This window comes from Melospiza georgiana, chromosome 8 (genome assembly GCF_028018845.1).
Source record: "Melospiza georgiana isolate bMelGeo1 chromosome 8, bMelGeo1.pri, whole genome shotgun sequence".
In the NCBI taxonomy this organism is placed as follows: domain Eukaryota; kingdom Metazoa; phylum Chordata; class Aves; order Passeriformes; family Passerellidae; genus Melospiza; species Melospiza georgiana.
Genome location: NC_080437.1, coordinates 34211524 through 34499881, shown reverse-complemented (window position 1 = coordinate 34499881; position 288358 = coordinate 34211524). Strand labels below are relative to the sequence as shown.

Here is a 288358-nt window from a genome sequence, read left to right as displayed (position 1 = left end):
TCACTACTTGCCAGTACTGTGACTTGGATCAGTCCTTAAAGTCTCCTAGGAAGACTTAAAAGATGTTCCTTCTAAGTGTATCCTGAGAAGTTTCAACATTTTTGTTTGTAGGATTGCATTGAACTCTATGTAGTTTTTAATTAAAAAAAAAAACAAAACAGCAACAAAATCCTCTTGCAGAGTAAGAAAACAATTGCCAATGTGATTTATCATCTTGTGGTACCTTGTAGTAGCATGGTCAGAACAGAGCAGTTTATTTGGAGGCACCACAGGGGATCCTCAGCAGGAAATGTTTCAGGGCACTATAGGCAAAGGAAGTCCATGAAAGTCTTCATGAGAACCTAAAATATGCATTTAGTGGTTCCTACCAATATTTAAAAACATCAAGGAGGATTATGCTTTAATCTATTGCAAGTGATTTCCTTTAATAAAGTTAAGGAGATTTCTCTCCATAATACTCATCATGTTGCTCCTGAAGTTCATTCTATTATCATCCTCGCTGGTAGTTCCATGAAGTTCCTAATATTTGTGAGATATGAGAGTTTTGGCATCAGGTAAGGGGAGCATTTTAGGGAGGAGAGCCAGTTTGTCTGGGGAGACAGTCCCATGGCAGAGTGCTGGCTTGTCCTGCTGCCAGCACCACAGGAAGAGAGGGAAAAATGTATTTGCCAGCTCAACAAACAAATAAAAATGCAGTTTACTTCTTTAATGGTTCTTTCCAATCTGAACTGAAAGTGTTTTCTCACTGAATAAGAACCAAAACAGTCTGAAATACATTTTTGGGGTCAAAACTGGAAGAGGTTGAGAAGACACATCAGAAAATCTGTGCTCTCCCCTTATCCCTTCTTCAGTCAGCCCTCCCACCCAGGGTACTTGGGCTCAGCAAGAAGAATCAATTTGCAGAAACAGAGAGACTTTGAGGATTTTTACTGTGGCCCTCATTTTATGAACTTTATGAAATAATTCTCCTCTTTGGCTTCACCATCTGTAGAAAAGTGGGAATACCCTTTGTCCTGATGTATCCTTTTAAACACAGACTATTTTTGCACACATTTTAGAGAGAAGCTTTTTGAATAGAACTTTAAGGAATGGTCAATTTGTTATGTTTTAGCTGACATTTGCAATAATCCCCTGGACAAGCACATGAATATTTGGACTATATCTGACTTACAAGGGGTTTTAGAACATAATACAGGGGACTGAATAGCGTGGCCACAGCACGACTCCTCTGTCATCAGTGCTCTCCAGGTAGTCTGGAGTCCCAGTGTGAGACATCTTACAATCAATAATAGTAAGAGAAAATGAAGAAAATGATTGGCTGAAGAAGCTAATGGTCTAGAAATTAAAGAAAAAGCAAAATCACACTGTATATTCCACCTGGTCACACGTGGGATTTCAGACCCACATTGAACAACTGATCCTGGGCACTCCTGGAGTCACCGGCAATATCAGGAACCAAAGCCAGAACTTCCACATTTTAGTGCTCTGTGCCTGCTCATTTCTTTCTCCAGCAGGTAGAATGATCAGCATTTCTGGAACAATTCCCTTACCCAGCTCCAAGCTACTCCTTTGAAATTCAGTGGGAGAGCTCCTGGCTTCATGTGGAGCACCAGCACAGCCACCGTGCACTGTAAACACAAGGGGGTGGTAATTACACCCATTTCTGTGCTGCACATCTGTGTAGAACTTCCCTCTGTCTTTGTCCCAAGAGCTACAATATGTCTTAAAATCAATGAAGTCGATACCTTTAAAAAAGATTTGTTGATGTTTGGACTACACATAAAATTAGATCCTCTGATTAATGCCACAACAATGTGACAGCATCATTGTATTATGGTTCCTGAAGCCCTGCTTCGTTCACCTACTAACAAATAACTGTATCTTGGAATAATAAAGACTAAAAATTACAGCTGAAAAAATAGTTATTGACTCTCAGAAATAAACTGCAAACTTCTCCCACTGTGCTCCCTTCCATATTGCATTTTATTGTCATTTATTCACGTCCTTCCTCACCCTGGATGTCAGAGCACTTAACAAAGAAACACTTAACAAACAAACAATGCAGTCACACCATGGGGTTCATGTGGCAACTGCTCTGCTGTAAATAACAGCCCATCATAACCAGCCCTGGCTTAGCAGCTCCTTGGAAAAACAGTGATGGACACTCTGGAGCTGCTGGCCATGTGAAGCTCCAAAAATTTAACTCTCTGCTTATAAATATTGGACTTGAGGATTTGTTTTTCTTTTAAAAGGTTTAGCTAAGTGATAGGTATTTTTTTTTCAAATTTTTCCCAGTTTCAGCTTCCTCCCCAGACCCTCCTAGGCTGTCTTCTCAAAGAGGAGAATAAAGGACAAAACCATGAAAGCTGGAGAAGGATTTTTGACAGGGAAATGGGTGATGAGTGAACGGCTTTAAGCTGAGATTGTGTATTTTTTGTAGATTGATATTAGGAAGAAAATCTTTACTGTAAGGGTGGTTCTTACACCCTGATGCCTTCAGAGAGGTTGTCCCTGCTTTGTTCAGAAGCAAATTGGCTTTGGGTTCTCCATCATTTCCCTTCCTGCTGCTGCAGATGTGCCACAACCCAAGGAATTTCTTCTCCAGTGTCCTTGGGCTCTGGGAGTGCTCCTGGGATCCAGGAATATCAGCTGGGAATGGTTTGCATTCAGATTGGGTTGTCTGCACAGCTTAGGTTAATTAGATCTATGTCTCATAAACTTTTGTACCGTGTTACTGTAGACTCACCTCTCAGTAGATTGGGTTTAATTGCTGTGCAGTCTCTCTGAGTTTTGTTATTATCAAATGTTCTTGATATTTTAATTGCAGCTACAAACCTGTAGTCCCTATAAACTCAGTCTTGATGATATTTTCCTGCTGGAGTAGCCCACGTTTCTCTTGTGTCTGTGTAAAGAGAGACTTTGTTCTGTTCCTTTTGAAAATAATTATTTCTGCCCCCCTGACTTTTCAATCTTAAATAACCATGTCAAGGTATATTATTTTTTAAAGCCTTGATAAGAAGCTATTTTATTACTCTTCAGATGAGCAATCAAAGTCATTGGAGGCTGCTGAAACAGAAGGAATAACAGGCTGGAACGGAGCCTTTTTGGAGAGAACAAAGCAGCTGATAATTGGCTGCATTGTCCGAATTTGGCTGTTTGGTGGGAGACACCCAGCAACAGTGGTGGTGTAAACTGGAGCTCATGGTGTGGCAAGTGGAAAACCCAGAGAAAAAAAAATGAAAAAAAATGGGAAAAAAAAAAGGGGAAAAAAGGAGAAGGAGAAGGAGAAGGAGAAGGAGAAGGAGAAGGAGAAGGAGAAGGAGAAGGAGAAGGAGAAGGAGAAGGAGAAGGAGAAGGAGAAGGCGAGGAAATTTCAAGGAAATTTCAAGGAAAGGAAATTTCAAGGAAAGGAAATTTCAAGGAAAGGAAAGGAAATTTCAAGGAAAGGAAATTTCAAGGAAAGGAAAGGAAAGGAAATTTCAAGGAAAGGAAAGGAAATTTCAAGGAAAGGAAATTTCAAGGAAAGGAAATTTCAAGGAAAGGAAAGGAAAGGAAATTTCAAGGAAAGGAAAGGAAATTTCAAGGAAAGGAAAGGAAATTTCAAGGAAAGGAAAGGAAAGGAAATTTCAAGGAAAGGAAAGGAAATTTCAAGGAAAGGAAATTTCAAGGAAAGGAAATTTCAAGGAAATTTCAAGGAAAGGAAAGGAAAGGAAAGGAAAGGAAAGGAAAGGAAAGGAAAGGAAAGGAAAGGAAAGGAAAGGAAAGGAAAGGAAAGGAAAGGAAAGGAAAGGAAAGGAAAGGAAAGGAAAGGAAAGGAAAGGAAAGGAAAGGAAAGGAAAGGAAAGGAAAGGAAAGGAAAGGAAAGGGAGAAAAGGGGAGAAAGAGGAAGGAAGGAAGGAAGGAAGGAAGGAAGGAAGGAAGGAAGGAAGGAAGGAAGGAAGGAAGGAAGGAAGGAAGGAAGGAAGGAAGGGAAAATCTGAAAGAGGTTGGAAATTTTAGAACATGGCCTTTGCAATAAATTGTAAGAAGAAAGCATGAATGATGTCAAAAGCCTCACATTGCAAGTTGCACTCAGTTTTACAGGAGAAGACAGTGCCAGAACTAACAATAAACCTGAGGTCTTGACCCCAGCTCCAAAACCAGTCTGGGGGAGCAGCAGCAGCTGTGGGTGCTGTCCCAGGCAGGGGAGGTGGGCATGGGAGGATTGCTCAAGGATCTCCAGAAGTGCTTCTTACTTCAGTGATTTGCTTTGCAGCAAGACACCCAGGGCTTGTTCTGTTTGTTTCTTCCTTCCTCTCATGTTGTAAATTAAAATGGAAGATTCTTAACACGACTTCATAGCTTGAATTAGGAGTCAGTATGGCCATGTGAAACACTTGTAAAGATGGCTTTGAGCATCCTCACACAATTAAAACACTGACCTGGAGCAGTCCTCTTGTTTTGAAGGGGCTAAGTGTTTGTCTCAGAAGTGTGCCATATTTAATTTCATTTCATCACAGCATTGAGTGCAAAAAAAATAAAAGACAAAAGACAATTTCATTTGCTTCCACTCAGTATGAAAATAAATAGAATGTATGAAAATTGAGGTTTTGTAATTAAGGTCTGCAACATGAGGAGAAACAAATACATCTGTGAAATGCGTGCTGGCCCTGAGTGGAAAAATCCAATTCTGTGAGATAATGTGTGTGCACAAATATCAATATTTGTGTATCTTTATGTGCACTCAGGCTCTCACCCTTCTGTGTGTTTTCTGCTGATTATTGCCTTTTACAAGCAGGTCTCTGCCAAGGAGCCCCATGCTGACCTGGGTGTGGAGGTGGAATTTGCATGGAGAAGAGGTTTGAATGGGCACTGCCTGTGTTGTGGACAGGTCCCACGTTTGGAGCAAGCTGCTGTTTGATCACCTGCACCTGGAATGCTGGAAGGAGGCAAGGGACCCATCCTGCCCTCATTTGGGGTTACATAACTCTGCACGGGGTTATTCTGCTGCAAGGGACAGCCCAGGGCTCCTGAGGGTGCTCTGAGCACTTGGGTGATCCCATTCAGAGGGCTGGGCAGAACAATTCAGATTAAAATAAGAATCAACTCCAAGCTTTGTCTGCATGGTCACTTGTCCTTGACTCTGGACGTTCCTGCAGATGAGCAAACCCAGCAAGGTTTTAGGTAGAAGCAGAGACAGACTGAAAAATTTGCTGCAGCAAAACTTCAGATCAACCTCTGTCGCGAGCTGTGCCCCTTATTGAGTCAACTGGTCCTCATTATACTTATGAATACTTAAATTTGCAGTAAAATTCTTGATAATAGGAAGATGGCTGTTAGGGGACCATCCACTCATTTAATTATCCTACTTGTGTGTCAGTAAGAATGGGAATACTTAAGAGTATTTAACAAAACTCACAGATACTCAGCAAGGTGTTTTTGTCTTGTTAAACACTTATTCCCTCCTTCCTCCCTGTGAGCTGCACAGGAAGGCTCTGAGAGTTCAATATTCTTACAGTTCAGATGACAACTGAATCCCTCCTCTTGTTCCATCCAGGCTTAATTAGCATTTTCATGTGCATTTCCTTGTTCTTGCTGAAAAGCCTGAGATGAGAGTGAAGATGTTCAGTAATTAAGTAATTATGAAATACCCACCTCTTTCTTTGACTACCCCAGGGAAATTTGCCAACTCACTACCTTGTGCTGCTTTGTAAGGTTCCCATTCAAGTGCTCCTGCTGTGCCATGCCCAGTTGTAATCTCCTGGAGAAGAGAAGGTTCCAGGGGACTTTATGGAATTATGGAATCATTGAACAGCCTGGGTTGGAAGGGAGCCTAAAGATCATCAATTTCCATCCCCTTGTCACGGGCAGGGACATTTTCCATTAGAAATGTCCAAGGCCAGGTTGGACGGGGCTTGGAGTTACCTGGGACAGTGGAAGCTGTCCCTGCCCATGGCTGGGGTGGGATGAGTTGATCTTTAAATGTCCTTTCCAACCCAGACGATTCACTGTTTCTGTGGTGTCACTGTCATATTTTCTGGAAAATTCCCTTGCCCAGGATTTCTGTCCTGGAAAGCTGAGAAGCCTCAGAGAAAAAGGAAAACAGTATTATCTCATTTGCTTCTCCTGTGTTTTGCTGCTTTGGAATGTGGTTGGAGATTGTTTATCCAACATGTGAATTGTTTGGACTTAATGACCAGTCATGGTCAGGCTGTGTTGGACTCTGAGGAGAGAGTCATGAGTTTTTAATTATTATATTCTAGCCTTCTGTCTGCATCCTTGCTCTATCCTTTAGTACAGTTTTAATATAGCATTCTTTAATATAATAGAGTATCATAAAATAATAAATTAGCCTTCCTGAGAACATGGAGTCAGATTCACCATTTCCCCCCCTACGACGGGGGACCCCAAAAATGCCACACAGTGGAGTTTCAAAGCCCAGGCTGGTTCTGGGTACAGGGACATTGGTGAGGAGATGTGTGGGAGTGTTTCCTGCCAGTTTGGCATGACACCACCCTGCCAGGAGGAAAGGCAGCCCCTGCACCAGGCTGGAGCCCAGGGAGGGATCAGATTTATCAGGGTGATCCATCAGGGGCTGGATGGGTCTCTCCAGGGCACCCTCGGCACAGGAGATTTTGGGTGGTGCTGCCCACATCTCAGAGGGGCAGCAGAAGCACATCAGTGACTCTTATTGGCTTGGGCAGTTTGGGTTTTGCTGCCCTTCCCCTGTGACTGGCAGCCTGGGCACATTTACGGCATTTTCATACCTCCCTCCAAACACTGAAATTATAGCTTTAGCTGAAAGACAGCCAAAGCATCTGAAAGGCTCATTGTTTCCCAAGTAATATTTTCAATACAAATTGAGCTGAATGGTTCTTGAAAACAATTGTATATTAAACTCCAGCAAATATCCGTGCTGCTCAGGCCCACACAGGCTAATATAAACGCCAGCAGAGCTTGATAAAAACACAATGAAAGGTTCTATTTTTGTTAGTGTCAGTGACCTTGCATGGCTGTTTAAGGACTGTTCAATCTCCTGTTCAGGATGTATAAAATTAATATACCTAAGGGGGAGGATGTTATTAGGAGTTAGCTCGGAAATGCTACAGGAAATGCTGCAGATAGATGGCTGAAATTACCCTGTAGACATTGTTCAAACAGATCTGTGTTTAAAATTAAACTTACAAGAAAATCCTTTTACTAGTTAGTTACCAACATAATAAGTATCTATTGATTGCATCTCCATTTGTTACATCTTAATAAAAGAAAGAGTTTTAAAACTACATAAAAGAACAAGGGGGGGAAAAGAGTGTTAGAAGTGTTATTAACATATTAAAAGATAACCACAATGGATATAATAAAATACATTATTCACGAGGCATGATAGCAAAACTCGGTGAGAGTGTCTTTGCCCCTGCACGTTCTTAACATCACTGAAAAGAATTATTTCTCTTCATCTATTTTCTGCTGCCTCTGCTTTACCTCAAAAGCCATACATTATTCCCTCCATCTATTTCATTGAGCAAGATAATTATCTATGCATGGATGCTTTAGCATTAAAGACATCTCCCAGGAAGTACAACTTTCCCATTTATTTATTTCATTTTATTTTTTTTTAACAAAAGGGCTAAAAAAAAAAGGTGTGTGGGAGAAGGAAATAAGGATCAGTGTTTAAAACATAGCTAATGACATGCTAATGTGCCCAAATGAATATTGAAAGAACTCAAACATTGCTTTGAAATTAATTATAGCACTCCCTTTGTCCTGTAGAAATGGGAGATTAAAACCTGTACGGAGATGTTTACTATGTTTAATTTTCAATTGTTTCTTTGATGTAACAGATAGAAAGGTTTGCACCTGCAAAGTAAAAAGGCTGTGAACAGATTGCAAACATTCTGCAAACACTTCATCAAGAATTTTAGTTGTCAGCCTCCCCAAGCACAAGGGAGCCTTGATGATATCTTTGTGTGCCTTTGACTCCTTTTGATTAATAAATGCAAACAAATTTCCCTCAGTAACCTCTGGTTGCAATCCATGCATGTCAATTAGGGACAACCTCTGGTGAAGGGAGGCACTGAAGTCTGTTCTCCCTCCTTCTCCTGCACAATAAATAGTTGATCTTTAATGCTTTTTGACAATTAGAGAATGAAATCTCTTGTAGTTGTGCAATCCTGGCTACTCTTCATTATTTTGTTCTCAGCAGTGACAGATCTGTGTTTGCTGTAGTATTACAGTGTTTGGGTGGATGAGCTAATTCTTTTTTTCCTTTCTGTTCTTTTCCTAATGCTACTTCATCCCCATACTGAAACTTGGAGTGCAAATATTGCTTTTTCTTTTTACTGAACAGCCTTGTGAGCCTCATCAATACATGGATTTCAGCAAGAGCTGTTCAGAACCTGCGCAAAACCCAAATAAATTATAATCTGACTCGGTGGATCCACCTCAAAAATAGTACTGAAACTGTCTTAAAATGGTAGGGAAAGTCACTGAGCAGGCAGCAGAGCCTGTGTGAGGGCTGTGCTCCTGTTCCTGCACCCCTTTTCATGTGCAGTTGTGTGATTGCAGGCACAGAGGCCAATTCTGCTCCCCCCTGTACGTGACAGGGGCTTATCAGATGGGGCAGATGGTTTCAGAAATGAATGAACTGAGCTGCTTTGTGGATGGGAGCAGAAGCACAAACAGAGGCTGCATAACTCGGGGTTTTTTTATAAATGTTAGGTCCTAGAAATTTAGTTAGGTACTTAAGAGGAATTCAGGAAATGTAAGGGTAAAGTAAGTGAAAAAACCTCTGCCAAAATAGACTTTGCAAGGAAAATCATAAGGGATATCAAGGCTTTCCAGGGGTAAGAAGATAGGATCACAGAATCACAGAATGGTCTGAGTTGGCAGGTGTGGAAACTCAGGGCACTCAGGAGCATCATTGAATCACAAGAAATTGAGACTATACAGAGAGGGTTGTGTAGAAATAATCATGACATGACCCCAAAAATGAGTGTGTGCATCTTGGCTTTCAAGAAAAGTGTGGGACAGAGGCTGGGTGGCTACAGGAATCAAACTGTAAGGATTTTCCTGATCTCAAGTAGAAACATGATTCAAGGTTCTCAATGGGCTCAGACCAGGAAGGGTTAATGTACCTGCCCAGCTGGAGACAGGACAAGGGGATGGACAACATTCTCAACAGCCAAAGCCTCATTTTCTGATCTCAGATGATATTTAGAGGAAGAACAGTATGCAAAACTTCAATCACATAATTTGCAAAAGAGGATATAAATGAAAAACAGAATAACACACTTCTTTTTTGTCCAATTCTTTCACATGCCATGCTAGCCTGATCTCTTTCTGTGATAGGTAACTGATTTTCTTGACAAAGAAAATGCACTAGGTCTCATCTTTATGGACTTCAGTGAAGCATTTGATATAGCACCACATGGGAAATTACCAGGGAACGTGGAGGCAGTGGAGATTAGTAGAAAACCAGAAAGGTTGATAAGGAATGAGCCACAGGTGGAAATGAAAACAGATTGCATTAACAGGAAAGCCACGGTGGTAGCAGGAGGTTACCTGGAGCGCTCCCCAGGGACTGCTCCTGACACTCTCTGCTGCCAGATTCCAGGGAATGGCCCTGGGGAGGAGGACCATGCTAACTCAGTTTGGAGATAGCACCAAATTAAAAACATCATCAGGATGAGGGCTGGCTCTGCTGCCCAGATGGAATCTGGGGCTGGAAGAGCAGGACAGGATAAGATGGAGCAGCTGCCCTTTGGGACAAGCAGGGATGGTTCCTGGGATGAGCTGAGGCTCACAGGTTAGGGGTACCTTGCTGGAAGAGCACCTGAGCCATGCTCAGCAATCCCAGAGGATTCTGAGCCATGATGTGGTGCCAGGAGGGTATTTGGAAATATCTAGTGATATGTAGGTATTTCTAGTGAAATATCTAGTTCTGGTGATAAGTTCTGTGTGTGGCCATCCTGCTGCACCTGCTGGCCTGCCAGGTGTGGCTCTGAACCTGTTCATAAGGATACAAGAACCTGGATCATCCAGGCCAGCAGAATAAACGCTGAGATAATCTGATCTTTCACTGATAAATGCTGAGGGAATGCGCACAAGCGAGGGGAAAAGAACTCACAGACAATGTTGACACAAAACCAAATGGATGTAAATGATCTTTTATAAATTTTTTTATCTCAATTGGATTCCCAACCCTCAGAGTCCCAATGGGCCTTTCAGCAAGAAAAGCAGAAGGGAAAAATATAAGTGCTTGTAAGATGCTTTATCAGATTATTTGGTGTTAAGCAGAGTTTTAACAGCTCAATCCCATCCCAGTGTTCCCATTTCTCTTTGAGCACTGGATTTTGACCCTTCCTGTGCCACAAAACCCCATCACTTGCTGGCAGTGCTGCAGGGAGCTGTATTGGTGAATGGAAACCTTCCCTGGGTCTCAGGGGTGTCAGTCTGAGGTGGCTGATTGCAGGGCTGCTCATCCAATCCCAAAACAGAGAGGAGGCAGCAAGGCCACTTACATTAGGGTAGCATAGGGAACATGGACATTTCAGGCTTTTCCTCAACCCCCAAAATCCCTCCTGCACCCAGAGCATTGCCAAGGCTGCAGTGCTGGAAGTGCAGCCACCCCTGCACATCCCAAGGCAGGACAGGCCCTGGTCCCATGCTAACACAGAGTGTAGTCTGCCCTCAAAACCTCCCAGTTTTCTCTTTTCTTTCCTTATTTTTGAGCCTCAGTTAGGAGTGGTGCCTGCAACATTTGCCAGACTTCACAGGGAAGCAGTAACACATGCTGAGAGCCTTGTATATCTCACAGATGTATAAAATATTTCCACCTCTAAAACCTCCAAATGTTTCCCTACCTTCCAGGTGACAAAAACTCTGTTCCACAGATCTCAGTTGGGATTAGGGATTTAAATGAGATTCACAGTTTACATCAAGTCAATTTTAATTTACAAAATGGCTAAAAAAAAAAGGTAGAATAATTTTCTAAAGGTGAAGCGTCAACAGTTTTCCCGAGTTCCACAAATCTGTAATGATGAGTCACTGGGAATTCAAGCATTGAAAAGCAGTTGTTTGGTAGGCAGAAATGAAAATTTAGCTGGGAAAGGTTTCCCAGGGTATTGGAGGTGATGAGGTGGAAGACTGGTCATACACTAGGACCAGGCTGTTGGCACCAGTCTTGCAGGAACAGCTCCTGACTCCTTAAGTCACCATCAGTCACCCCACTGCCCCAAAATGATCCCAGTATCTCAGTATAGTTCTCTCTCTTTCCTTTTTCTGGGAAATCCTGAGATAAGAAACATCTACAGTGGGTGTGAAATGTTTATGTAAGCAGTGAGAAAGATTCAGAAAATAATTAAAGGAAAAATTTCCTTCACATTTGTCTAGTTGTCTCCTAACTGTTCTTGGTGTCCTCCATCTCCATCTCCATCCCCTGTGTTATGGCCTGGCCTAGGACAGCTCCCAACAGGAAGATGCTAAAAGAGACTCTGATCCATGTGTACAATAGTTATGGAGAAGGGACCTGGAGGTGGTGCCCAGGAATGTTCCTGGGTGAAGCACACTCAGGATAGAGGGGTTTTCTTAAATGCAGTTCATGTATACAGTCCTTTACATCCAACTTTTAATAATGCCCAGTTTAGTTGTTTTGGGGGCAGATGTATTTATTCCCTGTTATTTAATACTCAGCTAAAGGCTTCTGGGGCATTTAATGAGTCCTTAAAAAACAAATCCAGTGAGCCACACATTCTCACACACCCCCAGCCTTATTTCAAGTGCTTAATGGACTCCAGTCTATGCTCTGGTAGTTAAAAATCTTCCATTTCTATCACTGCAGCGTTTTTACTGCTTTTTTTTATTTGCTCAATCATTTCACAGTCCAGTTGCTCAGTTTTGGTCAGGTGGGCTATAAAATATTCCTGTAACAAGTTTAATCTCTGCAACATCTCTGGCCTCCATCTATAATGACTTTGTACCAATGGTAGTTTCTCCCAAATCACCACTTTCAAGAACTAACAAATCTTTTTTTGCAGACAAACACACATCCCAAAAACACACACCACCTTCTCAGCAGCTCCAAAACTGCAGCAGTGTTTAATACACTTGGTTGTTCTGCCCCCATTGGGAAGATTTAATTTTAAATTATCTGGATTTGAATAAAAGAAAACTTTTAGTGGCTGAGCATCAATTCACCTGACTCCCTCTCCATGCTGTTAGGCTGCTCTTGGGACTGCTGTTCCATAATCCTATTTTGGGGTTTGGGTGTGTTTATTGTTTCCAGACCAACTCCAGTGTCCCAGTTGAGGCCACTGAGTTTCAAACCATATTCAGGCACTTTCTGGGGGTTCCTGTTTGCTCTGCAGGCTCTGAACATTTTAATGGACACAGATTCCTGGGTGCTCACACAAAAATAAGAGCTGGGAGATTTAGTAAATGATGTATTAGGGATTTGTGGTGCAGTTGTGACACTGTGATGGGGCAGGATGTCTGTGTGGCTTGGACACACCTGGCACTCACTCCTGCCCTGTGGCACCATTCACACCCTCACAAAAAGGGAGATTTCAGTCCTTTCTCAGAGGGGCTGCAGCTCTGTGCCTGCTGAGGAGGGCAGTGGGAGGGTTCAGCCTCCAAGATGTTGAGCAAGGGAAGTTCCTTGGCTCCGTGTCTGGCATTCCAATAGTGGCATTCCCCTGAGCCAGACCTGCATCCCAGCTCCTGCTGGATGGACTCATTGATTTACTCCCTGTTGTAACTCCATGGAGTGGTTACAACATCGAGGGGGGGTTCTGCTGCAATCCTCCTCTGCCTGCCTGGCTCCCATTATCTCCCTCCCTGTCTATCACACCAGTCAAAATCACTTTCCAGTCCTTTCCCACAGGTAAACATCATCTCCAGCCCGTGATGCATTCTGTATCTCTCCAGAAAGTAATACCTATAGAAGTCAGCACTTCAGTGATTTATGTAATTAAAATATGATGGATCAAGTCGTTAAAATTCACTAGCGCTGGTACACGTGTTCACAAGTGCACAACTTGTCTCCAACTGTGCCTGCCCCATCATCCCACCATGACCTTGTCTTATTATTTAAGCTTTTACTCTGTATCAGAAAATTATGAATAGCAGAACAAACTGAAGGGTGGAATTAAAACCAAGAGCGCCTGGAATATTTTTCTGCTTGTGTTTACTTTGTCACTTCAGAATGACAGGCTTGAAATTCCTGCATGATCTTCAGCATGTTCTAAAAATGACAGCTACTATAATTCAAATTTACTGCCGTATTTTTTTTTACTAGTAATGAAGTTGTAAATGCAGCATTTCTTTCATTACCTATTCATTAAAGATATGACATGAAAACAGAGTTACCATGGAAATGGCTCTGTGAATTCTGAGTACATAATAAGAATTTCATTGTTTACACTACAGCATAGATAACTGATGGGTGTTGTTGTTGCTGGTAAAGTCTTATTTAGCCTCGGGAATGCTTGTAAGGGGAAAAAGGTTGTGCAATTGGTCTTCCACTAAGTGCCTGCATACAAGCAAAGCTCTGTAAAATCATCAGTGCAAAAGAGTTTTATGATGAAAAGCACCGAATATGTTTCGAGCTTTAAATCTTTGAGCATCATTTGGAAGTGAATATTTAAACATTCAAAGTAGAGATAGCCTAGCTGGTGTGTTACTAATAGTCTCATTGCAGGGCTAATGTGCACACAGCTCGTATAAATAAATTAGCATAAGGAGAATTTAGGAGTTTTTATACTTCAGCTGAAAACAGTACGTTTTGGTAGCAGGAAAGCATCAGATTTAATAAATAACAGCATCAACAGGTATGACAAGAGGTAAAGGTGTTAGAAGCCATATTTTTGCACCAATTGCAATTACAAATAAAATCAGGAGCTGTGTTCTCTAACTGTATAAGAGGGACTGCATTTTGTGCTACTTTGCACCTCTGAAATGGGCACAGTGGAACCTCTGAAATGGGCCTGGTTTTGTGCACAGTGGAACCTCTGAAATGGGGCTGGATTTGTGCACAGTGGAACCTCGGAAATGGGCCTGGATTTGTGCACAGTAGAACCTCTGAAATGGGCACAGTGGGAACTCTGAAATGGGGCTGCATTTGTGTACAGTAGAACCTCTGAAATGGGCCTGGATTTGTGCACAGTGGAACCTCTGAAATGGGCCTGAATTTATGCACAGTGCAACCTCTGAAATGGGCCTGGATTTGTGCACAGTGGAACCTCTGAAATGGGCCTGAATTTATGCACAGTGCAACCTCTGAAATGGGCCTGGTTTCATGCACAGTGGGACCTCTGAAATGGGCACAGTGGGAACTCTAAAATGGGGCTGCATTTGTGTATAGTGGAACCTCTGAAATGGGCCTGCTTTTGTGCACAGTGGAACCTCTGAAATGGGCCTGCATTTGTGCACAGTGGAACCTCTGAAATGGGCCTGCATTTGTGCACAGTGAAACCAGGAAGGTTCTTAAACGCCCAAATGCCAGGGTGACCCTTTGGCAGCTGAGGTCACAGTGCCCCTCAGCAGTGCTCCTTCAAATGGAAAGGTTTTAATCCGATTCTGCAGAGCTCTACAAAACCCAGGGAAAAAGCTTGAGCTCAGCTAAGAATCAATGAGTCAGGATTGTCATTTGTGCCCAAAAGCCATGAATGTCTGTTCCTCATTTGCAAACCAGTTCATTCCAGGGAATGAGCCATAAAGAGAAGCATTATGGATACTGTGTTATAAAACAGAGTGATAATGAGATCGCTTTTGTGCCTTAAATAAACATTGAACTGTTCCTAGTCTCAAGCAATAAAATACATACATCTGCACGAATATGAGGAGTCTGAATGTGACCGGGCATGTCCCGAGCCCTCTGATGTCTGTGACAAGATTCCTGTGGTGATAAAGGCACAGAATTGGGGTGTTTGATGTACATCAGTGCCCTCCTGTTCCGGAGTCATTTACACCAGGCAGAACTAATCACTCCTAACTGCAATTGACTGGCAGAATAACAGGAATGACATCCCTGAAGCAGCCTCTGCCTTCATCTTCCCAGGTCCTGTGCAGGAGGACTCTTTTCTCCCAAATCTCCCAGCTGATGAGATTGTGGGAAGGGGCTGTCCCAGTGAGCTGCCCACCAGTGATGGGTACAGCCCTGGAAACAAGGTGTTCCATTCCCAGCCCTTAGCCAGGAACTCCTGCTCTCATTTCAGTGAAATTTGGCAAGTCTGGGGGAAAATTAGACATGGCAACAGTCAGACTTGACAGGTTAAAACAATACCACTTGAATGAGCATTGGCTGGGTCACCTCCCTGCACAGAGCAGTGAGTACTTTGTGCCATGAGCTGGTCTGCCACAGTGCAGTGAGAACCATGTTAACCCTGTCCTTATGAATAATTTGATACTTCCAGGATGCTGAGGGACAGCCACAGACTGCAGTTATTATTCATAGTGTGAATAATAATTTTGTAGGAAAGGATTAGTGTTGTTCCTCGACACAGCTGAAGCTGAAGATATTTAGGGAGTGGGCGGAATGTGTGTTAGTGCCATGATGTCGGAATTCAGGACATCCCTCTGTCTGTCCTGGACTGCCAGGACCCTGCCACGGGGCTCAGAGACCCTGGCACAGAGCCCAAGACACCTGTGAGATTGATTATGACCCATGGAAAAAATTACCAACCTTAGATTAAGATCTGCAAGCCACAAAAGTCCAAGTAGAATAACAATTAGTTTATCACAGGGTGAAAAATAGATTTTTGGGGGGTTTTATAATGGGGGTTCAGGGGACAAGATGGAGGAACCTGGGCATGTCCAGCCTTTCTCCTTCTTCTTCTTGGCCTCCATCTTCTGCTGTGATGTTGGCATTTTTAGATTGGTTCAGAGTAGAAGCTCACTGTCTAACACAGGTGATAGGTATTGGGAAGTTATTGTAAACATTGTACATGTAGTTTTTAGTACAAAAAGATAACACCATCCCGGGGCAGGCAGAGTGCCTCTGTCTGTCCTGCTGAATGGACCTCAGCTGGACAGCAGAAAGAATTTTATAGATAAGAAACAATAAGCAACCTTGAGGATGAGAATTGAAGAGTTCTGACTCCTTCTTTGAGTGCCAGGCTGGGAAAAGAGACTTTCTAACACATCTCAGGGTCACTGTGAGCAGCTAAACCCAAACCCACACATTCACCAGTAACTTACAGTCTGCTTTGGGTGGGAACAGACAGTAAAAATCAGGTGTCTCTCCTGTTCTGGGTCAGAAATATCTTCCCCTTCAGGGACTCTGCTGTCCCCACGCTCACCTGGTGAATCTCCTGCATCCCCCTTGCCTGTGCTCTGCTGGCACCTTGGGATGAGCTTTGGCTCTGGCTCAGCTGGGTGAGGTCACAGCACAGCTGATGGACAACCAACACAAGGAGAGAAGGATTTCACATCTTGCTGTTGATTACCAAATGAAACCTAACTCAGCTTGCTGGAGCTGCTCGGATGAATGATCTGGTGGTGTTTTAACTTTGCAGAGCATCTGTGCCATATGTGATCCCACCAGTGTTTGCTGGGCTGAATCACTGCTGTGACAGAGCAAAGAAAAAATGTTTAAATCATATTTTCTCTTTGAACCAGTAGGAAATGTTTTGTTTTGGGGAAAATTCATCAGGTACAAAGAGAATATAAAAGGGAAAAGGAAATTTATTTGAATAATGAGTGCACTGACCATCACATGAAATATAAAGACTGACACAGTAGGTTACATTTTGGACCTAAATTATTTATTGGAGTCTGTTTTGGTTTAATTTTTTTCTTTTCTAGTCTCAAAACCTATTTTTATTAACTTTTTATCTATGTTCAAATTTTTCTGATTAAACAGAAAAGCACAAAGACAAAAATGTTCTCCATCTGCCTCCTAAATGGCCTGATGTGCCACAGCCCAAAACCTGTAGGAGCTATGTCTTGGTCTGAAGAGTTCCCCTGGCTCCTTGCATGGAGGTTTCCTCTGCATGGTACCTGAGGGAGAGGATGAGCAGGAATTTCATCCCCCCTAAAGCCCCTTAGAGGGTTTGGGGGTCCCAGGTGCTCCTGGTGTCCCATTGCTGCAGGGTGCAGAGGTATCTGTGCTACATCCTTTATTCCCCAGCCCTGGAAGTGCCCAAAGCCAGGTTTGATGGGGCTTGAAGCAACCTGGGATAGTGGGAGATGTCCCTGGCCATGGCAGGGGGTGGAACTAAATGAGATTTGAGGTTCCTTCTAACCCAGAAAATGATGGAATTCTATGATTCTGTGATCCAGCATCAGCTCAGCCCACATTTAGCCGCTGCAAGGGATCCACATTAGTGTCTGGGGGCCCCACGTGCTCCTCATCACAGAGAACTTGCTGCAGGATGTACAGATGAGGCTGGGGGTGTATAAATAACACAGGTATTGCACATTTGAATGCATTTTCCAGCTTTTGGTTCTCCGGGCTTATTTCCTCCACAGCAGGGGCAATTTGCACATAATATCTTTGCTGCTGGACTGTGAACATTTATGCTGGGTGAAGTTAAGCAGCTGCTAGAGAGCCCTCAGAAATGGAGCTTTGTAAGAAGTGCTGACACACTTTTAATTGGAGTGCTGGATGCCATGGGAGCACTCTGCCATAAGCCTGGGCAGGTAGTTAGTGTATCTTATTTTGCAGCTTGCCATGTCCAAGCTATAGGGCATGACTGGCTTCATTTCTAATGCAAATTATAGCTGATTTCCAACTGTTGAATTGCAGGTACTGGGAGCCTTTCTTGCTCTTAAAACTATGTATTAGTAATTTGATGGAACTGGTTATCTGAAGAGTAGGCAGATCCTTGCAGGCAGGGGATAAACACAATTGTTGGCTTTCTGGGTGGTTTGTTTCTTTCAAACATTTATTAAAAGTGTTAGAAACCATGCTGGCTAGAAGTGTAGTTTGCAATTTTCTGAGTGCTGGATGTCTCTCTCAGAAAAATTCATTATAACAACAGAGTCACTGGGTTGACTCTATTTGTGTAAAACAACAGACTCTCTGGAGATACTAGAGGGGCAACAAAACAAATGTACAGTGTCCTGATGGAAATACAAGTATTGATCTGATGAATATTGCAGCCTAAAGACTACATGTTATTAGGGTGTAACGAAATCTTGTTGTTTTGGCTTCAGAGCTGTAGCTCTGCTGCTGGTCACTACAGCACTGAATTATTCAGAAATCACATCTTTGTTAATACTCAGAGGCTTTAGAAGATGCCATCAGCCTCTTTGTTGCTTTTTGTCCTTCTCTCCCATCCAAATGTTCTGTCTTGTATCTAAATATTTTATGGTTGCTTGAAATAAAGCCTTTCCCTCTTGGTTTTGCCCTGTTGGACAGAAGCTGGGGTTGTGGTTTATCAATACAGTAAATCTGGCACTAAGACTCTCGGTATTGGATCCAAAATGCCACAGGCAAGAGATGCAAAGTGCTGATTCAGTACAAACTGCCTCTCAGAGCTCAGATTTATCTGAGAATTTTTGATAGATTCTCACGTAGGGCATTCTGCTGAGTCAGGTGGTGTCTGTACTCCCACTGCTGCAATAAATTTGGCACAAAAGCAGCAGGAACTTCATCTCATCTGCTCTGGCTCCTTCCAAGGAGCAGCACCATGTGCCCACTCCTATCACAGATCAAATGTTTGTGCCGGCAAGGCCAGGGCCCTGCAGGTTGGGGTCACCAGCAGCAGAGCCTCTGCCTCAAGTGAAACCTCTCCGGTCACACGGGAAGAGTGTTTGAGGTGCCAAATCCAATGTCAGACACAGCTTATCCACAGAGCAGCCATTCTGGTAGGGATGCAGGTGGTGTCAGATAAGCTGGGAGCTGAGCTGTTTGGGTGCTCTGCCCTTGCCAGTGCCCTCAGCCTCTTCCCCAGAGTGCAGCTGATCCCTCTGAGGGTTTGCTGCAGGCTCAGCACTGCTCCTGTAGCTCCAGTGTGCTGGGCGCAGCAGCACTGCTCCATCCCTGCTCCCCAGCTGAGCTGCAGTGGAATTCCTGGCACTCAGAGCACTTCCCAGCTCCACACTGACTTGGGAAATTCTCATATTTCCCACTCTCAGAGGAGTGCACCTCCCCAGTAGTCCAAGCATGGACTTTCCCTCCTTTGCTCTGTGCTGCAGACATCTTTTATGAAAATTCCTTTCCTTAGGATTTTTCCTCCTGAGAAGCTGGAGGCCTCAGGAACAAAATGCAAACAATGGTTATCTGCTGCTGTGGGATGCAACAGGTGCATCTGGGATTGGTTCATGTTTGTTGTTTGTAATTAATGGCCAATCACAGTCGACTGACTCAGACTCTCGGTCCAAGACAGCTGCCTTTGTTATCATTCCTTCCTATTCTATTCTTAAGTAACCTTCTGATGAAATCCTTTCTTCCATCCTTTTAGTATAGTTTTAATGTAATATATATCATAAAATAATAAATCAAGCCTTCTGAAACATGGAGTCAGATCCTTGTCTCTTCCCTCATCCAAAAACCCCTGTGAGCACCGTTATAGCTCCTAGCCATGAAGTTGGGCTCATGCACAGCTCTGTCCACAGCTGTCCCCAATTCCATCTGTCAGGCATAGAGAAAACACCACCTGAAAGTTTCAGAGGGAATCAGCCCATCCAGAGCTGCATGTGATGTCTCCCTACCCTCCCAGCCCTGCTTTATTAACACAAGTGTCCTTCAGTGCTCTTTCCCTGGAAATCAATCTCTCCAGCCCTGATTGCTCTGTCACATTCCCTCTGTAGGCAGCCTGGCTGAACACTTTTATCCTGCTGCCCGCAGGCAGAGTGGTCCCACAAAGAGCCCTCCAGACTGAGCTCAAGGTCACAGGTCCTAATGGCTTCCTTAGGATGGCTGCATACTCTGCCACAAATTCACTTCCAGCCTCACCTTCCCCTGGAATTAAATCCACTCAGCTCTAGCACTGGTGACAGATGCTGTCCAGAGCAGACCTTTGCTTATAAAGGTTTCTCTGGAGCTCTGGTTCTTCCCTACAGGGAGTAGTTTCTGGAATCAGGGAAACTTCTGCTTCTCAAAAACAAACACAGAATGTCTGTGCTGAAGTGTTCCCAGTTAAACGTGAGCACACATTTCTGTTACTGAGTGGTTGTTTGATCCCTCTCACCTCTGCAGGCAGTGATGCATCCACTGCAGCTCAGCTGCTGAGCCACAGCTGGCCTCAGGTCAGCTGCAAATACCCAAATCCTGGTTGCTAATTACATCAAACCTCGTGGGCTTCATTTAGGAGCAGAACACAGGCTGCTGTTCCCTCAGCAGTGGAGTGGAGGAGAGGTCCTCCCTGTCCCAAAGCCAGCAACTAGTGTGCAGAGGATGGGGGGATGTATGTCTCTCTTGGGTCACTGACAGGACTTGCAACAACTTTGAGCCAAACTTGAAGCAAGAGACAACAAAATAAAGCATCATGAATAATCTGTGCCATGCTGGAGGTGTCAGAGTGCCACCTGTGGCTCTAAGTCAGGGATTTGTTTGTCTGCCCACCTAAGATGCAGGTATTAATGCAGCCTTTGGGGCCTGACTTGCCAAGATGGTATTTTGGAGCTGGTGGTCCTGGCAGCCAGTCTGGACTCCCTCCTCCATCCCAGGCTGCCTTGAGCTGTTGGTTAAGGGGCTCACACACACATCCTATAGGGCAGTCACAACATATCTGTGAATTAATGCTGTGCTCCTTCCATTCGTTGCATTTGATTCACTCTGAGTCAATCCACTTCCAGAGAATCCGTCCTTCTTTGGGGAAACATTGATTTTTAAAAATAGGAGGCATTTAAACATAGTGCACGTCCTGGAGTGGATAGAATGGTCAGGCTGGTCACTGAATTTCATAGGAATGAAGCAATGGGTGGAAGTTGGACTTTTGACACTGTCCTTTAGAGCACCTGTGTAGCATCACAGGAAGCAGATCTGCTTCAGCACACCTCACTCCAAGATCCAACAAGTTCTGGGCTTGCACGTCCAAGGAGATCAGTGCACATCAGGATATTCCTCCATTATTATTCTCTCTCCCTCTGCTAATTTGGTGTGTTTGTCCCTTTGTCTTGGCTGCCTGTGTTCAGTCCCACTCTGGTTATCTCCAAATACGCTTCTCAACAGGTTGTCAATCTGTTTTATCACACATCTCTGTTATTGCTTTTGTTTTTGTGTGTAACTGTCAGATAAAGGAAAATAGCTTGCATTTATCTCTGGAGGACTTTGGGATATTATTGTTTTATTATACATATAGCATTATCTTCTTGCTGTTTGGGGTCATTTTATGATACAGTTCACTCCACCTTTCTGTTCCTCACCTCCTGAGCTTTTATGTGTGACCTTTCAACAGCAACGCAGAGAGAGGCTGCAGGAGCAGATCCACTTGTGCTGTGCATTGTTCACCTTGAGCCAGGCTCCTCCCATCGTTTGTGCCATGGTGACTTTCACAGGAGCCACTTTCCAAAGAGCATTATGCAAATGAACGTGGCACTGCAGCATCCCAGCACCACTCACACAAAGTTAAGTAGTTGCTTTAATGGAAATGTTGCAGCAAGAAGGTGCGAGGGAGAGACAATAGGGAAAGATTTGATAAGTGTTGTGTGTCGAGATGGAAGAATGACTGATAGAGGATGGCAACATGGAAAACAAACAGGGAACAGAGCCTTTGAATATTGGATTTTTCTGGTTTGGTGGCCAAGGTACAGGAAACACTATATTAGTTTAAGTAATTATCAAATAATTTAATATTAGATTTTTGTCAAAATGAGAACAAACAGAAACAAATAGCTGAGATTAACAATGTTTTGGTCAAGCTGCAGGAAAGAGGTTATATATTTTCCAAATTTAATGTAAATGCTGTTTGGGGTCTTTTTCTGCTCTTCCAGATGTAGTGTCTCTTAGAAATTTTTCTTTTAAAGAAAATATTAATTCACTGAGGCTAAGGAAGGTGGATTAAAATATTGAATGTACAATGGAGACTGTATATATTGCAACCTAGATCTTCTAGTTTGGAGAAGGAAAGGAACTAATTTTAGGTTTGCTACCATGGGTGCTTATAAGCACAAAAGCCCATGAGAAGTCTCTCAGCACCTTCCGTTATATTTTGATTTGAGTCATGGAAAACTGTTTGGAGAAAAAGTATTTACAAGACCATATCATGACAGGACAAGAGGGAATAGATAATAGAAAAAAATTCTAAACTGTGAGTGTGGCACAGGATGCCCAGAGCAGCTGTGGCTGCCCCTGGATCCCTGGCAGTGCCCCAGGCCAGGCTGGACACTGGGGCTGGGAGCACCTGGGACAGTGGGAGGTGCCCCTGCCCAGGGGGTGGAATGGAATTTAATGGGATTTAAGGTCCCTTTCAACCCAACCCATCCTGAACTGCTACAGGATGTTAACATCCTTGTACGAATTCCCACAGAGAGAATGTTGGAGCTGTAAGTCCTGAAGCAAAACATATCAAACAATCATCAGATTGTGTAAAAATCTCTGTTAAAAAATGACAGGTAAATACAGTCACTGCCAGAGCAGCCACTGACTTCACAGATATTCTTGCAGCCAGATTACTTTCCTGTGTTATGTTCTTTACATATTAAGCAAAGATGCTAAGTGCTTTCCTGGCTACACTGTAATCTTGCTTTTTGAGTTGGAAGGTAATTTACTGTTTTAAAACCATAAATGTTTAAAAATTACATTGCTTGAAAAATTTAGCTGTTCACGTTCCCTCTGAATTACGAGAAGAGGCTAATTGCCTTGTTTTTCATAACACTGTGGAATACCCTTAATATTTCCTCTGGAGTTGCCTAAATTGGAAAATCTGTGGCAGCCCAAATCTTTCCCCATCAGAGACAAGAAAAAAACCTGTGGACATGTAGGGTTCTTAGTCAAGGAACCTCCATCAAGTACCTGCAGCCTGAGGATGGCTCAGGATAACAGCGAAGGGATTTTCCCTGGCACATCCTTGAGCTGGGGTTCCTGCATTTGTAGTCTCTCCCCATCTGTGTCCTTTGAAGGGCAGTGTGCTGTTGCAGGTGAGGGTGAAACCAGAGGGGTGAAGTGAACTGGAGCAATGGTGTGTTTCCTGTGCACACAGACCAGCTGATGGATGGTAACTCACTCACCTGATGTAATTTGTGGTTTGTGAGCTGCAGCCCTCGTGGTCCGCAGTAATGAGGTTTTAAAAAGACAGATGCTGCCTGTGCTCCGAGGTCTCTTGGAAATGTTGTGTGTTTGTGATGTCTCTTTTCAGAGCAGAGCTGATGTTTCCTGGCCAGTTCTTATCCCTGCTCTCCTGGGCCCGGCTCCGCATGACTGTGTCTGGCTAGGCCTTTTATTTACTAATTAATTCTCTGATGCATTTTGGGGGGCAGATGCCTTTCTTGGGAATCTGAACATTATAATGCTTTTATTTGTGCGGGCTTTGTGTGTTTAGCACTGCCATGGAAGGGCAGACAGCTGTTGTGTCCCCCCAGCAGGACAGGCCTGAGCACCTTTCCCCCTGTCAGGAACTGTTGGGTCTCTTGTGATGCTCCATCAGTTGGATATTGTGTGTACATCTCCATACTCAGCAATTTCTCCACCCTGGGGTTTAGAGGACTCATGTCCTCTGGGTTTGGGGATCCAAGGCTGGAGTTCCCTTCCTACACCAAGGACCCAGTGTAATTCCATGCAGGGTCACATGGGATGCCAAGTTACTGATGTGAGTGCTGGCAGCAGGGCACCCACAGGGCTCATTCCCTTGCAAGGAGACCTTGTAGACATGGCCAGGTATTTGTTACCCTCTGGATAAAATCTGTTCAGGGACAGCCACATCCACAAGCCCTTCCTCACACGGTACTACCCTTCTGCAGGCCCTTCACCACCTGGGAAGATGGAAGGTGATGGCCCCACCTTCATCAGTGAAGATGGAGGTGATGAAGACAATGGCCTCACACTGCAAGACCCCCTAAATGTGATGGAGAGATTGAGGCCCTGCAGTGTAACTGAGCTTGAGAGGCCTGGGCTGGGTGGGAGGGTGTGTTTTATAATTCTATCCTTTCCCATATTCATTTCAAGATATGGAAAGCACACTGCATTTGTCCCCAATGCTGGGTTTACCAGTCTTCCACCACTTTTAGATTCATAGACTGTCCTGACTTGGAAGGGACCCGGAAGGATGATCAGTCCAGCTCCCGTCCCTGCACAGACACCCCAACAATCCCACCCTGGGTACCCCTGACAGCATTGTCCAAACTCTCCTGGAGCTCTGGCAGCCTCAGGGCTGTCACCATTCCCTGAGGAACCTGGGCAGTGCCCAGTGCCCTCTGGGAGAAGAGCCTTTTCCTGAAATCCAACCTAAACTTCCCCTGACACAACTTCTTGGGATTGATCCTACCTTCTAAACCTTTTGTGCCATTCCTGGAGTCAAAGGACACAGAAAGACTCCTCAGGAGGGGCAGAGACATCCAAACACCTCATCTTCATCCTGCACTCAAAACATGTCAGGAGGCATCAATGCTGCCTCGAATGTCCTCCTTCAGTGTGGACATGCAACACCGAGTCACAGGCTGAAAGTCAGAGATCCAGCCCAGAATATTTGGCAGGTTTCTCTTGCTGAAATGTGTAGTTACAATGGATAGACTTCCATGATTTATTTAGTAGTGGTTTGTTTGTCATTCTTTTTCTAAACTCAACCCTTTTTGCTTCTGCAGTACAAAGGAAGAGTCAAACTGACTATTTAACCAACTGAATACATCACTTGGGATGTTCAATTCTGTAAAAACCTGGGTGGGTTTTTTTTTTCAAATTATTTACACTTCAGAGTGGAAAAATAGCAACATTACTATAGCATTAGATTAAATTTCCCCAGGTTAATGGGCTCAGTGTCAGGAGTGAATAATCACAAGTGTGTTGCCAATGGAGAGACCATAAAGGCACGTTCCTTTCACAATATATTCTACCCCATGAATATATTAAAATATTTTTCTCAGTATGAAAAGAACGGAAATAGCCTTTTGTTTTCCTCTTTTCATAGCAAATGCTCCTGTCATTCGCAGCACAATGAATTCCTTGAATCTGTACCAGGGAGTTTTTATCCTTCCTTCAACACCCAGAGGCCACTGGAAAAATCTTTCACATGGCTAAACTTTGCTGAATGTATTTAACCAGTAAATTATTTGTCTTCTGAACTAGAGGAACCAATACTCATTTATGTTCTAAAAATGGTTTGTTTTACTTACTTTATGAGTTGGGTCTGCAACAGTAGCAAAGCCAAAGGACGTTTAATTAAGTTATATTTACTTTTTCATGATCTTTTAGCTTTAGATTATAAATCATGAATCAATGAGTACTTAATTTCCTCATATAGCATTAAAAGTAATTGCTTCATAAATTTGTTTTAGTAATCCAAATATTTGCACAGAGTGCAGCACAAAGAAGTTGTTTCATTGATGAGAGTTCTCACTTCCCTTTCCGCGCTGGAGGAAAATGAGTTTTTGCTCCTTTGGGGTCCAGTCCTTCATGGTGCAGAAGTCTCTGAACCTCAGGGGTGGTATTGTTATGAATTATTGATGCCACACCAATTTTTTTGGCCATTGGTTTTATTGACACTTGAATTGCAGTGACCTTCTCCTGAATCTCCAGTCTGGCAAGCAGAATCTTGTGGGTGGGTCCATGACCTTGTGCACGACCATCAAACAGTCTTTAGCTACAGATATTTCTGCTTTCTCCCCAGAATCCAAGCCTAGATGTGGGGAGGTGCTTTGATCCCTCTGTATTAGACATGGCATCTTGGAATTGAATTCCTGCTTAGTAACAGGGGGCAGAGAAATCCTTCCTGCACCCTTAACCCAGCAATGAACCATCTGCATTCAGAACCAGGTGCCTGAGAAGCTGTTCCCTCCAAACCAGTGACAGGACCCAGAGAAGGGGTCAGGGGAGGTTTAGGTTGGGTTTCAGGAAAAGGTTCTTCCCTCAGAGGGTGCTGTGTGAGGGTGTTCACAGGGGTCCCAGGATGAGGGAAGAGACGAGGATCTGACTCCATGTTTCAGAAGCTGATTTATTATTTTACGATATATATTACATTAAAACTGTACTAAAAGAATAGAGGAAAGGATTTCATCAGAAGGCTAGCTAAGAATAGAAAAAGATAGAATGATAACAAAGGCTTATGACTGACTGAGACAGTCTGAGCCAGCTGGGCTGTGATTGGCCATTAATTAGAAACAACCACATGAGACCAATCACAGATGCACCTGTTGCATTCCACAGCAGCAGATACTCATTGTTTACATTTTGTTCCTGAGGCCTCCCAGCTTCTCAGCAAGAAAAATCCTAAGGAAAGGATTTTTCAGAAAATATCATGGCTACAGTGCTGGGCACTGCCCAGGCTCCCCAGGGAATGGGCACAGCCCCAAGGCTGCCAGGGCTCCAGGACAGTTTGGACAATGCTCTCAGGACAATGCACAGATGGGGTTGCTGGGGTGTTTGTGCAGGGCCACGAGTTGGACTGGATGATCCCTGTGGGTCCCTCCCAGCTCAGGATATTCTGTGGTTCCAAGTTTCTATGATTCATTGCATGGATGCATTGGGTCCTGCTTGAGTCTTATGATTAACAAATCAGGCATTATTGGGTTCCCCAAGTGAAGGATTATTTTATTGACTTGTGCTGGAAATGAGGATCTTTCAAAAAACAAAATCACAGAACCACAGAATATTCTGAGTTGGAAGGGCCCAACAAGGATCATCCCATCCAACTTTGAAGTGAATGAACCATACAGGGATCAAATCCACAGCCTTGGTGCTATCAGCACTGGAGTGCCATGATCCACATTGAATGCAGCTTCATCAGGGTCACTTTTCAATGAAAGGCTTAATTTGAATTGGAAAGCTTTCATGAATTGGTTTTTGATGGAAATAATGGAAAAAATTCTGCATAGCTGCTGTATGGCAAAGGGTCAGCTTTCCCAGGACCTAAAAGACTTGACTGGTGCTTGGGGCCGTACCTTGAGCCCAAAAGAGTTTTGGTGGGCTTTACATTTCTTCTCAGCCAGAAAGATGGAAGCAGGGAGCTGATACAGCTGGAACCATGCAGGGGCTCGTGAAAAGCACCTGAGCTCCAGCATCACCTGCTGTTTGGTGCTCCTTGGCACGGGAAGAGGGAGGGCAGCCCAAAAAGCAGCCGTGGAGTGGGAAGCACACCTGAGGGATGCAGGTGGGATCCAAAACCCCTGCTCCAACTGGAGCTGATGCCATTTGCTTTATTCCTCATGCACTCCCACTCAGTAATTCCAAGTGGGATATGCCCAACAGGAAGACTTTCTCTAGCTGGACTTCCAAGAGTTCCCTCAAGTATCCCTGTGCAGCCATCAATCAGGCAAAATCTCCAGGGGGGTGAGCAGTAATCTGAGCAAAGTAGAGGGAAAGGGAGGAGGATGGAGGTAAAACAGGAGCTGCTGTGGCCACAATTCCCCAGTGTCTGATAAAGGTTTTGAGAAGGAAGTGTTTTATTTCTTTAATGGAGATGTGGGTGGCAGGGAAGGGTCAGAAAAAGAGGCCTGGGGTTAGAAGCATCTCTTATATTGGAAGAAAATCTCTGCTGGAGTGCAATGGAATAATCAAGATTTATTTATAAAATATTGCTATTAAATAAACATTACAGAAACTTTGGAATATCAAGCTTATTTATAGCTTTAGGCGTGAAAACCCACATTAGTATGTTGAATTATATGAGTTCAGTGCTGCCTGCTAGCTGACAGCACGTCAAATTATTTGCAAATATTTTCTGGAACAGTAACCTTGAAGGATGCCAGCACCATTCAGTGTAACCTTATCACGAGACAGGAACCAAGTGATGAGATGAGGACTGAGGATACAGAGTTTTTTAGCAGCAAGTGACCTCTGACTTGCTGCCTAAAAGCAGAGTTCTGTGCTCCCTTTCCTCAGCACAGAAAGATGCTTTTTTGTCACTGACATTTACCCTGGTTCTGTGCAGGGGGTTTGGAAGATGGTGTGAGTGATGTCGAGATGGGAAACTGCTCAGGGCAGGAATTTGAGAGTACATTGGTCACATTTAAGTGGGTTTATCTCCTCCAGCCTGCAGTACCCAGCTTCTGCAAAAATTATGTAATCATTTTAACAAAGTGTTCTGTAATTGACATGAAAAAGGCAAACTAAAATAAAAATGAATTACTCTGTAAGCAGAAAGGTTCATTCATTTTAACTGCAATCTGTAAGAGGGAAAAGGGAAAAAAAAATCCCAAATGCAGGCTTTTTATGGAAATTGTGGCCTCGTTGAAATTATAAGCTTTCTGCTATTTAAATGAATAATGCTCCCCAACACAGACTATTTTCTCATTTAAAAGTCTGTTGGGGTATAATTTCATCCTTTTACTGTCTGCTGTGTTTTAACTTACAGCAGTCTGACTAAATATTGTATTTTCTCTCCGTCAAAAATTGTCGGTACAGTTTGTGCAACAAGCAGCTCTTGCTCAATTAGAGGGCTCTGACTTAGAAATGGAACATTTTGCATGGAGTTTGGCAGGGTCCTTGTCACATGGGGAGCAGGTGACACTGAAAATTTGTTCCCTGGTGGTGGCCAACAGGGATGGGGTGATGGCCAACAGGGATGGGGTGATGGCCAACAGGGATGACAGTGATGATGTTTGGGTGCCCGAAATGTGGGAGGACAGAGGAGACAGAGGAGTCCGAGGGGATGCTCATCTCTTCTGGGCAAGATGCAGAGAGTCAGGCCCAGTGCCACAGTGTCCTCCCTGTGAGGAGGGACAGAGGGGACAGGCAGGACGAGTGACCAGCTCTGACCTGGGCAGAAGGGCCAATCTGAGCAGCCTGAGCAGCTGTGGCTTTGTTGGCACCCTGGATGTGGTGCAGGGCTCCATTGGGTGCCAGGTGCTTCTTCACACCAGCAGATCCAGCCCAGCATGGGCAGCCAAGTGCCTTACAGCCAAAAGCAATGATTTGCATATCCCACATGCTCCCAAATCTCAAATCATGGCTCCCAAACCACAACTAAAAATGAGACAGTAGCAAAGACAGGCACTTGTATTTGTGTGACAGTGTTCACAGGGGTTTTTGGGTGAGGGAAGAGATGAAGATCTGACTCCATGTTTCAGAAGGCTTGATTTATTATTTTATGATACACATTACATTAAAACTATACTAAAAGAATAGAAGTAAGGATTTCATCAGAAGGTTAGCTAAGAATAGAATAAGAAAGAATGATAACAAGGGCTTGTGGCTTGGTTCTCTGGCTGAGCCAGCTGACTGTGATTGGCCATTGATTAGAAACAACCCCATGAGACCAATCCCAGATGCACCTGTTGCATCCCACAGCAGCAGATAACCATTGTTTGCATTTTGTTCCTGAGGCCTCCCAGCTTCTCAGGAGGAAAAATCCTAAGGAAAGGATTTTTCATAAAAGATGTCTGCGACACATTTGACTTTCTGTTTTTCAGGCCATTTACTATTGACCCAGGCCACATCCCATGGTTTTATCCCCGGCTGTGATGTCAGGTCACTCCAATGTTAAAACAAATGCTGAGGTTCTGGACTCACTTGACTGGGAGCTGGGGCTTTTAAAGGCCCACCATGGGGCTCATGATGAGAGCAAGAGAGTCACAGCATAAATTACCTTCCATCTTTGGAGGGCATCTTGTTTAGCAGAAGGACACAGCAGCGAAAGATATTTAATGACAACAAAACTGCCTTGCCTCAAAGATGCAGTTAACCTTGGCAAATAAGAATGAATACTCTAAGGAGCCATAAAAGTGCTCTGCTGGTTTATGTCTGTCAGTCTGTCGTTTGGATGCTCTATCAATTCTTACAGCGCTTCCAGTGGCGAGGCCAAGTGTTTTATAAAGTTTCACATGCTGTTTGTTTGCTGAGAGAGTTACAGCCATGGCAGCTCTGCTGCAGCAGGAAAGGAGCTCCCAGGGGCTGCAGGTGAAGCCTGGGCTGTGCAGGGCAGGTGTTGGGAAACCAGTATTCCCAGAGTGGGCACTGCCTGCCATTGGCAGTGGGAGCCCCACCAGCAGGAGGGCCTTACCTTAAATCAAAGTTTAATGGCAGCTCCCAGGAGCCTCCTCTGCTTATTTTCCAGTGGGGAACACCTTCTGGATATCTACCAATGTTTAATAATGCTGAACTCTGTCGCAGACATCTTTTATGAAAAATCCCTTCCTTAGGATTTTTCCTGCTGAGAAGCTGGGAGGCCTCAGGAACAAAATGTGAACAATGGTTATCTGCTGCTGTGGAATGCAACAGGTGCATCTGGGATTGGCCCATGTGGTTGTTTCTAATTAATGGCCCATCACAGCCCAGTTGGCTTGGACAGAGAGTCCGAGACACAAGCCTTTGTTGTCATTCCTTCTTATTCTATTCTTAGCTAGCCTTCTGATTAAATCCTTACTTCTATTCTTTTAGTATCGTTTTATTGTGATATATATAATAAAATAATAAATCGGCCTTCTGAAACATGGAGTCAGATCCTCGTCTCTTCCCTCAGCCTGAGACCCCTGTGCACACCATCAGAGAACTCCTTATTCCACCCACAGGAACTTGCCCAGCTGAGGCCAGAGCCCCTTACAGGCTGTGTAATAACAATTAGCAGCTCAAAAAAGCCACTGTGCATGAGGTGAATCATCAGAACCACCAAGAGAATGGTTTGGGCAGCAAGGGACCTTCAAGATCCTCGAGCTCAGGTCCTCTGACCCTTCTGCATCTCCATTTGTGAGTGGACACTGGGGGTGATTTATGTGTTAGCTTAATACTTGTCTAATTGTTTATATTTCCTCTCACCCAGCAGTCCCAACATTTCTCTGGCCACATATCCATCTTGCTAATGCACTTTTTGTGACTCCTGCTCTGCAGAGCTGCAGACATGCAGTGAGAGCTGGGAATGAGTTTGCCTTTCAATTGCCACAATGTGTTGCTTCACTGTATTTACTCAGCTTCTGCTTGAAATCTTATTCTTCTCTTGCTTATTGTCACTGGTCCCAGCAGTTTGTTTCTCCTCTTATCTCAACAAAGTGAAGTTTGAATAAAACCTCCTAAGAAACAGCCAAAGCATGTGAGAAACAGCAGCCATAGGAGACCACAGCCAAGAATTTTCCATTCTTGCCTTTTGTATTTCCCATTGTTTTTACCTACAGATACATTTTAGACTCTACGGGCCAAATCCATCCTATTCCAATGAAGTTACCTCAGAGACACACTTGGCTCTGTTGCTTTAAAAAACCCAGATAATCCCAAACAGCAGGATAATTTTATGACCACTAATTACATTTGTTGCTATGCAAGCTAAGATAATGATAAGAGTAATCGTATCTCATGCTTCAGGGCATACGCTCATCACCTGTGGACATCAGGAAGGAATTTTTCTCCCCATGTACAGCACTGTTCAATTAACTAGATGGATTGTGCTGGGTTTGTTTTCTCTGTGTTTTCTTCCTCTGAAGGATCATTTATTAGCTGCAGCCGGAATAGGTAGAGCAGATTGAATTAACTGACAGCCTGATCCAATATGGGCATTCCTAAATCCCCACCCTGGGAAGTAAAAATCAGCTGTGGAAAAAAAAGAATATGTAATCTTTTGTAATTTGGAAACTGATTGTTTTTCAAATGCCCGAATATCCTGCCCATAACCAGAGTTGTGAATGCAGCAATATTGAGCTTTGGGCTGCTGTGTTGCACAAAATCTGGCTCTGAGAGTGTCCCGGTTTGAGGAAACTTGGAGGATTGCTCTTCTCTTTTGACTCTGAGTAGCATCTGCATTCGAGCACCACTGGGTCCTGCGGATTATGTTTGTGGCTACCCGTCACGTTGCATTAGAATAGCCAGCCTCAGCCAGAAAAGCAATTGAAAGGCATTGGAAATCTGCCTCACTGCCCACATCCAGGGAATAAGCTCTCTGATAATCCTAATAGAGAAGATCAAATTTGCCAAGAAAATAGAAGCGACTGCTTGTATTTTGCTTCATTCTCCTCAACTATCTTTCTGCTCCTTGCAAGACTTAATCAACAGCTAATAAACCTCAGCTTTTCAGTGCACAACAGAGTATTGTCTTTCTAGTACTTGTGTTGGGACTGGGATTTATCTGTTATTGACTTCATCCCTTTCCTATCCTTTCCTTTTGTTTGGTCCCCATTCCCCTTCTCTCAGTAGCTCTTGCTTTATTTTTATCTCTAGTAAAGCAGGTCTGCCATTTAATTAGCAAAACTGGCCTCTACCTGAAGCCAAATGAAATGTAATCTCCTGCCGACCTGAATGCAAGGTAGAAATTCCACGTCTGAAAGATTTCAACATTTGTCTTGGCTTATTTCTGGAGAAAAGCAGAAAACTTACAGGCGTGTTTCTGGGAGAAAATTCTGAAAACAAAACCGTGTGAATTTGTCAATACTTGCTGGGTGTTTTTTTCATGCCAATGAACCAGCCAGGAAGGAGCTGTTTCACAGCAAAGCAGGAGCCACTCTGCATTGATGCCACTGGCCTGGGGGAGCAAAGACCTCCACAGTATCGTGCTCAGATGCAGCTTGTGGTGGTAGATGAGGACTCACAGAATTGTTGGGATTGAAAGGGACCTCTGGAGATCCTCCTCAACCCCTTTGCCTAGGCAGGGTCACCTATGGCAGGTGACACAGGATTGCATCACAGTGGGTTTGGAGAATGACTCCCTGCCCTCCCTGGGCATCTGTAAAGATCAAACTGCTCAGAGACCAAAGCAGATCTGCCCTTTGCTCTCAGGGTGCTGTGTAGCCCCTCCTGACTGGGTGGCTGGGAGGAATGGGCAGTGCTGGGACCAGTGTCCTCATGTCAGGCTATGGCTCTGCCCTGTCCCTGCCATTCGTGCTGCTCCTGCTGCTCCCCAGCAGGTCTCCTGCCCAGCCCTGGCAGCAATGATGAGCTATGGCTCTCCTTAACCTCTAGACACACCTCTGTTATTAACCACCCATAAAACGCCACGGCCCTTTTAAAACACCCAGCTACTGTTATTCAATTCCCCTGACTTGTGCAATAAAAACGAGATGGGAGAGGATGGCCAGCACCTCCCTGGGAGCCAGTCCCACAAATACAGATCTCACAGAGCACCTGTGGTGCTCAGCATCGCTGGGCATTGAACCAACATCACCCCAATAAACCCTGGTGACTCACTTGAGGAAGAAAAGTGTCACACAGTAATCAAACAGCTCGGGTCAGTGTGAGCACTAACAGCTTATTTTCATCCTGAGCTGCACTGCACAAACACCTATCTGTCAGCACTCCACTGGTTTAGTTCCAGGCAAAATGACTTGCTTGCTCTCCAATCTGGCGTGCTGGCAGTGCAGGAATGCAAACAGCCAGCCCTTTGTGTTCACCTGCAGCTTTATTCCCTTCATCAATAATTGCTAAAGAGACAAATGAAATTTTTCATACGTTGCTTCTGGAATTATATCACAGCAGTGCTTTTGTTTGATCAAAATTGCTAAATGCTTTCTCTAACTTGGAACAGCATAAAAATTGCAGGCTTGAAAATTACACATATGCTTCATCCTATCTCAAGGAATTCCAAAAGCTACCTGGGAGACAAGAAATGCTCACCATATTCCTTAGGAGTTGTCCAGATTTAGTTGACCAAGCTGTTCTGATTCCATCCAAAGCAATGGCATAATGCTCAGTGCAGTTGGGAACACACTGCTGTGGTGCAAAATTCTCCTTTGAATTTTGAATTTGAACCCCAAGATCTAAACATCTACAAAAATAAAAAGGACCATTCAGATGCATTAACAAGACAGGGCATGGACCCATCAGTTTTACCCTAGATGCACAGGACAAGAAGCGCTGCTGTTCCCAGAAGCTTTGGAGTGGGAAGATGCCCTCAGTCACAGAATTATGGAATTGTTTGGGTTGAAGGGACCTTAAATCCCATCCAGTGCCACCCCTGCCATGGCAGGGACACCTTCCACCATCCCAGGCTGCTCCAAAGCCCTGTCCAGCCTGGCCTTGGGCACTGCCAGGGATCCAGGGGCAGCCCCAGCTGCTCTGGGTTATTCCCCCTCAGACAGAGCCTGCCAAAGCTGAGGGCAGCTGGTACCAGGGCAGCTGATATGCACCATGTGCATTTTGCATGTGCCTCTAAGGGAGGAGTTGCCTGTTTCTCTGGGTTTTTCTCCAAGCTCAGAAACATCAGAGCTCCACGCAGTTCCCTTGATCTTTCTCGAGAATTCAGAACCAAAACGTTGTTTCTGGTCCAGCCTGAGTTTTTCAGAGAGCTTTGCTAGCACAGAGAGGGGAGTGGGTTGTGGCACATGGAGAAAGGAATTGTTGGAGGACCAGAAGAAAAGAAGAGTAAATCTGGAGCTGTAAGAGAGGTGACACAAAAGAAAATTAAGTTATCTCTGCAATATCACACATGAGGAGAGACTTCAAGGAAGCAGAAGTTCATGTGATCAGAACAACAGGGGGACACAATTTCAGCAGTAGCATTTCAGCAATATTTCAGAAAAGGGGTGGATGGAAAATAAAAAGCAGACACTTCATGGCTTCAAAAGGTAACAGAAAAGGATGGAATTGGCATAAGAAAAAGAAAATTAAAAAAACCTACAAAAATGGGAGCTCCTCAGTGCAGAGGGAGCAGAAGAGCCAGGACTAAAGCTGAATAAAGCCCAATCTGTTTGCATGTGGCAACAAACAAATATCTGAACAGGAGCTGGGCAATTCCTGTTCTCATCCCTGGGAAGTGGCAGTGCCCAGACTGAGACTCAGGGACAGAGGCTGAAGGGCTAAATGGGAATTGTTGGGTGCTGGGTTCCTGCATGCAGCCACATTTATTGCAACCCAGTGTTTAATGTTCACAAACCATTAGATACATGTATATTTATGGTTTGATAATCAGCTGTCATTAACAGATGAGTAAACAACATAATGTTCATATTTAGGAGGAATATGCAAACTAAAGAGAAACTGCCAACTCCTAAGAACATTTATTTTCTCTACACTTAATGGGGGGAAAGGAGGCGGAAATACTCTGTAAATTAATTATGGGATATTGGCAATGCCTCCCCTACTGTACAACTGTAATTATCCCATCTCTGTGCGTGGGACTGTAGCTGTGCACCCCCAGCTACTCTCATCCATGGGAGTTAGGAATTTACTCATTGTGCACATTTCATAAATCATTTTGAAAACCATTAAATCATTGTTACTGTCTCTCTGGACTCAGAAGGGCAGGCAGACCATGATCTCTTCAACCAGTGTCATACCAAGGTGCTGAGGCCTTCTGCCACCCTCCCTTCGTGCAAATCAAAGATGTTTCAAACTTCAGGAGAGAATAGAAGTTCTTCTTTCCTATGGGAAATGCCAGTCCAAGTAGAGCTGCTTGATCTGATCGAGGTTTTCAGGCAGCTTTTCAAACCTCCTTGATTTTCTTGAAGATTTGCTGTTCTACATCAGCTACAAGCAGAGAAGAGCAGGAAAACACATTTTTGACTCCTCCACAAATATCTCTGAGATAAATATGGCCCAATGTATTTGTGACTCCCTGGTTATATCTTTAATCATCCCTGACAGTGTTCTGCATCCAAAGACACTTTAATAAATGCATCATTATCCTATTTATATGGATGAGGGAAACTGAGGCCCAAAGCAGGATGGGATTAACCCAGGGAGGAGGCAAAAGAAGTATGGAATTATAAGGAAAGATCAGCTCTGGAAAGGATGAATTTACAGCAATGAGAAGATGCCTTATTAGTCATGGCTGGGAGAGCTGGAAGAAATCAAGTGTCCAGCCAGGGATGAGGCTGGGAACAGAGTCCAGCATCCTGACTGTCACTCCCCACTCTCCCACCAGCTGGGCCACGTGCTTGAACACTGACCCATGTATTTATAACCATGGATATTTGACAAAAAGCAAAGGAATATTAACAGGAGTTTCCTGGACAACGTAACCAACTTTCCCCCTTAGCTGATCCTTCCCCTGCGTTACAAAATTAGAAAATTTTGCAATCCGTTTTGTAGATGGAAGCAGATCATGTACAGATGCAGCAATTTGGCAGGTTATCACACCGGGATTTTCAGCCTGGGATAGCACAGCCTCTCCAGCTGCTAAGGATCAGTCCCTTCAGCAAACCAAATTCACTAATCTGGTGCTTCCTCCTGCCCATAGCCGGGCTTATTGGGGAGGATTAGCTCCTTGTCCAGGGGTAATTTTCTCAAATAAATGGGTCAAAGCCTGTGCTGGCTCCCCTCCTGCAGCCTGCTGAGTTCAATGGCTTTGCTCAGAGCACAGCCTGGTTCCTCATTTCCATGAGATCCTTGGATCGTGGCTGAATAACGAGAAGTGGCAGGTGAAGCTGAAGGTTTTGGCTTTGTTTTTTGTAAAGAGGAGAGGAGTGCAGCAGAACAACATATGGTACAGTGCCTGGCTAAAAATGATTTAGTGGGAAACTGGTGCTTAATTCCTGTCTCTCTGCAACCACATGCACTAATGTAGTGGTGTAACTATTCATCTAATAAACTGCTAATATTTATTATTAATTGAACCATTTAATCTAACAGTGGATTAGGGGAAGGCAAATGTAGGACTTAATGACTCTGGTGATTGGTATAAATTTTAACAGTGAGCTCAGGCTGTATAATACAAATTGTGTTGCTGCTGCTGCTGCTAAGTACCTTGTAACTGGGAGAAACTCTGCCCAAGCAAAACTTGCACTGGCTATCAAGAGGTTGGGTTATTTAAATCTTTTAGTGAGCACTGTAGGACCAAACTCCAGAAGATGAGGTCCCTATCACCAGTGGTTTATTATATTAATGGCAAAGAAAGTGGTTATTAGTAATGTCTGCTTAACTTTAGAGGTCATCTTCCATCCAAACAGCCCCTGGATGGATGGTTTAGTGCTGCTATGATAACTGAAGTGCAGGATAACAAACTGTAATTATCTTGCACTTCTAACCAAATCCCCTGTGTTGGCTGCAAATCCATCATTGCCAGGGCTCTCTGCAGCCCACCCACTGCTCTGAATTCCTGCTTTCCTGGAGCTGGAAGCAAAGACACACCCACATCTCAAGGAAGACAAATTTCTGCTTACTGCTAAATCTTGTTTCCCAGACACTGCTGGATTTAGGGAGTTTAGGGATATTCCAGCTGGGGCTGGAAAGATGCTTCAGCTCTTTACATTTCAAGCCTATGGAGTCAAAAGCAATGTCTGTATCCCAGGGAGAAATTAATGGAAGAGCCCAAATTTCCTAATGGCTCGTATCTTGCTCTAAGCTCTGGGAGGACCTGAGGTCTCAGACTTTATCATTGTGACATTATGGGCTTTAGACAAGCTATTTTTAGAGGTTTCTTTAAAATTTGATCAGTTATAATTTTCCCTTTATGGTTATAATTTTCCCTTTCATGGGAGCTCTGTAGCTGAGACAGTAACTCTTGCAAACACAGCAGCACCCTTTCTAAGTGGGGTATAAAAACCCTCCCAACTGGAAATGTTCTTTCCAACATTTGCACATTATTTTTTGTTGTTGTTGTACATAGGACATATGGTGCTGTTGTGTGGCTCTCAGGCATTTGAACTTGCATGAGTTATTGCAGCAGTTCCAAATTTCGTGCTGAGAAAATTCGGATGCCACCTTCCAGGTCTGGTGAAAATTAAAGCTATGTTGTCATCCTTGGCTGTCCTGCCTTAGCTCTCCTTGAAGCCTGATGTTATCAGAGAGTCAGGTTCAGTCCACAGCTCCTAGAGCAGAGACCAAAACACAGAGGTCACCTTCCATCCATTTGGTGTTTTCCCTCCCCTGCTTTGCTCCCCATTTTCTGCAGATGAAGGAAACACGTCCTGTCTTTCTGCTGTGAAAGCTAGGATGTGTTTGAGAATCTGGGAAACCTTTCTTTTTTTTTTCCTTCTTTCATCTATTGGTGGAAAGTGAGCTGGGAGAAAAGATGTTTCTTACCCTCATGGCCTCTGGAAGTGAAGAGAAAGAGAAATGGAAAGGAAAAAAGCTGAGGGATGAATTAGAAGAAAATAAGGAATTGCTGAAAAGATTGAAGCAGCGGGGAAAGAAAGGAGAACCTCTCCAAGAAAGGGGTGAACTCACAGCTTCCTGACCTGTTTGAGACAGAAATGTGCCAGGAGTTTTGGCAGAAGTTGCTTTATGAACTTGCCTTGCTAGGGGCTTTCTTCTCTCCCTGCAGTCACCCTATGGACACAGCTACACCAGCTCACATTTCCCACTGTTATCCCACACCCTCTGCCCTCACACTCCCAAATCAGCTGAACCTGGAAGAGAAAGCAGCCAAAAGGTGGAAACCAATGGGAATTTGGTTTTTCTCAATGGGAAGAGTGAAGGGAAGAGTACAGGAGGATAAATACGCTAGAAAGACAGTGCAGGGAGAACTGAAGTCAAAGAAATTGTTACAAAAACCTAATCAGGATTTTAATATGGAAATTTGAAAAAGGAAAGACTCAGCAGAGTGTCCTCCAGCAGCTGTCAAATTGTGTTTTCTAGGTGAGCTTCAGGAAAAGCCAAGATGTGGAACACACTGGTGAAGGTGTGGGTGTTCAGTGCTGAGGGTCGAGGTCAGTGCTGCTCTGGCACAGCCCCAGCTCTGCTCTGGACACCTGAAAATCCATCCTAAGTGTGAATTAGGATGTGAAATCCATCCTAATGTGAATCCACACTCCCCAAACCATCCCAGAGCACATCCCTGGCTCAGCAGGGCTGCGGTCCTGCCATGAGGGAGCAGCTTTGTGGTGCAAGGGAAGCAGCTCTGAGAGAGAAATCTCTCACCTGGGAGATCTGAACTACAAACCAGCAACTGTACCCTGAGGAAGAGAATACAGAGGCATGGACATGGGCTCATGTTGTAAAGAGCAGTGGCTTTGTGAAGGGATTGCCAAGGTGGAGGTGAAGTGGGTAAATAAATGCATCTCCATAGAAAATGGCAGAAATTTTAGCAAATACAACAAAATGATTGGCACAGGGAGCAGGAAAAGACAAGTTTTTAGGAAAAGATAGGTTTTTGGTTTTTTTATGTTTTTAAGGCAGATTTCTGTATTTCAGTGTGAAATTGTTTAAACTGGCAGGGCAGAATTTAATATTTTCCTGTGCACTGCTGAGCACCCTATCCCAAGCAGCAATCCATGTGAAAACTACTGAAATGGTTGTCAGAGCCCTCATAGCCTGGAAATCGAGCTTAAACAGTCAAATCCTATGACACTTTCTTATACTGAATATACTGAAGCAGTAGACCACTGATGTTTCTGTCACAAGGCTTGTTTTGTACAGCTGTCTGTCCAAACTCTTCTATTGAAGCTTTCCCAAACACTGATAGAGCAGGAAGGATTTGATGCTTTTTTTTTTTTTTGTTTCTTTGTACTGCAAAATAGGAGCTGGTGAGGTTATACATTTCAGACTGATGAAGGAAACCACAACTCTCAGCTAGTCCAACACAAGAAAGAAGCCCAGCAGGTTTGGTAAATGCAGACGGAATTATCAGAGGTCAGAGCCTACATCTCTTTCACCCACAAAAATGGCCCAAAATATCCTGACCTCCATGGAAACACTCTGCTTTGCACTGTGCCTCCCTCTCAGCTGGTTTTGTTCCTCCTGCCATTAGCTCTGGGTGGTGTTTTACAGGTGTTCTCTTGCTCCTGAGGCTCATTTAGGTTGCCAGGTTGTTTCAGCTCTCAGTTATTCTCCTGCCCAGCAACAGAATTGGGCCATAAAAATTTACTTTCTTGTTTACATTCACTCAGCAATTTATGGGAAGAAAAGTGGGGAAAATCATAAGCAAAGAATCAATGCTGCATTTAATACTTAAGCATAAAAGTCATTCTTAAATAATATTTTTATTTCAGTTTTAATGAGAGACCAGAAATGCCACTTCTGGGTTTTTAAGGCCCATAAGGTGTTAGTACTCTTGTTATCTCTGATGTTCATGGTCTCTTGCACACCATTTATGCTGGGCATTATTTTTGACAATGCAGTATGGCAAATGCCTGGCCTGGGATTCCTTGGGATGAATAAAAGATTTATAGAAGAAATTCTACAAGTAATATCTTGTTATAATACATTTTTGTGCTAACTGCAAGTGACAAGTGATTGCTCAAACTTGTTCCTGCAGCTACCAGGTTTTCCTCTTTAATCCTATATTAGTTCTAAAGAAAAAAAAAAAAAGAAATACAAGGAGAGCTGTCTTTTCATTTATTTTATCTTGCCTCTATAGGAATACTTTCATGGTAAATTCAATATACTTTGTCCGAAATGTAAATGGAATGTTCAATATATTTTTAACTCAAGCACTGTTTAAACATTAAAATCCTCTTTTGCAAATGCCATTGTGATAGAGGTTCAAGATTTTGCAGGGGCTTAATGACTTCCTGGGAGGAAAAGAGTAGTCAGGACTTGGTTTTAAAGGCCTCACTTCCTTTCAGTTCTGCAGGATCCATCCCCATAGGACAGGGGCTAAGTTGGGAATTTCTCAGTGTGGCATTTCCCCAGCTGTGCAAGGGGTGCTCTGCAGTCTGTGGGACCGGGACACAAAAGGAAACATGAAAAAAGAACAAAGTCAGGAGAACTGCAAATGGGCATTGATGCAAACCAAGATAATGTAATTGGAAATCTTTCATGTTTGTAATGTGACCACATCTTGAGGGCATAAACGTGTAGCTTTGTGTAAATTAGGGCTGTGATCATCCCCATGAAGTTACCAGGCAGTGTTTGGAAGTCTTTCCATGAAAGAGGGAAACACCAGCGGAGCTGGGGCTGGTGACATGGAGCTGTGTCACTGCAGGTGGCACAATGTTGGTATTTGCAGTGCAAAACCAAAAAGGTTGTGCTGTGCACGAGCCATGCAGAACACTGCCCCACCACACTGCAGAGTTTCACTTTGGGTAGAATTCCAAATTCCAGAGAATGCTCACGGACCTCCTCAAGTGTCATTTATCAGCAAACTCTACCCAGACTAATTTTTCATTCCAATTCCCAGGCTGTTTTGGCAGTTTATGTCCTCGAGGTTGATTATGCATCCCTTCCATCCCTTTTTACTCTCTAATCTAAACACAGGATGTTGTCTTTATTGCCTCTTCTCAAAACTTGAGCAGGATTCTATTTAGCTCCTGTGTAAGAAGAAAATGAAAAAGGAGAGAGAAGCTGGCTTGGGGGTTTGGGGAGGAAAAGCAAACTTGAGAGACACTTTTGGGAAAGATGAGGAATGGTCTCAGGTGCTGAACCACTCAGTAATACCTGGCTCCATGCTCTGCTGCCCTCAACAGCCCTCTGTGTTCTGGGCTAGGAAAACATTTCCAATTCAATAGCCAGATTCTCAGCTGAGGTTGCCAAAGGTGCCCATTTGGGTCCTGGTGATGCTCTGTGTGTGGATGGCTGCTTCCCAAAAATCCCATTGATAACACCTGCTGTGTCTGTCAGCTTTTATTTCTGCCAGATGTAATTGGATTTAGGGGGTAAAACAGGAGTATGAGACAATCTGCCTCTTCACATGGGATCTTCTGGACACAACAAAAACTTCTGAGCCTTGGTCTGTGCTTTGCTAATCACCCATTTCAAGATTCCTGTCTTTATTTTGGATTTCTCTGGTTTATTCTCACCCAAGCCTGTTTTGCCAAGCACACAGCTCATTCTCCATTTGTTTCTATTTCCTTTTTTACATTTTTCTCGTCATATTTGGTACCAAAATTTTCCTCCAGCAGAAGTATTTCAAGAGCCATTGGCTTTTCCTTGCAGGCCTGCCTGTTGCAGGAGCAGGTCGTATCCTAATTGTGTCCTCATGGCTACACCTAAAAGCTGGGCTCTTTGCTTGCACAGATCTCTTGGTTTGTAGCCAAAATCAATCTGTGCATATGTTTGTCATGCTGTGACACAGTTCCTGTTTTTTTTTAAAGCAGTGGTTTCCCTGACAGCTTGGCTCAGTGTCCTCTGGATAACACCAACCTGCTGTAGGTTGAACTTCCCATGGATCCCAAACGCTCCCAAATCACCGGAGTCAGGGCTGGGGCTGGGGCTGGGGCACTCCCCTGCTCCCAGGGCTCTTCCCACAGCCCAGTCTGCAGCTCAGACACAGAAACAGTGGCCCAGATTTCTCCCTCCCACGTTGTTTCTGCTCTCCCTTTGCCACCTCACTCATGCCTTCGTGCAGAGCCAAACTGGGCAGGCAAAGCAGCAAAAATGCCATTGTGCTGTCCTGGGTCTTGGTGTCACCCCCTTTGTGTGTCCATGGCTTTGCCAATGCTGTACAGTTGAGTTTTATATATATATATGTATATATGTATATATGTATATATGTATATATGTATATATGTATATATATGTGTGTATATATATGTATATATATGTGTGTATATATATATGTATATATATATATGTATATATATACATATATATACACATATATATGTATATATATACACACACATATATATATGTATATATATGTGTATATATATGTATATATATTTTTTTTAGGGTTGAGATTAAGTGTGTGAGATCGTCTTTTTTGTTTGCACTTAGCTGTTTATGACTTCTTATTTATATTACAGTCTTACAGATTGTGAGTTTTATAGAATTTTACTCTAATAAACTAAAAAAAAGATGTTCTTTTGTTATAAGGTGTTTTTAAAGATAAATAATTTAATTAAGAAATTATACTTAAATTATTTTCATTTTTAACTTAATAACTAACTGTTTGTCGTTTGTAATGTGGATTTTTAAATCTAATTTACATAATACTATTTAAACTTATGAAGAAGAAGGATTAGTTACTGCTTTAAAACTTTTATCGTGTTTTATGTGTATTTCTCTATTCTGAAACCTTAAACTCTAAGTTTTCTACTATGTAATATTACACACTTCTATTCAAACTATACACTCATAATCTTAGCTCTATTATTCAATTTTGGAAGCTTCTCCATAGCCTCAGGTCAAATGCAGAGTTGTCTTGGGGGTTAGTGCCTGTCAGCATAAAAGCCTAAAATTCATCAGAACTTTAAAACTCATCAGAAACTCTAAAATCCATCCTAACTTTAAAATTCATCCTAACTTTAAAATTCATCCTAACTTTACTTCCAGGCTGTTTTCAGTGAGTGCAGCAAGAGCCACCCAGCAGAGGAGCCCCCACCAAGGGCCATCTCCATGCGAGACAATTCCATGTGGAGCTTGGCCAGCTCTGCCTTGGCTTCCCAGAGACCTTCCCTGGGTACCAGCCTCCTTCCCCAGGCAGGCGCTTCTGAGCACCCAAACATCCTTGTGGTGGATTTTCCTCAATTTGTTTGGCCTGGGATCAAGGCTGAAAGCACTGCTGGAAATACACTTCAGCCAAAGATTGTTTGGGTCAATTGTTCCTTCTGGTATTAAAGCTATGAATCATCTTGGCATCAAGGTGTGACCTTTCCTCTTTATGCTATTATGTCACCAAAAAGGAGGCAGAAATGGAAATAGGAAGATGATTGCAATAAATTTCTCAGCACTGATATAATGTCTCGTGCTCACCAGGAGTATTAGACTCGTAAACCTCATCCCCCCTGGCATGGATCCACGCTAAACTTTGTTTCTACCAACAAATTCCAACATTCCTTTTCCCTGCAGTGCAGCTTTCTCAGCATCATAAACCACCTGCTGGACTGAGTTCTCTGAAGTGGCAGTGCAGAGATTTCCATCCAGAACTGATCCAGGCAGTCTGAAAAGCTGCACTCCTGCAGAGCAGAGTCCCCACAGGAATGATCCTTCCAAACCTAATGCTTTGATGATGCTGGTCCAGAGGAGATAGTGAATAAAAGCGTTTGAAAAAAATCTAAAGCGTGGGTAACAGTGAGGGAATAAATGTCAATTCTTGATCTGTATCTGCCTTGGAAACAGTTACATTTGCAGAGCAGAAACTCAGTGCTGGTTATTTACTGCAATTCTAATTGCTCACTAAAAAAAAATTTATATATATATATATATTGTCCTACAATAAAAATTCTTGAAATTAAATTTGACTCTTCAGAGTCTGAAATAAACTCCATTTCAAATAAAATTGTACCTTTATACAATTTTAACAATATACATCAAAACAATATACATCAAAATTGGAGGGAGATTATGATAGGATTAAGCTATTTCCTGTGCAGAGCAATAGGACTGCAGCTCTCCTCCAGGATAATGCAGTTGTTCTCCATGAGGCAGAGCTCCTGGAAGATGCTATTCCCTCTCCAACCTGCCAGCTGGAGTAGTGTAGAAAAAAAATGAGGCTACTAGAAACTTGTCACCTCCTTTTCGATTTGTTTTAGTTTCCCTGAGTTCAGGTGGATGGAGTTACCCCAGGCTGGGTCTCCCAGCTGAGGAGACACCCCCAGGGACCCAGGACCAGGTTCTGGTGCTCATGGGGCTTCCAGGAGAGGGAAAGCAGCTTTGGGGGACTCTGCAAGAGCATGTTGCTCAGTCTGAAAGGCAGGGAGGGTGAGAAGGGAGGTTTGGCAGCTGGAAGGGCTGCACAGCTGTGCCAGAACATCTGGAGGCAGTCGGTTGACCCTCAGTTTGGGAGAGCAAGAGCTCCCTGCCACCTTCCTCCTGTACTCCTCAGACAGCTCCTGCAGAACTGGTGCATCAGCAGGATTTAATCTGTGCAAAATCCTCCTCTGTCTTGCAAACCCCTTCTCCCATTAATTCAGAAGATTTTACAGCATCTCTCTCTGAGTCTCAACCAGCCATCAAACCAGACAAGTGAAATAGTACTGGACTGCTTGATTTGAAAAGAACCTTGTGGTTTTCCTCTGCTGCTGTGAGAGCTGCTGGGAGCACAGTGAGCAGCCAGCTTTGCCCAGCAGCAATCCTGCTGTCAGTGCTCCCAGACCTCAGTGCTGTTTACCACCAAGCTTTTAAATAAACAAAAGTTGTGTCATTCTTTGGGTGGGAGCAGGGAGTGCCTGCACAGTGGGACTGGGAGGATCAGTGTCCTGGATTGCCAAGCAAATTGTGTTCTATTTGCCATCTGGATGGCAGCTGCATTCTGTTCAGTGGGCAGTTTTCCTTATCTCTTCCACAATCACTCCTCCCTCAGGGAAGACATCTGCTGATAACAGCTATTGAATGTCACTGCACAGCTGATAAGAACTACAGCATCCCATTGGGAGATGTGAGCCCAGAGGGAGGAGCCAAGCATTCCTACCCGGATATAATCTGGAGATTCTGGAACACCAGCCAAGCATTCCTGCCTGGATATAATCTGGAGATTCTGGAACACCAGCCAAGCATTCCTGCCCGGATATAATCTGAGGTTCTGTAACACCAGCCAAGCATTCCTACCTGGATATAATCTGGAGATTCTGGAACACCAGCCAAGCATTCCTGCCCGGATATAATCTGGAGATTCTGGAACACCAGCCAAGCATTCCTGCCTGGATATAATCTGAGATTCTGGAACACCAGCCAAGCATTCCTACCCGGATATAATCTGGAGATTCTGTAACACCAGCCAAGCATTCCTGCCCGGATATAATCTGGAGATTCTGGAACACCAGCCAAGCATTCCTACCCGGATATAATCTGGAGATTCTGGAACACCAGCCAAGCATTCCTACCCGGATATAATCTGGAGATTCTGGAACACCAGCCAAGCATTCCTACCCGGATATAATCTGGAGATTCTGGAACACCAGCACAGCTTCTCCACTGGATTCCCCAGAGGAACAGCAGCTGCCTCTTCCATTGGATCTTCAGAGGAAGAGACTGCACCTTTCTCCAGGATCCCTGCTCCAGCAGAACCACCCCTGACACTGCAGGAGGACTGAGCCACAATTCCAGTGGGACTGCTGCCAACACCCTGACCCACAGGGTGTCAGCTTGGGTTCCGACTCTGGCAGTGCTGTTTAGTTTAATGCATTATTTTATGTTTTTATTTTCTTCCCTATTAAAGAACTGTTATTCCTCCTCTCATATTTTTGCCTGAGAGCCCCTTAATTAAAAATTTATAGCATTTTGGAGGGAGGGGGTTTACATTTTCCATTTCAGGGGAGGTTCCTGCCTTCCTTAGCAGACATTTGTCTTTCCAAACCACGAGAACGAGCTGTCCCTGAGGGATGCAGCAGTGCTGACAGCACAGTGGCCACATCTCCTGAGCTGAGCTGGCTCTGGTGGGCAGGTGATGGTTTTCCTGCACAGGACAGGAGGAACCATGCTGTGCTGGAGAGCATTCCTGCACCACCCTGAATGCAGTGAGGAATAGGAATTGGGGAATTGGGCTTTCTTCTCAGCACTGATGAAATGTTAAAACTTCCTTCTGTCTCTGCTCCCCACATGTCAATATTTTGTGCTGTTTTATTTTTTGGTAGCATTATAAATATGGCTCACTGTTCCAGTGTGAGAAAAATCTGAGAAGTAGATAATTTTGATAAAAGAAAAAGAACTAAAACAGGCTTACTTTAATTTCTATTTAACTGTTAGTAGGGGGCTAATTACTGTGAACTTTTGTATCATGGTTTCATGTAACTTGTTTAAAAATATCTATTTATAATCTGACTCTTCTATTTTGACTAACCAAATCATTTGCAGTAATTAATTTTCAGGATTAATTAAAGTAAGAGGAAGAAATAATGGGAGACTAGCTCCATATTTTAGGCACGCATCAGGAATTGCTCCCATTTGCATTTAAATTCACGTTCAGTTTGTAACTTTGTTGTGGATGCCTTGTCCCTGGCAGTGTCCAAGGCCAGGTTGGGCAGGGCTTGGATCACCTGGGATAGTGGAAGGTGTCTCTGCCCATGTCAGGGCATGGAATGAGATGATTTTTAATCATCTTCCAACACAAGCAATTTATAATTCTATGATTCCTGTGATAAAATTAACACATAACAATATTATTAATATCTTGAGTTTACCTTTGATACACCCAAATCCTCCCTGGACTTTTCCTTCGCCAACAGAATTGGACTTCTGCCCTGCCATCCCATGAGAGCTCCACCTTGTAAATCATTAAATTGTCACACAAATCAAAATTTCCCCTCTCCAGATCATATGATCAGCTGCACCTCAATTCTCAGGCCTCACTTTTAGCTGTTTCAGAATTTATTTCCAAAATACTTGATTTGATTTGAGCAGTCAAAAGATTCTGCGGGAGTTTCATCCTCAGATAAAAAGAGATTGCTATTCCATCTGTATTCAGTGACTGACATTCTGGATCTCTGTTTGCTATTGATATGATCAATATGTTTTGTGTAATACCCAGAGATCCCATCTATCCCTGCCCCATGGAATTTACTTTCTAAGCAACCGTTGTTAGTGGATTCAATATTTGCTGAATTAATTAAAACCCATGTTAGGTTTGATCAAATAATCTTCCAGTTGTGGAACATGTGTAGAGATAATAGTTTGTGGTTCTTCAGGGTCACCTAAAGTGTCTGCTGAGGTAAAGGTGTGTGACTTCAGCCCAAGTTTTCAATTTATATGTACAAGACAAAGAATAATCACGAGGATGGTTTGGGTTGGAAGGGTCCTTAAAAGTCACCTCGTTCCAACCTCCCCTCCCAGCCCTTTCAGACTGTTATTGCAGCCATCAAAAGGCCACGTGCTGTTGTCACAGAGTGACAATTGTTTTGTGAGGAAACACATTTAAAGCTTCTAAAGTAAGATCATCTTATTCCACTCCAACATCTGAACCACTACAAATATTTATAAATTCAGTAGAGCTGGGGGAAAGAACATCCAAGTGCTTGAAATAAAAGAGCAGGAGTAGCTGGCCCTGATGGTGAGGATGGTTTTACCCTTCTGAGTGCTTTCACCTGGTACACTGAAATGCTTCTTGCAGAGGAGAGAGCCTCCTGAAAATGCCACCAGCTGTCATTTATATGTGGTTCCTGTGTTTGTCAGTGGGCATTGGCATGGCAAGGCCACTGCTTATCCTACTTCCAACACGTCGTTTTCCCAATGAATCCAACACAAGTTAAACCACAAAGATATGAGATTTGCCATGTCCCTTCAGACCAAAGATTCCCACAGCCCCATATCCCCAAACCTGCTCTGTAACTGTGGCCAGCACGGGATGTTTGGTGAACAAGAATAAGCAGAGTAAGAATGAGCAGCACTGAGTCATCGTTCCATTGGAATATGCTCCTAGCTCCCAGGGAGTTTTAGGACTTCCACAGCCCCACTATTAAAAATTATAGTCCTAAATCAATTATTTTCATGTCCTACAGGCAAAAAAAATCATCTGTTTTCCATTTCATTATTATGTTTCACTAGAGAGAGCAGAGCAATTATTATTATTTTAGCAGAGTCTTGCAGATAGAAGGTGCTATTGAACTGCAAAGCTTTTCCTACCAGCTGGTGCACATTCAGTGGCAGCTCTGCTCCTAAGAAAGAAGTTGCAGTCTTTGCAGGGCAGTCAGTGTTTATTGGCTCCATTTTTCCAAAGAAATGGAACATAGCTGGCCATCAGCATTTGCCCCAAGCCCTGCATGACTCGTGAGGCTGTGTCATTTCTTGTGCCACCCCCACGCCCTGTATTGATGCACTTCTGAGTGTATTAAAGGAGATGAGTAACATCCCTCAGATGCTTTCCTTCTGCTGTCCTCCCCTGTGGAAGCAGCCTGGTGTTTTATCTGGAAAGGGTTTGTTTCTGTTCCTGATGTGTGCTGCTGAGCCTTGGTGATGAGCAGGCAGGTTCAGGAGTACATCTTGTACTTTCACTGGAAGGTGCTCGGGTTTCTGATTGCTGTTATTTCCTGTGGGAGCTGGCTGTCAGAATTATCTGCCACAGCATTATGTAGTGACTTGCAAAGATATTGTACCTGGGATTGGGGGTGTTACCAGCTCTGCTGGAACATTGGTGTTTTAGCAGAAATGGTTGGGGTAGAGAACACCATGGGACAGATCAGAGCCAGCCCCTTATCTCCTTCCATACCAATCACTTGTGCTTAATTAGGTATAACTTCTCACCCATTAAGCTCCATAAATTCCAGGAACAGGTTAGGAATTAGTATCCCAGATTTACATATGGAAATCCAAACCCATGGAGAATCCATTATCCAACATGGTACAGGAAATAGAATACAGATTTCCTGACATCCACGAGGGTGTCCTCTCAGCCAGTTACACAACCCTAATAGAGACAGTGATGGAATAGGATTGATAGCAAAGTTGCCAGTTCATACAGCAGAAGATTCCCATAAATATGCAAAGGGATACCAGCTCCTCGTGTCCCACCCTGGGCAATGCCTGCCCCAGAGAAGCCAGGAGGTTTCAGGCAGTAATGAATGACCAGGAGCAAAACCTCACCTTAAAGACAGACTTTTATCTCACAGGTTATTAACTGATCCATTCCAGTTGTCATCTCTGTTCCCACTGCACTGGTTTGTACAGATTCACATTGCAAGGAGGATTTGCACTCCTGTGCAGGGGAAAGCAGGAGCTGCTGACTGAGTGTCAGCCCCTGCAGGGTGACATGGCCAAGTGGAGAGGAGAGGTTGTAACAGCAGAAAGCAGGATATCAGAGCAGGGCTTTTAATCCCAACTGAAATATATGGAGTGATCCTCTGTTCACTTAATAGGCCCAGCAGTTTGATGAAAGTGAGACAAACCAGAGGAGCAGCAATGATAGAAAACACCCGTCTAGATAAGGAAATGAAACCCCTCAGAGGCAGTGAAGTGCTTTCCCCTGCTCTGTGCTGTGCTGGGAGGGGCAGAGCAGGAGAGAGCAATCACCTCAAGGAGCAGAGCTGATTAAAAGTAGAGTTCCTTTGTCACCCTGGGTGATATTGGTAACACATTTCCTCAAACCCTGTGCCCTGGCTGGAGGCTGGAAGGCTGCTCACCGAAATCCCTGTGTGCTGCTTGTAACAGAGCCAGCTTGGAAATAGAGAGATCTAGAAGTGTTGGCACCCTACCTCCATTTTCCAGTGAAGATGTAGCTACATCCTAAAATCCATGCTAGGTCTGTAACTGGCACTGACCTGGGCAAAGAGGCCAATTTTGGAGCTGTAGCAGAGGCAGTGCCCCCATCCCAGCCCTGGTCTGGCTGGAGACACCGTGACGGGGTGGTGGGAGGAAGCATTTATCCTACTGAATAATTACCTGCTTGTAACTACAGGCTTTGGTGTCCTGAGCTATCAATCTGCAGCCTTTCAGCAGCATTAAATTAACTGGGGAAGGATCTGCAAGAGTGTCTGGAGAATATATAGGAAAAGTTCAAAAGTTTAGCCTGCTGTTGAGGCCACATGTTCACAGAGAGAGAAGGAGCCACAGAATGCTTTAGATTGGGGAAGAGCTCTGAGATCATGGAGTCCAACCATTCCCCAGCACTGCCAAGGCCACCACTAACCCATGTCCCCATGTGCCACAGGCACACAGCTTTTAACTCCTTCAGGAATGGTGATTTCACCACTGCCCTGGGCAGCACAGCCCTTGTGGTGAGGAAATTTTTGTTAATGCCCAACCCAAACCTCCCCTGGCACATGTTGAGGCCATTTCCTCTCATCCTGTCACTTGTTACCTGAGAAAAGAGACTGATTCCCACCTATCCACAACTCATTTGGTTCATGGAGAGAAGCTTCTCTAGAAATTAGACATTTCTGAGCCACTTGTTGCAAAGAAAAAAGACAAAGGAAGCAGAATGGTGATGCTCCTTCTGGAGCCAGCCCTTGGGTTTGCTGTGGGACTGTACAGCTTAAGTGCCATAGAAACAGTTGTCTGATTTCTACTTTTTGTCATCTGTGTCCAACTATAAAGGGGAAAAACTTCATATAGGAATTTTTAATAATTGTTGGAGCAGGAGTAAGAAAAGATGAAGGAATGTCAACAGAATCCTTGTTCTCAATGTGGTGTGTCAGGATAGATTGTTACATTGTCTAACTGTAGGTCTTTTTAAAAAATATATTTTAATAAGAAATGAAGTTCATTTCTATATGGAAGATCAAGTGTAAGATTTTTCCAAAGCTTCTGCAAGTTTTTTTATGAAAAATTGTGTGAAATATGGAGTCTGAATGCTGACAACTGAAACACCAGAAACAATTGAAGCCAAATAACCCCACAGCACTTATGCAAAACTCCAGTTTGAGTTTTGAGACCTTAAAAATTAGTCTGGTAAACTTAATTTTACACCAATTTCCTTATCTAGAAAAATATGAATTTTTAATTAAAGATAGTGTGGGCATACACTCTACACGCACAGAAAGTAAACATCATTATTTTTTGTAGAAGTTCACTTTTAAAGGTTCATTGCACTTTGTTGTGCTACAGATGCCCATTCTGGACATTAGTAAAAGAATTCACAGTCACTACTTTACAAGCCTGTTGATGCTTTGAAGATTCTGCAGAGTAGATGATGACTTGAAGAGGACGTCAGACCCATGTAGGGTGAGGAGACCTTGCTGTGGTCACACTGGGTTTGTGGGGTAAGGAATAGGTGCAAGGTTCTACTCCCTGCTCCAGACAGCACATGTTGGACCATGTCAGGTAGTCCTTGGGCACCTTCCTTTTGGCTTTTTGTCTTGTACATTGGCTCTTTGTACCTTTTGGGTCCTGCAGCTGCTCTTAGATGTGGGCTTTTGCAATAGCAGGAACAGCCCTAGAGCTCCTCTTCCATTTTAACATTGCTGCTGATAAATGTATTCTGATGGACCACTGGGTTTCTCATTCGTGGAGATATTTAGTGCGTTCCTTTAATGGTTGGTGAGGCACAAATCGGTTTTAATATCAATAATGAACAATTTGGATGACATTCAGATTCAAGATCTGCCAAAAAAATTTGCTACACGTCAGGATTTATGGAGTACAATGCACTGAGGTTGCCAAAGAGGCTGGAGTTCCTTCAGCAGAAAAGCAAACAGATGGTCCCAGGAAAGTGAGCACATTCTTAAACCCTGGATTGCATTTGGACAGAATGGAGCCACATCTGCCAAAGCCTGCTGGCCAGAAGCATCAGAAGGGAAGGGAGCCATCAGAAACTAATGTGACATTCTTCAAGCTCTTTCACTTCATATTGATATTAGTAATCCAGCAGGAATGTTCCAGAATTGCCAGGTGTCCTTCGGGTTGGCCAGTTTAGGGGAAGGAGACATGATTAACAGTGAGTAACTGGATACACACATGCACCCTGGTCTGGAGTGTTCCCTGCTAAATATATCCCTCTAGGTCATCCATGTCCACCTGGCCTGGAGATAAAATGATAGGAGCTGCTCGTTTCAAATAATCTGTTTCTGATTTCTGCTGCCACAAGCCAAAAGATAATCTTGCAAATGTGCCTGTCCCTCCAAACAACTGGCTGGGAGAGAGGATGCCAGAGCTGGGAGTGCAGAGCAGAATCATCCCAGAGATCTTCTCAGGCTTAGCACGGCCCTGGGTTCAGGATCAGAGTTCGGGAGGTGAAAAGGGCAGGTTGTGTCAGGAAATGTAGAGATGGGATGAATCCGAATGGATTTGTGCTTGTGCAGTACTTTGTAAAAAGAAACTGCAGCATAAGGGAAGGGACTGACTTGTTCTTCAGCTGAATTTAACAGCAGAGTGGGAAATCACCCAGGGTGGTTCTGTATGGGAGGGAGACACACCCTCTGGTCCAAACAAAGCCTTCAGAGATGCAAGGTGAGGTTCTAGCTCTTGTCTAGCTTTGCAAAGAGTAAAAATGTCACTAAGTGTGTTCCATGGTCAGCCACCATCATAATTCAGGGACGATGTAACACCTCACAGGACTTTCACAGAACCTAATTTAGCAATAAGTAAGAAATGTGAGGTTATTTTGTGAAATGATCAGTAGGAATGCACTGACTGGGCATCACAGGATCACAGCACTGGTGTGGTGGAAGGTGCTGGAGAGCAGGGAGTGTTTGAGGTGAGACACCAGCACACTCAGGGAGTTACAGATGGTAAATCAGGTTCAGACTGGCCTCCAAAGGTGTGCAGAGGAGGCATTTCAGTAAATGCACTCATACTGAATTTATTCCTTCTTGCATGTGGCAGTAAATCTCACACAGGCCTGAGTGCCAGCACTCGTGGTTAATCTGTTCTTGTGCCCTGACTGCCCCAGAGGTATCTGGTGTTTTTTAGGATGCTAACCACTGCCAGGTCCCTTCCCTACCTCTGCACCAGCCTTTTGTGCCTGGAACAGGTGAATTCACCCCCAATCTGCCCTCAGAGCTCCCCACCCCAGCCTGCGCTCCCCTCACTGCAGAGAGGAGCAGCACAGCACAAACCCTCCAGGGGCAGGCCCTCCCAAGCTGGGTGCAATGAGGCATTCCAGCCTCCATCTCCATCCCCACAGAGCCAAATGCAGCATGAACAGAGTGAGCAAAGCCTCCCACTGCCGTCGGGGCGAGGGGAGGCTGCTCAGCCCTTCCAGGGTACACAGAGCATCTTCCAAACAACTCCCCTGCTATGGGAGGGGAATGTGATCTTGCTGGGTGTAATGGGTGAAATCCTCTCACCCTGTTCCTGCAGGAAGTCACATTATGATCCTAACAGCCCCTTCTGGCTGCAAAATCTGTGAGCATCCCTCTGAGCTTACTGGGGTGCTTCACGCACACGTGCGGAGCCTATTTCATCTCTGGGTTAACTCTGCTGACATCAGTGAGCTACAACAAGGATAAATCTGGCCTTGTCACTGTGTTTGGTACTGTAATTCAGTTCCTCCTTTGTTTAAAACTTTTGGCAGCTTGATATATTATAAGTGCCACGTAAGTATAAAATGCATTTCTTTGAGCAAAGAAAAATATGCTAATATGCATATTCCTATTTTGTCTCTTTCTTGTTACCAGTTAATCAATCACACAGAATGTTTGTGACACTTATTAAAGGGAATGAGTAGATAAAAGCACATGGCTTTCATTTATGAGACCCTGATAAGTTGGAAATACAAAGGATCTTACCAAAGGGAGTCAGTGTATACTAATGGGTAGAACAAAGAGCTGATAATGAAAAAGACATTGAATGTGAATCCCAGTTCTATTAACTCCCTTTGTGATCTCGAGTAACTCAGCTATTCCCCACACTTTGTGCATGTGACCAGCTCCAATCTGGAGGCCATGCTTCAGTTGAATACCATTAGGCCAATCATTCTTTTAAATAAAATACTTCTGTGCTGTCAGCTTTTAATTGCTATCAGCCAGAAATCCAGATTAAAATCCTGGAGCCTGGATCTGGGAAGATTATGTTTTTAGTCTGTGTTCAGATGCAGCTTCAAAAGGAAAGCAAATCCCAAATGCAGTGAGTGTTACTTATCTCTTTTCCTCTCTCTTCATTTCCATGTGTATTCAGATTGAGTGGCAAATCTGCAAATCTTCATTCACCTGGTTGCAGGCTATAAACTGAGCAATCTGCTCTTCAGCTGAGAGCTCTGAGCCTGTGGATAAATAACCCCCTGGAACTGCCAGCTTGACGAGCAGAACGGGTATTGATCCAACATGCAGTGTTCCTCAGAACACATTCCTTTCTCTTTCTGCAGGTATTTCCAGCAGCAGGAACGCTGTCCCCATGGCAGGGTGAGGGATGTGCCCTGCCTCTGCTAGGCTGGGGGGAAAGGCAGAGCCCCAGCCCTGGGCTTGTCAGGGATGGTTATTCCACTGCATCTGCACAAGGAACCCCAGGAGCTCTCAGAGATTAACTGATGTCTTGTGCATGTTTCTCCTTACAAATGCCAACCCCAAATGTCCCTGTCCCAGGGTGGGGAGAGAGGTGGCAGCCCTGTCAGTCTCTAGTGTGGGAATGGGCAGATCTAGCCCATGGGATTGGCCCTGAGGCACAGCCCCATTCCTGGGGATGAGTAAATTCACAGAACAGGTTGGGAAACACCTCTGGGATCATCCATTCCAGGTTGGAAAACACCTCTGGGATCATCCAGTCCAAGCTGTGCCCAATCCCTACCTTGTCAATATTCAGTCATTCCTCAAACACCTCCAGGGATGGGGACTCCACACCTCCCTGGGCAGCCCCTTCCAATGCTGCTCTTCTAACACCAGAAATGTCATTTTTTCCCTCTCTCTTCCCCATCTGCAAAGCTGGGGTGATGATGATACTGCCCTGTTTCATGCTGTTCCTGGAGATTTGCAAATGAGCAGTGATATTATTATTAATGAACCTGTAAATCCAATAATTCAGTGCTGTGGCAGCACAATAGCACACAGTACCTTAAATACAGTCCTTAGGTGGCTGTATGGAATACATGCTGTTGTTATTTTGACTTCTTTGTCTATTTTCTAAATTTCTCCCTTTTGGTAAGAACAATTATGTTAGAAAGTTTGGAAACTGTGAAGAAGCATGCAGTGTAAATGCTCAGGAATGACTAATTTGGAGACTTTTTTACAACAAAGAAGTTCAAAAAGCAGTTAAAGGCCTGACTGTTAACAAATGAAAAAAGTAATTTGGATACTACCAGCAGTACAGGAGGTACTTTTATTAGGTAAAGCAATGCAAAAGTTTGGCATGGGTTCAGTAATAATAAAAGAGCAACTATAAAGAGTTAATTATCTCTGATCCCTAAAGGAAGTATATCTTTCCTATCATCATTGAGGCCCTTTGTAGTGCAGTGTTGGGAAAAACAGAGCATTTTGGCTGAGAGCCCAACACCTGGCCTGGGAATCATGTTTTACAGTGGCCAAAGATCATCAGCTTCTCCCAGACAGAGTGCTAATAATGTGAAATTGGGGCTGAAGTTACCTCATTAGGGGCACCTCTAGTAAACTCCAGAGCATTTTTTTATGGGGGGAAAAAAGGGAAGAGGTTTGGAGTCATGGTGTTTGCCTTGCTTTGATCTTTAAATAAAAAGTGTCACTGTTGTTTCCTAAATAAAAAAAAAAAAAAAAAATTAAAAAAAGGTATGGCTTTTGTTGGCCTAAATCTTCCTTGTCAAGTCAAACGGGACATAAAACCACACAGGCCCATTGTGGTGCAAAAAGGGAAATCAGGAAGGAAAAAAACCCTGTAGAACTATTTGGGAAAAGCTCCCTTTCCCACCATTCACTCCACTGAATATTTCTAATATGTTTTTTTTTGCCATAAAATCAGATATTGGTGGAAGATTCTGATTCCTACAGAGCCAGTCCCAGCAGTGCTGCAGGAGCAGAGACTCCACAAGCCTTGGCAGCCTGGCTGGGGCAGCCTTGGTGCTTTCTGCTCCACAGGGGTTTGGAGACAAAACTTCCATGTGCATGGATGAAGCAATGGGGTTTGGAGAGAGGAAATTGTCTGTAAGCAGGCACACAAATCCTGGCAGTGCCCAAGGCCAGGCTGGATGGGGATTGGAGCAACCTGGGACAGTGGAAGGTGTCCCTGCCCATGGGATGAGCTTTAAAGGTCCCTCCCAACCCAAACCAGTCTGGGATTCCAACTGCATATGAAATCCCTAACAGGTTTAAGCATTATAAAAATATGGATTATAAAATATAGGTTATAAAAATAAGACAACATTAGACAAATATGCATCTGTGGACACTTTTTGCATTTTACAAGGTGTTACAGTTTGGAGATTTCACAGGCTTTACCCAGCCCAGAAGGGCTGAAACCTCCTGGTTGAGAACAAGAAGCAGCGTATGAAGGAAAGCTGCACAGTCCTTTACAAAGAAAAGGCCTTTTTTCCCAGTTTTCCAGCTGAATGATCTCCTCTTGCTCATCTTACCAGGAAAGCGATTAACCTGCAGTCTTCTCCTAAACCTCCCGTGTTGTGGCACTGCTGGGAGGCCCTGGGAGCCCAGAGTAGCCAAGGAAGGTTTACCAGGGCTGAGGATCTCAGTGAGGTTCACACATCTCCAGTGGGGAGCAGTGAATCCAGGGCTGTTTGGTCCTCAACCAGGACTCATCAATTTAATGGGGGGAAAATTAAAAAAAATAAAAGTAAAGTAAAAATAAAATAAAATAAAATATAAAATATATAAAATATAAAATAAAATAAAATAAAATAAAATAAAATAAAATAAAATAAAATAAAATAAAATAAAATAAAATAAAATAAAATAAAATAAGTTTCTTTATGAAAATGTGACAAATATGGAAAACAATTTCTGTAGTCATTTGCTTTGCTGAACAATAAGTCTTTCTTTCAAATCAAATTAATACACCCCTAGAACAAATCCTCCCCAAAACAGTGTGAAATATTCCTGTTTGGAAAAGTTTTCACTTAGTCTGCCCCTGATCAGAAATTGGAGTTGGAAAGCAAGGCCACCCTTGATTTTGTATGCCAGGCACCCAGCCCTTCCCTCCTTTAATAACTGTGTCACAACACCTTTTTCAGATGCTTGATGGTGTAACGCAGAGGTTAATTGCTTATGGAAATGGCTGCTAATGTTGGAAGGATGAGGGTAATTTGTTCCCCCGAGCTGGGAGGAGACGTGGCAGCAGCATAGGAGCCACTGCAGCCCCTCCAAAGGCTGCTGTCCCTGCTGTCCCCAGCTCTGTGGCCATGGGATGCCCTCCTGGTGACTGTCCCCTGCCCCAGGCTGCCACACCAGAGGAGGGGAATTCATTCCGTGCTGCTCAGTGCCCTCCAAACCTCCCCAGAGGAGCAGCTGGGCCATCCCTAAGGAGGAATTCCAGGTGATTGCATCCCTCCTGCCCCAGATCAGCCCCATGCCCTCACTCTGGGGATGGCAGTGCTGCCTGCACCTCCTCTGCCTCGGGCCTGCATTTAAGGTCTGCTCTGAAATACCTTCAGAGCCAAGTTTCCCATAGGGAAAATCCTCCAAACAGGCACGAACAGCAGCCTGGTGCAACCTGGAAGAGTTTGGATGCTGTTCTACTTCTTTAGTATTTGTAATTCCTAAGGGATGTCCTCCCTGTGGTATTTTCAGGTGCCCATGTGTGTATCAGGGTCACAGAACAGTCTGGGCTGGAAGGGGCCATAAAGATCACCCAGTGCCACCCCTGCCATGGGCAGGGACACCTTCCATATCCCAGGATGCTCCCAGCTCCAATGTCCAGCCTGGCCTTGGGCACTGCTCTGGGCACCTGTGCCAGGCCCTGCCACCCTCACAGGGAACACTTCCCTCCCAATATCCATCCATCCCTGCCCCCTGGCACTGTCATTCCTGTGCCCTGTCCCTCCAGGCCTTGTCCCCAGTCCCTCTCCAGCTCTCCTGGAGCCCCTTTAGGCCCTGGAAGATTCTCCCCAGAGCCTTCTCATCTCCAGGCTGGACACCCCCATCTCCAGCCTGTGTTCCAGGAGAGCAGTGCCCAGTGTGGCTCTGCACTGACAGTGTGCCCTGTTCTGGGCAGATCTCACCTTGAAATCCAGCCTGGTTTGGGTCACTGTCCCCGGCCCAGAGCCCTGGGGTCACTGACTCTGGGCTCTCCATGAGGGAGGATGCTCCATGTCGGGGCTGAGGGAGCTCCTCACTGCCTGTTGGTGGGGAGCATGGCATGATACACCATGGGCAGGGCAGCAGAGGGGTTTGGAGGGGCTGTCTGGGCACTCTGGACACATCTTGGCACCTCCACTAAGGTGCTGCTGCCCTGGGATTCACCAGGGCTGCTGCTGGGGTTAACACAGCTGGAGCAGCAGCTGCTGAGGTGGGCAGGAGCACAGACCTGACCAACTCCTGTGTGCTGTCCTCCCCCGTGGTTTAAATCAGCAGCCAAAGTGCCAGGAGTGCCAGCACACCAGCATGGCTGTAATTCCCTCCACAGCCTTCCCTGGCTCAGGAACAGGGAGGTTACCTTGGCAAAGGGAGAGTTAACAATCCCCACAGACCCACTTATGTTTATAACACACTCATCCAAAGCTTTTAACCCAGAATAACATTTACACGAGGGCTGCAGAGCTCCATCATGCTGCTAATGCTTACAAGATTTCCCTAAATACTTGTCCGGAAGCTCTTCTTGCAGAGGGAGCCCAGAGGGAAGGAGGGAGCTGCAATCAGGAGTGCTGCTCCTGCTCTGTCCCCACAGTGACATCCCCCCTTTGCTGCTCCAGCCTCTCTGGAGCCCCTCACCTGCACCCCCAAAAGTTGGGGGGCTCTGGGAGGGTCCCATGCTCCAGCTCAGGCTGATCTGGGGAGGGGGAGGCACTTCAAGGGTATTAATTCTGATTCTGATTCTGAGTGATTCTGATTCTGATTCTGATTCATTCTGATTCTGATTCATTCTGATTCTGATTCTGATTCTGATTCTGATTCTGATTCTGATTCTGATTCTGATTCATTCTGATTCTGATCCTGATTCTGATTGATTCTGATTGATTCTGATTCTGATCCTGATTGATTCTGATTCTCATTCTCATTCTGATTCTCATTCTGATTCTGATTCATTCTGATTCTGATCCTGATTTTGATTCATTCTGATCCTGATCCTGATTCTGATTGATTGTGATTGTGATTGTGATTGTGATTCTGATTGTGATTGTGATTCTGATTCTGATTCATTCTGATTCTGATTCATTCTGATCCTGATTCTGATTCTGATTCATTCTGATTCTGATTCATTCTGATTCTGATCTTGATTCTGATCCTCATCCTGATTCTGATTCATTCTGATTCTGATTCTGATCCTGATCCTGATTGATTCTGTTCTGATTCTGATTCAAGGGGACAGTGACACATCAGCTCACCGGATCCCTGCAGACATGGGGAGGGGACAGGGAAGGGGCAGATGCTTGAGACTTCACCAGCAAGGTAAAGAGCTCTGGCAGGTGCTGCCCTTCCAGGGAGGGACAGGACTTGCAGCATGGAGCTGCATGTCTTTTCCTTCCTTTACACTCCTGCCACTTCATTCACCCCTTCCAAAATGACTGAATAAGGCTCCTCTTTCCTCCAGCTTCCTCATTCCCCAGCCCAGTAAATAATGTGCCACTTAAATGTCCGCCTTCCCCTCGATGACAATTTACTGCCACAGAAACGCTGTTAATTTGGCTGCCTGGCTCCCAGGTGGGGCTGTGCTGGGGCAGCCTGTGCTGCCAAAGTCCCTCTCTGCCCAGCTCCAAGGAGATGGGCTGGCACCCAGCGAGGCATCACATCCCTCCAGAGAAGCAGCATCCAGCCAAACATCTCAGCTACCGAGGGCGAGGCTTTAGATTTCTAACTTTTCTGTGCCTTGGAGTGCTCTAGACATTAGGTGGCAAGGCTGGATGTCTGGATGCAAGCTGCAGGGAGCGTGAATGGCTGCAGTAAAAGCAGGGGAGCCAGCAGGATTTACATTAACCGAGGATCCGGCCCCCTGCGTGTACTCCAGACCGTGGTAAATTCTTACCTGGAGGCGCCAGCATATTTAGTCCTGACATCATGGGAACATTACCTACCTGTAGCAGCTTAATTTACACACTCCCCAACACCTTTAAGATGCTTTATAACCTTGAAAATCCCCTGACAACAAACACACTCTGCTAGCATATGCCAGCAAGGAAACGGTGCAGTGTAGCCATACCAATTAAGCCTGAACATTTCATGAGTCCGTGGTATTTTTTTATTGAGGTACTGTCTATCTTTTTAACTAGGTTTGTTTTTATTGCAGCAAAAACCTGCCCTTTCAGATGAGCAGGCCAGTCTATCAGAGCTGACATTTAGTGGAAAACAAAGTGCGGGCTTGAGAAGGTTACAAGAGCTGGCACATGCTTTTGCCCAGATTAGCCCATAACAGAACTGGACCCGTCTAGTTTTGCTTTCAAAGAAATCCTTCTGTCCATAAATTTTTTTTCGTGCTTGTGAGCAGAGTAGGAGGCCAGAACAGCAACAGTACTCGACAGCTGTTGAAAATAAGGGTTTGGATTTATTCTGTTACACACAGGCCAGAATTGATAAAAGAGGCTGGGGTTGGCTACAGTGGTAAGCTTGGTGGGTAAATCAGTGGTGCCTTCCTGGTTTTGCACCAAGAGGGAACAGATTTGGAGGCAAGGGTGGGAGCACTGTCCCCTCTGGAGGACAGAGCATCATTCCTGTGCCATCCCTGCTGTCCCTCACCCCTATCCCCCCCAGGGCAGTGCATTGCCTCTGCTCCCAGCAGGATTTGGGCCAGGGGAGCTGAGCACCTCCCATCATCAGGCCTGGCAGGATGTGGTGCTGCTGGTTCCTGATTACAGCAAATTTGGCCACAAAACCGTGATCTGCTCCTCGCTCTCTCCCTGCAGCTGCCATTGGGATTGGCAGGAACTTATGGCTTTCTTAACTGTGGGTTCCTAATGGCCTTTTTGGACCACTGTAGGTAAGCAGGTTTTATTATCCATGTCCAAATAATACTGAATTAATTATGCAACCCAAACTAGTGCAGTAGATATCCGATGGTATCCTGACATTTACTAACCACTGGGGAAGGCTTTTCCTGGCGAGTTCTTTGCATCCTGTGATCAGATATTGGCCCCCAGCTGAAGGGCAAAGCTCTTTGCTGCTCAAAGATGAAGAGCCTGTCCTGACCCCAGCAAGCTGAAGTGCAGCTTTGGAGATAAACCAGGAGAAAATGTGGATTAATGGCAGGAGCGTGGGTCTGAAAACCATGGAGCTGGCGGGTTCTGCAGGATAACTGGGGGAGAAGTGTTGTCTTCCCAGGTGTTGGTAGGAAGTTTTTCTGCGAGTGAAGGAGTTCTAATCCCCGGGCTTTGGAGCTATCATCACTAAGCAGTGTAGTATTTTTGTGTTTGAGAGGGCTTGGCAGCAACGCTCAGCTGCTGAGTCCCACGCAGGGCGAGATGCAGGCTCGGAGCATTCACACCTTCCTCTCAATGGAACAGAACGGGCCAGTGGCTGCCGGGGTGAATCCTGCTCCCCAAAACCCTGGGCTGCTCAGAAACTCACCAAATCCACAGAATAACGATTCTCAGGAAAACATTTCCTCGCTTAAAACTTCCTACAATTCGTACAATTGTCCTTATTCGCTGGTAAATATTAATAGCGGAGATATTTAAGCTGAATGTTTGGAAGCAAAGCTTTCCCTCTGCAGTTCAGTGCCTTTATCTCCCTATTCATAGACCCAACTTAAAATTCTTTACTCTTAACATCACCATCATCTGTTGTCATAGAAACTATTGCAATACACAAGTGCTCTAAATGACTGCAACTTGGTTGAATGGCAAGGGATCAAGATGGACTGTGATGGGGGAGCACTTAAAGCAGGTACATCTGTGGACAACAACTGATGATGAGTAGAGTTGTTCAGTCTCTCAACCAAAAAAAAACCAACAGTGCAACATTCATTTTCAGGCCAAAAAAAATCGTAGAATGGTATTTACTGAACCTTTTTGTTTATTTTGTGTATTCTTTCCTATGAGACATATAAACCAGGAGGTCTTTGTTTTCTCTAAACAAATCTGTGTCGTCCAGTTCTGGGCTAATGTTACTGGGCTTTCTCAGTGAAATTTCCTATGGAGAGTCAGGATTTGCATTCCTGATTCCTTAAGTTTGTGTTTATTTGTACCTTGCTAACAAAGAAATAGTACATCTGCTTCGTTTCCTGTGGCTGAGAAAACCAGCACTGAGCTTTGCATTTCTACAGTTTCTACATATTCCCTTCAAAGGACTGGTGAAAATACAGCCACCAGAGCCAGTTAGGCTTTAATTCTGCAGCAATTTATATACCTCCAGTACAACTGCAGTGCTTTGAGTCCCATACATCCCTCTGAAGCCTGTGCTGTTCTCAAGGAGCAGAACAGAAGGTCAGTTACAAGTTACCCATTTTTTTCCCCCCTTGCTATAGCTGCAAAATGCCAGAAGAGCTTCAATTTGAAGCCTGAAGAAACTGTTATTCCTGCATCATCTCAGTGGAATGCAAAGCTCAGACAGGTCCTTAGGATGTGTAAATGTCACAGAGATTCAGTTTTGCAGAGAAGTCATTGACACTCCAGTGACAGCACAGCAGTATTTTGCTTCTGGTTCAGTACAAATTACAGGCAACTTGACATTAGAGACCTTCAAATGCAAAAGCAGACTGAAATCCTACATGATCAACTGACTTTCCCTATTTACAACAACACAGCTTTCATTTAGACATCTCTTTGGGGACAAACTGATGGAATGGAAATGGAGCAGGGAGGAAAGGCGGGGAAGTTTCTGATTTGTGTGGAGCTGCTTGCTCCACGCTGAGCCCTCTGCAGCCTGGCTGTGCCTCTGCCTTGCCATGAGCCTCGTGTGAGTGTTGGTGGCACCTCCCTGGGCTCTGCCCTCTGAACTCCCCTGCACAAGGCACGGAAAGGCAGCAGTTAAATAATAAAAAAACCATAGCAGCCCTTCCACTCCTTGCTGGTACTGTTTATTCCAGACAACGGCCTCTGTTCATGTATGTTGTTTGCTGACTTTGCATTTATCCTCTTATTTTTCTTTTTATACTTAATAACAGCCCTGTGACCATTCTGTTGGGGTGGTTGAATGCAACCTGATTCTGCATTTTAAAGAAAAAATAACACAAGGGAGATCAAACTCAGCCAGAAACCTCTGCAGGCCATGGGTTAAAATAAAGCTGTGGGCTCTGAGACAAACTGAAGAGCCCAAATGAAGAGTAGGGGCAGAGGTAATGGTTGGATGGCAAAAGGACTATAACAATGGCTTTAACTTCCTGTGGAGTGAAGATATCATGACATTCTCCCAGCTGAATTGTGGAGTTCAAAAGACCAAATATTGCTTCAAACAGCACAAGAGGAAAAGGGTTAACAAGAAAAAAATTGTACCAGAAAAAGTGGAGTGTGCTCCTGTCATAAAGAGCCTTTCTGTGGCCTCAGTTCATTTTGATTCCCATGTTCAGGAGCACCTGAGCAGGTCCAGGAACACCAAAAACCCTAACCAGGGATGCAACTCAGTGAAGAAAGTCACCACAACTCGTGGTGCCTGCCTAGCAAAGCTCAGGCCAATCAGGAAGCAGGGCTTATATTGCCTAATTAATTCAACTGTCAGGAAATTAAACTATCATGTACTTTGATATCTGTCTGTTTTCTCAGGTGCAGTTATATTTGAAGAGACCCCACGCCTGTTTAGCTGTGATCCCTTTTGGAAATAATTGGCATGGTTTTGATTGATAATGTGTATTCCTCTTTAAAGGAAAACACACTATTTTTCATAATCAGAGGCTGAATGCATAATGAGTGCTCTGGTGCTGCCTTTAGCATCAGGTCTGTCAAACTGCACAGTTATTTCCATATTGATGCAAACTAAGATATTACACTCCCTCATTACATTGACATGGCACATCTTTCAACAGTCAGCTTCCAATCATACGTTCCTTGCAAACAAAATTACCTTCATTTTCTCTTTTGCTACAGAAGGAACTAGCAGTGGAAATGTGCCCTAACAAGCTAATCAACTAATTTTTAGAATATGTTTGAACCATTTAATATTCTAAAAGAAAACAAGAAAAAGTTGCTAATGGGTATGCTGGCATAAACAGAAATAAATAGACAACTGGTTGACTGAACATTAGCATACTTAAGTTTTATCGAAGTCACAGTGGAATTAATTTTGCAAGTCAAAAAAGCAAGATCTATTTGTATCCATAAGCTGAACCACCTCATTTACTCTCTACATTCTTGAGCAGATAACCTTGGTTATGAAGGTAAAAAGGGGGGGAAAAAAAGGAAACTACCCTTTTATGAGGCAAATACTCCAGGTAATAAATTGATTTTTAGTGGGATCAGTGTGTGGGGCTACTGCTAAAGGGTGGTGTGATAGTGATGGCCCTGCTGGTAGGAGAGAGCAGCCAGGCTCTGGGTGAGGGGCTGCCATGCAGGGGTGGAGGGAGCCTGGGTGGTTCCGAAGCAGCGTCCAGCAAGAGGGGAGCTCTGCATCCTGAAATCCTAACCCCCACCCCAAGCAGGCAACCAGCAGCAGGGAGAGTTGGTGGTCTAAGTGACCAGGCAGTGGTGAGCAGACTGAGAGGGACCCAAGGGGAAGGATGCTGGCTCTAGAGAGCATTGCTGAGGCAGCGACACCATGCAGGGTACCAGGGAGGTCTCAAAGAGCCTCACCAGCCCCCCAAGCACCCCTTGGAGCTTCCCAGTGACCTTGCCATTCTGTCAGGAGCACATCATTTGTTTTGCTGCAGGAGGGTCACAAACCCTGTGCAGAGATCCTCATTCTGCCTCATGTTGTAGGGTCTGTTTTCAAAACTGAGCTGGGTTTAATTTCCTATCGAGAGCCAGCTCTGCATTTGTTACATATGTTAATTTGCTCTGGAAAAAAAATCACAGAAAAGCAAATTATTGTCCTCATACAGCATTTAGGCAAACCTCCCATGTGTCCCCTGGGTGTGAGTGTGGAGTCAGTGACATTCCTCCCCTGTGCCAGTGGGTGATTATGGCCATGGTGTGTGCCATGGTTGTGCCTGAGGACAGCTCTGGGCAGCACCTTCTCCTGAGGCAGTGCAGGGAGCAGCTGAGCCCTCCTCACCCGAGGCAGAGAGGGAGCTGGGGGTGCTCAGCCTGGAGAAAAGGAGACTCAGGGGTGCCCCCATCACTCTGCAGCTCCTGAAAGGTGCCTGTGCTCAGCTGGGGCTGGGCTCTGTCTGCAGCAGCACTGACACAGCCAGAGCACACAGCCTCAAGGGAAATACAGGTTGGATAGCAGGGAAAATAGAGTGATAAAGTTGTGGAATGGCTGCCCGGGGAGGTGGTGCAGTCCCCATCCCTGGGTGTGTTTAACAAAGCCTGGATGTGGCACTGGGGGCCAGGGTTCAGTTGAGGGGTTGGGGCTGGGCTGGACTCGATGATTTTGAAGGTCTCTTCCAACCTGGTCATTCTGTGAATATTCTGTGAGCTGTGTGTCCTGTGGGTGCTCAGCATCCTCAGGCTGAGCAAGGCCCCTTCCTACAACAGCTCCCCTCATCCCAGAGCCACACACTGCACAGGACATGGGCATCACAACACCCATCCCGCTCTGGGCCAGGGATTTGCTTCTGCACTGCTGATCACAGCCAGGTTTCATTCAGGTCACGTGGACTTTGAAGCTTGTGAATTGATCCTGAATATTTCAACGGCCAAATCAGAGTTGTTCCATGCACAGATCACTGTGAGGAATATATGGAGTGATTTACACATCTGAAACCATAATCTTGTAGCAGATCCCAGTCTTCCCAGCTCTATGTCCAAAATTTGGGTACCATGTTTTTCTTTTACTTTCCTATGCAACGTTTCAGAATCCAGCCCTGAAGGGCATTAAGTCAGCATTGCTGTAAAGCCTTACCATTATTATCAGCTGCATTTCCTTACACATGCAGGGCAAAATACCTCCCAAAGCTGACAGGGGGATGCAGCAGGCCATTCCAGCCATGGGATTAAACACCATTCTGTGTGTGCAGCAAGAGGAACATCTGTTTGTTCTCCAGCTGAGCAGCGGGCTTGGCTGAGGGTCCGGAAGAGAAGGAGGATGGCTCGAGATGAAAGCTTGCACTTCAGCTCTTGGGGGCAGGAATACATCCCTACTCCTGTAGGATACTTCCTCTCTGTCATAAAAATCAAGGCAGTGCTATTCCAGCAAATAGCCCAGGACCACTGGGCGTGACAGTCAGCAAATGGAAATGGAATCGTTTCCATCACAAAAGCACATCCAGAGTCGGCAAGGAGAGCTAGAGTACAGATGTCCCAAGATCTGTGAGTGGTTCCTATCCATTAGGGATGTCTCTGAGTCTGGAAAACAAAAGGGGTGCCCAGTGAGGAAAGTGTCTGTTGGGATAAGAAGGGTGGGAGAAGCTCAATACCACTGAATACCACCAGTCCAAGGGGGAAGATGTGGAAGGGAGTGCCCCTTAAATCTGAGGCTGTGATGGATAATGTGGGATCCTGGGTTTGGAGCAGCCAGGCTGCTTCCCTCCCATCCATCCTGCTTAAGAGGTTCCCAACACGCTCCTCAGCTCGCAGATTTAGAGACAAATTTGTACAAAGAAGTGTGATAACTCTCCCTGAAACCTGATTTGATTTTCTCCCTTCGCTATCTTATCTGGCGCAGAGGAGATTTAAGTCATACCAGATTATGAAGTGTTATCCTCTCTACTCTGCCAGAATATCTGCAGACGGTCAGGCTGCCAGGGCTGAGCCTCAGGTTGCCTCTGACTGCAAGTTTCAGCCCTGAAGCTTCTTTTTACCTGATTGCTGGCTGGAAAGATAGAAACACCAAGTCCTACAGCTGGTAATTTCTTTACATAAATAACAATTCTGCAAAAGATCCCTTTAATGACATCAATTATACGTAACTAAGTGCACTTTAAAGACTGATTTCTTTTTTTAGGGTGTTGTTTTGAAGCATCTTTGAATTCATTAAGAGTCATTTTCCCTTTATAAACTGAAAAGCAAGTTTCCCGTAGACACCAACCCCCCTGACAGGTACATTGTTCCACTTTCATGTCTGGTTATTTACTTGCCAAATGCATCAGACACAGAGCCTGGGATCAGCCACACAGACACAAAAATACACAAATTACCCTTCCTCTTTCTCCCAGCAGGTGGTTGTGGGACTGTGGGCAGGAGATGGGAAAGAGGATGTGCCCCATTGGGAATGCCTTCCCCTCCAGGGGAATGCAGGCTGCATTTAGCCCAAGCTGCCCAAACAGGGAAAGGACAGAAAGAACTGAGTAAAAATTCCATCTTTTAAAGGCTAAATTAAGAAAGGTGCCAAGGTTGAAGGCTTTGTGGTGTCCCTAATCAGAGACTCTGGTAGCAGACCTTGGTAGGCAGTGGAACATCCTTTCACTGAGGTTGTGTTCCTCACAAACATCAAGACCACCTGAAAAGTCTGAGCTTTATCTCCTGACAGTTTTCCACACTCTGCTTGGAGCTTCCTGCATCTCCTGGCAGCAACAGGAGGTCCTGTCCAGACAAAGAGCTCTTTCCCTTGGCAGAGCAAAGGAACCTTCCTCTGGAATTAGGAATGCAAAGCTTCGTTCTTGGCCAAAGATCTGAACCTCGACTGTTTGTGCTGCATTGTGAGAGGTTGTTTTATATTGTCCCCATTCAATTCCCTCTGTGCAGGGAATGGGGACAGGGCTCTGTGCCAGCTCACACAGAGGAATAGCAGCACTGAGGGCACTCAGAGCTTATGGACATCTGGAGATCTGCAGCAGAGAGAGAAGACCCCGACCAGAGCATTCCCTCTGCCATGTAAACTACTGTTTCTACTTAAAATTTCCCTGGCAATCTAGGAAAATGCCATTCAGGCAGAGCAAGATGCCTGTGCATGGAGGATTGCTGGAGAGTATAAAGCAACAGCCAGCCAGCAGCTGATAATCTGCTTGTAAACTCCTGTTTGGAAATAAAGACAATCCCATTTTACAGTAACCAGATGTTTTAACAGAATATTAGTATTTACAAGGGCCTCAGGCTGTTGTTTTATACAGGTCTGAAGAGGGCTTACAAAGCTGGAAAATCACAAGCAAGTGTGCAGTTCAAAGGCCCCTCAGAGCTGTGACATTTGGAGGGATGTGGGAGAGATCCCCTTTGGTTTGTGCCTGGGATATTGGGGGGCATTGATTGCCAAGTGCCCTTCCATAACTTACCTAACCAAGTTCCCCTCTGCTCCAATATTTCCCTGTTCTTTATTGTCCATAATTGGATAACTTCTCCAATTTTCTCCTTGGAACACTGAAGATAAGGTTTCTGTTTAATCATCCCACTTTAAGTACTTGCAATCAGACAGGATATTGCTGCTTTTAAAATAAGACAATGACATTTAATGACTTTCATTTCTTCCTATACAAAAGATTAATTTATATGCTGGAGTCATCTTTTTCATTGGAAAATTCTCCCCACTCCGTTTGAAATTACTCAATCTGATTAACAACTTAATTCTCCTTTTATACTTCTGATTTTGTGGCTTTTGCTGCCAGCACTCGCTTGTCATCTCTTTACCAACCCTAATTCAGCTTTTGTTTCTGAATTAGCCTGAAGTGAAGAGCCAGGGGAGCTGTGAGGTGCAGATGTGGTGCCCTGCAGCTGTGGTGTGAGGCAGGAGCTGGGGAGGACAGCTCTGTGTGAGCTGATGGAGCAGCACCACGCATGGAAACACAGCTCCAAACGCTGTGGGAAAACAGAGGGACTCCCTCGGCAGCCCTGAGAGGCTCTGAGGGCTCCAGGTGAAGGACTGTGGGCTCAGTGTGTGCATCCCTGGGAAATCAAAGGGCAGATGCAGCCCTGGGCAAGCAGAAACTCCTCCCTGGTGTGCTCCAGGCTCTTGGGAAAAGCTCTGTGCCAGGGAGCTCTGCAGGGAGCACAGAGCCAAGAGCTGACAGGGGAAAAAACCTCATGGTCTAGAATACACCTTACCTGGCTGTTTGAAACTGCAAACCCACAGATTTATCTGCCAGTTTTAAACTGTCCCCTTGCAGTGTTCAGTGAGTGCAGGTGGAAAGAAGTTTCACGCAGGTGCTATGAGCACATTGGATAATTCTTTGGATACAGATGTGAAAGCTGTTCAAAGCTTTGACTTTCTGCACCATTACTGGTGATTTGATGGTTAGTTATGAATTGCAATGCAATCTTTACCTTCCAACAGATGAGTTGGATGACCTTTAGCAAGGTCAACACCATTTTTAGGAATTTATTTTGGTTTTCTGCTAATATGCTTTAAAGGAATTATCATTTTCTTTACTCTGCTGACCATATTTTTGGTTTTGGACCTTTTCTAAATTTTACTTTGCTTTACTTAGCATCCATAACTTCCTGATTTATAATATTTTACTTTTGTGGTGGTTTTTTATGTTCTCTTAGCTTCAGAAACATCTTCTTTTTCTCTTTCAAATCAAGCTTTAAGCCAGGAATGCCTTTTCTTGTGGCTGTGGGATTAGGATTTTCCATCATAAAGGAAGAGGTACTTGAGCATAACTATAATAAGTTTATAAATTATCTTTATTCTGACAAAACTTTTGCATATGCCCAACAGATTTAGCCCCCAGTTGTTTTCTGGATTGTAAAACCAGTTTTTCTAACAGACCAAATGTGTAAACACAACATTGAAGGGGGTTAGCAGAAGACACTTGGCTGTGTGAGAACTTTTCAAAACCTCTGATGGCTTTTTCTGCACTTCTCTGTCTTTATATGAGACCAGTGGGTGAGCCCAGATGCTTTTCCTTCTCCCAGTCCAGTCTCTGTCCATATCTGGGATGCCCTTCCCTTGTGTGAATAACAAATGCAACGTGGTTTGCACAGAGCTGGAGATTTAAGATCACATTTCCATGCTTGTTTTAGTGCCACACTCAATTTTCCCTTGTGCCAAGATCCTACTCCCTGTTTGTGCCATCGTTTCTGAGTGGCAATTCCTTCTCAGTGAAGGAATCTTCATCTCAGTGAAGGCATCTTTGTTTTGGAGCTGGCACTTGGTTTCCAGCTCATGTGTCATAAATAAACCTCCATGGGCATCCTGATGCCCTCAGCCCCAGAGCAGCTGGGATGTCCCTGGGATGTTCCTGCCCTGCCCAGGTGCTGGAGCTGGCCCAGGGAAGGAGCTGCAGCCCTGTCCCAGCCCTGGCTGGCATGGGAATCCCTGGGAAAGGAGGATCCCCTTGTGCAGAGGGCCATTAGCAGATGCTGGTGGTGCTTCCCATCCCAGCACTGAGGAGTGTTGTAACAGTGCTCTAACACAGCTCAGCACTCTGGAGTGTAATGAAAACAGGAATATGTGTTTAACAGAGTGGAAAAGCATGCAGGGAGCAGAATGGAGATGGTTCCTCACTTAGGGCCACACACATGTAAATACACATCCATGTCACTTGGCTAATCCATGACACTTGAACACAAACACCAACCCCACTGCAGCAATACGAGGGCTAGATTGGATCCACTTTCCAGACTGAGATCCTAATCTTGCAAATAACTTCAGGCTGCTGAAATCTGACAGCCACGTGATGCTCTCCATGTAGCATCTTCCATACCCTGCTGGGGATGGGCTCTGCCCCAGTGTCTGCCCTGTGCCCCTTTCCCCTGGGATCACAGTGGGATGAAGCAGCACACTGGGGATGCCAGAGTGCTGGGCAGCACCCCAGCAAAATGCTTAAGGCATCAAAGATCATCACAAATAATTAAAAGCTAGACCAGGGAAGGAAAAAAAATCTGTCTCCACTCATTTCACCCAGAGCATTGCCTCTCCTGTTGAATTGGTTTTGCTGGCTGGAGAGGCAGCTTTGATGCTGTTGGTACCCCGAGAGTAGTTTTGGCATGGCCATCTTCTATAAGAAAAATCACTAGCATGAAGTGAATGAGAGTTGACATGACAGATTGTATCTGCTGTGCCTCTTGGCCCCAAAGGCAGTCGTTTGTGGCTTAAAACTCAGTAACTATGGATGTACACAAATGTTCCTAATGGGCCCCAAACAGCCAGAAACACAGGCACCATCCCAGAGCGCTGCAGAGCAGGTTGAAATTAAATAAACACGTGAGGAATGCAAGGTTCACCTGTGTGGAGGGAAACCTCAGACCAGGGAGCAGCCACAGGCTGTCCCAGCACTAGGAAGGTCACTTGGAAAAGCCTGTCTGGGATGAAGGAACAAAAGCCAAATGGAGCTTTACAAGGCTTCTAGAGGGAGTGGAACCAGGGGTGGCATTGGGGTGGAACCAGGGGTTTTTAGGGCCCCTTCCAGCCCCAACCATTCCATGATCTGTGGCTCTGTGAGGATTGGCTCTGCCAGAGAAAAGCCCATCTCCCCCAGCAATGGGGCTGTTAAACACAAACTGTGCCCTTTGTGAGCCTCACTCTGCCTCCTGCCTGCTCTGGAGGTGTGGGCTGGCTCCAGTATGGATTTTTATGGATTTTTATTCCTTTCTGAGCAGTTGATTCCTCTGTCAAAGCCCAGCAGAGACCCTTGACCGGGCAGGATGGGCTGTTGGGGCACGCCTGGTTAATGAACCACCGCGGCACCTTTGTTTCCCTGGCTGCCTGCTGCCCCGCTCTCTCTTGTACAATTATTACAAAAATCAGACAGAACGTTGCCTTGAGATATGATTTTCATAGTGGGATAGATTTTATTATAGCAGCCATACAATACCCGCTATTATCATTTTGATTATATGCTCCTCTCATTTGCACTATTGGAACATTATCTGTAGTACATTCATTATTACTTTATAAGAAACTGAAACTACATCCTTAAGATGAATTGTAAGGAAGGATTTCTATTTCCTCAGATAGACACTTTGGCTGAGATCATTAAGTGGCAAACATTATTTGTAAAAGTTTATTTTATTTTATTTACGTAAACTCTAAAAGAAAGAAATAACATAGATATTTCTAACAGACAGAAAAGCCTGCGGCTAGTGGCAACAAATGACTGCAATTTAGAATTCATGTACTATTAAGAAGTTCTGATTAAATTGCGAGTTCCTTTGGAGGAAGGAAGTTGAACAAATGAGAATGTGGCCCAGTGAGGGTTGATGGCTCGCAGGAGCCGAGGGGTCAGCAGTGGCTCACAGCTTCCCTCTGCCCCACAGCCCGAGGCCTCTGAAGGTCAGATCCATCATGGACCTGAGGGGAGAGGGCAGAAGGCCAGGGAGGGCTGTGTCTAATGGCCCAGCTGGGGTTAAAGAGGTGCTGGATCACCTGTATGGCTGGTTGTTGTGGTGTGATGTAACAGCCTGTCCATCCCAGTTCTTTCCCCAGGTGTGCCAACAACCTCTCCCTTCCCCTCCCCTTGCCCCTGCTAAGTGCTGTCCATCAATCTTGGCATTGCAGCAAGGGCACCATGTGATTGGCAAAGTTCAAAAGATGCCTCTCAGCCCTGGGGACACTGGGCATCCAGGTGTCTCTTGTCCCCTGAGACTTCCCCTTTCTTGCCTGGTTGGTGGGATCCCTGCCCCTTCCCTCCCCTCTCCCCAGGGTTAACAGGAACAGCAACCACGTGGTTCTGGGTTCTGTTGGAGCTGTTGCTGGATTCAGAGGCCTGTGGGCCAGGAATAAAGCTCTGGATCAAAACCCTCCAGCAGAACGGACTCCTTTTCCTTCACCTTGCCAAAAGCCTTTCCACCAGAGGTAAACCTGAGCTCCTGTGGGCCTGGACTTGTCCCAAGCACCCAGCTGCAGCATCCAGCCAGCCAAAGGTGTCTCTGGGGTGAAACCACCACACACCCAGCCAGCCAAAGGTGTCTCTGGGGTGAAACACCACACACCCAGCCAGCCAAAGGTGTCTCTGAGGTGAAACACCACACACCCAGCCAGCCAAAGGTGTCTGTGGGGTGAAACACCACACACCCAGCCAGCCAAAGGTGTCTGTGGGGTGAAACACCACACACCCAGCCAGCCAAAGGTGTCTGTGGGGTGAAACACCACACACCCACCAGCCAAAGGTGTCTGTGGGGTGAAACACCACACACCCAGCCAGCCAAAGGTGTCTGTGGGGTGAAACACCACACACCCAGCCAGCCAAAGGTGTCTGTGGGGTGAAACACCACACACCCACCAGCCAAAGGTGTCTGTGGGGTGAAACACCACACATCGAGCTAGCAAAGGTGTCTCTGAGGTGAAACCACCACACATCGAGCTAGCAAAGGTGTCTCTGAGGTGAAACCACCACACATCGAGCTAGCAAAGGTGTCTCTGAGGTGAAACCACCACACACCCAGCCAGCCAAAGGTGTCTCTGGGGTGAAACACCACACACCCGGCCAGCCAGGGGTGCCTCTGAGGTGAAATCACCTCAGCTGCCGCCTCTGGTTAAGCAGCAAGGCCAGATGAGCCCAGGCACGTTCCATCTGGCAATATTGGGATTTAATTCCAATAGCTGGTGAGCATCCCTCATCCCTCCCCATGGGGCAGCCACCCTGGGCTTTGTGTCCACAAACAGGGATGGAGGGTTCTGCTCCCCATCTTTTCTCTGTGTTGTCCTCACCGTGCAGGAATCCTCATCCTTTTGAACACAGGGGAAGGGAGGAAAAACCATCATCCACTGGGACCTTACCCAGCTCTCTTGGTCCAGATCCATCCCTGCCTCAAACCAAACTGCCCAATTTCTGCTCAAAGTGCCTGGGCACAAATCCTGACCTCGTTCAAGGTCAGCTTGAACTACAATGCAATCAGATTTTCCCAGTTCCTCTGAGTGAACAGTGGCAGGAGCACCCGACTCCTGAGGCATTCCCTATTTCTGTGAAGATGTCCCTGCTCAGTGCAGGGATGTGGGACCAGATGACCTTTAAATGTCCCTTCCAGCCCTGTGATTCTGTGATTCAAGGACTTGGCAGAGCTGCTCAGCTGCCATGGCCAAGTCAGACTTTAATGGACATCTCTTGTTTCAGCTGCAACAGTGGAGTTAAACCCAAATTGTGGGCGCAGCTGGACCATCCCAAGGAAGCTGCTGATACGTGAAGCCCATTGCATCTTTAAGAAAGATAACTTGTGTCTTCACTGGAAGAGATCACACTTTGCTGTGTAGATAAGTACATTTTCAGGTTGATTGCAAATCATAAATATTTGATGTACTGTAATTACTAGTTCTTAAGTATCATTTTCCAAATTATTATTTCTATTAAATGCATAGAAACTTGGGATGGAAGAGTGAGTTAATGCAAAAACACTTCATCACAGCAGATCTTGGTTTAGGGAAGGTCATAAGTGAACTTGTCTTTTGTTTCTTCACACCTACCTGTCTCTAGACCACTGTAAACAAAGCAGAATCAGGCTGGAGTAGATGGTCTTTAAGGTCATTTCCAACCTAAATCATCTTGTGCTACCTGAGTGCACCCCTGCAGCAGCTCAATCATCACTTACAAGTTGGCAAACAGAAAGAAAATATTCCAACTAATCTGCAATAAGTCAGATATACTTTTTTTCACCTCTGGGGAGATTTTCAACTATAACAATGTAGCTTTGAGCTTCTGACAGATGCTAATGAATTGTTGTTTACATGTTTGATTTACTGCCTAAACAAAGATAAGACATGCTCTTGAAAACACATTGAATGCACAATCCAAACACATCCATTAAATCTGTCACAATAAACATGACAGCTTTCTTCTAACCTAACAACTGGCATGCCTCATTTACATATTAATGAGAAAACTGGGATCAGTCTGCACAAATTGCTTCTATCTTGTGCAGGGGAAGCACTGAGTGACAGTGCAGCTCTCCGTGGTGTAAATACAGCAAGTAAATACCTCTGCCATCTTAATGGATTTTATTTTTATTTGCCTATTTGGTTCCACGGTTATTGATTAGTTGTCTCTTGTGAGCTGCAGTGACAGACTTTACAGGGACAGGCATTGCAGGAGTTCCCTCAGCCTCCCTGAGGTGTCTGCTGGGCTTTGGGGCTGGCTGCTCCCAAAAAGCCTTGGTTAAAGGCTGGATCTGCCTCAAAGTTCTCAATCTCCCAGGGCTGAAAAGTGCTCTGTTGTCCCTAAAACACAGCTTACTCTTCTTAAACCTCTGGGGGATGAGCATTCTTCAGGTGAGAGTACAAAGCACAGAGGGGAAACTACCAAAAAGCCAACCCTGCGCTACTTCACGTGTGAATTGGCAGCTAAATCCCCGGAGTTACTTGGATTCCTAATTGTGCAGAGGTTGTACATTTACCCCCCGTGCTGTGAGCCTGACAGTGGCATCTCAGCTGCATGGAAAATGGAAATCTGAGATTCAGGCATAGCAGAGACCTATGAAAGAGTTTTTCCTGAGCCCTGGAAACTCTGAAGCCACATTAGCAGGGAGTTACACACCATCTAATGTGGTTTTTGTCAGTATTTGTTCCCTGCACTGCATTTTAGAATGCTTGAACCTCTAATTTATGTATCTCTAATAGTTTACAAGTTGGATATCTGTCCCACACGGATGCCTGGGCTCTCTCTGTGCCACTGGAGGAAGCTCAGAGCCCCCACAGGGCAGACCCTGTCACCAACAGCCATCACAGCCTCAGGAACCTTGGGAGCTCTGCCTGGGAGGAATCCAGGAAGCCTGGTCTGACTTTTGCACAGCTAAGGGAGATAAGATGAATTTCCCCTTCGTTATCACTGGCTTTCAGTCAGGTATACATTCTGAAGTGCTCAAATCACCTTACAGAATGGCACTCAGCTTTGAAACCAGCAGCCACTGCTGGCAGATGGGCTTGGAGCATGTATTGACACAGCCCTGCATGGCCTCGTGCAAGGCACCATCCATGCTCAGGATGCTCTCAAGAAGATCCCAAAGCATGTGACGGACCCTAGATGCAGTGCCATTAAATATTACCAAATTGGGGATCACTTCAGTGAGCCTGAGTTTCCAGGGATGAAGGTTCCTGCAGCAGGGACATGGGAAATTGCCTGCTCCAAATCCAAACCAACACAAATCTGAGGTGCAATCCTCAAATCCAGCCAAAATCTGACTAGAACAGGAGGAATGCTTCATGTTTCCAGCAGGAGCAGCTTTCCAGCATTCAGAGCAGAAGTTGTGACCATCATGTGTCTTTCTGAGGGCACTGGGGAGCTCTTTGATGAATTTTGATCTGCCTTTGGTTGTACACTTAAGACATAGCTTGGGCTTTGGGTATAGGGAAGTTTCCTCTCGTAACAGTTTGCTCTAAAAGGCTGTATGAATAACACTAGAAATGATCCAAACTGTTCCAAAGGACTCCAGGGAAATTAATGCACTCCTATGCTTTTGTTTTGAAGTTAAATTTTTTTTTTTGGTCTCAATGAACTATTCCCTCTCCACAAAACTGTGCACACTGCTTTATTCATCTAAGGCCCACAGAACCAAACATTTCAGAAGACTAATTCATCTCCTGGAATTTACAGTCCTATTTCTAGATTAAAAGGGCTGTGTTCAGTTACTCTTGGATATAGATTCCTCCTCCTCCTCCTCCTCCTCCTCCTCTCCATGGCTCTGTTATCTGACTCATGTCTCCAGACATTACTGCCTTGCCCCTGAAGTAGTCTTTCATCTGTTTATGGTTGAACAGTTTGTGTGCTACTGGGGCATGGCATAATAACTGAATTTATATTAAATAATTAACATCAAGTGAAACAGATTTTTGCTACAAATGCTGTTCCAATCCAGTTTTTACAGAGCTGCACTCAACCAGCTGAACGCACCCAGAGAAACCCAGACAACCTCCCCCAAAATAAAGGGAGCCAAAATAAAACCAGCCCCCAAACTTTCTCTGGTGACAAAGACCTTCATTGAGATGCAGAGGCAGCCCCAGCCTGGTTGAGGAGCTCTCCCTCACAAGGAGAGGCTCTGGGGAAGTCCATGGGTGGCTCACAGAGTGAGCTATTGCTCACCCATGCTGAGCACAATTAGTCGTGTACAACATCCAAGCAATGAACTGATTTAATTTCCCTGTCAATCAGCGAGGAAAAAGGGCCAGCACAACGCAGAGAGTCGCTTCTCTTCAATCTGAGAAGAGCTTTGGGGGAAATATTGTAAATGTCATAATACAATATGTTAAATATAGTAGTTAAAATACTGTTCTGCAGCCAAATCGCTTCTTAGACGCACACACAACTCCCACTGGCAGGAACAGGAGTTGTGCAGCGTAGCCCCAAATGAGGAAAAGCTGTTCTGGGGAGGAAAAGAGTTTGATTTATCTGTGTGTGTGTGTGTGTGTGTGTGTGTGTGTGTGTGTGTGTGTGTGTGTGTGTGTGTGTGTGTGTGAGTGTGTGATTGTGCCCTCTGATGGCAACAGGCACCTGTGGATATGAAAATATTCTGAATAACTTTGAAGGCTAATGAGGAACAATTTTGGAAGAGATTTGTAATCCTGTGCCCCAGGAATAAATCCCAGGTCCAAGCCAGCATTTCTGTCCCTCTCTGTTAGTGAACTGTGGACTAAGGAAGGGAAGCCAAGGAGACCCCAGCCTTAATCCTGAGCACTCCCTGCTTGTGGAGGCATGCAGACACTGAAAGCTGCTTATCCCACCCTGTGTGAAACCTTAGACATGAGGTGCTGATAAGGGCAGCAGCTGTGCAGAGGCTGAGCACAGGGACTGTGCTCCCCATGTCTGCAGTGGCTCCTTCCCCTCTGAGCTTACAGCAGCTGCACAGGCAGAGGTTTGCTCCAGAAAAAGCCATTCCTAACTAGGAACCAGGGAACTGCCAGGTCCCTGGCTCCAGCACAGGGCAAAGTTAATAAATACAAATATAATCATAGAAACATGGAATAGTCTGGGTTGGAAGGGACCTTGCAGCCCACTCAGTGCCACCCCTGCCATGGCAGGGACACCTTCCACTGTCCCAGGCTGCTCCAAACTCCATCCAGCCTGGCCTTGGGCACTGCCAGGGATCCAGGGGCAGCCACAGCTGCACTAATTCCTTCCCAATATCCCATCTAATCCTGCCCTCTGTCAGTTTGAAGCCATTAGATACAAAAGTCATTTATTTCAGGTAAAAGCCACTAGATAGATGAATATTGTTTCCCTGGTAGCGATGGCTCCAGGTTGCAGCTTGGTTTTCATAACCACCTTGATCTTTGTAACCACCAAGAGGTGATGGAGTCTCCATCCCTGGGGGTGTCCAAGAAATGGGTGGATGTGGCACTCAGAGCTCTGGTCTGGGTGACAAGGTGGTGCTCAGTGATCCTGGAAATATTTCCCATCCTCAATGACTCTGCATGATTCTGTGTAGTTATGGGAAAACTGTCATTTTGGAACACCAAATGTGTCCTGGTCCATAGTTTCCCTTCCTTATGCCTGCTCCCCATGAGGAGCTAAGGCAATATTTTGACATATTCTCTATATTTGATCATATTCTTTAGCCACAGCAGGAAGCCACATAAAGCAGAAGCTGCACAGTAATTAAAGAGCCCAGAGCAACCAGCAGATGTGGACACTGGAGGAGGTGTGAGACCACTCTGAGCAGGAACAAGTCAGCACAGCTCAGCATAAACAGAGCAGTGGGAAGAGGAGGAAAGAACCACAATCCTTCCTTTGGACTTTTCCCATGTAAATTTGTCTTATCCCTTTAAAACCCATTAATATTTTTTATAGAGTTGACACACCAAGGCAAATTAATTACACAATTTAAGTGGGTTTTATGTGAGAAAAAAAAAAAAAAAAAAAGGAGTTCCTGCTATTTGCTTTAACTGCTCAGAAGTTTCATGTGGCAAACACTTATTCTGAAATTGAGTGCCACATAATGGCTCCCATTACACCTCCTCCATGCCACTCAGCCTGTTACAGATCTTTATCACATTTCTCCTTCAATCATCTCATTTTCCAGGCTGAGGGGGATTCAGGGGAGCAGCACACAATATTCAAGAGGTGAGCACACAGGAATTTATCCAGTGCCATGATGACGCTGTCTGGTTTAGTGACATTTTGCTGCAGTTGTGATGGTGGAAGGACACGGATGGATCAGAGCTCATGGACCTTTTATTGCACCAACCATACAGCTGGAAAAAAATGAGCTTTCAGGCACACATGCCTATAGATTCTAGTTGGCTTTTTGGCTGCCTGGGAGTTTGACTGATGTTTCTTCAAACTGCCAGCAGTGGCTCTCAGATCTCTTTCCTAAGTGGTGGGAGCTGAAGAGGAGCTCATCAGTGAGTACACAGGGGCAAGGCTGGGGGCCTCCTTTGAGCCTGGCAGAATTGAATTCCATCTGCTGTTTTGCCACAGAGTCCTTTGGCACCATGGGACCCTCTGCAGCTCTCTGACGGCTTCGCCTTTGCCTTTTGCACCGTTTTGTAACATCATTTCATTATCCCTTTGTTTTCTGGATGAAATTTGGAAAAGGAGGTGAATAAAACTCAGGGGTAGAGATACTCTGATTTTCTTCTGCAGTAGGGCACAGGTATTGATGGGCTCAATAGCTATTCAGGATGAACAATCCCTCCAACATAAGAGTTTTTACTGAGGCATCGTTGGCCCTTTAAAATCCTGGTTCCCACAGACTTTTTTCCTGCTGGGTGCTGATCATTACAGTTTCCAGCAGTGCAGCTGTCAATTTGGGCTTACCTCGCCTCCAGGATCCCAGTTGGGAAAGCCTTGTTAAACTCTCACATTGCAGAGCAATCAAACATGTTTGTTTGATTGTTTGTTTGTTTGTGATGATTTATGCTGTGATTAGGCTTTTGATATTACACTGGTTGGGGTAAGGTGCAAGCAAGCTCTTGAAACAGTGCCAGCACTAAGTCAATATTTCATTAAGACTCATTTATGAGAGAGCTGATGAAGGACTAGAGTGAGGTCTCTACACATTTCATATTCATCTATTTGGGTAAGGCAGCTGATTGTTTAAAATATATTCAGATACTTGGTTGTAACTGATACAATTCCTAATGTGGGAACAGTCATAATGATGAAAAGTGTCTTTTATGAACAAAATTTAATCTGCCTCCCTATAAAAATTAAAAGTGATTGTAAATATGTGAGAGCAAAGACACTTCTGTTGCTGTGCCTGTGTGACTGTACAGATGCAGCTCTGCAGAGCAGGGGAAAAGTCTGAAAGAAGAGCCTGGGCATTATTGAGACCAGGCTGGGCTGCCTGTGGCAGGATTTATTTATAGAATTTTTGGCAAGGGCATATATTTCCTCCCTGGATTTTCCCTTCTGCTCAATCTTTTTGCTCTCCCTATCACACACAGCTAATCCACACTGTGGGACACTCACATGCCAAGGCTCCTCTGTGCCCCCCATCAGGCACAGAGTTTTTCTGCACCTCAGCAGCACCATAAGCTGCCCTGCGAGGGGGAAGCACACACGTTGGCTGAGGAAACATCCACACAATGAACTCCTCAGGCAGTGCCCACTGAAGGGAAGGCTTGAACACCACAGACAGGCTGGTGTCAGAGTGAGGGAGCGAAGTGAAATGCTACTCCAGCCCTGACAAACAGAAGATTAATGCCTCCCTTCTCCTCACCTGCACCGACACGATGTTCTCTGACACATGCAACTGTAGGAGCTGAGGTGTAGCAAGTGTCACCCTCACTTAAAACGCTATCAGGCAGCGGGTCTGTGATGATGTGGAGACAAACAGGAGGTTATCAGGTAGGTCTTTATCTCCTGCAGGAGGGAGGAGGGCTGCGCGCCTGCTGCGCCGATCGCGGCTTTCCTGTGCTGCAGGGAAATCACACACCGAGCTCAGCACGCTCAGGGACATGCTGCCAAAATATGTATTTCCTCTCTGCAGACCTTTTTTGAAGAAAGGTCTCATGCTGGAGGCTGTAATTAATAAAGGAAATATTTATACAGTGTCACAGAATTTACCAGTCAGTCTATAAACACAGATGATCCGTGTTCCCTGTCCCAAAGCACTTACGGGCTAAAAAAGGCAAGAGACATGGAGCAGTTTAGATGAGAGAGGGAGCAGGGATTATTAATGGTGAGAAGGAAGAGGATGGGTTGCAGGGAGAAAGGAAAGCTTCATCATGGAAATCCAGGTGGTTGTAAGGCCAGGATGGAAGATTGAAGTTGAAGATTGAGGCAAAAGTGTTTTGCAGGGGCAGATACAGATGTGGGCACATCTGGTGAGAAAACTGCAGAGGGGCTCTGGTGAGAAAACTGCAGAGGGTCTCCACAGCAGATATTCAGTGAAGGCCCCTGAGGATGTGGGCTGTGTTTCCCTCAGCAGAAAGGATGAGCAGAGGGCTGGAGCTCCTGGTGAGCTGGGAAAGGTGCTGGAGCAAGGAGAGCTCAGGGAAAGGTGGAGAGCCAGCGATGGAGAAGGGCAGAAAAGCATTTCAGAAAACGCTGGATGAATGTGTGGTGGAGACAGGAGAAGTAGGAGCACACTCCTGCAGAGAGGAGGGGAAGCGAGATAAAGGAAAGGAAGTTCAGGCAGCAAGAGTTAAGAATTTTGCCATTGATTCTGGGGACAAAGGAGGAAAATAAATGATAGAGAAGTGAGTGGGATTAGGGGAAGTGCTCAAAGATAAGCATGGCAAGAAGGTAGAAAGCAAAAGACAAAGGCAAGCAGGCAGCACAGGGGAAGAATTAATCAGGGTCAGGCGACTGGAGGGGACGCAACCGAGGCGCCCGAGCCACTTCTGACATTGTCATTTTTCTCATCTGGTGGAAAAAAAAGAAATTAAGATGATTTTCAAATATCTGGGGAATAAATTGAGGCATTGCAAGTCCCCCCAGCTCGATTCAGCCCCCCTTGTGCCTGGGGTGGGTTGCAGTGAGCGCTGTGAGCAGCAATCCTGCAGCTCTGCTACGCTTGGTGAAATTGGCCCTCATCTGAAAAGCACCGAGTTCAGGCAATTCAAATATTCAGTAGTTTCCAATATTCCCTTGGAAAGATGAAGTCTATGTATGCCTGGGTTTTGAAGTAGTAAAATGCCACAGTATTTTTAGTCTTTGTTTGATCAAAGAAAAATGAACCAGATAGACAAGTGAAAAATTACCCAGGAGCTGAAGTCACTGGTGATGTCTTTTATTGCACTATCATACAAATAGGAAGGATGTTCTTTTCATCTGACATAATGAAAAATGTATACCCTTTTCAAACTCACTGGTATTCATTCTGAAGTTAGCCCTCCCCAAAAAAAAAAACCCAAAAAAATCCCTTGACGTTACCTAGAACTTGACAAGTTCTGATTAATTTAATAGGAAAAAATCTCTTGATATCAAATACCAGATACTGTTCAGGAGAAGGTGAAAGGAATGTGAATTTTATTTTAAACTCATCCATTACGTACAAGTAATAATAAAGAGTGATTTTCAGACTTTTCTCATACTAATATTTTTTGTTCATATTAGATTAATCAAGATAAATATTCTCAGAAGAGTTAGGGATGGCTCATCCCTGAGTAGTTACAGCTCCGAGCATTATCCAATCAGGTAGGCAAAATGAGGTTTTTATACCATGTGAAAAATGTGCTCTGCTCCAAAATTCCAGTGCTTTTGCACTACAGAGGTGTCAAGGTATCTGTGGGGCACTTCAGCAAGACAAACTCCATCCCCCCTGGCTAAAAGTCCAGTTTGGGACCAGAAATTAAATGCTGGTGCTGGAGTGTGACTGGGGGCAGACACCCACAGTTTAGTGACATTCCCAAGGTCACAGGGGAAGTCTGGGGCAGAAATAAACCCTGAAATCCAATCTCTGGGGTCCCATCCAGTTCTTAACCAGAAAACACTCTCACCACATCCCGTGCAAGCAAAGTCAGGGCAGCTGTGGCAGCCCCTGCTAAGGTAACAGCAGCTGTGGCTCTCCTTTGGGCTGTGACTCCAGACTTTTTAAAGCTGATGGAGAAACTCCTGCTGAATGGAAGGGCCAACAGTCCAGCCCTGAGGTGCTTTCATGCTGGTTATTCTTTCATTTGATTCTGCACCATGTCAGGGAAAATGCACTCCCAGCTCAGAGCCCTTTGTGGGTTTGAACCAGGGGTGGCCACATCCAGCTCAGGTTTGCAGCATCACCTTTGCTCCAGACCAATGCACCTCTACACCTCCATGAGGAGAGAGAAGCCCTTGCTTTCACTCCAGATTTCATGCCAGCTCGTAAAGGCTGCATTTCAGCTGCTGTTTGTCACAAAGCACGCTAGCAGTCCGTGGAATTCTGAGCTGAAGCTGGGATGCAAAAGAAGATCCTTCCCAAAATATACTTTGGGGATGTATGACTGCATCCACCAAGTACTCCCAAATAAATGGGACAGCTCCTGGGTGATGGAGGGGCAGCCAGAGAGATCCTGGAGAAACTCCTGGGCTCTTGGAGCACTTCTGTGTGCTCGAATTACTGCTCTTCTGCTGCTTTGGAAGGCTAAAAGGTCTGGCTGTTGAAGGTTCTTTTATCAGAAGAGTCTTATTCCATGCTTTTCCTCCCCTTATCTCCACCAGAAGGAGGGAGGTGACAGGAGAGCTTTCTAGGAATTGCACTGCACAAACCTTTCCTATCCACAGGCAGTTTTACCAGCAGATCCTTATCCAGCCTCTGGGGTGAAGGTTTTCTGCAGAAACATAATATTTGTATATTTCAAAGACAAGGGGTATTTTTATTTTCTATCAGTTTTCATGCAGAATAATAATCCCCACCACTTTGCAGGATCCTTGTCATAAAAGACTTCTGGGATGGATTAAACTCCTTGGCACCTCCTCAGTGATTAATCAATCTCAACAGGCATTTATTGCTTTGTTCACTACAGCACAGGAGAGATTATCCCTTAAATATACTTGACTCTTTTGGTACCATTCAATTACACCAAAAAGAGCCCCAACACATACATAATTATTTTGAACTACTTCTCCAGCGAGGAGGAATTGATCTTTGAGAGTCTCTTCCTCTTCTTGTTATGCTGATTAATAGCCTTGGAGTTAGTCCCTGAGAGGAAAACATTTCCCAAAATAGATGACAGTTTCCATCTTCATATTTTAATTCCTCAATGGCCCTTTGCATCCACAACGAAGCCTGGAGGAATGTTCCCATTTCTCCCCATCTTTTTTTACCTTGTCACTCCTCGTGATGGAGCCACCCAGCTCCCAGTGCAGGGGATGGAAATGGGAATTCTTGGTGCCACTTAGGGCCACTCTGTGTGTGCCTGTGACCCATGAAAAGCTGTCAATGTCCTCTGGGGGTGCCTCAGGAACCACTGGAGAGAGCCCAGAGCTTCCTGAGCTCCAGTGCTGAGGGAAGAGGAGCATCACCCTCACACACTGAGGTGGAAATTCCTGTGCAAAAACTGACAGAAATCCTGGGCAGGGGAGAGGGTGGATGGTGAACAGGGGGAGGACAGTGCCATGAGGCAGCACGTGGCCTGGGGAGCCCACCTTGCTGCTGGTGACAGCCTTGATGCCTTTTCCTGCTTTTCACCATTTACAGCTGCTCTCGCGGCGAGCACACGAGCTGCAGTCACTTGGAGATGCCACGGGGCACTCTTATCCTTGGAAAAGTTTTTAATGCTATCCCGTCCAAACACAAACAGCCAGAGGGAGGAGGTGACTGTGAACCTCAGGCCCATCCCATCAGGTTGGACTGGATGATCTTAGGGGGCTTTTGCAGCCTAAAGGATTCCATGATTGTGTGAAACACCAGGAGAGGAGTGGGGCTCTGTGCCCTGGTGGGGCTCTGTGCCCTGATCCTGCTGCTGGAGCTCCTCGTGGTTTCCCTTTAAAGCAATAACACAGGGTTGGTTTGCAAACAAAATAATGATCTTTTCTTACTTTTCAGGAAATGATTTTTAATATAGTTTATTGAAGCGAGGGGAAAATAATTTAATTGTGAGAGCTGCTGTGAACCATATTTAACCCCCGACGCACTAAAAAGAGGGTTTTCAGATAAGTTATGGTTTTTAATCTAAGTTAAACCATTATGTACATAAGCACTATGTTTTTACTATTCTAATAACTGCCAGTTGGACTTACCAATTCTTTTTTTATCATCTTTTTTGTCTTCCAAGACAGACCACTGCATTTGAACTTTAGGAAATATTTTATATTTTATTTGTCTTCATTTTTTTTCTACAGAGCAATAGTGAATCCTTAACTCTGAGCATGATTTCCCTCAGCACATGTGTAACTTACTGGCTTTCCTGACAGGATTGAAATGGCTGGATAAAATTCCTGAAGTGCATGGAAATGGTCACATCTCATCTGTCCTGGATGGCATCCAGTGATCTGTTGTTAGTTCAACCTTCTGATTAATAATTTACATACACTTTACTAGCACTTGAAATGAAGTTCCTTCCCTGCAATGATTAATTACCGAATGAACAGTATTGAAAACATATTATTCTCATCATTCATTTGGGGAGATAATCTTGGTAAAACATGTAATTAATTATGTGACAGCCACAGAGAGAGTTTTAAGATTTACACTGATTTTCTGCCCCTTGAATAACAGCCCTTAGGTCGCAACAAAACCCTCTACAATTGTAATTACGTATGTGTAATTTACATGCTAAAAAAAGGGGACATTTTAAGAAAGAAAACTTGACTTTTAAGTTCTTGACTTTTAAGTTCTGTACACAAACACCACATAATTGTGCTCCTTCCCTGTACTCCATGTGCCTTTCCTGCCCAGCCCCAGCACAGCTTTACAAGCATGAATTAATCAGAGTTTCCCAACAGCCCTGGCCATAGGTCAGGTCACAGTGCCCGGCTGCAGCAGAGCCAGGTGGGGCAAAACTGGGTGAAGACAAGGAGGGAAAGGGCAAAGACAATAAAAGAGCCCTGGAGATCTTTGCAGCTTCACCCCACTCCCAGCCAGGGCGTCCTGCAAGGGTATATTATTAACTCCTGTTCATTCCCACGTCCTTTGTTATTAAAAAATACATCAGAATCACTCTGTTACCAGCAAATATCAGCTGGTATACCAGCAATAATCCACAGGCTGTAATTTTAGCAAAACTTCTTTTTTTAGGCATTTTTATCCACCTTTACAGAGAAATGAACATTTCTCCCCACTCTAACCTCTTTTATGACCACTTTTCAGGGGCTTTGCTGAGGTGACCATGGTGCTTAGCTCCTGTCCCTCTGCAGCACCAGCAGCTCCTGGCATGGCCCAATAAATGACAAAAAAATAAAAATCTGGTATCACTCCTGAGCCCTCCTCTCTCTGTGGGATTTTGGGGCAATTTCCACCTCCAAGATCCCACCCCTCTCTGCAGTTTTATCCTATCAGAGGCAGGTAGACAGTGTTTTTCCTTAGGATGAAGTTCCACCTGCTTCAGTTCTCTCCCAAACACATTTTAAGTATTCTTAGTATGTCATGTTTCAGACATGTTTTCGGAAAAATCCTTTCCTTAGGATTTTTCCTGCTGAGAAGCTAAGAGGCCTCAGGAACAAAATGTAAACATTGATTATCTGCTGCTGTGGGATGCAACAGGTGCATCTGGGATTGGTCTCATGTGCTTGTTTCTAATTAATGGCCAATCACAGTCAGCTGGCTCAGACTCTGTCTGAGACACAAAACTTTGTTATCATTCCTTCTTTTTCTATTCTTAGCCAGACTTCTGATGAAATCCTTTCTTCTATTCTTTTACTATAGTTTTAATGTAATATATATCATAAAATAATAAATCAGCCTTCTGAAACATGGAGTGCTCATCTCTTCCCTCATCCTCAGACCCCTGTGAACACTGTCACATTAGTCCCCAAAAGATCTCAGACATTTTTTTAATCTGTGTCTTTCAGCATCCTTCAGGGGTGTTATTGCAGCCAGTGATGGTTTGTTTTGGGTTGAAAGGGTCCTGTGAGCAAGACAGGACAATGGGATGTGCTCCCTGGAAAAACTGGTGCTGCCTAAAAAGATTGCTGCCCACACAGGGATTTATCTCTGGGACATGATCAGTAAAAAATCTATGATGAAAAAAATCCTCTCTTTGGGACTAAACCCACAAGCTTCCAGATCCTGAGGAGGCTGGGGCTCAGGGACACAATCCAAGGGACACAATCCAGTCGTGGTTCTGCTCTGTGAGTCAAGCAGGCTTTGTCCTCCCCAGCCTTTTTCCACCCTGAGGCAGCTCATGACAACAGTTTCCAGCAACACCAGCGTGTGCTGGCAGCCTCCCTGTCTCTGGCTTGCAGATAAAGATTACAATGGCATCTGGGTGGGGGCCTGGCTGAGGAAACCCTTCCCACAGCATCCCTGGGGATGTCTCTGCAGCCCTGGCCAAGGAAACCCTTCCCACAGCATCCCTTGGGGTGTCCTCTGCAGTCTTGGCCAAGGGAACCCTTCCCACAGCATCCCTGGGGAGGTCTCTGCAGCCCTGGACAAGGGAACCCTTCCCACAGCATCCCTGGGGATGTCTCTGCAGCCCTGGCCAAGGAAACCCTTCCCACAGCATCCCTTGGGGTGTCCTCTGCAGTCTTGGCCAAGGGAACCCTTCCCACAGCATCCCTGGGGAGGTCTCTGCAGCCCTGGCCAAGGGAACCCTTCCCACAGCATCCCTGGGGATGTCTCTGCAGCCCTGGACAAGGGAACCCATCCCTGGGGATGTCTCTGCAGCCTGCAAGGATTCCTGCAGTGCCCAGGTGGTGCTGCTGGGATGGACACAGAGCTCTCCTGGCTCTGGAGAGGGCAGAGCCCATCTAGGGACAGCTGGGTGACCACAGAGACAGGGAGGTGACCACAGGGACAGCTGGGGACTCCAGGGACAGGTGGGTGACCCCACGAGCCCGTGGGTGACTCCAAGGGCAGGTAGGGACTCCAGAGACAGGTGGGTAATCCCAGAGGCAGGTGGGGACTCCAGAGACACCAGTGGGTGACCCCAAGGACAGGAGAGGACTCCAGGGGCAGGTGGGTAACCCCAGGAACAGGTTAATGATTCCAGGGACCCAGGAGTGACCCCAGGGCAGGTGTTGGCTGCAGGGCTCTGCCACCACACCGCTTGGCACAGGAGCACCGAGGGAACTGTGTCTTGTTCATAGCTGGACAAAACCAGAGATGCTGCGCTGGAATTTGAAATGCTGGAATTTGAATTCTTAGAACGTTGGGTCTGTAAGTCAAAGTTTAGAATTAAATACAGGATTTGAGCTGAGATCTTGGAAAAGGTTTTAAACTTAGGTGATAGAAGTGAGAATGTGGATTTATAGTTTAAAGTAGAAACACATTGGGAAGATGAAAGTTTAGAGTTTTAGAGTTTAAGATATGGAAAAAATAAAAGTAGTTATAAAGGTACAAAAAGTAAACAAAACGTTTAGAATACAGTACTGTAAGTTTGTGTGTTATAACATGATTGGTTAAGAAAGCCTACACTGTAATACGAGTCCATAAGATGAAATATTTAAGGATTGGGTTTAAAAGAAAAATATCTTTGTTGATAGTGTTTTATTAGTCAATAAATCCTTAAAAGGTTTTGGAATTAGAGGCCTTGTGACCTTTTGAGTTATGTGGTGAAGATATAAGTTGAACTCACTTTTTTTACTTATGCAGAAGATAAAAAAAATAAATCATATAATTTAAAGTAATTTAGAATATATTTAAAATTTCTTCATAATTCCTCACAATGCTGAAAGACTGCAAGGCCATGCCCAGCCATGGAGTTCTTGCTCCTGCTTCATGCTGAGCCCTTTTCCCAACCCCACCAGTCCTAAAGTGTGGGAGCAGCCGCAAGGAAAGCAGCAGGATTATTCCTGATTACAGCAGAACCACACAGAAGTGCTTTACTGGCCTGGAGCCAGGAGGCTCCGTGCTGTGGGAGCTGGGGAGGAAATGCTGAGCCCCATTCCTGCATCCCCAGAGATGCTGAGCCCCATTCCTGCATCCCCAGAGATGCTGAGCCCCATTCCTGCATCCCCAGGGCTGCTGAGCCCCATTCCTGCATCCCCAGGGATGCTGAGCCCCATTCCTGCATCCCAAGGGATGCTGAGCCCCATTCCTGCATCCCCAGGAATGCTGAGCCCCATTCCAACATCCCAAGAGATGCTGAGCCCCATTCCTGCATCCCCAGGGATGCTGAGCCCCATTCCAACATCCCCAGAGATGCTGAGCCCCATTCCTGCATCCCCAGGGCTGCTGAGCCCCATTCCTGCATCCCCAGAGATGCTGAGCCCCATTCCTGCATCCCAAGGGATGCTGAGCCCCATTCCTGCATCCCCAGGAATGCTGAGGCCCATTCCAACATCCCCAGAGATGCTGAGCCCCATTCCTGCATCCCCAGGAATGCTGAGGCCCATTCCAACATCCCCAGAGATGCTGAGCCCCATTCCTGCGTCCCAAGGGATGCTGAGCCCCATTCCTGCATCCCCAGGAATGCTGAGCCCCATTCCTGCATCCCCAGGAATGCTGAGCCCCATTCCTGCATCCCAAGAGATGCTGAGCCCCATTCCTGCATCCCAAGAGATGCTGAGCCCCATTCCTGCATCCCAAGGGCTGCTGAGCCCCATTCCTGCATCCCCAGGGCTGCTGAGCCCCATTCCTGCATCCCAAGAGATGCTGAGCCCCATTCCAACATCCCAAGAGATGCTGAGCCCCATTCCTGCATCCCAAGGGATGCTGAGCCCCATTCCAACATCCCAAGGGCTGCTGAGCCCCATTCCTGCATCCCAAGGGATGCTGAGCCCCATTCCTGCATCCCCAGAGATGCTGAGCCCCATTCCTGCATCCCAAGGGATGCTGAGCCCCATTCCAACATCCCCAGAGATGCTGAGCCCCATTCCTGCCTCCCCAGGGATGCTGAGCCCCATTCCTGCATCCCCAGGGATGCTGAGCCCCATTCCTGCATCCCCAGGGATAAAGCAACATAAAGCAGTGCCTTTCTCAGCCTCCTCTGTCCCAGTGCCCTTCCCAGTTTGGGAAGTGCCTGGCTGGAGGAGCCACAGGACCCAGTGGTGCCTCCCCAAAAATCCAAAATCCTGTCCAGGCCAGGTGAGTGGCACCCCACACAGGAACTCTCCATGCTGTGCCTGTCACATATGCTCACACTGCACTGTAGTCACATTTTCCCCTCCCTGACCCTCAACATCTCAATTTTCTGTCTGCCTTTGAAATCTTGGCTAATTAGGAGGCTACATGTTCCCTGTGAGACTGGCCTTTTATGCAGAATTTGTAATTAGAGTGACTGTGCAGTGCTCTATTAATTGCAAGAATTGTGATTTTTAGATTAATGAGTTAATTGCTAATATCTGCATACGACATTCCCTCAAGATGTATTACATTACAGTAAATAAACCTTGTGCCTGGAATGGCAGGCATTAAAGGAAACTGCCATGATTAGTTTGAATACTTTAGATAGCTAAAATAATATTTACTCAAAACACAATGTGTGTAAAACTGGATTTTAAAGCTTTTTTTTTTTTTTTTTTTTTTTTATCCCTCAGCCTCCCTCACCAGATAACATTTTTATTTGATAGCTTGGATTCTGCTATTTTTGATAGCAGGATTTGCTATCAAAATGTGCTGGATGCTGCTTTTATTGATAGCAGGATTGTGCTCTTCCCACAGAGATCCTCCAGCCCTGCCCAGGTGGAGCTCTCCATCCTGCCCTCCCTTTCCAAGTACACTTTGAAACTCCTTTGGAATTGATCCCAAATGCTGCACCTTGTCCTGAAGGATGCTCCAGGGATCCCTGTGCAACCCCCAGCACGGTGGAGCCAGGGAAAAGCTGAAGCTGCAGAAGTTGCAACAGGATGAGGGGGAATTATCCATATTTAAACTCCCAAGCTGCTCCTGCTCAACTGCTGTAGCAAAATCCCATTGGAAATGTAACAGCCAGAGCTAGCCAAGACCTTGGGAACAGCTGAGTGATTTTCATCAGACAAGGAGCTGTTTGCTGAAAAGTGTAATTTTGGGACAGCTGAAACTATTTGCAAATTCATCACGATTTCAGGAAATAGCCTCCTGTAGAATAAAAGCCCCGAATGGAAAAAGTTTCCCAGTTTCCCAGTTTGATATTTTCTAGATGAAGTGCCTCTTTTTGTTTTGCAAATGAAATTTGATTTAGATATTTATCTAAATTAGATAAAAACCTGCAGAGGATGAATGCCAACGTTGGTTTGCACAACACAATCCCTTTGGGGGTGGCTCTGAGTGGTTCTTTCCTTTTTGTACTTTCTGTTTATTTGTTTAAACAAAACCTAGGCCCTACCCAAAACGATTTCCCAGGATTTTAGTTTAGGCTGAGCTGTTCACAGGAGTTATTCCCATACTTGCTGCTGCACAGCAATAAAGGCAGGATGAGTTAATTCCAGTAATGAGCAACTGCTTAGCTCAGGATCCATACCCCACAGAGTCCTCAGAGGCGCAGAGGAAAGTTTATCTGGAAATCACAGAGCATTTGTGCTTTATAAAAGTGCTGTTTGCTCACAGTGCTGAGAGCCACAGCAGCTCAGGGGCATTGCTGCTGCTCCCCAGATTCTCAACCAAACCCCCTCCAGATTCAGCCCCTTTAGGCACCTGATTTTTCCATGAGATGCCCCATTACATGAACTAAAACTTCCTTAGAAAACAGCACTAATGGCAATTGGAAAATCCTCTTCACTTGTCAAAGTATTGGAGATTTTTTGAGCCTGGCTAGTGAAGGCTTCTGCTTGCTTTCCCAAGGAGAGCAGCTGTCCCCACTGCTGCCTGTTTGTGGAAATGGTCACACCAAAATGTGTGTTTGGAGAGAGCACTGCATGGAATTCTGCTTTGGGAGATGTGCCTGCAGCTCGGATTCCCACCCAAGCACTGCTGCACCTCCCAGTGCTGTTCATTGTGGTGCTGGATGCACTCACCAAAAATTGGGGACACAAAGGGATTGAGCAGAGCTCACACAGGGAAGCAGGAGGAAAAGAAAGGTGTGTGCCAGACAAGGAAAGATCCCAAACCAGAACAGTCTACACACAGAGTTCGTACCTGCAATATATTGCATTATATATATATATATATATATATATATAGTTAATATTTGTATTATCTATTATATTTATATTTATATTTATATTTATATTTATATTTATATTTATATTTATATTTATATTTATATTATCTATCTAATATAATATAATTAATATAAATTTTGATACCTGCAATATATTGCATAATATATATTATATTGCAATTATATATATATATAAAATGCAATAATATATTTAATGGAATATATGTATTATATTATATTATCTTATATTATATTATATTACGTTATGTTATATTATAGTATATTACTATATAGTACATGTTATATATTATATATAAATATAATATATTTATATTTATTTATTTATATTTATATATAACATATATTAATAAAAATAAATAATATATTTATATATTAATATACCATATAAAATATATTTTATAAATATATATTAAAAATATATGATACAATATATGTATTACATTATATATAATATTATATTACATTGTATAATATAATATAATATAATATAATATAATATAATATAATACAATACAATACAATACAATACAATACAATACAACATAATATAATATAATATAATATAATATAATATAATATAATATAATATAATATAATATAATATAATATAATATAATATAATATAATATAATATAATATAATATAATATAATATAATATAATATAATATAATATAATATAATATAAGCTGTCATCATGGAATACATAGCACTTCTCAGAACAGCATCAGTAACTTCTCATCCTGGAATCTCTCCCCAAACCATGAGAGAAGATGTTATGTACTAAAAAAAGGCAGCAGACTGTTGGTTGCATTGTGGGCATTTCAAAAAGATGCTGGAACAAACAGGAGCATCCATCCTGTCTCTGTGTTTTGGAGATTTTTTTTTCCTGCCTACAGATCCTGGGACTCGAGGTTTTCTGGGGATTTAATGGCAAAGATTGAAAGCATCTTAGAGGTCTTTTCAAACTTTAATCATTGTCTGATTTCTCTGGCTGCCGTGTTCTGAAGTTTATTCAGGAAACAGGAATGTAAGAGACCAGATCTTCTGTGCCTTTTATCTTTCTCTTTAAAGAATCCAATTCCTACTGCTTGTTTACTGCCAAGTAAGAAGTGAGAATGCTTACTTAGAAACCAAGGACTGGTCTTCACCACAAAAGTCTGTTGCTTTGATAATGCTGCTGTTAAAGCAGCAAAAATCCTCCTGGGGACACAATTCAGTTGCTAAAAGAAATGCAGACACCAGTGCAGCTTCTTCCAGTTTGGAAAGGAAAACAGGCAAGATGCTACAGGACATGTTTACATCAGTGTAATTATATCAAAATAGGACTTCCAATGTATAACTGCTTCAGTTTAAAAACTCAAAACCCCTCTCTGTAGCAGCTGTGACTGGCTGCTTTCAGGTGGATTGTCCTTTCTTCAATACTCACAACAGCTCTGTGATTCTGTGGCTCTGAATTAACCTGGTGATGAGCAGTTTTGGCAGGGCTGCCTGAGAGGTGGCTACAGGGCTTTGTTTCCCCATAACAAACCCTTCAGTCCAGATGCAGAACTGGAAGGGTGAGTTCAGGTAGCTTTGCTGCCTGTGCATGGCCAGAATCACTCCCAAACACCCAAACGACCTCTGGGACAATGTTCATTTTTTAAATTCCCACCCAGATCCACTGCCAATCCCACCTGGTGGTGGTGCCTGTGCTGGGTGGCCCCGGCTTGTTTGGATGGCAGTACAAGGCCATCCAAACAAGGATGCACAAGGCCAGTTTGGAGGGTACAAGGCCAGTTTGGAGGGTACAAGGCCAGTTTGGAGGGTACAAGGCTCACCCAGCTCAGTCCCCTTTGTACTTGTGTACCAACCCTGCCTTATCTGCATTTGCCTCGCTCGCTCCCTCGCTGACACCACGCTCGCTACATCTCTGGTGACCACAGAGATTTAAGACACAATTGTACTATCAATGAAATGCAACTTATGCCTTCCAGGCACTGAAATCCTCGGAGGGCCTCGTGCGGGGCTGCACTGCTTCAGTTTTATGCCAGTGAGTTCCAAATTAGCATAGGAGGCTGCAGGCTCTGCTGAGGAGGATGCTGGCCGGGAAGGAAGCAGCTCCTCCTGCCCTGCCCAGGGACCCTGCACTTCATCTCTGCTCCCCAGGTACCTCTGTGACCCACCAGCCTGCAGGTGCTTTGGGACTGGGATGATCTTGCCAAGGACAGGCAGCACAAGGAGGACAAGGTCAGAGCTCTGCTCAGCCTCACCCCAGCCCTTTTCTCTGCCCCAGGGCAAAGTCTGAGAAACAGAAATATCCCTTCCAGCTCCCAGCAGCATGAACCCAGGGACTCTGCCTGGATGGCCCCGTGCAGTAACCCCTGATGGACCTGTATACAAGATTATTTCAGCCCCATGAGCTGATTTGGCTCTGCAGCATTTTGGGTGCACTATTTAATTTTGTACCACGAGAAAAGACGCTCAGATACCTAATGGTGAATTGATATATTCCTGTGTTATGAGAATCTATCCTCGTTCCCTATTCCCTCTCCCACACCCTTGAGGGTTTCAGACATCTGTCATAGCCCCTTTGGCCAGCTCTTTTGCAGACAGATCTCAGATGATGCCCCAGGCGTGACTGTAATTCAAACAGTGAGTGACAGATAGAATAAGGCTCCGTGAGTCGGGGCTGAGGAACACGAGCCCACGTTTCACTCGCTCCAAACACCAGCAATGCCCAAGCAGGAGCATTCCCAGTGTCTGGAATGCCCAGCCCACCCTTTCATTTTGCAACCAGACTCTTTTCTGTGGACATTACAACGGTAAATCACCCCATAACTAATTTACAAAACAATAACAACTATAGAATTAGAGGCTGAGTGCTGTAGAGTTCCCCATTAAGATATTACAGGGTGCTGGAAACAGAGGTCATTGAAACAAGCTGGAGTTTATGGAAGGTAAAGGTTGAGGAAGTCCATGATAAGGGAGAGGGAGCAGGAAGTGTCTTTATCTGATAACTATTTGTTTAGAAACACCTGGCACATAGATCAAATTAGGGCATCCAAATGCCCTTCAAACTTTAAACCAGACAGATTGAGTCAAGCACCTTTCATTAAACTTTCCTGGAAAGATTAAACATCAGCCCTGTGTTCTATCAGCAGAACAATTCTGCTCATGCAGTGATGACATTAAGATGTTTTATGGAAGGGGTGTACAAATGTGCATGCACTCTGCGAGGCTTTTCTCCAGACTTGTAATTCCTCACTTAAGAATATAAACCGAAGAAAATGGGAATAAAAATGCCCCAACAGTTCTGCATAATGATTTCATACACAAGCAGGGGTAAAAAAACACCCCACAACAGGATTATGAAAAGAGAATTTTATTGTATGTTGGCATCCTTTTGCTCATGTTTGCAAAGGGAAATGGATTTGAGAATTTCCCACCGATTTGAATTCAGTGGCTGTAGCAGGGCAGAAGTAATAGGTATTGCCTCGTTCTAATCATCGATTCAATTCAAGAGTTCTCAGCATGGAACTCTTTCTCTTTCTCAATGGGAATAAATTTTCCAAGAAGGGATAACACCAACATATTATATAAAACATCACCCAGCCCCTAAATTTGTGTGACTTCGTGGGAATCAGTCAAAATCTATATTTAATTTGATGTGAGGAAAGCACTATGCCAAGCCCAGATTACAACACCACTGCTGCTATTACGATCAATGTAGCGCTGAACTAAATTGTTTTATATATTGTATTAGGGGATCCCAGGTGTTTTGCTGGTCTTACAGCCCACTTGTTGCTACAGTCGTAGCTAGGAAAGGATTAATAAATTCTGATATGATGTGTGGGTACCCCATTCCCTGCCAACCCACGCTTGTTGGGTCCCTAATTGTTACCAGGAACTTTTCAGTACAGCTACTGATAAATTAAAATAAATTGAATAGAGGAACAGCTTGGATTTGCTTTGCAGGCATCCCTTAGCAGCTACGTTTGCAGGACTGTTTTTGTCCTAGCAGGGATTATCAGCACAGCCACCCCCAGTTATTCCATAAGCTTGGGTGCCTCAGAGATGTGTGGAGCCTTCCTTTCCAGTAACAGCCTACTGCCTCAAACATCTGCCCAGAAGTTGGGTAAAACCTAGAAACAAACTGCAGGAAAGAGGGCAGAAGAGAGGTCTGGTCTGTGCCTGCCCACAGCAGAACAATCCTCCTCCTGGGCTGGTAATTCTTCCACTTGTCCCAAAACTGCTGCTCCCAAGCTCTGGGAAGCCAAAACACGCTTGCGTCCCCACCGCAACCACATCCCTGTATTCAAAGGAGAAACGTGAACTCCATGGGAGCCTTTTCTCCCCCAGATCCTGCAGAATGCAGCGTCATGCTTGTGTCACCTCCCGTAATACATTAACAGGAGGTCAGAGCCTGGCAAATGCTCCTCAGTGCTGCCACAGGCCCAGCCCTGCTCCTGCCTCCCACCGCGGCCTCTCCTGGCGCGTCCCACGAGGCTGAAGGCAGAACCAGCCTGGGCAGCACATCCAGCTGAAAATGAGCTTTTTTTTTTCCCTCACTCCCCTCCCCCTGTTTCCCAGGATTAGTGTTCAGCTGGATCCATTCCCTGATCCACTTCACCTTGCAGCTGCACAAACGCTGGTGCTGGCAGCAGGAGGAGCAGGGAGGGCTGGGAGCGCGTGGCCGGGGCCCAGAGCAGCCAACTGCTCCTGGAGCCACTTGCAGCAGCAGCTGAGCACAAACTGCTATTTTTTTTTAATTTTTTTTTTTTTTTTTTTTTTTTTGTGAGCTTGGTTTTCTTTCAAAATTAGGGAGAGCTGAGAGAGTTTCTGCCCAGGCTGCAAATGACCCACACTTTCCCAAGGCAGGAGCTCCAAGTCCAGCGTGACCCCGCGGCAGGACGTCACCAGGGATGTGAAAGTCCTGCTCCCAGAGGACAGGAAGGGCAGGAAGGGCAGGACTGAGGAAGATTTGGGGTCTCAGGACCCTTGTGGAGCACACTGACCACTCACAGCAGTGTGGGATCACAAATGGGAAACCCAGCACCTCAAGCACCAAGAGTACAAATGGGGGTCACCTCCCATAGGGAATCCACTTGAGGTACTCCCATGGAATATTGAGAACTGTTATTCTGGGCAACTTCCACATTGAAACCTGCCTTGGTGGTTTCTTTTTTATGATGACAACCAAGATTCACTGTGCTTTAAAAGCAGAAAGAAAAAAAAAAAAAAGATAAATGCATCTACCCTCCTTTTGCTCAGCTCCCACCCAGAGCTTGTGGCATGAATGAGTTCTTTTCACTTGTATTAAGTTACTGTTATGGTATGAAACTCCAAGTCTGGGTTGAAAACCTTTTAAACGTGTAAAAAATAGTGTTACAGTAATTAAATTCTAAAAATTGATCCTAAAATGGAGAGGGAAGCTGCTGATCTAAGATAATACACTGCCTTTAAGAGCAATTTTTTTCTACCAGTGCAATCCCTCACACTGGATGACATCCTTACAGTAAATAATATAAAAAGTGATGTGAACCATCCTCCTAATGAATTTGCTTTCACAAGACTGATACCAAATGGTGGGATTTTGGCTCCCCACTAGAAGTAATTGTTCTTGATAGTGCTTATTCACTCATGTCAGTCTGGTGTGAGATCAAAACTATGAGGAAAACAACCCTTCTTCTAAATTCTCAGGTCCAGAACAGTTTATCAAATATGTTTTGGAACGAATCCATCTCTTGGTTTGCATCAATCACGGGAGTGAAATGAAGGATGTGCTTCTTTCAATGCATTTTCAAGTTAAAACAGGGTGCTGATATTAAAAGTGGAGTATGTGGGAAAATAAATCAGTCCATTTTTCCAAATTTACACCCACAAAAGCCTTTAAGGAAAATGCCCTACTGTATTCATATTCCTGCTTATTGGAGTTGTATTACAGGCAGATGCACCAAACTCTTGACTTACATTTCTAGAAAAGAAGCGTTTCCTGCCACCCACTTGTAAAAAAACCATGAGCACCTTCTCAATTATTGCAATGATTATCCATTATAACCTAGCCAGCATATCTGCTCCAAACCAGTTCCCTTTTTAAAACTGGTAAAAAATAAATGGGTTATTGACATTGGTGCTGGATACTCGGCGTTCCTCACGTCCAAATCTCATTTCCAACCATCAAATGCGGCTCAGAAGGATCCAGGCAGGATTTGTGTCTGCCTGTTCCTGCCTAGCACCGAGTAACTAAGTTGCACAAACACTTGGAGCAGTAAAATAACTGGTCTATTCTAGTCAACAGATACTCTAAATCTGCGGGGAGAGAGATGAAATTTATGCACTGAGAGTCATCCAGCTGAAGTCACCGCGGCTCCTCGCGCTGCACGAAAGCGACGCAGGAGCGTTGTCTTTGCAGGATCGAGGCCCACGTTTGCATCGGCAAATCAACCCTTTCACGAAAAGAAGGCTGTAAATTTTATTTATTATTATTATTATTATTTTAGTTCCTTGAGCCGTAGCAGTGCAGCAGGAGGTGCTGCTGTGTAGAGGCAAAGTGTGATTGTGCTCCTGCCCGTGTGATGGGTGCTCAGCTGCTTGGAGTGGGTCAGGATTTGAAAATATCCCAACATCACCACTCCCCTGAATCCCCTGCTCAAGGAAAACAAGTCATCCACAAGAGAAGCATGTCATCCTTCACTAAAAAAAAATAAAAATTCAAATTCATCAAATGGAACCAGTACAGACACAGGGGCTGCAAACTTTCTGTTATGTTTTAGTGAGTGAAGCTGCAACACTGGGCCAGCAGCATTGTCCCAGCAAGGGAGGTGAGCCCTGGCTGGCAGGGAAAAGGGGCAAATCCTGCACCCCAAACACCCAGTTCTCATACTGGAGGGAACTGTATGAAGTCCGTCTTTAAAAGTTCATTTGATTTCACAAAAAATGAAATGCTGGAAGAGTTTGGTTCCTAATTGTTACTAGAAACTTTTCAGTACAGCTACTGATAAACTAAAATAAATAGAATAGAGGAACAGCTTGGATTTGCTTTGCAGGCATGTTTTTGTCCTAGCAGGGATTATCAGCACAGCCACCCCCAGTTATTCCATAAGCTTGGGTGCCTCAGAGATGTGTGGAGCCTTTCCAGTAACAGCCTACTGCCTCAAACATCTGCCCAGAAGTTGGGTAAAACCTAGAAACAAGCTGCAGGAAAGAGGGCAGAAGAGAGGTCTGGTCTGTGCCTGCCCACAGCAGAACAATCCTCCTCCTGGGCTGGTAATTCTTCCACTTGTCCCAAAACAGCTGCTCCCAAGATCTGGGAAGCCAAAACACCCCATTCTGAGCACACACTAAATTTTACACAAACCGGTGAGGCACTGGAGGAGCTGAAACTCCTTCAAGGTTGGACAGCAGCTGAATGGAAGTTTTAAAAGCTGCAATTTGAAGTTAAACCCCCATCGTTCCAGGCCTCCCACTGAACCCACTGTGTATCTTCTTTCCGAGCATCTCATTACAAAGGCTATTTCACACTTGATGAATGTTCGATCGCAATCCAAATAGTTTGAAGAAAAATCCACATGCCTGAGGATTGCCCCCTGCTAAACTCCAAGATGCGTAGCTTAAGAGCTTTCTCCTTTACAACCTGTAACCTAATTGCTCTGGTAATGAAATAATTATTTGTGTCTTTGGCCTCAACTTATGTCACTGCCTTTGTTTACATCATGAACCCAGGGTTATTTATTGGAAGCAATTGCTGTGTTCCTGCCTGGCACCCCCATACATTGTGTGTGGAATGTTTAACACAGCAAAATGGGTAAAGCAAAGAGAGAGTGGGGTAGTGGTGTAAAAAAATCCCCACTGCAATGCCAGGAGCAAGGCCTTGGTCAGTGCAATTCCCTCCATCCAGTACAGCCCACGTCCCACATGCAAAGGAGCTGCCCACAATATTTTGACAGTTAGCAGTGCTGCCGATGAAGGAAATTCAAGAAGTCCCAGCAATACGGAAATTGTGATTTCCATGTTGAGGTTTCCTCTAGGCAAGCAGAGTTTTCCCTTTGCAGGGACTTTTGCCAAAGGGAAAAGTGCAGAATCAGATGCATCTTCCAGCTGAAAGCCGCTGAATTTTGCTAAAACCTACGTGGAGGTGCCTGGCTGTACCCACACCATGCAGAGCCTGGGCATCACGGGGTGGGCACAGCTGTGGCATCTCTGCAGTGACACCATGGGGAATCCTGGTGAGCCGAGGCCACGGGAGGCTCCAGCTTCTGCGGGACAGCAGCAGCAGCCGCCGGCAGCAGGTGCTGGGAGGACAAACGATGGACGTGGTGTAAACATCCACTGAGGACATACAACGTGCTCACAAGAATCAAGATCTTTAGGCCCTTAACCGTGTAATTCCACCCACAAAAACTGAAGCTCGCTTATTTATTGTGATGGACAATTGAGCTGGTTCAAGGGTTTTATTTGAGTAGAAAAGGAATGTACTGTTTCCCAGGCTGATTGAGAAGCACGGGATATATATATAATGCAGGGAGGCTCGATGATTATACAACAAAAAGATGGGATCACCACCTGCCCACATTCTTCTGATAAGCAGATGAAGAACGTCTGTCAAAACACTAATTCCCAAATCTAGGGGGGTAACACGGCACACAAATACAAACAGATGCGCGGCGAGCGCGCTCTCGCTATCTCGCACCCAGCCGAACGGCGCTCGCAGCGAGCCGGGCTCCGCGCAGCCCCTCGGCCCCGGGGATGCCAAAGCCGCATCCCCGCCGGCCCCGATCCCCGCCGGGCTCTATCCGCCGGCCGCGCTGCCGGGATGGGGCCGGGATGTGCGAGAGCCGGGCCGGGCGTCCCCCGGGGCCGCCGGCGGTGCCCGCGCTGCTGCGGGGCCGGGCCGGGCGCGCTGAGCGCGGGTGGCCGAACAAAGGCGGCGGCGGCGGCGGCGGCGGCGGCGGCGGCAGCGGCCGCTCCTGCCCGCCCTCCCCGCCCCGCCGCCGAGCGCAACAGGCGCCGCGCCCCGCCGAGCCCCCGCAGCCCCGGCGAGCCCCTGCCCTGCCCCGCACGGCCCCGGGGCCGCTCCCCACCCGCGGCGCCTCCCGCCGCCCCCCCCGCCCCTTCCTCGCTGCGTCTGTTTGTACTTTAGCTGATCCACTAATCCCCCGAGAGAGCCTATTTGTAGTGAAGAGTATCTATAGGGGGCGAGGCTGGTCCATGTGGGTTTGTGTCATTGGTTTGCAAGGAGAGACCCCGCCTATTGCCAAAAAAAAAAAAAAAAAAAAAAAAAAAAAGAGAGAGAGAGAAAAAGAAGAAGGGGAAAAAAAAAAAAAAAAAGCGAGGCAGTGAGAGCCTCTACCTCTCTTCGCTCACCCAGCGTGGCGAGGGGGAGCGGCCGCTCCGCCCAACGCCGCCCGGGCACTTTCTGGCTTAAAAAAAAAAAAAAGAAAAAAAAAAAAAACCCAAACAAAAAAGGAAAAAAAAAAAAAAAAAAGAGGAAGAAGGAAAGGGGGGGGGGGGGGGAAGAGCGGCCCTCCCCCCCAAGTTGCAATTAGCATCCTCTCCGCTGCTGCTGCGGGGCTCCGGTGCCCCCGTCCGCTCCCGGCGCGGCGGCGGGCGGAGCAGGAGAGCGGGGAAAGGGGGGGTGGGGGGGAAGGATTAAGTTGGTTTTTTTTTTTTTTTTGTGCGGTGTGCGAGCGGGTGGCGTTTTTAAGGTGGATCTCCGGCAAGCAGAGCCCGGCGGTGGATGCGGGAAGGGATGCGGCGGTGAAGAGCGGCGCGGGGCTGGCGGCGGCCGGGAGCAGGTAAGGGAGCGGCGGCGGCTGCGCTTCCCGGCGAGAAGGACAAGGGAAAAGCGAGGACATCTTTGCTTTAGTCAACCTCACCGGCGAGGGGGACAGAGCAGGCAAAAAAAAAATCAACCCGAGGAGGGGAGGGTAGGTGGAAATGTGATGGTGGTGGGAGGCGGCCGCGCAAGTTGCGCGGGTGGGCGCGGAGCGGCGGGGTGAAGTGGGAAATCTTTTGTTGTGCCGGGCCCCGCATTGTTTACTTAGTGCCGAGAGCCGCCGACAACATCTGCCGGGGGATTAACGGGGCGGCGGCGGCAGGAAAGTTTGGGCAAGGGGGGAACCCCCCGGTGCGGCGCGGCCGATGCTCCGGGGGACGCGGAGCAGCCGCCGCCTTGCGCTGCCTTTATAATTTATATTTGTTTTCGGGGGGGTATAGTGTATTTAGTTATTGCCTTTTTTTTTTTTAATCTTAATTTTAGGTAGATTACGGGAGGGGAAAAAATGGTGTAGCATTTTAATATTTTTTTTTAATTTAAATTTTTAAAAAATATTTTTATTGCTGCCGAATAACCGCGCTCGCCCCTCAGTCACTTAGCAACTCTGCACGCTCCTAACCCGCGGAGGTGCGCGGTGTCCGCGGGGCCGCGCCTCGCTCCTTCCCTCCCTCCCACCTTGTACCCCTCCGCCAGAAATCAGAATCATTTCCCCACTATTTATTTATTACGTCTATTTCTCTCCCTCGATCTGGACATTTTAAGCCTTTCCCTGCTATCACCAGAATGAAAAATCAGAGGGGGTGCGTGGATTTAGGCGCTGAGATTGTTCTTTTCGCACCCCTCCGCTCCACCATAAAAAAAAAAATAACATTTCACCCCCCCCAAACTTGCAGGACTTGCTGAGGGGGAAAGAATAGGCTTTTGTCCTGCCGAGGGACGTGCCCCCAAGGTAAATCCCGGCTGGAGCTTAGAGCCTGCTACTTCTCCGGGTCTCAGGGCTCCGGCTGTGCTGGGGAGGAGGAAAGTAGGAGATGGAGATCTCAAAGTAGTAGAAGTAATTTCTTCTTTCAGCTGCACTTCTCCTCTGCCTTTGAATTGCCTGCAATGAATGTACGTAGCTCTAATTGAAGTACTTTAATCATTCACACTTGATTAAGTGCACCGTGACCGGAGGAGAGGAATACACACGGTTCCCCAGAACGGGAGGGGTGGGATGACATTTTAATCCCGTGTTTTTAAAAAACATGAGTGGAGCAGGAGGAAAAAAAGCGATCGGCGGTGAGGGCTCGGTGTAACGGTCCCTTGTTCCCGTACAGATGGTGCCTTTCCTTCGGGAGGAAATCCCGGGTTTTGCCGATATTTGGGCACGGGGGAGGAAGAAGAGGCACGTACTTTTAGGTTTGTTTAAGCGGAGTGAGGGAAATGATGATAGACGAGATGCGTGGTGACAAAATGCTTTTGTTCCTGTTTCCATCAGTGCATAAGGGCGCCGACCTGCTTTAGCATTCTTTAAAGGTCTCTCTTTTACCAAGGAAAATTGAAGACGGTCTCATTATAGGAGAGTGTGTTTGGAATACTATGAGGTATTTATGAATTCTGAGGTGACTGTTGGATCTCAGACATTTCAATTACGCATCCTCTAGTAAAAAAAAAAAAAAAAAATAATTATTTGTAGCGGTGTGTTCTGTAATCTGTTACTTCCATAAAGCTGATTTGTGCTCCAGCTCCGGAGCTGGCGGAGGGAATGGGTCCGTCCACGGGGCTCGAATCTTAAACAAGGATTTCTGTTCTTTGCCTGGCAAAACTTTCTGCTGCAGGGGCACCCCCGAGTTCCCATGAAAGCGATTGTTTGGGAAACGTCAGCTATCGTCAGTATTTTTCTGGAAAATCTGGCGTCGTGAATGCAGGGTGGTATTTTTAGAAATGAGCTTTTTATTTTTGGAGGCGTTTTGTGAAACCCACCTGTTAGCCATTAGGGGGGACAGAGGTTGGCTTTCATCCTTAGCAAACCCGGGGGGCTCAGGGCCGTTCCTCACTTGATCCAAGCTCTCCCCCAGTCATGGGCAATCAAAATATCTTTCCTTTTCGAAGTTACAACCAAGTGTTTCTGAAGCTGAGCAGAAAATAAGGTAGTTCAGTCAGAGTGGTGGCACTCTCCTGTGTTTAGGAGCACGGATTGCAGGAGCATTTGTCTTTTCCTTTCTCTCCTAGAATTTCAGACTGAGATGCTTCCCCGGTCCAGGGTTTTATTGTCAATTTTATAGTGTGCAAATCACAGGTGACGTTTCCTTGCTGTCAGCTTTACCTGTTTTTGAGGCAGTTTTCCAGCCCATGTGGATGTGGGGTTTGGCTGCCCCTTTGCTGACAGCTCCCTCTCATCCCCTTGCTCCTCTGAGGGCAAAGCTGTGCCCTTTTCCCACTCCTGCTTTTCCTGGGTGGAAAACACTCACAGGAGTTTCCCCACAGCAAGAACTGCAGCACAAACTGTCATCTTCAACTCTGTCGTTTCAGCGCACAGATTTGTCACTGGGGTCTGGTCATAATATTCCTTGTATCAGAAAAAACATCAGCCTCAAAGTATGAGGTCCCAGGCATGAGCTGGAAGTAACACACTGAAGCCTTTGGCCAGAAAAGTTGATTTATCCATCAGGCTGGCTGCAGTTCAAATAAAACTTCTTCAGTTCAGCTGACTCTGGCAAGAATGAAATATACTAATAAAAATAACCCCCCTGCATCTGGGTTTGCCCAACCATTTGGAAAAGGTAGGTTAATTTTCCCTGGGTGTTTACTAGCTGTGGGAATTGACAGGGGCTTCATGTTTAAAGCAGAAGAAATGGAAAAGCTGCTGGGAACACAGCGCTGGCAATTGACAAGTGTTTTGTTAAGATCTGGTGGATGAAGCTGTCTCATAAACCTGATGGGTGTCACATTTGCTCCTCACATACATCTAGGGAGGGTTCCTGCCGTTGCTTTGCATTTTGGTTGTAGTAAGTTAAAGGAGTAAAGAGTGAAGCTTCTGGTGAGAATTCAATTTGGGCTGATGACTTACACCTGCCCTAGAAATTGGGTTTTTTTCAGGTCCCTCTGTCCAGCCGTAAGGGTATTTAGATTATAGGCTCTGAAAGGAGCAATGGTCAGGGCTCACAGCTGAATTAAAGACCAGGAGGAATGGCTGCAAGATGATTTTTGGGGTCCTCTCTTACAGGGAGCACTGAAACTTTGGAGAGGAGGTTTTGGCAAGTCACTGCTGGTTTTGCTCTGGTTACTGGGATAGCAGAATTGTTTTAGGCAGAAATTGGTGTTTTCTCCATTGCTGTTTGTGGTGCTGGAAGATGTAACTTCAAATGCAGTTTGTCATACCCAGTATGAGGATGGAATTCTAGAATGCAGTTTGTCATGGTCAGATATGCCTGGGCCACCTCCCATTCCTTATGCCACGTTCCCATGGTTGGGGTTTTTTCCCTCCTTCTCCTTTGCCAAAGGAAACAAGATAAGATTTAGGTGAAAGGATGAAAAACATCATGACCATCCTCTGCAGCAACAAGGTCTTGGAAACCAAATCTCTCGTTGTACCACCCACGTGTTTTCTGCTTCTGCTCTGCCCCATCGTGGTGAGGAGTCTGGGATTTTGGCATTTCACCAGAGAGTCACCACATAACACTCTGTGTGAAGTCAGCAGGAGTTTTGGTGACAGAGCACAGAGGAATCAGTGTCACTTGTTCAGTTCTACAATGGTGCTTTATAAGTGTGCTCTCCCCTTTCTTGCGCCAGAGATTTTTTTAAGAACCAGCAATAAACATCTGGAGCTTTTTAGTTTTCGTTTCTCCTCTCTGAGGTGATAATGCGGGTGGAACATTGGAGTTTGCTTTTTGTTGGACTTGATCTGGGTGAGGGGGGAACATGGTGGTGCTGTGTGGGAAGGTCATGGGGACCCTCCTGACAAAGTTTGGGTTTTGTAATGTTTTTATAGAATCACAGAATGGTTTGATTTGGAAGGAACCTTAAAGCTCATCCAATTCCAACCCCCTGCCACGGACAGAGACACTTTCCATTACACCAGGTAGCTCAAAGCTCCACCCAGCTTCTCCTTAAACCCTTCCTGGGACGTGCTGTGATTTATTGGAGCCTGGTTATGTGATTTGGAACTTCCATGGGATTATCAGAAAGAACTACAGCTGTAGTTGAGGGGAGAAACACGTGGTGGAAGCAGAGTTTTGCACCTGCATGATGTGGAAGTCAGTGTGGGTGGGATGGAGTTTGCTTTGCCTGTCTGAGGCCTGTAATTGTGTCCTGTGGCAGGAGGAGTGTGGTGAAGAGCAAGGGCAGTGTTTTGGGGTGAAACATCAAAGCTGTGCTGCTGCAGAGGATGCCCCAATGTGCTGTGTGTGTGTGTCACTGCCTCTGTTCCCACTGGTGGTGTGATTCTGGGTGTTTCACGTGTTTTATCCAGCGGGGAGAGGAGTGTAGCTCCCAGGGTGTTGATGTCAGACCTCTGCAGCAGCTCTGGCAAGGCTCAGCATGGTTGGAACCAGCTCTGATGGACCCACCAACCCTTCCCGGAGGTCATCAGTGCTGCTGCCTGGTGGGGTTGCCGACTTTGGGGGTTTTATGGGATTTTTTGCCCATCCTGGAATGCCAGCCAGGAGCAGAGCACGCTCTGGGGGATCCTGGATGCTCATCCCTGCTCCCTGGTTTTCCCAGGGGAGGGCGGTCCCTGGAATCCCTCTTGGGGTCCCTGTGCTCCACAGCTGGCAGGAGCTGTGTGTCCATGCATGCCAGGCTTATTTTGGATAATTTAGCCTTGTTTTTCACATACATGGTTCTTCCAGGGTGGATCAAGGTAGGCATCTTGATAGGCATCCATAAAGTCCCATCTGTTCTGAGACTTTAGGTAAGATTCAAATAAAACCTGAATTGCTCGAATGCATCAGTTGTAGATTTTAATTATTAATGATTTGCTCCTTTAGCCGTATCTGGCAGTGATTTCACGTGTCCTTAAAGCCAATAAAAAACAGTGGTCCTGCTGAAAGTAACTGCCCTGGGCTCCTTTCCACCCCTCCTGATGGAAGTAGGTTTTATATAGTTTAAATAAACCTGGTTGATGAATTTTGGGCTCCGCTTCACCCAACAGCTGGAGCAGGGTGGGATTGGGAAGGATCTTTGCCACCACACTGGCCAAACCAAGATTAACCAAATCCCACCATTTTTTCGGCCCAGGTGTAGAGTTCAGGTTTCTTGGCTGGGAGTTTTTTGAGGAGGTGCTGTAGGGACCTGGTGGAGCTGATTTCCACAGCAGTTGTGCTGCCGTTGCTCCTGTGTACATTCACTTGTGCAGTGTTGACAGACACTCAGCCACTGTTTCTGTGCAACAACGCACACCAATTATTACAGAAATAGACCCCTGAAGCAGGCTCAGAGGGAAAACGTGGGGATTACAGACACAATATTTACAAGGAGCCAAGTCTTTAATGAGACCAGGAATAATGCAGATGGATTCTCTGTTGCTAAATATAACAGATATGTAATGGATGCTGTCTATCTTCTTTTTTTTTTTTTTTTTTCTTCTTTTAGTGATCCATTCACACTGAAAAAAAGAGAAGCTTGTGTGCTGAAGAGGTTGGCACAAAATTGTGGGATATTCCAAAATTAGCCTGGCTTTTGGTTGTTGCTGTAATGACTATAAATGTGTGGCTCTGCAAGGTGTGAGTGACCCTGGCTGGGAGCATGATGAGCCCCTCTGAAATGCTGATGGCCTTTGGGATAGTAACAGGTGCACAAGGAGTGCAGGGTTGGTCCAAAAAGAGGCAGAGGGAAGAGATGGAAATCTGTAAATTCTGTGGTTTCCATGCAGCTGGAGCTGGTACCATCATTGTTGGGGTAGAAAATGAGAAAAATCATCAATGAGTCCCTGTGCAGGCAGTGGGTGTCACACCCTGGGGTGTGGGGAATGTCCATTGCTGGTGTTAGTGGACAGAAAACCCTGCAAATAAATTCCCTTTTAAAAAACAGCTGAGGCCAAATATAAGAGATGCTGGTGGTACCTGTAGAGTTGTCATGCAGTGTCAGGTTTTTTCTCATTTTGATGTTGAAAACCAAGTTTTCCATGAGAGGGGATGTTGGAAGGACCGAGTAAATTAAGCAAAGTAATTAAGCTAAATAGTAGATGTTACATTTAAAAGTTGAGAGCCTTAAGCTTTGCTGTGATTAGTTGTGGATGAAATTAATTTCAATTCAATACGTGGAAAAAAACCCTTTTCCAGTAGTTTTCATGTTCTCATGGTTCTTAGAGGTTTCATGATCCTGCAGCACAAGCTCATGTAGGTTTTATATTTGCCACTTGTTTGAGCTTTTCCCTTTTTTCCTGCAAGAATGGTACAGTGAAACATCAAACCTGAAATTGGGGTGTCCCAAAGCTTAAAACTGGAATAGCTGGGCCAGCTTTAGCTTCACCCTTTGCTGGGGTGAGATTTCATTCTGGTCTAGCCACAGGCAGTGAGGTTGTGGCCACTGGTTTTTGTTGTGGTTGTTTCTGAAAAAGACTCCATTGAACGATGTGTCAGGAGGGAGAATGGGTTTTTTAAGGTGCTCTGGGTTCTTTAAGGTGCTGGCTGCTGAATTGGGGTGCTCCAGCTCAGTCCATGTCTGCACATCCAGGTGCCTGAGAGGGGAATCAGTGGCAAAAAACAGAAATCAGAGCTTGAGGGAAAGGGAAGGGGATGCAGAGAGAAACTGTGCCTGGTAGTGATGAGAGCAACAAACAGTCCTGAAAGATATTAGAAATAAAAACTGGGTAGAAAAATCATAAATATTGCACTTTTTTGATGGGGAAAAGTAATGTTATGTTTAGTCCCCGTGAATGTTGTGGTAGAAGTGAGTGTTGAGCAGTCACTGCTGTAGTCAGACCTTTGTGCTCCTGGTGCCTCTCACTGAAGAGGTTTACAGAGCTAACTGAGCCAGTAATGTGTGTTTTTTACTGAATCTTGAACTACTGAAGAGTTCCTGTGAACTGTGGCAATGCTCACCTTGTGTTATTGTAGAAAAGCAGGAAAATGGGCTGGGCTGAACAGCACAGACCTGCCAGCTCCATGTGAGCCCTGGGCAAGCATCCTGAGGATTTATTTGAGGATGGAGATGCCCTGGATGGTGATGCTCTCACCTCCCATTGGTATGGGTTTAGGGGCAGCACATCCTGGAGAAACAACTTTTCTTTTTTCACCTAAAGAGCTGGTGAATGGGATTGATAAAAGTAACTGAGGAGGGTTTGTTTCTTAAAATTCAGCAAGAAATGCAGCTTGGTACAGAAGCTCTCTTTGGACTGGGGATGTGCGGGACAACTGGCTGAGCTCTCAAAATCCAGTGGTAAAACCAGGAATAATTCCCAAACAACCCTTTCCAGCAGCCTCCCTGAACACTCATTTTTGTCCTCACGCTGCTTAATGTTTGAGCAAGCTGTGATAAGGCAGAGAGAGTCACCGCAGCTGGAGCTTGAAATGTCACCAGGGCTGGCAGAGTGGTAAATAACAAACAGGAGTGACTGCTGCTGCTGGTGACAGCAATTTGTATTGCTTGGCTACAAGCAGGTAATATTTCTCAGATGGCCAACTGTAAATTCCTCTGTCTCAGGGCAAACAAGCCGGGCTGGAGCTCCAGGATGCCGCCTGCAGAAATCACGCCCTGGTGGGGCAGTGGGGAGGCACAACCAGCAGCACTGAGATGATACCGTGGCCAAAGGCCCTGTGTGCTCCTGTCTGTGCTGGCTGCCAGGCTGGGGAGGGACGTGGCAGCCCCCCTGTCCCTGCTGCCTGCCCAGGAGGGGCTGTGGGAATGCCAGAGGAGCCAGGAAGGGGCCAGAACCTCTGTCGGCCTGGCTTATCCAGGAGAATGCTGGAAGGTGAATTAATTAAGGGGATTAGTGTTGTCACAGGGAAAATAAATTGGGTAATAAAGAGTTCTTGGGTCTGGCGGGCGGAGTTTTAACAAGACCTGAAAGCTGGAAGGTGAAGCCAGAAGAATAGAGCTGAGGTCTGTGGTTTCAGCACTGATGATGGTGGAAGAGGCTGCTGTAGGTGCCGGTGATTTCTCCACCTCTGGAAATGCCAAGTTCAGGCATGTGTGCTCATTGGAGTGAGTGAGGCTCAAGCAGGGATTGATTTAGGTAAGTTAGTGTGCAGCATGTCAGGCTGGAAAATCACAGGGGTCTCTTCTGACCTCAGAATCCACAAAAGCCCATCTTTAAATGAGAACATCTAGGGATTTGCAGATCCCAAGCATCAGCATGACAGATTTTTCTTCCAGAGAGTGACTTGCAGAAAGGAAACCTCTGTGTGGAGGGGGAGATTGCAGGGTGGGACCTTGAGCACTCAGGAAAGATCACAGGTTCTTCATTTCCCATCATTTCCTTAAAGAATGCCTTGTGTCTGTCACAGGGATGAGTTACCTCTGGGCCAGCACCAGGAACCTGGCATGGGGTGAGAAGTTCACAGGAACAACGTTGGTCCATTTTGTGGCTAATGCCTGGCTCAGGTGAGAGTTAATTTAGGTGCAGGATTTCTTTTTCTGATAGTCATTTGCTGTATCTAATTGTGCAGAATTTAGTCAAGCTCCCAGCCCGTTCTTGGTGACCATGGTACAACAGAAATAACTCCGTCCCTGGTGAGAAACCTATGAGCAGGAGAGTGAAAACTGATCAAAACTGATCGAAACAGATCAAATTCAGATTTAGCATTAATTGTACATTGCTGGGGTAGCGGTAGGTATGAAAGCAATGTGTTTGTGTGCATGTTTATTTGTATTTTGAAGTGGGAATATCCAGCTGGATGTTTGCAGGTTTACTCTGCTTTTAGGTGAGTTTGCAGGTGGGTCTGCCCATCTCATCCATCGTTCGTGGATGGGGTCTGTGGGATTGCTAGGCTCTGGTCTGTGTGGTGCTTGAGTGTGCAGGAGCTGCTATGGCAGGAACATTGTTTCATATCCCCTCAGTATGTGTATATATCTATATATATCTATATCCACCTGTATATCTGTTTATCTACCCCTGTATCTATGCACAGAGGTCTACCATGTCTATCTCAGTTTAAATATATATATATATACAGAGGTCTGTATCTGCTAGGTTTACACTGGTTTTTTTAGGTCTAGAAGTTAAATATGTTAAAAACCAGTGGCAAAGAAAACAAGGAGTGGAAAAATGTCAAATGACAATGTTGTTTGGTTTATTTGGCTTCTCGAGGTGTCCCTGTGCTGTGTGATCTCTGGGAGAGGAGCTGGAGGAAAGCAGGAATTGGTTGGTGCAATTAAAAGCAGGGCAGTGAGATGGGCTCTCATGGTAACACAGCCTGGGCTAATGCTGTGAATTAAGGACATTTAGATGTTTGCCTTTGTATGATTTAGCTTAAACAAACAAACATTAATCTCATTACTCAAGCAAATGAAATAAACCTTTAAGGCCCTTAAACCGTGCCGATGGTAGGTGTGTGTCAGAGCAGTGAGACCCGTCTCTGCTCAGGGCATCTCCTCCTGAGAGTAACTTACTCCTGGGTGTAAGCGCTCCCAGCAGGGGCTGCTGGAGGGGTCCCACAGCTGCTCCTGAGCTGGACCCACAGGGATGGATCATCAGTCCAGCTCCCGGCCCTGCAGACACCCCAACATTCCCACCTTGTCCAAATGCATCCCTGGGGCCGTGCCCATTCCCTGGGCAGCCTGTTCAGTGCTCACCACCCTCTGGGGGAAGAACCTTCTACTGATACCCAACCCAAACCTCTCCCAACGCATCCTGCTCCAGTTTGGGAATGGCAAATCCTCCAGTTTGGGAATGGCAAATCCTCCTGCCCTTTGGGAATGGCATTGTCCTGGCTGCAGAGCCAGGGGCACAGGAGGTGAGAGGCTCTGCTGCCAAGCACCAGGCGCTGCTCCCTGTGCTGCCATGAGTCAGGCACCGTGATGCTTCTTCATCCTTTCATTGTAAGAGATGGGATTGCAGAGGTCCTTGTGGGGATGTAATGAACCCCCCTGCTGCTGTCACACACAGCCACGTTTTCCTGTGTGCCACGTCCTTCCGTCGCTCTCAGGCCGAAATGGATGTGACAAACCTCAGCCTGGGGACGCTGGGGATTTTCTTTTTAAGTGTCCTGTGGACTGCACTTTCTTTAGAGGAGAATATGAGAATTTTATTAGCTTGGACGTGCCAAGCTAGCCCAGGAATTTTCTGTTGTCCTTCAATTGGATTTGTTTGGGCTTTGGTTAGGCAGGGAAATGACTGAACTGCGTGTCATGTTTATAAGATCAAGAGTACCTTGCTATTTTCACACAGATCTCTTAATAGAGATTAAACACAAAATAAAGCAGAATGCATCAACAGTGTTATTCCCATAAGCAATATTGTAACTTGTATGCAGTGTAATTATATTTTGTACACTTGCCAATTAAGCAGTTACGCTTTAGAGAAAAATTACTTTCAAGAGATGGAAGAAAAGTATTGCAGTAAATCAAATAAAATATACATGTGTTGAAGGAGTTTGTGCATGCAGCTGAAATGTTAAAATTTCCTGCTGTGTTCAGGTTGTGGTGTGCATAATGATGCTCCGTGTCCAGTAGCTTTTTTGGGACTTGAAAATAGCAGATAAAAGAAAAAAAAAAGGCATGAAAACCACATTTCTTCCTGGGCTAGATACACACCATGTAAAGCTGAGGTGTTCAGTGGGTCCTGGCCTCCATCTTCTCTCCTTCTGAACTCCTGCACAGGTCTGTGCTCCTCAAGACCCCTCCCAACCCAAACCAGTCTGTAATTCTGTGTTGTGTGTCTAAAATGGACAAGAGCACTGTGGCTCTTGCTACCCATCAGCTCTGTGAGCCTCTGTTTTTTTAAGATCTCTTGTGGTTTTTTCCTCTGAGCCACTAAATGAGCATTTTCTGGGGCAGCCACCCCACAGCTCATGGCCACGGCAGGGTCACTGCTGCTTCACAGGCTCAGGGAATCCCAGAATGGTTTGGGAGGGAAGGGAACTTAAAGATTATCCCTGCAATGGGCAGGGACACCTTACACTGTCCCAGAGTGCTCCAAAACCCTGAAATAACCTGAAAGTGTACCCAGAAACTCTGGTAATCCCCTGGGAATTACAGGAAGCTCTGTAAAGTCATAAGGAAATTACCAAGGTACTGATACTTGCTGAGCAGGCACAGAATCAGCCCAATAGCTGTTTAATTATTTTTCCTAATGTAAACTTTGTGCAAGGGAGTGTTAGGGAGTTTGAGCTGTTGATAGAAATGATACAAGATTTTTTATTGCACTAAGAGGTCTTTATTTGAGGGTTTTGGAATATTTTGAAGAGCATCGGGTTAAATGAGCTGATCAGCTTGGATGGGGCTTGGAGCAGCCTGGTCTAGTGGAAGGTGGCCCTGACCCTGGAAGGGGGTTGGAAGATGATCTTTAGACCTCTCCCAACCCAAAACATTCTGTAATTCTGTGTTGTGTGTCTAAGATGAGTCTAAAATGATGAGAGCCCTGTGGCTCTTGCTCCCCATCACCTCTGGGAGCCTCTGTTCGTGTGTAAGATCTCGTGGTTTTTTTCCTCTGAACCATTAAATGAATATTTTCATCTGGAAATCAAATAATTTATTTAAAAATCACTTTCCATTGTATAGAATTAGGAGTATCTCACTTGAAATGCATCAAAAAAATATATCAAAGTAGAAAAACAACCCTCAGAAAACTCAAGTGAGGTCTGCTGGGAGGGAAGTGCTGCAGACCCTTCCTAAGTTGTGCTGGTGGCCTGGTGACCATCCCTCTCTCACTGAAATCCATGGGATGGGTCAGGCTCTGGGGTCTGTGCTGCTTCTGCCTCCATAAACCAGCCCACACAAGCAGCCTGGGCTTGGGAGGGTTTCTTGACCTTTTAAAGTGTGCTGTGTGGGGAATCATCTGTCAGCAGTTCGGTGGTGGTCCTGCTTGAAGGATACATCAGTGTTTGCAGTATAATCCCCTTTTACCTGGAGGGTTTAACCAGCCGCAGCATTGTCTCCTGTGATGTGCATCTTTCCCAAAGCTAGCTCGTTTAAAATAAAGCAAACCACTTTCCAGGCGGCTCTGCTGCCCCTTCCTGAACTCTGTACCGCACAGGCAGTCCCATAGGTCGGATGAGGGAATCCAGGTGTTTGTTTTTGAGGTGTGGCTGCCTTGGTGAGGCACAGGGCTGGCCAGGGGGTGCTGCTGGAGCTGCGTGAGAGGGCTCTGCTCAGCACCCCTGGCTCCCTCTCCTGCCGCCTTTGGAATGAGCTGGGTGTCCTCTGAAATGCTCATGTCCTGACTGGGAATGGCTCAGCCTGACTGGCTTCTGGTTTCTGTGTTTCAAACCTGCGCATTTTCAAAGGCTTACCAAAGGTGTTTGCATGGAAAAGCTTGTCACGGGGGTTTTGTTTAAAGATGGCAAAATAAAGCAGTGAAATAAAAGAAAATGATGTAGAGTAGGGTCACCAGCTGCCCTCCAGCTCTGCTTTCCTGGACCCTGCCTGGCAGCATCACATCCCCACATGGGCTGTGGCAGCTTCTGCCTTCCCCAGCTGTGCTCTGGGGAGGATGAGGATGTGCTTGGGCAGGCTCACACTCACCTGCTGGGATCCTATTCCCACTCCCACTGCATTTCCACTCCTGTGCTGGGTCCCTACCTCCTCCCCTCTCACCTGGTCCATTCGCTGGATCCACACGGATGCTGTCAGGCCTGTTGTTGCTCCCCTCCAGCCCTGAGCCTTTGCATCCTCAGGAGGCTGGCAGCCAAGGCAGGGCTATTTCTGGGGGTTTATTTTTAGCCTGATGCTGCTGGCCCTGCTCTTGGTGCTGGCCATCACTTTGTGATCTAGTGGTGATGCAGTGGGGCCGTGGCTGTGGGTGGGATTGTTCCCCTGGGGCATCATCTCCGACCCGACCTCCATCCCAGTGGGAATGCCCACCAGGCTCTGTCACTGCCCACAGCAAGCAGAATGTTTTGGAAATGCTGAGGTTTGGAAGTGCTGAGGGCCAGTCACAGGGCAAACTGCAAATTTTGTGTAAGGTTACATAAATGTTCACCCCACGTTGTCCTGTGTGTTTACATTTTGTGAAGGTTTCTTGCCTTTCTACTGACTTTGTCACAGATTAATTCCTGGATTTATTTGTAGCTACTTTGCTTCCAGCAAGTTTAGGGGAATTGTCCTGCTTCTAAAATAATTTATTTTTCTTTATATCGTGCACTTCATTGCCTTGAAAACTGTACTATGAGTCATACCAACAAAAAGTGAGGCTAAATTGGATTTGGCATCACTTTTTTTTTACCAACCTAGCACAAAAAGGCCAACCTTCTGCTCAAGATGCAGGACTTTGGTCAAGTTGAAGAGTTTCCGTGTTGTACCTTGGGTTTATCAATGTCTCATAACCTTTCCTCCTCTCTCCCACCATCCCAAGCCTCTCTGATAGTTTTAATTTGAGAAGAAATAAGCCAAGGTGTGCTCTGAGTATAAGGAGATGATTATCACAACAGAATAATTACGTTTGGGCCCTTGATTTGATTTGTTAGCTGGAAGATTAGTCGGAAGGCAGAGAAGAAAATGAATGCATTGTTGACTGCAGGAAGTTATTTATGAGTTTTTACTTATGTTTAAAGGAATTCCCCCTGTGACTTAAGTAGCAGTGCAATTTATGGCCTCTCACATTGGCTAGCTGAATAAATAAATAGAATAAAGACAGGAAGAATAAAATGAAATGGTACCAGCTTTGGTGGGTGTAAAGTTTCTGTTGTGGAATGCAGGAAGCCATGGCTTTCAAAAACCCAGATCAACAAAAATAATGCCCATGTGAATGAAATCCTAGCATGTTTTACATTAATTATGTTGTGGCAGGAGAAATGCTTGTGCACTCGCACACTCTGTGTGGAGTTTGTGTTATGGTTCTATAATTTCTTCTATAACTATCTTAAGGTGTTATTCCTTATGTTATGGTTCTGTAATTCCTTCCATAACTGTCTTAAAGTATTATTCCTTCCCTGGCTGCTTCTCCCATTCCTGCTTCCACAAATCAAGCAAACAGCATAATCCAGGAGGGAGGGATGGTGTCTGTGCTGTACACCTAACACTGAGAGCTGCTGGTGCCATTCACTGTGGTTGGACTTGATGATCTTAGAGGTCTCTCCCAGCCTCATTACTCTGTGGTTCTGTGGGTCTGCTGGCTTAGGAAACCCTCAAGGAGTGAAGGGGCTGCTTGGAAGTGGGGACAGGTTTGGACAGGACTGACTCCTGCAGAGGGGACTCTGCAGTTGTCATTGGAAAGCTCCTGCTGGGAATTCACAGAAAGCACTCTGAGAGGGGTCACAGCAGACGTGGGGCTGGGCTGTCCCCTCCATGGGCTGCTCTCCCAAGATGTGTCCGTGCTGCTCTCATGGCAGAGCAGAGCTGTCCAAGGAGGCTTTTAGCACCCAGCGTGGTTATCACTTGACTGTTAAATCTTGTCACTCCATCCCTGGTGTTTTTGAGTCGTGTCCTGGGTCAGCAGGGTGCAGTAAAGTGGAAATAAAGGCCAACCTCCTGCTCTGGCTCAGGAGAAGGCTGGTGACGAGTGCGCTGATTCTGTCAGAGGAAATCAGGGATGCTCCTGCGGGGATGGGAGGCCAGGCTCAGCTCCTGCCGCGCTGCTGGGCTGATGCTGATCTCCACCAGCTGCTGGCAGGCTCCAAAACTGTGCTCCACAGTAGCTCACATGTGGATCAGACTGGCTGTGCTTTTGGGAAGCCCACCGGGCAGATCTCCTGCCTTTTCCAGGCGGCACAGGAAAAGTGGCATGTGTCCTGCACTGGCAGTGCTTGGGGACAATGCCAGGCAGAAATGCCGGACAGAAAGCAGCCTGCTGGCATCTCCCAAGGCTGCCACTCATGAGTGTTAAACCTTCAGGGACTGAAGGTGCTCTCCTCAGGGCAATGGCCTTGCCTTCAGATGCTGCATGTACAGGGTTTGGTGATCGGTTCCTCCAGTTATTCCTTGGAAAGGGAAGGGAGTCCTGCCTGAAGACCAGACCATTTGTTTTTATGGACAAAACCTGTAGGAAGACCTTATGGAGGTTTGGAAAGTAGTGTAAAGTGGCTGAACTTGATTTAAACATTAAGAAAGATTAACTCTTGTGCTCCCCAGCAATCCAAAGGGATTGGTGGGACTGGACTGCCCAAACCAAGGGGGATGGACACAAGCAATGCTGAGCTGTCCCATTTACACCTCAGCTGTTTGGTTGTTCTTGTGTTTGTGTGTTACGATGAATAAAAGCAGCTGGGTAAACTGAGAAGCAGAAACAGAACACAAATTCCTTACTGTGCCTACCCTGCAGATGAGTGTTGGTCAAGGACCACTTGTCAAGTGCAAGGAATGGGAATAACACTGCCTCAGCTAGCCAGAAGACTCCTTGGTTTTTGTGGGGGCAGGAAAAATGGTTTGGATGGGATAGAGACGGTGCTGAGTGCCCTCACCTGGGAAGTGATGCTGTGTCCTTCAAGGGGCTCAGGTCAGAAATGAGCTTCCCCGTGTGATGTGAATTTGTCCAGGTGTGGTGGATGTCAGGCAGGATCTTCTCTGGTGGCCAGGATCTCTCCTGGCTTCTGCAGGAGATGTGATTTAGGGGAGCCATGGAGGAGCTCTGAGGGGCAGCTTCTCATCATTGAGAAACCCATGAAAATGGATGTGCTTTCCTGCAGTGTTCAGCTTTCCCTGGCTGCATTTAAGGGATGTTTCTGACACTGATCATCAGTGTTGTGTCAGCAGAAGGTATTGACAGAGCCATGAACCAGAGAGCAGCTGCTCGCTGAGGGATTGGGTATTGATATTTATGTCATGAGTTCCACAGCTCATCTTTGGGAATCCCCAGAAATCTTGGTCACCCTTTACAGTGGTTGGTGGAGGGAAGGAAGTGGTGGAAAATTACTTTGTTCCCCCTCACAACTGAACCCACCAGTGTGTTTTTTTCCATGGTGGATGGGTAAGTATTGGAGGATTTTTAAGCACTGGGTATAAGCTTGAAGACAGTCAGATTTGGTGGTGATTTATGTGGCTGTGCTGTAATCGTCTGTGTTATGCACCAGAAAGTTGAGAGAGCGTTAGAATAAAATCTTTCAATAACGTGCAACAAATCTCATCATTAAGGAGTAACTATTGTGTATGTTGTGTTGAGTAATTATAGAGTACAAGGAAGATTTGATACAGGAATTGTAGCTTAATCTCCTGCTCTCCATTACATTTTCCCTTTGGAGGTAGCAAGAAATGGGAGGTATATTTTTATTTTCCAGTTTGAGTGTGCTTGGTCAGGATGGCCTTGCTTTTAATGTTGCTTCACGGGGGAGAATTTACAGTGGGGATTTCCATTAATGCTAATGAGAGTTATGCCTGAGCACTTCACTGACCTGATGACAGAGGGGAAGAAATAATCATTAAATTCTTTGTCTTTTAAAAAAAATAAAATGACCCTAAAATGTCCAATATGTCAGTGGGGAGCAACTGGGAATGGGAGCTGCCATCATTGCTGCACTTGATCATTCACTGGTGGAAAAGGGAAAGGAAAAACAGTCCAGAAATGCATTCTAGGTGGGGTAAATAATGAATAATATAAGGATAGATATTGTGATTATAAAACAAAACATACAGATTGCTCCTGTAAAGTTGTTGGAATGAGTTGCAGTGGGTTTTCTTTATGGGTGTGATTAACACACTCTCCCATTTAAAGCCATTAGGGGTAGTGCTGCACTTGATTTAAAGTAAGTGCAGTTAATATTTTTGGTTATAAATTTCAGGCATGCTGGTAAGAAATCGTCAAAAAAATACAATTCTTCATGGAGAGGGAGTACAAATCCATATTATTGCCCCTGGAGAAGAGGAGGTTCTTCTCCTGCAGCTGGGTTTTGCTGGTTGGGAAGGGCTGGTTGTGTGCTGGGGAATTGGAGCGAGCACGGAGTTAATGGGAGCTGTTGTGACACATCTTTTGTACGGGAGTCTATCGAAAGGGAGTGAGGAAAGGGCTATACCTAATCAGTATAAATGTCAGTAGCATATTTTAATAAATTCTTGATTTTGCTTGGACTGTTTGCAATTGCATATTTAAAAGGAATCTGCCATCCCCTTTCGAAGGTATGTGACATTTAAAAGATCTGTAAAGAAGATTGGTTTGACAGCTTCAAATTACATTTGAAAGAGTTTTTTTCCTTTCAAAACAGAAAATGAATACTTCCTATTCTAAATGTCACTGCCGAGACATAAACATGTTTAATCAAATTATATATTTAATTTATGTAAAACGTAATTTTTTATTCATGCAAGAGACTCACTTGTTACATTTATACCATCTCCGAAGCCTCAGAAAGTTGGTGAACTGATGAATCTCTTGAATAAATCAACGCTCAGCAGTTTTTCACATCCTTCCAAAATAGCCTTTGGCTTCTTGTTGGCTCTGCCACATCCAGCTGGGGTTGCCATTCTGCCCCGATGAGCAGAGCTGAGGGGTTGGATGGGTTTTTGCAGGGTGAAGGGAGCAGCTCCCACAGAGGAGCTGGTGTGGTTGGAGGGTGCTGGTGATGGACTTGTGTCCTCTTGTCCATGGTGGTGAACCAAAGAGATGAAGCTGCTGGGCCAAAGTGTGAGGGTGTTCACAGGGGTTTTGGATGAGGGAAGAGACGAGGGTCTGATTCTATGTTTTAGAAGGCTTGATTTATTATTTTATGATGTATATTACATTAAAACTATACTAAAAGAATAGAAGAAAGGATTTCATCAGAAGGCTGGCTAAGAATAGAATAGCAAAGAATGATAATAAAGGTTTGTGGCTCGGCTCTCTGTCCGAGCCAGCTGACTGTGATTATCCATTAATTACAAACATCCAACATGGGCCAATCCCAGATGCACCTGTTGCATTCCACAGCAGCAGATAATCAATGTTTACATTTTGTTCCTGAGGCCTCCCAGCTTCTCAAGAGGAAAAATCCTAAAGAAGGAATTTTTCATAGAAGATGTCTGCGACACCAAAGCTTCTCCCAGGGGAAAGGAGAAGCTGTGGGATGTGGTGCTCTGCTCTCCAGCTTTCACAGCATCTGTGTCAAGGGCAGATCTTGAAGCAGGTCTCCAGGAGATGAGGAGCTCTGGCTGCTGGCAGGGCAGGGTGAGGAGCAGGATGCTGCCCAGGCTGTGCTGGAGATCTCTGCAGCTGCTCCCTGCTGTCACTGTCATATTTTCTGAGCAATCCCTTCACCCGGGATTTTTGTCCTGGGAAGCTGAGAAGCCTCAGAGAAAAAGGGAAACAATAATTATCTGATTTGCTTCTCCTGTGTTTTGCTCATGTGGAATGTGTTTGGAGATTGTTTACCCACAGGTGATTGTTCCATTGGATTCATGTGAGTTGTTTTCACTCTTTGGCCAATCAGTGCCAAGCTGTGTTGTGACTCTGGAAAGAGTCACAAGTTTTCATTATTATCTTTCTAGCCTTCTGTAGGAGGGGTGTGTCCCCTCCTGTGGGCATGTCCCCAGAGTGTTACCCCCTCCCAATGCCCATTTTTGGGATGGTAGGTGTGTGTCCTCCTACTTAGTTCTGTAAGTATCCTTTCTGTATTCTTTAGTATAGTTTAGTTTAATATTCTTTTATATAATATAGTATCATAAAATAATAAATTCACCTTCCAAGAACGTGGAGTCAGATTCATCATCCCTTCCATCCACTGGAGACCCTGCAAATCAATACCCTGCTCATCTCTGCCCCTGCCAGCAGAGCCCCCTGGGCTGGAAGAGCATCCTGGTGCTTCCAGGGCAGACTGCTTCTCAAGGAGGGACCTTGAGCAGCAATCCTGGGCAAAAACAAAACAAAGGGGACTGTTGTCTGCAGGTATAAGCTTGAAGACAGCCAGATTTGGTGGCAGTGGTGATTTATGTCACAATGGCCATGCTTGGTGTGACAGAGAGCAGGGCGTCCTGGTCCATGATCATCTTGGTGTGAATAGAGCGGGGCTTGGCAAAGCTTTGGGGATGCCCTGTTGTGTTGGTGCTGTGTCTCGGTGACCAGGCAGCCCCTGGGTGAGCTGGAGGCTGCTGTGCAGGCTCTGAAAGCCAAGAGGGAGCTCAGAGTGCAGTCGTGTTTCTGGAAACCTCCTCTGGTGGGGGTCAGAGCAGGTCCTGCAGGCTCCTCTGCCGAGTCCTGAGCTGGCGCTGGAGCACTCTGGGTGCTGGGACTCTGGAGCACATTGGTTTGTCCAGCTCCAGTGGTGCCATCCTCTTCCATTTTTTGAGCTCATCAGGAACTACAGGTAGTGATTCTGGTTTAGCTGTTGACTGATCAGGGAGAAGTCACAGCCCTGGGAGTTACTGCAGCTCTCAGGCCGTGCACCACTGCCAGGAAGGTCCTGCTGGAGGGCAGACCTAGACTGACATAAAATCTTGGCATACATCTTAAAGCAGAGTCTGATGGTTAATTTGGTGCATTCCTGTGTACTCTGAAAGGTGCACAGGGCAGAACAAGTACACTCAGCATGGATGCTGGAGGGGAAAGCTCAGAAGCCTGATGGTCCTCAGGTAGATCCATCCTCCAGCAGGAAAACTTGCTGAGCATCATTCACCTAAGATACTTCATGTTCTCAACACCTAAAACTTCTCTGTCCTTCTCATGCTCCTGCAGTGTGTTTGTAAGTAATTATTCATGTAGGACATGGCCAAGCCAGGGGACCTTAAATGAGAGTGGTAAATGAGTCCTGGAGACTGTTCATGGTAAATGAGTCCTGGAGACTGCTCCATGTAGCTGTTGTGGCTGTCACAGCTCTGCCCACCAGGCCTCCCTTGAAAAGGGACACTTTTCTTGGGTAAACACAAACATGTGAAAGTTTGCATCTTTCAGCTCCTTCTTTTTTTTTTTTTTTTTTTTTTTTTTTAATAGCAAGAGGGGTTGAGCGCGTGAAGTGATATTGACAAAGCTATAATTTCACTAATTAGCCAGCTGTCATCTGTATGGAAAAATGACAGGGAATATTTCTTTCCTGGTCTGTAGTTTACTTAGAAGGGGAAATGTATCTCTCTGAAGATACAGGGGAGCTTTCAGTTTGCTGAAAGCATTACTGAAAACGTGTCAGACAGGGGGAGGCATTTGAGCCTCGTCCCTCAGAATGTCCAAGGCCAGGGTGGATGGGCAGGGATGGGCTGGACTGAACAGCTTTTAAAGATCCCTTCCAGCCCAAACTCTTCTGTGATTTTATGTGCATTTTTTGAGATTCCAGCAGCACCCCCAGCCTGATACCAGAATGATGCAGGAGATGAGAGAGGGGTTTTGCTTTGCACCTGCTGATGTAAAATTTCCTGGTCCTGATTTTCTCCTTCCCTGGAGCACCCCACTGCAGGGTGAGGGACACCAGGCTGGGGTCAGAGTGTGCTCTGAAGGGTTTGTGCTCTGTCTCTGTCCTTACATCAGTCTGGAATGAAACTGGCCATGTGGATCTGGAACTGAGGCTGGCCAGGTGGATTCAGAGCGTATTTTGTATTTATATTTTGTTTCATTAAAAAGATAAAAACAAAAGCCTTGAAAATAGCCATGTTTATAGTTCAGACACTGTAGATTGGTGTGGAGATTTTGGACAACAAAGAGTAGCAAACAGTAGAGGTTTTCAGTGTATCCCTCCTTTATGTTGTAGGGGAAGTGCACAGTCTATAGTTTTTTTATTACCCATTTCACCATGAAATATGTCGCAACATTAAGTTGTATATTTCCATTGAAATATATGGCAGGAATAAAATTCCAGATAAAAGGTAACTATTTGACATTCTGTATAGTTGTTGTCATGCTGTTAAAATAACACATTGACTACTAAGTTGATATGAGGCAGAGATGAAGAGGAAGCTGTGTCAGCAGGAATTTCTGAGGCGCTCTGTGGCACCAGCAGTGCTGCCTTCCCTCGCTGTCCCCTTCCCTTGGAAGTGCCAAAGCAGAGCTTGCCCTCAAATATTAACATCCTGAGAGCTTCAGTCGAGTGATCCACCCCGCCTCTTTCAAAAGAAAATACACTTGCAGTACATTTCAGCAAAGCGTAATGTTTAAAATTTGTTTTTGCCCTGCATGGGCTCTGCTGTAGAGAGTTTCAGTCTAAAATTAGAAGAAAGTGGAGGCAAAGTGCAGTTAGCTGAGTTAATAAGATTTCAGGAGATTGCAGTGCCTCACTGGCCAAAGCCCTAATGCTGTAGAGGGTAGGATTATCCCAACTGAGTCAGCTAAATTAAAATAATTTTAATTTAATTTTTCGTTTAATTTTGATGCTGCAGTATATATTTTATCCCTCTGATGTAATTGCTGTCTTTAAAGCTTTTGATGACCCTGTGGTCATCAAAATGGTCTTTTGTGCCTTGTCAGGGCATGTCCTGCAGTTGCTGTACTCAGGTGTCACCCCCTGTCACTGCCCGTTTCTGGGATTTTAGGAGCTGTGTGTTCTATGGGCATGTCCCCAAAATGTCACCCCTTCCTAGTGTCCATTTCTGGGATTTTAGGAGGTGTGTCACCCCCCTCTCAGTTCCATTTCTGGGATTTTAGGAGGTGTGTCACCTCCTATGGACGTGTCCCCAGAGTGTCACCCCCTGTCACTGCCCATTTCTGGGATTTTGCATCCCAGAGTGGAGGCCTTGTGGAGTGTTATTTCAGAAGCACACACAATAATATGAAGTTATTTCTGGGATTTCAGAAGTACACACAATAATATTATTTCTGGGATTTTAGGAGCTGTGTGTCCTATGCCCATGTCCCCAGGGTGTCACCCCCTCTCTGTGCCCATTTCTGGGATTTTAGGAGCTGTGTGTCCTATGGCCATGTCCCCAGGGTGTCACCCCCTCCCAGTGCCATTTCTGGGATTTTAGGAGGTGTCTGTGTCCTATGAGCATGTCCCCAGAGTGTCACCCTTTCCCAGTGCCATTTCTGGGATTTTAGGAGCTGTGTGTCCTATGGCCATGTCCCCAGGGTGTCACCCCTTCCCAGTGCCATTTCTGGGATTTTAGGAGCTGTGTGTGTCCTATGGCCATGTCCCCAGGATGTCACCCCCTCCCAGTGCCATTTCTGGGATTTTAGGAGGTGTGTGTGTCCTATGGCCATGTCCCCAGGGTGTCACCCCCTCCCAGTGCCATTTCTGGGATTTTAGGATCAAGCCCAGCACTGTGGGGTTCCTGGCTGAACATCAATGTGCTGCAGAGCATTTTAACCCCTGGGTTTTGCTGTTTCTGAGTGCTTTGGTGTTGCTGGGCTGCTCTGGAGCTCCTGTTGGTGTGCCCAGGTGTGGTCCCAAAGCAAGGAGCAGTGTCCCAGCTCTGCCCCTGGGGAAGTCACTGGCAGGGTTAAACCCACCCTGCTGCGCACAACCTGCTCAGGGCTGGTATTAAAAACTCCTGGAGATAACACTCGTGGCAATCTAGCAGCAAAAATGGAATAGCTTGGTAGTAAATTAGATTTTTAGTCAAATAGAAGAAAAAAAAAATGTCCGTTTTCCATTGTAATGACAAACTTGGGTTTTTTGCACAATGTGTTATTTCTTCCCTTTTCATACACACTTTCCCTGCGCTATTTATAGATTTACATGTGTGCAACTTGAAACCAGGCAGTTTGAAATGTTCTAATCTCAGATTTTCCATAAACATTCCTGCCTGTACTGAGACCCCTGTGCACCGAGTTCATGAAAACAATCCCCTCTGGGCAGAGATTTTTCTAATTCCCTGAATATAAGGGGAGAAATTTATAATGAAGTGTTGGTAGGACCTTTGGTATAATGTTGTGAATATTCCTGTCTACAGACATGGGAAGGATTTGCTCTCAAGCCTTTTGCTGCATAAAGGATAATTTCGCATTCATATTATTGTTTTTGTAACTAAATTTCATGGAAAACGTGCTTTTAAATATGTGAAGAGTTCTGCTGTGACAACATATACTTAAAATGCCTCATTCAATGTGAAGAATTACTGCAAAATAATTGATTCTGCTCAAATGTCTTCTCTTAAGCAGGTTTAATGTTCGGCATAAGAGGCCTTGTGGAGTGTTATTTCAGAAGCACACACAATAATATTAAGGTATTTGGCTTTCTCCCCATATGTTGATACTTAAAGTCTGGCCTGACAGACATTAATGTTATTAAAGGGCTTTGCAGAGGAGGCCAGTGCATCATTGCTGCTGCTGCTGTAATCATGGCAAGTGTGGGATGTGCAGGTTGGGAGCACCAGGGGCTCCCACAGAATCACAGGAGGGTTTAGGTTGGAACGGGCCTTAAAGATGATTTTAAAGGTGATTTACTCCCACCCCCTGCCACGAGCACAGACACCTTGCTGTGGGTCAGGCTGCTCAGAGCCCAGTCCAGCCTGGCCTTGGGTGTTTCCAGGAAGAAGCAGCCACAGCATCTGGTCCTGCAGCCTGGCAGATCACGAGAAATCAGCTCATGTCCTCGGGTGCAGAAGCACTGTTTTCCAGGCTGCTGGTCAGGTAAATAATGAAAAAAAAAAATCCAGCCTGTGTCCTGGGTTGTCCTTATGAATCAGCTGTGGGTTTATTCCAAAGTCCTTGGTGGCTTCCAGGTATTTTGTTGTGTGGAGTTTCCTCTTTCTCCTGGGTGTTTTTTCCATCTCTGACAGTATGCTAACAAGTTTTACTGTCCCTCTGAAATGTTGAATGTAACAGAGGCAGTGAGCAGAGTGTCTGGTCCCCAGAGCCTCTCTGGAGGCTGCTGGCATTCCCATCATCTGTGATGTGTGCCTGCCGTGTCTGCAGAGCTCAGAGTGCCCTTGGCGGCTCTGGGCCCATGGAAAGGGGTGATTTGTGAAAGTGAGGAGAGCCTGAGCATCCTGGCAAGCCACTGGCAGTGAATAATCCATGGGAGAGCTGGGCTGCAGCCTGCACAGGGCTGGTCCCACCATGGGTTTGGCTCTGGGTGAGGTGGTGGTGATTTAATTCCTTCTTTTAGTGGGAGCCCTTGTGGCTCTGATGCATCAGATTTGAGCTTCCTTGGGAGTCCCAGTGGACAGAAATCCTAAATGCACCAAAATGCAGTCGTGATGCTATTCCCACCTTTCTGGAGTCAGCTTCAGAAGATGTTGGCTGCATCTGGCTGGAACAGGACCATGGCTTGGTCCCTTCAGCACCTCTTCAGTCTGCTTTCAACAGCACTTAGGAAATGTTAATTGAAAACAGCATCTGTGCATCTTTACCCCAGGCTCCGCTTGTGCACTCCCTGAGTGCTCCAAATTACTGCTCCTGTCTCCAGGGGCTGCTGCTTGGGCAGGGATGCTGCAGGAGGCTGTGCTCAGAGAACCTTTACAGTAATTCAGCTCCACAATCATGGGAGGAGGTCAGACTGGGATCTCTGGAGCTGCAGCTGTGAGTTGGTGCTGCCAGTGCCCAAAGCAGATTCTTTCTGTTGTTTCCAGGGTTATTTTTTAGCTGTCATTTATTGCTCTCCTCAGGGACTTTTCACAAGGGCATGTAGTGATAGGACCGGGGGGAATGGCTTCAAGCTGGATGAGGGTAGATTTTGATTAGAAATAAGGAATAAATTGTTCCCTGTGAGGGAGGTGAGGCCCTGGCACAGGGTGCCCAGAGCAGCTGTGGCTGCCCCTGGATCCCTGAAGGATTGTGAGCACCAGGACTGTCCAAGGACAGGGCTTGGAGCAGCCTGGGATGATGGAAGATGTCCCTGCCCATCCAGGGGGCTGTAGGTGATCTCTAAGGTGCCTTCCAACCCAAACCAATCTGTGATTTTGTATTTCTATGATTTTTAGGGTGACCTAAAGGAAAGGGTCTGTAGTTTTGGTTCTAAAGCATATCTCCCTTGGCAAAGAGAACCTCAGAATTGCTTTCCTGCCTTTACCTGTTTAGAAAACATCTCCTTCATCTAAGCTGAGTCTGAGGACAGCTTTTAAAAGGTATTTCTCTCATGACAAATGATTTTCTTGGCACCGAGCGTTCTTCCCTTCCGCACTGATGCTGCCTCCTCGGTTTCCTTCTCCAGCATCCCCGCTCGCTGCCAGGCTCCAGGTGCAGCCCAAAACCTGATTTTTTGGATGCTAAAGCCCTTGCCTCAGGTGTTTGAAGTATCCATGGCAAAGAGCCCCTGGAAAGAAAGGTTTGGAGCTGGGAGAGCTCCGTGGCCGTGGCACTGCTGCTGTACCGTGGTGTGAAATCCTGTACCCCCACGTGGCATTTGGGGAAAAACAAGTGATGCAGCAAACTGACAATTCCCCCTTGGTGTTTGCTGAGTCCCTTCTGTACACACTGAAGCGTGGCTGCTGCTGGGAAGGCAAACGGGGTGGGAAAATAATAATAATAATAATAATAAGGATGGAAATTGTGGCTTGGGAAAGGTAGAAAAACACAGGGTGGTGTTGAGGGGGAACAGGAGGAGTTGGGAAGGTCCTGTCAGGCCCTTGTGTGGAAGGAGACCCTGTCTGCAATACCCAGCCTGGGGGGATTGTGCTTCCCAGGGGCACATCCCAGCCCAGGGTGCTGCCCAGGTGGGTTCCCCAAAATACTGAACTCCTGCATTTCCACCTCAGACAGCAGATCTGCAGAGAGGAGCGTGGAGATGGATGTGCCAGCCAGGAGTGGCACTGGGAATGGCACCCTGCCCCTCCTCGGGCATGGCAGCGCTGCATCCCCTCCTTCCCTCTTTGCAGGGAAAGTGCAGTTTTATTGAGCATCAGGATTGAATTCTTAACTGACTAATCAATTTTAGTAGTAAGTTAAAACGCCTGGTATTAATGGACAACTGCAACCATTAATCAGGGTTACAGCAGATTAACAGTTGTCAGCATTTATGCTGATGCTGGATGGATTGCACTCGCCAATTCCATATTTTTCTGAACGTGGAACACTCCAGCTTTGCTCCTATTGATTATTTTCTCCCTTCCTGAGCTCTCCTTTGGAATCACGAGCCTAACCCACATCGGTATATGCCTGTTTTGCACACTTGGTTTCATGTCAAAAGAGATGAAAAAGGTTCATTTGTTCAACTATTTGACTGTTTAATTTGATGGAGGATGTGGCTACACCAAGACAGAGTGTGTTTAATGAAACTATTTAACCATCTCTGTCAGCTCCAGGAATCGCAAGGCGTTAGTAAAATATGATTCAAGGAGTTTGGGGGAGGTAAATAAGAAATACTCTTATGATTCACTTACAAAATCCATCTTGTCTTCTGTGTTTTATCACAGTAAGCAGTTTTTTTAAAGTCAGTGCAGCAATTTCTTTTTGTTTGAAACCAACCAAAATAGAAACTGGTCTTAAACCTTCCTTGGTTTTGTGAGCATTCTTCCTCCATCCATTTTATTGGGATATTTTTCAGATTGAAGCTCGGATTTCCTAAAATCTTTTTAGTCCACAGTCTTCAATTAGCTGATTACTATAGATTATATTCATACACTGGATACCTCATCAAGCTGTCTAATAGCTGGATCATATTGATTGTCCTTCAATTAATCACAGACCCTATTTTCATTTATCAAACCTAAAATACATGTAATTAACTCTGAAGTGATATAGCTCACCGTAAAGTGATTTTGCTACTGCTGTGGAGATAACTCAGTAGATTATACTAATAGGAAATGCAAGTTGAAATTAAATTAATGGTATCGTGTCCATCACAGAAGAATAATTAAAAAACTAGAAGTGAATGACTTTTAGTGAGGAATCCTTTGTAACAGCAGATGCAGATGTTTGTTTTTCTTATTTACACCTTGGGGTCTTGCCATCCTTGAGCTTTTGAGCAGTTGCCATCAAGTTTCCCAGAGGAGATGCCAGAAATGTCCCTGGTTTTGCAGCAGGAAGGGAGAGGGGACAGGAAAGGTGCAGAGTGAGTAACTGCAGGTTATTTTTTTTCCTATTAATGAGGGAGTTCATGGGGGAAAAAAAAAGCTACCAGATGACATTGTTTTGTTTTCAAAGCAACTTTATTCATTTGAATGTAATCTCTTCTTCCCCCTGTGCTCATATTGAAATTGGCTCAATGTGCTTAATTCCATGACAGACTGAATTGTAATAAATAATATACACTATCCCCAGCCCAGCTTGCTGCAATTGGCATGGTATTGATAACAGCCAGGCTCCCAATTGCTCATCATGGCTGAGGCTTGAAGCTGCAATTTTATTCATAAACACAACGTGTGTGTAAACTCAGGGAGGGCTGAGTGTTCCTGCGTGTCATCGCTCCTGCTTCCAACCACAATGGCCATGCTCTGGAAATGCAGGTTTTTGGGAATGCAGTGGCACTAATCACTGAGAACTCAGGTATTTCAAATTCTTTTTTTTTCCCTTATGGGTGGAAATGTGTTTGTTTCTAGAGCAGAGGGGTTACCCAGCATATTTTAGGACTTACACTGATTCTTCGATATCCCTCAGAATGCTGGGGTATTCTGAACTCTGAAGAGTCCTTGAAATATCTCAGTTGGGTTTTTTGGAGGGTTTCATAGCCAGAATTAAGAGATGTGCATTTAAAAAATGTATTTTAGAAAAGTTTTCCTCTGAATTTGCAATATGCATCATTCAACTAATGCCTGTGAAGATACAAATTAAAAATTACTATTTTCTTTCAGTTGGTTTGGTTACTCCTCGGAGAACAGGAATTTGAGGTTTGTCACTGGTGCTGTTTCACTACCACTTCAGCTTTCCTGCCTTAGGCACTTTGTTATCAGACATTAATATCTGCAACAGCAACCAATTATCTTGTAATTTTAACAAAGGCATCAGAAAAGAGAAAGTGCTAGTTGGTTCCGTGGTCGTAAATACATAGATCACAAGCAAAGAGCCTTTACTTTTATTATGCAAAATAATGACTGTGTTGCCGTTAATGGAATTTACTTTATACTATGACAATTTATACTTGTACATGTCTGGGGAAGAGCTTTCCCACCAGGCTGTTTTGACAGCTCTCTGTAATAATATAGGAGAGTGATGTGTCTAACGAAGTCTCCGAGAAAAATCTCTGGTTTGCATTTCAGGACGTGTCACTCAGCGTGCTCTGCAGTGGGGGATAGCATGGCAGAGCTGCCTTGCATCCCGTGCAGTCCCTGCAAGCTGCCTCTGCCTCCCCTGGGCAGGGCAGGGCAGGTCCTGCTCCAGACTTTGGGGAAAAGTTGTGTATGTCTGAATCTGTGTGTATGTCTGAATCCGTGAGTGCTGCTGTGTTTTGTTGGTCTGGAATCCCAGCATATGCTGTGGTTCTTGGGGCTGTCCTGTGCAGGGCCAGGAGTTGGATTGGATGATCCTTGGGGATCTCTTCCAGCTCAGATTCTGTGATGTTGGGCTGCACAGCTGAGATGTGTGATTTTGTTTTGTCATAAAACCTTTTGAGAGCTGAGTGATGGTCTCAGGTGCCATCTGCAAGCTCTGTGCTGAGCCTGTGATGCCTTGTTCAGGCTGACCCAGAGCAGAGACTGGACAGAGTTCCAGAATAAAGCAGGGATTTATGGAAAGGATCTCCTCCATGGATGCACCTTGGGCAGCACCAGAGCCCAGCCAGGGCTGCACCCAAGATGAACCAAAATGGCCCCAAAATGCACGGCCGGGCACGGGCTCTGTCCCTGGGATCAGTTCTGCTCCATTTGCACCTTGCAGTTCATTGTCCCATTCCAGCTTTAGCTCCTGCAGTCCCACCCTGCTTGTTTTTCTCTCTGCAGCCCACGGGGTTTGTGCTCCTGGGCTGAGATTTGGGTCATTTGTCCTTGGTGCCCAGCTGGAGCAGGAATTGTTTTGTGTCCCTGCTCTGTGCACAGAGCTCAGCATCCCTGATGTGAGCCCAGACCCACACACTAAAGCAGCACAGAATGTGAAAAATAGAAAAACTAAACCTGAGGCATCAAATGGGGGATTCAAGCTGTGGTTTCATGGGCTGGAAAGGAGGGACCTGTTTGAATCTGTGCATTGGAACGTGCTGGGGATAAGAGTCTGCTCTCATTACATGTGAATGAAAAGGTGACTGTGGAAAAATCCATAAATAATGTGTATGTATCAAAACAACACCATCAGAATGGTAAATGCAGTGTAGTCCGTGGAGTTTCCCATATTCAGGGGCCAGGAATGTGGCTGAATTTAAGTGTTAAGTTGGGCTTTGTTATTGTTTGTCTCTTCTTTTCCTCAGCAAGCTTTTCTTCTCTGCTAATCCTCAGAAGCAGCCCAAGAAATGACATTTATGCATATTTCATAATGTGATTTCTGTAGGCACACAGAGCAAACAAATCAATTTCTCAGCAGCACGCTGTTTAAAAGAAACAGCAACAACCTGTGGGATAAGTTGCAGAAGCTGTTAAAATTAATTATAAATGGCAGAAGATATAACATTTGGGGGAAAAAGTGCTAATGTGTGAAGAATAATAAACATTCAGAAGATGAAAAGGAACTCTCTGTCATCTGATTATTTAAACTTCATATATTTATAAATATCACAACACGTTAAAACAATGTACCGCTCGCTACCAACAGCACATTACCATTTCATTCTGGAATTGCAGCAGCCTCATCTGCTCTCACAAATAATCACTTTCACCTTTCTGGGCTCGGAGTTCTGCTGCAGATTTGTGTCTGTGTGACTGGCAGGGCACTGTGCTGTTTTTCAAACGAGAGCAGCAGTGGGTTGGTGGTGGCTGTGGGTGGGGTTTTGCTGCTCTGTGGGTTTAAGCTGCTCACTTAGGAGATGCGTTTCTCCTAGGCGAGGTCTTGGGCAATGTGGATCTGACTTGTGTTAGAGTAATCCAGTGTGGCTGCTGTCAGTGGTGGATGTTTCACTGGTATCCACCAAAGGAGGAAGGAAATGGAAAAGGATCTCTGTTTGAAGTGTGAATTGTGCAGAATAAGCCAAGTCTGTGCAAAATGATGCTGATACAGAGGCGTTTCCTGAGTACAGTGATTTCTTTTCAGCAGCAGGTACAGCCGTGGAAGGGCTTGTGACAAGGGACAAGAGGGGTGGCTTCAAGCTGCAGGTGGGTAGATTGAGATTAGATATTAAGAGGAAAATCGTGGCTGTGAGGATGGGCAGGCCCTGGCACAGGGTGCCCAGAGCGGCTGTGGCTGCCCCTGGATCCCTGGCAGTGCCCAAGGCCAGGCTGGACAGGGCTTGGAGCACCTGGGACAGTGGAAGGTGTCCCTGCCATGGCTGGGGTGGAACTAAATGAGCCTTAAGGTCCCTTCCAACACAAACCATCCCCTGAGTCCATGCTGAAGTGCCTTATTTCTATGGGGGAATTAATATAAATTTGCCTAACCAAAGTGGTTTTTCAATGCTACAGGCTTTGGTGAGAGTAGAGTAGGACCTGTGGGTGATGGACGCACTCTGCAGCCTTGGGTTTGGATCAGATGGTCTTTAAATGTCATTTCCAAGGCAAACCATTTTGTCAGGCTGTGATATGTGGGGTGTTGAAGGTGCCTCTGGATCACAGCACTGTGGTTGCTTCAAACCCCACCTGAGCTGTGGAGGGGAAATCACTGCAATTTTTACAGATATTGAGAAATGTGGTAACATAATGAGATCTTCTCTGGTAACCAGGACTGATGCCACTGAAGTTGGCTGGGATTCTGTTCCTGTACAGCACCTGTACCCTTTGTACAAGCACTGTTAGGAACTTTCCTCAGCTTGCTTGTTTGGTGAAGAGGTGAGGTTATTGGTCAGCAAAATATGATCTAATTGGAATTAAATTGTTACTTTTATTATGATTTTATGGATGAGGTCAATGGAAAATTCTTGGGAGACAGGATGTTCCTGCTTGGGACTTCTCACATTCCTGGGTTTGGGAGCATTTTGGTGAGAGGCTGCTCCTGGCTGGGTGGAAAAGCTGCTGGGTGTGCAACAAAGGATGGAGAGCATCTCTCAGCCACAGAAGGGGCTCTGGGAGGTGGGTGTGAGATGGAAACTTGCTGACACACTGACCATCCTCACAGCAAGGGCTTTGCTAAACTGGCTGGATTTTACACCAGTGAGCTTGGCAGGGCTTTGCTGTTGTCCCCTGTGGCACAACAAGGTCAGGGTTCCACCGTACCCACAAACCTCCCTGTGATTTTAGCAGCCTCTTACTGCAGCTACCCCAAAATCCCATTTACCTCAAAATCCACTCTTGTAATAATTATTTTTCCCCCTGAAGGTGCTGACCCAACAGCACAGCCCCCAAGCAAGCCGCTGTGCGGCCGTCACCCCGCGGGCTGCCCGATGGGATGTGACGCCTCAGCCCTGACAGATGTCCCTGGTGCTGGCACCCCGGGAGGGGACAAGCTGGATGAGGGTTTTGGGGGAGCCACCCCGGGATGTGCCCCCAAAGCCAGGATGCTGCCCCGGCAGGGAGGGCTCCCCAAGCCCCGTGAGCTGGCCGGTGGCTTTGTCCCAGCACGGGAAGGGAGCAGGGCTGGGCAGCCGGGCCCTCCGTGCTGAAAGGATGTTAGATCCAGGTCACTGAGTTCGGGCTGCTGCCTTTTCTGACAAAGTCTGGAAAATGCAGATTTGTAGCAGCCCTGTGTTAATGAATTCCGACTGCTTGGGTTTCGCGCTGAATAATGGCCGGAATTACCAGAGATAGTGACTTATGAGATGTGATTGAATATCATCCCTTTTCTGGAGATTAAATTGATAAAATGATGTAATATCACATTATTTTTATTAGCAGGCTTTGATACAAAATTCTCTGTAGAGCAGAAGATTTTGTTATAATAAAACAAAGGTACTGAAATGAGAAAAAAATTCAATAAATTTTTACAGCGTAGTATCACATTTTAAATGCAGTTTTGTGCATATGGTGAGTGAATGCAATACCTCTTTACCCTCAGGCCGCCCACTTTCATACATTAAAAATATTCTATTTAAATGCAGATTTTGATTTGCTATCTGGCGTGGCATTCAAGGAGAAGAGACAGGAGAAAAGGAAGAGTGTGTGTATCTCTTAATTTAATTACATGTTTCTTTTGACGCACAAAGGTGTGAGCAGTTGTTAAGTGTAAGGACATGCCTGTGTAAAAAAGAAAAAGTGCGTGGTTGATTTTTTAAAATCTGTAAAGGAAAAGGTAATCTCAGCCTCAGCAGAGAGTCCAGTGAGTTCTTGTGGATGTAAATATGTAAATATTCATCATCACATGTGTGTTACAGACTGGACCACTGGTTCCCAGCGTCGTGACTGTGTCAGGACAGCGCTGCTGAAAATCAGATCCCAGATGAAAATAGCTGCCTGCTAAACCAGAAAGATTGTTTTGAGCCAAAATCAGTGCAATAATCCATTTTTTTTTTGGTGTGAGCCCATCCAGTGTGGCAGCAGGGTACAGGTTGAGGGGTTCTCATGAGCCAGGGGTGGATGTCCCTTTTTTTGTTTGCTTGGTGTCATCTGGATGGCTGCAATTTTCTAGAGTTAAAACCCAAATATTTCCTTTTAGAGCTACCTTAGAAATGCCGGAGGTGGACTGCAAGGGGCAAAAGTCATATTGGTAAAATGCCTTGAACACCATGGATTTTGCCATTTGATGGTGTTAAAACCAGGGAGGTGGCGTTTGGGCTAAGGACTCTTTGTCTTCATTTGTCTGTCATGTAGGTGAAAGCCTATTTTCAGAACTGGAGAATATTTGAATTTCAGTGCCCTGGAGCAAATAGGTTGAGTGGTATCAGAGATTATCAGATTTAATTCATTTATTTTAAATGTAAATTGATTTGAAGCCACTGGGAGCTGTTAGAAGTGTGCAGTCGTTGGCCTCCACACTTTATATTATTTCTCCTGCCGTCCACTTCCGTCCATCCCTTCTCCCAGTCTTTTATCTGACTTATTTGTTCCTGCTGTCTCAGAGAGACCTGAGTTTTGGGGCTCTGTGCATCACGTAGAGGATGTGAGGCTGCTTCTCCTGACAAGTGCTGGGACATTCTGGGTTTGCTGCGTCTGTGTCCCAAAACATCATCTCCTAGAGCCATGATTCTTCCCTGCATCCAGCAGTTTCTCTCCTGTGCTTGAAACACAGAAATAATGCAGGTGTTAATGGTGCAAGGGGATGGTTTAATTGGGATGGGTGCTGGGTTGCAGTGGGGCTGAGTGTAAAAGCCACTGGGCTCCCATTTCCAGGCTGTGCCAGCTCCTTGGGCACAGCTTCCCTGCTCCTGCCAGTTCGGTGCAAAAATCCATGTTTTCAGGGACTCTGTGACTCACCACGAGCAGTTTATAGTTTCCTGTAAATATAAATTCAGGGCTGTACCAAAGAGTGCCAAATGAGTGTTTTTAAGTCTATATATAAAAGTATTTGATCTCGCAGGGCATAGCATTTGCCAATTTTTCTCTTGGGCACGTAGATATTAAAATCATATTATGCCCAATATGTGGTTGTAAATTGAAGTCGCAGTGGAAAGGAATATTACAATTTTTCCCCTTTAATGTTAGTCTCAAAGAATGTGTCCTTCCGAAGAAAAGGTTATTTGTCTAATATGCTGGAGAACAGTTCATAAAATTAACTGAAGAGTTATCCCCATAAAATGAGCTGCAAAGAGAAAAGCAACCAAAGAAACTCCTGGGAAGCAAATCCCCCTTGGTTTTCCAGCACCAGTGCCAGCTTGCCAACTCTTGATTTTTCAAGCATTGTGTTAGGGTGGCATTGAGGGGGATTTAAAATATGCCCTTCTTTTTGGGGAGAAATAAATCCCAACACAGAATCACAGAATGGTTTGGGCTGAAAGAGACCTTGAAGCTCATCTTGTTCCACTCAGCCTCTGCCATGGGCAGGGACACCTTCCACTAGACCAGGTTGCTCCAAACCCCAGCCAACCTGGCCTTGATGTCCCTCTCCTCCTTAAGCATTCAAAAGTAAAAGCGTTTTGAAATAAGTGTACTCTTAAAATAAATGTTAATAGGTGAGAAATAAATTTAAAACATCCAGGGAAGCACTGGTTATGTTACCTGCCTCATGAGTGCTTAACTCAAGGCTCTGCAATTTCAGACTGATAATTTTAGCTGGTTTTGGGGGTATTTTTTATAGCAGACGTGGTGGGAGGAGAAGGAAAATCAGTGGAATTGGTTTACATATTGCCTTAACTACTCTCACAATAGTGGAAAGCTCTCATCAAGTATGTATCAGATTATTTTATGCCAACATTAATATTGGAAGCACACATGTAATCTGGAGTCAGCAGGTTCATACACTACTATCTCATTAAATTTTCAGGCAAAAGCTGCAAAAATTAATTGGAGGCGTGTAATAGTTTAGAATGTGAGCTGGCTTATGGTAATATAAATTACATGAGGAGAAGACAGTTTTATATACTGAGAGAGGGAAAACTGGTTTACTTTAATGAGAAGAGATAGAAATGTGGAGCTATTTTTTCATTACAGATGCACTCTAAACTGTTTGGACTTACTTGATGAATAGAGTTAATTCTCTGCTACAGTTCCAATAATTCATGTTGCACAGTTTAATGACTTCTAGATAAAAACAGGATTGAAATGTTAATTTCTATGAAGAAATTGGAGCACTCTCATACATCAAGCTTTTTTTCTATTAAACTACTAGTTAATTTCACTAAACAAGTCTCTTAGAGATATTTCATGCTACATAGATTTTTGTATTTCTTACCTGCTTTGTTTTATTCCGTTGGCCCTGAGCGTTGGCTAACACAAAGCGCTGCTGGGATGCAGAAAAATTTCAGTTGTACTTAACTTGTCCTTAGGATAATTAATTTTTTTTTTCTGCAGCTCACCCTGTGATGTTTAGGCCTGTTGGTGCTTTCTCCTGTATTTCCCAGCTGATCCATCTGGTGAGGGGCTGAAGCTGTCTGCTGCCTGTGCCATCCAGGCATAGCTGAACCTCCTCCTTTATTCAGTTTGACTGCTGGTCTTCTGTGTGCTGCCTAGAGGTTGGGTACTGCTGGTTGATGCTGCGTAGAGAGGACAAAATTGGGTTTTTTAGTTTTGCATATTCTTTGTTTCAGGAGTTTCTCTGCTAAGTTGGATTTTTTTCTGTTGTTCCAGCCCAATTTTCATCATCAGAGATGAACAGTTCTCCCATCAGCCTTGCATTTCCCCTGTTTGGTGCCATCCCACTCACTCTTGCATGTCCATTGCCCTTCTGTCCCTTTGATATTTGCAGTTTCATGTGTGTAGTTTGATATTTCTGGTATTTTGCAACATCTGTCCAGGGCAGTGCTGGAGTCACCATCCCTGGAAGTGTTTAAAAAACATCAAGATGGAGCATTCAGGAATATGATTTAATAGTGAATTGGTAGTGTTGGATTAACTGTTGGACTTTATGATCTTAGAGGGCTTTTCCAACTTACACAATTCTATGATTCCATGACCTTAACATGGGAACTTCATCATACAACCTCCCTTAGTAGAAACCAAGGGTCCCTGCATGGAAATTTCCTCTTCCATGGGATTGCAGAACTTATTCTCCTGCTGGAGGTACCTCCTGCCCATTCACCTCTAAACCACGTCCTCAGGTGCCTCCTCCAGACATTTTTTAGACATTTCCAGGGATGATGACTCCTCCACTTGGACTGTAAAAGGGCAGGGAGATGGAGAGCCAAGAGTCACTGATGGGGGAGCTCCAGTTCCCACAACATGACCTAGAGCAGGGAGGTGAAGGCATGGGCTGCCCAGCACAGGTGGCAATCCCTTGGGCTGTTGTGCTTCTCGGGAACAGGATTTCACCTGTTAAGTTCAAAAAACCCTGAGTTTTGTTGCAAACAAGAGAATTTTCTAACCTCGTGCTTTAGATGCACAGTTTCTTGGGGTTTTGTGTATGTGTTGAAGAAGGAAACATCCAGGTGCAGGTTTTTGCAAATTTAGCAAGACAGAGGTGAGCTTGGCCAGTGAGACGGTGGCTGTGGGGACACCACAGTGGAGCTGTGGGTGGTCTCTCCTTTGGGGACACCACAGTAGAGCTGGGGATGGTTTCTCCTTTGGGGACACCACAGTGGAGCTGTGGATGGGCTCTGCTTTGGGGACACCACAGTGGAGCTGTGGATGGTTTCTCCTTTGGGGACACTGCATTGGAGCTGTGGATGGGCTCTGCTTTGGGGCCCAGAGTGCTCACACCACCTCCCACCTGCTGGAACATGGCCAGTGCCTCCTGCTACCCAAAGAAGGAGGAATTTTGGGGGGTGGTGACATCAGCCAAGTCCCTGTCCAGGTGGGAAGGTGAGGGACTGGATGTGGGTGGGAGGGAGCCGTGTTTCTCAGCCTGGTTCCCCCATTCCATGCCATGGGCTGTTGATCCTGAAAGGCACTTTTATCCATGGACCTTGTTCTGCATTGTACATCCCTGGTGTCCGACACAGGATTAAATGAAGTGTCACGCGTGCGAGGTGTACGGGGCAATTATTTTAACCCATTTCGCGTTCTAGTGTGGAAAATCTGCTTAAAATAGGACTTGCTAAAGTCATTGTACCATATACAAAGGGTTTATTAAAATGCACTCTCGAAATAGAAAATAGGATTAGAAGAGACACTTTGGCTTTGAGGCCTTCTCCAGCCGAAAGAAGGCCTCGTGGCCAAAATGTCTCCTTTAATCTCATTTTCTGTTTTGTGGTAGGAATTTTAACTCTCCTCACCCCCTCCCAGCCCCCCTGTGTCTCTCTGTCCACATGCTGGTCTGGCACAGCTCAGCTCCCTTCCCACAACTGGGGGATATTTTTCTCTTGTCATATCAAGACATTTTATTTTCTAGTCCATACAAATCCCCCCCCTCCCAAAACCCACAACCTGTTTCCATCAGCCCACTTTTGGTTGTTTGCTAAGGCTCCCATCTATCAGGAATCCTTGATCTTCAGCCCTGGTGGAGGTTTGTTGTGCTTCTGAGTCCTTGGGACAAAAAACACCTGGAAATTTTAATTATTTAGTGTGGAATGCTGAATTTTCCATCTCTGAAGGTAATTTGGTAGGGAACACCTGTGATACGGATACCTCTATATGTCTGTATGTTCTTATATCTGTATATTAGTTGAAATGCAAAAGCTGCAAGCTACACCAACAACTTAATGTTTTAAACATGTCCTATAATTTAAATTTGACCTTTCCTGGATAATATCAAACTGATATCTAGTTGCTTCACCGCCTTCTAACATTTTGATTCCTAAATGGAGTTTTTAATTTAACATGCAAAAATTTATGCTCCAGATTAGGGGGAAAAAACCCTCCAAATCTTGCTGCAACTCTTAATTACAGTTAATTACTGTATTTCTTAATTAGATTCTTAATTTCCAACTATTTAACTTCAGTGAAACAAATGGAAAAGCAGCAGTCCAGAGAGAGCTTGAAAGAAGGAGTCTGAAGATCCGAAAGCAGTCGTGTTGTTTTTATATTTTTGTATTTTGAAGGAATCCTGAAGGCACTGAATTTTATTTCCATAACTGGGAAGGGCAGCAATCTGTGTTTATACTTGTGGCAGAAAAATTCTGAGGGGAAAATTACTCCTTTTGAAAGGGTTTGCATCCATGTTGCAGGTTGGAGGAGGGAGAGAGAGGTGCCAGAACAAAATGCAGGGAAATATTCAGGTTACTCATCATTTGGAGTAATAAGTATTTAAAGAGCTTGATGTTGGCTGGAATTTTAAATGTGAAAACCTTTTGGATGTTTACAGTTGGAGTTCTCAAAATTCCTCTCAGCTGGGTCGCATCAGTGTGTACCCATGCATTCAACACCTGGAAGTGTCTAAGATGAGGATGGATGGGGCTTGAAGGAACCTGGTCTAGTGGAAGGTGTCCCTGCCCATGGCAGGGGGTGGAATTACATGAGCTTTCAGGTCCCTGCCAACCAAACCTTTCTGGAATTCTCTGAGGGTCATGGGGAGGTCCAGCTCCAGCACTTGGGTTTCCTCAGAAGATGCTTCACCTGCCCACCTGCCCCAAGTCAGAGCCTCCCCGAGCACCCAGCTCTCAGGATTTTTATGTTTTTCCTCACAAAACAAAAACAACCATTAAACCCCCCCAAACCATGTTGTTTGAATGCAGAGCAGCACCAGACAGGAGCGTGCTTCTGCCTCAGGCAGGCTGATTCTCCCTCGGAGGTGGATACGAGCGGTCAGCTTTGAACCTTATAACAAAAGGTTAATTTTTCTTCCTTGACGTCTTGCTGACTAAGTCAAACCCCGAACATGAGGTCGATGGCTGTTTCCTACGTTCCCAAAGACAGCTTTGCTCACCAGCGATATCAGTTTTGTGTCTCTTGGCAACAGATTGGTTCTGGCACCCCGAGGACGGGGCGCCCTGGCATTCTTGAGCTGCCAAGAGGCACGAAGTGGATGCTGAGGGGATTTGGTGCCTTGCTGAAAATACCTTAAAATACGTTTCGTGCCATAATAACGTGTTTTGAAAAATGAGCTTTTTTGTTGTTGAGTAGTTTGTTTTTTTTTCCTGGAACCAGTCCTCCCCCAGACTCATTTATGGGTATGTTTGTAATGCCTTGGCTCCCACTCCCTTTGTGGATGGATGTGTCCTCGCTGGAATGCTGCTTGCCCTCGCCCAGGGGTGATGCCTCCATTGCAGAGCTGTTTTATTTCACTTTTTCCTATGCACAGGAAAAGGAAAGAAAAACCTGATAGAGCCATAAGATGAAAACATTAATTTATGGTTTTTTTCCTTCTGTCCCATCTTTGAAAGAGGTGTGAATCCAGCATTTTGTTAAGGTGCTTATCTCAAAAATAGAAGAAAAAATATGCATCAAAGGAGGTGATTTTTTTTTTAATATATATTATAGGGCTAATTATGATGTGTCTATTAGATATCTTGGCAAAATCTTTAGTGCCTTATGTGCATAACCAGGACAAGTGCTGAAACTGCGTAGAATAATTTATAATGCACGTCACAGCCAAAAATTTACTGTCATTCAATCAGTGAATTAAATAAGCGTCATCTTACCAAGCTTTGAAATCACCCATTTCATTATTGCAGATTTCATTTACAGTGGTGAGGAAGGACAGCAGCTGGGAGGTGCTGCACGGGCTGGGCTGGGAGGATGAGGATGCACCTGGGGATTCCTGGAGATTCCTTGCCAGGTAGCCATGGCCTCTCTGATGGGGTGGAGAAGCCACAACAATCAGAGAGCAGATTCCTGTTTCTGTTGGATCTAGAGATGATGTGCTCTTGGCTTGTGGAGGGCCAGGCTGAGGTGGTGCGTCAGGGCAAAATGTGGAAGATCCAGCTCAGAGGAGGCCAGTGTGGGAAAGAGGAGCTGGAGGGAAGAGACAGAATGTGAAATTTGGGGGTTTCAAGTGCGGTGTGGATGTGCTTGAGGAAGCTGAGGGAAAAGAAGACAGCAGGGCAGAGGGTTTGGGGGTTGGCATGTGAGTGGCTCTGATTGGAGGGGCTTGGGCAGATGCAGTCACTTTGCCTCTGAGCTGGGTGGTGCAGAGTTTTCTGGGGCACATGTGATGGTCACCTGAGAGCTGCAGAAATACCCCTCTGTTTATACCCAAGGGTAGATTCTCTTCTCCTTGGTGCTTGTTCCACTAGAGACCTCTTACCTGCTGCTAGGGGGATGCTCATCTGGGTTTGCAAACACCAGAGAGAGATGTCTGAGGAGTTCTGTAGTGGCCTTCAGCTAAGGAGGCAGTTCTTCGAGACTCAGAACAAGTGGTGATCTCGGCATTGCTTCCTTTCATCCTAAATGACACCATCCTCTTTCTTGTTATTGTCACAAATCTTAAGATTGTTCTTCTTCCCATTTTAAATAGAGCATGTGGGAAGATCTAAATAGGCAACTTACTCTAGTGGGAAGTTGTTACACGTGCCATCACGTACTCTGGTATTTATTCCTCTCCATTAAATTATATTCTCCAGACCATTTTTAAATGTGTTAATTTCAAGGAGACAGATTTTTAAAAATACATATACTCAAACAGTGTTGGAACCCATTAAAAAAAAATCTATTTAAAATCAATTGTGTGCGAGAAGAAGTCTACAAACAAAAGGGCAGAGACAGGCATACCAGCTTTAATTTAGCACTGGATTCCCTTTGACAGGAGCCATTTAGATAGAGGGCAAAAAATTATCTCACTGAAAAAGGCAGTGATTGATCACATGTTGGTAAGTGAATCAAGTCTGCAAAAAACAGAGGCGATTAAGGGACAAAGAGGAATTATCATATTACAATGTTGCTGCCTGTCAAAGCTCCGTCTTGTTGTGCATTCATGTGTCACGTTGTGACATTCGATCAGCGCTTAACTCCCTGGGACAAAGGGATGGTCGTTAAAAATCTTTAAATGCTGCTCAGAATTGTGCTGGGGGTGTAAATCCGTGTTTTGACTGCTGACAGAGATCTTTATGCCCGCAAGAATAGATACACAGGACCTGGCTGACAACTTATTAAGTGGATCTTAGCACCAGGGCGTTTCCAGCTCTTTCTTGTCTTTGGTCTTGCTTTGCTGTGATGGGATGGGTTGGGAGGTGCCAGGGAGAGCAGGCTGGCACTGCTCATGGGCAGGTAAAACAGCTGGAAATTGGTGAAACCAAACCAAAACAGCTGGAAATTTGGTGAAACCAAAGGTATTGATCTCCAGAAAATGGAAACTCTGGAGGCAGGAGGTGGGCTGGTAAAACCTGCAGTGAAATGGGAAGGATGAGGATGTAATGGAAGGAGGTTTGTGGGGAAAATGAAAGAAAACCCGTGGGTGGCAGAGCTGTGGGGAGAGTCTGTGTGCTGGATGGACTCTGGGGTTAACAGAGTGAGTCTGGAGACACAGGAGACAGGACGTGCAGGTTCTGTGTCAGCATTTTCCCCAGCCTACATCCAGTTAATGCCTCGCCCAGCTCAGCTGCTTCCTGATGGCCGTGCTGGAGAGGAGCAAGTGGGATGTGGGCAGGGATGAGCAGTGACAGGTACAGGGGAGCATGGCAGCTCCATGGCTCAGCATGGTCCCTGCTGAGGTGCTGGTATCCTGCTCCTGGGGCACAGAAACCTCTGGAGAACACGGCATGCTCATAAACCTTCTCTAGAAACATGTGCAGAAATGTGCTAAATCTTTAAAATAACGGACTGCAGTTTCAAAAGTAAGAGGTCTTTAGTTTTTCTGCATTTTGTGGCCTTGGCAGTTGCTCTCAGGGTGCTGCTGCTGTGGCTCTCTCTGTCCTTTGCCACGCGTGTGGGTCCTCCTCTGGACACACACACACGGATGTGCAGGAGCTCTGTTGGAGAATCCACTTTGCTCTGCTGAGTTTCAGGGTCATGCTGATTTGGGGGCTGCAACCAGATCATCTTCAAGCTCCCTTTCTAAGCCAGACAATTCCATGATTCTGTGGCATGTCATTGTCTTGAATTTTGTGTCTTCAGTACATGTAGTTAACCAGGGTCTTGCCTGCCTGGCTCTGTACACAAGATTCACCTGCTTGGTGTTTTTTTTTAAGGAAAAAGGAATGGAAAACAGCTGTGTGCCTCATCTAAGTGCTACACCAAATAAGCAGAGTTAAAGATGCCTACATGACAAAGATCAGATGAAAGCAAAACAAAAACCACAAACCAGCAAAGTGGTAGCTCTCTGAGAACCAGCCTTTGTGATTTTCAAAGAGCCTCTGTTAAAGCAAATGTCTAGCTTGGATGAGAACAGAAAACAAGTAAAGCATCAGCTTTTTGTCAGGGAATAGGTGTATACTAGTTTGCTCTAAGTATCTGCATCATGACTATGTGTCTGAATATAATAATCTGGAAAAAAGGGGTGGACAGGGAATGGTGGCACTGAGGCCATGAGGGATTCTGTGGCATCTCTGGTGGGAGGCAGCCCTGTGCAGAAGGAGGCAGCGCTGAAATTAAGGAGGATCACACGATCAGAGGAAAGCCACCACTACCAAACGCAAGGCTGGGTGCCCAGGAAGGAGCACTCTCAGTTCCTTGCACACATTGCTGTGCTTTCAATGAACTGGAACCACTGGGGAAAAAGACTGGAGGGTCCACTTAATAAGGTCCATGAAGACATCTTCTTCTCAGTGTGCAGCCAGTCACAAGAGATCAAGCAGGGTGTGAGACCATGGGAAGAATGGGTGAGAAAATATGGAAAATATGATAATGCTGTTATGAGGGTGCTCAGAGTGTCCCAGGGAGTGTGTGCTGGGGAGGTTAGGGAGGTGGTGGCTAGAAGAGATTCACACAATTATAGAATGATTGGGTTGGAAGGGACCTTAAAGACCATTTCCACCCCTCCTTCCACTAGACCAGATTGCTCCAAGCTCTGTCCAAGCTGACCTTGGTCACTTCCAGGGATGGGGCAGCCACAACTTTTCAGGACAATCTGTGCCAGGGCCTCACCCCCTTCAGAGGGAAGAATTTCTTCCCAATATCCCATCGAACCCTCCTCTCTTTGAGCTGAAAGCCATTCACCCTTGTCCTATCAATAGTCACAGCTTGTAGCCATGTCTGCGTGGTTGAAGAGATTGGGGCTGTTTAGAAAGATCATGTGAGTAAGAGGATTTGTGTGAGAGGTTTTGTAGACTAATGTTTGACATATTTAACCTTTCTCAAAATACGAGAGCAAAGGAAAATCCAATAAAACCAGGGGCGTGCACGGGGCACTCTGCAATTGATGTTTCCCCCCAGTGCCTGCTGAAACACTGGGAGTGTTGGGCAGCCCCACAGTGCCCCTCAGCCTGACCTGTTCCCTCCTCCCTGCTCCTGCCTTTGGAAGTTTCCCCTTCTCTGTGGACAAGCATATTTTAGCCTGTTTGGCAGCGTGTACTGAAACTGCTTTTCATACTGCGTTAGAAATACGGTCGGTCACAGCGTGTTCTCCTCTGCTACCAAATCCTTGCTGAGAATCTGAAATATTTTGAAGCCACATTCAATTAACGTGACTTCTTTGGGAGCACAGGACTTCTCTCAGTGGTGTTTTCAACAGCCTCGGCGTTGCCTTTGTCAGACAGAAATGCTTCTTACACTCCAGTCTTGATGGAAGCAATGGGGAAACTCATAGATCCTGTGGGGGGTCCCTGCTTGGGGATGGGGTATGTGGTAAGGGCTGGGATACAGGGTGGTTTGGCTGCAGATTTTGTGGAGGGAAGCTCCACACACATTCCTCTTCCTTATACTTCTTCCTTTGAGCTCAAGAATAATTCTTGAACTGGCAGGGATGATTAATGCATAGATACTGAAAAACATAGTTGGCTTTTTAAAACTGTAGTTACTTGGAAATATGGGCTGGCTGCCATGGATGAGGGTGCTGTAGGAGTTTATCTGAACACAAAATACTGGAAAGTCAAATTTTACAGTCGTTTAATTTGTCCAGTGTTTTCAAATAAGGATACTAAATGAATATATTTAAAACAGTGTTATTTGGGAAAAATATTTATTTGACAGGGTCACTGTGAGTTCACTGGTACAATGCTGGAACAGCACAATATTGTTCAAAGTGGAGATGGAGAGGAATGCCTGCTCAGTTAAAGCCCTGGCAGTGCTGCCCCGAATGTGAGCTTGCAGATGGCAGCAAGTGGCCCTGTCCCTGGGGTGTGTCCCTCAAAGGTGGCTTTTTCTGCAGGGACAGCTTCAGTGGCTCTGTGTTAGAATCACAGAATGGTTTGGGTTGGAAGGAACTTTAGGGACCATTCAGTTTCAATCTCCTGCTGGCAGAGATGACTTCCACTAGACCAGGTTACTGAGAGCCCCATCCAACCTGGCTTTGAACACATCCAAGGATGGGGAATCAACCATAAGGGATTAATCATCAAATCTGTGGAAGCAGAGCTCTCTGGTGCGCTTTGTTTGGGACGCTGGTGATGGAACAAGGGTGGGTGCTGTCCCAGGTGGGCCACATCTCATGGCCACAGCTCTTCCCTGTTGGGTGGGCTAGTGAGTGCACATCTGGCCAGAAGAAACAAAGGAGGATCCCTGTCCTGATGGGCAGTAGTTGTGTGTTAACGAGCCCTCACCACGGAGCAGGACACTGCTCTGAGCTTTGTGCCTGGCAGGGAAGATGGTGGGACACGAGCACTGCTGGCCATCGCTGAGACCATTAAAAGGATTCAGAAATGATTTCAGAAACCCCACTTCTGCTAGGAGTCAGGAGCAGCTCCAGCCAAGGCAGCTCGGTGCCAGGAACAGCTCGGATGGTGGAGTCTCCTGCCGGCAGCACCGCTCTGCCAAGAGCTAATCCCCTGTGAGAGCAGGGGAACAAAACAGCGCCGCTCGCACAGCTCCTCCTTGGGCACGGGGAATCGATATTAACCCTGCATCAACGTGAAATTCCCGCTCTGTTTTCCGTGGCTTGCGCTGCAGGCACGCCTCCTTGCCAAGGATCAGCCGCCCCAACACGGAGCGCAGGAGTGAGCTTGGCCGCGCTGCCAGGTTTGCTCGCAGGCAAACAAAACCCTGGCACCTCTGCAGATGCCAGCCTGCCTTGCTTTCTGCTCCTTTGGAAGCACTGCTTCTCCTTGGGAGCGGGCTGGCCAGCCTGGAGAGCTGTGGGGACCCACTCCACAGCTCCTGGGCTGTGTGCAGAGCCAGGCTTTGGAGCTGCAGCCCTTATTTTGGTGCCAAACCCAAAGCTTTTGTGCCCAGAGGGTGGATGCGATGCTTGCTTAGTGAAACGGGTTAATGCTTCGCTGGACTCCGACACGTCAATGGCTTGGACAGCTCAAAGCAAACAAAATTCCAGTTTGGATTGAGCTGGCCCAAAATGAAAATCCTTGTTTTCTTTTTTCCTCCTGGATTTTTGGGCACATTGTCCCCACATGAAGCTCTGTAGTTGGCTGGAGTGGCATGTTGGTGATGTGAAATGATTCCACAGGAAGAGTGGATAAACATTTTTATATTGATGTGTCTAGTGAGGGAAAGTTTGCATGTAGACAGCCTTTAAATTAGGGTTTAGGTGGTCTCTTCATCTCTGTCCAGGATTTTTTCCTGTTTCCAGTTTGTAATCTGTGGGCCAGGTTTGTAAAAGCTTTTCGAAATTAATCCATTCAAAAAATGCAAATAAGAGGGCAGCTGAAGGCAGGTCTTCTGCCTCGGGCAGTGAATTTGGCTCATGCTTCCAGTGTTCCCACTCAGTTCCCAGAAGAAGGATTTGAAAAGGAGAAGGAAAAAACCCCACAACAGAGGAATTGCTGTAGGTGATTCATAGGAGGATGCTGCTGTTCCATCACTTGTGCTCTGCTCTCTCGGTGGCACGCTGTATCCTTGCCCATGGACACAGCTCCTCCCTTGGCTCTTCTCATCATCTGTAAAGATGCTGCGATGTTTTTACAAGAGCAGAAAGGCATGAAACCATCCTTCCTGCCGTCTCATTCCTCAGAGGTTCCCATTCTCCAGTGATGGACCACGGGAATGGTTCTGTGAGCAATCGTGGGGTCCTCGAGGAGGAAAATACAGTAACTGTATGGATCTTTTGCTTTAGTTATTCAAAGATTGCTTTTCAGTTTTACAGCTTTTAGGTATAAAATGCACATGCTGAAAGGAAATTTAGAGACCAGACAGGTTTAGCCAGTGCCTTCTTCATTCACAACTGGTAAATCCTCAGAGTAATTTTTAGCAGACCTAAAGCGTTGGAAGGGATAATTTTTGAAAACAGGCAGAAGAAAACAACCCTAGATTGCACTGAATAAAAAACTAAAAGACGAAAATCCAGTGGGCAAAGGGAGCTTCAAAATGTCCCAGTTTTGGACAGGCTTTGGTCAGCATTTTTGTGGTCCACATGTAGGAAACCAGGTTTCAGGAGCTCCTGTGCCTGACGAAGGGCTTGGTGTTGAGCACAGCTCCCATTTCACATCTTTTGGTGTTCCTTGGGTACGTGTTGCTGCAGTGTGTGTTCTCCTAGGTGATGTGTACATGGACAGCCTGCTCCTGGGCGTATTCCATGTGCATGAAGTCTCAGAGCCCTCAGCCTGTTTGTTCCTGTGTGTTTGTAGCCACAGGGAGAAAATTCCCACTAGCGTTGTTCTGTCAAATGCTCTTTGTTTAAGTCTCCTAAGTTTTCTAATCACTTTGTCTCTTTGTTTTCGAGTCAGTAGTTTTTATTGTGAAAGCCATGGCGTATTGATAACTATTGGGGAAATTCCCTGAGGCTGCTGAGCAGGAATCTGCCTTGATGACAGAGATGCTTCCAATTTTTAAGCAAAACAGCCTGTAAATTGTGCCATCAACTAACAAGTATGGGATCCCTGCTGTGTAATGTGTGGGATCCTGGAGTATTTTTATTTCCAGGGTGATACCCTCATGGTAGCATGTGGAGCTACAGCTGGGCCGCCAAGGAGCATCCTGCTTTGGGAAGATGAACAGAGAATATGTTCCTCAGGATTGCCATGCCTAATTAGCCTCAAGTTCTGGTATTAGGAGATGTTAATGAGCTGCAGCATATAAACTAACCGCAGGAAAAAACCTTTTTAATGGCTCTGCCAGCGGTAGGAAGAGGAGTGCTGCTGGGGGAACTGACTCACAGCCCAGCACTGGTGGCACTGGGCAGGGGGTGGCCGTGCCCAGCTTGGCCACAGGGACCTGATGGCACCCGTGGGCATGGCCCGTGTTGTCCCAGAGGTACCTCAGAAGTGAGTTTCTCTGAGCTTTGCAAATGCAGGGAAGTCTGGTCATTTTCTGTGAAACAGTTTAATTAGCAGAAAGGTGGCCTCTGTTAGTCCTTATTTTTGTTGGTTTTGAGGATGGATCCCTGGAAATGACCAGTGTATCCAGCAGTGCAGGCTAACAGTGCACTGCCTGCTCCTGTTTGAATGTTATACTGCATTTACCCTTAGTTTTCCCTTTTTTTTTTTCCTATAGTGAAGATAAAGGTTTAGAAATTTAATTAATTTGTGCTTCTGTATCAAAATTAAAGAGACTTTCAGAGAAGTTCATTCTTTCTGATCCATATTGACACCTTTCTTAAGATACAGGTGAGGAAGTTGCATTTCCATTCTCTCTCCACAGACCTCCACTGTGCACTGTTTTACCATACCAGCTATTCTGTTCATTATTTCAAAAAGTGCCCTATTCATGGGTGAGCTGAGCTGCTGCAGTGTGAGGTTGTTATTCATCATACTGGAAAATATGCCTTCTTTTTTTTTTTTTTTTTTTGTTCCATTGCTTTGAAATTGTGTAAAACAGACATGGGGGAAAAAGAAACAAACCAACTTGCCAGGCTCTTAAGTGAAATGATTGCATTGAAGAGCAGAGTTGGAGAGGAGCCAGCACAGAACCTCTGAGCAGGCAAGAAGGGAAAGGATAATGTGGCCACAGCAAGGGCGTGGGGCTGGAGAAAAGCTCTGAGAGGAAGAGCTAATTGAGGAGGGGATTCAAACAAGAAATGTTTAATAAAAGGGTGTTGGTTAGTTAGTCATGAAGAAAAGTTGTGTGTGTCAGGTGGGAATTGGCAGAGGGAGGTGTTAAGAATGCCTCTGCGGAGCATCTGGTGGACCCTGCTGGGGATGCTGCCTGTACTGCTAACCATGACACCGAGAAATTTAGGCTGAATGTAAAAGAAATTGTATTTTATTTAAAGAGAAAAATTTCTCTAACTTCATGACCCAGAGGTGTCCGTCAGTGTGGTCCCTTCCAGCCATGGAGCCATGGGTTGCTGTTGGGAAGTTGCCTTGGGTGAGTGGATCCTTTGTGCTATTTCAGCTGTAAACTCAGAGTGTGTGTGCTGGAGCTCTGGATTATCCTGCTGGACCTGGAGGAGCTCCTCTGTGTGTGCTGCAGAGCTAGCCCCTGGTCCTGCAGGGATGAGCTGCCCGTGTCATCCTCTGCCAGCAAGGGGACAGCTCCTGATGGCCACTTGCTCCAGCCCGTGGCCATTCCAGATAGGCTTCAGATCAGAGTTCTACCAGAGCCTGGGATATGCATGTGTTTCCAGAATGGATGATAAACTTCTGATTGCTCAGTTCTGATAGCAGTAAAACTGCTGCAGGATGCTTTGCTCGGTCGTTGTGTGGGCAGCACAAAGAGGTTCTCTTTGGAAGGTGCTTTCCAAGCCTGACTTTGCACTCCACAGCTGCCACTGGAGATTCCAGAGGCACAGAAAAGTTTGGGACCTTAAAGGGCATCCAGTGTCACCCTTGCCATGGGCAGGAACACCTTCCACCATCCCAGGTTGCTCTGAGCCCTATCCAGCCTGATCTTAAACACTGTCAAGGATGAGGCATCCCCAGCTGGTATGGAAAAGGCCGTGGGACAAATGGGATCCTGCTGAAAATGCCTCTTCTGGAGGCTGAGGGGTGGTGGGACTCAGCTGTGCCTGCAGCAGGGGAGAGCACTGAGGAGTGGGAGCACTTGCACCCCCACCAGAGCAGCCACTGGTGGATGGAACATCTCTCAGAGCTGGCAGCCAGCATGGAAGAAAGCAAAATAAACAAAAGCCATCCCTATTTCAAGCTGTGGCATTTTGACTTAGTTAAAATATTTATCTAAGAAATCTAATGGGGTAATGTAAAAATGTAAGTTTATTAAAGTTCCAAAGAACAGGAAGAACAGACAAAAGGCCTGGGAGGAATACCACAGTGTTTTCATTCTTTTAATGATTATCTGCTGGATTTTTTTAAGTTCTTGGGGATGAAGGACTTACTGTATTGGTCTGACTACAAAGTACTCACAGAGCCCAAGTGTAACTGTTCTGGGCAGGGCTCATTTTCTGATATTCAGGATTCTTGAGCTCTGTCAGTGTCATACCAGCCATTTCCCATCCTATTTATTGCATCCAGCTTTTTAAGTAATGGGCCAAGTAATGATGGCAGATGCTATAATAATTTTTTTGTTAATGATTTAGAGCTCTATTTGCACAATAATTAATTCTGCACAGTTCCCTGGCACAATACAAGAGGAATGCTCTCCTAACTTTTTACTCCACATGTTAAATGAGAGTGCTGAGCCTGGAGGGTGCAAGGCAGTCCAAGGGTGAGCCTGGGAGCTTCAGACCCAGGATTGTTGTAGCCTCATGGGTGTCAGATGAGCTTAAATGTTCTCTGTGGACTGTACTGGATGCTTGGAAGAGCCCACTTGGTTCCTGATGGCAGCACAGCTGGGTTGTAGCTGCTTACAGCAGCAAATGCAGGCAGTGCCTGACAATCCCAAACATTTGACCCACCCTTACTGAGGGGCAGATGGATCCTGAGAGCTCTAAAAGCCACTTGAAAGAATCAGCTCTTGGCGTAGAAAAAAAATAAATTATGTTCTCTGTGTACTTCCAGGATGACCAAAGTGGTGTTTGCATGGGTTCTGTTGCTGCTGCAGCTCCCGGTCACTCCAGGCAGGATGGTTTTGTTCCTTGCTCAGTTTTCCCTTTTGTCTGTTTGGATTTTCAGCTGATGAGCAGAAAGGTCTTGATTCACACTTGGCACAACACAGCTCTGATCTCAGCAGCAGATGCCAGATGCTGCCGGAATACAAAGAAATAATGAAAGTAACCCGAAATGTGAGTCAGCTGTAGGTGTGATGGGGGTGCCTCCTCTGCTTTGTCTTCCTCTGGCTTTTCTTGCTCCATCCACTCTGCCTTCAGCTTTAGTCTCAGCTCCTCGTTTCTCCCCTTTATTCTTCCTCCAGCTTCATTCCCTTTTGTCTCTGTTCCTGCCTTTTGCCGTTCTCTTACTGCCCACTCCTGTGCCATGACCACGTGGTGGGGGAGTGATGTTCCCCACAATGATAATGAAAAACCTATTTCCCTTCCACTTCAGTTCCCTGGCACCCCCCAGTACCATTTTTAGTGCCATCTCAGCAGCAGACATTTCATTTATGGAAATTCAGAGCGTTTGTTCCTTCTCTAGGCACGACCCTGAGTACTGGTGTCATTGCAGAAGTGCTAACTGCAGCCAGTACCTCTTGGTAAAGCACTGAATCACTTTATTTCTTCATTGTGAATCACTAATTTTATTTTCTCCTAATGCTGCGTGGAGTTTCTCTGGTTCTGGAGGTCACTGGAGCCTTGTAGCTGCAGCCAAAAGCATTTTAAATGGTCATTGTGCAGTGTAGCAATGCCATCAATCTCCTGGGCCATTATTTTATCTAAAAAGCTGGATTTGATATCCATTTTCATGTTTAAAGCAAAATTACTGGCAGGCTGCCATATCGTGTGAGGCACAGAGAGTGGGAACTTGTTCATAAAGCTTTAGTGTGAGTGTGACTGTTACCTACTGCTTTGGGATATTTTTCAGCAAATCAAGACCTGCTGGTTCTGAATGGGGTCTTTCCTTCTGAATTGGTCTTGTTTTATTCTTTCATTTCCAATCCAGTCTGCAGTCTGGCTCAGATAATGATTAGATCTTTTTAATTGAAGTCTCATCAGCATCAAATGCTGGCTTTACTTGAAATACCTGACTTTTGGGCTTCTATATGTATATGAAAAAAGGAAAAAGAAGAAAAAACTCTGAAAATAATAGTGGAATGTAAGTCTGGGGCATATTGAATTAATTTCCTGTTCCACTTCTGCATCAGCTAACCAGACAAATAACCAATTTGTTAAGGGCTCTGCTACTTCCTTCAATCACTTGCTCACAATGCACTTTTTACATTTTATTTCCTGGTTTTTCCATTTCAATTCCTTACATCCCCTGCAGATCTCTCTGTTTTGGTGCCAACAGCAACATGGCCAGTGAGGGAGGGCAGGGTGTGATCCTGCACCTCCCAGCTGCCCCATCCACCCTCTGGATGAGGGTTTTGTGCAGGGACAGCGAGCTCTTGGATGCACATCCCTTGGAGAATCCAAATTAAGGATCTTCCTGGTGCTGTGTCTTCATTGCCTTGTTGGTGGCAGCAGGAATTGCAGCTGTTGTAGGTGGGTTCCCAGTTTATGGAGCTGTTTTGAGAGCAGTGAAGTGAAATACCACTGTGGCAAGGTGAGGGGAGGGAGGGAGGTATCGTGGAACCCCAGAATGGTTTGAGTTGGAAAGGACCTTAAAGCCCATCCAGTGCCCCTCCTGCCATAGCAGGGACACCTTCACTGTCCCAGATCTCTCCAAGCCCCATCCAGCCTGGCCTTGGACACTTCCAGGGATGCAGGGGCAGCCCCAGCTGCTCTGGGCACCCTGTGCCAGGGCCTGCCCACCCTCTGTGTAAAGAATTTCTTCCCACCATCACATGTCAGGGTTTGTACTGGGAGCAGGATTAAGCAATCTTAACACAGGGCTTTCATTATTTTCCTCTCCTGGTGCATGATGGATTCCTTTGGAGACTGGTACAGCGCTGGTTAACAAAGTATGGTGTGGCTTTTTGCTCCATTCAGTGCATTTTGTGGGCTTATAGTTGTGTGTAGGAAATTGATTCTGGACACTCTGCCAGGGGTGTCATTCCAGAGAGATGGAGGCAACGAGGAGAAAAAAACCAAACAGCACTCTGGGTTTCTGGGTAAACTGCCTTAACTGCCAAATGGCTCCTTGCAGAGACACAATCCTATAGGAAAATCTGTAAGAAAAATAAAGATATGTAACCTGAGAAGTCTTGAGCAGAAGTTGCAGAGGGCTCCAGTGTTCTCTGATGGAGAGGGGAGGAAGTACGGCCAGTCAGTTGCAGTGTTGTGGAGCATAATAAATAATTTATTACCACACACTGTCATTGGTTCCTGAACAGCGTGGGACAGACTCTGCTTTCAGATGGTGTCCCCACATTTGTGGCTCTGTGAATATCTGTGATTGAGGACAGAATTTGGGTCACACCCTGCAAAGTCTGCATGTAAAATATTCCAGAGCCACCCCAGAAAACTCTCCAGGCTGGCCCTGTGCTGGTGGATGTGAGGGTAGCAATTATTATCAATTCAATGGTATTTTGGGGTTGACCATAAAAAAACTTTGGTCTAAGGCTGGAATTTGATAAATAAGATTAATTGGACGTTTTCAGTGCTGATACAGTTTCGATGTATAGAAACACACTACAGCCTTGGCTGTCCAAAAAGGGTGGATAGAAAATGCTGATTTATAGGGTGAGCTCAGTAGGTGCAGTGGGTTTAAAAATCCTTGTCAGGGGGAAATAACTTGGGCAACTTTTTACCATTTGAGTTTCTTTTTTGCAACAAAGCCAGAAAGTCAGTGGGAAACGGGGGAGGGAATAAGTGTGAAAAGCAGCAGCAGAAATCTCCTCATTTTCTGGTAATTGTGAGCTTTCAGACCAGCTACCACAGTAACTTTTACTTTCTGGTTTTCCAGAAAGTAATAATTTGTCATACAGTAATAATTTTAAATTTGTCATGCTGGAGGGAGATGCCAATATCAAACTGAAAATGAACTAAATGCTTTTTGATTGGAATTGAAAAGGAAGTGTTTCCTGCTTTAAGCTAAGTTTTAATTTAACCTAATTACACAATAAGGCAGTCGGTGTTTAGTTAATCATGAAAGGTGAAAATTCAGCAGCAAGGCAGGAGGCACATCCTCACCCAGCGCATGGTGTGAGCTCTGTGGGTTGGCAGGGAAATATGGAATTCCTGGCTTTACAGGTTTACATCTGAGTGACTCTCCATGTCCCTTCATGTGCTTTTCCCTCTGGGACTTTTCCAGAGCTGTGTTTAATACAGAACTGCTAGGACACCCGTGAGTTATGGGATAATAATTCCGTGTCAGATACTGGGAGAGTGAAGCTTATTTTACAAGAATGCCCTTTGATGGAAGTAGGGCCCCTAATTCAAACTTGAGTGCGTTCTGAGAGACATCTACATGCACACAATAAAACCCAGGGAGAACAATTTGCATAGAAAAGCCAGGAAACAGCTGGGCTTGCACACAGCTCAGATTTTAGGGGTGGTTTTCTGGGGGAGCAAGGGAAGAGTCAAGCAAAAGAATTTAAAACCAGACCATTTTTGAGGATTTTTTTTAATATTACATATGTTAGAATAATTTTTAAAAACACAGCTGTGTGCTGGCTGCCTAAACCAGGTGGTTTTACCTTACATTAATATTTAGATTGTTGTTCTTTGTAATTATCAGCCAACAGTAATGGTAACAGAGACTTACTTGTCTGGCTCATATATGTCTGTATTTGCTCTTACTTTAAATTCTTTCCCATAGATACAATTCAGCACAATCAATGCCAACAAAATTATTTTGAAAGCAGATTAGATTAAATATCTCATCCCTTACTGAGCTTCCCATTGGCATGTGAGATGATCCTTAGAGAATTAAGATCTGTTTCAGGGACAGAAATGTTCGCATGAGATTGCACAGCCTCTTGCTGGCCATTTTTTCTTTAAGTATTTGACAGAAGTGCCTGGCCAGGCTAAATTCAGCTGTTTTTATATTTGGGAAGCTTGATGACTAACACTAGAGAGGGGAGAAAAACTATCTGGGAAGTGTTTTTCTGTACAAGCTTGTAGGTGGTTTTATTCCAGGCTGTCTTGCTGGTGACTTGGGGCTTTCCTAGAAGGATGTCACGGGATCATGGGAGTCACAGATTGGTTTGGGTTGGTGGCAACCATAAAACTCATCTAGTTCCAATCCCCTGCCATGGACAGGAAACCAGGCTGGACCAGGCTGCAGGTCAGGGAAGTGTTGGGATGGGACAGTTGTGTGAGCTGGACCATTCCCAATCCCTGCTGACTGGATTCTGCATTGGGAATATCTCAGATTTGGGGTTGATTTTAAGTGGAGGTGTGCTACTCTTTGGTGCTGATGTAAGCCAAATCCTTGCCCTTACAGAGCCAGGAGGGTGTTTTGAACTGGGAGATGAAAGGGTGATGTGGGCACTGTGGGTTAGAGTGATGGGATTTGCACTCTGGGCTGCTCCCCAAAATTGCAGTGCAGGGAAGGCAGAACAGCCTCATCCCCTTGTTCTTCCTCATCTCCTGGATACCTTGAAGCATCAACCCCATCATCCAGAGACACACCCACACCTGCTGGTGAAACTGTGGCAGCACTAATGGCTTCACTGATGGTACTTGGAAAGGAGCCCTTCTTCCCTGGGTTTTGGTGTCCATCCCACACCCCTCTCTGCAGAGGTAGAGCCAGGTCTGGTCATTTACACCAGGTGTCTGTGGGATTTGGACCTCAGAGTCCTGGAAGCAGGATCCTACCTGGCCTTTACATTGTGTTAAAGCAGGCTGGTGCAGATTTGTGCCTAATAAATATAAAGTCTCAGCTTCCCCCTGCTCTGCCTGTGACCAATCCGTGGTTTTTATAATCAAGAATAAGTCCCAAGACTGGAAAGCTGCCCACCAGAGCACTGTGATTCCAGATGGTTTAGGGTGATAATTTTGTATAGGTTTATTAGGGTGATTTGGTATCTTTGCTACTTCATGTACTTACTGTAGCAAATAATTTAATGGAAAACAACCAATTGCTGTGAGTCTGGAAATAAAGTTTGGGAGTTTCCTATTGTTACTGCTTTTGTTGGGTTTATTTAAACCTTGAATCACTCTTCTTAGCCCAGCAAAAAAGGGAAGGGGGACGACATAGTCAGCAGTGATTTATTTCTTTAATGCATTTTTAATAAGCAGACCCCCAAGAATGAAGCAGTGGTGCATAATTACATTACCCTGGCCACAAAACTTGGGCTGTTCCCACTGTGAGTGGGTTATTTAACACCTGGTGAGCAAAAAGTGAGTGCCCTGCTGGGCTTGGAAGCTGGCACTGACTCTGGGGCTCGCATCTATTCTCTAGCAGCAGTTTCTCAGCTGCTGAAATGTTTTTGCCTGGACTTTGCACCAGGGGCTCCTGCAGCTCTGGTGCCTCTCCTGTGTCCCTGCCCTCCCTCTCCTGTGCCCTTCGTGCACTTCCTTCAGAGGAGAGGCTGTGTGGAGAGGCAGGAGCTCCTTTCCAGATTGCAGTCTCCTAAATTAAAGCAAGCCAAATCGATTTGAATATTACATTTGCCTACAAGGACCTCCTGCTAACTCCTGTGTTTTTCACAATTGCGTTTTCCTGGTTTTGTTTAGTTTTTTTCATCTTTATCACTTCCCTGCTGCTGACTAAAGGAGCTACACAACAGGGGAAAGTGTGACTAACTCACTGCCTGCACAGGGGAAAGAGTGAGCCTGCTTCTACACATGCTGGTGATAAATGCACAGAGTAAACAGAATAGAAAAGTGGAGAAAAACAGTGCTTTTTTTCTACAATCTCTTTTTTTTTTTTATAGCAATGTTAGTCATTCCTTCCAGCAAGTACAGGTTAAAACAGTTTCCATCATGAGATTTCTTGCAGGAGAAGCAGTATCAGCTGAAAATTTGTGCTTCCTTCTGAAATTGTTTTTCATGTCTCTTGTTGTGAGAAAGTCCAAAAAATGTTTTTCCTCTTATTTTCGATGTCTCCTTTGGTTTGACAGCAAGTCATAGAGATGCAATTTTCCTCTTTCTCCCATGTCCTGTGTCATCTTGGCAGCTATTTCCTATCTCAATTGGGAAGAGAAGCATTTAATCAACGGGAAAAGGGCAGGGGGATTCACCCAGGAATAGGTTTGAAACTGGTTTTAGCTTTGGTTTAAATGGAGTAGATTCCAGATGACGTGGTCCCTTTAATTAAGGGACATCGTGCCCTTGTTTTAAAGCCTGCTGAAATCAGTGGAAAGATGCCACGGACTTCAACGGGCTCTGGAGCAGGTCCAGTCTCCTTTTGTGGTATAGAAATGCTTCTTCAACAATTTAAGAGCTTGGAGGGGCTGAATCAGAAGCCAGCAAGTGACCTGCTCATGTATTAGGTCAGGAAACAGGTCTGAGCTCAGCCCCCACTGATTCAGGTGCTAATGAACTGCCCTGTTTTCCCTTCGTGTCGTGTTACAGCAGACCTTCTTTCCTATTTTTCCTTCAAGTATCCCAGCACGGCTTTGGAAGGGGAAGGGAAATCTAATTTGTGTGTAAATACAGTATTGTGGTGTTTGTTTAATGCCTTTGTTTGCTTTGAAAGTTCGTCCTGTACTAATGAATTTACAAAACCTACATTATCCATAAAACTGTCGCTGGTACAGAATCCTGTAATAACTCAGATAAAGTATTTAAACCACGAGTGAGTTTGCTCTATCCTTGAGTTGATAAATTGTGTAGCTTCATTTGGTAGGAATCAGCAATTTTATGTGGCAATTAATTTTAACGGCAGTAGGGAGCCAAAGGACTGAATTTTTATCCTTGGTTTTCTGCACATGTAGGGGAATATCCTCGTGTTTACTGTTCAGGTTGGTGCCCTGGGATACAGTGTGTGTGTGTGCAGGGAATGGCACTTTACAGCCATTATGGCCCCACTGCTCCAGTTCATGGTCCAACCCTCAGGATAAACCATTTTGGGGATTTCTCATCTCTTAAAATAGGTCAGGAAGAGGGCAGATGGCCAAAAAATCCCTTCCCAGAATCTGTGTTGCTTTTCCCCTCTCTACTGCATGAACTTGCTGGTTGCCTTTTTTATTGTTTAAGTCACCACCATCAGGGATGATGCCAAAATCATGAACTTGGAGTCGGAGAGGAAGAGATCAAGTTTTTCTGAAGTGATTCCCATTGTTTGTTTTCCCTTTGCTGGTCTCTGATATCCAGCCTGGAAACATCCCGTTTGTACAGTTGGCTGCAAAACTGTAATTGTGTAGGATCTGACCTGGGAACCAGGAAAGCCTTGATTCCAATCTCAGCTCCTGCCACCAGAGGTACATAGTGGAGCAAGTCATTTGATTTGATAATTTATGTGTGTGACACTGGCTGCATCCTCAGCAGTGTGCACCCAGCACCGGAGTTCCCTAAAGCTAAAATCTGTCTTGAGGCAATAAAAAATGCCATGGGAGGTAATTTGAAAGGGATTTATTTAGGATGCTCTTAAGTAGCATCCACATTTTGGGCTTCTGCTGTTTGTGAAACAGGCTGGAGAGATTTGGGGGCATTTCTGTGAAAAACCTGACAGACATCATGGGGTAAATAAAGGTTTTATCATAGAAACAAAGGAGTTGGTCTCCTCTCCATGAGCGTGGAGCTGTTGGCGATTCTGTGGGTGCCACCAGGGGTTTGTCCATGGCTGGATGTGGATTTCCAACATCATTTGTGTTACAGCGGTTCCCAGAGTGGAGTGATGGCTCCAGAATGAGGTTTGGGGAAGTTATGAACAAGGTCGTGAGCCTGATGGAAATTTCATTTTGTTCCATATTTATCCCGCTGTTTGGGGTTACACAGAGCTACTGGTCTGTAAAATGAGGTCGCAGCCAGGAAAGAAAGTTTGGGAGCTGTTGCTTTGGAGCTTGGGTTGAAATTAATTATTTGTGTACCTCAGAGAGTTGTACTTATTTTTAAACAAGGCAGCTGGGTTAGAAAGCAGTGGGAATTCATTGTGAAACACTTTGTGTGATGGCCAGCCCTTGAACCTTGCACTCCCTTGGTGCACCACCAACCAGAAATTTAAAATTGGCTGCCCAAAGTTGGCTGTGTAGTCACCCAGATATTTCATCGTGTTATTTCAGAAATCCCAGTGGCTCCAGATGCTCCAGAGCCATGGAGGAGTTCATTGTAGTCACAGTTGGAAAGGTCTGGTGTAGCTTGTGTTAAACTCCCACATGTTTAGACAGGAGAAAGGTGGATACAGAAAGGAAGGCCAGAATAATACCGGTTTGAGAAGGAAAAGTCTAACCAGTGTGGAATTGGATGTGGAAAATGCAAAACCAAAGGTGTCAGCTTAGTGTCTTCAAAGGAAAATGTTATCTTATTTTTTCTAAGATGAAAACACCTATGAAGTAATAATCTTTAAAAAGCTGAGTCCTCCTCACACACCAACTCAAAATGCTGATAATTTGCAGAAAGAAAAATCTTTATTTTCATGCACAAAACCTGTGGGCTGTGTGGAAAGCAAAAATCTGATAAAATAGCTGAGCCAGGTGCTTGAAAGTGCTTTTCAAGGAGATTTTTCTGTCCAGGTGCTTACATATGCTTTCCAAGGGGGATTTCTCAGTTGGGTCCCTCTTCCTGACAGCTTCCCCATCACCCATTCCCTCTTTTATCTGAGCTCTGTCATGTCCCCACCACCCTCCTGCTCTCCTGGTTCAGTGTTGCAGGATTATTTTCAAGGTGAATGTTTATATGCAGGCCATGTTCATGAGAAGTGACTCATCTGTGTAGCTTTTGAGTCGTGCAGTGCTGACTCTGGACATATATTTGTTTTTGTATTTGTTGCTCCCTTCTGAAAAAATCCCAAACAAATATTGAAAGGTGTTCTGCTTAGGCTGGAATGGCTAATTCATCTTTAAATCGCTGTGCTTTGGGAATATTTGGTGGAGGGAGGAAGAGCAGCCCTCCCTCACCGTGCCTGCCCCAGGGATGCCACATGGGAAGCTGTAGGTTGCTTTTGCTCCTCCAGCTGCAGACTCAGCATTTGAAGGAGAAATTCTGCCTCATTTTTATGGTTTGACTCGTGACTTTGTTGTTGCATGTTCTGAGTTCCAAGGAGGAAAATAAATGGCAGGAAAGGAAAGGAAAGGAGAGTAGGATATCCATATGCTTCCTGCATGCTGGGGACTCGTGCTCCATGTTAGCTGCTGATAAGGAGGTTTTAAACCCATACGTATTAAAATGTGGCACATGGGTAAGCACTGGGAAAAATAGATGCATTTTTTGTCTTTAAAATCGCCATTCCCTGGCAAAGACTGTGCCATTTGGGACACCTCTGCTCTGGAGACTGTCTGAGAGGGCTGGTGTTGTTCAACTTAAAGAGAAGAAGGCTCTGAGGAGACCTTGGAGTCCCTTCCAGTACCTAAAAGTGCTCCAAGAGAGCTGGAGAGGGGCTTTGGGTGAGGGCCCAGAATGACAGGACAAGGGGGAATGGCTTCAAACTGACAGAGGGCAGGATAAGATCAAGTATTAGTAAGAAATTCTTCCTTGTGCGAGTAGTGAGACTCTTGAAGCCCAGAGAAGCTGTGGCTACTTCATCCTTAGAAGTGTTCAAGGCCACACTGGACAGGGCTTGGAGCAGCCTGGGACAGTGGAAGGTGTCCCTGCCCATGGCAGGGAGCGGGAATGAGATAAGCTTTGAGGTCCCTTCCAGCTCAAACCAGTCTGTGGTTATGCTGCAGCTCTGTGTGTATGTGCATTGCTGCTGGTCAAGGTTTGGAGGCAACCACTTCATCCATCTCTCACTTCAGTCAATAAAACATGTTTTAATTAGGAAAGCCTTATGTCCATCCTGTTCTCTGTCAGATGCACCTTCCTGGTCCTCAGGAAGGGCAGTGTTCATGGCTCAGTCCCCACTCAGCTTTAAAATGCTGAAGCTTCCATATTGCTCCTTCCTGCACTCTCCTCTTCATTCCCCAGCTTCAGCCTACTCTTGAGAACTTTGCATTTTTGGGGAGCTGAAGAAATTCATCTCCTGGGTTCCTTTGGTGACTCTGTGACCATGGGTGCAGATGTTTATGTTCAGGAGTCCCTGAGCTCCTCCCTGCCTGCAGTAGGTCCATGTTCACATTGATATTGTACAAACCCCAGCCTGTGTGACCGTTTTCCCTGCTGGCACTTCAGATGGTGCCTACGAGTGCTGGCAGCCACGGCAGCGGCGTTGCTGCGGGCTGCCCCAGAGCAGGGATTGTGTTCTCTTGCTCCCTAGCAACTTGGTGTGCTGGTTCAATTACAAAGGGCTCGGGAAAACGCGCTCCATCTGGTTTTCCAACCCCAGATGCGACCACCCCAAAGAGTGATCTAATTCTTCTCTATATAGACTTGAAAACTTCTCACCAGTTGGTGGTGCGGGAAATCAAATGAGAGTCCTTAGGAGCAATAAGATCCACATGCTGGCCTAATTGCACATGGAGCTACACTGCTGCTCCTGCTCCAGTGTGTTTGCAAGGCTGCTCTCAAAGGCGTATTGTTAGGCGAGGGGAAAACCCACAAATCTTAATTTGAGAAATAATTTAATGTGGGCCAATAATTAGCTATTCACCATTGGGGCCCCTTCGTGTCTGGTGTGGTGTGTGAGGAGAGGGCGGGCAGGGCTCACAGGCAGCCTTGGTCTGTAGGCCAGGGGATGTGGAAAGGGGTGATATCTCATCCTGCTTTTCAGTATAGTCCTTTTAGTCTACACTGGATCATCTGAGAGGGTTATTCTTGCTTTTATGTGGTTCAGGTTTTATTTTAAATAAGACCAAAAAAATGGTGCTGCTTTCCACCTCTGCAGACTGAATCAGGATGGGACAAAGGGGAATGGTATTAAACTAAAAAGGGGAGATGTAGGTTAGATATTGGGCAGGAATTATTCCCTGTGAGGGTGCTGAGGCCTTGGCACAGGGTGCCCAGAGAATCTGTGGCTGCCCTTGGATCCCTGAAGTGTCCAAGGCCAAATTGGACAGGGTTCAAAGCAACCTGGAAGGTGTGGAAGGGTGGAGCTGCATTATTTTTAGGGACCTTTCAAACCAAACCCCTCTATAGTTTTGTGGTTGTGGGGAAGGAGAGGCAGAACCCCATCTGGGGAGTTACTGAGGAATGGAAGAGTATCACACAACCTTGACAGAATGCTGAAGCATAAAATTTCCTTCCTCCTCTGTTCTGCAGAAGATGCCATCCTGAAATTCCTGGTTTGGGAATTTTTGTTGGCTCTAGGGCTCGGGATCAGACCATTATCATTTTAAGCTTGTCCTGAGATGCCAGCAGCTCGTCCTGCCTGGCCGGCCTTGCGCTCTTCTACGCGTGAAGAGCAAGGCCGGGAAAGTCTGCAACCAGCACTAGTCCTACACACTTAGACCTTCAGACTGAGCTTTATCGGGGGTGTGCCAGCCTTGAACACTGTCTCTACCTATTGGAGCGAGCCCTGGTTTGCAGCGGGGCCGTTTTCCGTCGGGGTTTCCTGTGGGAGCCCCGAGCCGCGCACAGGAAGCGCGGCCGGGCCTGCGGCCATTGGCCTCCCGGGCGGGCACAGGGAGCCGTGCCAGGCCCCGGCCGAGGGCACCACCAGAGCTCCGGGCAGCCACAGAGGTGCTCCTGGCAGCCCTCAGGAAAAATAAAAACCTACAGAAAGTCACGACCCCTTGGGACCCGTGTTTTGTCAACAAATCGAGCGGGCGCTATTTTAAGCTGCTATGTACCTCACGCTTCCTGTTTTTCAGAAGAAACTTCTTGTTTTTTCGCTTTTATGTTGACGGATTTATTTTAACGGCTTGTTCCTGAGCCGGTGTGAAGGACTTTTCCCTCCCACGAGGAGGGAGGGAGGGAGGCTCCCTGGGGTCTGCCAGGGGGAAGGACAGCCTCATCCCCCTAACAGGGGCTGCTCAGGGGGTTCCTGGTGCACCAGGGGGACTTGAAGGTGGGCAGCTGTGGGACGGCTGTCGAGGGGACAGCGCTAAGCTGAGCCATGTGTGCTTCTCTTTCGAGGAGCAGTGGCCCAACCAGTAAGGACAAAGTAAATAGTGTTCATTTCCTGCTGACCTTTTAACACCAACAGATGTTTTCTCTTACAAGTACCATAGGCCACTTCAGTCCCTGACCTCATCAAGTGGGCTGCTGCCGTTTTCATGCTCGGCAGTCTATAAAACTCCTTATTTAAACTGTTTTGTTGAGACCTGCCTGCAGAAGTGGATCTCCTACCTTGGGCAGGACCTGTGTGCTCCTAATTAGAGATGTAGTATTTCTGACTTTCTTTTCTCTGGATGGACCAAGCACTTCCTCCTGATTTTTGTCCTCACTGGAGGATGGCAGATGTTTCCTGTGATGGGCTCTATCAGGCAGCTGGGGGAAGTGAGTTTCCCTTTATAACATTTTCCCTAGCATTCTTTGCACAGGTTGGGTTTGAAACCCTGTGGCTGGAGCAGTAACTCCATCACCTTTATCCCTGTTTGTGATGGTTGAGCAGGATGAATGGAATCTTGGAATCCCCTCCAAGCTCAAAAAGTGAAAGAATGGCAGTGCTGGGTCTTTCATCTGTGTGGAGCCATCCCAGGACCCGCTGGTGCCTTCTCCTCTCTTCCCCATGGGTCTTGGTCCTGCCCAAAGGAATGAAGAGGATTTCTGCTCCATCCTGGTCTGCTCTGCTTGGAGATCACATTGGTGTTGCTTTTTTACCATGGTGTCTTCCTCCCTCCCACACCACCTGTGGATGGTGATGGGTGGGGATCTCTGCAGGAGTTGAAGCAATTTGGAATGCAAATGTGGTGGGAAGAGCAGTTAAGCTCTCATTCCTGACAAGGGCCTAGGAACATGCAAGTCTGGCCATGACTTCTGTGCCCAGGAGCATCAGAGATGCCTAGTTCATCCAGGAGACATTTAAAGGTGATTTCTCTGGTGGATTTCCTGGCCAGAGCCTGTGTTCTTCTGCCAGTCCTGCCTGGAGACCATGGGAGCAAGCTCTGCAGTGAGGTAATGGAGGAGGGAAATGTGGGGGCTGACTGGTGTGTGTACCATCCATTCTTTGGAGACCTTTCCCTGTTGGTGAAGAGCCTGTTTCCAAAACTGATGTGGCAGTAGTGTCTCATGGGATGTCATCAAGGAGGATGAGATGTCTCTGTGATGAAAAAAGCTCTGTGTGGTGCGTGTGGGCCAGTTTATTTGCTGTGCTGTGCAGTGCAAAATTTGTCCTGGGTTCAGAGAGCAAATCACAGAATCCTACATTGGTTTGGAAGAGAACTTAAACCCCATCCAGGCGTGGGCAGGGACACCTTCCACTGTCCCGGGCTGCTCCAAGCCCTTGGATATATAACCTTGGACGCTTCCAGGTATCCAGGGGCAGTCACAGCTGCTCTGGGCACCTTGTGCCAGGGCCTCCCCATACTCACAGGGAAAAATTTCCTCATAATATTTTTGGTCTCCTTTACCTTTCCTTTGAGGGACATGTGAGGTATGAATAATTAGCAGTGTGATTTTCAGTTACTGTGTTATGCATCTGGAAAGGGATGTATGTTATTCCAAAGTTCACAGATTTATCTTTAAAAAAGATAAATCTTTAAATCTTTACTCTTTTTTAATAGCATACTGAGCATAAGTTGATAGATACTCCCAGGTTGTCACTTGTTGGGTATTTTGTCTTTCTCTAAGGAGATACTTTGTTTTGTATTTGTTTTTTCAGTACTCTTTGTTTGTACTTGGTGAAAGATGTTCCGAAGTTTTATTTCATGAGTTGAGATTCTATCCAAGAGCAGCATTTCTATGCAGGACAAGGGGAAACAAACCCTCTGTGAGTCAGGTTACCCTCCTTTTCCTGTTAAATCAAAAAGAGAAGAATGCAAATTCTTAAAAATTCCTGACTACTACCCAAACATTACCATTTTTAGAGTTTCAAGTTTAGAGAAAATGACTCACAGGCACTTTTAATAAAGGATTGCTCAAAATAGAGTGGAGTGTGATTCACATTAAAGAACGAAGACCCAAGAGAGGCAACAAAGAAGCCTTTAACCTGATGCTCCCTCATCCCCATGAGGATATTGGGAAGGGGATGGTTGGGATTCTCCTCATGGCACCTGGTGTTGGGGGAGCAGTATGCAGGGATCCTGCCCATCTTGTTCATTGGGTTTTATTGGTCACTGTAATTAGGCAATGCCTAATTGTTGAAGGCAACCCTGAGGATGACACCTTTGAGGCTGAGGTAGAAGCAGATCTGCAATCACAAACCACCCCTGCCTTTTGTTCCCCAGTACTGAGCGTGTGTCCAGCGCCACACTGAGCTATTCTGAATTTTAGGGTCACCGTGGCAAGAGAGATGTCTCATCCACAGCAGTGTGCTTCCTAGAGGGACCCGGAGTGAGGAGCCAGAGCTGGCTCTACCTGAAAGTGAGCAGCACTCACAAAAAGCTTGTAACACAAGCCTTGTGAGAAGAATTGTTTAACAAATAGCCAGATAATCTAGTTTGCCTTTTCCACAGTCAGCCTTTCCCAGGTTTAGCCTTGCAGAGATTTTATCTTGCCAGTCTGCAGAGGTGGTTGCTGGTTGTGGAAAGCATCCCTGACTTACCAAGTGGATTACTGGGCAAAATTGATTTTACTTGGTACATTCATATGCTGAAAAGCAACATAATAGCGTCTGCTTTGCTGCCACGGCAGTGAGGGGGAAGTGCCCCAACATGTGCTGGAGACCCTACACAAGGGTGAGAGGCAACTGGACCATATCCATCACCAGTGTAATTCTGACAGCATCGTTTTGGCTGACTGAGCAGGACCTGCAGACATGCCTTAGGTGTACGTGCTGATGTATATTTTGTGGCTGTCTCTACTTAAGTGCTGTACATTCCCTGTGAGCTATGAGAGCAGAGACCTTCCCCGTGCTCCTTGCAGCTTCTTCGGTTGATATATGGTGTTTTCCTTCCTTTTTGTCAAAGTGTCCTCTGTCCCAGAGATAATGCAATTGCTATTCAGTGCCGTGCAAATACTCTTTTGTATTTGTATCTCTTTTCTATTTAATTACACTGTATAAATGTCCTCGGTAAATTTGATAAGTTGGGTGAAGGATATTGATTTTCGAGTCTCTCTTGTGCTGGGCTTCTTGTAGTAGCAGCAGCCGTTCCCCAGGCCTGTTTCCTGAGGAGGTTTTGAAGGTTCAGTGTTTGAGTAGCTATGGATAACAAAGGAATTTCTTTCTCTACACTCACATTTGATCTGCTGGATTGCAGGGTTTAAGGCCAGGGAGAAAACATTGTGTTTGGTGCTTTGTTTTTTAAAGCCTTAGACTCACATCTTCTGCACAAGCAGGTGGGAGGGGAAACCAAGAATAGAGCCATTGCCTTCATTCCTGTAAATAAAGCTACGAGCTCTGGGATGAAATGAGAAGGGGATGCTCCCAGGGTCAGATGAGGTCCTGGGGAGCAGTGGGAGGATCTTGGAAGTGTTCAAAGGCAGGTTGGATGGGGCTTGGAGCAAGCTGGTCTAGTGGAAGGGGTTTGGAGCTATCCAGTATGTAAGGTTCTTTCCAACCCAAACTGTTCTGTGATTCCATGATTCTGGGGTTTGGAGCTATCCAGTGTGTAAGGTCCCTTCCAACCCAAACTGTTCTGTGATTGCCTGATTCTGGGGTTTGGAGCTATCCAGTGTGTAAGGTTCTTTCCAACCCAAACTGTTCTGTGATTCCATGATTCTGGGGTTTGGAGCTATCCAGTGTGTAAGGTTCTTTCCAACCCAAACTGTTCTGTGATTCCATGATTCTGGGGTTTGGAGCTATCCAGTTTGCAAGGTTCTTTCCAACCCAAATTGTTCTGTGATTGCATGACTCTGGGACTTGCAGCTGGGCAGGGCCCCCCTCACCCCTCCATCACCCCGTGGCTGACAACAGGGCAGGAGGGGAAGGAGGGACCAGCGAGTGTGTGGGGAGGCAGAGAGGAGGGGAGGGAATTTTCAGGGCTAAAAGGGGAGGACCAATGGTCTATTTTTAACTGCAGTTTTGAATGTGAAGTGTCACCGATGTTAAAAAAAGCTCCTGGTAAATGGTGGGGAAGATGCAGGCGATAGTGCAAAGCCAGCTGCAGCTTTTTGAACTGTTCGCTGATGTTTGTGAGGAGGCTGCAAACACTTGATTCGTGGTGATGTCTTCATTTTCCTTTCCTCAGCCCCAGGTCTCCCTGTGCCAGTGACTTTCTTTAAACAGTACTTAGTTCTCAGCTTGTAAGGATATTTTTGTTCTTTAAGAAGCAAAGAAGAGAGAAATACAGATATTTGAGCACTTTCCTTTTGTGCCTGCTTTCGTCGCGTTCTCTTGGAACATACATTTTTTTTATTTTTTTTTAATGCTGAAAATCGGACGCTGATTTTTTTCTGGCTAATTTCCATGTATTTCTCAGGCAGGATTTTTAGCCTTGATCTATAATGCAGGCCTGTGGCTGTTCTTGCTAAAAGTTTGATCCCACCAGGGCTTTCATTATAAATCCTTATTTTCAGTAGCAAATTGCTGTCTGCAAATGCCACCTCTCAGAGGTTTGGGTGGGTAGGGGGGCGTTGTAGGTAGGTCAGGTCCTGCACTTCTCTGCCATCCTCCCCAGCTTCCCCAGGGTTTGGGAACGTGAGGTTTGGGTGTATTTGCTGCTGGCTGCTCTGAGGCAGGAGGCTGGAGCCATGGCTGTCACGCCAGTGATCCGTGGGATAATGCATCCCCAAGTCGTGGCCGTTTCTGTCTATTGTGTCACCGATCCGCGCATTAAAGGGACCCCGAGTAGGTGTTGCTACAATAAACCCTAACAGCTCTATAGGAGCCGTCACAGTTCATTGCATCAATAATCTGTGTATTAAGGAGTCCTGAGCAGGCCTGGGCACACAATGGACCGTTATGGCTCCAGATGAGCCTGGCTGAATTTAGGTCAGTAACCTGAGTGTTGTTAAATCCCAAAATTGCCCTGCTACAGGGAGCTGGCAAGGCTTGGAATAAAAATGTGTAGATGCAAACCTGGTGGTTGCAGGGAGTACTCTTGTCTAAAGGTTGGTAGTGGGAGAATTATTTAATCTTATTTATTGCTCTTATCGAAACCTGTCTCTACTCACTTGGCTCCCTCCTTCTCTCTCCTTGGGCTCGGTGTGAGTGATGCTGAAAGCAGTAGGGAGAGGCAGGGATGGGATGGGATGGGATGGGATGGGATGGGATGGGATGGGATGGGATGGGATGGGATGGGATGGGATGGGATGGGATGGGCAGGAGGAGGCAGCGTTCCACAGTTGAGCTGTCCTGCATCCTGACGGGCTCCTTCCCACGGGACTTCATGGAAACACTCAGATGTTTCCATCCTGCCTGTGCCTGTGCCTGACCCCATGGAGCTCAGTATTGTCTGGAGCATGGCAGATCTCTGGGGACTCCCCAGACCCTTGATTACTCCAAAAGCCACCCTCCATCCTCATTGCTGACCCGTTTCATGATCCAAGCCCTCCTTGGTGCTTGATGCCCCGACACCTGGCCGGGCTCTTCTCCTCTCTGCCATTCTTTGCATCCTGCCCCTTCCTTCCTTCCTCATTTCCCTCAGACAAGGCCCTTTTGTGGGTAGGTGGAGGGAGAGGAATGCCTCCAGCGCCGGCCGGAGAGCCCGGTTCTCATTGTGGGTGTACGCCTGAATGGAGATGTAGCCTTGAACTCTTGAACTCTCTTTTTTTTTGTTGAGTAAAGCTGCTGTGTGCTGAAAACAAACAGGACTCACTCCGGTGGAAAGAGATTGTATAGTGGGAACAGGTCTCAGACCATGAGAAAGGGGTTTTTCCACGTTTCCATTCTGAGAGTTTCCATTTGAGATTTTGCCAGCAGTTGGGCAGCAGAAGATGAATTAGCTGAGCTGTTAAAGGTATTACACGTGTTTCCCCCTTCCGAGACTTGTTAGAACATATTTTCTTCAGTGATAGTAATAAGTGTTACAAACAAACCACAGTTTTCCCCTTTGAATATTCCTTTACACAGAGCATCGTCTACATTAAAAAAATAAGTACGTTAAGCAACATGAATAGCTTCAGGCTATTTTATTTCATGTTGCTAAATAAGTCAATGCAGATGAGTGCTTTTTATGTAAGAGTGCCTTGTAAATATAAGCGCTAAGATAAGGGCAAACTATAACTCCAAAGATTTCCTGGAGACAGAAGAGTGTCACTGCTGCCTTTCGCTGTTCCCAGTCCAGGCAGAGATCCCAGGACAAAGATTCAAAGTGATTGCATTTGTGCCATGTGTGGGGGAGTTCAGTGTGCTGGAGGAAAGCTGAGTCTCCTGGTTTGCTGGGGCAGGAGGGGATTCATCTTTTCTCCTCAGATGAGTGAGGCTCTTCCTCTGGGTCAATGGTGGAATCTCCTGCAGGGCTGAAGGTTCCTCCTCTGGGCCTCAGCTGGGATTTGAAGAAGTGGGCTGGTGTGATCTTTCCCCAGCATGTGTGGGTGTCCATATAATAGTTAATTGTCTGGTCCTGATTGTGGAAGAATTAAGAAATTAGCAGTGAAGGCCAGAATTCCAGAATTGGAGACACTCCAGTTGTGTGTCCTGTACGTCTGTAGGACTGGGATGTGGGTACCATCATGTCCTTGTCACCACCTGGTTACAGTTCAGGACACTGAGTGTGCCATGGCTTTGCCTGTAAGGATGTCCTCATCCTTATTTCATTATTTCTTTTAATTAGGAGTAGTGATACAGAGCCAAGGACTTGCAAGAGTCTCAGAGAGAAGTGGTCCTGGTTGTAGTCTTGGTACTTTGGCTTGGGCTCCCAAGGGAATGTGCTGATCCTGAGGTGGTTCAGATTTTTATTGCTGCTCTTGCTGTTTTCAACTTTCTGCTGAGGAGGAATTCAGGAGTAACTTGTGAGTATTGCAGGAGTGTTTGCAGATGTTCAGTCACATCCTGCAAGGCAGGAGCTCTGGGTGCTGCTGTGGTGCCTCTGCAAAGAGATCGTAGAGGGAGATGGGCTTGGGGGATCAGCAGCACAGAGTCACGGGGATGGGAGAAGCACAGGGATTCACAGGGGCATGGGATGTGTGTGGCAGGAAGGGGTACAGAGGCTGGCTCGTGGTACATGTGGCTCTTGACCCCATGGAGATTTTGGTATGCAGCTCATACTCAGGAAGTTTGGCCACCCTGATTACAAACATACGTATATCTGGAGATGTATAGCGAGATTATCTGCCTCTTTCCTAATTTGATTTGCATTTATATGGGGAGAGGAAAACCACTGGAGCAGGGGAGTGGGTGGCTTTGTGTGGTTCCCTAGCCAGCAGACGCTGAAAGCAATTTACAGTTCACATTTAGCAGTATTAGTAGTCACCAGAAGGACACATCTGAAGGTAAGTGGCCATGTCCTGCCTCTTGGCACTGAGGAAGCTGCATTTGCCTTTGTTCAGCTCCAGAGATGGATGAGCTCTCCCATCTCGCTCCAGTGATGGGTAATGATGCCACGGCACAGTTTGCAGTTGCTCTCTGTTAATCATGTTCACAATTTAAAACATAAAGTGCTATTTGTGAGAGTGAAAAGGTTGAAGTTTGCTGTGGTATAGCTGGGTGGGGGCGAGAAGTGAACTGAACAAAACCAAACTTTGGAAGCAACAATAGCTGCAAACGAAAAGGGTTTATTTAAGCAGGACTTTTTTCATAGCTGTTTCATCTTATTTTCTTCTTGTCCTTGCTCTTGCTTGCTCATCTATATGCAGCATATGGAAAGGTTGAAAAGTGGCAATTACTAAATGAGAGTCGACAGAAACTGTTCTCCAGCAGCTCCAGATGGGGTTAGTGATGCTGTTCCCAAGCTGCCGGCGCTTCACTCCACAGTATAAAATGCCCTCTAATGGACAAGTAACTGCATAACTCATCCAACAAACCAGCAAATACTCATTTTTCTCAGGATTTCTAATCTACTGTGCTGCTTTTGATACAGGAGCAATTAATGGCTTGAGTAGAGAAGAGCTTTTGCTTATCCAGATGTGCAAGCAGTGAAGGTTCACCTTTCTCCAGCTTTCATCTTTGTGATTAGTGCAAGTCAGTAATTTGTAATTTAGGAATTTTGGTAAAACATAGAATGAGATTTTATTTTCCAGTATGGCAGGGATCCTTGGAGAATGTAAAATTATTTATGTATCTTTTCCTCTTGTTTCATTTGAAAACTTAAGGGTAGTTTTCCAGCCCTTTACGTGCTTCAGCAAGATCTGTGTGCATGTTATCAGCGTCAGATACTTAGAAAAACAAGATAAGAGAGGTTGAAGGAGGCCCATGATTAATTAGCAAATAGATTAGGCCCTCTCAAAGCTAAGTGGATAATTGGGGTTCAGCTCCTGGTTATTGTTTTGCCCACCACCAGCCTCTGAAGGCTGTTGGTGCAGGGTAAGCAGAGCATTGACCTGCTTCACTCCTGGTGCCAGAAAGAGAGATGACAGTTATTTTCTTTAAAGCAATTTTCTTGCTGTCTGTTGGGCTTGCTTGTTTGTATTTCAGCTTTAGGAATGAAAGGAGTGCCAGTTCTGGTATTTCCTAGTTTTGCTTGAAAGCTCACAGAGGATCTGTGGAGGGCTGTTGCTACTTGACAAGGGAGCATTGTCTGGATCTTCTTTTCTCAAAGTCAAGAGAAAATCACTAATGTTGAAAATTGAAATAGGTAAAAGAAGTTGAAAATAAAAGGGATGTCTCACTCCCTTCTTTTTTGTACCATGGCTATTGAGGCAACTTGAATACTGTCATTTCAATTGATCTTCATAATATCTGTCTGGCTGCTGAGAACCCAGTCTGGAGAGGAATTTGTAGCCTGACACGCAATTCTCGCAGAAACTTTTCTAAAAAATCCAGTTCCAAACAAAAACCTTTCTAGTGCTTTACACATCATTAAGATGGAGAGAAAGAAAAATGCTGCAAACCCATATGTTTTTTTTTCCCTTTGAAGGGCACCTGTATATAATTGTGATTTTTCTTCTGAGTCAACAAGTAGCTTTGATGGAGTAGAACTGCTGAGGAGTAATCACTGTGACTTTCAGGGTCTGTAAGGGATGCAGGATCAGGCTCTCTGTGTCATCTTTAAAGCCTCATTATTTTGGCAGAGTCTCTATCTCATTGCACAGTGTTTTAAGATGTGGTCTGCATCATTATGTAGTGTGTTTAATTTAGCAGCAGATGTGCAGGCTCATATGCCATTATGGTACATTTTGTTCACTCATATAATAGCAGGTTCCTCAAAATTGTTACCACTTCTTCAGCACAAGACTCGTACAGGGTGTTATTCACCTTTTCTGTGTGATGAGGAGTGGAAGAGTCCTTTGTGTGCCACCAGCAGGTGCTCACATGGGAGTGCTGGCTCTCCATGAACACGTTTAACCTGCTGCCTCCCTCTTTTCCCTGCATCCAGGGAGTGCACCTTCCCCAGCAGGTTTTGGGGGAAGGCACCAGGCAGGCAGTTGAAGGATTGTTAGGTTTCTGGGCTGGAAAATAAGCTGGACAAATAATTATTCTTCTTCCTGCCACCCCAGCAGCATCCAGGCATTCCCACAGGGAAGCCTTAACACAGAACATCACCCAACGCTCTGTGGCAGCAAAATCATAATAACTGCTAAAAACATTAAACCTAATTAATAATGGCTTCATAGCAGGAGTCCTGCCCTCACTGTTTTGAGGGTGACGATGGTCTGGGGGGGTTGCAGACTGCTGGGAGGGTGTTGAGGTTTAATCCCAGCTGGCAGCTCAGTCCCATGCAGTCACTCACTCCCTCCCAAGGGATGGGAGAGAGAATCGGAAGCGTAAGAGTGAGAAAACTCGTGGGTTGTGATAAAGGCACTTTAATAGGGAAAGCAAAAGCCCTGCACCCAAGCAAAGCAGAACAGGGAGTTCACTCCCCTCCTCCCATGGGCAGGCAGGTGTTCAGTCATGCCCAGGATAGCAGGGCTGCATCATGCCATAGTCATGACTTTGGAAGCACCAGCACTCCAAACTTCCCCCTCTTCCTTCCTCTTCCCCACTCCACATGCTGAGCATGACACCTCATGGTCTGGGATATCCCTGGGTCAGCTGGGATGACCCAGCTCCTTGTGTCCCCCCAGACCCCTCACTGGCGGGGCAGTACAAGAAGCAGAGGCCTTGACTCTGTGTAAGCCCTGCTCAGCAATAACAAAAACATCCCTGGATTATGAACCCTGTTTCCAGTGCAAAGCCAAACCAGCACCCCACACCAGTTACCACGAAGAAAATTAACTCTACCCCAGCCAAACTCAAGGTGTGATTTACAGCCAGGGTAGTTCTCCTGAGAAAAAATGAGAAAAAGCCTTTTTTTTTTTTTTTTCCCCTAGCATCCTATTTCACATATGATGGCTGAGTGTTTAGTGGAGTGGGAGAAGTCAAACCCTGGCCACACAGAAACTCCGTGATTCTTCTTCCCAAGTGAGTGGGTTTATATCTCTGAGGCTTATTTAAAAAAAAAAACCAACCAAACTATTTTGGGTATCGAAATTCCGTGTTTGTTCTCACTATTTGTATAAACGTTTAATCTGGTTTTGGTTCCTACTGGGCTATTTGGCTTAATGGTGTGTCAACACTGTGAGCTTCCCTAGTTATCTCATTGTGCTTTAAAAGACGATATCCCAAAAACCCATACCCAGCAGGACCGTGCTGTCTGTCTGTCTGTCCCTTCCCTTCCGCGCTTCCCTCCTCCCCTGCAGTCTGGGAGGGAGAGGCAGGTGATGGGGGCTGAGCAGGGCATTGCTCAAGGGCTGGCTGGGAGGAGGGATGGCAGAGTGTTCTCCGAGTGCTCCTCCTGCATTGTGCCGTCTCCTTTGTCCCTTCCCTCCCCTGTCATTATCTCTGCGTGGCTCCTGCTTTCTTTTCCCTGCCTTGCCTTTCTTGCACTGAGCTCTGGTTCCCAGCCCCTCCTGCCCTCCCCAGGCAGCTGAAACGCTGAGCAGTGGGGATGGCCAGAGCTCGGGATAGTGAGCACACAGGGATGCTGAGGCGGGGCTGGGGCAGTCACAGCTCCGAGGGCTGTTCTTGCCTTCAGATCTCAATTCAAGTGTGGTTGAGCTGTGAAAAACTGGGCCTTACACAAAGGAGAATACAGGCAGAGCTGTCGGTGGCATCAGCAGATCCTGACTTCAACAATTCTGCTTGGGCATCCTGCTCTGCTTCCAGCTGAGAGGACTGACATTCTGTAGTAATCATGAGTACTAAACCTTCTCCAGAAACCTCTCTTTTCCTGAGAGCCCAGGAAATACCCTGCAGTACCATCAAAACATTTGCACTAGTTGAAGGGATTGTGCATGTGAAAACCCAGTGTAGATGTGAGGAAAGAAGGATGGAATTTGTCCTTTGCTGTTTGGAAATGGGACCTTTTGCAGTTTGTGGAGCTGGTATTTTTCTGTAGTAGAGACTCTCCACTTTGTTGCTGCTGTATTTCATAGAGGGTAGAAAATGCAGTCAGTTGGTTTGTCACAGAACAGGGTGTAGGGGAAGCCATCCTGCTTTCCCAAGGCTGTGCACAGACAGGGACTGTGTGAGATGTTGTGTCTGGAGCAGTGGAAAGGGCAAATCTCAATCCCCTGCCAGGTTCTGGGTGGTTTGGTGACAGTGCCTATGATGGATGCTCTAAAACAGATGTTGCCCAATGGCACAGGGTGCCCAGAGATGCTGTGGATGCTCCATCCCTGGAAGTGTCCAAGGCCAGGTTGGATGACCCAGGATAGTGGAAGGTGTCCCTGCCCATGGCAGGGCGTGGCACTGATTCATCTTTAAGGTCCCTTCCAACCCAAACCCTTCTGTGATTGATATTTATGCTCCTGTCCTACCTCATGTGCCATAAAAAGATGATACAAAAGAGTAAGTTGAGAAAGAGCTTAGAAGACATGATGTTCTTCATGAAATCACTTTTCTCTTACTTTTATCTAACCATGCATCTTATTTTGGAAGATCACCTTTATTTCTTTTAATTTTCCATCAAAAGTGAGGGTAAAAAAAGCCCTAATACAGCTTTCTCTGCTCTCATTTTCTGGCTCATGGATTGTGCTCTTTAACAGGCAGTATTTAGAAGCTATTTAAATGTGTTACTTCAGGATTGGGGTTTTTTCCTCAAGTGTTGTATTTAAGTAAATTCCTGCCTTAAATAAATAAATAGCTATGGGCTATCGTCGCGTCCAAGGGTTTTCAAGAAAATTTACATTTTGAAAGACACTGTTGGAGGCTAACACAGGCCATGCAATTACTGTATGTAAATCACTTCACTTGTTTCCTAATCTTGCTGAGGATGAAGTACAATTTTTGTGCGTGTGCCTCTTCCTCTCAATTTTCCTTAGACAATGAGGTTTTCTTGTCTTTTAATTGCTGACCATGATTTTTGTTCTGCCAAGTCTGATTGTGTTTATTTTATGGTGGGGGACATTTAGCCCTGGGATTGTTTTGAGCTTGGGCTGGCTGTAGAATCCATTGGGGATAGATTGAAGTTGGGTGCACAACTAATTGCATCTTCCATCCCACAAATGGAAGAACTGCTTTCTTAATTACAGCCTCATGCAAAGGCTGGGGAATATCCTCCTGTTTCTGTGCCCCACACATCTGCTTTTCTCCATTTTATCCATCCCTGCCAAATCTGCTCAGCAGCTCCTGCCACATTTTCAATAAGTCTTCTGAGCTGAGCTTTTATTGCTGGTTGGTACCACCAAGGACACCTGTCAGACAAAGATGGGGCAGTTCATGTCATTAGGAAGGAGCTCATTCATGGGCATTACATTAAGCTGTGTGGGACTCTGATGAGCAGTAATTTCTCTGATTGTTATTAGTTTCTTTTGTAGGAAGTTTTCCTCCAGGGAGTAATGCAGGGAATTGAGATGGCTGGGGAAAAAAAAAACTTTAATGGACGCATTCGTCCATCAGAAAATGCACTCTGTCAGAATTAAGTACACTTTGCAAATTGGTTTTGTTTGGGGAAGTAAAGGGGAAGGAGTTGCAGCCCCAACATAATGAACCATTTGAGTGTTTTCAGAACAAAATACTCTTCTGATGTGATTTTTTTTTATAACCTGGTATTTCTCCCTGAAAGTGGAATGAGATGTAATAGAGGTAAAAAATCTTGTGTGTGCCTGTAAATGTTGATCATGGAAATGCCACTAGCAACTTGGGCTTTAGCTACACTAACAGCTTAATTTTTGTTGCATGAAATATTTTGACTGTACCAAGCATCTGCCTCCGGAATGGAAGTTTTCTGCATCTCCTAGAATGCTGCATTAATTTTTAATATGAGTGGGAATCGTGCTCTTTAGCATCCCTATGTTTTTAAAAAATCAATTAATTATTGCTATAAATCTCAGTGATTATGCTGCAGTTGTGCTGCTGGGAAATTGGCCATTAACTACCAGGAAATCGCCGATCATCCTTAGTTGGAATTCAGCTGTACCGACACGAGGCCTTTCCTTTTGGAAATTAACTATCAATGTGATGCATAATTGATAACCATTTATAATAATAACAATAATCTCCATGAAATTGTCATCCCAGAGTGCAGCAGCTTTGTTAGAGCCTTTACCCCTCTCATCCTCGGCCTGCTGGTTAACTGGGTTTTCTGGGAAGTTATTGGAGTGTTTTTAGGAGAGCCAGTGCTGGTGCAAGAGAATAAAATGCAAAGTAGAAATGCTTGATTGGGCTATGTGAACCTGTCAGGGTGCTCCAGAGGATGAGTTAAGTGTTGCTATTGCTTCTTGCACAAGGGGAAGCAAAACTCCAGGTTACAAGCACTGCCCAAGGTCAACTTCTGGGCATCAGCCTGGATTTTCTGGTGTGGTGTCTTCTCTTCTGTCCTGCATTTCGTGAACTGGTTGTTTTTTTGGTTTGTCACAAAAATTTTGTTTGCAGATGCTGCAGTGTGAAAATTCACGTGCTGGAGAGGAGCTGTTTGAGGCTCAGTTTGAATGAATGGTGCCAGGTTTGTGGTTACTGCTGGCTTTTCAGAATTTTTATCAATTTTTTTAAACCACTCTACTGTATTCAGGCAGAGAGGTTGGGGCTCCACAGGGTGATAGAGATAGCTACTCAGGAGAGGGTTTCTTGTTGTGCTTGCACTCATTTCTGCCTTCCTCTTCCCCTCCTCTCCGTGCAAAGCTTCTGGAAATGTGGTGATGCTTTGCTTTGCCTCTAGAAATCACAGATTTACACTAATTCTGTTCTTTTGGTGCCTTGCAGTGAGTGGTGGATGGCTGGAAGGGGCAAAGGCCTTTTTCGTGAGCAGGATCCCTCCTTGGGAAGGTTTGTAGCTGTTACTAGGGTCATCTGTCTTCACCTTAAAATACAAAAGAGGATTTTGGATCAGCAGTCGCATAAAATATTAGTGTGTGTTACTATGTTGGATTGTTGAAATTCAGTTGTCAGCATGAGGTCTCTTCTTCCATGTCTTGATTCATGAATGCTGCTGTGGAACTTGCTTTGAAAAACTCTCACCTGGGTTTTACATCAAAAAATCAAACCTGATAGAAGTACCCCAACAGCACATTCAGAGGCTGCAGCTGAGTCAGGTCAGTGTTCAGGGATTAAACAAACCTTTGGCTCTGTGTAGGAGCAAAACGTGTCAGACCTCAAAGTATCCATTAAGGGTCTTCCTCTGTGCCACCAAAATGCAGAAAAGCTTTAGCTGCTCTCTCTTTGGAGAGCGTTTCTTTCAATCCACACGCGTGGCTTCATGGATGATTTTATCTCTCTGGCATTGAAAATGTGTGCACTAGAAACAGCACCTGAAGTTTAAGGCTGGCCCTTCAAGTATGAGGGCAAGGACAGGCTGTGGTGACAGCTGGAATATACATCAAGGTCTTCTTGTAAATTCAAGGTCCATTGATGACTTTTACAGGGCAAGGTTTAAACATGAAAGTGAGTTGGGTATGAGAGTACTGGCAGAGCAAGAACTACTTCCCCTGTTTTATATACTCTAAGAATCTTTCAGCATCTGTGAGCCTACAAAATAACCTCATGGTTTTTATCCACTAGGAATAGATTTTTTCAGTCAGAAATAAAACTGGGAAGCCCATGCAGGGCTTTGGCAGCTCTTGTGTGCAAGGCTGGTTTTCTGAATCTCGGGGAGGATAAAGAGACTGAGTTGTGGTGCCAGATGTGTGACTTGTGGGGTGCAGGCTCAGAGCTGTCCTTTCCAAAACCTGCTCTGCTGCTGGGCACAGGCAGATCTCACCTGGTGTACTGGAAATCTGACACTGGTTTGGGCTGGAAGGGGCCTTAAAGCCCATTTGTTCCATCCTTGCTGAGGGCAGGGACACCCTCCACTATCCCAGGTTTTGAGCCCCATCCACCCAGGCCTTGAGCACTTGCAGGGATGGGAAGTGAACAAACCTTACCAATGCTCTCCTTTCTCTGCAGATCCACAGTGGCGGTATGCACGCCGATTCCTGTGAGTTCTCCTAAGCTCCCGGGGGACTGCTGTGCTTTTTGAGTCAGAAAGTTGCAAAATCCCATCAAGAATGGCACTTGTGGATAAACACAAAGTCAAGCGGCAGCGACTGGACAGAATTTGTGAAGGTAAGAGTGTGCTTCCATTTTTCTGATACATGATTAGGGTAGAATATCTAATTTTTCCTTGTTTCTTTCAGTACTTAGGCATAAAGAGATGCAAATCCAGGGCTGGATTCCCTGTCCTCTCTGTAGGCTCAAAATACATTCACACTGCTCTGGTTACTCACTTGGAAGTCATATGTAGTCCTTTGAATAAGATTTTTGCTTAATTACCAAGTCACTTCCTCTTATCCTAATTTCCACTAAAACAATTTGGTCCGTCCCAATTTAAAACATATTTACTGTTATCCTGTAAGAAAATGATGGAAAATGTAAGAGTTGTTGTTCTTTTGGTTTTGAGCACATTGTTGTAGCAGCTTTTATTTGGTCAGTGTGTGTGGGTCAGGCAGGTTTGCTGCAATTCTTCATTCATGGTGTCTTACAGTGTCTCAGCACAGGTGACTTTTACCTTCTAGAGTAATTTTCCAGCAAAAAGGTTTTTAGGAAACATTTGCTATTGCAGCTCACATGGTGTTACGTTACTTATGGCAGAAATCAAGTGGTGGCAAGCAAGCTCTGACTTTTTGGTGTACACTCCAGTATTTCTCCAACACTCTAGCAAGTTCTGCCATCAGCAATAAGTGCAGAGCAGAGTGTTATTTTAGGAGGAATATCTCCTGTCTCTTCAGGAGTTCCAGTGTTCAGCTGCTCTTAAGGAGATGGATAGTGGCCTGCAGGGTAACAATTTGCAGTATTGCTTTAATGCCAGTGAGGTGAAATGAGATTTGGTGGTGGAAGAAAGCACAGAGCTCATAGGGGGGTTGTTCTGCACCCGTTTGAGTAAAATGTGTGGGGCTTTGTGGAGTTTCAGCGTGAAACGCTGATCAGCAGGACAACGGGGAATTTTGCCTTGACTTTTCTGTGTTATTGCTTACTCTACACTGCTGCTGTTTTAAACTCATCATAAATTACTTATCTCTTTTAATTTTGCTCTGTTGATTTTGGAAAAGGGGAGACAAAGAGGAGAGGAGTTAGGAGGGTATGCTGCATATCCAGGGCATGCTGCAATGTGGAGTTGCCTCTTTCTCCTACTGAATGTCATAAACGCTCAGGTGTAGCACACTATCTCATCTTCAAAACTTACTTTGAACTCGACTTAAAAGAGTTCTATCAGCTGAGCCTGGATTTTCAAAAGCTGCCTTTCTGGTTTGATGTTTACCATCAGATCTACTTGCTGAGTGTACAAGAAATTCAAAAGGATCGTACGACAAACCTGCTAACGGAGCTTTAGATGTGATTGAAGTTTAGATTATTTTGCTCTGATATATGAGCTTTTTTTCCTTCTTTCTTGGTCAAAAGATATTATTTTCTAATCTGTAAATGTGCAGGAGACATAACTTTTTAAAGTATACTTTGTCATTTGCCACTGAGTTTGTAATTTGATGGAAATGATGGGAGACACTGCTGTGTTGTATTTGGAAGCAACAGACAAGGGCTGAGTGTGAGAAGCATTGTAACAATTACCTTGAGAAATGCAAAAAGCTTTGGATTTGCTAAAATACTAGATTTGTAGGACAGCTGAATACTCTACTGGCCTCTCTGATGGCTATTTTTGCTATAGGCTCCTAATCTTGGATTATAGCATAGAAAAGCAGTGAAAGGGGCCATCCCAGCTGCTGTAAAAACACACTTTGAAAAAAAAATGATCATTTTTCTGGAAAGGTATATTGAATAATCAGTGAAAGATGATGAGAAATTAGGGAACTAGTTCAGCAGATGGAGGAGTCTTTGCAAACAGAATTGTGTTCAGTGAGAAGAATCTATTGCTCCATCAAGCTTAGGGCAATGTGGTCCAAAATAGCTGCTTTTAACGATTTCCTGTTCTGTGGAAGCACTTAAGAAGCTTTTCCCTTTAAATGTGAATGGCATACAAAGCTGCATTTACCTGATGAAAGACTAAATGTCTGGCAGCACAGAGGTGGATTTCTGTGCTTTTCCTCAAGTTGCATATACCATCCCTTTTACTATTCCCCACACAAAGCCTTGCAGAGTTTGCTGGGAATGGACTTTATTCCATGCAGCAGGATGGTGGCAGGTCTGGAGGTGAAATATCCTCGGGCTACATGTTGTAATCACTGTCCAAACTGCCTGACAGATTCTTCTTCTTCCTGCAGGCTTGCTGAAACCATAACCAGACACATGTTGAGGGAAATGCCTTACAAACTGTCGGGGCATTAAAAGAGTTTATTAAGGAGTTGCAGTGGTTGTATTACTCTGTTAAACGTACATCTTGCGTGGAAAAATAATCCAAGCCATGCAAGGAGGTGGTATAGTTTAAAAAGCCAGTTCACAGCCTTTACAGGCAGGTTTATGAGTCTTCCAAGGAGAGGAGCTGTGCAGTCTCAGTGCATGGCTCAGCTTCACCAGCTCCTCTGGTTTTGGTTTTTTAAGTATTTATTTATGACATCTTTGTGTGACAGTATTACTTTTTGCTCTGAGCAGGCTGGTTTGAAGATGTGAGCTTTTTAACCAGGTCACAGATTTTGATCTGTAGAGGAATATGGGTGGGATGAAGGTCCAGACTTGAGGGGATAAAGGAATTTCAGGGCAGCAGCCTGCAGCAAAGACATTTTGAATAGTCTGTCAGCAATTATGTGGGTTGGTGATGCCCACCCGAATGGAGTGAAGTTGGACTGGGCTCACAGTGGTCTTGGCTTACCCATTTCTTTCTCTTCTGCTTGTCCCAGAGACTTTGGGTGCCTCTTCTGTAATTGGATCCATATGGGTGGTGGGATGGACCCATTGAATGGCTGGGGCTTTTGCAAATAATATATGCAGAGTGGTTTACATAATTCCTGTTTGTGGAATTGTGTCTTATTCCATAGTGGGTCAAAGTATGCTTTAGAGGTGGAGCTGCTGGTGCTGTGAGGAGTCAGACTTGTCCAGCAGCCCCTCTTTTGGGTCCTGTTCCCATGAGCTTGTGATTTTGCCACATTTAACATTTGTTTGAGCTGAAATTTTCTTTCCATGACTGTTTTTTACCTCAGGGTGAATAAAAAAAAAAAAAAAGAAAAAAAAAAAAAGAGCTCCAGCAAAAACTGTGGAGCTGTGTTGGGGTGGGAGATGGAGAGGGAGGGATGTTGGCTTTGCTGTATGTGAAACAAAGCTCAGGCACAGTCCTGCAGCCATGGATGTGCAGCTGCCAGACCTGCCTGCTCTGCCTGGGATAAAAAGGGCCTGAATTGTGCAGCCAAGTTGCTGTGTGTAGGAGTGGGCTCCTTCCCAAACCTGGTGCATTTCCAGCCTTTCAGAGAAATGGCAGCAGAAGCCCTCAGGGCAGAAGCTCACCTGCCTTTCATTTAGGAAACAACAACAGAGAGATTAGATGTGATTTTTTCTTTGCTACCTGTGGCAGAACAAGGTGTTTGACAGTGCCTCCAGGAAACTCCACACTCAGAAGACCATGGTACTCCTGGTGCATGGCATCCATCCCTCCCATGGGACTCCACTGCTCACACACAGCATTCCTGGGCAAGGAAATAACTTGCAGCATCATTTTTGCTGCTTGCTCAGCTGATCTTTATCCTGTGCCTCTGTCAATGTGGTTAAACAAATATTAAAGAGCTCCAGGAGGTAAGCAGGGAGTGAGAGCAGCCCATGCACAGCTGCTGGTTGTGTCTCTGGGAGCAGGCAGGGGAGAGAAGGTGCTCTGGCACTGTGTCGTTTCCTTGTTGTGTCAAAAGGCAGCAGTGGTGGCGCATCCTGGATGCAGGATGGCAGCACCTTGTTCATGTGTAGGACATGGGTTTCCCAACACCACTGAATGATGATCCCAAGTGCTGCCTCTGCCCCAGAGCCCTGCAGCTGTGCTAGCCTGTCTTCAACACCAGTGCCATGGCATGGCACAGCCTGGCTTTAGAGGTCACAGCTTGCACTAACATATATGAGTCAGTTCAGCCTTCAACACATGCCCCAAAAGTGGCAGCCCTGAGATGAGCAGGAAGCAAAGTGAAAAAATAATAGCAAGGCCAAGCAAAGCCAGACATTTTCTGACAGTTTTTGCTCCAGGATTTGTCATTATCCAGTGGGAAATCATGTCCTTACGTGTCAGTTTGTGCCACCAAAGTTGTCTGTACTTTGCACAATAGAGCTGTTTGCAGGGCAGACAAGCCATCCATATTCTTTGTTTTCTTTCAGATCCTTTGATATGTCCGATGGCTGATAAATGCCAGCACAGTCACATAATACTTTTCAGTGCTTAATGCACCAGTCTCTGGCTTTTTGACTTGCTGCCTTACATTTTGAGTGGCACCCTGGTGTCCTCTTCAGCTGAGGTTTCTGTGGTGATACTTCCTGTGGGAATTGCTCGTGGATTTACCTTCCAGCCACTGTAGTATCTGTGTGTGGCCGTGACTCTCCACAAATCCTTGTTTGCCTGTGGGAATGTGACCCCACCATGGTTACTGAAGCCTCTTGGGTGGGTCTGAGTCCTTAATGCAATAATTTTTCTTACAAACCTTGAATAGGCACCTTCCCATGACACACTGTCCAGCTGGGATCATGGGATTATAGGGTGGGTGAAGGGGATGCCCAGGGAGGTTGGGAGTCCCCATCCTGGATATTGGTCACAGCTTGGATTTATGGTCTCAGGGGTCTTTTCCAACCTCAGTGATGCTGTGAAATGGAGGAGGGAATTTGGGGTAGGAATTGATGTTTTCAACGTCACTGAAGTTATCTCTGCTGTGGCTGCATTAGGCTGGTTAATTCATCTCAAGGGTGCACAGAAATTTTGTATTCCACTCCTCCCCCTGTGGCAGAAGTCAGTGCAAACCATATCCAGTGATATTTGAATAAATATACTATGTAATGCTAGGTACTCTGGTACCTACCTGAATCTATGGCAGGGTGCTTTTTACCTCTTTATTTCAGTTTATCCTCCATAGAAGTGGACTTAATCACTATATCAGTTACTGCTTATTGTGCACTTTCTTGTTGTTAAAAAAACCCCACACTAACTCTCAACAGAAGTGCCCCTGAAGACCTGTGATATTTCTGGCTTTTCAGGAGTATTTGAGCAATGTGTCCCTGAGGTCTGGGCTCACACACCACTAACAGCAGACTATGGAATAGGTTCTCATTCAACAGCCACAGTCCACTCATGCTAAAAAATAGAGGAACCTTGCTCCTGGAACCAAAAGGGAAAATACACATTAAAACCACAGCTCTGGAAAGTGGCTGCCTCCAATTCTTGCTGCTTTGTATAATGTAACAGTAGCAAAAATGAACACGTTTGATATTTGGGTGGAGAAATTTTCTTCCATTCTTGCAAATTTGCACACCGAGTAGCATCTGATAATACTTATTTTTACTGCTTAGAAATAGAATCTTATTATCTCAGGAAATCCTTATCACCACTAGACATTTGATGAGAAACAATGAGTTAAAGATGATATCAAGCACGGAAGAAACTGCTTGTCCTGAGTAAAAGTGACTTATTTAGAGTAAATGTAGACCTTTTTTATCTAGTGGATTTGAGTTTCTTTGTTCTATGAATATAAAACGCAGTACAAGGATTTCCCCCCCACAATAAAGCTTTTTATACTTTTTTTTTAAGTTTCCACCTCAAAGCACATAAACTATCAGGCTTTTAAGGAAGGGTTGCTTACCACATTTAGCCTAGAGAAAAAGCAGTATTAGCTTGTCAGATCTTCTGCCACTGCACCCTGTGCTGATTTATGCACACTGAAGATCTGTCTGGCTGCTCCTGATGTTTTGCTTTTCCAAAATTAAGTCTTTGGCTTTTATGAAGGTTTCAGAAAATCATTTGAAATTCAAACAAAAGCTGGATTCTACACCTCTTTTTACCAGTGCAAAGTAATGTTCTTAATTATCTCTTCTCTTTTAGAAGCATGGCATATTTGGGAATTCCTTGTCATTAATAGTTTTTGTTAAAATTTTAAGAATTTTTTTTTAAAATCAGACAGTATCCTGTGGATGAAGAAAGTTCAAGCAACCTCAGTGGGTTTACAGATATTATTCAAGCTTATTGACCTTATTCCATGCTTTTCAACCCTTTTGCAGTGCTGAATCAAGAACTCTGCATGCTTGTGTGAGTCCTTTTTGTGCTTTGGGATGGAGCTCGTTTCCAGGGGTGTGCTGTTGTCCTTGCATGGATGCACAGGCTGCTCCAGTGGCTTCCAGTCCTGCGTGGATCCTTGTCCTGCACATTCCCTCCCGTGATGTTCCGTGGGGGAATGTACATGACAAGATGTAGGACTCCAGCCAGATCCAAGGCCAGCCTGACAAAATGCCCCAGGCATCCAGGCAAGAGTGAGACACATTTAGATAAGGTTGCAGACAAAAATTCCATTAATTTGGTGTGCATCATAGTGGATGTGTGGCTCTGGCTGTTGGAGGAGGGGGAGCTCCCATTTCCCTGCACTTGAGGACTGGATGCACCAAAATAAGAAAAAATACTTCTCTTGTGTTCTCCTTGTGTTTAAACCCACATTGATGGGAACTTAATACATGTCTGACTCTTAATTCTGCCTTGTACTTTTCCATTTTCCCCAGCCTCCAGACAAGGTTCCATGTAACACGCTTTACAACTTGGTGTCATTAATTAAGAAACAATTACAGCTGATGACTTCAATACCATCAACCTAATTTCCATCCTTACCACATTTCCCGTTTAAATTAACTGGTTTGGGGATTAACATGATGTCATCCTATCTGGGTTTTTTTTTTGTATTTTCCTCCTTCCTCTAAATGCTTCTGCTGCATTTAAAGATTACTCAGAAAAATGATAATATTCCCAGAATATTCACTGGGAAGGGGTTGTTGGAGCAGGGCCCCGGGGCAGCCCTGGCTCCTCTTCCTGAGCTCTGGAATGCTGCAGAAGCTGCCTCCAGCACCCAGGGGATGGAGGTTGGCTGCTTCCAAATATGTGATGAGAAATGATCACTCCTTGGGGACAGATGAGAACAGGATGGGGTTTCCTTTAAAATACCAGGAAAAAAATCTTATATCTGACTCCTAAATTACACTGTTTCAGTGTTTGGATCTGGACCAATCTTTTCAAATTTATCCTGATTTCCTGAATATTTGCTGGTAAATATTTTGACAGGAGTAGGACATCTGGCTGTACTAAAATAAAGCTGCAGGGAAACACATTACACAACTTTTCTTTTATATTTTTTGCTCTCCACAAACAGATGTAATGGATCCAAGTGCCAAAACAGTGAAGGTTTTCATTAGAGAGCTTTCTTCAAAGAGCAAGTTTTGAGTTGGTTTTGCAATTCTTAAAATTGAATGACATTGATCATTTCTTAGTGACACTTTTATACAGCCCATTAGCTTAACACTATTAATTTGGTTTTTCTTCTTTTTTATATTATCTTTTTAATTTTTATTTTAAACAAAACACTCTCTGCTGCCATCTAGCACCTCAAAACTTAGTAGTAAACAGATTAAGTTCACAAAATATCCTTAGCGTAGATTGACACCCATTTTTGAGAAAAAAATATTTGATTGACTCAGCAAATGAACATGGGCAAGGATGGTGTAGGAACACAGTGAGATATAGCTCACTTTTGATGGTTTGCAGCACAACAGTGCAAAAGACCAGTCTTTTAAAAAAGCAAGGCATAAATGCTTTTTTAGCTAGAGTAGTATTTCCTCCTGTTTGGTTTTGGTTTTTATCTGCAGTGGGTGTGAAAGGGAAGTGCATGTTTCAAGCTCTTGGCATCATCAGCGGAAGTAAGGCAGAGACACCCTGAACCCCAGCCTGTTTATCTACCCAGGCCTGTGTTACAGTCTAGTAATTAATTATTTTCTCTGCAAAGCCCAGGCATGCATGGCAGAGTTCAGATTTACAATATATATTCATTTAACAGTGGATTTCTCTACTGCTTTCTGGGACAGATATAATTCCCACTCTTTTCATTACACATGCTGTTCAAATCTTGATCCTGAATTCTTATTAAAAATGATGAGATTTGACCTCAAAGTCTAATACCCAGTTTTGGAGACAAGGTGCTTGATGTGATTTCTGGAGGATTATTTTTAAGAGCATTCATAGATTAGATCTTTGGAATGGTTGAGGGATGTGCCCAATGAACCTTGTCTGCTGCTTTTCACCCGCCCTTCAGCATCCAGATTGATTTTTATTTTGCAGTCCTTGAGACTGTGTAGCTGTGTGCTGTAGGGATACATCTGATGTTTTTATTATCCCTTTGTTGATGCAGGAATGTGACAGTGCTGTTTCTGCCAACTTTTATTGGAGTTTCCCCGTACTTGAAGGCAAAATGGTTTCTGATTGAGGTTTGAGGAGCTTGTAAGGCTCATTCCAATGGCTCAAAGGGTGTTTTACAGCTGCACTTCTCTTTTTTAGCTGCATGCGTGTTTTAGATGATTGCTGCCTTCCTGCATTTGTTACCTGCGGTTTGATTTTCTTTCTGGATGGCAAATCATGGAATGGTTTAGGTTGGAAGGGACCTTAAAGATCATTTAGTTCCATCCCCTGCCATGGGAATGGGCACCTTCCACAATCCCAGGATGCTCCAGCCCCATCCAGCCTGGCCTTGGACACTTCCAGGGATGGGATATGTACAGTTTCTCAGGGCAGCCTCCAAGGCTTTGCCAGGGGAGCAGAACATGAGGTGATGGGTTACCGTATGCCCACTGGGGTGCTTCTGGCACATACTTCATTCTGAAATAGACAGAAGATAATTCACAGAATGTCCTGAGCTGGAAGGGACCCACAGGAATCATCAGTCCAGCTCCTGGCCCTGTACAGACACCCCAACAAGCCATCCTGGGCGTCCCTGAGAGCAGTGTCCAAACACTCCTGGAGTCTGGCAGCCCTGGGGCTGTGACCATTCCCTGTTCAGTGCCCACCACCCTCTGGGGAAGAACCTTTTCCTGATACCCAGCCTAAACCTCCCCTGACATAGCTCCAGCTATTCCCTCTTATCATGGGGAACATTGGGGTAAGGCACCCATCTGTGGAAGGGGATATCCATGGAGAGTTGTTGTGTGGCAGTGATTGGAGGCATTCCTGGCTGGCCATGAGGCTGGGAAGGAGCACATCTCCCACATCCAACCCCTTCCATCCAGAGATCAGCACAGAACACCAGTGGAGAGGCAGCTCCACGGGGATGAAGGGAAAGGTCACTCATTTCTTTTCATGAAATGCTCTTTCTCAGCACGACTCTGGCTGGTGGGAGTGGAAAAGGCCTCACACCCTCTCTGCTCACCTGGGCTTGTGGGGTTTTGGGGGAGTTCTTGAGGAATGACTCAGAAGGGCACTGCAATACCATGTCACCAGCTCAGAGGGGAAACCTCTGCTGGCTTTGGCATGGGAGGTTCTTTGCTGTGCATTTGTTGGGGTCCCATATTGACCTTTTATTTTCTGTGTGCCTGGGTCCAGTTGTGTGTCACTGCTGAGGATGGTGATCAATCCCAGTCATGGTTTGTGTGTCACGTTTCAGGGCAGCTCATGGCACATTCTATCCCAGCACTGAGGGGTAGAAATGGACATAAGCTTTTGGTTTTTTGCTTCAAAGTCATCAAAATGCAGAGTTCCATGAGGCAGTGATTGTTTAATAACCGGCTGATCTTCAGAGTGTTTTGTTGTGCAGCACCGAGTTGGTGTTTGGGAGCGTTTTGTTGGAGTTACAAAGCATCGATGCTTTTGGTTTGGAAATTGGTAAAAGCATGTGGCAGGGCTTCAAGCTCTGAGTGCTTTCAGATGCTGTGCTGCTCCTTTGATTATTGAAAATGATTCCAGCACAATCCTGCTAATTTTCTCTTTGTGCTCCCTTAATTTCAGGAGACTGTTAAAAAGTCCATCTAGGCAGAGTGCTTATTGCCACTGTGAGGGAGATTTGCAGAGCCAAATTTTAGCAAATGGAGTAGTTTCAAAGGATTTGGAACATTTTCTTGCTGCTTTTCCTCTCTCATTTTTCTTTTTCATTTTGTTTCTTTTCAATTGCTGTGCATGCATGTGTGTGTGTGTGTGCATTACTCATACTGCATCCCATTCCTTTTCTTCTCCACGGCATCCATGGCACACCACAGTGCAGAGCAGCTCATTTCTGCTCCCCTGGCATCCTGCAAGCTGAACATGGGAGGAGGATGCTCAGGAGAGGCTTCCTGAGCTTTGGGGGTCATTAGGCACAATCACACGCAGTCCTTGAAAGCCCAGGCAGGGAGGGCAGGAGCATTTATCCTCCCAGTGGCTTTGTACCTTGTCACCTGAAAACATATGACAAACACTGATTAATCTTAACACCATCCGAGTGTGAGAGGTGTATATTATTATATCCCTCTTGATGGAAGGGGAATCAGCAAGTAAGAAATTAAGCAATTTACTCTCTGACAGTGGCAGAGCGAGGTATAAAGGCTGAGTGTCCTGATACCTGCTCTCTCCATTAACAAGAGATGTATTTGTTTTCCAGTGGATTTTTCACTACCAGGGCTAGGATTCCTTTGCCTTTGAAAGAGAAATAGCTTTCCCAGACTGCTGCATCTTACAGTTTTTGCCAGAAATTACATTTGGCACGCTGCTTCTGTTCCACTCTCTCCCAGAAGAAAATAACTGGGGAGAAAACATCAACATCTTAATCTACATTAAAAATATTTTTTCCCTAATATAAACAGGATTTAAATTTGTAATTGAAATCTATTTTACAATAGTAAGAAGCAAAACTAATCCCAATCTGTATTATTTTGCTGCACAGAATAATTTTTCCAGCAATGTGCTTTCAGAATAGGTAATGAAATGTTTTATATCAATATGAATGAAATTTTGCAGCCAACCTCTCCTGAGTCAGTGCTAGAGATTCCAAAAAATGTTGTTTACACAGTTGTGTTGCAGATTTAGAATGCTGATTTCCTACCCTGGGTTTTAGGTGTAAAACACTTTCCCCATGGGAAGAGAACAGCACTTTGTAGCAGTGCTTGTTTCACATCCACTGCAGAGGGTTCCAGCCTCAGATTTCTTGCTGTTGGTTTTGAATGCAGTGTCTCAACAATGGGCCCACCTTTCTTCTGCTCTGTCATCACCTTTTTTCAGAGCAGACTTCTGTGGTCATTGTATTGTAACCAAATATTGTGGCCAAATTGTATTGTAACCAGATATTTGTGACCATGAATAGATCAATGCTAAACTGAAAATGAGGGTATTATTCAAAACACTGCATTTTTCACGTGGTCTGAAATACCAGAGCATTTAATCTCTTGATCAGCTTTTTTTTTTCCTTCTGTGTGTGATTTTTTTCCTTTCTCAAAATACCTCTAGAATTAAAAGATAAAGGGAGAATAAATTTTCTCCCTGTTCCACAGTCCTTGTCTCCCCCTCATGTTGAGGATGTGGGTGCTGGTGCCTCCTGCTCTCCCAAGAAACAGAATGGGATCAGTTACATCAGGTTGGGCCTCTGTATCTTCTCCTGGCCATCCTGCTTGGGTCTGGATGCAGAAATAGGAACAGAATAATTTCATAGACTTTCACAGACTCTCACAATGGTTTGGGTTGGAAGGGACTTTACAGCTCATTTAGGTCCACCCCCTGCCATGGTCAGGGACACCTTCCACTATCCCAGGCTGCTCCAAGCCCCATCCAACCTGGCCTTGGGCACTTCCAGGGATTCATGGCCAGCCCCAGCCTCTCTGGGAAACCTGTGCCAGGGTCTCACCACTCTTACAGGGAAGAATTCCTTCCCAGTATCCATCTGACCCTGCCCTCCAGCAGTGGGAAGGCATTCCCCCATGTCCTATCAGTCCATGCCCTTCAACAGAATCCCTCTCCAGCTCTCCTGGAGGACCTCTTCAGATACTGAAAGGCAGTGATAATATGATCCCAAAACTTCTCCAGGGTGAACAAGCCCAGTTCTCTCAGCATTTCCCCTTAGCAGAGATGCTTCAGCCCTCAAGTCATCTTTGTGGCCTCCTCTGGGCTCGCTCCAACAGCTCCATGTGCTTCTTATGTTTCAGTCCCCAGAGCTGGACACAACTCTGCAGGTGGGGTCTCACCAGTGGAGTAGAGGGGGACAATCACCTCACTTGCCCTGCTGCCCATGTTGCTTGAATTTACAAGGGGGCTGCTTTTAAGACTGCATAAAACAGAAAAAGAGAAAACCCTTCCTGCCTATCCATAAATATTTCATTCTGATAATTTCTTATTCATTCCTGGGTTCACTAGGGGTGTAACATTTCCTTTGCTGCCCTGGTGGCACAGGAGGCAGCCCAGCTCCACAGCTCCTGGCCACATCTTCCCCACTGGATACAGCTCTTGGTCAACAAAAACTGGGGCCAGCAGAGCCCTCCAGAGAGGACATTTGGCCCTTGGCTGCAGGGAAATGTGCAAATCCTGCAGCCCCTGGTCCTCTGCTTGGCTTGGAGCGCAGGAATGTTCTGTTTGTTCCATTGAGGTCAGCACTTAGGGGGTGAACCATCCATATGCATGAGTGTCCCAGTGGCAGGGCCCAGTTTGGGTTTCCTGGCCCTGGAAGAAAAGCACACCTCCTGCCCAAGACTGTGAGGGCATGCTGATGCCAGGGGGGTTGCCAGAGCCCAGATGTGCTCCTGTGTGTGGGATTGAGGGGGTTTGGAGGTGGCTTTCTGTGTGTTGCTGTCACCCATTGTGCCCTGGGCATGGTCACCAAACCAACAGATGTGTTGGTTTGGGTGAGGTTTCTATTGTTAAAGTCTTTGGTTTTTTCAGAGGTAGTGAATGCTTCAAGCTCCCTTCTGGCTTCCCTTGCAGTTGTTAAAAATCAGCATTTTTGAAATTTCATTTCTCTATGGCATGGTTTTTTTCCATTGTCAGCCAGGGCTTTACATGGTGACTGTTTGTTAGTAATTTCTTAGAAGACAATGGTGCAAGATGCCCTTGATCTATAGACCAGGATTTCATTATTTTGTCATATACATTTTTGGTAGATTTCTTCTGCTGCTTCGAAACAAATGGCACCAGTCTCACAGTATCCAGTTGGGAATACATTTTATTCTTTAGCAAAATGTTGTTGTAATAAAATGTTTTTGTTGGTTAAAATACTCTCTGCTTTATTTGTAAGCCACAAATGTGTCTTCCCATCTTGACTCTCACAAAAGAAGAAATTTTCCAGTGTGTCTGAAGTTTGTTAGTTAATTCAGTATAATGCCAATCAGATATTCTCTGAGAATTGCATAAATAATATTTTAGGCCCCATGTTTTGCATGTCTGTGTAATATCCAGCATAATTTTCAAGATCGTGATTCTTGAGGATGGAATTGGAGGAGAGAATGTTTGAAGAGGATTTGTAATATTTACTGCAATAAAGAAATTTAGGGATTACTCAAAGATCCTGTCAGTATTTGGGTCAGAAATATAGCCCAGAGGTATTAGTATGATAGGCAAGTTTAAGCATTAGACTGTATTAGTGATTTAGCTATCATAATAGCACAATAGTCCATCATGTGATGGCTTGTGCACGAAACATTTATTGTGGATTAGCCAGGAAAAATGCTCAAGCTGTCTTGCAAACAGGCCAGGGAAGGTGACTGTTCCTCCTTTCAGTCGGTCTGTCCTGGAAGGGGGTGTATTGGAGGGGAAGAAAGCTGTTGTTGTAGCAGAGAAAAGCAAAATTGTTTCCATCTGAGTTTTTTAATTCAAAAAGTAAAATGTTGCCTCTGTAGTAGTGGTCAGCAAAATTAGGAGCAGTTGAGCTATTCCTTCTTTGAAAAAGAATATTTGAGCATAAACAACCTGCCATAATCTGGGCTACGTGTTTTGGGGAGCCATTTTAATATCTACTCTGAAAACAATGACTCTATATGGAAATTTTTGTTACATTCCCAAATAACAATTTTCTGTGCTGTGATTCCATCTAAATCTCTTTGCCTACTCCAAGTGTAAAAAAAGCTTAATCCACATGAATGTTGAAATACTGCTCAGTACAAATTGAGTTTTGTGTGATGTTTCTGAGTGTTTTCCTATTTCACAAACATGCACTTTTTCCAAAGGAAGCTGGAGATAATGGGCAAAATTCTACTATTCCTTTTTGCTTTGTTAGGCCAGGCTTTAGATCCTTTCATCCTCCCCTCCTTCTCCATGACCTGTGCTAGGGTCTTAAAATTATGCATTCCAGATTACACCTCCACAATTTTCTGCCCTGGGATGATGAAAGGATTTGCGTATTATGGTAATATTATAAAAAATCTTTCTGGAGCCTAGTTAGCGTGGCTAATTTGAAACTACAAAAAAAAAAAAAGCAATTTCCAATGCAAATTATAATATTCATAAAGTGCTAAACAGATACCTAACTAATTTCTGACCGTTCTTGTATTCCCAAGTATCTTACACTGGCCTTTTTTAGGCCTGTCTGCTGGCTCCCATTTAATTTGTCCTTAGCTGTGTGCAGTGGATTAGCATTTCATCAGGTTGGATTAAGATTGAGCTGACACTGAAGCTTTCTTTTTTATTTTTACATGCGCCTGTGCGGGGCCGAGCGGATCCGCGCACGTTCCGTGATCCCGCTGCCCATCCCCGCTGGGTGCCGGGACAGCCTCCCCCAGCACGTGAGGGGGGAGACAACCAAAACAGAGGAAACACATGCTAAAAAAAAAAAAAAAAAAAAGTTAAAAACAAACAAGCAAAAAAAAAAAAAAAAAAAATCATCATTCCCTGGGGGAAAAATTGCATTGAGGTTGCTGGCTGGGCCAGTGCGTGAGATTTCATCGGGCTAAAATGATGTCACATGGAGCGAGGGCTTTAGTGGTTTTATTTAGCTCCTAATCCCCACACACTGCTCGGCCAGTTGTCCATGTGCGCTCGCTGTCCCCAGCGGCACAGGATAAAGCATCTGGGCTGAGCGCGGCCGCTCTCCCGCGCTCTGGCTGCAGCGCACGGCCAGGGGCAGCCCCTCCACCGGCCGCCGCACGCTCTGCCTGCTAAGGTTACCCAGGATTAATAATTCAGGTGACACTCGGAAAGACAAAACCGCCGGCCGCTGGTTTCTGAAGTCCCGGGAGGGCTCAGGCGCAGCGTGGCCCGGTTTGGATGCGTGCCGGAGAAGCGCTGAGAAGGAAGGCACCTCCTCTTCTCCGTGCCAGCGGGAGCAAGCGGCCTCGAGGTGATGCCCATCCCCAGCAAGCACCCCAACATCGGCCGCTCGCAGAGCTGGGACGCTGCAGGCTGGTATGAGGGGAACTGGGAGAGCGAGAACGCCTTCGAGTACCAGAGGCCGCCAGGCCGGAGGAGCTCCCTGACCTATGGCGGTGAGGGCGGCTGGTACGAGCCACCGCGGGCAAATGATATCATCTTGCAGGGCGGTGCGGAGCTGAAGCAAGAGGCGTACCCGTACCAGGATGCCACCTTCGCACCGGGGCCCCTGAGGAAGGGCTCTGTCCCCGACTTCGCCTACTGCGACCGGCCGGCGCCCATGGCGGGCCGGGGCTCTCTGCCACCCCAGGATTACTACAGCGACCCGTCGCTGTCAGCGAGGTCACCCAAGGACCCTCGACTCTACCGCGAGCACGTGGCGGGCAGGCCGCTGGCAAGCTACGGGGCGCCTGGCAGCCGCCTGTCCTGGGACCAGAGCGCCGCGCGCCCACCTGCCCCACCCGATGCCACCCGCCTCTACAGAGACCCCAAGCTGGCCCTGGATGGGCAGCGGCTGCGTGGCAGAGATGTGTCCCCAGCGTGGTACGGCACGGAGCCCCCCGGCCCGCGGTACGCGGCAGAGCCACCCGCCTTCCCCAGCAGGCCGGGCTACAGCGACGGGGCAGAGCGGGCTCCCGAGGTGGCAGCAGCGGCCAGGCAAGCTGTCCCCACCTGCCTGGTGGTGGATCCCACCACCAGCACCAGCAGCAGCTACGGGCCAGGCAGGGAGAGCACCGGTGCCAAGGGTCCCTACGACAGCTACGAGGCGGCGGTGGCGACGCCTTCCCACCCACCGGTGCCACCTGCCTTCCCTGGGCCAGAGGGCAAGAGGAGCTTTGACCCCGAGTTTGTGGCGCTGCTGCGTGCGGAGGGCGTCTCTGAGAGCACCTTTGCTGCCCTGCTGCAGCAGGGCTTCGACTCCCCAAACCTGCTGGCCATGATGGAGGAGAATGACATCAAGTCGGTGGCACCCAACCTGGGGCAGGCCCGCGTGCTGTCCCGCATCGCCCACAACTACAAGGCAGAGATGCAGCTGCAGAGACAGGAGCGCAGGAGCGGGGCACTGCGCCCCAGGACCCGCTCCAACAGCTTCAGCCACCGCAGCGAGCTCCCGGCAGAATACGGGGTGCCCACCGTGGATGGCCCTGGCACCTCGCAGCACCCGCCACCGCTGCAGCCACTGTCCCCAAGAGGTGTAGAGATACACCGCCGGCCATCCAGCGCCCCGACCCAACACCTGCTGGAGACCACCACCTACCCAGCCCCAGCGGGGCCTCCTCAGGGGCCACACTTTCTCCCCGGTTCGGGGTACAACACCCCCCTGCCTTGCAGCACGCACCCGCGTCCCGCCTCTGCCTACTCCGCTCCAGTCGGCGTGCCCATGACGGCGGCCAACCCGCACGCCAGCCCCAAGACGGCGTACCCCACCACCTACACCGTGCCCATGGAGCTGATGAAGAGGGAGCGGACAGCGGTGGCGTCACCGGCACCCAGCCCCCACAGCAGCCCCCAGCTCCTCCGGCGGCCGGGGACAGCAGGGGACAGCAGCCTGGCAGCCACCGGACCCGCCTTCCCCGCCCAGCTCTCCCCGTACCCGAAGCTCAGCAGGCGCACGGGGCCCCCCGTCATCGTCTCCACCATGGCGTCGCCTGAACCAAGTAATTACTGAAGGGGCTTAGTCCATAGAGTAGTTTAGAGCCACCTTGTTGTTGCTTGTTTGACCCCTCAAAAAACCCACAGTCAAATATCATGGGGGTTCATGCCTAAATATTAGACACTGTCCTATGTAGAAAATGAGGTGAAGGGGATGTTTTGCCTGGCTGTGCTGGCCATTCAGAGCTAAAGAGGCTGATTCTTGCACAGTGGTTAAATTCCAAATATTTTATTTGTTTAGCCAACTTCAGTTAAACATGAGCGGTATCTCAGATAATGCTTCCAGGGTTAATCTTGCCGTTCCTGTTGTTTGTCGAGAACAGGAGATTAGACACTGTGCTGGCTGAGCAATTAGGACTACAGGGTTTGCTGCAGATTGACTTTTTACTGCTGTTATCAGGCACAAATGTGTCCCTGTGAGGAAATGGTTAGCATTGTTTTGACTAAATTCATCAGATAGTTAATGGTGTTATTCGAGAATCGACTTACCTTTGGTCATTACCTAAGGCTTTGCTTCTTATTATTAATTTGCTGTTTTATCAAGCATACAAAATAAACCCCTTGATTTCCTTCTCGAGATGCCTGTAAGTGAAGCGATAGAGCTGTTAAAGTAATAGGGCTGTGCTTAAAACTAAAAGCCTGTCATTAAGCACTGGAACAATAAAAATGAATGGTGGCTCCTAGACTTGCCTTCCCTTTCTAGAAACACTCAGGCTCTTGGCTGCTCGTGTGAAAAGCTGAACAATCTGAGCAGGATCTGCTCCTCCACTTTGGAGATGTGGCACTCAGAGCCTGGTAGAAGCTAACCCCCAAAACCACCCGGAGAAATACAAGGGAATTCATCAAATCCATTCATTTGTGCCTTGACCTGTTTCAAAAAAATGTGGAAAAACACCCCTTGGAATGTTTTTTTGCTGGCAATGACTCTGTGAGCAGGGAGTTTTCTCCCTGGGCAGCGCAGCTGAACTCCCATGCAGATGATTCCCAAACAATTTGCCGTACCAGCACACACACACAAAGCCTTAATAAGAGGGATACCATTTATAGGCATCGAGACAGTGCCAAACTGGTGATGCCATTCCACAGGAATCTAAATAAAGAATGATTTTGTGAGTGGAAATGATAAAGTTGTCAAAATGCAGACACTTGGCACACCCCTTTCCCTGCCATACCATAATTACACAGCTAGGAAGTAAATGCCGGTCCTTTCACGCTTATGAGTCCTTTATGTAGCTGGTGTAATGTATTGATTTCTAAAAAATGCTTCAATATTAGGCAACATGTTCTGTGTTGACATGGATCAGATGCTAAAGTAGTACATCCAGGCAGTATTTTTAAATAAATGCAGCTAAGAAGACGAACTGGCATAATGTGGGGAACACAAATATGTTCATTTATTTGCGCTGTGTCTGATTGAGCGGTCGATGCCGACGCAGCGACAGCTCTGGGCTGAAGGACCTTCAGAGCACAGGGATTGGGAGCAATCCCTCCTTCCCTGGCTCTTATTTATCAACTGCAAACCCCGTTCTCCAAAAATCTTGAAATTATCCCTTCTCTTCACCAGAATTACTGGAACACAGCAAGAGGAAGCCAGCAACATTTCTGTGCTGTTGAGCTCTTTCTTGCTACTCAACCCTCTTTTTTTCCTTTTTTTCTTCTTTTGCCCACGACCATCTCATTTGCATGAGGATGACATTTGTTGCTCCAGTAATTTCATCTGATAATGGCCAGCTTGCAAAGCGGATCTGAAAACATATTCCTTAATTATGTGTTGCCAAGCAACGAGAGGGTTTGGCCATAATCACAGAAAGATTATCTTCTCATTGAAGGCCCTGAAAGGTTTAGCTGAAGTAGGACCTGTAAAATTGTCTTCATTTTTATTTATTTCCCCCTTTTCCTTTCCATATAGCCTGAGAGGTTTTCTTCCTGTTAAACTATATTTTAAAAGTAGAAGCCAAGGTAAGGCACATGGAAAGATTAAAAATGGGGAGGTGTGTGGTTGTTGGTAGTTGTTTGAGCTGTGCTGAGCAGGAGTGTTCACACTTACCCACGAGGGGATAAGCTGAGGTTAGAGATATGTTAAGATGTTGTAAAGCTTTGAGTGGATGGCAGAAACTTGACTAAATCCAGGAAAATTGTATTTGCCAGCCAGGATGTGTTTTCAGGAGTGATGAGCCTTCTCTTGGCTGTAGCTTTGGCTGTGGATATTTGAGTTAGAAGATAAAAGCAAATTCAGTATTAAACTCTGTCTCCAAATGGCTGCAAATATTTTCTGTCAGTGTAGGTTAATGTCTACTCAGTCAGCAGAGGGTTATAAAGTGCATGTTACAGCCCAGTCATGTTTTGAAGCTTGTTGTATGGATAAGACCTTAAACCAGACCATTTTGGCTTTTTAAAAGTCTTGTTGAACTATGCATTGTAGTCTTTCTACAATGAGTTGTTCCCGGATGCCCCATTTATCATTTTATGCTGAGTTTGACACTCTGAGTGCTTTCTGCACTGTTCACTTTGGGGTTTGGACAGAGGGCTTGCAGGAGGGAGGTGTCTTCTCCTGCCTGGTGGTAGAGGCAGGATCCTGGGCAGGGATACAGGCACATGCACATGTTTATGGACCTCTTGCTTTGGCATGGTCAGAGAAGGGAAAAGGAGCAATGAGATTTAGTGCTGCAACTGCTTTGCTTTTCTTAATAAGTAATAAGTTAGGTAAATTTGCCTTCCTGGGAGTTGCAAGGGTTGTATGAAGAGGAGGTGGTGAATGAGCACCTTAAACCCGTTGCCGTGGTGGTAGAGTGACGTCTCCTGAGATGAGCCAGCTTCCCATGCCAGGAGCTCCTCTGGCAAAGCTGCTGCTCTCCATGTCAGTGAGACCTTGTCAGCAGTAGCTGAGGGGAGTGCTCCTGCAGCCTGGCCATCAGAGGATCAGCAGTGGTGAGCACACCCAGGCAGCTCACCCAGAGCCCTGCAAGGTCTGAGTGACAGACACGTGTCAGTAGGAGGGCTGAGCCAGAGAGGGTTTGTGGCCAGCCCCGCGCTGAGCTGGGAGGGAGGGCAGGGGAATAAATAGTCCAGGTCAGCAAAGCTGGTGAGGGCAAACAATATCTCACGGTCACCGATCACATTGCTGCAGCTCCGCCTCCAGATTTTGCAACTTCAGTTTATGATCTTTGCTAGTATTTTTGTATTTTTCTTAGATTGCTTTTTTTTTTTAACCCAATTTTTTAGTAGTAAAGCAGTTGGCACATGAGAAGTCTTGTATTTTTTTTAGCTAGCCTGGACTTCTCCCAAAACAGTGGCCAGTCCAATTTCTGTTTCTGATGCAGGACTTATGGAGCTTAAATGAGAAATGGTGATTCATTGCAAATATGTGTCTTGGGTGGTTTATCAAGCTCTCGTTTGCACACGAAGATGTGAAAGTGAATTATCACAAAAGGGAAGATGCTTCCCACAGGGATGAGGAGCAGAGCTGCCCTGTAAAGTCAGGTGGGTATCATCAGGGAGCAAGAGCAGAATTACTTGGCTGTAAGATTTGGTTGAAAGCCTGACCTTTTCCTGAGCAGGGAAAGCCAGGCTGAGGACAGCTGCCCTCCTTGGACAAGTTGTTCTCTCCAGTGTGAAGGGGACTCATCCTCTCTTTTATCAGCTTAGAGCCCAGCTAGAAATGCCTTTCACTGTGATTAGCTCAGCTCTGCTTGTACTCTTTAACACCTCGTTGTGATGCCTTTTATTGGTATTTTCCCCCTGTGACAGATAAAAACTCTGTTAACCACACTTAGTTGTAGGCTGAAACTCAGCACATGGGCAACCCCCAAAGAGGAAAGGGCATGGGCAGGAGCAGGAGCCTTGATGGTTGTTAAAGGGTGGTTAAAACAAGCAGTCAAAGATGGTTAGAAGACTGACATTTGCCCATTTTTGTAAGCTATTAATTCTTGTAACCTAATTAATTTAAGCTAAATTGCCACCGTTTTCTATGGGCAGACTTTAGTAGGATATTTCCTACACAATATAAATTTCCTGAGCATTTGCTGATGTTGATTTATTCTTCGCCCAGTACAGTAGACAGCTCAGAAATCGACTTCAGGTTTTCTTCCTTGTGTTTTCTGTACAAACCTCAGCATGGAATCCATGTAAGGTCTCTCAATCAACAATCTGGACTGAAACAGCACCAAGGGAAGCTCCGTGCACTGAATAAATCTGATTTCATTTGCACATTGACCTGACAGACCATAGCATGTCCTTGGAGCCATTCCCAGCTAGTGTGTTAGTCCAGGTAAACCCTGCACTGCCCTCACTAACAAAAACATGGAGCAATGTTTTTAACTGGGATCATGACTCCCATCTAAAAATGCAGGTTGAAATAAACAGACAGGTCTTTCTCATGTCTGCTCTCCCCATGGTCACAGCGTCAAGACACTAATATGCAAAATGATAAGGGAAGGAGCTGGAAAACTCAGAGTGAATTTCTGAAAGCCTTTGAAAGGCTCAGAAGGGCCCTCACCAACCTCTGCTGAGCATGTGAGTGTGGGATCTTAAAACTGAAGGGACCCCAACTGCCCACCTTGGCAGGGTGAATGGCTAAGGAACAGAATGTGCAGGAGATGTGCTGTTGACTATCTTGATATGATACTGACTGTCTTGGCCAATCTACACATGCAGTTCATTGGTGGCAGGGAATATGCTTTTAAAATACTTCTTTAAAGGCTGAAATACACTTTTTGTAATGGTTTTATCAAAAGCAATATAAAGTGTCAAACTCATTCCAGTTGCAATTCATTGACTTTAATGCCATGGCAATAAAAATGAATTTGGCCTGTCGAAGGAGAACGTGTTGTCAGATGCACAAGTGTTGTCATCTTCAATTTACACTTTTCTTTCACCCTGTGTCTCTGGTTCTCCAGCATTGTTAGGACTTTCATATATCCAGATCATTCTCTGACTATATTTGCTGACATTTTTTTAGCCTTCTCATAAGTAGTTTCCATAGCTACAAACTTCGTGTTCACAGAGGGGGAAAAAAAAAATTTAAAGGTTTCTTATTATTATTGTATTAAACATTTTTTATATTTCTTCTCCTTGTCATTCTCATATCATCACACTGCAGCCCAGTTTAATGAAAATGCTGCACAACTGAATTGCCTGTTATTTTTAAAAGCAAAGTAGGTGCTGAGCTGAATCCTTGAAAAGCGGAAGACCAACATCATTAAGCCACTGATATAAAATAAATGTTGCAGACGTAGGATTGGTATTAGTAATGTTTATAGATGGCAACTGGCTGGCGAGCTTTTGACTTTTACACCTAAATAAATCCTGATACTAACAGCACTCTGCTGCCTTTTGGTAAAAAACCCTAATTTTTAATCTCTTTTGTCTGCTGTTGGTAGGATTTTGTTTAAGATGAAGTGTTGCTTATGGGAGTGGGGCTTACATGGGTTGTGTTTCCAGTAGGGCAGAGGTGTGTTGGGCAGAGGTGTTGGAGCAGTTGTGCCTTGAGGAAGGGCTTGGACAGGGGTGTTGGGCAGCAGTGCAGGTGCAGCCGTGTCCCAAGGCAGGGCTTGGGCAGAGGTGTTGGGCAGCAGTGCAGGTGCAGCCATGTCCCAAGGAAGGATTTGGACAGGGGTGTTGGGCAGCAGTGCAGGTGCAGCCGTGTCCCAAGGAAGGATTTGGACAGGGGTGTTGGGCAGTGCAGGTGCAGCCATGTCCCAAGGAAGGATTTGGGCAGTAGGGCAGGTGCAGCCGTGTCCCAAGGCAGGGCTTGGGCAGAGGTGTTGGGCAGTGCTGGAGCAGCTTTGTTCAGGGAAACAGGAGGCTCTGAGTGCCCAGTGCTGTGTCCAGGGTCTTGCCTCCTGCACCCTCAATCCAATTAGCTGGCCCAGAGCAGATGGAGCAGATTAGTGCCCAGCTCTCCTTCCTCCACCCTCTCCCCCGGTGCAGGGGGTGTCCGGCCAGCAATCGGCTTAGCGTGGGTCGTGTGGCACAGCATGGCACAGCATGGCACAGCCCGTGCCCTGGCCCTCAGCAGGGAACCCCCTCAGCTCTGGGGCTGCTGCCTCTCATCCCCCAGCCTGCTGGCTCCAGTTCTTTGGTAGTTTGGAAGCCCCACCTAAACTCGTTTGCCAGGCATAAATTCCTTCTTCTGTCTGCAGCATGGCCCCCAGGTGCGCGAGCTGTGCTCCACAGCACTCCAGCAGTGGGGTTGGGGGTTGAGGGTCATGGTCCTTTCCCACCTGCAGCATTCCATCCTGGAATCTCAGCCAAAAAATCTTGTGTGGCCAAGGGACAGCGTGGCCTCTTGCCTCATCTTGTAAATGAAAGCGGTGTCAGGCAAGGAGAGGTGAGAGAAGTGACACCACGGGGCTGTTCCTGCAGTTCCCAAAAGCATCACAGTCCCTGGGAAAAGGGTGGTTTAGGCTCTGTAATCTGAAATGTGAGCAGCTTGTCACAATAAGAAGGAAACCAGCAGGGTTTACCTGCTGGTGCAGATCCTTGGTAAATGCTGGTGTGAACAACCAAGATGGCATTCTCATGTTTTATTTATGTATGGAGATATGTATAGATATTAAAATGGGGAGAAAAAAATCTCAGAAATTTAATCAGTGTCTCAGTCATTATCCATTTGGATCAGTGCTTCTGCAGTCTTCATTGTTTGCCAGAAGTGTCTTGTTTTGGTTATCAAGCAATTTATTATTTCCTAGCTTGGCGAGCAGACAGGCAGACAGGACTTTGTTTAGACAGCAAACACAGTGAAGAGAAATAATTTAGGATATAATTCCCATCTAAAAATTCAGAAAAAGAGGATCGGAACTGAGGTGTCATGGAAACATTTGGCACATATTTCCCAGTGTGAAGGTGGTATCTCCAGGTGGGTTCCCTCCATCCAGGGAGCATCAGGAGGAGTAGGGGGTGGGATGCAGGAACCTGGCAATACCCACCTGACTCCCCTGCTGGTCTTCTTAACCTTAACACGTTTCCTGACACTTGTGCTAAACACTGCAAATCCCTGAGCTGCCTCCTACACATTCCCTTACTGACCCTATAGATTATCAGTCTTTTCTTAGGATGGCCCAGTCTCTTGTTGAATTCTCTCACTGTTACCTGCAGAGGGAAAAAAACCCAGGAATGGAGATGTCACACACATTTGTTTTGTTCTCTGCCATCTTCTGAGTGTTTTGTTAAAAGATTTAAATGAATTCTTTAAAAGTGCAAGTAGTTCATACAAGTGCATATATTTTGTTTTGTCAATGCAAGGAATCTTGATTAATATTGTGAAGGATAAAAGAGAGGATTCAGTGTGGACAGCAGAGAGCTTGTCAGTATCTAGACCATCCTGCTGGGACACTGAAATAATCAAGAATGGTTAAATGTCACTTGAGTTGTCCTACCTGGCCAGCTGTTCCTGTAATCTCTCCTATTTGAGTATCTTTGAATTCCTCCTCATGTTGAGTAGACCTGCATAAAAGTGGGAGCTGTTATCTTACCAGCTGAAACATTTGGCTTAAGAGTCTTAAATTTCCATTTCGCTCTTGTCTGCAGAGAATGTGATCTTGTTTCATCTGCAGTCAGGGCTAAAAGGTCCCAAAACCAGGATTACTAATAACTAATAACATCAGGGCAGTGCCAAACAACCTGTGATGCTCTGCAGTGGAAGTTTTCCCCTCGGAGCTCGTTGTTATTTAGCAGGGAAGGTGTTTTCTGCATTTGCTGCTCACCCTAAAAGCCCATGCTCTCTTGGGGCAGTGTGGCATCTCCCATACCGTGCTCTGGCCAGAGGGAGAGCCGGGGGATCATCTCCCTGCTGGGAGATAAGCAAGATACAGAGGTACATCCCATGGACCAGCAGCCCCACGCTCTGGCTCATCAGCTCTTCTTCACTCCAGTTTCCTGTTCCTGAAGCTTGCATGAAAAACGCCAACAAAGTGATTATTTGTAATTTTTGTACAATATCTTTCCAGAGGAGCAGTTTCCAGAGTAGGGCAGTGAGTCAAGTTCACTTGAAAAATTGTGATTTTGTCATTCATTTCAACAGGAGAAGGATTTTTACTCTCTCCTGCAAAAGGAGCCAGCTCTACATCACTGACTTTTATTGCATTTCTTAAAATTAGATCTACAAACCCAGTGGTTTCTTAAGCAGGAGAAGCTGTAGGTGTCATGCATTGGAAGCCTGTGCATTATTAAAAATAATAGGGTAAATTTGTCAAATGGATAATGAGTAGGTTTCTTCCTCTGTTTTTCAGTGTTTTAATGAGTGCAGGAAATGTTTGCTATTTATTTGCTTGCAGGTTTTACCAAGGAGCTCTGGAGATAATTGTCAAATTTCCAAGTGTGTATCAATATTTCATGAAGCTCTGTTTTCCCTCTGTACATTCACAAGTTGGGTCATTAGCACTGGGACTGATATTAACAGGCATGAAAAGGAATTCCACCAAACCTTTGCAAGTTTGAGGATTTCTGCAACAAAATTCTAGTCAGGTCTTCTGGGTAAAATAAATATAGGTGATGTTGCATGGTTTCAAATGTTAAATTTGTCGGAGAATTTCGTGTTTGATCTTGGTTTCTGTGGTTTGTGGACCTGATCCAGAGAACACCAAGGCTTTGTCTGTGTGTTCTGTGTGTTTTGTGTGTGTGTTCTGTGTGTTTGGCCTCATGCCCAGCACTTACCACAAATTGGGGTGTACCTTACAGAGATAGGATATCCATCCACGTCATCCTTCGGAAAAAAAGCAAATTCCACCTTTCCTACCACCAGCAAATTAAATTGTGTTGAATTATTAAAGCACAAATTGCTTTTGGATGTGGTACCAGTCACCAGTGATGCTGGCTATTTAGTTTGCTGCTGGCTATTCAGTTTTGGGTTGTTTTTGTGTGGCCTTTGAGGTGCAGTACTGGCTGTGTGTTAACCACTGTTGTTCTGCTTTGGACATTTGCCATTTATAAAAGGCTACGTTTTGTATGTTGAATGTTTTTTTTTTTCTTAATTTCTGATATTTTTATGTAAAACAATCATATCCCTATTCTCATTCTGATTAGGCAGCTTATCCTAGTTTTGGTTTTGCTCAGCCTAAAACTCTGGTGTCAGGCTGGTTTTTGCTCCTATTTAAGATCTAACCCAACTAGCTCAGTGCAATGCTCTCAAGAAAAAAAAAAAAAAACTCAGGAAATGAAAATTACTCATAGATATGGACCCACGGTGCTTTGCTGTAGAGAGGGTAATTAATTGATAAATTATTGTGGCTTTTCAGCCATTCTAAATGGTTGCCAGAAGTGCTTCACCAGCACAGCTGAGTCGTAGCAAAAAGTGAGACTTTAACTTGATTGAACTACACAAAGTCTGGAGTGTTGCTGTGGAGCTCTGAAAGTGTGCAGAGAGCTGCAAGGTGGATGGAAGGAGTACCCAGGGCCCCTGAAACACAAAATGCTTCAGAGTTAGAAGTGATTGAAGCAGAAAGGGGCCAGTGGTGTTTCCCTGGAGAGGGAGGGATGGAGTTCTGCAGGAAGGGCAGAGCTGGATGTTTGACAGAGGGGTTTGAAGATCCTTGGAGCTAGCAGATGTCAGAACTGGCCTGTCTGTCAGTATTTTGGGATAATTTCAGGATTTGTGACACTGTGGGCTACAGTAAAGCAAAGGGGTCACTTGTGAGCACAAGCAGCAGTGTTAATCATGGTAGCAGTTCAGGAGGAGAAGGAGAAATGGCAGTCATGTAATATTGACACAGCAGGAGTGTGTGGAGATAATGAAATTGGTCACAGCTCGATATGACAAAGTTCCAGACTGTAAACAGAAATATTTTTCAGAGGGGAGACAGTGCTCAGGGTGAAAAACAGGAGCTTTGCTGAGTAAAAATCACCTTGTAAAGGATTTGCAGCTGGGGGGGTTTGTAAGAGAAATCCAGGGCAGATCCATTTGACTGCCTTGTCCTTCTAGAAGGAAGTTTGGAAAGTTGGTGGTAAATACATCTTGTAACTTGTGCTTAGCTCTGAAACTGAGCTTTGCTCTGAGCTGGACTCAAGAAGACAGGAGGTAGCAATGCAATTCCCACCCAGCCTTTGGTGGTTTTTGGTTTGATGATTGATCTCCTGTGCCAGGTGCCAAGGGGACAGGATTCCTCTGTGTGATGCTGCCTGGGAGAACCTGGCCTTACTTTGGACAGTTTCCTGAGGAATCTCCAATTTCTTTACTTCCACTCTGGCAAGTTCTTAGGCACACTGGCTTAATATGTCTCTTACCTATTTGTTTAATCTGTTCATAAGGCACTTGTGGTTCTTTGAAGAAGCCCATACTGAGGGATGCTGGAAAACCCAGGCTGCAGGCAGTGCTGAGAGCAGGCAGGGCTGGAAACTGCCCCACTGAGTCAAGGGGAGCAGCTTTCCTCCAGCTGCAAACACATCTGGAGAAATGAGAGAGGAAGGAAGAAGGTAGGGAAGGAGAACAAAGAGGAGAATACTGGAATCAGTGACAGTAATCCAACCAAAACACTGCAGCAGGACAGAGGGTGCCCTAAAGGTAGCCAGTTTCTAGGAAAGTATTCCATGCTTGGGAAGAATGGTGCTGGTAACAGTCACAAAATGTTTCCAAGTTTTTGGTACGCTTCCCCTCTCCAGCTGGCACAGTTACACGCTTTGTTTGTTTGCCTCCAGCTCCTACCCTTTGTGGAGTTAGAAATACTCTGATTCAAGTCCATCCAAATACAGCAGTGCCATGCTTGGTAAGTGGGTCATGAGCCCTTGGGGTCTGAGCAAAGATTTTTAATCAGAATTTGGCAAACGAGCAAGTAAAAATTCTTTTCAAAAAACCTCTCGATTCCAAGATTTCGCTTTAAGATTAATTTTCTTGTAAACAGTGTGTGACCTGTGCTTTGATGCTTTGCATTGAGCCACATGGAGCTCCTGGGTGTGACTGTAAGGCAATTATGGAGTTCTCCTGGAGTGATATCCATAATCTCCTGTCAAGTTTGGGATGACTCTTTTTCATCTCTGCCTGGAAGTGCTCAGTGAGGGTGTGCTGAGGTTTCTTTTTGGAGCCATACTCAGAAAACTCAGCCATTGCTGTATGGTCACCTGGAGCTCCTCAGCCTCCCTCACATCTGACACTCGTGTTTTGTTTCATTCTGTAGCTGGTTTGGAGCAGGAAAATCCAAACCCCCCATGCTCAGTTGGGCAGGGAGGCTCCCATCACTCTGAGGAGTGTGCACAGCCCTGGAGGCCACAGCTTCACATCAATCACAGTGGGAGCATCTCGAGTGCACCCCTGGAAACAGTCCATGACCCCTGCTTCTCCTTGGCAGAGTCCTGTGCTGAGGAGAGGCATCAGCATGGTGGTTTCTGCTGCAGCCAAGGAGTCTTTTCTTCTCCCTTTGCCTTCCCAGTCTCCCCAGATGCTGCCTCTCCCCCAGGAGCTGCTTTGGCACCAGGCATTGGAATTTCCATTGAGGGATGTTCAGTTGTCTCAGCACAACAGGTATCTGCTTCTTTCTGATCACAGGTGTCAGGTGCACAGGTCAGATTGACAGATCACTTGTGACCAGCACAGGGAAAAGCTGCAGTTTCTCTGCCTGTGGTTTTCTTCCCTTTTCTGTGCAGTCTTTCTGTCCCTGATTTGAGAGACACACACACTCTGAAATGTCTATTCTTAGAGAGTTTGTTGTGCTTTGTCTGCTGTTTTAAAAAAGCTACACAGCCTTCCTGGTTATTTTTTTTCCATCACCAAGCAGGGCAGAGGCTGAGGAGACCACCCAGCAGTGCTGCTGTGCTGACAGGGGTTCTCAGATGCTGTTGAGGATGGGCTGCCTGATGCTCTCAGAACGTGCCAGCCCTCTCATGGCCCACGCTGGGTGGCTGCAGCCCACCCTGGGAAATGCAGAGCCACAGTGGGGATGTCCAGGGGACAGAGTGACAGCTCGTCACAACCCGACAGCAGTTCTGTATTTGACATCTTGAGGTCAAAAACTGTCAGTTCCTTATTTTTTACGGTGTCTTAAATCGCCTGGAGAGTGTTTTGAGCCTTGTCAAAATGAATTAATTAAGACCAAGTGATAATCACAAGCCTGTGTTGGTCTGATTCAGCAGCAGGACTGTGCTTGATTTTCAGCCTAATAAATACAAATGGTTTTGGAGGATCTGGGGGGCTGATAGAGCCCGTTGGTGTTTCCTCCAGAGCTGCATGTGCTACAGTTTTTCCTTGCTCTTTGCCTTGGCAGTCTGCAGCATTGTTTTCCTCCTCCTTAGGAACACAGCCAATTTTCTAATTAAGGAGATCACTCTGCAGCCATTGTCGCTGTTCATTTGAGCTCTTTGTCCATACCAAAGTTTCCATCTCCCCAAAAGATTTGAAGTCACTCCTTACTACAGCTGGAGGAGGACAGAAGTTGTGGCTCAGGACAGGCTCCTCCTCTAACTGTTAAGAACCAGGCATCAAAAGCACCTCATGGGCAGCACATTCACTTCATAAGAGCTTCAAATCCACCTCTGGCAATGACAAATACTGCTGAGGTTATTTTTCTATTGGATTCATGTATTAAAAAATAGTTACAAGAAATAAATATCACTTTATGCTGGGCTTTACTGCTTACTGGGCTTTGAGCCTAAAAGGATTTAAAAGTCATCATGCTCTGAGGGAAAGTTGTAGTGAGAAGGAGGATGTGGAGGGCTGCTCCAGCCAGCTGTTGTGATTTGGGAAAAGGCTTGTCCTGACTGATGGAAAGGAGAGTGGGACAGACAGAGAGGCAGCCAGGGCTCACACAGCCACACCCAGTGGGATTAGGACCAAATTAGAAACTTGGCTTGCAGGGGTTTATCATTTCCTTTATATTGTGACATTAATAAATGCAAATCTTTATCTTCTAGCTGTTATCCTCCCTTGTATCTTTTGTTAATGAGCACTGTCCCCAGTTCAGGCTGTGCTGATAACTGGATGGAGAGGATTCATGTGCACACATCCATGTGTGTTCATGTGCTGTGCAAAACTACCTGGGGGTGTGAGGAGAGGATTTGGGCACTTCTCAGTGTCTGTGTGCCAGCTCCTCCTGTCAGCCTGGACTTGGACAAGAGTCCTGGAGACAATGCCACGTTAATGCAGCACAGTTGAGTGCTTTTGGTATTCCACAGTGCAGCACAATAACTTCTTTTCTCATTTTGTTTCTGAAGTGCATCAAATTCAGAACATATGCACCATGTCAGGGCTGCTCTTGCCAGTGAGCCCAGAGAAAACGCTCAGATCTGGCCTGGTTGGTAACTCAGAGGGAACTGCTGAACCGAAAGAAGGTGGGTTTAGATTAAATATTGGGGAGAAATTCATTCCTGTGAGGATGGTGAGGAAGCTGTGGCTGCTCCATCCTTGTAAGTGTTCAGAGCCAGGCTGGACAGGGCTTGGAGCAAGAGGAAGGTGTCCCTCAGGGTGTTGGAGCTGGATGAGCAATCAAGTCCCTTCCAGTCCAAGCCATTTTGTGATTCTGTGGCTCCTGCACAACTTGGCTGCACAGTGGAGGCCACGGTGGCCTGGTGCTCAGCTGGGGTTGGGCTCTCCATCCCAGGCAGTGTGCTTTCCATCCCAGAGAGGTCCCATATGGAAGGGAGCTCTCTACTAGCCAAAATAAAGACACTCAGCAATCTGCCAGAGCTGATTAAAGCTTGTAGTCTGTTACAGGCAGGAAGAAATACAGTTTGGGGTAGAGGATACAAAATACATTTGCAAGGCATCTGAACCTGATGCTGAGACATTCTTTCTCTCAATGTTGTTGTTGCCAATAGCTTCTCTTGTGCTCAGACCAAAACTATTTAGGGTGGAACATTTGCTCCCTACTTTCTAGCAAGCCTGGTCACAGGAATGAAGAATGGATTCTTTTAGTGGCTGCAGCTGGTTTGAATGATCCTCACACTGAAGCCATTGAGTGCAGGCACTCCTCATGTGAATCACAAGGAAGAAGCAACTGGGATTTTGTTTTTGTGCCTGACAGGGGCAGAAAAAGCAGAGCAGCCACAAGCTGATTGCTTGAACCCAGGCAGAGGAGGGTGAGATGTGTTGTGAGATGTGCCCGGGTGTCTGTGCTGCATCCTCACCCACACCTCCTGCAGGGCCCCAGAGAGGACAACGTGGCTGCACTTGGTGCAGATCCATCCTGTTCATTCTGTGGGAGCTGGAAGAGGAGTTCTTCAAGGATTGTGATCCTTACATTACATACAAAACGAAAAAAAAGTCATTCAACCCTTCCATGTCGGTTGGCAAGACCTTGAGCAAGGTACTGAGATGGAGCTGCACCTCTCTCAAGGTCTGCTTCTGAGGAGCAACAAAATAGCTTGTTTTGGTAAACTCAGGGAATCATTTCCACACCCTGTGTCAAATCTGAGTCTCTTTTTATGGAGGATCTTTCTGTTGGTTTTTAAGCTGAAGGAAAGTCAGTTTTGATTAGATATTGGGAAGAAACTTTTCCCTGTGAGGGTGGACAGGCCCTGGCACAGGGTGCCCAGAGCAGCTGTGGCTGCCCCTGGATCCCTGGCAGTGCCCAAGGCCAGGCTGGACAGAGCTTGGAGCACCTGGGACAGTGGGAGGTGTCCCTGCCATGGCAGGCGTGGAGTGGGATGGGCTTTAAGGTCCCTTCACACCCAAACCATTCTAAAATCCTGATCTTATGTTGAGAGCATCTTCTAGAAAGTTTCTGCACAAGAATCACCTTCTTTCTTCCTTCCAAAGGATGAGGGCTTCAGGGAGACACATTTTATCTGTTTGCAGAGAGGACAGCAGGTCAAGGAAGGCAACTCACGTTGGGCTGAGAATCAGGGAGAGATTTGGGAAAGCTCTTGCTAAAAGTAATGCTGCCAAATGGAAAGAGGTTTGATGGTAATTAAAAAGCCAGCTCTGTATTCCTAAGTATTCTTGGGAAAGTCAGCTGGCCACGTGCTCTGGGTTTTTTTTCATAATGCTGGGTTTTTCTTTGTATTACCAAAGGTATTAATTAGAGGAATAGATTACACTGAGTGCTGTACAATTATCTCTTGGGTATTTGTGGAATGAACGGTGAAAGCTGTGTGAAAGTGTAAAATGCTCATTTAGCCATGTCTCACTTCCCCTCTTTGCCACGTCTCCTGAACCTGTTGATTACAGCCAGCAGGGTGGTTTTGTGTCAGTGGCAGCCTTGGGGGGCCTTTGGGTCCCCCTCACCCAGGGGCACAATGCAGGGTTGTTGTTGTTGCTGCAGGAGCCTCCTTTTCAAGATCACAGGGAGTTTTCTCAACACACTCAGTTTGATTTGGTTTGTTTTGTAATCTGTATGATCTAATCAAGTGAATAAACTTCTAGACAGGGGTGGGATGCATCAGAATCCTTCTTTGCCAACTCTCTTCTGCTGCAAGGCAGGAAATTTTGTCACCTTTCTGAAATTTCAGTGCAAGACCCCTTTCCCTACCTTCCCTGATCTTATTCCCAACAAAGAAATGAAACCTGATCAGTTCTTTTTGCCATACCTCACTGTGGTGGGTTCATGGCACAGTTTTAAGACTAAATAAATTAATTGAGACTCACCATAAGGTGAATAACTACAGCTCTTGGGTTGATAGGTGATGGGTTTTATTGAACCAATAAAATACAGAAAATGGTTAGAGGAAAAGAGCTTACTGCAGTGATATTGTTCAGTGTGATTTACAGTTTTATAACTGTAGGCAAATGTGAAATATTTTTCACTGTCTTGGGTGTGCATTATTAGATAAACCTATATCCTGTGCTTACCTGCATCAGCACTGTGATGGTGAAGAGACATAAAAATGAAGACATTTTCAGCCCATTAGAGTTAGCGTGGTTTCAAGAGCAGTCAGTTTCTCTGCAGTTTGGATTTTATTTGTCTCTCAGTGTGCTCAGGATGCCTGCAGGACATGCCTCCCAGCAGCTGTGGGAGCTGCACTGTAGCAATCCTTGGCATGCACGGGAAAATAAGACACCTTAAATATGAATGTTGTCAGCCAAAACACCAGCTTGTGAAAAACAGAGAGAAAATACAGATCTGTGCAGGAATTCTTTGTGGAGCATCCTGATCTGTCTCCTTTAACTCTTGTTACATTTGCTGAGGTTACCCCCATGAGAAAAGCCAAGGGGGCAAGGGCAGGGCTGCTTCAGGAGGTCTTCAAGGCCCTTTCTGTGGCCAGAGGAGTGTGGTGGGCTGTGGGGGCTCCTGGGCCACAGCCTGGAGCTGGGACAAACCTCCCAAGGGAGTGGGAGGGCAGGAGACGCCCCTGGAGCTCCAGGAGGGTGGTGGCCAGCCCCAAGTGCTTGGGGAGAGGTGGGTGTAGAGCTGCTGTAGCACTGGAATAGCTCATCATTCTTGGAATTGAAAAATAAGAACATGCCAGTGAGTTATGTGGATTAATGAAGATGAAATGTGCTGTATAAATCCATCAGGAGCGCGATCGTGCCGTTATCCCTTGGGCTACTCTGGCTCACAAGGAGAAAAGGTTGATTTGTGTTTGTAGATGATTTTGCTTGCTCTGCCAATGCTCATTTTTGTTTTAGTATGAAAGCCAGGGAGTGTGTGTGTTTCTTTTGCTCAAAGATGGAGCAGATTAGCAAAGATTTTTCTAGATTATCATCGTTTAAATAGCTCTGGTTTAAGACAAATGTTTCAACTACAATGACTTATTAGTGATGCTATTTTAAACACTGATGATAAATTGGGGAGGTTTTAAGCCCTATTACTCAAGGATCTGTGCAATATTTGGACATTGAGCGTGGTTTTCCATAAACCAGAAAGCAGTGATGTGCAGCTGACCGGGCTGAGAGCCCTCTGGCTGGGCTGGGAGAGGAGAGGAGGAGATGGAGCAACTTCAGGGGCAGGATTTACAAAATGATGAGAGTTTAACCTTGCTGTGACTCCAGCCCACCCTGGGAGCAGAGGGAAACCCTCGGTGGGGTGAGCATCCCTTGTGCTGCCACAGGGAGGGTCACAGGGTGAGGGGGCACTTTGGTGTCACAACGTCGGTGAGGGTGTCCAGTCAGCATTGCCCAAGCCCCCTGTTTTAATCTGAGATGTGAAATGTGTGGCTGGGGATTATCACTAATCCACAGAACGTTGTAGGGTCAGGGAGAAGGAAAAATGTTTGGTATGTTCTCAGCCATTGCCAGTGCATGCAGATCTGGAGGGGTTTGCTTCAGCCTCCAAAGCCACTGAGAAACTGAGGTGGGATGGCAGAAGCACCTCAGCCTCCTCCTGGGTCCTTACTCAGAGCTTCTGTCCACTGTACCAAAAAAAAAAATTCACATCTCAAAAGTCATTTGGGAATTTTTGGGGGAATTTTGGCCATTTCCAGCCCTTTTGGGTGCACAGGCTCTTGTCCATGGCTGCAGCCCATGTTTTGCAGCCAGGCAGGAATGCTAGTGGCCAGGAAAAGGCTGATAAAGAGGGAGAGTAGTGAATGGGAAAGTTAATCATTGAACTTTTTGTTATCTTTATTCAACTTGGAAAATTGAAGCTTTCCAGCGGAAGATAATATCCTTTATTAGAGCAACTTCTGTAGTTAGGAAAAAAAACCCCACGTGCTTCTGGGATCACATGCTTTTCCTCAGATCTCCACAACTTCACGTTGCATTAAAAATACAATAAATTTAATTTTCAAAAGGTTCAGCAGATATTTGAAAGAACTGAATTTAAAAGCAACTTACCAAACAAAAACCTTCATTTGGTTTAATTTGATTGGAATGTTTCAAGAAAGATTTAATAGCCCTGAATTACAAAAGACTTTTTTTTCTGGCTTGAATTTTACTCATAGGAACGTGACACCTGTGTACCAAAGGGCAGTGGTGGAGTCCCCAGCCCTGGAGGGTTTATGAGCCATGTGGATGTGGCCTTGGCAGTGCTGGGAAATGTTGGACTTGATGATTTTCAAGGTCTTTTCCAACCTAAATGACTCCATGATTCAGTGAAATTCAGAAAATTTCTACATTTAGCCTCATTTTGTGCCAAATCTCCATACCCATGGTAACACTCTCATTTCTTCCTGAAATAGCCACAAGGGCCTTGGCACCTTCAGGGTGCCCCCAGCACAGGAATCATTGGTGAGAGGGGCTCTGCAAAGTCAGAAGGGTGAGTTTGATATACAGAGTTCCCTGCTCTCAATAGCACTTCTTTGTCCTCAGTCTAAAAGACTGATTAAATGATAATATTCTAAGATGCCTGAGTTTGTAAATAATCAGTGTATTGTTATTAATTAAGGTAATTTCTCTGTTCCAGGAGATAAGGCGTTATTATTAATAAGCTTTCCAGTGGGAGGTTTTGTGTACTCACCCTGACCTCATGAAATCTCCAGCCTACAATTCAATTTTGTGTTGTTTTCTTTTTTCATTTTTGAGTGGGTTTTTTCTTTTCTTTTCTTTTTTTTTTTTTTTTAATTTTTGATAGCCTTCTACATCATCCAGCAGACCAATTTAAAATTCCCTCAATCCAGCTTAGTCTCAGCTGCATTAATGCATGGCTCGAGGGCACAGATAGCTAAAAAGGGCTATATTGTGTGGCATCTCTAAAATCTTTTTTTCTGAGAAGTTGGATAAAGAGATTGAGGTTTCTCAGGGGGGTTTTGGGTTGGTTTTTTCCCCAGCTGAGTGAGCAGCCTTGCAGGTGGCTCAGAGAGGAGATGTCAGGCCAGGAGATGCTGCTGGACTCAGTGTCACCCCATTCCTGTAAACTGTCCAGCAGAAAATGCTGCTCTGGGGAGGTGGCTGCAAGCACAGTGTGGCATCCTTCACCATTTTCCTGATGGATCTTGGGAGACAGCTCTACAGCAATATTGAAGATAATCAAATGTATTAGTTAGGGAGCATGGGTTGAAGCAGGAGTGATTTTCTCTTCGCTATTTTTTCTGGGCTATCACACTTAGAGCTCTGTCTTCTTCATGCTTGGGAAATCCCACCTGAGGTGCAACCAGAGTTTTTCAATTTTAGTTGAACCAGAAAATACTGGAGCTCATGGAATCACTGAATGGTTTGGGTTGGAAGGGACCTTTAAAAAGATCATTTAGTGCAATCCCCTGCCATGAGCAGGACATGGACATTTTTGGTTTGGGTGGAAGAGAGTTTTAAAAAGATCATTTAGTGCAATCCCCTGCCATGAGCAGGACATGGACATTTGTGGTTTGGGTGGAAGAGAGTTTTAAAAAGATCATTTAGTGCAATCCCCTGCCATGAGCAGGACACCTTCAGGCAGGCCAGGTGGCTCTGAGCCCCACAAGGTGATCCTCACACCGTTCCTTGGAGGATACAGAGGAGAGCAGCTGGGGTTTGGTGGTCACTGCCAAGCCCCAGCTTTGTTTGCTCTGTTTTTATGGCTCTGGGCTGCTTTAAGTGTCAACAGGAATGTAAAGTGTGCCCTGTTTGTTTTTTTTTTGAAGTGCAACCATGATAAAATCCTATGATAGACCCGTAAAGCTTTTGTTGTGAAAGTAAATCAACTTTAACAGCAAGTAGGCTGTAGTTAAGTGCTTTTGAATGTTGGTATTTAGGGGGTTTTTCTCACTTGGTTGTAATTGGTGCTACAGGGAGGTGAGGGTGTTTATCTCAGGGAAATGAGTGGGATTTGCAGCCATTCAGCACCTCGCAGGGTTATTCCATATTTCACCATCCTTTGTGCACTCAGAGGAGCTGCTCTCAAACCCCTCCAAGAGAGGAGAGCACAGAGGAGCTGTGGGTGCAGGCTGGGATGGGGAGAGAAATGGGGAAAAAGCAAAGCAAGAAACTGGGGCACAAAAAAACAGGAGCAGTGGGAACATGGCAACACTTGGCCTTCCTGGCCGTGCTGAAGGGTTCCTCCGTGGCTCTTTGCCATGGAACAGGGGTGGGGATGTGAGAGAGGAGAAAGTTGCCAAAGCTCCAGTGGCCTCAGCTGCAGCGGCTGAGCCCTGGCTCTGGGGTGACCTTGCAGCAGGGTCACTGAACACACGGTTCCAGCTGGCCCTGTGCTCTTGGCCAGAGCCCAGCTGCTATTTTGGGAGGGCTTAGAAGGGACAAGGCCTTGGCAGGACCTGTGGGTTTGCAGCGAGCTCTGGGCTCTCCCTGCTGGGGCCAGCGGGCATCATGGAGCGGCTGTGGAGGAGCACACAGGGCTCAGGGACAGCCCAGGGACAGCCCCTGTGCTCCTGGTGTGGCACACAGGGCTCAGGGACAGCCCCTGGTGTGGCTCACAGGGCTCAGGGACAGCCCCTGTGCCCCTGACTGCCTGGCATTGCACTCACTGCTTGTGGTTTTTAACCCTTTGAGTGAAGTACTGGAGGTGTGCAGGTGGATTTGAAGGGTTGCAGTCATCCCTTGAAGGGTTGCAGTCATCCCTTGAAGGGTTGGAGTCATCCCTTGAAGGTTTCACTCATCCCTTGAAGGGTTGGACTCATCCCTTGAAGGGTTTCACTCATCCCTTGAAGGTTTCACTCACCCCTTGCCCCAGGTGCTCCTTGGCCCATCCACAGCAGTGCAGCAGGAGCTGATGCAGCTGCAGCCATTCTTGGCACTCTGGGTTTGGCCAGCAATTGCTTTGGGGAGGTTCCTAAGGTCAAGCTGGGCTCCCACTGAAGGCTCCCCCATTGCCCTTATGGAAAAAGTGTAAAGGAGGTAAAGCCTGGGCTGGATCCTTGGGGGATTGTTGTCCCTTCTGGCTAAATAGGTGACTTGAGATGACAACAGCTGCAGGTGGACATGGAAATGAGGATTTATCTTCCAAAAGGCTCTCCAGGCTCCCACCCCAGCATAGCAGTCCTGTTTCTCCAGACAGAAACTCCTCCAGTGATGTCTCAAGCCTATTCTGGGATCCAAACCTCCAGCAGATCTCAGGAACTCCAGCAGCAGAGATGCTCAGAGGAAGCCCTGTTGCTTGAAAGATGGAGAGCACTTTCTGTCCAGCATATAGGAAGGACTGATGGCAGTGGTTAGCAGCATCATTTAATTCCTCCAGCCAGCTCCCAGTGTTGCCTTTTCTTTGTTTTCCACTCAGAATCTCTCATTATCAATGTGCAAATGCAAGTTCCAAAGGTGCTGCTGGCACATGGACAGCTGGTGGGATTGAATCCCTTCCACTTCCCAAACTGGATCCAAGTGCTTGCTTTAATACTTTTAATACTTCACCTTTTCTTTATTTTGAGGGAATTTCTGGGCTAAACCATAGTGCTGTCAGTGGTCTGTGTGTGCTGGAGGCAGGTTTGCACCCTCAGTGCTGGTGTGTTGTGGACAGCCTGGCTGCTGCCCTGGTGGGGGTCTCAGGCAGCAGAATTCAGGCTGTCCCCATGCCAGGGCTGTCACTGCAAGTCGACAGACTCATCTTTAGCCTTGATTTCAGGATCTCATATTCCAAAATGTCTTTACAGCCTCTGAATCCCTCGGGGCAATTTGAAGTTTGAGCAGCCTCCTGCCCAGATGGCCGATATCAGCAGCTCTCCCCTGGCAACAGCATCCTTCTCCTTGGGTTTATTTATTTTATCTTTTCAATCAAAAAACTAAAAATCCAACCAAAAACCAAAACAATGAAAGCTGTCCGTTTCCCGGAGCAGCTCATTTGTTTTTTACTGCTGTAGTTTGTTCCTGTTTGGATGGAAGGGAAAAAGATAAATGGATAAAGAGGACAGGGAGGGACCCAAAGGAGAGCTGGAATGGGATGTTGTCCCTGGTGCATCATTCCATATGGCTGGAATGTGTAGCTCAGAGGTGAACATCCCACCCTTGAAAAATAAAGGGTATATCCTGCAGCTGAAGTGCAGCACAGGAGGGAGTGCTGGATAATATCAGGAAAGCTGCCCACTGAGCACCAGGAGTACAATTTGTTCCCCACACTGGGCTTAGTAATGGAGCATACTTAAGGAGAATTTACTGGGTTTTTTTTGCTACTTTCTCCATAGCTTTTTTTATAATACAAGCTGCAAAGCTCAGCCCTGGGCAGTGGGACAGTTTGAGGGTCTGTATGGTGTCTGAATCATAACCACCAAACAAACCCTAACTTGAGCTTTTCTCTTCTTTCTTCTATCCCTCTCTTACCAAAAAACAAAAAACAAAAACAAAAACAAAAACAACCAAAAAACCAAACCAAACCAAACCAAAACAAAAAAAAAAAAAAAAAACCACAAAAAAACCTCACAAAAAACAAAAGAAAAAGAAACCCCAAAGAAAAAGCATCCAGGAATCTGAGCTGCTCTGAGCAAGCAGTTTCTCTCCCAGGTGCTTCCTTTCGCTTTCTTGGTAGCATCCCTCCCTCACCACCCCATATGGCCTCTCCCATCTGCTCTGCCTCTCCCTGCCCTGGCAGCTCCCACGGCCTCCCTGGCTTTGCCATCCCCTCCATCCATGCCCTGCTCACACATTTTCCCCCTTGGGCCAGCCCATCCCTGGGGCAGCCCTGTCTCCCATCCCCTTGTGTGACCATTGGGAGTTTGATGTTGGACCCTGTTTAGCTCCTCTTGGAGTCACTCCGTGGTGTTTGGTGTTCACAAACATAGATTTATCAATGTGAGAATAACCCAAACACCCCCATTTTGGTATAGAGCAGAGGCCATGCACTACTCTTCTGTTACTCTTTCATTGCATTAACACCAGTTCATGTCCTTGCAGCTGCATGTGCAGAGCTTCTAGGAGCTTCAAGTTTTAGCAATGGTTCATACTCAAGAGAAAGTTGTGCCTAAATCCCCTTGTCCTGTAGTCAGAGACTGGATTTTAGGGAGACTGACAGGTCTTTTGATGTCAGTGTTACTAGTCTGTACCAACTCCAGGTAATGAACCTTTGTTCTCCTTATTCCTGTTCCAGGACTGCCCTGGGGGTCCCAGAGCTCCTGCAGGGTGGGCAGGACCCATCTGCACTGGGCTGTGTGTGCTCAGGATGATGCTCTGGAACCAGCAGGCTGGTGATGAAATGGGGGCACAGTGACACTGTGCAGAGGCAGTGCTGATGGTGTGGAACAGGAATGAGGTGCAGATTTTTCTGTTATTTTGGACAGGGATTGTCTGTAGCTGTTGGGTGCCGCTGGCAGGGGCAGTGGCAACTGGAAAGAGGGAAAAACAACTGCTCCAACAACTGCTGCAAGCCATGCTCTGGAGATGGGGCACTGCACAGGGACAGCCTGCCCTCATTCTCACTGCACAGCAGCAGTGTCCTACATACTCCTGACAGAGTGGGGGATTGGGGTGACAATTGTAAAGTCATGAAATATCCAGAGTTGGAAGGGACCTACAGGGATCATTGACTCCTGCTCCTGTCCCTGCACAGACACCCCAGCAATCCCACCCTGGCAGTGTTGTCCAAGCTCCTGGAGCTCTGGCAGCCTCAGGGCTGTCACCATTACCTGGGGAGCCTGAGCACCCTCTGGGGGAAGAACCTTTCCTGATACCCAACCTAAACCCCCCTGACAACGCTCCAGCCATTCCCTCAATGACGTGGGGCTCCTTTTACCTATTTGGCACAAACTGGGCAGGACCAGGAGATGGACGTGTCCAAGATGTGAATCCTGCCAGCAATCGAGTGTCATTTATGATGCTGAAAAATCAGTTGATTCACACATCAAGAAAGAATTTGGCCCTTGGTTTCTGGGTGCAGCTGAGATCAGCACAGCCTTTGCTTTCCCCAGTGCTTTGTGTTTGTTTTCGAGGTGCTGCTCCTCAAGACTATCAGCCTTTTTCTGGAGCCACGCTCTGCATGGAAAGAAAGGCATGTTTCATTTTTAAGTTGGAAAAAAAAAAAAAAAAGCCACGCACACAAAAAAAACCCAAACAAACATAAAACGCAGTGTGGCACAGATTAAATCCATTTGAGACAAGTCGAAAAAAAACCCCGTCATATGTGCAAGTCAATAGGAGGAGGGGAGTGGAAGGGGGAAAAGCAACTGTGACATATACAAACCCTTTAGTGTGCATAGCATAAGATTTTTTGGCTGGCACTCACATGATTTTATTCAAGGGCTGGGAAAGAACTACGATTAGTTAAAAGCTTCGGCAAAGTCTGGAGGGAGTGCTCTGAAGAGTTGGGAGCCGCGCAGAGGTGACTGAAACTCCTCTCGCAATTTCAGACCATTCTTCTGGGGCTCAGGACAAAAGCCTTTTCTTTTCCCTGCGTGTTCAAAGAGACATTTGTCTTGAGATGTTGCAGCTGTGGGCCGCGGGATCGCTTGTTTGAAGATACCCCCTCGTAGACGAAAGGAGAGGCAGCGCACTGAGAAGTGGTAGTATTTTATCGTGTGTGGGTCCCCCCCTTCCTCCTCCCTCCCTACTCCTCCACTGCCATGTGTGGTTTTTAATAAGAAGAAGAATGTGGAGGCAACATTTTCCAGGCAAGGGGAAATTTCCTGTTTCTTTTCTGTTTGTTTAATAAAGTGTGTAGTTGACTGTAAAACTGTAGCTACTTGGTTGTGAGTGGGTAATTCAGGCGAGTGTCAGGATCGCTTCTTGATGCACTTTTATATACTGCAGGGGCAACATGTTTAAAGCCTTTTTTTCTGTTTTCCTTTTTTTTTTTTTTTTATTTTAATGCTGCATGGCGCAGGCAACTGAGATTAATAAGAATTAGGCAAATGGCTTCTGCTTTTGTTTCGGTGAGATAGTACCAGCCGTCTTGCGGTCACACAAAGGCTGCCATTTAGCAGGGAGCACTCCCTAATTCTCTTGGCAGGGGTGCCATTGGGATCGGATACAAGTGGGTGGCAAAGGGGAGGAGCGGCAGGAAAGGACAAGCAGGCTTTGTGTATTAAAAATGAAACAAAAGCACTTTATACGCGGGGCTGCGTGCAACAAGCGGCGCTGCCTGTGAGCCGGGGTGGAGTTGGAGTTCTCTGTGCCTGGAAAACCTTGCTTTTTTTGCCTCTTCTTTTTTTTCTTTTTCTTTTTTTTTTTTTTTTTTTTTTTTTTTTCCCCCCAGTAAACCATTCCTCCTCTCCCTCTTTCTTAGCAAGCTCTCCCCACACTGCTGGCCAGGCTCCGCAGGCGGCTGAAAACGCCTTAAAAAAACCAAAATGTATTGAACAATACTTGCCCCAACTTTGCAGGAACAGCTGGGGAGGTTCTCAGCAAAAATCAGCTTCAGATGGCGTGGGAGGCATCGATATTGGGAGGCAGAGCTGCTCCCACCCCAGCCCCAAGGAGAGGTGGTACCCAGCCCCACAGGAGTGGTGATGCTCGTGGTTTACACAGCGTTGTACCCTCGGTGTGGCAGAGTGAAAGGGTTAATGGCTGCGATGTTTTAGCACAATTTCGGGAGGAGTGGCTGCTGTTTAATTACTTTCTGATCCCTGGCATACTTCGTTCTCAATGAAGCAGTCGCCTGCAGAACAAACGTGCTGTGTGAGCCGGGTGCTTTGGTTTTGCCAGCCCAAATGTGTTGGTTTGGATGTGTTTGTGCAGAGGTGGGAACCGCGATGGTTCCTGGATGCAGGGTGATGGAAAGGCAGCAGGAGAGGTGGATGAGGGAAAAGCAGACCATGGTTTAAGCTGTCAATGGTTTTCATTAAAACGTAATTTCCATACATTATGCACTTCATCCTGTACTGATTTGCTTCAGAACTTTCCTTGTCGAGCTGAAATAAATTTACTCCTTCAAGTAGGAGAAATGAGAGCAGTTCCTGTGAGTCCCTCACGGGTTCCAGCCACATTCATCCTCAGTGACTGCACTTGAGTGTGTGGGCAAGGGTGACGTGCCTAAGAAGCCTGTGTCATCATGCACAATTACATCCCTAATCCCAAGCAAAGACACAGATGCTGCTTCAAAAAAAAAAAAAAATAAAAGGAAGAAAAAAAAGCTACGTTTCGTTTGACTTTCAAAGAAGCTTATGTAAGGGCAGCATAATAACCCGTTATTTTGGGGCTTGGATTAAATGTCAAAGTTTCAGATAACCTGTGGTTTCATCTTCCACCTGCCACGCTCACAGGAAGCCACTCCAGCCTCTGTGTGCCCACTGCTGTGCCTTGAGGATGGTCCTGGTCCCTGGTGGGCACTGGGCTCCAAGCTGGGGACAGGGCTGGTGGCCACTGGGACTGGCACCATGGCCACCTTGATCCTGCATCAGATTCCTTTTAGTTTGCAGTTTGGTGTGAGGCTGGCAGGTGATGCTCTAAGCCTTGGAGATCATACACATTAGAAAGCATTTAAGTCAGTGTTATAATTCACTTGCTTGTTAACCTGAGAAAATAATCTAGCTGGGGTGCAGTGCTGCCCAGAGGGATTGTGTAAGCGCTCGGAGATTTGGCCATGTTTTTATTCTTGCTTATCTGCTTATCACAAGCTTCTTTCCCTTATCCAGATCGTCTCGGCACTCTACCCTGCCTACTGACACACTTGCACTCCCATCTGGATGAAATGCAGGCAAACATAATGGATTGCTTCCACTAATGGAGACCTCACTGGGGAAGGGGGAGGGAAGGACCAGTTCCAAAAGCGCCCACCTGTAATGCTGAAAACCTTCAGTCAGGTCTGCTGGGTTAGTTGAGCACATTCAGTAGAAAAGGAGTGGAAAGCCACTAAACCCACTCCATTTAACCTGCCTGTTTCCATGGAGTTATTTTTCCCATGTAAAATGAGCGTAGCTGTGTGAGTGTAGCAGCAGTGCAGGGTCCCTCCCTGGAACCATGCTCTTGGTGCCCACAGGTCTGGGGTTCATTGCTGTGGCCAGCAGTGCCCATGTCTGTAACACCCACATCAGCTGGGGCAGATTCCCCCACAAAATACCCCAAAACAGCCCCTGGAGTGCCCTCAGCCAAGCCCTGGGCTTGTTCCCCTAACCAGCACAACCACTGCATGTAAAGGGCAGACAGATGTTGGCTGGTGGCCCTGGCAGGTTCTTGTGCAGATGTGGGGTTTGATAAGGAGCTGGGGCTGCTTGTGTGAGGGTTTGGGGACTCAAACCCAGACCCTCCAGCTCCAGCCCACCTCATGGTGCAGCAGCCAAAATAAAGCATCACATTGTACCCAGAGCACCTGGTCCCCTCCCCTGTGCTCTGCCCAGAAACTTCCTGGGAGCTGAGAAAGGCACCTGAGATATTTCATGGGGTCCTAATATAATAAACACCTTTACTGAAAGGGAGGTGTAGAGGTTTCTAAGTGACTTATCCCAAAATGAACCAGTTAATCCCCAACAGAGCAATAAATAGAATATAAAATTCAGCCTTCTGTGGCCCTTGGTGATCAATTCCTTCCTCATCTCAGAGGAGAATGTTGGGTGTACCAAGATGAGCTTTGCTGTTCCCATGAACCTTTGGTAGCTGGTAAAACATCAGAGTACAACCTTCTGTGCCAAAGAGCTCTTCAGCGTCCTGCTCTTCCCATGATTTTCCAATAATCCTATTTTTTTTTTGAGTGATTCTGTTTGGACTTGTTTTTCTGAGGTGATCAGAACGGTGAAGCCATTCCCTACCAAACCAGGGGCAAACCCACAGCTGCGTTCCCGGGGAGTGCTCCAGTCCCTTGGCCAGGCCTCAGCCCGTGCTGCTGTCACCCCTTCCCCGCTGTGTCACGAGGATGTCACCAGGTCCCCGCTGAGGTTTAACCCCTGTGTGCCCGCAGGTATCCGCCCGCAGATCATGAACGGCCCCATGCACCCGCGGCCCCTGGTGGCACTGCTGGACGGCAGGGACTGCACCGTGGAGATGCCCATCCTCAAGGACCTGGCCACCGTGGCCTTCTGTGACGCACAATCAACTCAGGAGATCCACGAGAAGGTACCAGGGACAGCTGGGGTGGGCTGGGGGCAGCAGGGCTGGGCTCTTCCACGTCTGTGAAGCACCTTCCAGGGCCTGAGGGGGCTCCAGGAGAGCTCAGAGACCTTCCAGGGCCTGAGGGGGCTCCAGGAGAGCTCAGAGACCTTCCAGGGCATGAAGGGGCTCCAGGAGAGCTCAGAGCACCTTCCAGGGCCTGAAGGGGCTCCAGGAGAGCTGCAGGGGGATTGGGATAAGGGATGGAGGGACAGGACACAGGGAATGGCTTCCCTTTGCCAGAGGGCAGAGCTGGATGGGAAATTGGGAATTAGGAATTGTTCCCTGTGAGGGTGGGCAGGCCCTGGCACAGGTGCCCAGAGCAGCTGTGGCTCCCCCTGGATCCCTGGCAGTGCCCAAGGCCAGGCTGGACAGGGATAGTGGAAGGTGTCCTTGCCCATAGCAAGCGTTTAGAAAAATGAGCTCTCTTCCAACCCAAACTAGTCTGTGATTGTTTGATTTTTGAGCAGAAAGTGTACAAAGCTGCACTTTGAGTCAATCAGCAGATAACATCAACAGAAGCCACAGCAGATTAAAATTCATTCAGGCTGTTTCAGGAGCCAGATGTTATTTTGGAAAAAAAAAAAAAAGTCACTTTATCTCTTTGCATCAGGTTTTTCACATCAATGTTATTAACGTTTCTCATGTTTTTTGAAGCCTGTGGTGCTGCTGTGTGGCTTTGCTGACACCACCCCAGGTGCAGCTGGTGGGACTTCACAGGTGCTCCTGCACCTCCAGCAGCTCCTCCCTCTCCAGGGGGAGTGGAGGAGCTTTGGGAATCATTCAGGCAGATCCAGGCAGTGTGGATGGGTGTTTCTGCTTGGGAACTCAACTGCAACATGTAAATACTTCTCTTAAAAGTATTATTTTAGATACTTCAAATGAAGTGATCAGAAGTCACTTCCAAGATCTGGGAAGGAGGAAGACAAATAGCATCAGTGCTGGTCTTTGCAGATGTTGAATTTGGGGGAAGGAGAATGGGAGTTTTTTGTGAGACATTAATAGGTGAGCCAGGCTTGGGGTGTTTGGGTGAGTCTTGGGTTTTTGGAGCACTGAGGTAGGTCATGGTGAATAGGGCTGGATCTTCACTGAAGGGGACAAATCCCAGCCCTGTGACTGTGCAGCCTCTGCAGAGCTTCTCAGGCCCCTGGGAAGAGCCAGGGAAGGTGGATGTGACTGGAGTGGCCAGGGTTTCACATGCACAAGGAGGTGGAGGTGTTAGGGGTGTCACACAGTCCTGTTCACCCCAACAGACACTGCTGCAACACCTCATTCCTTTCAAAAGCAGAATTACTGCTGCTTGGAAACAGAGGGGTTTGCAGATACCCACCTGGAAAAGGGTCCAGGTGAGAGACAAACCTGGTTTTTATCTGCCTGGTCTGCTCAAATGTAACACCATCATTTTCAGACATTCACCAAGTCCATTCCCAAAGCTGTTGGTGGGTCACACCCATGCAGGGTTTGGTGACACCTGGCTCAGAGAGCAGGTCAGCAGTGAAAATGCCCAACTCCCTGGGTCATACTCCTGATTCCTGAGCTGCAGGTGTCCCCCCAGGTGTGCTGGTGGCTCCTGACTGCTGTGTGTGTTGCAGGTGTTGGATGAAGCTGTGGGAGCCATGATGTACCCCACCATCACCCTGCCCTGACTGCTGTGTTGTGTTACAGGTGTTGGATGAAGCTGTGGGGGCCATGATGTACCCCACCATCACCCTGCCCTGACTGCTGTGTGTGTTGCAGGTGTTGAATGAAGCTGTGGGGGCCATGATGTACCACACCATCACCCTGCCCTGACTGCTGTGTGTGTTGCAGGTGTTGAATGAAGCTGTGGGGGCCATGATGTACCCCACCATCACCCTGCCCTGACTGCTGTGTGTGTTGCAGGTGTTGAATGAAGCTGTGGGGGCCATGATGTACCACACCATCACCCTGACCCGGGAGGACCTGGAGAAGTTCAAGGCCTTGCGGGTCATCGTCCGAATAGGCAGCGGCTACGACAACATCGACATCAAAGCTGCTGGGGAGCTCGGTAGGTCCCAGCTCTGCACCCTCACTCCTTCCCCTGCCCTTCCAATCCTTCAAAATCAGCACAGGGATCTGCTGCTTCCGTGGGACCATGCTGGCACAGCACAGTTCCAGGCAGGACCTCCATTCAGCCCCTAAAGTTAGAGGTGCAGTTCACATTTTTTGCACACAGAGAATATTATGACAAGAAAACTTGACCATGAAGTGAACAAAACTGGGCAGTTTTAGAAGGCAGCTTTTGAGTTCATTTCATGTTAAATTTGCTCTGCCTGAATCCCTCATTCCTGCACTGTTCCGAGTTCCAGGTGCCCCCTCACACCGCTGGATATTTGTATGGCTGTTCTGTTTCTGGCACAGGAGAGTTGATACAGCTTTAGAAAAATTGGAGGAAGGGTGTTTTATTATGTTTAGTTAAGCAAGATCAGTCTGTTGATCTGAGCTGGTTCTCTGAGTCATGCCCTCTCTGCTGGGAAGGCGCTGTGTTGGATGGTGGAGCAGGAATTGTGTCTTGGGTTGTTGCCACCTCCTTTGCCATCTCATCAAAGGTGCCTCAGAAACTTGAAAAGGGCTTTTAGTGTGGATTGCCATAAATAGGGAGGGTCATGTAAGACAGTTCTGGGGCCACCCAGTTTCCAGACTGGTTTGGGTGCTCACAGAGACTTTTGGCTGCACAGCCCCAGCTCCAGGAGTTTAATTGTACCCTGGTTTCAGCAGCTGAGTTACAACAGGCTTTACTCATCTGATCCCAGGATTCAGTCTGTGGAGCAGCCCTGCAGTGGTGTTTGGGATATGTTGTATTAAAGGTTATCTCTGGGGAAGTGAAGAATAACAGCCATTCCACCTGAGCTGTTTTACAGAGATAATTGCGATGAGAGAGTCGCAAATAGTCATTCCTAAAAAAAGGAAATTCTCAATATAGTGAATTGTTTTCTTTTTTCAAGAGGAGAACAGTGTCTCCTCAGTGTAATGGTTTCTTCATGTTTTTAACTCTTATTGTTATTATCCATTATAACAATGTTCTGTGGCTTTGAACATCAGGAAAGGAAAGATGTAACGAATAAAGTAATGGGATACTGCAGCATAATCCTTCTTTTTTTACTTGGCAAATTGGGTGGCCAAATGATGTGGTTTCGAGTAGAAAATGTAATGACTCCCCACAAATGTAGCGTAAAGTTTAATTGGTATTGCTTTCCATAAGGTGGTTTTTAAACTGTGCAGTCAATCAATGAGCAGTGCCTGAACAACAGTGCCAGGGATGGGCTGGGCTGGGCACCACTTTGGACCCATTAAAAGGCACCCCCAGACTGGGATGATGGGGTTGAACCATCATTTGTGGGTGTTTAAGGGGCACAGAGTGTGGTGTTTGTGAGGTCCCCAGGACAAGGTGAGAGATGAGAATTTGACTCCATGTTCTTAGAAGGCTGATTTATTGTTATATTATATTAATTATATTGAATAAATTGTATTGAATATAATATAATATAATATAATATAATATAATATAATATAATATAATATAATATAATATAATATAATATAATATAATATAATATAATATATAATTTGTATTGTATTATATTGTATATATTATAATACACTATTATATACTATACTATTATATTTATTATATTATGCTATACTAAAACTGTACTACAAAAAGAGAAAAGATACATCAGAAGGCTTAGCAAGAATGAATAATAAAATCTCCTGACAGACTCAGAGTCCAACACAGCTGGCTGTGATTGGTCATTAATGCGACGCAATTCACATGGAACCAATCAAACATTCACCTGTTGATAAAGAATGTCCAAGCCACATTCCAAAGCAGCAAATACAGGAAAAGCAAATCAGATAAATATTGTTTTCATTCCTGAAAACAATAATTTTGTTATTGTTTTCAAAAACAATTCAATTTGAATTGTTACTGAATTCAAATTGAGACTTCTCAGTTTGAAGAGCCTGAGGCTTCTCAGCTTCCCAGGAGAAAATCCTGGGCAAAGAGGATTTTTCAGAAAATATCACGGTGACACAGAGTAGATACCAGTGTAAGGAGCTTGTGGGCAGGGCAGCTGGGAGTCATCCCTTAGCCAGGGGACAGGAGCTGGCAGGGCTGGGATGTGGGATCTGGGATCTGTGTGTGGGATCTGTGATGTGTGTGTGTTATCTGGGATCTATGATGTGGGATCTGTGATCTGTGATGTGAGATCTGGGATTTGTGTGTGGGATCTGTGATGTGTGATCTCTGATGTGAGATCTGGGATCTGTGTGTGGAATCTGTGATGTGTGATCTGTGATGTGTGTGTGTTGTCTGGGATCTGTGATGTGGGATCTGGGATCTGTGATGTGGGATCTGTGATGTGGGATCTCTGATGTGGGATCTGTGATGTGTGATCTGTGATGTGTATGTGTTATCTAGGATCTGTGATGTGGGATCTCTGATGTGTGATGTGAGATCTGGGATCTGTGTGTGCGATCTCTGATGTGAGATCTGTGATGTGAGATCTGGGGTCTGTGTGTGTGATCTCTGATGTGTGATGTGAGATCTGGGATCTGTGATGTGTGATCTCTGATCTGTGATGTGTGATCTCTGATGTGTGATCTCTGATGTGTGATCTCTGATGTGTGATGTGAGATCTGGGACCTCTGATGTGTGATCTCTGATGTGTGATCTCTGATGTGTGATCTCTGGTGTGTGATGTGAGATCTGGGATCTGTGGTGTGTGATCTGTGATGTGTGATGTGTGTGGCTCCGCAGGGATCGCCGTGTGCAACATCCCGTCGGCGGCGGTGGAGGAGACGGCCGACTCCACGGTGTGCCACGTGCTGAACCTGTACCGGCGGAACACGTGGCTGTACCAGGCGCTGCGCGAGGGCACGCGCGTGCAGAGCGTGGAGCAGATCCGCGAGGTGGCCTCGGGGGCCGCGCGCATCCGCGGGGAGACGCTCGGCCTCATCGGCTTCGGTGCGTGCCACGCGCGGGGGAGGGCTCTCCCGGGGGGCTCAGAGCCTCTGCACGGCCTGGGGAGGAGCCAAAAGGAGCATTTCCAAACTCAGAGCCACCGCTGGTGTGAAATGGGGAGGATATCTTGTGGGTTTTTGGGGAGGGAGCTGTTTGTGAGCTGTGGTTGAGTCCTTGGAGGAGCACTGGTGAAACACAATGGGGTTTTAGAGGGACCACAATTCTAGATGTAGTGCTACTGTCCTCTCCCAAAAATACCCCATCCCTGTGCCACAGCCGCACCACCTCAGCCTTCCTGAGCCACTCTGGCCTGCACGGTGGAAGGGCTGTGTAAAACAGAGCTTAAGTTCAGCCACAGCTGTAGAGAGTTTCAGCGTTAGAGGTGGGATCAGCAAATTAAATGCAAAAGCTAGTTTAAATGGGGAAACTGAAGCAAGGCATGGAAATGCCTGGGGACAATCCTCAGGTCCTGCTGGGGTCTCAGCCTCATGGGCACAGGGGATTTGGCTCAGTTAACTCGCCCTGTCCCTTCCCTTCGGCACAGGTCGCACTGCGCAGGCGGTGGCGGTCCGAGCCAAGGCCTTTGGCTTCAACGTGATCTTCTATGACCCGTACCTGCAGGACGGCATCGAGCGCTCCCTGGGCGTCCAGCGGGTCTACACCCTGCAGGACCTGCTCTACCAGAGCGACTGCGTCTCCCTGCACTGCAACCTCAACGAACACAACCACCACCTGATCAACGACTTCACGATTAAGCAGGTAATGCATTCACCCTCGCGTGCGTGCACGGCCCAGGAGAGCTTTGGCGGTGGGCAGGGCTGGCCACAGATCCCTCAGCTTCCCCAGCAGCTCCAGAAGAGCTGCTTGCACCCAGGTGTGTCTCCCCACGGTGTTCAGGGGGAGCAGTGTCCTGCCAGGTAAATGATCCCCATCCCTGTGGTGCAGAGGTGATGGCAATGGTGGGTTTTATTTGCCAACTCCAACCAGAGATGGAAAACCCATGTGCAGTGGGATGGGGTTGCTCTGGGGCTGGAGCACGGAAAGCAGGATGCTGCTGGAGCTAGGGTAGCATCCCAGGGAGGGGGTGAGGACAGGAGGGTTGGAGCACACAAAGCAGGATGCTCCTGCAGCTGGGGCAGCACCCCAGGGATGAGGATGGGGTGAGGACAGGAGGGGTGGGTGCACCCCGCTGACCCCATCCCTCTCTGGGCTGGCACAGATGAGGCAGGGGGCGTTCCTGGTGAACACGGCCCGCGGGGGGCTGGTGGATGAGAAGGCCTTAACCCAAGCCCTGAAGGAGGGACGGATACGAGGGGCCGCGCTCGACGTGCACGAGTCGGAACCGTTCAGGTAACGCTGCCGCTCGCGGGGTGACATCGGTGTCACCATCAGGGGTACCCAGCACCCACTGATGTCACTGCCCAGCCCCAGGGGACAGTCCTGCTGCTGTCACCCTGCAGCAGCCATCGGTGTAGTCCAGCCCTGGGGCTGTGTGTGCTCGAAGGGACACTGGGAGCTTGGAACGAGAACCCAACCTGTGTTTAGGAAGAAAACACGAAACATTCACTAGCCCTTGAGTACAAATTCACTGCACTCAGTGCTGGGTATTTTTGCCTGCAGCCTGGGAAGGGCTGGGTTGTAACTGAGAGCGCAGCTTTTCTCACTACAGGAATATTTAAAGAGCAAAAAGTTTGCTCCTACACAAGGGGAACCCCAGTGTCCACCCCTCCCATCCCAGGATCACCCACAGCCTGTCCCTTTATCCTCACAGTGCTGCAGACACCCCAGACATTATTCCCATGGGAGCATTAAGCCCAAACATCCCATGGGTTGGTGTTTCAGCCCTTTTGTGGTGCATTTTCAGAAGGCTGCATTTTCTGAGCCCTGCACAGAAGCTGTGCTTCCTCCCCAGCACTTCTGTGGCCATTTTGGCTTGGCAGGACCATCAGACCAGGGAATCACAGAATTATTTGGGTTGAAAGGCACCCTAAAGCTCATCTAGTTCCAATTCTTTGCCATGGGCAGGGACATCTTCAACTAGAGCAGGTTCATCAAGCCCCATCGAGGCTGGCCTTGGAGGGAGTGTTGCATATGCAGAGGGCAGACCACAAGCCTTTTGCTGTTCATCTTTCATTCTTTGTTCAAACATTGATTAATCTGTTTGTTTTCCCCTGCTCCCAGTTTTGCTCAAGGCCCATTGAAAGATGCTCCCAACCTGATCTGCACCCCACACACAGCCTGGTACAGCGAGCAGGCATCCCTAGAGATGAGAGAAGCTGCTGCCACCGAAATCCGACGCGCCATCACAGGTACCAGCCCCGGGCTTGCTGGGCTTGGCTCCCTGGTGCCTGCAACAGCAGCCAGCAGGAGCAGAGACAGGATTCACCCTGCCCAGGGGAAAGGGATCCAACCCCTTCTGCTTCCCAGGAAAAGAGCTGAGAACCCAAAGTTCCCTGTTTTGTCATGACTGGGTGACAGGTTTTATGTTAGTTTTATTTTTTTAATGAATGGGCAAATACTGGTGTCTGTGACTGGGAAGAAGAACAGAACTGGGAAGCTGCTCCTGTTCCTGGTGCTGGCCCACAGACATAGCATTCCAAAACCAAATTCCAAGGTGGTGGGCACAATACCCCAGCAAAAAAAGTTCTTCTCTTCCCCCAAAAGTCACCCTTAAGGGAACAGCTCCTCTGAAAGTCAAGTGTTGGAGTGAGGGTGGGAAACTGATCTCCAGCCCTGTATCTCGGGACAGCCCAAACACCCTCCTGAAACAAGGAATGGGGGATATTTTTCCCTCCCACCCTTTACACTGACAGACATAGTGAAACTTTAGGCATTGTAGCTCTTTGGAGGGTGATGAACCCGACACAGCCTCACCTTTCTCTCCCACTGCAGGGCGCATCCCGGAGAGCCTAAGGAACTGCGTCAACAAGGAATTCTTTGTCACGACGGCCCCGTGGTCAGTAATAGACCAGCAGGCGATTCATCCCGAGCTCAATGGTGCCACGTACAGGTGAGCGGGAGAACGGGAGCACCGGGACACGCAGGGACACCGGGAACACCGGGAACGCCGGGCTGGCACAGCGAGGGTGGGCACCCGGTGCTGTCACCCCCTCCCTGGGGACCAGCACTCACAGCACGGGGGTTCCTGATGGGGTTGAGCCCACCCAAAGGGTGGGTGCAGCCTCCCTTCCCAGAGCAGCATCCCTGTGGGCTGGGAGTCGCTGGGCAGCATCTGTAGAAGTGGCAGGAAGCCCCCAGATCCCCCACAGGCTGGGTGTGAGTTCTGAATGCAGCAGCAGCTCAGTGCTCCTGTCCATGAGCACCTCTGTGAGCCAGGCCCAGCCCACAGGTAGGTTAATGAGCCACAGGAAAAGCTCCAAATACAGAGCTGTAGTCAGGTGACCCAATTTCCACCTAATCCGAGATTAAGGGGTATTTACTGCTCTGTTTAGATGGCTCCAAGTGTGCTGGTAGGAGACATCAGGCTCAAGGAGCTGGAACATGGGCTCATTCAGGGTATCACCACTGCCAAAAATACTCTGAGCTACAAAATGCCCTGCAGGGCGCATCAGGTCATGTCAGGCAGAGCCAGGCCAGAGCTATCCAGCAGCAGAGCCCAGGACAGCTCCTGGCAGCTCCTGGGCCATGCAGTGCAGGCTCCCTCTGACCAGCAGAACATCCAAACCTGGAGAGAGCCTCCCCTGTTCCCACTCAACACGTGGGCAGTGCCAGCACCCAAGGACAGGCCTTGGCTTCCCAGCTTAACCTCTGTGCAGGGAGCTGCAGCCTGGCTAAGCTCCCTGGAGCCCTCCCTGTAAGCTGGCTCAGCTCACCACCCTCACAGGCGGGTGAAATTCCCTTCTCCCTTCCCAACCCACCTTCCCTCAAGGCAGTAGAGCTGCAGGGAAGTGGGAGTCCTCAGGCCTCAGATGGCCACAGAGCTCCACATGGATTTTGGTCCTCATTGCCCCCACATCACAGCTGAAGAAATAATTCTTCTTCTCCTTTTTCAAACTCACTGTTGTTTCTTGGAACGTGTGCAATTCCTCCTGCTCTTGGAAAAGCTAATTAAATCCGAAACCATCTTTTGAGTTTTGCTGTTCCACAAGGAAGATGCAGCTCCAGGAAATATTTACAAACCAGGTGTAGGTGTTCAACGTATTCACACACAGGGGTGATGGGGTCAGCACACCAGCATCTGGGCTTTCAGAGAACATTCTAGATGGTTCCTTACCCAAATTTCCAAAGGAGAAGGGCCTCCCCATGGTGAGAGCACAAGACAAGCTGCAGTTCCAGTGGTGTGGCAGAAGACACTTACCCAAGGCACAGCAGTTGGTGTTCAACTCTGAACTCTCCCTTGTAACGTAAAAGGAAAAGCAAACCTGGCTCCAGGAGGGAGGTGGGATCTCCTTGCTGTGTTTCCTCCAGTGCTGGTGGGCTGGGGGGTGTGTGACGAGCTGTGCTGTGACAAACCTGCCTCTCTGTGTCCCCTGTGGCAGGTATCCCCCCGGGATGGTCAGTGTGGCACCAGGAGGAATCCCAGCAGCCATGGAGGGCATCATTCCCGGCGGCATCCCTGTCACCCACAGCCTCCCCACAGTGGCACATCCTTCCCAAGCTCCATCGCCCAACCAGCCCACGAAACACGGCGACAACAGGGAACACCCCAACGAGCAATAGCAGAGAATTTAAAAACCATTCAATAAACTTAGGACCAAGAGACATTGGAAAAGAAGTTATACATGAACTAAAAAGAGAAGAATTTGATACAAAATTTGTAATGTTGATTTTGGACAGAGGCATCATTGATGTTCCAGTGTTCCCGACAAAGCGACAGCAGCCAAGACTGGGGAGAAGCCCCGGAGAAGTCACCTGCTCCCTGCAGTGCTGAAAACTAGGATGTGATACATTAATGAGCAACTTCTGTTATTGTGTGTTGAGTTTCCTTCATCTGTGCATCAATCACATGAATAAAAATGAATTTCTTTCCCCCCTCAATTCCTTGGGAAGGACAGGGTTCCTGCACTGTGTCCAGGCCACTGAATTAAGCCATCTTTACAGAGTTAACAAGAAACCATTGTGTGGCTTCAGCCCTCTCCTTTCTCTTGCATCTGGTGACCTCTCCTAACAGGGGGCAGCAGTCCTGGCTTAGAAGTGGAAGAAAAAAAAAAAAAGAAAATCTCCTCCTCCTCCTTTTTGCAGTGGCCAGTGCCGTGTAACAGAAGTTCTCCTGCCAGGTCTGAGTTCCAGCCATTCCAGCTGGGATCTGTGGGATGGGAAGGGCAGAAAGGGCTCCTGGCAGTGACCACTGCCCTCCCAGGCTAAGGAAAAACCAAACTGCCAGTCTCTTCTCTGCCCAATACACTGAATAAAGTAGCTGTGCATCCACCTACGCCCTGCAATGATGCAAGAAAAAATAAAAGAAAAAAAAAGAAAAAAAAAAGGAAAAAAAAAAGAAGAAAGTATTAAGTTTCACACACTATTTGTACTCAGATATATTTTCTCAGTTTTAAATCTGCAGCTATTTTATCAAGTGGAAAAAAGTCTTGAGCTGGAAAGGGTTCAAGAATAATGTTGCATTTCCTTATGTCTCAGGAAACACTTTTTATGGTAACTTGTCAGACTGTCTATGAACAAAATCCACTTTTTTAGACATTGATAAAAGTCTTCTTTTCTTCACGTGATATTTTATACAAGAACACTTCAAGATGTGTTATTAGATGTGACTGATTTTAACAAATCCTATTAGATTTGTATCAACTAGTTACATGTTATATTCATAGTCTTTTGTGAATCACCGCCTTTTGTTTTTAAAGATGGCCTGTTTTGAGCCTTTGTATGGGTACATTCCTGTTTCTGTGACAAAAAAAAAAAAAAAAAAAAAAAAAAGAAATCTTGAGCTGTCCCAAACAGACAAAAAAAGAAACCAATGGCTATCAGTATGTTTTGGTTTAGTGTGTTACCGTTACTGTATTTGTTTATTGTAAAGGTGGACATTTAGCGTTCAGTGCAGTTTTCAATAAAAAGTGATAAAATTTCTATAATTTCTGAAAGGCAAGAGCTCTCGCTGCAGTCTGGGGCTTGGAGACACTGAGAGGTAACCATAAGGTACAGAAACATAATTCTGGTCACACTTGGTGCATATTTACAGTCCAGTGGGAGGGGAAGGTCCCTTCCCACTCAGACCATTCTGTGATGAAGAGATCACTGTGGGTTTCCATTAGGTACAAAGGCAGCTACAACTCAAACAACATTTTCTGTACATTCTCAAGAGCTGAAGCATTATCAAACCATTGGAAAATAAAGCCAAAAAAGTGCTCAAGAGGTGCTGCTGGCTTTGAGCCTCACTGGGCAAGAGGCCTGTCTGTTCTTGTTTGCACCCTTCTTTACCAGTGTGTCCAAGTGCCACACACATGGAGTTAGATGGGGACTAAAAAAAGCTGAAACCAAAGTGTCCAAGTTACAAAACTCTGTATTTTGTTTGCTTAAAATTAAACTGAAAACTTGGTTACCAGCTTCATACATCCACTCAAGAGATCACCTGTTATAGAGTGATTGCTCCTTGTCAGTGCTCAGCACAGCCCAGCAGTGAATTATCCGTGACCTGTGTGAGAAACTGGGATAAAACAGGTCACATACAGGGGTAGCATTTGGGAGACACCAAAATTACCATCAAAACCAAGAGGAAAACATTGAATTGATGTTTCAGGTTTAGTTGTTTTACAAATAAAGGAGCCCTGGTACTTTGTTTCTCAATGATCCGGTCCCTCCCTGCGCCGCAGGATCCGTGTGCCAGCAGTGACTCTGAGCTCACAACATGCTGCAGCTTTCATCCAACTCACAACTTCCCTTTCAGCCAAAACCAAGGTCAGAAGTGCCACAAGCTCAACAGGAACACAGGTTAAGCCATCCCAAAGGTTACAAGTGCCTGCAGGGAGAACACCAGCAAAACATGCAAAGATTGGAGCCGTGGAAGGGGAAGAATATCATCACAGCTGGGAGATGCCAGAGTACCAGGAGCTGCAGCTCTCAAATGGAAAATTACTGGGCAAAGAAATTGGAAATGAACAGTTGCTGCTGAAGGTTTGTGGCTGACAATGCTGCTGTTGTCCCACTCAGGGAAAGCAGACAGGTTATCTCCTGGGATAATCATCTTTTTCTCCAGGGAGAACTCCAAAGATGTCAACGTAGCTGTCAAAACAAGCAGCTTCAAGGTGACAAACACTGAATAAAACCTTTCAAAAATGTGTTAGGGAAGTTACTGAATCAAAGGGAGAAAAGGGAAAAGCAGAAATTAAAGTCTCCACACACACAAACCAACCTGGGTAATGGAGGAAATGCAACTCAGGGGTATTTGCCATAAGCCATGCAGCAGAACTTTGGAAGAATCCAGAATTACTAAATTTTAATATATTAAAAACAAAAGAAATACAGGGATTTTCACTGAGGAAGTCATAAATAAAACCAGAAAAAAACTCTTGACCAGCTGTAAAGGAGGTAGCAATGAAAAGCTAAGTTCTTTGCTAGGAAAGCATGTGCTGCTGCGAGCAATATATGAGGAAAATAACATTGAGAAACCCAATTTTTTGTATATATTTTCATGGCTGAAAGTGCAGAACTTGCTGACAAGCTGCAAGGGAGTGTGTGCAGATGAACCTCAGTGCCTGTAAACTTCCAGGTGTGTGACTGAGGATCCCCTGACATACACTGACTGCAGTGCGAGCACGAAGCCGGGGGTTGCAGCTCTTTAATCTACCAGTACAGGAGGTTTGGATTACTCTGATTCTGGAAAAGACACTTCACCAGCTCCCAAAGGGCCTATGAAGCATGTGAACCTGAACAGACCATTGTACAGCACATCAGAACAAAACAACAATGATCAAGGAAGCCAAGTGATCCAAAGTACCAGGACTGTCCTGTCGGAGCAGTGCGGAATTCATCGGTGCGTGTGAGATCCGCTGAACTGAGCACAGGGAACTGCTCAGGGGAGGGCTGGGGGACAGGGCACACTGCAGGCTGCCCATGGACACCAGGAGAGCAGGGCAGGAGAGCTGGGCAGAATTTCACATTGGTAATTCTCCCCTTGGGACAAGCTTTGCTTCCCCGAACAAACAGCGCTGCCAGAAGAAAATGGGTGCAAAGTGAAAACTCCTCAGCATCCTTGAGCAGCCCATGGAACCAGGGGCTTTTCCTCTGTCCACAGGGCAGCTGGGATCTGAAGCTACAGGTCTGGCCACTGAGAGCTCCTCAGGCTGGCTGAGATAGGACCCCCATGGTCACAGCACGACACATAAACCACTCCAGCACAGGCTGCATGCCAGCTCAGGGCACAGAAATCCTCATCCCAGCTTACCCTGCATTCAGCTCCCTGACAGAAAAGCCTTACATCCTCAGCTAGACAAGGTATAAAAGGATTTCACTGCAAGGTAAGGATAAAAACAAATCCCAATTTAGAAAGGGAACCTGAACCAGGACCGTGTGCTCATGAAGAACCCCTGTAGGATCTGGGGTTGGGTGGTGAATTTGGGTCACTCACACATGGCAGAGCAGCATTCATCCTTCACCTGGAAATCTGGGCATGCACCAAGCAGAGCAAATCTAAAGGCCAAAAAAGGTGAAGACATAATAAACCTCAGTGGAATCTAGGACGGGAAAACTGCAAAATTAATACAGTACTTCATTATTTCTTTACTTTCGGTGTCGTCACCAAGTTTCTGTAGGAGTTGTGCACGTTTCAACACCATCTAAGCAGCATTTGGAAGAAAAAGCAGCAACTTCCTCAGGGTTTCCATAGCTCTGAACTACATAAAAATAGGTGCTATGGGGCTTCTTTCCAAATTCTAATTAAAACAATTTCATCTACTGCAAAATTTCTTATTCAACCACCACACCATCAAAAGTGCTTTTCAAGACAACCTGAATTGCACTGTATACGTAAAAACTGGCATTAACCTTTAGTGTTTCAGTGAGATTTTTAGATAAACTTTATCCATTACAGGTTACATGGCTAAAGTTATCAAATATAATAAAATTTCTACTGGAGAATATACTCTGAACTTACAGTCTTAGGAACTTACATAAGTTTAAGTATGGCCACATCAATCAACATGCAAGAAATTCCCAGGTTTACATACTGAGAAATATATAACAGTGCTTTTAAACAACTTGAGCATAGATTCTTTCTTTTTAATTAGAACTGCCAAATGGATTCTCACTAGATTTAGTGACCGAGGAGTAACCTTTAAAAAGGCGTTTTTTCATTTGCAGCAAAGTTTGAGTGATCAAAGAATAAATGATAAAAATGATATAATTTGTAACACAGCAAGACTGAGTTTTGACAAGATTAAATTCTCAATTGTGTTCAAGTTCTCAGATTTCACACAATTTTGTTTAGTGTATGCTCACAGGAATAAAATCTTTTAGGTCACTTCTCTGAATAAATATCCTTATGTTTACTGAAAGGAATCTATTAACTATTAGAAGAAAAAATAAAAGGCAAAAAAAAACCCCAAAAAAGCTTTTTCAGGAAACAAATCATTTCACTCAATGTAAATTTAGCTTCTCTTCCAGTTTGTTCCATAGAGTTTAGGCTTTATTACATGGGCACAGCAATAACTAAAATATTAGTAAAATAACGAACGCATTTTTGCTTATGACTTGCTGTGGATATCTGTGCAAACAAAAAAAACCTCTCACAATCTGACCTGGGCACTAGTGAGATTTCACAGGAAAAGGCCTTTCAGGGAAATGTGTCAGAGTATCTAAAAGGTGATGGAGAAGACCAGGTTCTACTGTAAAAGAATCTCAGAGGGAGGAGATATCCATCCAGCTCACATGTGCTTTCAGAAGTGCCCTTAGTTGAAAAATTTCTCTGCAATAATTAAGATGCTGGTATACGTTTCCTATTACACAACCTCTTACACAACCACATGCGGTACATTTATAGACAGATTTACAGTCAGAAAGAAAAATGGGGTCGGTTTGGTTTGGTTGGTTTGTTTTTTTTTTTTCCATCTTGATAATAAAATTAGCTGTTTTTTGTTTCTTTTTCGTGTTTTTATACAAACTGTAGTCCAGCCCACTCGGCTCTCTCCGGGCAGCAGGATGAGCGTTCCATCCTCTCCCCGTGCCGTCGGAGAATCCTTCCCAGCATGTATCCCCTAACCTGGGTCGCTCCACACCCAACTGCTACAGCACAACGCTCACTCGGGGGCACACACTCTGCGCTGCTCATTTGCACTTTATTCCCCCTCACTCATCGTCGTCATCCTCGTCCTCCTCGCCGTCGGACAGGGACGTGCAGGGCCGGATCTGGCGGTAGCGGTCCAGCCACTTCTCCACCATCTGGGTGACCAGCGGGTGGTTGCGCCGGCGGGAGCTCTTCTGCATGGCCACCAGGACGCCTCCCTCGGTCACGCAGCAGTCCAGCCACTCCCGCAGCAGCTTCTCCTGCTGCTCCTCGTTGCCTATCTTTGGGGCACACAAACACCAGCAGTGAGAATTCCCAAACGCCCAGCCCGGCCCTGCTCCCAGCACGCCCCACTGGATCCTCTTAATCTCATCTAAGATTCTCTTAACCTTGCCTCTATTCTAGGTAGCCACCCCAAGGCATCACACCCACAAAAGGAAAAAACTGATGCCCACTGCATTTTCAGCCAAAGGCTCTGGAAGTACTCTCCAGCTCTTCTAATCCATCCATCCTTCTTTCTTTGTCTCTTTCTCCATTTTTCACAGGTCTATTTCCAGTACGGCCTTCAGTTATTTTTAAGCAGCTATTTATCTACAGTAAGCACCATGTATAAGGAGGGAAGTCCTAACAGAGCTTTCTGGCTTTACAAACACATTTTTATAAGTTCTCAATGTGAAATATTTTCTCTTGTAAAATGTAACAAATATCATGGCTTGCTAAGGAAACATCCCTTTCTAGACCTGAAGCTCATAATTTTCTCCTTTTATTTACAGAATGCCCACTTTCTGCAATTACTTCAGTTTTCCAGTCCTCTCTTCACCCATGCACACCCTTTAGGGAAGTAATTTCATGTCTTTATCATAGTTATTAAAGCAAAAATGAGTTGAGTTTCATTAGAATAGAAGGTGGAAAATGCTGCAACTGTAGGCCAATATTTGTGTTTCATCTTTTAGGGAAAAAAACCCTAAAAGGCAGATTTCAGTCTTGCCTTAGTGACAGAACCCTTATTTTTGTGTCCTTTTCTAGGTATGCTGATATTCAGTGCTCTCAGGCACAGGATGGGATTGTTGGGGTGTCCTGTGCAGGGCCAGGAGTTGGACTGAATGATCCTTGTGGGTCCCTTCCAACTCAGGACATTCTGTGATTCTATGATTTGTTTCTGTGATTTACATGGTCAATGAAGTTACATCCTATTTACAGAGCTGTAAATAAACATCAAATTTGTGGGAAAATACCTTTCAGCATCACCTGGAATGATGGGGAAGGGAGCTGCATTAATTACCCAGAACAGCACACTCCCTGTAATTCTCTAGACACCAAAACTCAGGGGGCTACAGAGATTGCTGAGCTTCGGGGAGCAGCTGTGACAAAGTCTCCAGCACACACCAGGTGTTTCTTTCTTACCTCTTGAGCAGAAAGGAAGTGAATGTGCAATAATTTCCTCTCGCTGTCCACCAAGGGTAGAAAAGTAACAGTAACATCATCGTCAGTGTTCAAATTAGCACCGGCGCCTCGATTGCCATAGCCGTCATTCTCCATGGCAACCAGGGCGGAGAAATGGCCCCTCGTGTAGCCCAGAGCTATGGGACTCTTCCAACAAAAACTCTGTTCCCATAACAAAGGCAAATACACACCTGTGGGCAAGGAAAGCACAGGGGAAGGCTCAGAACTGCTGCTCAACAAGGAAGGGTTTTGATACAAACCGTGTGGTTTGGGCCAAAGAGAAGCACAGCACATTTGAAACATGCATGGTTTGGTCTGCACTGACACAGGCCACATTTGCAGTAGAGCTAATTGTTGTTAATTAACACAAGTCAATCTTTGCAATGCAAGTTTAAACACAGGAGTTTACAATTACAACCACTACATTACCACAGCCCTAAAATTGATGGTCTATAGTGCAGTGATGAAAAAAAAACAAGATTAGAAAAGCTGCCTTTTATGTTTGATAATTCTTCTTAAAACTGAAGAAAAAAAAAAAAGATTCTGCATGACAGAAATAAAGGTTACAGTCAGATGTCTACTTTTACCAGAGCAAAAATTCCACCATCTGCTCACAAAACTTATCATTAAAAGAACTCACTGCACAAAATGTTACTCAGCACTGATGTAACCCATCCCAGAGAATGGGACTGCTCATATACAGTACTCACAGATTAAATTAACACACATCAATTATTCATATCAATTACAAAAAAAAAAAAAAAGGAAAAAGCACCAAAAAGCTGATATGACTTTGCTCAGCTACAACCAACACCTGATGTCACAGATTCTGAGAAGAACTGCACTTTTTCTCATCACCATTTTTAGCAATAAAGACAGCAATTTGCTCGAGGTCTCAAAATAAAACTGGAACTCCTTTCTTCCAGGAACATAAATAATTCTTGGTGTGTACTGCTGCAAGACAACTTAAGCAAAAGCACAGCTCACCTTGTGACAGGGTAAAAATAGCCCCACATAAACTCAAGTGCACATGTAGCATAGCAACCCCTCCTAGTACAGCTGCTGCTGCAAACAGCTCCTCACAGCCATGCAGAGGGAAGGGCAAGGCTAAAATGGGAACCTGAGGCAGGGGTGGCTTTGGAGGTTCTGCTTAAGTGTTGAGCTCATCTTTTTGTACTGCAGTAGAAATTAGTGGGGGCTACCAGTAAATAATTGTGCCTTTTTTCTCCCCTCCTTGGTTTTGAATTAGCAATCAAGGCTACCTAGAAGTCTTGCTATTTGTTTAAAATTAAGAGTCCTACAAGTTTTTACAACACCTTGATTTAAAGACAGATCTTTCAATACATTCTTAGCCCTCCCTCCTGTCCCTATTATCAAGTTTCACTCTAAAGCAATGTTAAACACAGAAAGTGAAAAACACGGGATAAGTTTCACCAGAAAGTTTCAAACCTTTGCATTTAAGGGCAAGAACCAAACAACCAGACAAAATTAAAATTTACACTGAAGCTGACATCCGGCCAAATGTAAGGAAGACAGTCCCTCAATTCCTTGGAGCACAGCTGTGTGAACTTTCAGGACTGAAACTCATCTGCTTGCCTCCATCTCTACACTGAAATTCAGCAAGTGTTTGGAAACCTTCCTTCACCATTGTTTTATCCTGGTGAAAATTCCACACTAATCATTTCCCCAGGACAGAAGGCTGTGCTGCACTTTCCATTCCTCCTCAACACTGTGATGAGCTCCACAAGAAAAGAATTTCAAGCATTGCCAGGGAGAATATCTAGTGCTCTTAAGAGTTATAAAAGTCACTGTGATATAAAGCCAGGAGGTCATGTAACAACAGTTGACAAGCCACAGAAAATAAAGAGGATGGGCTGACACCTATCCTGAGGCCACCCAGACAGGATTCAGTTTCTCCAGCCTGACCTGATGATCACTTCAGTCAGTCATCATTTTTCCTGTTCAATTTTAAAGGCTGTACATTTGTGCCACTAAATACATGTGGCTAGACCAGAAAGGTCATAGAGCTTGAGAAAACAGATCTTCCACCTCTGAAGCTTTAGGATTTACAGAATTAACAGTGAGCTGGAATCTGGGGAACAAGGAGGGTGGCAATTACGGGATTCACAGCAGCTACAGCAAGGATGCCAAGCTGGAACAAGGAATCCTGGGAAAAAAAGTATTTTAGGGGTGGCTAAGAGGGTGCTACAAACTGATCCATGATGCTGAACAAGCATTTAAAAAATTCAATTCTCCATTTCTATTATAGAGTGGTTTGGGTTGGAAGGGACCTTAAAGCCCATCCAGCTCCACCCCCTGCCCAATCTTGCACCTTTCCTGTCCAACCTGGCCTTGGACATTCCAGGGACTTTTCTGGTGGATGTGATGTTAACAGAGGCAGGGACACCCCAGCACTCCCCAGAGGTGCAGGTGCTGAGCAGAGCCCACACACAGGCCCAGAGCAGGAGGCTCCTCCTGGCAGCCCAGCCCACCCAGCTGGTGTTCAGCTGTGCCAATGGCAGTGGATGAGCACACATTGACCACAAAAACGTGGCTGGCCAGGGAGAGGAGCAATTCCAGTTACTGTGACACTGGACTCCAAGTTCACCTGTTCCCAAGGCTGTTTCCATGCATGGATGGATGGGGCTTGTGGCAAGCAAACCTCAAGCTGTAACTATTTGGCTGCCTAAATTCCTGGAAACCTGTGTGCAGTAAAAGGGAGTTCCAGGCACCCTTCTGGTTCACAGAGCAAGAAAATTTCAGCACATTTAGGCCATGTAACACTTTGTCTGCCTCGATGCCCAATCTAGGGAAATAAAACCTTTGCAAACCACTAAGCCTTGGAGTTAAAAGCAACACAAAGCTGGAGTGTCAGATTTAAGTGACACAAGTACTGTCCCTTCCCAGCTGCCTTTCATCATCAAAACAAAAGTTAACATCTAACTACAATGACTACTAAACTTCTAACCTCTTCAAAAAGGTAATTAATTTCCCTACATGAAGTTTTGTTATTGCCCCAAACTTAGAAGCCAAGACTCTAAATAGTTATAAATTAACATTAACTGCACAGCTTAGTGTTTTCTACAGATCATGGCTTTGCCTCCTTCCAAAATCACCACATTTTTTTCTTCCAAATCACAAAGATGTTTTGGGAAGTCCTCAGCTAAGCTATAAATAAAGAGTGGGTCACCATCAAGCAGATGTACTTGAGGCCAGGAACATAAACTGTGGGCAAAACAAATGTCCCAAGCCCTGGAACACACACAGCTCCTTCCCCATGGTTCTGTTTACAGCTCAGTTTGTGCAGATGCTCCCAATCCCCTCTCATGTTTTATTATTTGAATAATAAAGTATTAGCCTGTCACAGAGGGGAAAGTTGCCCAAACATAGATTTGGTTTGCAAAGCAGCAAATGCATCTTTAGAAATCTACAGATGTTAAGTCTAAGCAAAACTGGACTGAGTCATCTTCACGTTTATCTTAAGGACAGTCAGGTTGTCCTGAAGACAAGGAGGGAAAAATTCAAACAGAACCTGATCAAGCTATGCAAAATTATAGTACTGATGGGAAATAAGTCAGTATTCACACTTGCTGTAAAGTGTGAATCACTGAAACACAAATAAAAATTTTATTCCCATTTAAAGTATCATGGAATTCACTTTTACAGGCACCATACCCACTTATAAAATTAAAAACTTCAAGTTTGGAGACGATTATTTTGTTCTTTTTAACAGCAAATGAAAATTTATCTACAATAGTATTCCATCCTTTTCCAGACAGTCACTTCATGTCACTAGTGATTTACAGCCCACCCCTGTTGAAAGGTGAATTTAGAAAATGAAAGGCTTACCTTGGAAGCGGGTATATCCTAATGTTTCTCCCCGAAAACTCTTGTAATATTTTACTCCATAAACTATAATTGGTCTTCTAAGAATATGTGCAAGTACAAAAATGTGTGTCTGCTCCAAACTCGCTCCAGGCTGAACCAAACACAAAGAAAGACAGAGCTTGAAACAGAACTTACCATCCTCTACTTTGAAATTTGAAAAACAGTCTTCAAATTGAGAGAGAAAATGCTTTTAAGAGTGATAAAGCTTTGACAGGAAAAACCAAAGACTGGAAAATTATTGGAAATAAGGAAAAACATTTCAGCTTGTCAGCTGTCAGTAATAATTCTCTGTCCTATTGCCCAGATTCATTGTAATGGATTTCATTCCCCACTTAGAAGTGAAACTCTACATAATGTTAGGTCTAAAAATAATTCCTTCATCTGAGGGCACTTTAAGGCAAATACCTTTTGATGATAGGAAAAGGGCACATACAAAACAAATCTCAAAAAAATAGCACCAAAATCATGTTTATACTTTAAAAGTGGAGCTAAAATAACTCCCATAGCTGGAAGCTTATAGGAATGTAAATCTCATTTTGGAGGGCAGTTATAAAATCTCAGCTTGCTGGAGTTTGAGCAGTGTAAGCTGACGGATTTGGAGGTGTGTTTGGGAGGTAAAAGTGCTGCAGGAGCTGGATATTAAACATATGATTGTCTATGAGTTTGTTCTACAGACTTCACTCTAATACCACCAGTCTTTTTTTGTGTTGCACTGCTTAGCAGGAAGCTCAAAAATTGTAATTTCAAATGAACCTTTCCATATCAGCAGAAAAGCTTCCCCAGTAAGATTTTAAGATCATTGGCTTAAGAGGAATATTCTTAGTTCACAGAGAAATATTCTTATTCCCAAAAAACTCTTCTAGTTCTGAAACTTCTTTCCAGCTATTAAAATATCTATTCCAAAAGCCCTTTGACAAAGGAGTTTTCTTACCTGGCTTGCAAGAGAGAGAATGAATGCCCAATCTTCCTGCCACTGTTCCTCTCGCAAGGAGAAATGTAAACCGAAGCTTTGGGAATACCACGATTCCCACTCTTTCCAGCGTGTGTAGAACCTAAAATGTTACACAGAGAGAGAAAAAAAGTGGTAAAGGCAAAAATATTTACTCAACCACCACAATCCTGACAGCAGTATTTAACCTTCATCCCAAGAAGGGAGAAGAGAGAGAGCAAGTGCAGGAAAACTGAATTTTGTTTTGTTTTTTTATCTTCAGGAGACTCCATTTATCAATCTTCACTTAAGAACCACTTAAAAAAAAAAGGACATGATCCAAGCTCCTACCAGGCTCATGCCTAGTTTGATACCTCCTGCAATAGGGATTGTTTTGGTTTTTTGCAAGTCTTATTTAGGCTTATTGAAGTGTCGATATACACGGATATAAGTAAGACATTCCATTTCATACAGCAGGAGTTGCTCATTCTTCTCACACAAAAAATAGGTATTGTCTATTTTTAACCACATCATGAGTCAATTAACTTCAAAATGCTTGTATCTCAATTTCCAACAGCCCGTGGTTAAGAGGCAGAACCTGTTTTATACCAGATTTTGGAGCAAAGGGATGGTAATTCCACATTATATGGAGTTGTAAAGCAGTGTGGATAAGAATCAAATATGCAAAATTTGATTTAGTTTAGTCATGATATTTTATTTAACTATTTACCAAGAAAAATGACACATTAAGAGGAAGGTGCTTGCTTTTTAAAATTTTTAACTCTGTCCAATCACCACCCTATGGAAAAGCCATAACTTCGTATTAGGAACCAGGATTTAGGGAACAGTGCTAAGCCAATTTTTAAACAATGGCCTTTACTGTGAAAACAAAGAAACCATTCTGAAGTTTCAGCTTATTAAAAACGTCACTGAAATGAACTCATTTAATTAAAATCTGAGAATATCAGCAGGCAGTGAGTGTGTGTGGATAAGATCTTTCCTATGCTTTCAGTGAAGGTGGAATCACCCTAAAATCTTGTGTGTAGGACAGCAGCCACCAGCCAGGCTGGGTTTCCTGAGTCCAGGAAAACCTTTGCATGGCTTAAAATTCCTGTTATTGAGATATTTGGATAGGTCTGATTGACAGTAATATCTACAGGGAATCTTCTGGATCTATACTCCAGTTTTTATCTAAACACACCAACACTTCCACCTTTGAACCTGATAAATATTTTGCCTGTTTTCTCTCATAAATTTCTACCAGTACTTTGTGTTAAATTCATTCCCAGTTCTCCTGAAAGAAATTTAATCAGATTCTGGGGGAAAGAAAAACCAAAGCAAAGCAACAACAAAAACTTCAACATCACCAGAATGAGAGAAAAAGCCCAGAAAATTGAAGGGAAAAAAGAAAAAAAAAAAAAGAAAATACCAAACTACTCCCTAAAAGATGGATTGTGAAAGTGTTCTCCTAAAGAAGTTTCTTCCCTGAGTTAGTCAGACAAGATTTTGATCTCATTTAAAGCAAACTTTTCAGGTTAACACAAGAGAACTGAGTGCATCCATTAAAGAATAAAATTCTGAAAGTCAACTTAGGGCATTGTGCCTGTTCTCCAGCAAAAGCTAATGGTGGAATACAAAAGGGGCACTTCAAAACACACTTTTGTGTAAACTAAAAAAGGGGAGTTATTGAAAGGTGAGTGGAAAAGACTCCACAGGCCAGAGCCTCTGGGAACTTCACTGTGGAGCTTTTCTGAGTACCAGACACAGACTGTCTCTGGTAAATAGATTTTTCTTTGTTCAGCATCTAAACAAACATAACAAAACAAGGTCAAATGAGTTACATGAGTGTTTTCTGTCTGACTATAAAAATACCCATTTTTAAGTGTCTTTGTGGAGGCTTTGAAGAATAATTCCACTAGATAAAAGTTTAAGCAGGGATTGCATTTAAGAGCCTGTTCCAGTGACGACATCTCTTCCTATCCAGCCACATGTCCTAGCCCACAAAATTAAATGTATCTTCTCAAATGGAATGTATACAGCACTTACAGGATGTACAGAATGATCAATTTACAACAAAATCTGGCTAAAAGATTTATTCTAAAGACTTGTTTCTAACAAGAACACGACTTGTTCCTTGAAGACTTGTTCTTTCTAGTCTGAAGTTTTGTTCCCTTGAAGGAGCACATCAATCAGTTAAAAACTATGCTTCTAATAAGGATAAAGATTACACAAATACAGAGTAAAATGAAAATTCTGTCTAGACATAAACTAAAAAGCTTAAAAGATTGAGTAGCCTCTAAGTGAGAGTTTTGTTAAGATACAGCAGTAAGTCAACCACAATTAACACCAATATTTTAGGAGCTTTGGTCCAAAGCTCAGTAGTTTGCAGCATGTTTTTGGATACCATGTTTAGTTTTGTTACCATAAATAACAAGACCTGTTCTATGCTAAATTTCTGTTCTGGCCTCATGGGAGCTGTCTGTGATGCCAGGGACATTCCTGCATGGTTGAGGTGCACACTCCATGCTGAATAGCTCCAAAGCAGTGACAGATCCTCTCAGACACTGGTTCTTGGGAGAATTGCTTCTGAAGCATCATTTTCTGGAACCCAGCTCTGGATGCTAATTTGAGGGGTTCTCCCTCAACAGCACAAAATTTACTCACAGGTACCCCTAAATGAATCTTCTGTACAGCAAGAGGACAGGGACAGTCTTTATACAGTATGTGCTGACAGTGTTTCTCCTGTCCTTGACTACAAGAACATCAAAGAAATGATCACCTGTGACTGGGATTATCAGTCTTTATCAGCTCATCCCTTAGTCCAGGACACCCTGGAGAGCTGCTGGACACCACTGGGGGAACAACTGAGATCGTCCCTCTAGCAGAAGGAAACCACAGCATCCAACTAAAGAAGGTCAGTGCAAAGCAAGAAAAGTTGTTTTACAGAATGATAAATCAATTTTATGGCCAAATGACAGAACCAGTTAAATGTCAACACTGTCTGCTTTACTACCATTATTTCAGCAGACAGAACAGGGATAAAAAGAGCAATCCTGAGTAAAGCTGTAACTAAGCAGATGGAATGAAAACACTGAAAAGTTTATAAAGAATAAAAGGCTATCTTCTACTAACAATCTTCTGCACAGCTCCCACCGAGCAGCAAGGCATGGCATGTGCATGATTTACATTGCCAGGACACAAACTGCAGCTGCAGTAACTGTGGTTAGTGCATGCCTGGCAAGTATTTTAGTGTTTGAAATGCCATTTGCTGAGCATCACACCCCAACCCTGAGTTCACAGCATCCAAGTTTCCAGTGCTCCTATTTAAAACATGAGATGATGATCCCAGCTGGGACCACTGGACAGCTTTGAGGAGCACAACCCACAGGTGTCTTGGGCTGCAATGTAAGATGTGGCTGGGGGTGTGAATTCTATTGCCATCTGTCAGAGGTGGGGCAGTTATCTCTGTTCATGGGGCAGTTTTCTTTATCTCTTCCACAACCAATCCTCCCTCCAGGAGATCTCTGTTGTCCATGGCCACCGAGTGTCCCTGCAGGGCTGATCCAATCCCAGCATCCCATGGGAGATGCTCCGCCCAGGGGAGGAGCCAAGCATTCCTGCCTGGATCCAATCTGAGGGTTGGGACACCCCAGCAGCCTCTGCCCCCTGCACTGCCAGAGGAGCAGCTTTCTGCTGCCCTGCATGGCCAGAGGGAGCCCAGGCCCATCTGCAGCAGCCCTGGAGCTGCAGAGGAAAACTCCCCCCTTGTGCAGGATCCCTGCTGCAGCAGAGCCACAGCTGGCACTGCAGGAGGGCTGAGCCCCCATGGCATGGGGCTGGGACACCACCCTGACCCACGGGGTGCCAGGGCATGTTCTGACTCTGGCAATTGTTTGGTTTGGGTTTTCTGTTGTTTTTTTGTGGTACTATTGCATTTGTATTTTTAATTTTCCTAGTAAAGAACTCTTATTCTGTTATTTCTATTCCTGTATTTTTGCCTGAGAGCCCCTTAATTTCAAAATCATAACAATTTGGAAGGAGGAGATTTACATTTTCCATTTCAAGGGAGGCTTCTACCTTCCTCAGCAGACATCTGGCTTTTCCAACCAAGCCAGCAGGGTACTGGGGAGGGCAGGCAGTGGGGTTTGGCTGCTGCAGCAGGGGCAGGAGCTGCCCAGACTCACCAGTGGGAGCAGTCGTGTAAACTGTCGTGCAGGGCCTTGCGGGATGGGGGTGGGACACCCCCTGACACACAGGGGACAGCTCCTGCTCTGACTCTGGCAATTGTTTGGTTTGGGTTTTCTGTTGTTTTTTTGTGGTACTATTGCATTTGTATTTTTAATTTTCCTAGTAAAGAACTGCTATTCTGTTATTTCTATTCCTGTATTTTTGCCTGAGAGCCCCTTAATTTCAAAATCATAACAATTTGGAAGGAGGAGATTTACATTTTCCATTTCAAGGGAGGCTTCTACCTTCCTCAGCAGACATCTGGCTTTTCCAGCCAAGCCAGCAGGGTACTGGGGAGGGCAGGCAGTGAGGCTCTGCTGCTGCAGCAGGGGCAGCAGCTGCCCAGACTCACCAGTGGGAGCAGTCGTGTAAACTGTCGTGCAGGGCCTTGCGCAGCACGGAGTCCTTGTCGTAGATGCCCCAGGTGGCCTGGAGCACCGAGTCCAGCAGGCAGTCCCCGGCCGTGCGGTTCCACAGCGCGTACAGCCTGCTGTCCAGCCGTGTCCCCAGCTCCAGGGACCAGTTAATGATGGGAGACTCCTCCTCCAGCTCTGCAACGGCACAGCCAGCTCTTCAACAAGCTCTTGTTTATCTCAGGGAATTCACACAGCACAATAATGGCATAGTCTCAATGACCTACCCCTTTGCATGAATAAAACTCTGTTTTATACTCTGTCTTCATACCACAATTGATGCCTCAGGTTTTAGTTCTTATATATTTCAGATTCTGCACTGCTTTAGTGTGCATTTCTGAGCCTCATATCAGGGGATGGTGAGCTCTGTGCACAGAGCAGGGAGACAAAAACAATTCCTGCTCCAGCTGGGCACCAAGGACAAATGACCCAAATCTCAGCCCAGGAGCACAAACCCCGTGGGCTGGAGAGAGAAAAACAAGCAGGGTGGGACTGCCTGGGCTAAAGCTGGAATGGGACAATGAACTGCAAGGTGCAAATGGAGCAGAACTGATCCCAGGGACAGAGCCCGTGCCCGGCCGTGCATTTTGGGGCCATTTTGGTTCATCTTGGGTGCAGCCCTGGCTGGGCTCTGGTGCTGCCCAAGGTGGGTCCATGGAGGAGATGCTTTGAATCAATCCCTGCTTTATTCTTTAGCTCTGTCCGGTCTCTGTTCTAGGGCAGCCTGAACAAGGCATCAACATGAACAGGTCAACTACACTGGCTGTGGAAATTTCTTCCACTGTCAATAAAATAAACCAAAACCAAACCCCAGCTTCCCCCATCATTTGTTTGAGAATTGCTACTGAAATGAAAAGACTTTTTTCAGTTTTCCTTAAAAAGCTTGTGACTCAAAACTGACTTTTAAAGATTTTTTTAAAAGCTCTACAAACATGATTTTTACAGACTCCATTCTCCCTCTGCCTCATAAATGGACTGGAAATGTTAAAATTAAAATAATTTTACATGGGCAGGTGGTGACAGGACAAGGGGGATGGCATCCCACTACCACAAAGCAGGGTTAGATGGGATGTTGGGAAGAAATTGCTCCCTGTGAGTGTGGTGAGCCCTGGCACAGGCTGCCCAGAGAAGCTGTGGCTGCCCCATTCTGGAAGCTGCTGGTTTGGAGCAACCTGGTCCAGAAGGTCTTCAAGGTCCCTTTCAGCCCAATCCATTCTGTGACTTTATGAATTCCAGGGTGCAGATCCAGTTGAAAGCATCCAACCTCTATTTAAAACATGTTCATGGACAGAGCCACGTATATACAGACACATATAGTCTATTTTTAGGAAGAGACACATTGTCTAATGAAAAGCCAGGAGTGATCCCAGCTGTTCTCAGTGCATTTACCTTTCTGAACATCTCTGTCAAGTACTTCATCAAACAATTTTTCCTGGACTGTGGGCGGTAAATCTTCAATATCTGAAAAAACAGAACGCAAATACAAGAGTCACTAAATGTAACTGTAAAAGAGACATCAGCAGCTGCTGCTGAGGAGAACTCACAGAACAGCTTTTGCCCTATCAGCACTAACACCTCCTCTGGAAAGCTGCTGTCATGTGTGACCCAAGGCTTTGCAGAGCTGCTGAGGCAGGTTTGCATCTCAGCCTCACTGTCACACCTCTGATGCAGAAAGGATCATCACAGCATGCATAGGGTAAGACTGGATTTCTCTGAAGGAGAAAGTGAAGAACAAGCACTTTGAGGTGAGAAATTTTACAAAAGAGTATTTTTACTTTCAACCCTATTGTATTTTAGCACAGCTTCAATCCCAAGCAATGCTTCTCCACCCATCTGGAATGGCTTCTCCTCTGCAGTCTATCCCAATGAACAGGGATCCATTCCCAGTTTGTTAAGGAACGTGTTCTTCTCCAGAACATTCCCCTCCTTTGTGATCTCATTCAGGCTTCAATGAAACAGATCTGAGACCTCCAATGGTTTGCAGCAATTAAAAAACAAGAAATGGGAAAACTACTAAGCTATGCCATAGAAAATGCCAGTAGTGACAACTGCCCCAAGAGCATTACAGACAGAATTTGCAACTACCTAATAAAAAAGGGAAAAAAAAGGTGGAAATCTGTATAATGGGCAGAACTGTTTTGTGACTGCTATATCATTTAAAGCAACAAACACTGTCACACATTCTAAAACTCAGCATGTGCCACACAGTAAATATTTGCTCCTGGCCTGCATTCCAACAGAGGATAAGCAGTAAAGGGTTGCCAGGCAGAGCAGCAACCAGAGAAACTTCACTGGTTCCAGCACAATCATGAAACTTAAACATGTGGAAGTGAAGGCAGTAATAAAATAGGAACAGGAACATCCAGCACCCCTTCAGGCACTTTAGGGGATAAGGACTGGGGCCTAAGTGGTATTTCAAGGACACAAAGATCTCTCTTAATTGCAGTGTGGTAGCTGCCAGTCCTGCTCAGATGTCCAGTACCCCAGGGCTTTAAGCCCACTTTTAGGCACATGAGTTGCTACTGAAGCACATTAATGCCTGCTGCAGGCAGGGTGATGTGGAGTGGTCTTTTGTTTTTTTTATGATTGATTGGGGCTTTAAAGCTAAAACTGCTTGCAGTGACCAGTAATCAATGTAAAAGCTTGGCTCTCTAATATCCAAGCATTGGCTTTTCAGGAGGATCCAATCTGTTTATCTGAAAGGTTGAGTGGAAACTGGTTCCTAAACTACATTGTTCAGGTAACATCTGAGCAGGATTGTGTGATTTACATTTCTATCCTGGGAAATGCTCTCTGGAGCCAAACTGCAAAAGATGTGCAGTTGGCAAAGTGTGAGTAAAGTAGAAAGCCTTGACGCACAAAAGCTTTTGAACAGCTTTATTTTTTAATTACTAAATGGCTACTACATGACTCAAAGATCTGCTTTAAGATGTCTCTCTTGAAAACAGTAAACAAATTCTTAAGCTCTGGAGAGAACATTTCTCACATGTTATGAAATCCTTGTTGCCCCTTTCCCCTCTCTCCCCTAAAAAGCAATGAAATTTTTCTCTCCCAGACACCCCATGTGCCTCACACATGACCCACAGGGTACAACTGAACACAGCACCTCAGCCAGGTGCACAAGTGGTAAATATTATCCAGAATTTTGTAGAGGAGATGAGGTAACACTCAACCAAAGGGGTTCCAAATAGAATTCTTGCCATGTTTTTTATAAAAAAGACAAACAGATCTGCTGATTGGCACAGTTTGCAGCTACACATTTTCTTACTAGAGGTAGCACTTCTATTAAAGGAAACAGCTTCTGAAGATTACAAGTCTCCTAATAGCTCCTTGCTAATAGGTAAACATTCTCTTGATCTCGGAGCACCTCAAAAGTATTCAAAAAGTGCTATTGCTACAACTAGGTAAAAAAAACAGCTCTGGGCCTCAACAGCAAGGACTGGAAGCTAAAATAGCCATGTGAAAAGTCACATCACAGACCAGAAATGTCGGGGCTCCAATCCTCACTTTAAACACAGCCTTTCCTTAGAACACACCACTTGTCTTCCATTTCTTCATGTCTAAGTAGGGCAACAGATGCTCAGTTCACAGGAACAATGTATGGACTGAAGTGTGCAAATACTGAGTAATCAAATTCGACCGCTAAATCTGACCTAATAATATAGGTCTTAATAAACAAAACTCTTAATAAATTAATTAATAAGCCTCTTAATGAATAAAACCTACACACACATCACCACCACAAAGTCAAAATACCTAATTTTCAACTAGTGGCCAAGCAATAAAATCTTCCAGCAGGAAGAAGGGGTTTGTAGCTACCTGCAGGCAACGTGAAGGTGACAAGGTCAGTCAGAAAATAGCAGGCAAAGTCTCCCTTGCGCTGATGCAGAGATGCGGCGATTTCACGGCGGATCTGCTCCGTGACCTCGGGACACACCATGGCAGGAATGCACTTGGCTGCATGCTGGGACACCTGTGAAACAACACATTACTGCACTCAGGATCAGCCCTTTCAATATAAAGATTTGGGAGGGATGACCATCAGCAGAAGGAGTGCAAGAGGGCTGTAAACAATGGCAGCCTGAAAAATGTAAAGTTTAGTGACTCTTCATGAAATGTCTCATTTGTCATGGAAATGATAACATAGACCTGGTTAAAACATCTTTAAATTGAAGAAGTGAGTTAAAAGGTGACCACTCCCAGATGAAAAAGAGGAAAACAATAGGTGAGAGCTCATAATAACAGCAATCTTAAATCTCATGCCTGAGTCAAGTCTAGACTCAACAAAACTTTATTAGCACTGCACACAACAGTTTCCTACAATATTCCCAAAAATTATGAAGCTCAGACAGTTCAATTTCTCCAGTTCACTGGCAGCAGAAACCCATTCAATGATGGACAAGTGGCACAGGGATGACACCAGATGTGCATATAAAAAAAGGCACCTTTAAGACCCACATTTTCACTCATTCATATGCTAGAAAAGGAAATTATCACTGGGGCTCAAACACTACCAAGCATTTCCAGAAATTACAAGATGAATCAGTATTCCTAGGCACTGAAACAAAACCAAACACAAAAATCCCTAAGACATTATTTCAGTAAATTGACTTGTTTTAAAACATGTAACTCCATCCACAGAGTTATGTAAGCAGCACAAAGCTGCTGATATTAGTCGTATATAAATATATACTCAAGGCTTTAGCTACATTTGTCTTGCTTCATCTACTCTTTTTAATTATTCAACATTGAGCATTCCATCATCTTTATGTGCTTTGTAGGCAAACAGCAGCTTTCAGAATTGCACTAAGCATCAGGGAAGGAGGCAGAATAAAAATCTGGCCTTGATCAGGTGAGGAACCAAAAGTCTGAGCTGAAGGAAAAGGACAAAAAAAAGGTAACAGAATTATTTACAGGGCAAAGATGGAGAACAGCAGAGGTCACCAGAAGCGAGGTGACACAATGGAAAATGGAAGAGCAAAATAGAGGAATTAGTCTACAAAATGGGCAAGGAATAGGAAAAAAATGCAGCAATTTTGCAAAGCAAGAAATCTGCCCCAAAAGCCAGGAAAGCCAGCCCAGGTAGACTTACTCATCAACAAAGTGAGAATAAACTGTGCTGTCATTGATGTCAGTGCTTTGCTTTGAGAGCATTTCCTCTCCCTCACCCAGAGCACAGGAAGCCTCACAATAGCTCACTTCCACTGCCAGTAAAGTCCCAACATGTGCCAAGACTGTTCATTAATGAGCAAACTGAACATCCTCAGCACCATCACAGGGAGTCTCTTAAAGCCAACTCACTCCTTGAGGAGAAATCCAAGGCACAAGGCGGCGATTCGCGTAAATTCCAGCAGCAGCACAAAGCAGAGCTGTGCACCACTGGCTGCACACAGCTCCCCACAGGGCTGCTCCACGGCTGCAAGGGCCAGGGGAGCTGACTCACCTCAGTGAGGAGGATGGCCAGCATGTCCTGCCTCTGGAAGCGGATGGCCAGGTGCACCAGGGTGTAGCCCACGTCGAAGGCGGACGGGCGGTTCAGCAGCCGCACCTCGTCCGCCGTCAGCTGCCGGGCGATGTCCCCTCCGGACGACTTGTAGGCTTCCACAGCAGCCAGGTCACCTTCCACGACTCCTGAGGGCACAGAAACAACACACAGCCCGTTTCAGACACCAGGGAGCCATTCTGCAACAAGCCACCTCATCTCACAGCTCACCTGTAGCTGTTCTGTTACAGGCCAAACAACAGATGATGATCAGCTGCATAGCAAGGAACTTGCCAATTTTTTATTGTTTTAGGCAGAAGGCTACAAAATATTTACACTTACCTCATCTCAGACCATTTCTATTACCCACACTAGCTGGAAAATGTAAGAGATCAAAAGGCAGCTCAGAAGTGGACCCATGATGAAACACCAGCAGTAACAGACACACGCATTTCATTTAACCAGAGAGGAAGTAATTTCTTCATAGTAAAGAGATTAATTTGATTATTTAATCACCAATTACTAGATCATAGAAATAGGATCTATTAAAAGGTTTTTGGCCTAAAAGTTTTATTTTTTTCCAAACAATACAAATGGTATAAAGCATAAATTTTTCTCTTCAGCTCACCATCTCTGCTACTAATGAAGCCTGAGAGTTTCACTCAGGATACTCTATTAAAACTGAATTAAAGAGAAATTAAATACACTGTGTGTACCTTTAAAGCAAGATGAGAGGAACAATGAATGACCCAACATCTTCTAAAGTCCCTGGCAATCTTGATTTATGTACCATGCTTCCTATCAAGCCCAATCACGCTGAATGCATTCCTCAGCTGCAATTATCAGAATACACCATCAGTAAGATGTGGAGCTGCTAACAGGATCTGTTCCAATATAAGCCTTCCTAAATTTGGAAATTCCTTCAAATATATTCTATTTCAGGTGCGTGGTCCACGAGAGAACAGTGCAGTGCTGAACTGAGGAAACAGAAGTGTCCCTAAAGCCATCTTTACTGGAGCAGTAAATGGAATCTCACTCCTGAGAAGCAGCTCTTGTTGCAGCAGCTCAAGCAGAGAAGAGCACAGATGACAAATGAGAAAACCCTGTCCCTATTTTCTGCAGCTAAACCTCCTTCCTGAGAGTCAGCAGCTGAGTGGAGGCTGCAGATTGAGACCCAACTCCATCCTTCACTTCATTTGCTCACCAAGACACACAAGCTGATGAACAGGAAAGGTCATCAAACCCAGTCAGGGCAATCACTCCCACTCAGGACATGAAATTAAATAAAAAAAAGGAAAAAACCACAACACTTCCCACCCCCTCATCCCAAAAGAGTAAAAATCCCCTACCAAAATTAAAAAACTCCAACACAACAAATTGAAATGGCTGCTAGCAGAGAAGCACAGTAACCACTGGCTTGCTGGTTAATCCAGGATTTAGAAAAGCATTCTTAGCTCAACCAAAAAGTATCATTTTGAATGCTGAGATTACAAAGCTTTCAGAAGAAACACAGGGGGGAAATGGATTATCAGTGCAAGACATTTCTCTACGAAGTTATCAGCTGTGCTGTGTAAGCTTCCACAGATACCAGTTTGATTATTCAACAGTGGTCTGAAGCAGAGAAGTTCCAAAACAACAGTTCAACTGCAAATTTTAGTCATACAGTATCTGCCCACTCATTCCAGAGTCCTAGCAGGCCAGGGCAGAAGGAAAAGCACAGAGACAGTGTTTTGCAGTTTTGTGCTGCATGTGTCTGTCTCCTGTGAGGAGGACATTCCTGCTCCTCTCCAGCACTACTCTCATTCAGTGCCTGCCTGGGTGTTCTCCCCAGATGAGTTCTATCTGTTTTATTTTATTTTAGCTTTTGCTCTGTAGGAGTCAGAAGTGCCAAGTGTAGGACTTTATTTCCATGCAAGAAACATTTCTGCCACTGATAAGGCAATTCCTCGTGGCTGTTGTAATGATCATTCCAACCAAATACTCCAAACTGGTATTTTTTGTGTGTGTGTAGATGTGGATGTGTATCCAGATAACAAATCAAATTTCTCACGACCTGCCCTCTTAAAACAAGTTATACCACAGCTCTGGCAAACCCAAAAATCAAAGGAAAGAAGAAACTTGATAGAAGAGTGAATTCTCTGCTATTTTATGATATCATTATTTTTTTTATTGTTACATTAATTTAGGAGAAGAGCCTTGTTAAAGGCCAAAAGGCACATCACCCCTTTTTGTATTTTAACCACTCCTACTGACACAGGGGAGACTCCTGTCACCACACCTGCACCTTCCACCACATCCCCCAGACAGACACACCAAACACCACCCAGGACTGGCAGGTGGCCATTCTGAGAATCCAAATACACACAACTGAATTTCAAAATCCAAACAAATATCCCTAAAATGATCTTTTGGTGACAGATGATCAGACCCAAATCACATTCCAGCCAGCCTGTCAAGCAGTACATTTTACTACAGCCTACCACTGGGAAATTCATCATTTTAATTGTTCTGCCAGTCCCCCACCCTCAGCTGCTTATTACCATCCCACTCTTCATCAAACCTCAGCAACAACTGAGCTCCAAGGCTGATGCTGAGGTGCTCACAGGAGGTTTGGCAATGCCTTTTTCAAGCACCAACTACTACAAGCTGCAATAAGGACCCAGATCAGTGACATGTGCTCCATGCAGCACTGCCAGTTCTGGAAGTTTATTCCCACATCTTGCAATACTTGACATTCCTCAAAGCCCCATGTCCTAGAATTACTAAAATTGTTATATAAGCTGTCAGTTAAAAAGTACATTTCTAAACTTTGCTGGTGAAGTTTAAGCTCAAGATCAAGTAATACATCCAAACCAGGCAAACTGAGTATACTTTCTAGGCCTTAATTAAAAAAAATAAATCTATTTTTAGTAGTTTAGGTACAGGGTTGGTGTGCTGCATGACACAAACCAGCAGAGCTACAGGTCACAATGTGACTGTGGGCATGGATACTATCTGGCCATGCTCTGTTTTTTAATCAAAACAGGTTAAAATGACTCTTTATAGCAGGGGGAAGCATCAGGAAGGTTTTGTTTGTCTAGTCCAACTCACTACTGCAGGGCTGATATTCCTTGGGCATTACAAGCCTCCCTGGCCCCTCTGAGCCACAGCAAGAAGTTAACATTTCTCTTTACCTGTTCTACCAAATATCTACTCCATGCAGCCACTTCAGAAGAACAGGGAAAATTCCTGACAGCCCATCAAGTGCCACCCTGCTTACAGTGCCAGTCCATACAATCCAAGGCAGCAGTGAACACAAAACCTAACAGTGACTGATAACAGGCAGACTGTTAGAAACATGAACCAGAAAACACAAATCTTGCCCCAGAACTATGAGGTGGATTTGCCTACGTGCACCATGCCTGCAGTTCTGGAATTCAGTATCACCATGCAGAAACATGAACCAGAAAACACAAATCTTGCCCCAGAACTATGAGGTGAATTTGCCCACGTGCACCATGCCTGCAGTTCTGGAATTCAGTATCACCATGCAGAAACATGAACCAGAAAACACAAATCTTGCCCCAGAACTATGAGGTGAATTTGCCTACGTGCACCATGCCTGCAGTTCTGGAATTCATGCTAAAATGAGACCTGAATATGCTTGTATTGACAATAGGAGGCACATTCCTACAAAGGCTTTGATTTCTGTGGGATGAGCCAGAGCCTCCAATTCATTAAGTCTATTTAAACAGAGCTCAAAACCCCCACTGTTTATGAGAAATACTACAGAAATATTTACTGATGTTCTAATTCCCAGCATTTCACAACACAGAAGTGCCTCATTACTTACACAAGCAGACTGAACTGTGTCCTGTGCCAGTTGGATTATTCCCCACTGACACCCACTGCATTCCCCAGACTGGTAAAATGTCAAAAGGGAGAGTGGCATTGGCCTTAAGATTGTTCCCAGAACAGGCAGGAGCCTCCAGGAGCTCAAAGCCTTGTGAGGGCAGAGCCCTGAGTGGCTGCAAGAGCAGCACAAATGCAAACACACCCCAGTGACTCAGTGCCTGACCCACAGCACCACAGCTCTCCTTTACAGGGGACTCCAGAAATGTCCCTTTGCTGCTGCCCCTGAGTGCACCAGTCTGTGGGTACCCCTAAAATTCTGCTTGGCCCCATGTAAAATGTCTGACAGCCTAAGGGAGAGGACAGAATGCCATGAGAAAATCCAAGTGCAAGTCAGAATTCTGCATTTACAGGTTCAACTGTGCTCCCATTTTGCAATTCAGGCATTTCCTCCCATTGGAAGACTTTCACAGCATCAGGAGCCAAGGGTTTTTTCTTCTTCTAGCAAAGCCCTGCCTCTTAAAAACAGCACAGATCAGACATTTGTAATCTTGGTATATATTAGATGATAGAAATTAAGAAGGGTATTTCAAAAGACTAAATTTTAAAAAATATTAATCACCCAATTACAGCTCTTTACCATCCTGATCCTCCTACAACTTTTACAACTTCCTTCTTTATTAGATGTCAACATTATCCTCATATTAAATAAGCCAGAATTAGCTGCTAAAGCCAAACTATTTCAGCTTAAGGTGCTATTAAGTTTATACTTTAGAACATGTAAATATTTATAGGGTTTAGTGCAGTTACAGAAACCTGGAAAATATGCAAGACAGGCTCACATGCATTTCTAGAAAACCAAGTCCTGTTTTCCCTTAGTGCACTTTTCCTGTGGCTTCAGAACAGCCAGGCAGAAAAATTCCCAAGGAAAATACTACAGCACAGCCTTTATTTACTTCAGTACCTTTCTGATGGTTGTGGGGCACTGCCTGGCAGAGGCTGGTAATGCAGGAAGGAAATTCTTTCAGCAGACTGCTGCAGCTGGGACTATCCAGAGAACACCCTGGGATTAGGGATTTCTGGGGTTCAAGGAGGCAGCAATGCCTCCATAACTCTGTTCTTCCATCTGAGCAGACTGCAAAAGGAAACTTTTCATCTTAAAGAGGTCACTGAGCCTCTGTGGGGGACAATGCCTTGAACTGCCTGGCAAGAGAAGGCAAATTGCTCAAACAACCAAGTTCTACATTTCAGAAGTCAGAAGCAGAGACATCTCCTGCTGTAACATAGAACAGATCAGAGACAGAGCACAGAGCCCTGTGCTGCTTCTCTTCTGCCACAGATACAACTGCAAGTGCTCTGTCACAGAGATGCTCTCTCTCATTTACTCATCTAAGGCCTAATCCTCAGATTGGTTTAAGTGCCAGCAAGTGAGAGGCTGATCAACTGACCCACTAAAACCTAATTCTGACACCTGTTAAGAATCTCTTCTCCTCTAACCCAGACTGCTGAGGACCTGTGGCATTTTCTGGAGCTGAGTCAGTCCTCAGGCTCTTCCAACTCTTCACATCAGGGGGCCATAAATGAGGTTTTATTGATAGTGACTCACAATTTCATCCAAGGAAGAATTTGTCCTGAAGGACAGATTGCTTTGTAAGCAAATGTGACACATCAACTTATAAAAAAGAGGGTTTGTCTGAAAAACCTTTATGGGCCTTTTCCACACCCTTCTGTTCCTTCTCTTTTTGGATTTCCAGAGCCTCCCCTGTCAGTATTAGTACATAATCAGTAAGTCATAAGTACATAAACAGTAAGTCACTCTCCAGGTAATGACAGAGACAAAAACTTCTATATGTTAAGATTTTTTTGATTCTTCAAGCTCAGCACCTTGCATTAGCTAAAAAAAGAAGTAAATACTTCCAAGAAGACATGTACTTAAAACCTGAGCCATTCAATGCATGAGAGCATAAATATTGGTTATTATTTGTTCCATGCAAACAGCTCTTCTCCCCACATACAAGCCCCTGCAGTATGTTTTGAATGTATCATCACAGGACAAAGCAGCACAGATGTAAGAACAACTGTTTAACATGTCCTTCTCCCTCTCTAATCTGTCACACCCCTTGTTACTTGCAGAGTTGTACCCAAAAGGGTGGCTGGACAGTGGAAAATCATTAAAGTTAATAATTAAAGTTAACCATCAGTGCTTCTAAGGGAAATTGAAATAACTGGTTTTAACTTGATCATTTATTCAATTATTTGCAGCATAAAATACCGCAGTGTTTAAGAAAAGGAGTCAAGAACCAAAGTAAAAGGAGTTATGATTTTGTGCCAGGGAGCAAGGCAGGAGAGTTCTCAGCCTCAAAGATGTACACACACAGATGTAAAGCATTTCTGCCAGGACAGCTGTACAAGGCACAGATGACATTACCCAGAGCTCTCCCAGCCAGGTGAGAGCTGTGATCTCACATCCCTGGCCCAGCAGCCCAGCCCAGGGGAGCAGGGAGGGAGGCTGGGCTGTCCCACTCCCACCAGGGACTCTTCCCCCCAGGCACAGCCTGGCAGTGAGTGAGAGAGCCCTGCTGCACTTCCCTGAACAGCTCCAGCCCACACTGCCAGCAGCCAGGAGAGGTGCCCAGCCTGCTCCCACCCAGGCACTTCCCACTCCCACTGCACAGCATGAACAAAAACATCGAGGTCCAGCTGTAGCCTGGATGTGACAGGACGTCAGTCTGAACTCACTACACCAGCAAAGAGAAACAAACCCCCACAAAAACATCCCCTAGTCCAGCTTCATTTCCAGACAGCCAGGAGGGCAGCAAGGGGCACCTGGGATGACCCTGGGTGGCAGTGCCAGCTGAAAGCACCTTGCTCATGCCACCTCCCTCTATGAACACTCAGAGAAGAGGCAGAGGCCCTGCAGGACACAGAGCAGGAGGTGCCTCTGTGTCTCCCAGAGCTGCAGGGCAGCGTGGGACACAGCCCAACAACCCCATGCCAATGTCTGGCCAGGGAGACTCTCCTTGCCCACAGGGTTCCTGAAGGCCTGGGTAACATATCTGGCACTAATTCAAAAATCTAATGCAGAGATAAAGCAGTTGACAAAGGAAAAACTAAGCAGACATAAATAGGAATACTAGGAATGAACTTACAGTCCTTTTAAGGATGTACTGCAAAACAAGATTCATCACAGATTGCTCTAAATACTTTGGATTTGTTTAAGAAACACACTCTTAGTGGTTTCTTTCAGAGAGCTGAGAAGGATGTGTGCACCATCCCCACAGGGAGCTCTGGCCTGTGACAGCAATACCCACCTGACCTGAAGCAAGAGAAGAACACACTCTTGCAGCAGGTGACAAACAGGGGGAGCAGAAAGGAAAAGGGGAAGAAATGCAGTTTACTTCTAACCTGGCAGCTCAAGCTCAGGAGCTGCACTCACAACTCAGGAATGCCCAGCAGTGCCCTGCAGCAAACACACTGTGCCAGCACCACTGTCAAAGCCAGCCCTGAAGTGGCAGGAGATGGAAGCTCCAGGGTAACACCCAAGCAAACTCTGGATGCCACAGAGGTTTTACAGGCACAGCCATCCTCATCAATTGGACTCCTTAAATCCACAGGCAGCTGGAAGCAGCTCCACCAGGCCCCACAGGAACTCCTGATGGCTGCACAGCACATCCTCTAAGTCCCACAGGCCACCAGGACTGCCTGACAGCCTCTGCCACAGGTGCCATAAGTTGTAGAAAAGGTAATAAAGTTTAATTTAAGTGCACATCAGTTCCCTCCCCTAAGAAATGAGTCACCTTGGACTCACATTAATCTTGTTCTAAGCCACTATGGTAGCAAACATTGGTGTCATTGCAGAAACCATTTGTAATTCCTCTTTGGAATTTAAACTGGCATTTGGAGGAAGCCAGTAAGCCACACTTACTCCAGTTTCTGCTAGGATTTTAATCAATTTTCACCACATGAATCAGTTTAAAATCTCGTCTTTCTGAGAAAGAATCACCCAACAGATACACTCATTCTGAAAAAAACAAGTCAATAAAAAAAAGCAACATTCAAGTACATTTGCTGGCAGAGTTTGAATGGGGGAATACCATTAATCCTTCTGATTTGGAAGGAATACCCTCCATCAAGGAAACTATTCATGCTGAAAGGCAAGAGCTGCACTCATCACATTTTGTCCAGCCTGGATTTGCAAGAACAGAAGCCTTGATGACACATTTACTTACCAAGGTGGGAAAAACATTCATGGATGCCTCCAACAAAACAAAACAAAACAAAAACAAACACACAGCTCTTCTTAAATCTACTTTATACACATCTCTCCATGTTTCAGCTAAAAAGAACACAGATGTGGAAAAGACTAATCTGATACCTGTTTTTTAATGAAACTTGGCATTCAATTTAAAATCTAGTAAAAAGAATTTTGCACTGGAGTTGAGATGAGAAGAGGGAGTTCAACCAAACAGCTGTCCTGAAGTATCAGACATTTTCCTTGGTACCTTCTGACAGATAATATCTTCTAAGAGAAAAGAAAATAACCACTCTGCCAAGAATGCCTCCTACTCCTTTAATCGTTATTTTTAACTTCAGGGCTAACTTTAAATGTTAACATTTCAACATCTCTCCTACAAAAGATGGATTCAAAGCTAATGGACCCTCCACAACTGACTCATCTTAAACTTCCAGGTTTCAGTCTGAAGTCCTCAAATCCTTGTTAGGCACCATCTGTCAGATGGAGCAGGGTAACACACAAACTCTGGCCATCAATGTTCACAAATTTACTTGGTATTTAACATGAACTTGTCCTGTTTTATAATTTTGTTTGGCTAAGGACTGACAAGTGTTCAGCTCAGCTGAACTTCCCAGGAGTTCCAGCTGGCAAACAAACAGAACTCACTAAATAACAGTGACCCACTTGATTTCAATGGTAAAAACAGATGCTTTGGGCAAAAATATTCAATTGACAGTTGAACTGGTTTAGGTATGTCACACTAAGATCACAAGCAGAAATTCAGCTTATTGCTTTAATGATTACTGGCTGAACTGGTGTACTTTTGTAGCACAAATACACTGCACAACAGAGACAAGCACAAGAGAATCCATGCAACCTCCATCAATCTTCCTAAGGTTATTCCTATTATAATGAGTAATTGGGGGAAATAAATTATCTCTGCAATATGCAAAATGAAAATCTGAGCTGAAGGGCAGATAATTACCAGCTTTGTTTGCTGTTCCTGTGCCCCCATCATCCCTCTCCCCCAGGAGCACAGGAGGTGTTTAAGGTAGAGAAAGAAATCCATGAAAGCTTTCAGCAGGCAGCAGTAACAACCAGCACACAACTCCACCTGCATTCTGCTTTTCTCACCAAGATCCCTTCACACCAAATCATTATTGCATTATAAAACTTCTATGAACATGGTTTTGGGTTTTATGTACAACTATATAGTCACAGGCAACATTAAATACTCACAAACCCACGTTCTTAAATATAAATACAACCCTTCCCACACAGGATAAATCAGAAAGTGTGAAATATTTTAAGTAACATTAGAATACTCAAAAAAAATCACGTTTGAAAAACCAAAGGGAAAAAATAGCCAAATATTTAATACAGTTGTTATCAGAATTCAAGATAAATACCCCTGTTAGGCATAGGAACAACCTCCAACAACTGACCATTGGGACTCAATAACTTAAAAAATACCACACAGAATTTCAGCTGCTTCATTTCAGAAGGAAAAAAGGTTGTAAGGAAACTGGAGGTATGAGGAAATACTGAGGCATCTCTTTCCAAAAGGAAGTGAGCATGTCTAACTACTCACACAACACAAAAATAAACTAGAATATTTATTAGCTCAGAGAAACCAAACACAGCATACCCACAAAAACATTTACACCTGATCAAATATGTTAAACAAAGCAGCTCCACTCATTAGCTCTTTGATTACAACAACCATGAAGTGACTTTGTGAAACATTAAGGAACAGCATGAGCCATACTAGTGGAGGCAGAGTTTCAAATGAAGTGTTTTACTCTAAAAATAGTTGCATATTTCAAGTGTTGAAGCTGCTCGTATGCTGGGGCACGCAATATCTGCTTCTGGGAAGCCACAGCACAGGAGTGAACTCACAAGGTCAAAAAGTGCAGAAAACCCTGCTCTCACATGGCTCTGTTCTTTAACAGCACTGCGAGAATTATCCAGCGTTTCCTTAGCAAAGCACTAAAATACAAAACAAAATTGGTATTGGAATGTTTTGTGAAGCAGCTGACTTCAAAAATACTTTCAGAAAGCCTGTAAACATTTACAACACAGTATGTGTATTAATACAACATTATTACTTTCAAGGTCAGTATTACACATGCAGTTTCTTGGAGCTACATATTTTGGTGTTATTTTTAACATCTGACAGAGCATCTTGTACTGTTGCAAGCTCTACACTGTTTACAAATACTCCCAAGCTGCAGCTGCTGACTCTACAGAGCATGTCTTGCCATAGCAGAAAGAAAAGTAATTTTAATTATCCATTAATGGCATTTTTTACAGCACTATCTGCACTCATGTTCTGTAGACTGGCTTTGTAATTTTTCCACCTTTTGACAATTACATGGAACAACAGGATTTGGTTACAAGAATATCCATTTCTACAAAAGGTCAGAAAAGTCCAAGTACACTTGAGAGACACGTCTAACCCTGTTCAGATTATGGATGAACTCCACAGCCTCTCTCAGCAGGTGCTATTTCAGGAACCTCTACATTTGGCTTACTTTTTTAAATGGAAACATAGGGATAAAAAAAGCTGGTTTGAAATCAAATGCCAAGTTTCTGTTTTAATTCTTCATTCTCCCAAAATATTTAACCACCAGCACAAGAGCAGAAGGTAGCAGTAAACAACTTACCCACACAAGCATTTAGGAACAGCCAGTCAGTCTTTTTCATTCTATTTTTTATTTGCTTTAGTTTTTTGAAGTCAACTTCAAGCTCCTCCTTACTGCCAACAGCTCCAGCCAATTCAATTCTTTGGAAGTCCATTTTCACATCAGATTCACGTTTGGTTGTTGGTGGAGATCTTCTTTGGCTATTACCACTGCTAGAGCTGCCTCTCCACCGAGCCCTGTCTTGCTCATTTATGATGGAAGAAGCCTCTTCTGTGTCTGCCAGTTCTATTGCTTCGATGTTGTTGGGTCTGGGGTGGTCACACACAACACATTTCCTGGCCTTGGCCCAGTTTTCATATGTACAAACAGAGCAAGTCCAGTGCTGAGCCCTGGTGTTCAGTTTATTCCTGTCATTGTACTCCTCACACGGATCCACGGCGAGAGGAACCGGCCGGGAGCCGGAGCCCGAGGACTGAGGGGACTCCGTGGGGCTCCTGGTCCTGCGCTGGGACAAGCACTGGGTACACCTGATAGCCCTTGGCCAGTTCAAGTACGTGCACATGTGGCACGACCATTTATTTGCACTTTCCATGCTGTAGGATGATTTAACCCTGGGTCTTGCACTGGAATCCGGGCAGATCAAAGGACTGCTCCCTCCTTCCGTGCTCGAAGGATCCCAGTCCCTCCCGATGTCACTGGAGCCACTTTTGAAAGGATCTTCTGTGATAATTGTTCCACTGGGTCTCTGGGCACGACACATGGTGCACTTGATTGCAGAAGGCCAATTCTCATATGTACAATACTCACAGGCCCATTTAATTCCACGCTCTGTCATCGTGCACTCCTTGAAATGAACTGCGGCGAGCAGAAAGCTGAGGGGTCAGAACACACCATCAGTACACAGAGCCAGCAAAGGAGCTGTTCAAAACAACAAATGAAGGAGATTTAACCCCGTGGATATAAAAATCAAGCTGGCCTAACAGGCAGTCTTTTTTATTTGATATTATTACAACATCTAAGGGGAGTAAAATCACTACCGGCATTTACGTGCAAAATTTGGGATTTATTAGTGCAAAAATGAGTCCTACATTTCTGAAACTCTTCAAATTTGCAATTCCCAACAAATTCAGAATACTCATTAAGCACTGAGAATACTGGGGAAATGACCAGGACAGCTACAGAAACAAGTTATAAATATTAAATTATCAAAATAAAATTCAGTATGAATCCAGCAGTACAAGAAAAGGAACACAAAGTCTGGGTCCTGTAACAGACCTCCCAGGATTTGGAAGGACAGAGTGTATCAGGTGGGCAGTTACACAGTGAGTAAGCACTTCTGTCAGAAAAGGAGGGTGTTGGAATTTATATTAAATACTTACAATTTTAGAAATGTGTTTAACCAAGACTAGGTCTTGACTGGACATCACCCGTGTCAGTGGTGTTACAAAGTGAAAATGCCACTTGAAAGCAAGCACAAGCTGTGTGTTGGCAGGCTAAGAGAGTATTTTCATGCTACAAATTCAGAATTCAGCTCAATTCTAACTCACTTTTTCTCTAATGAAGAGGGGATTCTGTCTTCATGCTGGCTCAGACCTTTTCTTCAGATTGCCAAATATGAAGGATGAGACTAAGCAGATAACTATTCCTGTAAACAAAATGAAAACAGACTCATTACACGTTTCCTACTGGACCTGAGTAACCAGAAAGTTAATTATTAAATGCCACACCTATTCTAATCCCAATTTACTCAGTTGAACCCAGTCATGACCTGCTGAGGCCATGAGAGACTGGTTAAAATAAACCAATATTTATTAAAAAACAGTGGCTACACCAGCGGTCAATCTGCTGAAGTAAAAGAAGTAAATCCAAGCAACAAGTTCACACCAAAACATCCCTGAACACTCTCACTGCAATCTGAAACTTTGGATGGGGAAGGCAGAGAAAGCTTTGTGTAGGGCATAATAGAGGGAAAGGGTGAGGCAGGTAGATAAAGGACACACAGACAAACACACACAGCATTTCCTCCCTTACCCCAGAATAGTTATCCAGCATGAAAAACTCAACAAAATGCTGCTTTTAAGAAGGCAAAACTCATTAAATACAAACTTGTCACATCACTTGACTGACACTTATTTATCACATTGCCACTCTCTCAGCTAACAAAACCACCCAGAGCCAAGGAAACTAAAACTCACAACAGGATTAAATTCAAAACTAGACCTAAACCTAAAAATTAGTTAATACCTGCTCCCCAATTAGCCAGTGTTTTATGAGTTAGTACATTCTCCACTGAAATACCTTCACACACACCTTGCTCTATCAAGGCACAGCTGAACCTTCTACTGAAACTTGCCAGCCTTACTCCTACTCTCTGCTCCTGAGGACTCCAGCACTGACCATGGGTTTTTTCCAAGAGCTCAAGTGATCTATTGAGCAGATCAGGTGGCTGCATGAATGAGGGGCTATCGCATGGCTGGGCCAGAGGAGAGGGCAGCACTATCCTTTTCCATAGCAATCCATATTTATGCTGCATGGAAGCCCAGGAGCAATCAGGAACACAGAAAGCTCTCTCATAAAGCTCAGGTTCCACAGTACTGCTCTGAACAGCCTGCAGAGCACTTCACTCCCACCTCTACATTATAAAACTGTGTCACACTGAGGAATGTGCTGAAAAGGCAATCACATTTCCTGCTGCTTCCCCTCCAACACTCCTGACAGATGTCCATGCTCATTTATAATGGGGAAAAAAGGAGCTGGATCATAGCAGGTGCCCCATATCTGTGACAAAGTAAGTGAAAAATGCATATATACAGGAGAATATACATACACAGGAGAATGCAGTAAGTGAACAGTACATATATACAGGAGAATACAAAGTTAATTTAATTTTACTAAAGGTGACTTTCCAAGGAAGACTTGGGAATTTTAAGGAAAAAAGTTTCTTTACTCTGCCAAAGCGCCTCCTGTAAGAGCACACTAGACACTAGATTTAGATTTATCTATTCCATTTGGTCAAAGCTTTTCCCTCAATTCCCAAAATAAGGTTTTTAATTACTTTCTTAATAAGCTTCTTCTCTCTAGAAACAGTAGAGGTTTTTAAGAATTAATGTTTTGCAGTTAGAAACACGGGAGAATTGAACAGGGTTTTCAGAACAGAGAAGGCAGGAGCACACTGCCCATGCACCTGCCCACAGCCACCAACAGATTGTGACACCAAGGACCACCAGAAGTGGCTGTCCCAATACTCCAATGCTTGAGAATAATTCCTTCTGAAGGAGAAGTTGGTTTGGTTGGAGTAGCTGATGCTTCCCATCAAATCTATATACAGTCTGTGATGGGTATGTGTAACTGTAAATGGTTTCTTTCCCTGCCCTGGTTTGTAAGGCCTTAAATAAAACAGTTCCCACTGCAGACAAATCCCAACCCACATTTGGGATGGGCATGAAAACAAGACATCATCTGTTTTAGTGATATTAAGACTAGGAAAGGAGATTGCAGCTCAAGTTGGAAAGCAGCTGGTTGCAAAAACAATCTAAGCAAGTACTGAGATACTGCTCAGGAAAGAAAACAGCTCAGGACATCCCACCTTACAGGAAAGCTTTCATCCAAATCACAAGATCAGCTTTTTAGCTGCAATTAACTTTGGTGCCACTTAAAAAGCAGATGCTCTCAGACATAGTTCTTGGAGAGGATGAGTATGTGCAGCTCTGAAAGCCTGAGATATGAGCTCACCACCTCTGAACACAAGGCCTCGGGTTATTATGAAGTAAAGAACATAAAAAGGCTCAACAGAGCAACACTATTTCTCTTCCTTGACAGCTCTGCCACCACCAAGTACAGTGAGGAAATTCAGCATTGGAGTTTTTTACTGTTTTTTACTTGATCTGACCTCCAATTCTACCCACCACAGTGGCTCCCACAGGTGGGTCTGGTGGGAGCAGAGCTGGAGGTCACAGACACCAGACCCATCCAATTTATTTACATCAGGAATGCAGTGACAGGACAAGGGGAAATGGCTTCACGTTGAAAGGGAGTAGGTTTAGACTGGGTACCAAGAACAAATTGTTCCCTGTGAGGGTGGGAAGGCCCTGGCAATGTGTGGAACCCAGGCTGCCCCTGGATCCCTGGAAGTGGCCAAGGGGCTTGGAGCACCAGGGACAGGGCAAGGTGTCCCCACCCATGGCAGGGGATTGGAACAGGATGAGCTTTAAGGTCCCTTCCAACTCAGACCATCCTGTGACTCTATGATTTACTGATGATACAGCATCACCATCCAGCCACAGCAGTTTGAAGCTCATTACATTTTTTCCCAATTACTTCTTTGACTCTGTTTTCATGTCAACTTGTTATTTTGGATTCCTCCCAGAGGAGCAGCTGAATCACAGAGCGCCTCCTCTGACAGAGAAATAGCAACACAGTGACTGTGGAGTGCAGGTGCATGCCTTTATGTCCAAAAAGCACCAGCAGACAAGAAACTAAAACCCACAAACCTTCAAACAAATTCCAGTTGATCAGTTTAGACAGTGTGCTGTGTATCTTCTGGACATACTTGTAGAGTAACTCAATACACTGAAGAGAAAAATACATTAAGTTCTGTATAAAGAACAAAAAAACAAATCAAAACCTTATCAGATCACCCTTTTACTACATGTAGTCAGTTGTAAAAGGTGACCTAGAATAATTTTTTTTTTTTTGCTTTGCTTCTATTTTTAAGAACATTGTTCTTTTTGGGTGCACAGGAAAACACCAAACAGCTCACACAAACTGGGAAGAAACAAAGAAGGTCTCAAATACCACTTTTATGATACACTACACTCCCTCAATTTAATTATTCTCTGTGTCCAGCAGTTGTTTTTCCTTTGGCTCAAACAAGGAACAATATGGAGCTCCACTTCATTAAAGCCCTCCCAGCACACAGGCCAGATGCTGATTTAGACCAGTCCACAGCACAGATTTCTGCTGGGATGGTGCTGGCATCTGTGCTGGCTGAAACCTTACATAATCACACCAATCAAACCACTGCTCCCACCTCCAATTCATTTGGTTCATGCCTATGGATTTTCAAATCAAACTGCTTTGTGTTTACAGGCAAAAGGGAGCCAAGGTGCCAGCTCCAGCCTTCAGCAAGGCTTGCAAGGGGAATCAAGAACCACCTCCTTCCCCCCTGTGCCTCTCACAGCCTGCTCCAAAAAGAAAGGCAGGCTGCTTTCTTTACTTTAAAAACACTAAAGCAACATTTCACATGAACACAATAAGCAGAAATACCTTTTTCTGAAAGAAAGGGATCTCTATAACCAAATGCAGAATCTATTTATTCAGCACTTCAGGAGCGTAGAAGTAAAACCTTTCACAAATCCTAGCCTTAATTTTCCAAGGTGGACATTCACTGACTTTCTTCTCTTACCTTACCAAACTTACTCTGCCTTCAGCTATTTGCTCTTCTTTCTCAATAGCTCAGTACAAGCCTCCACAGATCAGTATATTAAAAGCAGAAAGCTTCAACCTGGGCTTCTGCAGTTTGATGGGAATGAACAATAAGCTCCACTGTCATCTCCTCAAATTAATTTTAATAAAATTAAGAACCCTGACCCTGTCAATGGAACAAACAGATCAGATCAGCACTTAATCTGGAAGCTTTGCAGTAGTATCTATGTATTATAACAAAGAATGGAAAGATTACTGTGAAGCCACAAACATAGAAGCATTTTGTGCATTAGCCCAAACACACTGAAGCAAGGAATTTAACAAACAAGCCCAGTTTGCTTTGGGTGTTAGGGCAGTTCTTTAAAAAGGCAATGTCACTGTCATCTCAGCAAAAGAGCACTGGAATGATTTTCTGCAAGCTGCTCTCCGAGGTGGGGGTGTTACATAGGAAATGTTGATTTCCTTACAGAACACCAGCTGGCTGAGCAGTGCCTACAGCAGGAGCCGGACCCAGCAGCCCCAGAATGCAGAAACCCAGAAACCTCCCCAGCAAACAGACACCAGCAGGGCTGGGAGGCTCTGCCTGCACCATCCTCCCATCCTCAGGGCTGCCCCCAACACACCTGGACCCCTCTGCTCTCCCAGGAGGGGAGCTGGGACCAGGCTGCTGTCTCAGACAAGCATCACCCACCTCACACTGGCACAAATCTCAATTCCATTAAACACCCAATCACTCCCATGCACATCACAACACAATTTATAAACTACAGCACTAATGGTGCATGAGAAAAAAAAAACCTGTAAATAGTCACACAGTTGCAATGAAAATATTTTCAATCTAGCATGGTAAGTGACTTCTAACATTTTCTTCAGTTCTGACAGCCCAGATCACCAAAAATACTCCTCACTGCAGATTTTTAGGTATGACCTGCCTCACTACCTTAAACTTTTATAAGTGGGGAATGAGTTAAAATCCAGGCAACTTCAGCTCTCACATAGAAACACATGGCAAGAAACTCAGTTCTCTTAACCAAAAAAAGCAAGAAAGTAAGAATTAATTTCTGAACACATTCAGAAGTCTGTTCACTGGGTGAATTCAGATGGGTTTCATTTACTTAAAATTAATAAAAAATTGTTTTCATTCTGCTTTACGGATTCGTGTCTCATTTCAAAGCTTCTTAAATCTCCTTTATTAGGTATTTATGGTATTCAGAAAAATTACGCTGATTTTGCTTCAGCTTTCTTTTCAATATTCTGTTCACACTTCCAACCCAACTGCTGACTTTTCATAAGCACAAGAATTTATATGCAGCTTTCATGCAAGAGGATGTCCAATTTTGCTAATGCTCCATGCACTAAGAATGAAAACATCTGGGAGGTTTCTGATCTTTGGAGACATCCGAAATACAAGACTGACAATGAACTTTAGGTTTACAACTTAATGTAAACAAATGTGTCTGCAAAAGCTGGAAATTCATTACAGAATTAACAGATATTTGAGAATAGTAAACATTTTCTCTTTCTGCTGTCTTTATTTTTATTTTAATGTTTATCTCATGCAGCATTTCTGTGCTCTTAGCCACTACAGTTAACCCTCTTGTGTAATTTGCATGGTGCAAGTTTGCATTTTATTCATTACTCATCTCAAATGGGTCAAACTCCATCCAGCTCTATTATACTTGTGGCTAAAAGATAGGGAAATCTTAACTGCTGAAAATAATCTATAAAACCCAGTAGCAGCAGCTTGCAGATCAGCGCCCTTTCTTTGTCAGGGCTGTTCTTTTGTTTTGTTTTAAGCTCAATTAAAAGTGAATGAGTGTCCAGATGAGATGTTACTGCACGTTAGGATGGACTAAATACGACTGCTTAGAAACCATTTGGGCAAACAAGGGTAAGCCGTTTAACTGTTACATAATGCACAGCATCTCCCACACAATACTAATCAAAAGCCAAGCAAAATTACTTAAAATAATGAGCTATGATAGAAGATTTGCATAAATACAGCCAGCAGCATTTAATGAATTTGACCATGAACAGCAACAGATGAATACTGACTTAAGATCTACAGTAACAAACATACACAATAAAACAACAGAACTGTTAAAATTGCTTTTTTTAAAAGGCATTAGCCTTGGACAAAGTACAGAAGTTGAACAAGATGTTTCTTTATAAAAAGTGAGGTCAAATCCAAAAACAGTTTATCTGTGTTTAGGCTGTGCCTCAAACACCAGACCCATTTTTGTTTAGCTCTCAGCCATCCTCGCACACCAGGAGGAAAACCAGATGTCAGGCTCTGACTGCAAACACACTGTGCAGACAGACATCAAACCCTGAGACACTTCAACCTGTCCAAGGGCAGGAACATCACACCCAGACTTGAACATTTTCTTGTCGTTATCTGTGGGATCTCAGCGCCTCAGGACGGAGGTGCAGAGTGACCGAGACCACCCTTGGGGGGCTCGGGAGCCCTGGGATGTTGCCAGAAGTGTCTGGTGGCTGGACTTTGATCCTGCATGGGAGACAACACCTGTGTGAGGATGGGAGGATTTCACTGGGTGAATGGTGAAGGGATAGGTTAATTAGAGTGTTGTTGTGGTGTGCTGTAATGTCCCATTTTGGCCTTCCAGGTCATTCCCCCAGGTGTGCCTATGCCTCTCTCCCTTCCCCCTTGCCCCCATGCTGAGTGAGTCCTGTCAGTCAGGCTGAACATTCCAGCAAGGCGTGGTGTGGTTGGTCAAGTTCAAAGGATGCCCCTGTGCCCAGGGGTCATTGGCCTGTCTGGGTGTCATCTTCCCCTGAGACCCTGCCCCTCTCACCTGGTTGGGGGCTCACCTGTACCTCCCCTCCCCCTGTCCCTGAGCTTAAAAGGTGATCAGACCATGCGGCCAGGTTCTGTTGGAGCAGCTGCTCACGTTCAGACCTCTGTAACCATGGAATAAACCTCTGGACATTAAACCCTCCAGCAGAATCCTCTCCTTTTTCTCTTCACCATCGCCTGAAGCCATTCCTCCTGAGGTAAACGGGGTTCCTAACAAGCCTGGACTTGTTCAGTGCCCAGCTGCAATCTCCAGCAAGCCAAGGTATCTCTGGGGTGATACACCACAGTTGCTGCCTTTGGCCCAGCAGCGAGGGTCAGACTGGCCCAGGCACTATCTAACTGGGAATATTGGGAGCCTTTAACCAATAGAGTGTAAGACACAGGGTTTAGGATTTCTGTACAGGGGGCTCTAAAGAAGTAAGATGGAGGAATTGGGGCGTATCCTGTTCTTCTTCTTCTTCTTGGCCTCCATCTTCTGTGGTGATGTTGGCACTTTGGGATTGGTTATTACTAAAAGTGCACTGGTCAATAAGGGTGAAAGGTATTGGGGAAAAATTATAAATATTGTATATGTAATTTGGAGTATAAAGATAAGTGACCGCCCCGGGGGCTCTCAGTGTGCTCATGGCTGGCTGCTGTGCAGACTCTGTTGGGCCGAGAGAAAATCTTTTAGATAAACAATTAATAAACACCGAGACCGAGAAAAGATCTGAAGCCTCTTCTCGGGCTGCCCAAGGCCACCCCGGGCCTTTCCAGGTCACCCAAACAGCCCAGAAACCAACAATGATCCCCTGGAGCTCCTCAGCGCTGGCTGCCCGTAAATCACTGCAGGGCTGCACAGGCAGGCACCAGGGGAGGAGGAAAAGCACCTGGCTGCCAAGGAAACAGGGACACACACGCTCAGCACCCACCAGGGCACTTGGCTGCCAATTCACCACAAGCCACACTCACACACGGCCAAGGACTGCCTTTGGTAAAGGATTTGCTGCTGGAATCCACTTCAGGCAAGTCCCAGCTCGGGTGAGCCAAACAAACCACACTCATTCTATCCAGTTCTTCCCAAGATGCTGGCTAGGCAGCAAAGTATCAGACAGAGGAGAAAAGAAAAAATAGTAGCAAAATGCCATTATCACAGCACACCAAGTCCACTAGTGTGGATGCTGCTGCTTACCACAGTGCAAAGAACTAATGTTAAATACCACAGGAAAAACAAATCCAAACTCCTTCTAAAGACACTGACACCAGTTTGGTTTTTTTTTTAAATCACCTTTTTTTAACCATATGATTAGTAATCTGTTTCATATCTCTGAGTTAATCACTGCAGGGTACTCTGCACTCCTGGAAAGTTGCAGAGTAGCAGCTCTAAAACAGTAATAGCAGGTTCTGGAGTGGGAGTAAGTTTCTACTAAAGGCAACACTGAACAACCTTCTTTAAATAATCCTTTTTTAAAGCCATGAGGTGACATTTCTTTTTATCCCTGCACAGCTAAACAGTAATGGGGAGGTCAAAAATAAAAAAGTAACTAGTCCAGCAGCCCATGTGAGCCCTTCAGCAAGACAAAAATGAGCTCAGCAGGCACCCAGTGAGGGGAAGCCTCTGCAGGTAAAACCTGAAGGCAGTGGCCCATCTGTCAGAGGGTGTCAGTGACAGCAAAGCCCAGGACAGAACACTCCTGACTCCCCAGGCACTGAGAACCAGCACAACCCAAGGCAGATCATCAACACCTCCTGAACCCAGGAGCTGCAGACTGAGGCTGTTCCAGGGGAGTCCTGAAATAACAGCAAGGAATAAACATGCCAGCTGTCTGCACAGATCCCTGCTCACATACTGGGAAGAGGATTGGAGACTCAAGGAATACTTTCAAGGCCATCAGCCACCAGTCAAGTTCTCACAGTGCACTTATGGTCCCAACAACCACAAAAAAAGAATCTCTCATAAACCAACAATCATCAAACAAACTTCCTATTTTTTTTGCTGGAATTGTACACATTTATGAGATTGATGACAGACATTTTTCTTTCCAGATAATCAACTGACTGCACCAAGAACCACAGAGCTTTTAAATGAGTGGACCTATAAAAGTGTGTGTAAATTCAAAGTCACAAAAAGATTACTGAGCAAAATAGCTCTAATACACTGAAAAAAACCCCAAAAAAACAATAACAACTAACCAAAGAAAAAACACATCACTCAAGTTTATTTTTCCTTCTAGTCACAGAAATCACAGTTCTAACAGTTTTCTTTAGCTCAGGAACCCCAACTCCTGAATATGTAGAAGTTACCAAGAAAACAAACATACCCTACTGAAGTTTCTTAATGCCCACAAACTCCTCAGTAACCCCAACTTTCTCTGTTTTATTAAAAACAGCTTCTCAGGACCAGATGCTAAATCCAAGTGCAGTCAAAGAGCCACATGGAGGATTTTGAAACCTGAAGATTTGATTGCAGGAGTAATGGCAAACAGAACCCAAATAAAACAAAGCAGCACCGTGCCCTGGCTCCTGGCACAGCAGGAGGAGAAGCTGCAGCCTCCTGGCCCAGCAGCCACAGCTCAGACACAAATCCCACATCACAGCCCCATCTCCATGTGCCAAGGCAGACACAAGTCCATCCTTCCAGCCCCATGTTCCCTGGACAGCAGCTTACATGGATATTTTCATTTTGTACCTTGCTCTCAGCACTACAGGTATTTTCAGCTCAGTTCTGAAAAGATCTTAAATCCTGTGTCATCTCCAGTAGTAAAAACAGTTCTTGATTTAAAATTTGCAAGCCATTCTTAGGAAGGAAAAAAAAGGAATCCAACTTAGTAGACCACAATAAAAATAAACAAACAAACACAACAACAGGTGTTCATCCAGCCTTTTCTAGCTCTTCCTAGCCCACTTCTCTCACCAGCTGAGACAACTGCTCTCCTTCTTGGTACATCTGTCATTTACACAGTGATGTAAATGCAGATTATTATTATTATTAATGCAGGAAAAGTGCAGGATATTACCCAATTGTCCTTCAGCCATCCCAGCACCAAGTACAGAGTATCAAGCTGTAAAAATGGACAAGAGCTGTGCATTCTTCATGTCAGTGCTACTCAGGGAAAATCCCAAAATCCAGTCTTTTCTAGCTCTTCCTAGCCCACTTCTTTCACCAGCTGAGACAACTGCTTTCCTTCTTGGTACATCTGTCATTTACACAGTGATGTAAATGCAGATTATTATTATTATTATTATTATTATTATTATTATTATTATTACTATTATTATTGCAGAAAAAGTGCAGATTATTATCCAATTGTCCTTCAGCCATCCAGGCACCAAGTACAGAGTATCAAGCTATAAAAAAGGACAAGAGCTGTGCATCCTTCATGTCAGTGCTACTCAGGAAAAATCCCAGCAGCAATCATCTCAGCAGGAGCAGACCCTGGGGTGCAGCATCACAGGGATGCCCCCCTTTGGTTTCTCAGCAGGGTAGAGAAGGTGCAGTGCCCTGTTACCTGTTGACAACAAACCATGCAGAAGTATCCTTGCCTTAAGAACAAGCAGAACAGATCCCATCAAGACAAACCCAAATAACCAAAGGGAAAAATGCCAACTTCATTACATCTGCTGTGCAGCAGAAAATGCAAAAGGGCTGCAAACGTGGCTGCTTCCTAGGCAAGATGCTCTGCACACACCAGTCACCAGCAATGCTTCCACTGTGTTACCTGCACAAAATCTCCTTTTCCTTCTGCTTTCTTGAACCAGGGACTCCATGTCAGCCCCCCTTGAAGAGAGTTCCCTCCTCAAACATCACTGCCCTCACTCCTGCTCCATCCCCTCCACACCTCTCCTCTCCCTGGCCTACACCAAAGGGAGTTTCTGCATCAATGGCACATCAGCAGAGGAAAATTAAGTTGTTTTGAAAAATGCCAGGTGGACAAAGCTCCAGTTTGAGTACAGAGCTCCTGAACACATGCCTATGCCACGAAAGAAGGAAACACAAAATCATAAATATTATTATAGATTATCACTCTCTTAGTGTGACAGTTGTTCTTTTAAAGCATGCTGATAGACCCCAAAGTAGTAATTATTAATCTTGCACCTCAAGAAAGCTCCAAAAAAATTAACTACACCGAGCAGCAGTGCTCCAGGCACTGCTGATGTAAAAATGAGCACAGTCACAATCCTGTGCAAGCTGAAGCAATGACAGCTACACAAGGAATGCTATGAAAAGTACCAGCAAAGTGTCTGGATCCCAAATGCTTGAAATCTTAATTTGAAGACAAATGGTTTTAAGGTGTAATAAATTCCATTCAACTGACATGACAAAGTTGCAATTATCCATGTTACTAAACTGATTTTACCAAGCTATTCCATCTGACAAGGGAAATGGCAAACTCTTCAGCAGCTGTGTTGAAAAAAAATTATCTTTTCAACTCTGCCTTGTTTCCCTCCTCACACATAGTACTATTTTTAAAAAAAATTAAGAACTCTGTTACAGCTAAGCCAGCCATTTTCAGCTGCCAAACTAAAGTTTAGTTCCATTTTAGTACCAGGAGACTGTGGATCATAATCCATCTAGTTACACTGAGGATTACTTGTTGACATCAATTTTGAACAGCCCAAAATAACCCAGACTTCAAATTTTGGGGGGAGGAAAGGGCATGAGATTATGAAGAGAACTGGCAGGAGCAGTTTAAATGCTTTGCTGTGATTAGCAGGGAGCACATCACCACAGGGAATGGACTGATCTGAAGTTGTGCTAGAACTGATATGGCAAAGAGAAGCTGGAAAGAGAAATATTAACACCCAACTTAATACCACACCAAGGAGCCTGTAAATCTCACTTTAAAGAGCCTGAGAGAACATTTGATTATTTGATTGACTGCATTAAAAATAACCTCCCATTCAATCAGTAAAGTATTTCCTACTTACACTTCTGGCTTATTTACAGATCCTTCTTGCAAAGGGCAGCAAAGATGGGTGGGAATTCCTGTCCCCGAGGAATTTACAGGTCAAACAACACACAATGAGAACGGCCACACGCAGAGCTAGAAATGTCCCCTTGACCCATTCTGAGCTGCAATTAGTCCCCAGTTAAAGTCACGCTCCTGTGATGAACCCCGTTGATGCCTTTGTGCCACTCAGCATTCCAATTCCATTAATATTTGTAATTATACTTCTGAGAGAATGCTAATAGCCACAGCTCCTCAGGAACGGATGACAGTGCCACCAGTGTCACCCCCACCTGCCTGCCTTTGCTTAAGCAGCAGAAGCAAAGTAAAGGCAGCAATTTCTTTTTCCTTCAAGAGAACTACACCACGTAATTAGAGTTTCACAAATGCAACGCATCCAAAGGCTTTATTCTCTCTGAATGCTGTGACAGACTCAAAGCAGAGTGATCCTTCACATATGACAATGCCAGCCTCCACATGCTGAAACACCAGCTCAGCTTGGCCTTCAGAGGGAGGGCAGCAAGAGTTGCAGAACACCTCCTGCTGCTCACCTGTGCCCCCCTGTCCGAGTAACTACTGAGAAAGGGGAGGGAAAATAAATAAGCCTCACAAATCTCTTCTGTGAGACCGCTAAGCAGATGGAAAAACAAAACTGATTACAACAGATCTCTCCTGAACCACTGTTAAAAGGTTCTGCTCGCAACAGAGTGAGCTCTGAGGAGAGAAAGAGGGAGTTACTACACACACAGAAGACATCTCACCTTTCAATTTTTGCCCAAACAAACGCATTCAAAGCACTAAGCTCACATGCCAGCCCCACCACTTGTGACACGGCAGGCAGCTGGTGAGCAGAGACTGTTCAAGCACAGCACAAAGCCCGTCAAACAACGTTTGTTTACCACACCAACCCCCAAGAATTCCAGAAAAAGTTGTCATTATTGCCACGGCTGACAGTCACCGTGGCAGCAGAAAGTTCTCAGCAGCCGGGCAGTGCCAGCCGTGCGGGACACCGGGATCCAGCTCCTCCATCATTTATTTCTGCCACCCGCCGCTCCCGAGGGAGCCGAGCCCGCTGCGGGGACAGGCTGATCCTGTCACTCCCAAGGAAGGACTCACAGACACATCCGAAGGACTCACAGACACATCCATGACCTCCGCAGACGAGTTTATCTTATCCTGCCAGGAAGCTGCTGCAGTCTGGGACGGGGAAGGCAGACAGGCAGGCGCTGGCAGCGTGGATTACCAAGGTCTGCCTCGCTCCTTAATTCAACTTTCCTAATTTTTGTTTGGACTTCGGTTCCCAAAGAACGAGCTCGATTTTGAAGCACTTCTCACGCCGTACTTCTGATGAAGCATCGACAATAGGTGATCACAGAATGAATCACGGAGTGGGTTTGGGCTGGAAGGGACCTTAAAGATCATCTTGTTCCAATCCCCTGCCATGGCAGGGACACCTTCCACTATCCCAAACCCTGGCCATTCTGTCTTGGACACTTCCAAGGATGGGACAGGCAATACCATGGAAGTTCTGCTACCCAAAATGCACAGACACATCCCATCATCCCATCACCTACTCCAGCACGCGTGCAGATCCACACAGGCACATCCGAGCACCGACAGAATCAGAGCTGGAGGGTGGGCAGAAGTGGGAGGGAGGCAGCACAGGCATGATCTCACCAGGCACACTGAGGCACCACAGCCCGGGGTCCGGAGCAGCAGCCACGGGAGAAAAAAATCCGAGTTTCCTGCCTTTGTAGGGAGGCTGTGCCAGCCTGCCTGCCCTCAGCAAGCCGTTCCACGCGGGACACCGAGCGCAGCGGGATCCGGGGCCGCGCCGGAGGCGCCTCCTCACAGCCCCCCCGACCCCGCAGCGGGTCCCCGCTCGGCCCCGGCTCAGCTCGCCCCCGCTCCCCCCGCGCCCCCTCGTCCTGCAGCGCTGCCCGAGGAGGGCACTGAGAGCACAGGGGCTTTACCTCTCCGCCGGGATCCGTCCCTCAGTCCCTCAGGAACACGCTCGGAGCACTGGGAGCCGCCTGCGCCCCGCGCCGCCCCCCCCCCCCTCCCGCGCTCCCCCCCCGCTCACGACATGGTCTCTCCCGAGGCGCCGCGGCTGCCGCGGCCGCGGGCGCTCCCACTCGGCGCGGCGGGGGGGGGGGGGAGGCTCTGCCCGCGCTCCTCTAATGGCGGCGGCCGGAGCGGCCCAAAGCAAAATAAACCCCCGCACGGCCGAGCAGCACGTCAGCGCGGCCTGCCGCCCTGCGCGCCGCCCATTGGCTGGGCCCGCTCCTGCCTTCCGCCAATCGGCGGGCGGCTCTTTGCGCAGAGCGGTGATGTCATCGGTGCCGCGGGGTGCCGCGCGCAGGGCGGGCGCCAGGGGGCGCCTCCCGTTCCGGCCCTTCAGAGCGGGACCCTCGGGGCTGTTCCCGGCCATTCGGGCTCTTCCCGGCTGTTCCGGGCTGGCCCTGCACGGCCCCCGAGCCCCTCGGCACCCCGCCACCTTCCCCCAGCCAAACATGCGCCTGGGTTGCCGGAGATAACGCGCAGAGCGTTATGGTGTGGAGGCGAGAGCATCCCCCCACACACGCCGTGGTACGGGGTATATGGACATCGGAGGTTCCTGAGGGAGTAATCCCTCCAAAAACCTCCTTGTGATGGCACATGGCCGGGCAGCAGGCGTGGGGAACAGCGGTTTGTGGATCTCAGAGTCTCTGAGGTTGGAAAAGCCCTCTCAGAACATCCAGTCCAACCTTATCCCCAATCCCCACCTTGTCCCAGCCCTGAGTGCCACATCCAGCCATTCCTTGGACACCTCCTTGGAACCTCCCTGGGCAGCCCCTTCAATGTCAAATCACCCTTTCTATGAATAAATTCCTCCTGATGTCCTCATGAACCTCCACTGGCTGCAGCTTAAGGCCCTGTCCTCTGTTTCTTATCAGCACTTGGGAAATATTTCACCATGGAGCACGAAAGGAATTAATGGGAATCCAGAGTCCACCAGGTGCCATGGTCAGGTTGATACGGTGGTGTTGGGTCATAGGTCTGACTCTGTCTCAGAGGTCTTTTTCAATCTAAATTGATTCTGTGAAATAAAATTTAAACATTTCCTCCGCATGTTGATTCCAGCCGTTCCTGACTCGAGACAGTGAATGTGTGGGGCTGGAGTTCAGGGTGTCACCCTGCCCAAAAGGACTCAGCAGCCCCACAGTGCAAAGCCCATTTATCTTCTGAGAAGAAAAGAACAGCAACAACAGCTCTGCCAGCCCTTGGGTTCAGTCCTTGTGCTGGCTGTGCAATATTTTTTTTTGCTTTCCACTCAAAAATTGTGAGCCTGCATCTTCCTTAAGCTGCCCTTGTAGGCTCACTGACAGAAAATGTGTATTTCTCCACATCCTTGCTTTTCCCTCGTGGGTTTTACATCATTTGATACATGATTCTTTCCCCCCCACTGCAGTTACTACTTTTTATTTCAGGCTTTCTCAGATGTTTTAGCATTTTCTTATTTCCATGGTTTCATTCCCCATTCCCAGACTCTGTTAGACAATGCCTCAGGCTTGGAGTTGCATTGGGAAACTCATCCTGGACCAGCTGGATCCATCCCTTCTCCCTCAGTCAGCACAAAAGAAAAGCACCTGAGATGTTCCAGCAGAGCAGTGCTAGAGAAAATCCCTTTGTCCAGCAAGCAAACAACCAGGACTGGAGTCAGGACAAGCAAAATGTAATTACTTATGGAGACTGAAATAGAAATTTGTCTTCATTTGCAATTAAATTAGTTCCCTATAAACATTGAGAACTGTTGCAGGGGGAGGGTAATGTGATTTCTCTCTCCCAGACTAATTATTTACTAAATTCTCTTTCTGACTCCACTGAACAAGTTGGTGCATTTCTCAAAACTGTAGAAAAAAGGGGGGACAACTTCTTTTTTTTTTTTTTTTTTTTAATAAGACTTGGATAAGTCATGTAAAATAAATATTCCTTGTCTTAAGGAATTTTATCATCTCTGTGCTTAGAAATCATCCAGAAAATGAAAATGTATCCCTTGCTCTTGGCATCTAGGCAAGATGATGGAAGAGCTGTTGGGGTAAATTCTAAATGCTGCCCCAAATGTGCAACAATGGAAATTTCCAGAAATAATTGTTATAGATTAGACTGCATAAAAAGATATGAAAATACAAGGAATATCTTAGAACCATAGACTTACAGAGGGGCTTGGATTGGAAAAAAAAAGTTATGACCAAGTGAAAAAAAAATAATTCCAAAGAGTTCCATGATTCTAGGAGATTTTACTCTCTGCACAGTTGATCTGCAGAACAGAAGCATTCTGAGTAGTCAAAGAGGTCCCTGGATAGTATTTGAAGGAGAACATGTGGTCAAATGGAATTTGAAAATATTTACCAGAGCAAAAGCAAATCCTGGGCTGCATCTCCCAATTGCCTGATGGTTTTGATGTTGGTGACTTTATTGTCAGGCTGTGTCTTTGGCTTTAGCTCAAAAAGCTGCTGGTGTCTCCTTCCAGGTTTACCTTGCAGAAGTTTGCCATTTGTTCTGGACTTAAACAATAAAATACAAGAGGAATGACCTTTCAGCAGTTTAGAACATTGATATTTACACATATAATTTATCCAAGAAGAGCTTTCAGACTTCTAATTTGGAGTCACATCAAAATCTACATGACTTGATAGTCCAGTCCTCAATAGATTTGGTATTTGATCATCTTTTCTTTTTTTAAATGTCAGGAAGATAGTTCTATTTTTGTTAGAGGTGGCAGAAGTTGTAAGGAAGGAGGGTGGGATATAATTTCCTATATCCCACCCAAAATTTTCATTTTCTTTCACCGGTTTAAGGAGAAATTTTAACTCCCTGGGAAGGAATTTGGAACAGTCACACTCATTTGACAGCTGAAGCTGTTATTTTGGGAACCTTCCTTTGCAGAGCTGCATTTGCTCAGGCCTTGCAGCTCGTGTGCCTTCACACAGAGTTGTACAACTGCCCCTTGTGCCTCTCAACAAACCCACGGGAAAAAAATATCATTTACACATATATGTGTTCCAGATTTCTCTTTTCCCCACTTTTCGAACCTCATAAATCCCTGTTCTTGTAGCTCCCCACCTTCCTTAGCCAGCCTAGCTCCAATCTCCTTTCTCCCTACCAGAGCTGATGGTAAATCTCCTTGTCAGAGCCCCCAGATTCGGTCAAACCCCAGCGGTGTGCACAAGTGCTGTGATTTTGCAGGATCAGCCAGCTCAGAGCCCCCTCGGTTGCCATCCCAGCAGCCTGGAACCCTCTGTGCCTGCGAGGTGTGAGCCTTGCAGGCAGCCAGCGAGGCAGATGGCTGGGAAGCTCCCTTCCTTTCCCACAAAGAATTTAGAAATTCAGGATTTTTTTGGCACAACCCTGAGTTGCAATTTGCCGCTGTCTCCCGTGAAACCCTTTGAGAGCTTTGCCTCACAAGATGCCCTGATTTTTTTCAGTCCTGTTAGTAAAAGGCCTTTCCCTCAAGCCTGCCTGACGTTTCTGTTCTGATTCACCCTGTTTATACCAGAGCAAATGATACCCAAAGCTATAATTAGAAAGCAAGCATTGAAACATTCCACAGGAGCACATTTGTTGCGTGTAGTAGCAGGGGAGCCTCAGCGACACAAAATTGTGCTTCAGGTAAGCAAAAAAAAAAAAAAAAAAGACAAAAACCTAATTATTTTCTGCTGGCATGGAGTGTTTTTTGTGCTGCAGCAGAATTACCTCAGCTTGAATGCAAAGATTACATCTAGTTAGTGATGTCTAAGTGCAGATCTTGCTCTTATGTAATTCTCTTTACCCTGGTAGCTCCTTGCTCTCAGGCAGGGTGCTGGCTCCCATCAGGAGATTCATCCTCAGCTTATCCAGCAGCAGGGATGGACGTGCTCACCAGATGGTTATTATTCCTCACTAGCTGAACTTTGGATATGCAGAGCTCCCTACTCAACCAGCTCCTCAGATCCTGCTCTTGCTGTGCTTTATCCTGTGTTTTCAGGAGCAAGGAGGACTAGCAACACTTAGATAAAGGGCGAGGAATAGAAATGCACAAAAATCCAAAGGAAGCACAGGTTTTGGATTGAGAACAGGATGTTTTAAATGGTTCACTGATTTGTTACCAGTCTTCCATCCTCTGAGTCAGCCTGAGCCTTTACATCCAGTAAATCCCATCCTGGGGCTGCTTTTCTCAATTCCATTTGAATCATAAAAGTATTCAACTCTAGCTAGATCACGATCCGTCCTATCCAGGCAAGGCTGAAGTCAGAGGAGGCTCATTTACAAAACCATAGAATGCCTTGGGTTGGAAGAGATGTGAAAGAGCCAGCAAGAGACCCTTCACAGTTCTCCAAGAGGTCACAGTGTGTGGGGTGATTGTTCTGGGGACAAAACAGCCAGAAAGATAGAGAATAAATAAACCTAGCTTGGAAAAACTGGGTAGAAATGTCTCTAAAATCTGCACCCTGAAATGTATTTCAGTAGCAAAAAGAAAATGGTTCAAAGCGGCGAGCACTTACATTGAAAGCATCCATGTTCTCATATTTTTCTTGTTTCCTCTAGTTCCACATGGAGCAGAGGAAGGGAGTGAAGGAGCAAAGCCCCTGGGATGGGGCTGCCCAGCTGAAGGCTTTGAGCCCTGCGATGGGGGAACCTTGGAAGCTTTCCTCAGCTGGGCAGCCCTTGTGCAGGTGAAGGAGCCTGGCCAACAGGGAGCAGCTCAGGTGGAGAACAGCAGGAAGCTGGGATGGTGGCCGTGCTCCAGCCCCCAGGGAGGATCTGGAGGCTCCAGGAAGCTGCAGGAGCTGCCCAGCCCAGATGGTGAGCACAGCGTGGCTGCTGCTGCTCCCAGCACCATCAGCAGGGCTGGCACAGCTCAGGAATGCAGGGGGAGGACAGACAGGAGGCAAAGAGAGAGGGAACCAAGGAAAATGTGAGACAGGGTGGGAAAGGGGAAAGAAAAATAGAATAGGAGAATGCACAGAGCTCTTTGGGTGTGCTCTGAAAGCCATCAGGGACTGCAGTGACAAATCACAACACAGCTCTGAAAGGATGCAGCAGCCTGAGTCCCTTCACGGGCATATAAGACATTTGTGAGGACCTGAGACAAAAATCCATTTTAAAAATGGACTGAAATCCACAAACTTACTGCTGTACAGAAATGTCAGGCCTAAAGAGCCTGGATAGCTCTGCACAATGGCCACTGTTTCTGTCACCATCACCACTGACACATTTAACTAGCACCAAGCCCAGACCCCTCCAAAATGCTTCTGGCAGCAGAAAATGAGGTGTGGGGTCAGCATAACACTGACTCCTCCACCACTGCCCGCTGGGGCTGGAGGAGATGAAAATGCCACACTGTGCTGCCACAGGTTTTGATACTGGGTTAGGCAACCCCCTCCTCTGACTGCTGGCTTTTGTGATGGCATCACCCCTCCCCAAACACTGTGTAAAAGCCAGAGATGCTAAACCCAGTGGCAGTGGAGCTGAGAGGCAGAATCTCAGACATTTTTCTGCTCTAGGAGAGGCCAGCCCTTCTCCTGTGCAGCAAGGCAGCGTTATCAGGTGCCTTTAATATGGCTCAAAGTTGAGCCAAAGCTGTTAGAGGTTGGCAAAAGTGGAAATGGGATTTATTATAAATAAGGCTGTCCAGGAGCACACGAGGCAGCAGAGAAGGGACATTCTGTGTCTGGTTTGCAGAACACAGTGCATCATGCCCAGCATAATCAGCACCAGCTAATCAGATTATTTGATGAGCCAGAGGGAGCGAAATCTATCTTTGAGTTGACGTAATCCACCAATAGACTGCTTAAGGATTCTGGATATTTTCATTCTGTGTCTCAGAAGCCTTTCTCTTACCTATTTATTGAAACTTATCCTTTTTATGAGCAAATCTAGGATTAAACACAGACAGCTCAATTGAAACCAGAACACAAACCAGTAAGAGTGAGATTCCAACAGAGCAGTGCCAATTACCACACTACAGGCTCAGCAGGATGGTGAAAGAATATCAGGGATACTTTAGAGCCATTAGTGGAGACCTTGGATGGTAGCTGGGGAAGATAAGGAATACACAAGTCTGGAATTAAAATGGGGAAAAGACATTTTTTCTGGAACACCATGAAATGTTGGATGAGATTTTTATTTTAATTCAGGCCTAGCCTGATCCATAAATTCTTATCACATTAATATGATTTAATATATTTTAGAGGTGTGTTCTGTAAAAATCTGTACCTTCTCTTAGCCCTCTTCATCACTAATAGGCAGTTTCAATAACTGCATAAAAAGTAGCTTTCCATCTTATTGCTAATTTAATCTTGCAGAAAGCTGTCTAGCAGGGTACCTCATAATGCTTTGCCTTATTTACAGATACAATGAGTGGAGCAGAAAAATAAATCATTTTCAAAACAGATTATTTTTTCTGGAAGGACAGTTCTTTGATTGCTTTTATTCCTAAATGTAAAAAAATAATTTAGTAATTATAGCTTGAGCGACTGTTTACTTGCATCAGGCCTCACCAAAGCTGCTGTGCCCGCCTTTCTTGTATGTTGTGTTAAAAGAATGGGTAGAAACAGAATAAAATAATTGCAAGAGAACATTGCCTGGCATCTCTGTCTCCCTCCCACTGCACAAAGAGATGCTGGAGCAAAGCTGAGACATTTAGTGAGCAGCAGGAGGTCATTAGCTTGTTGTCAGTCCTCTCTCCACTGACAGCTTGACATGGCTGTCTGCTAGGTAAGCTGCATTATAAACAGGCTTTTTGTAGCACACATTGCTGCTTTCATATGAAAAGTATGTTTGCTGTCTCCCAGATAATCCTTGCCACCCTGAGACATTACAGATTTTGTGTTTCAGGAACGTGTCGCTTCCGTTTTCCAACCACATGTCTCAGCTGCATATGAGTTTCTCTTGCCTAAGCCCTTTGAAGAAAGTTTAAGCTTCAAAAGCTCCCACTTGTATGAGACAGCAGCTCTGGAGCTGCCCATGTCCAGGCACAGCTGTAAATTTACAGGGCTCTAACACCAAAGGACAATTCAGAGCATCTCTGGGGTTGTGTACAGCTGAAATTGCCTAAATATCACGAGGACTTGGATCTCCCACAGAAGTCAGAGTGAGGAGCAAGGTCAGAGAATTTGGGAGGATATTTACCTGAGGAGTAACCCCCTGCTGCCCTAAGCCAGCCAGCTCCATGGGCCATCATTCTCTGTCCATCTCACTGCCACAGCAGCAGAGGGGCTGAGCCACTGTCTGAGCTCTGCACAATGCAATTCAGCCTAATCAATAAAACCACTTTTACAAAATTATGCAAAATGTTGAGCTGCTGCTGGAATAACTGGAAATTGGTGAAGCTGCTCAGTCCCAGGAAGGTCACATTCCTTCACTGGCTGTGGAATCTTTGCAATCCTTGGCCAGGAGGGATTCATGTCCTTTTATTCCTGGGCATGGCTCTCACACAGCCCAGTTTCCCCAAGGCTTCCCATGGTTCCTCCCTCTGCCAAGGCAACTTTTACAGTCAAGGGACCTGGGCAAACACCCAAGGGCTGGGGAGAAAGTCCAGATTTGGCCCAAAAGCCACATTTCACTGGTATAGAAACATCACATTACATTGGTTATATTAGGAATATTGATTACACAGCTGATCATAGAATCACAGAATGGTTTGGGTTGGAAGGGACTTTAAAGATCATTTGTTCCAACCCCCTGCCCTGTGCAGGGACACCTTCCACTGGACCAGGATGCTCCAAGCCCCATCCAACCTGATATAGATGAGAGTCCAGGCTACCCATGTCAGGAGCAGAGGCTGTTCAGATGAATGGGGCTGATCACCTGCCTCAAATGAGGGAGCTCATTTCTCAAATGGAGCCCAAACCTGTTTGAATTAGAGCTTTCCAACCACTGTGCTGAAGAAACAGAAGTTCTGCCATTTCATTTTGTTTCTATTTCTCTTATCCTGCCATCCTGGCTTTGAATTTTCACTCTCTTATTCCAAGTACACATCTTGCCTGATTTGCTTCATCCTCAAGAGTTTTCCCAGTGTCCTCAGGCACTCAGGGAAGAGGCCAAGTGAGCTGGGCTTCCCCCAGAGCACACAGCTCCAAAGCTGAGCTCTGCTCATTTCTTGGCTGTCTTCCTCTCACATCAGAGAATATTCCAAATAAGGCCTCGCTGGTGT

The 288358-nt window shown here is 45.5% G+C and overlaps 2 protein-coding genes across 7 annotated transcripts; one reads left to right on the top strand and one right to left on the bottom strand.

Annotated features, from left to right (window-relative positions):
• Window positions 1-101607: 101607 nt before the first annotated feature.
• CTBP2 (C-terminal binding protein 2) lies at window positions 101608-232485 on the top strand. 5 transcript variants are annotated; one of them, XM_058028943.1, is made up of 10 exons: window positions 101608-101715; window positions 178160-178318; window positions 222563-222717; window positions 224632-224776; window positions 227528-227734; window positions 228276-228490; window positions 228951-229081; window positions 229913-230040; window positions 230624-230741; window positions 232231-232485. In XM_058028943.1, the coding sequence occupies exons 2-10, from the start codon at window positions 178261-178263 to the stop codon at window positions 232409-232411; spliced, it is 1338 nt and encodes a 445-aa protein (XP_057884926.1). In that variant the 5' UTR covers window positions 101608-101715; window positions 178160-178260; the 3' UTR covers window positions 232412-232485. The 5 variants fall into 5 exon arrangements, with proteins under 5 accessions (XP_057884926.1, XP_057884927.1, XP_057884928.1 ...); XM_058028944.1 differs by lacking the exon at window positions 101608-101715 and adding an exon at window positions 101790-101847; XM_058028945.1 differs by lacking the exon at window positions 101608-101715 and adding an exon at window positions 173157-173200.
• Window positions 232486-233594: 1109 nt separating this feature from the next.
• ZRANB1 (zinc finger RANBP2-type containing 1) lies at window positions 233595-280240 on the bottom strand. Of its 2 annotated transcripts, none has more exons than XM_058028947.1 (11): window positions 280155-280240; window positions 266559-266656; window positions 265033-265929; window positions 254263-254450; window positions 252639-252792; window positions 250209-250280; window positions 248759-248957; window positions 244183-244303; window positions 243213-243342; window positions 239325-239554; window positions 233595-238201 (listed from the first exon to the last, which is right to left on the bottom strand). In XM_058028947.1, exons 3-11 carry the CDS (start codon window positions 265844-265846, stop codon window positions 237983-237985), a joined length of 2127 nt encoding a protein of 708 aa, XP_057884930.1. In that variant the 5' UTR covers window positions 265847-265929; window positions 266559-266656; window positions 280155-280240; the 3' UTR covers window positions 233595-237982. The 2 variants fall into 2 exon arrangements, with proteins under 2 accessions (XP_057884930.1, XP_057884929.1); XM_058028946.1 differs by having other exon boundaries at window positions 265033-265883.
• Between the last annotated feature and the right edge of the window lie 8118 nt (window positions 280241-288358).

Coding starts and splice junctions, on each gene's coding strand:
- CTBP2 (XM_058028940.1), top strand. CDS start 193,408: ATGCCCATCCCCAGCAAGCACCCCAACATCGGCCGCTCGCAGAGCTGG. Junction 228,491..228,950: donor ACGACTTCACGATTAAGCAG/GTAATGCATTCA, acceptor GGGCTGGCACAG/ATGAGGCAGGGGGCGTTCCT. Junction 230,041..230,623: donor AATCCGACGCGCCATCACAG/GTACCAGCCCCG, acceptor CTCCCACTGCAG/GGCGCATCCCGGAGAGCCTA.
- ZRANB1 (XM_058028947.1), bottom strand. CDS start 265,846: ATGACAGAGCGTGGAATTAAATGGGCCTGTGAGTATTGTACATATGAG. Junction 254,451..265,032: donor GTTCCTAAATGCTTGTGTGG/GTAAGTTGTTTA, acceptor CTGTGCCCTCAG/GAGTCGTGGAAGGTGACCTG. Junction 239,555..243,212: donor AGGATATACCCGCTTCCAAG/GTAAGCCTTTCA, acceptor CCTTGCCCACAG/GTGTGTATTTGCCTTTGTTA.